This window comes from Myxine glutinosa, chromosome 10 (assembly GCF_964187855.1).
Source record: "Myxine glutinosa chromosome 10, kmMyxGlut1.1, whole genome shotgun sequence".
Classification (NCBI taxonomy): domain Eukaryota; kingdom Metazoa; phylum Chordata; class Myxini; order Myxiniformes; family Myxinidae; genus Myxine; species Myxine glutinosa.
In genome coordinates this window covers 30976973-31202972 of record NC_136270.1, presented here as the reverse complement: position 1 = coordinate 31202972, position 226000 = coordinate 30976973, and the positions used below count along the sequence as shown (strand labels likewise).

General features: G+C 46.2%; 1 protein-coding gene across 1 annotated transcript; it reads right to left on the bottom strand.

The window, feature by feature from the left end:
- Nucleotides 1-1816: 1816 nt before the first annotated feature.
- On the bottom strand, nucleotides 1817-139308 carry LOC137434415 (uncharacterized). Its single transcript, XM_078785177.1, has 15 exons — nucleotides 139007-139308; nucleotides 130901-131009; nucleotides 124074-124269; nucleotides 122335-122504; nucleotides 119877-120051; nucleotides 113269-113396; nucleotides 111226-111525; nucleotides 107815-108486; nucleotides 59802-63101; nucleotides 57116-57229; nucleotides 56732-56890; nucleotides 56440-56522; nucleotides 4206-4350; nucleotides 3468-3650; nucleotides 1817-2616 (listed from the first exon to the last, which is right to left on the bottom strand). The coding sequence occupies exons 2-15, from the start codon at nucleotides 131007-131009 to the stop codon at nucleotides 2549-2551; spliced, it is 5802 nt and encodes a 1933-aa protein (XP_078641303.1). The 5' UTR covers nucleotides 139007-139308; the 3' UTR covers nucleotides 1817-2548.
- Between the last annotated feature and the right edge of the window lie 86692 nt (nucleotides 139309-226000).

Below are 226000 nucleotides of genomic sequence, written 5' to 3'. Positions count from 1 at the left end.
AACACACATTCGTGTTAAAAGATTGGCCTTTAAAACCTTCCCCTATGAAGGGGGACAGATCTGTACAAACACACAAACTGACATTGTGTTTAATATGGTAGATTAAATTTAAATAATAATGAAGTTTTAAAGGTTCTCTGTCTCTCTCTCTCTGTCTCTCTCTCTCTCTCTGTCTTTCTCCCTCTCTCGGATGTAAAATTATTTTCACAGAGTTTCGGTGCCACCGAAGCAGCTTGTCGAACAAGGTTTATAATGGGTATGTGCCCATTTCCTTCTCAGCATTACTTTAGGCATGAATTTGGAATTTGGCCACGGTGGTGGAGATAGCTCACATACTCTTTGCGAATGACACTGTGGGGTCTTTAACGTCCACCAAATAATGCCAACAGATGCGATGTTCAGATTAGCATCCACCCGAGGGATGGCGCACACACACATTGTTAATCAACCTGCCTGTGAAACACCAGAATGACATTTTATAGTATTTTATAGTTGTGTCAGAATTCAAACCCAGGCCAGACAGCTTAGAGATGACATCTGCAGTCGGCCAGGGAGGAACATTTTTGGCCTGTCTTTCACGAACCGCCTTACCAGGCCTTAACACTCGACTGAAAGTGACAAGAATTTGTGATTTGTTCAGTGTGCTGGCGATGACTCGCTGACTGTTTGAGAAAGACATTTGGGGATCTTTAACGTCCATCCATACTGGTCAACCTCATTTGCTGCTTAGAAGTAGGCCTACTGTATAGTATTTTACAACAAGAATGACTGCAATGTGGTTACAATCTGCAACAAGATCTGGTAACGGGCCAATTGTGAAACGCGCATTTAAAGCACTGTTAAAAAAAGATGAACAACCCAATTGAGAAATACACATTTAAAACGCTATTAATAGGTTGTTAACAGGACACCTGTTATCTGTGTTAGCCTCCGCCATGGTTATATCAGAATGAGCTGATTTGTTGCATGTTCCGAATTGTTTAACAATATGGGGCCGTTCAAAAATTAATCGATGCCATTTTCTAGGGAGGCGCGTACTGTGCGTGCTCCGACTGGGCTTGATTAAACCTTACTAATGATTTTTATTCGACATATGATTCGATTTTCCGGAGTCCCTCATCGTGAATAACACTCGACCCAAACAAGGCCGATGGAAATCTGATGCAAGAAACTCGGGCAGTGCATAATCAGCAGAGGTCTTCAGGCCTGATGTCTTAGGCCCACCAGAAAACCAAGATGGCAGCCATATTATTTTGTCGAATCTACCCCCGCTTGCTCGACAAACCAATTATACCCCCGCCAATTCACCCCAGATCCACTTTTTTGAAATACCAACTTCTTTCCTGGAAGTCATTGCAGTGTCCTTGTGTTTTATACTTCTCTCTCCCCCCCCCCTTCTTCTTCCTCTACTTCCCAAGCCTCCTCCCCCAAAGCCCTCTCCCTCCCACAGATCTCCCGATGTCCCAGCTCTCAAATATTGTGTTTGTGTGCTTCCCTCTCTCTCCCCAATCTTGTCTACTGCTCCCCTTATTATATATTTTGTGTCTGATTTTTTGTATGATAAATATGAGCTCTTTCACGAGCCTCGATCTCGTATACAAAAAAAAAAAATGCGGTTGGAACCCGTGGAAGCAGCTGTCCGACCAATGGTGCACATATCAAAAATCGACCCCCAAAACAACCACAACAACAACCACGCGGGGTCGGGATGGAGATGGGTTTCTCCTTCACTATACATCACCGTCGGGGCATAAACGTAAATATCGAGAAAATTAATCAAAATAATCTCGCCAATTACAAGATAGGTTTGAATGAGTTCCATTTCATCACAATTTTATTTGTGCACACAATGAAGTGGTTTAAAGATAACCAAGTTGGATTCAGAAGCGTCTCCTCAAAACTCATTTCTGGATTTTGTTTAAAGCATGTGGACGACGTATGATGAAGACAGTTTGTCTGGGATGGAAAGACGATAGTTCATGCAAATCAGATGTAATGTAAAAAAATTCCTTAGCGATTAACATTTGTGTAAAGAAAATGATTAATTCAATAATAAACATTTCAATCTTCTGCTAAAACAAAATCTTTTTGCAAGATTTTTTTAAATCAAAAACTACATCAAGGTCTTTACAGAAAATGTCATGAAATTAAAAAAAAATTCCCAATTTCTGTAATTAAAAAAGACATAAATAATTGCGACATTTCATCAACATCGCGGTTTTCCAGCCAAGCTTCCTTTTGGAAATTGCTTTAGCCCCGGAAATGCATAGTTTGAAGATGTAGTAGTGTACGTCCCAAAATTCTTCGGCCGAGACGGCGGAATCACATGAAGGATAATGTCATGTGGGAGCCAACTTTGCCTGCAAAATCAACAGCCAGACTTGCAAGGAAATTGCGAAATGCAAGGTGGGAATGGAGGAGATGACCAGCACGTAAAAGAAAAAAAGAAGAAGCAATGGCGCAGCAGCTCGCGGAGCATGAGGCTTTGGATGGGAAATGGTTAAATCTCCAGTGGCTTGTCTCCAGCTGTCTTTGGATGTTTCAGTGTTTAATGTCCAAGGTGCTTGCTGGGATGAAACCGCCACGTTCGTCGTTGCAAGTTGTGGATTTGCCCTGCTGGGTGTGCGGTTGGGAATCAGTGTGAGAGCAGCATCGTTATAATGGCTGTGAAACAAAAAAAATGTTGGTGGACGCACTTCTAACAAGTTACAGAGTGCCAGGAAAACTTGCTCAAGCCTTTTCTAATAATTATTCGTGACTGTGGAATCGAGTGTGTTTCTTGGGAGACTGCCTGTTTGTAAAAACAAATAAATAAAGAAAAATGATATTTCAGCCTGAAATCTCTCTCTCTCTCTCCCTCTCTCCATATACGTATATGTATATATATTGTATATATATAGTTTGTCTTGTTTTTTTTTAAGAAAGAAGGGGCTTCCAACCAGAAAGTAAAAACTAGATCTACTCCGCAAATTTGAGCAAATAAGCAAGAGCAGACCCGGTGTCAGGCGATGTTTCACCCGCTTCACAGCAGGCTTCCTAAGGCCAAAATCGGAATGAGAACTTCCTTAGGTAGAACCTCAATAGAACTTCCTCAGGCCAGGCCAATGGAGGTCTATTGGCCTGAGGAAGCCTGCTGTGAAGCGGGTGAAACATCGCCTGACACCGGGTCTGCTCTTGCTTATTTGCTCAAATTTGCGGAGTAGATCTAGTTTTTACTTTCTGGTTGGAAGCCCCTTCTTCCTTAAAAAATGTGTAATCCCAACTACCCCAATCTCTCATCATATATGTGTATATATATATATATATATATATATATATATATATATATATATATATATATATATATATATTGTTACTCTACTTGTGACAATACCCAAGGATGTGTAACACAGAACTTGCTATCGTATTCCAAAGCTGTTGTGAAACCAAAAATGGCTACAAGCAGGGTGATGCCAGGAGCGGCTTACGTGGATGGCAGGAGATGCGGGGAATTTCCCAAGCACCATCAGGCCCACACCGAATGATAGGTGTGTGACGCTGACGGCATCCTCGCTGGCATATGTACCGCACATACGCGCCCACCGCGTAACGTCCACGAGGTCGTCCGAGGATTCGGGCGTGGCGGACGATCGGAGGGGCACCACACGATACTAAAGTGTAGCACCAAAATGAAAAGGGAGAAGGAAAGAAGTGAAATAAGGTTACACTGAGATTTCTCCTCGATATTAATGCAGGGTTTATGTAGAGGCAATTTGACACTTCTACAATTATTCAAGATAAATCTGATTTGCCTTTAATGATAAAAACTCCTCCAAAGATTGTTGGTGATGAAGTCATGGATGGTCAAAACTAATGACAGATTCAAACAACTAGGCGAGACCATGGCATTTTGTGCTGAAAATAAACTTTGTGCCACATTAACTATAAATAACAAATAAGTAGAGGTGGGATGAGGTACTGGAGGAAAGTTTTGAAGGAAATTACAGATTTTTCTTTATTTAGATAAGTAATGAAAGAGAGAGAGAGAGAGAGGGAGAGAGCGAGAGAGAAGAGAGACAGAGGGTGTGGGAGAGAGGGAGAGAGTGGGGGGTGGGGGGGGAGAGAGAGAGAGAGAGAGAGAGAGAGAGAGAAAGAGAAAGAGAAAGAGAAAGAGAAAGAGAAAGAGAAAGAACCCAGATTACAGTGAAGGATCTGATTACACTCACATGTACTCATTTTGCACGTGTATGAGAGATGGTAGTTACACGGGACATCATTCCACTGGCCGTTTTCGTGCCAGACAAGCACGACACAATCCTCACCCGATGAGAAGAAGCTGTCAGGTTGGCTTGGACGCCAATTCTCGTATTGCTGTAAAACATGGCGGCCAGGAGCAAAGGGTCAGCACAAAGGGGGGCTTGCTCAATAGTCTTGAATGAAAGCCTGGAATAACAACTGGAACCACTTTATATAATAATGATGAGTTCCATTCCAAGAAACTTTGACACTCCTGTTAGGGGGCCATTAGGCCCATCAAAGCCTGCGGTATTATTACAAACTTATGGTTGTTTGTCCATGTTCTATCCTTTTTATACGCTGAGCGTCAAGCAAGGAAGCAGCACGTACCATTAAAAAAAGTCTTTGGTACGACTCGGGTGGGGTTTGAACCGCTTACCTCCCAGACTTGGAGTGGATGCTCCAACATTTACATCACTGAAGCTGGAGACATTGCAGTCTGTTAATACCCTCGGAAAATGAGAATTGCATTTGGGTTTGTCTATCTGTCTGTCTGTCCACACAGAATGTGCAAATGGAGGCCACAAATGCCACCTCGTGGTTCAACCGAGTACCTCGATAAATTATTACAATTACAATGTGAGTACGTCTATAAAGTACGTACTATCAGAATACAAGTAATCCCATAAAGTATGCTGTCTTTGGATCAGATCTCGTGAGATCTTGGAGACGGCGGCAGGGATTTTCGAAGCTCCACACGGTCTCCACGTTTTCAAAGTTAAGTCTGTTCACAATTGTATTTTGTCGAAACTGTATTTATCTTTCGGTGTGTGAAGTTATAGTGTGCACCTTGGAAGTTTCTCGGTGTTTATCTTTCATAAATTAATCGTCTGTTTGTCGCGTCGCGAGCAAGGCCTTTGCCGCGTCGTGAGCGATTTGAAATCGAAGTTAAGTAATTGTTCCCATTTGTATTTTCGTTATAACTGTATTTATTTTATGGTGTGTGTACGTATATTGTGTCCCGAGGAAGATTTTCGGTGCAAATCTTTCATACCTGTATTGAAAATCGTGTTAATTCGTGTCGTGTCTTGAGGTCTTGTACAGTGTACAACCTTGAGGCTTTGTTTTTCTCTCAGCGGTCCGTCGTTTGTGATCCAATAACTTTCGTTCTCTGTTTCGTCGTTTGTGATCCAATAACTTTCGTTCTCTGTTTTCCCAGTCTTTTCACCCCATAGCCTACTTCCTTGTGTAAATCTCAACTCAAAAAAAAACAAAAAAAAACATTTCCTTCTCTGTTCTTATTCCTGTTCTCATTCGTTTATTCATTCTTATTCATTCGTTCGTTCTTCGACCACGTGTTTCTCCCCCATTTCCCCAGATAGTTTTCACTGTTATTAACCTTCAATGTTTACACTTTCCCCTCAAGTTCTGTATTCCGTCACATATTATAACACCTTTTTCTTCTTCTTCTTTAAAAGGCTGCTTTCGACTTGCTCACCAAATCTATTCAAAAATCCATCTCCTATAGTGCCTTTTTTCTACATTCCCTAAACTCTCCTGCACTCCATCCTCCATCCAGCGTCCTTAAACGTATTTTTAACTCGAAGGTCACAAGAAACTCATTTTGCAATAAATGTTCGTTTCCCATTAATCGTACACTTTCTAAAATCCAATCTCACCCCTCCCCTCCAAATCCTCCCCATAACCCCTCCCCTCCAAATCTTCCCCATCACCCCTCCCCTCCAAATCTTCCCCATCACCCATCCCTTTCAAATCTTCCCCCTTTCCCCTCCCCTCCTAATCCTCCCCATCACCCATCCCTTTCAAATCTCCCCCCTTGGCCTCTCCCTCCTAAACTACCCCCTCACCCCTCCCCTCCAAGACTCCCCCTCGCCCCTCCCCTCCTAGACTCCTCCCTCACCCCTCCCCTCCAAATCTCCCCCATATCCCATCCCTTTCAAATCCCTCCCCTTGTCCCTTCCCTCCAAAACTCCCCCCTCGCCCCTCCCCTTCAAATCTCCCCACCCTCATTTCTTCTCAATTTCCCCCCTCTCACTCCCCCTCCTCAAAGTGTCCTCCCCGCTTCTTCCCCCTTCCAACTCTCACCTCCATCTCCCCCAACCTTCTGCCTCGCTCTTCCCCCTCCTCAAATAACACCTCATTGTGCCTCACCCAATCACCATCAAACCTTTTGTCCTCCCCATTCTTCCCTTTCTCTGAGCTATTCTGAAATCTCTGACACACCTTCAACAGCTCTCCCTACCTCTTCCACCTCTTCCACATCTTACCCTACCCCTCCTCCCCCCTGTTCTGTATCCGATGCTCCCCCTTCCTCTTCATTAACGGAATGGACCTCAAACATCCGTGGCCTTCGTTCAAACTTAACTGATCTCTCCATACAGGTTGCTTCTGTCAAACCAGACGTGATCTGCTTAACAGAAACTTTCCTCCTTCATGATGTCTCTGATTCCTTAGTATCTCTCCCGGGTTACTCCCTCCTCCGGTATGATAGACCTGAGCCTCGTCCTGGAGGTGGGGTTGCTATCTTTATCAAAAACTCTCTTCCTCACTCGCCCTGCACTGCACTCTCTCCACCTCACCCCCAGGAATACATCTGGCTACGGCTTCCCCTTCGCTCCCACCTCTTGTTCATATGTGTGTTGTACCGTCCACCAAACAGTGATGACTCCATCTACATCTCGCTGTCTGATAATATGGACCAACTTCTATCTACTCATCCCAACTCTCTCTTCCTCATATGTGGTGATTTCAATTGTCACCGTGCCAGTTGGCTGGGTGTGGGTACCTCTCTCACCAGCCATGGCTCCTCAGCAAAGGACTTCTGCGACTCACTGGGACTGACACAATCTGTCAATTTCCCGACCCGGATCTCAGTCAACGGAGCATCTTCTCTTCTGGACTTGGTTATGACTAACTTCCCTGAAAATGTCTGCTGCTCTTCTTCTGCTCCAATCGGATCATCTGATCATGTCCTTGTTAAAGTGGACATCTCTCTGACCATTGTCAGGGAGCCTGCTCAGCGTCGACAAGTCTGGCATTTCACTCAGGCCAACTGGCACGGTCTTCAAGCAGCCATCAATCATCTGGACTGGTTTCTCATCTCTACCACCTCTGACATCAACTCATCCTGGGAATTCTTCCAAAGTAAATTGCTCTCTCTCATGCACAGATTTATCCCATCTCGTCTTCAGTTGTCATACCCTTCCTCCCATCCATGGTACACGGAATCTTGTGGTGAGGCTGTTGCCCAGAAACAACTTGCCTTCGTCTCCTGGAAAGCAAATCCAACGGAAGGAAATCTCATTTCCTTTCACAAAGCCCGAAACAAGTGTGTGTCCACCCTCAGGAGAGCCAGGAAACAATATCTCTCCGTTCTCAAGACCGAACTCTCTTATCTGTCTCCCTCTTCCAAATCCTGGTGGCATCTGGTCAAATCTGTTTCTGGTGTTTGTTCCCCCTCCATCCCCTCCCTAACCTCAAACGGCTACACAGCTGACTCCGCACGTGAAAAAGCTGAATGCCTCAACTCTGTGTTTGCTTCTAAATCTTGTGTCCCAAACCCATCCCTCTCTGTACCCACCATACCCAGTCATACCCAGCTGCTCCAGGACTCCGTGGCCTTTCCTCCTGACAAAGTGGAAAAGTTTCTGTCAACCCTCGACTCTGATTCTGCAACTGGACCTGACGGCATCAGCCCACGGGTCCTAAAATCATGTTCTTCCGCTCTTTCACTCCCTCTCTCTATTCTCTTCACCCTCTCTTTTGCTCAAGGTCAACTGCCATCTGCTTGGAAATCAGCCAACATCACCGCCTTGCACAAAAAAGGTGCAAAAACAGATCCTAGCAACTACAGACCAATCAGCCTTCTCCCAATTATCAGCAAAGTCATGGAATCCATCATTGCTTCGGATATGAAATCTTTCCTCTTCTCCAATGGCTTGATCTCTGATCATCAATTTGGTTTCAGACTAGGTCACTCTACTCTGGACATGCTGCTTCTGCTGTCTCAACAATGGATGGAGGTCCTCAATGCCAAACAGGATATTAGAGCTGTCTCCCTCGACATATCACGTGCCTTCGATACGGTCTGGCACCCCGCTCTGCTCACCAAACGCTCCTCCTTTGGTATCCATGGAAATCTCCATGCATGGCTGGCGGACTTCCTCTCTAGTCGTCATCAACGTGTGGCCCTGAATGGGTTTCTCTCATCTCCTCTTCCTGTTCAGGCTGGAGTTCCCAAAGGCAGTGTTCTGGGCCCTGTGCCTTTTCTGGTCTTCATCAATGATCTCTCTGACTCTCTTGAAAATCCTCTCTATCTCTTTGCTGATGAATCCACTCTCTGCCGCTCCATTCCTCATCCCTCAGATCGGCAGTCTGCAGCCTCCTCACTCTCTGCAGACCTGGACAAAATCACAGACTGGGCAAACAAGTGGAACATGTCTTTCAATCCTGACAAATCTCACACTCTTACGATGTCTCTCCGAAAAGACCGACTGGACAACCCTCCCATCTACTTTCTGAATAATCCTCTCCAAGAAGTTCTGTCACTCAAGCTTTTGGGTCTCACTATCTGCCATGATCTTTCCTGGGAAAACCACATTTCCAAGCTGGCCTCCAAAGCCAGTCGCCGACTGGGCATCCTCCGTCGTCCGAAGTCCTTCCTTGGCACACCTGAGCTCCTCACCACATACATGGCTTTCATCCGCAGCTCAATGGAGTTCTGCTCTCCCCTCTGGGCTGGTGCTCCTGCCTCACACCTAGCTCGTCTTCACGCTGTTGAAACCAAAGCGTTCAGAATCATTGGAATCTCCCGCGATGATGCTATCTCCGAGGGCCTTTCACTTAATCACTGCAGGCAGGTTGGTGGTCTTTCCGTCTTCTACCGACTCCTCTCCGGCCTTGCTCCCCCAGCTCTCTCTGGGCTCTCTGGGCTCTGTCCCCCAAATATTCCTGCAGGTCGCACAAGATCTGCCTGCAACCCTCTTATGGTTAAACTGCCAAAATCAAGACTCTCTGCTCACCTTCACTCCTTCATTCCTCTTTTCTGCCGCCTCTGGAACAAACTCCCTCACTCTCTTCAATCCCACTCCTCCCTCCAGGTCTTTAAAACGGCTGTTCACCACCATCTCTTATCTTCCCCCATCCAAAACCTTGATCTTTTCTACCCCCGTTAATTTCACCCCAAATCCACTTTTTTGAGGTGACTTTTGACTTCTTTCCTGGAAGTCCTTGGTGTCCTTGCGTTTTTTCCTATCCTGCCTCCCCCCAGGCCCTCTCCCTCCAAAAACATCTCCCGATGTCCCTGCTCTCAAATGTTGTTTGTGTGCTTCCTCCCCTTCTCTCCCCATCTTGTCGACCGCTCCCCTTTTTATATACTTTGTTTGCTTGTTTGTTTGATTTGTTTGTTTGATAAATGTTAGCTCTTTCGCGAGCCTCGACTCTGTATCCAAAAAAAAAAAAAAAAAAAAGTACAGAGAGTCCCCAGTTTACGAACACGATGTTTTTCCTGAAAATGCGGTTCTTAAGCTGGACAAAAAAATGTAAAAATGATCACTATAGAGAACGACTGCCGAAGCACAACATTGAACACAATGTGTAGGAACAAATAGTTTTTGGCCAATCGACTGACAACACTTGTGGGAGGTCAACGTATACAATTACAGCACGATGCAGTGCAGGATGGTGCCACCATAAAGGCCAACTGCATCATGGGAACATTAATGGATCACAGTACCCCACAACCGTAATGGTTGTTTTCCAAAGCGACAGATTTCCTGTGCACTTTGTGCGGTATATTTGAAAAGCCTATTAAAAAAACAATGTTTTTTTACATAAAACGTTTTTAAATGTACTTTTAAAATCAAGAGTAAATACATTTAATAGAGTAGATCAAAGGTGTGTAGTGTAAGGGGTGATGAGGGATAAAGAGCTAGTTAGAGAGGGCAGGACAAAATGGAAGCAGGCAGCTTTCTCTCGTGCCGACAAAAAACCCGTGGAGAGCATGCTGTCTCTCATGCTGGCAAGGAACCTATGGAGAGAATATTGTCTCTCGTGCCGGCAAGGAACCTATGGAGAGAATATTGTCTCTTATGCTGGCAAGGAACCTATGGAGAGAATATTGTCTCTTATGCTGGCAAGGAACCTATGGAGAGAATATTGTCTCTTATGCTGGCAAGGAACCTATGGAGAGAATATCGTCTCTCGTGCTGGCAAGGAACCTATGGAAAGAATATCGTCTCTCGTGCTGGCAAGGAACCTATGGAGAGAATATCGTCTCTCATGCCGGCAAGGAACCTATGGAGAGAATATCGTCTCTCATGCTGGCAAGGAACCTATGGAGAGAATATCGTCTCTCATGCTGGCAAGGAACCTATGGAGAGAATATCGTCTCTCGTGCTGGCAAGGAACCTATGGAAAGAATATCGTCTCTCGTGCTGGCAAGGAACCTATGGAGAGAATATTGTCTCTCATGCTGGCAAGGAACCTATGGAGAGAATATCGTCTCTCATGCTGGCAAGGAACCTATGGAGAGAATATCGTCTCTCGTGCTGGCAAGGAACCTATGGAGAGCATGCTGTCTCTCATGCTGGCAAGGAACCTATGGAGAGAATATCGTCTCTCATGCTGGCAAGGAACCTATGGAGAGAATATCGTCTCTCATGCTGGCAAGGAACCTATGGAGAGAATATTGTCTCTCATGCTGGCAAGGAACCTATGGAGAGAATATCGTCTCTCATGCCAGCAAGGAACCTATGGAGAGAATATCGTCTCTCATGCTGGCAAGGAACCTATGGAGAGAATATCGTCTCTCATGCTGGCAAGGAACCTATGGAGAGAATATTGTCTCTCGTGCTGGCAAGGAACCTATGGAGAGAATATCGTCTCTCATGCTGGCAAGGAACCTATGGAGAGAATATTGTCTCTCATGCTGGCAAGGAACCTATGGAGAGAATATCGTCTCTCATGCCAGCAAGGAACCTATGGAGAGAATATCGTCTCTCATGCTGGCAAGGAACCTATGGAGAGAATATCGTCTCTCATGCTGGCAAGGAACCTATGGAGAGAATATTGTCTCTCGTGCTGGCAAGGAACCTATGGAGAGAATATCGTCTCTCATGCTGGCAAGGAACCTATGGAGAGAATATCGTCTCTCATGCTGGCAAGGAACCTATGGAGAGAATATCGTCTCTCATGCTGGCAAGGAACCTATGGAGAGAATATTGTCTCTCATGCTGGCAAGGAACCTATGGAGAGAATATTGTCTCTCATGCTGGCAAGGAACCTATGGAGAGAATATTGTCTCTCATGCTGGCAAGGAACCTATGGAGAGAATATTGTCTCTCATGCTGGCAAGGAACCTATGGAGAGAATATCGTCTCTCATGCTGGCAAGGAACCTATGGAGAGAATATCGTCTCTCATGCTGGCAAGGAACCTATGGAGAGAATATCGTCTCTCATGCTGGCAAGGAACCTATGGAGAGAATATTGTCTCTCATGCCAGCAAGGAACCTATGGAGGGAATATTGTCTCTCATGCTGGCAAGGAACCTATGGAGAGAATATTGTCTCTCATGCTGGCAAGGAACCTATGGAGAGAATATCGTCTCTCATGCTGGCAAGGAACCTATGGAGAGAATATTGTCTCTCATGCCAGCAAGGAACCTATGGAGAGAATATCGTCTCTCATGCTGGCAAGGAACCTATGGAGAGAATATCGTCTCTCATGCTGGCAAGGAACCTATGGAGAGAATATCGTCTCTCATGCTGGCAAGGAACCTATGGAGAGAATATTGTCTCTCATGCTGGCAAGGAACCTATGGAGAGAATATTGTCTCTCATGCTGGCAAGGAACCTATGGAGAGAATATCGTCTCTCATGCTGGCAAGGAACCTATGGAGAGAATATCGTCTCTCATGCTGGCAAGGAACCTATGGAGAGAATATCGTCTCTCATGCTGGCAAGGAACCTATGGAGAGAATATTGTCTCTCATGCCAGCAAGGAACCTATGGAGAGAATATTGTCTCTCATGCTGGCAAGGAACCTATGGAGAGAATATTGTCTCTCATGCTGGCAAGGAACCTATGGAGAGAATATCGTCTCTCATGCTGGCAAGGAACCTATGGAGAGAATATCGTCTCTCATGCTGGCAAGGAACCTATGGAGAGAATATCGTCTCTCATGCTGGCAAGGAACCTATGGAGAGAATATTGTCTCTCATGCCAGCAAGGAACCTATGGAGGGAATATTGTCTCTCATGCTGGCAACGAACCTATGGAGAGAATATTGTCTCTCATGCTGGCAAGGAACCTATGGAGAGAATATTGTCTCTCATGCTGGCAAGGAACCTATGGAGAGAATATTGTCTCTCATGCTGGCAAGGAACCTATGGAGAGAATATCGTCTCTCATGCTGGCAAGGAACCTATGGAGAGAATATCGTCTCTCATGCTGGCAAGGAACCTATGGAGAGAATATTGTCTCTCATGCTGGCAACGAACCTATGGAGAGAATATTGTCTCTCGTGCCAGCAAGGAACCTATGGAGAGAATATCGTCTCTCATGCTGGCAAGGAACCTATGGAGAGAATATCGTCTCTCATGCTGGCAAGGAACCTATGGAGAGAATATCGTCTCTCATGCTGGCAAGGAACCTATGGAGAGAATATTGTCTCTCATGCCAGCAAGGAACCTATGGAGAGAATATTGTCTCTCATGCTGGCAAGGAACCTATGGAGAGAATATTGTCTCTCATGCTGGCAAGGAACCTATGGAGAGAATATCGTCTCTCATGCTGGCAAGGAACCTATGGAGAGAATATCGTCTCTCATGCTGGCAAGGAACCTATGGAGAGAATATCGTCTCTCATGCTGGCAAGGAACCTATGGAGAGAATATTGTCTCTCATGCCAGCAAGGAACCTATGGAGGGAATATTGTCTCTCATGCTGGCAACGAACCTATGGAGAGAATATTGTCTCTCATGCTGGCAAGGAACCTATGGAGAGAATATTGTCTCTCATGCTGGCAAGGAACCTATGGAGAGAATATTGTCTCTCATGCTGGCAAGGAACCTATGGAGAGAATATCGTCTCTCATGCTGGCAAGGAACCTATGGAGAGAATATCGTCTCTCATGCTGGCAAGGAACCTATGGAGAGAATATTGTCTCTCATGCTGGCAACGAACCTATGGAGAGAATATTGTCTCTCATGCTGGCAAGGAACCTATGGAGAGAATATTGTCTCTCATGCCAGCAAGGAACCTATGGAGAGAATATTGTCTCTCATGCTGGCAAGGAACCTATGGAGAGAATATCGTCTCTCATGCTGGCAAGGAACCTATGGAGAGAATATTGTCTCTCATGCTGGCAAGGAACCTATGGAGGGAATATTGTCTCTCATGCTGGCAAGGAACCTATGGAGAGAATATTGTCTCTCATGCTGGCAAGGAACCTATGGAGAGAATATTGTCTCTCATGCTGGCAAGGAACCTATGGAGAGAATATTGTCTCTCATGCTGGCAAGGAACCTATGGAGAGAATATTGTCTCTCATGCCAGCAAGGAACCTATGGAGAGAATATTGTCTCTCGTGCTGGCAAGGAACCTATGGAGAGAATATTGTCTCTCGTGCTGGCAAGGAACCTATGGAGAGAATATTGTCTCTCGTGCTGGCAAGGAACCTATGGAGAGAATATTGTCTCTCGTGCTGGCAAGGAACCTATGGAGAGAATATTGTCTCTCGTGCTGGCAAGGAAACCTATGGAGAGAATATTGTCTCTCGTGCTGGCAAGGAACCTATGGAGAGAATATTGTCTCTCGTGCTGGGCAAGGAACCTATGGAGAGAATATTGTCTCTCGTGCTGGCAAGGAACCTATGGAGAGAATATTGTCTCTCGTGCTGGCAAGGAACCTATGGAGAGAATATTGTCTCTCGTGCTGGCAAGGAACCTATGGAGAGAATATTGTCTCTCGTGCTGGCAAGGAACCTATGGAGAGAATATTGTCTCTCGTGCTGGCAAGGAACCTATGGAGAGAATATTGTCTCTCGTGCTGGCAAGGAAACCTATGGAGAGAATATTGATCTCTCGTGCTGGCAAGGAACCTATGGAGAGAATATTGTCTCTCGTGCTGGCAAGGAACCTATGGAGAGAATATTGTCTCTCGTGCTGGCAAGGAACCTATGGAGAGAATATTGTCTCTCAGTGCTGGCAAGGAACCTATGGAGAGAATCTTGTCTCTCCTCTGCCAGCAAGGAACCTATGGAGAGAATATTGTCTCTCGTGCTGGCAAGGAACCTATGGAGAGAATATTGTCTCTCATGCTGGCAAGGAACCTATGGAGAGAATATCGTCTCTCATGCTGGCAAGGAACCTATGGAGAGAATATCGTCTCTCATGCTGGCAAGGAACCTATGGAGAGAATATTGTCTCTCATGCTGGCAACGAACCTATGGAGAGAATATTGTCTCTCATGCTGGCAAGGAACCTATGGAGAGAATATTGTCTCTCATGCCAGCAAGGAACCCTATGGAGAGAATATTGTCTCTCATGCTGGCAAGGAACCTATGGAGAGAATATCGTCTCTCATGCTGGCAAGGAACCTATGGAGAGAATATTGTCTCTCATGCTGGCAAGGAACCTATGGAGGGAATATTGTCTCTCATGACTGGCAAGGAACCTATGGAGAGAATATTGTCTCTCATGCTGGCAAGGAACCTATGGAGAGGAATATCGTCTCTCATGCTGGCAAGGAACCTATGGAGAGAATATTGTCTCTCATGCTGGCAAGGAACCTATGGAGAGAATATTGTCTCTCATGCTGGCAAGGAACCTATGGAGAGAATATTGTCTCTCATGCTGGCAAGGAACCTATGGAGAGAATATCGTCTCTCATGCTGGCAAGGAACCTATGGAGAGAATATTGTCTCTCATGCTGGCAAGGAACCTATGGAGAGAATATTGTCTCTCATGCCAGCAAGGAACCTATGGAGAGAATATTGTCTCTCATGCTGGCAAGGAACCTATGGAGAGAATATTGTCTCTCATGCTGGCAAGGAACCTATGGAGGAGAATATTGTCTCTCATGCCAGCAAGGAACCTATGGAGAGAATATTGTCTCTCATGCTGGCAAGGAACCTATGGAGAGAATATTGTCTCTCATGCCAGCAAGGAACCTATGGAGAGAATATTGTCTCTCGTGCTGGCAAGGAACCTATGGAGAGAATATTGTCTCTCATGCCTGCAAGGAACCTATGGAGAGAATATTGTCTCTCATGCTGGCAAGGAACCTATGGAGAGAATATTGTCTCTCATGCTGGCAAGGAACCTATGGAGAGAATATTGTCTCTCATGCTGGCAAGGAACCTATGGAGAGAATATTGTCTCTCATGCTGGCAAGGAACCTATGGAGAGAATATTGTCTCTCATGCCAGCAAGGAACCTATGGGAGAGAATATTGTCTCTCATGCTGGCAAGGAACCTATGGAGAGAATATTGTCTCTCATGCTGGCAAGGAACCTATGGAGAGAATATTGTCTCTCATGCTGGCAAGGAACCTATGGAGAGAATATTGTCTCTCATGCTGGCAAGGAACCTATGGAGAGAATATTGTCTCTCATGCTGGCAAGGAACCTATGGAGAGAATATTGTCTCTCATGCCAGCAAGGAACCTATGGAGAGAATATTGTCTCTCATGCTGGCAAGGAACCTATGGAGAGAATATTGTCTCTCATGCTGGCAAGGAACCTATGGAGAGAATATTGTCTCTCATGCCAGCAAGGAACCTATGGAGAGAATATTGTCTCTCATGCTGGCAAGGAACCTATGGAGAGAATATTGTCTCTCATGCTGGCAAGGAACCTATGGAGAGAATATTGTCTCTCGTGCTGGCAAGGAACCTATGGAGAGAATATTGTCTCTCATGCCAGCAAGGAACCTATGGAGAGAATATTGTCTCTCATGCTGGCAAGGAACCTATGGAGAGAATATTGTCTCTCATGCTGGCAAGGAACCTATGGAGAGAATATCGTCTCTCATGCTGGCAAGGAACCTATGGAGAGAATATTGTCTCTCATGCTGGCAAGGAACCTATGGAGAGAATATTGTCTCTCGTGCTGGCAAGGAACCTATGGAGAGAATATTGTCTCTCATGCTGGCAAGGAACCTATGGAGAGAATATTGTCTCTCATGCTGGCAAGGAACCTATGGAGAGAATATTGTCTCTCGTGCTGGCAAGGAACCTATGGAGAGAATATTGTCTCTCGTGCTGGCAAGGAACCTATGGAGAGAATATTGTCTCTCATGCTGGCAAGGAACCTATGGAGAGAATATTGTCTCTCATGCTGGCAAGGAACCTATGGAGAGAATATTGTCTCTCATGCTGGCAAGGAACCTATGGAGAGAATATTGTCTCTCATGCGTGGCAAGGAACCTATGGAGAGAATATTGTCTCTCATGCTGGCAAGGAAACCTATGGAGAGAATATTGTCTCTCATGCTGGCAAGGAACCTATGGAGAGAATATTGTCTCTCATGCTGGCAAGGAACCTATGGAGAGAATATTGTCTCTCATGCTGGCAAGGAACCTATGGAGAGAATATTGTCTCTCGTGCTGGCAAGGAACCTATGGAGAGAATATTGTCTCTCATGCTGGCAAGGAACCTATGGAGAGAATATTGTCTCTCGTGCTGGCAAGGAACCTATGGAGAGAATATTGTCTCTCGTGCTGGCAAGGAACCTATGGAGAGAATATTGTCTCTCATGCTGGCAAGGAACCTATGGAGAAGAATATTGTCTCTCATGCTGGCAAGGAACCTATGGAGAGAATATTGTCTCTCATGCTGGCAAGGAACCTATGGAGAGAATATTGTCTCTCATGCTGGCAAGGAACCTATGGAGAGAATATTGTCTCTCATGCTGGCAAGGAACCTATGGAGAGAATATTGTCTCTCATGCTGGCAAGGAACCTATGGAGAGAATATTGTCTCTCATGCTGGCAAGGAACCTATGGAGAGAATATTGTCTCTCATGCTGGCAAGGAACCTATGGAGAGAATATTGTCTCTCATGCTGGCAAGGAACCTATGGAGAGAATATTGTCTCTCATGCTGGCAAGGAACCTATGGAGAGAATATTGTCTCTCATGCTGGCAAGGAACCTATGGAGAGAATATTGTCTCTCATGCTGGCAAGGAACCTATGGAGAGAATATTGTCTCTCATGCTGGCAAGGAACCTATGGAGAGAATATTGTCTCTCATGCTGGCAAGGAACCTATGGAGAGAATATCGTCTCTCATGCTGGCAAGGAACCTATGGAGAGAATATTGTCTCTCATGCTGGCAAGGAACCTATGGAGAGAATATTGTCTCTCATGCTGGCAAGGAACCTATGGAGAGAATATTGTCTCTCATGCTGGCAAGGAACCTATGGAGAGAATATTGTCTCTCATGCTGGCAAGGAACCTATGGAGAGAATATTGTCTCTCATGCCTGCAAGGAACCTATGGAGAGAATATTGTCTCTCATGCTGGCAAGGAACCTATGGAGAGAATATTGTCTCTCATGCTGGCAAGGAACCTATGGAGAGAATATTGTCTCTCATGCCAGCAAGGAACCTATGGAGAGAATATTGTCTCTCATGCTGGCAAGGAACCTATGGAGAGAATATTGTCTCTCATGCCAGCAAGGAACCTATGGAGAGAATATTGTCTCTCATGCTGGCAAGGAACCTATGGAGAGAATATTGTCTCTCATGCTGGCAAGGAACCTATGGAGAGAATATTGTCTCTCGTGCTGGCAAGGAACCTATGGAGAGAATATTGTCTCTCATGCTGGCAAGGAACCTATGGAGAGAATATCGTCTCTCATGCTGGCAAGGAACCTATGGAGAGAATATCGTCTCTCATGCTGGCAAGGAACCTATGGAGAGAATATTGTCTCTCATGCCAGCAAGGAACCTATGGAGAGAATATCGTCTCTCATGCTGGCAAGGAACCTATGGAGAGAATATTGTCTCTCATGCTGGCAAGGAACCTATGGAGAGAATATTGTCTCTCGTGCTGGCAAGGAACCTATGGAGAGAATATTGTCTCTCATGCTGGCAAGGAACCTATGGAGAGAATATTGTCTCTCATGCTGGCAAGGAACCTATGGAGAGAATATCGTCTCTCATGCTGGCAAGGAACCTATGGAGAGAATATTGTCTCTCATGCTGGCAAGGAACCTTATGGAGAGAATATTGTCTCTCATGCCAGCAAGGAACCTATGGAGAGAATATTGTCTCTCATGCTGGCAAGGAACCTATGGAGAGAATATTGTCTCTCATGCCAGCAAGGAACCTATGGAGAGAATATTGTCTCTCGTGCTGGCAAGGAACCTATGGAGAGAATATTGTCTCTCATGCTGGCAAGGAACCTATGGAGAGAATATTGTCTCTCATGCTGGCAAGGAACCTATGGAGAGAATATTGTCTCTCATGCCAGCAAGGAACCTATGGAGAGAATATTGTCTCTCATGCTGGCAAGGAACCTATGGAGAGAATATTGTCTCTCATGCCAGCAAGGAACCTATGGAGAGAATATTGTCTCTCGTGCTGGCAAGGAACCTATGGAGAGAATATTGTCTCTCATGCTGGCAAGGAACCTATGGAGAGAATATCGTCTCTCATGCTGGCAAGGAACCTATGGAGAGAATATTGTCTCTCATGCTGGCAAGGAACCTATGGAGAGAATATTGTCTCTCATGCTGGCAAGGAACCTATGGAGAGAATATTGTCTCTCATGCTGGCAAGGAACCTATGGAGAGAATATTGTCTCTCATGCCAGCAAGGAACCTATGGAGAGAATATTGTCTCTCATGCTGGCAAGGAACCTATGGAGAGAATATTGTCTCTCATGCTGGCAAGGAACCTATGGAGAGAATATTGTCTCTCATGCTGGCAAGGAACCTATGGAGAGAATATTGTCTCTCATGCCAGCAAGGAACCTATGGAGAGAATATTGTCTCTCATGCTGGCAAGGAACCTATGGAGAGAATATTGTCTCTCATGCTGGCAAGGAACCTATGGAGAGAATATTGTCTCTCGTGCTGGCAAGGAACCTATGGAGAGAATATCGTCTCTCATGCCGGCAAGGAACCTATGGAGAGAATATTGTCTCTCATGCTGGCAAGGAACCTATGGAGAGAATATTGTCTCTCGTGCTGGCAAGGAACCTATGGAGAGAATATCGTCTCTCATGCCGGCAAGGAACCTATGGAGAGAATATTGTCTCTCATGCTGGCAAGGAACCTATGGAGAGAATATTGTCTCTCGTGCCGGCAAGGAACCTATGGAGAGAATATTGTCTCTCATGCTGGCAAGGAACCTATGGAGAGAATATTGTCTCTCATGCCAGCAAGGAACCTATGGAGAGAATATTGTCTCTCATGCTGGCAAGGAACCTATGGAGAGAATATTGTCTCTCATGCCAGCAAGGAACCTATGGAGAGAATATTGTCTCTCGTGCTGGCAAGGAACCTATGGAGAGAATATCGTCTCTCATGCCGGCAAGGAACCTATGGAGAGAATATTGTCTCTCATGCCGGCAAGGAACCTATGGAGAGAATATTGTCTCTCATGCTGGCAAGGAACCTATGGAGAGAATATTGTCTCTCATGCCGGCAAGGAACCTATGGAGAGAATATCGTCTCTCATGCTGGCAAGGAACCTATGGAGAGAATATTGTCTCTCGTGCTGGCAAGGAACCTATGGAGAGAATATCGTCTCTCATGCTGGCAAGGAACCTATGGAGAGAATATCGTCTCTCATGCTGGCAAGGAACCTATGGAGAGAATATCGTCTCTCATGCTGGCAAGGAACCTATGGAGAGAATATTGTCTCTCATGCCGGCAAGGAACCTATGGAGAGAATATCGTCTCTCATGCTGGCAAGGAACCTATGGAGAGAATATCGTCTCTCATGCTGGCAAGGAACCTATGGAGAGAATATCGTCTCTCATGCTGGCAAGGAACCTATGGAGAGAATATTGTCTCTCATGCCGGCAAGGAACCTATGGAGAGAATATCGTCTCTCATGCTGGCAAGGAACCTATGGAGAGAATATTGTCTCTCGTGCTGGCAAGGAACCTATGGAGAGAATATCGTCTCTCGTGCCGGCAAGGAACCTATGGAGAGAATATTGTCTCTCATGCTGGCAAGGAACCTATGGAGAGAATATTGTCTCTCATGCCGGCAAGGAACCTATGGAGAGAATATCGTCTCTCATGCTGGCAAGGAACCTATGGAGAGAATATTGTCTCTCGTGCTGGCAAGGAACCTATGGAGAGAATATCGTCTCTCATGCTGGCAAGGAACCTATGGAGAGAATATCGTCTCTCGTGCTGGCAAGGAACCTATGGAGAGAATATCGTCTCTCATGCTGGCAAGGAACCTATGGAGAGAATATTGTCTCTCGTGCTGGCAAGGAACCTATGGAGAGAATATCGTCTCTCATGCTGGCAAGGAACCTATGGAGAGAATATCGTCTCTCATGCTGGCAAGGAACCTATGGAGAGAATATTGTCTCTCGTGCTGGCAAGGAACCTATGGAGAGAATATTGTCTCTCATGCCGGCAAGGAACCTATGGAGAGAATATCGTCTCTCATGCCGGCAAGGAACCTATGGAGAGAATATCGTCTCTCATGCCGGCAAGGAACCTATGGAGAGAATATCGTCTCTCATGCTGGCAAGGAACCTATGGAGAGAATATTGTCTCTCGTGCTGGCAAGGAACCTATGGAGAGAATATCGTCTCTCATGCCGGCAAGGAACCTATGGAGAGAATATTGTCTCTCATGCTGGCAAGGAACCTATGGAGAGAATATCGTCTCTCATGCCGGCAAGGAACCTATGGAGAGAATATTGTCTCTCATGCTGGCAAGGAACCTATGGAGAGAATATTGTCTCTCATGCTGGCAAGGAACCTATGGAGAGAATATTGTCTCTCGTGCTGGCAAGGAACCTATGGAGAGAATATCGTCTCTCATGCTGGCAAGGAACCTATGGAGAGAATATCGTCTCTCATGCCGGCAAGGAACCTATGGAGAGAATATTGTCTCTCATGCTGGCAAGGAACCTATGGAGAGAATATCGTCTCTCATGCTGGCAAGGAACCTATGGAGAGAATATCGTCTCTCATGCTGGCAAGGAACCTATGGAGAGAATATTGTCTCTCATGCTGGCAAGGAACCAAGGGAGAGAATATCGTCTCTCATGCTGGCAAGGAACCTATGGAGAGAATATCGTCTCTCATGCTGGCAAGGAACCTATGGAGAGAATATCGTCTCTCATGCTGGCAAGGAACCTATGGAAAGAATATCGTCTCTCATGCTGGCAAGGAACCTATGGAGAGAATATTGTCTCTCGTGCCGGCAAGGAACCTATGGAGAGAATATTGTCTCTCATGCTGGCAAGGAACCTATGGAGAGAATATTGTCTCTCGTGCCGGCAAGGAACCTATGGAGAGAATATTGTCTCTCGTGCTGGCAAGGAACCTATGGAGAGAATATCGTCTCTCATGCTGGCAAGGAACCTATGGAGAGAATATTGTCTCTCATGCTGGCAAGGAACCTATGGAGAGAATATCGTCTCTCATGCTGGCAAGGAACCTATGGAGAGAATATCGTCTCTCATGCTGGCAAGGAACCTATGGAGAGAATATCGTCTCTCATGCTGGCAAGGAACCTATGGAGAGAATATCGTCTCTCATGCTGGCAAGGAACCTATGGAGAGAATATTGTCTCTCGTGCCGGCAAGGAACCTATGGAGAGAATATTGTCTCTCGTGCCAGCAAGGAACCTATGGAGAGAATATTGTCTCTCATGCTGGCAAGGAACCTATGGAGAGAATATTGCCTCTTGTGCCGGCAAGGAACCTATGGAGAGAATATTGTCTCTCATGCTGGCAAGGAACCTATGGAGAGAATATTGTCTCTCGTGCTGGCAAGGAACCTATGGAGAGAATATCGTCTCTCATGCTGGCAAGGAACCTATGGAGAGAATATTGTCTCTCGTGCTGGCAAGGAACCTATGGAGAGAATATTGTCTCTCGTGCTGGCAAGGAACCTATGGAGAGAATATCGTCTCTCATGCTGGCAAGGAACCTATGGAGAGAATATTGTCTCTCGTGCTGGCAAGGAACCTATGGAGAGAATATCGTCTCTCATGCTGGCAAGGAACCTATGGAGAGAATATTGCCTCTTGTGCCGGCAAGGAACCTATGGAGAGAATATTGTCTCTCATGCTGGCAAGGAACCTATGGAGAGAATATTGTCTCTCGTCGGCAAGGAACCTATGGAGAGAATATTGTCTCTCGTGCCGGCAAGGAACCTATGGAGAGAATATTGTCTCTCGTGCCGGCAAGGAACCTATGGAGAGAATATTGTCTCTCATGCTGGCAAGGAACCTATGGAGAGAATATTGTCTCTCATGCTGGCAAGGAACCTATGGAGAGAATATTGTCTCTCATGCTGGCAAGGAACCTATGGAAAGAATATCGTCTCTCATGCTGGCAAGGAACCTATGGAGAGAATATTGTCTCTCGTGCCGGCAAGGAACCTATGGAGAGAATATTGCCTCTCATGCTGGCAAGGAACCTATGGAGAGAATATCGTCTCTCATGCTGGCAAGGAACCTATGGAGAGAATATCGTCTCTCATGCTGGCAAGGAACCTATGGAGAGAATATCGTCTCTCGTGCCGGCAAGGAACCTATGGAGAGAATATTGTCTCTCATGCTGGCAAGGAACCTATGGAGAGAATATTGTCTCTCATGCTGGCAAGGAACCTATGGAGAGAATATCGTCTCTCATGCTGGCAAGGAACCTATGGAGAGAATATTGTCTCTCATGCTGGCAAGGAACCTATGGAGAGAATATTGTCTCTCATGCTGGCAAGGAACCTATGGAGAGAATATCGTCTCTCGTGCTGGCAAGGAACCTATGGAGAGAATATTGTCTCTCGTGCCGGCAAGGAGCCTATGGAAAGAATATTGCCTCTCGTGCCGGCAAGGAACCTATGGAGAGAATATTGTCTCTCGTGCCGGCAAGGAACCCATGGAAAGAATATTGTCTCTCATGCCGGCAAGGAACCCGTGGAGAGAATATTGTTTCTTGTGCCGGAAAGGAACCAGTGGGGAGAACACTGTCTCTCATGCCGGCAAGGAACCCGTGGGGAGAACACTGTCTCTCGTGCCGGCAAGGAACCAGTGGAGAGAACACTGTCTCTCGTTCCGGCAAGGAACCCGTGGGGAGAACACTGTCTCTCATGCTGGCAAGGAACCCGTGGGGAGAACACTGTCTCTCATGCCGGCAAGGAACCCGTGGAGAGAACACTATCTCTCGTGCCTGCAAGGAACCAGTGGAGAGAATACTGTCTCTCATTCCGGCAAGGAACCCGTGGAGAGAACACTGTCCCTCATTCCGGCAAGGAACCCGTGGAGAGAACACTGTCTCTCGTGCCTGCAAGGAACCAGTGGAGGGAATACTGTCTCTCATTCCGGCAAGGAACCCGTGGAGAGAATACTGTCTCTCATCCGGCAAGGAACCCGTGGAGAGAACACTGTCTCTCGTGCCTGCAAGGAACCAGTGGAGAGAATATTGTTTCTTGTGCCAGAAAGAAACCCGTGGAGAGAACACTGTCTTTCATTCCGGCAAGGAACCAGTGGAGAGAATACTGTCTCTCGTGCCTCCAAGGAACCAGTGGAGAGAATACTGTCTCTCGTGCCTCCAAGGAACCAGTGGAGAGAATATTGTTTCTTGTGCCGGAAAGAAACCAGTGGAGAGAATACTGTCTCTCATGCCGGCAAGGAACCAGTGGGGAGAATACTGTCTCTCGTGCCTGCAAGGAACCAGTGGGGAGAATACTGTCTCTCATGCCTGTAAGGAACGGGGGGGAGAATACTGTCTCTTGTGCCTGTAAGGAACCAGTGGAGAGAATACTGTCTCTCATGCCGGCAAGGAACCAGTGGGGAGAATATTGTCTCTCGTGCCGGCAAGGAACCAGCGGAGAGAATATTGTCTCTCATGCAGGCAAGGAACCCGTGGAGCGAATACTGTCTCTCATGCCGGCAATGAACCCGTGGAGAGAATACTGTCTCTCATGCCAGCAAGGAACCAGTGGGGAGAACACCGTCTCTCATGCCGGCAAGGAACCAGTGGGGAGAACACTGTCTCTCATGCCGACAAGGAATCCGTGGAGAGAATATTGTCTCTCATGCCGGCAAGAAACCCGTGGAGAGAATATTGTCTCTCGTGCCAGCAAGGAACCAGTGGAGAGAATATTGTCTCTCGTGCCTCTCTCGAATAGTGTCTCTCGTACCTCTGGAGAGAATATTGTCTCGAAGGAATGTATGGAGGCAAAAGGTCTGAAGGTGAATATCGGAAAGACGAAGGTGATGGCAAGTGGTAAAACATGTGGTGAGGTGGAAAGAACTGGGAAGTGGCCGTGTGCTGTGTGCAGGAAGGGTGTCGGAGTGAACTCCATTCAATGTACAATGTGCGCTGAGTGGGTTCATCAAAAATGTAGTGGTCTGAGAGGGTCATTAACCAGTGTGGCAGCTACAATCAACGGTAAGGTGTGCACAGAGGGAGCTGCAGATGGAGGAAATGTTGAGTTGGATCTTGAAGACGGCGTGAAGCTGGAAGGTGTGAAAACATTTTGCTACCTAGGAGACATGCTGAATGGAGAAGGTGGATCAGACTCGGCAACGGTTGTTAGAGTGAGATGTGCTTGGAAGACGTTTCGGGAACTGAGTGGTGTGCTGATGAGGAGGGGAGTGTCGTTGAAGCTGAAGGGAAAGGTGTCTGCTGCATGTGTGAGAAGTGTTATGATTTATGGGAGCGAGACATCGGTAATGAACGTAGAGCAGCAACAAAAGCTGGAAAGGGTGGAAATGCGAATGGTTCGGTGGATGTGTGGAAGATCGTTCAGAGAGAGGAAGACAAATGATGAATTGCGAAAGATGATGGGAATATTGCCTGTGATTGATGCTGTGAAGAGGAACAGGTTGAGATGGTTTGGTCATGTGTTGAGGAAGGATGAAAGTGACTGGTTGAGAAGAGTGATGGAAATGAATGTAGAAGGAAGTAGAGGACGGGGAAGACCGAGAAAGACTTGGCTAAAGGTGGTGGAAGAAGAAATGCGGGCAAGGGGGTTAACAAGGGGAGATGTAGAAAATAGGGCAAAATGGAGAAGATTGTCATGGGGACGGCAAGGCTAACCCCCGCTCTTGCAGGGAAAATGGCCTTAAAATGCCTGTTGTTGTTGTTGTTGTTGTTTCCGCAGTGTCTATTGCACCACCTTATCTAACACGTTACATGAATTATTCATGCATTGTTGTTTGCGTTCTTTATGAAGTCCTTAAAAACAGTACGTTTCTTGTATGGAATGATTTTAAATTCATTTTATTTATATTATCTCACTCCTCTCTGCCCATGCGGGATTGATACAAATTCAAAGACAAAGTACGATAAAATGGCAAACTCATCTTCCTATTCATGTTCCGATTTGTATTCAAAATATAACATTTAACTTAAATAAGTTGTTCCTCGGTAAATAAAATGACGTTTGTGGACAGACAGATTGTCGGACAGACGGACGGACTTGACCCAATTCCTTAAACCCGCTTTTCGCTTTGTCTGTGTGGGGTAATAAACACACATGACGGTCATCACTGATAATTTGATAAAATTTTGCCCAAAAGTATGAATATCATTAAACTAACTCAAACATTTGCGCAATACTGCTTATTTCTAGTTTAAAACATTCCAATTAAAAAGCTTGTAGGGTTGGTTCACCGTGCCAGATAAAATAAGGCAAATAGGTTGGGATTATTGCATTATGTCAAAATTCGATGCACCATTTGTATAAAAGAACGTCTACCGAAATAATAACATGATGGAAGCATCGCGACATGTTCAGTTATTTTCAAAGTTCCAACTGGGCATTTCAAGCACAACACAGACCTCCACAATACAGACCTCCACAACCCACTACAATGAGTAACACATTCAGTGGTATGGTAATGGTTGTGAATCTTGTCCAAAACTATTCATGACTCGTTCAAATACAAACATTTGTTCAAAATGTAAACAAGATGTAAGGCCGTCCGTCTTTCATGGTTTTGCGATTTTCTTGTTGAATTTTGACATTATGCAATATGCTGATGTTCTTCCTTCACCTTATGGCATTATAAACCATTCCTATATCTTGTTCATTTGAAAAAAGTTTTTTTTTACCTCTGCCAGGATGTTATGTTTTCACCTCTATTTGTGACTTGTTTGTTACTTGTTCCCGTTTGTTACTTGGGGAAAAAAATTTTTTTGGACAAGTATGTTGATCACTTCGGTCTGTGTGTTTGTTTGTCTGTCCGCTCGTGGAGAAATGGTATATGGACAATCACAATTTCGAACCGATCTTCACGAAACTTCCCCAAATAGTGGAGCTCGTGGTCCGACAAAATCCTATATATTTTTGAGGTCACAAGGTCAACATAGGCTAAAAGGTCAACCCAGGCCAAATTTCTAAAATTGTCAATTTTCATCCGATTAACTTAAAATTTGAAGACGATTTGCATATCAGGTCACAGAATTCAACCACCATTTATTTGTGAGGTAAAAAGGATGCTCTACTGAGTGCCATTTTACTTTGTTCTGTTTTGCCAAGTGTCGCTCTATTAGTCTGTCTCTTGTTTGTCTGTCTGTTTCTTTGTTTATTAACAGAATATCTCAAAAAGTTGTGGACGGATTCAGACAAAATTTGGCCGAGGGCTTTGGTATGTGACAAGGAGAAATTGATTAGAATTTGGTGAAGATTCGAATTTGGATCTGGATCTGATAATTCTTCAAGTGATTCTTCACAATTGAGTGATATGGTTAAAAAACGATATATAGCAGAATATCTCAAAAAGTGATGGATATATTCAGACCAAACTTGGTGGATAGATTGGGTGATTTTGATTACACAAGGAAGAATTGATTCAATTTCGGTGAAGATTCAAATCCGAATCTGGATATGAGAATTTAAAAAATACTTAATTGATTCGATCTGAACATTGAGTGATAGGGCCAAAAACGATATATAACATGATATTTCAAAAAGTTGTGGATGCCTTATGACAAAACTTGGTGGATGAGTTGGGTAAGCACGAGGAACAAAGCGATTAGATTTTGGTTTAGGTCTGAGTCCAGATCTAGCCTATTAGTGGATACAAAATGTAAACTGTTCAGCCAGGTGGAGGTATGCACTCTACCGAGTAACATTCTAGTTTTTTTACCCTCGCCAGAGGAGAGGGATTTGCATTTGAGTCCGTTTGTTTGGTTGTTTGTTTGTTTGTTCACACAGAACAAATATGATTTTCTCTGCAACCGTTGGTCAGATTAACAGGAAATTTTCACCATTGGTGCACCTCCTGTATATTTTTAAAAATTATAATTATGGCGTCATAGGTCACGTGGTGCAGGCGAGTGCTTGAAAAAACCGAAAAACTTTGCACCTCTATATCTCCGAAAGTGCTGCATAGAAAAAATTGAGACATGGCTCATTGTAAATAACTCTCCATGGGGAATAACATATGTTAATCATGATGTCATAGGTGCCTCCATTATGACGTGATAATTCGACAAGTACAAAACTTCATCCGATGAAGATGAAATTTCTTGTCATCTATGGATAATTTGGTGGAGAAAACAAAAATGATGACGTCATCGGTCACGTGGTTCGGCCGCCATATTTGATTTAACACAAAAGCCTTAATACCCACTAGAAACACCTCCTGGCGAGGGTCTGCAATCTGATTGCTCTTTCTTGTCATTTGTTTGTATTCTTTTTATGATCATATTTGTTTGCCACTCCTTAGGTGAGATTTAATTCAATCTAGAGAAAGAATGAGCATGTAAATATATATTAAATCCATACACATATTGAAAAGATTTCACTCAGAAGGAGCTTAATTGAAACAGTTGTTCAATCTGGTTAGTCATGAGCTCCATAGTCTAATGGCCGTTCAATGAATGTATTGTTGAAATCTTCCATGTTTTTAATTATATAAACATTTAAAAAGTTTTCTGATCAACAAGGCATGTCTTCAGAGATAGATGCATCAATTAATGATCGTTTTAAGGCCAATTTTAAGGCCTGCTAGCACGGGGGTTAGCCTTGTGGGCCCCATGGTTCCCTTTTTGAAGCAATATTTTTATGGCCAGATGCCCTTCCTGATGCCAACCCTTAGTCACCTCTTACGATGTGCAGGGATACAGTGTACCTATTCTAAATCTGGGTACACACCCATGATCATTCATCCCAGCAAGCTGGAACTCAATTTGCCGACCTCAGAAGGATGACAGGCTGTCAACCCCCCTGGTGTTAATTCAGCGATCGACCAGGATTCGAACTCAGGATCTATAGGATCCCAAGCCGGCACCCTAACCGCTAAGCCAACACCAGGCATGAGAGTTTTAAAAAAACATGTCTTTTGAGTTGGAAATAACTATTTATATTTCCCCCAACCAGAATATAAAGCCGTTTAGAGGCCTGAAAGATAGGTTATTTTTGTGAAATATCCAAGTATTTTTGCAATGCATTCCAACTTAACCATTGTAATACTTCTAATTTTGCCCAAAGCACAAAATATTACACTACTCACAATAAGTTAGGGATATTGGCAGATTCTTCAATGGTTGATTTTGTGTATTAATTATGTTGAAAAAAGTTGTTGGTCCTAATTCTATGGTTATTAATGAGTGCGAAAAACACAGCATTCTTGATTTCAATACCATAACCCTAACCCCTATAAGAAAAAATAAACTCACTCCCACAATATCCCGAACTTATTGTGAGTAGTGTATTTCATTATTAAGGTAAGCACACTCATAGACAACATCTTAAATGAATACATACTGTGATTTGAGTAAGCATATTCTAATCATTAAATTTTCATTTGAAGCACATTGATATTTGAAGATGCAGATCAAGGGGAAATCCATAATTATTATTGAAATAGCCAGGTGCATTGTAACAACATAAATAAATATCATACTTTTGCTCGCAATAAATGTTTTCACAGCAGGTTCGGCTTCATTATAAAAAAAAAACGTTTAAAGTTTCAGCAACAAGAAAAGTCAAGTTGTGCCAAGTTTGAAGCCACAAGGGCCACTCTGTGCAGATATACGCAATGCACAGCGCAGGTGGCAGGGGCCAGGTGGTGGCCCAGCTGGCTCTTTGCACACAGAATGGAAAAGCAAGGGATGTTTAGCAGGAGGTGCAAGACCATGGTGAGGAAATCCATCCATTTTTGGAGGAAGTTGTTGGACACAATTATTGAGTCAATAAAACTCTGAAGATACATGAGACTGCCCTGTTTTTTTTCATGAAAGCACCAACTAAGGAGTCAACAGAAAAATTGTCAGAATGACTTCGAAAATGGCCAACTATATTGTTGCGGATATGGGATTTGGCCTCCATCCATATCCGCTTGTAAATATTCCCCTATTTCCCCAATACCCCCCAACTATCCCCAATCCCCCATTCCCTAGTCCCATTGCCTGTAAATAACACTCTGTAGAACCGACCTTCCCCTTTTTCCCCCATTAAATGTCGTGCCCAGGTCCACCGCATCTCACGTAGACAACTTTCGGACATCTTGCTAGTTATTCTTAGTCTATGTCAGTTAAGGACTCGTTTCCATTAATTCTGACACTTCGTTGCACCAGGATGTGATTGTATGGCACCAGTAGTGAGTTTAGGACCTCCCCATACCTCCTCCCATCTTCCCCATGAAACAACAACAACAACAACAACTACCACAACAGCGCGCGGGGAGTGTGCGTCCTCACTCCGGCTCGGTTAGCCGCCATTGCCCATGTGCGCAGACGGGGTTACCACGAAGGGGCTGCCTGTCGGCCCCTCGTCAAGGGCGGAGCCCGGTAACCCCCCGCACCCAATAAGAAGCAACGGGCCGATTCCATCTGGGGCGGAGCTAACGAGCCGAGGGCGTGTCACTCCCCGCCGGATATACGCAGCCACTTACCGGACGTGACGTCAGATGCGCCTCAGCCACGAAGGAGAAACAGACGCCACCTCCAGCGCGACGAGACCTCCCGCATCTCTGGACCGGACCGGGTCGATTCTGCCCCTGCGCCAAGGTGCACCTTGAGCCTCGACTACCTGCCCTTCCTTGCCATCAATCCCCGTGTGAGTCAGTCTTGTCCCGTTTATCTGTCGTCTGTCGGGGTTACTATAAGACCGTATTTAAGTGCCTACCTTCCTATGCTGTCTCTCTCGTCCTTGTAATCTAACCTCCGAACTATTATAACCTCCTCCGGAGGTCTTGAGAACTGTACCCCTGGTGTCGTGTCATTTAATCCAGCCGTTGTGTCCTTTCCATAATTGATTTAGCATAGCGCGACTCGGCCAACGTTCGAGTATAATCGGGTAAACTGTGCAGACGCGGTCATACCAAACCGCTCGGTAAACCAACATCCGCAACCGCGTCTGTAACATTTGGTGTCAGGAGTGGGATTCGGACCTGGGACTAAATTCAGTTAGGCCCAAATTTTGGAACACCAATTGTACCATTAGGGTAACATTTTGGTGTTGGGAAGTGGAATTCGATCCGGAGCGCGTTTCACGCGCTCGAAATTATAACGGCAAAATTTGATTTTGTTTTACGAAAATAAAAACCCGAATTTTGAAAGTCGCGCTATGGCAGACCAAGACGGCTGGGTTCCGGTAGTAGGGAGTGAGGCAGGGTCGATCCAGGACCAAAATGAGGGACAAGAGGGGAGCGAAGCAGTGAGGGTAGCAGACGCACGAAATGGCGCCTCGCACATGGCCACGGCGACCACGCCCGCGACCGTGGTAGCGCCGCTGGTGGATTCGAACCTTTTCCTCCTGCAAATGAGGGCCCTTATGGAACAAATGGGTGAGCGATTGGAGGGCCAAATGGGGGTAATGGGGAACCGGATGGATGCTCAGAGTGAGCAAATGAGGGCTGATAGTGAGCGATTGGAGGGCAAAATAGGGGTAATGGGAAACGAAATGGGGGTAATGAGGGACGAAGCGAGGGGTACCGGTGAGGGGTTAGACAAGAAATTTGGGAAGTTAGACAATAATTTTGAGGAGTTAGACAAGAAATTTGGGAAGTTAGACAATAATTTTGAGGGGTTAGACAACGGGATAAAAGAGGTGAGAAATGGGTTAATGGGGTTAGAAAACAGTATGGAAGGCAAATTGAGGGACATGAGGGACCAAGCGGAAAGGGAAGTTAAACAAATGGAGCAGCGGATAGAGGGGGTCAGAATGGGGGTAGAAACCAAACTGGATGCTCACAGGGAGGAAATGGAGCAGATGAGGGTGGCATCTGGGCAGGAGATGCAAGTGATGGGAGAGGAGATCAGAAGAGGTGTGAGTGAGGAGGTCGGAGGAGTGCGCGAGGAGGTGAGGCACTGTGAGGAGCACATGGAGAAGGAGGTGAGAAAGGGGACTGTAAAGTTACAAGGGGGCATAGAGGACCTGACGCAGGAGGTGGAACAGCTGACGGAGGGACAAAAAGGACTAACGGAGCAGGTTCAAAGGAACACTGCGGTATTAGGAGGGTTAAAGGCGACACAGAAAGAACTAAAAGATGACTTGATAGCGACGAAGAGGGAATGTCAGATGGTACGTGAGGGACTGACAACGAGGTTGGACGAGGTGATAGAGGTAATGGAGACGACGGACCGGCAGGTGAGGACGCACATGGAAACGGTCAAGGTAGCCTTAGAGGATGAGCTTGAGGAGACGTACCGGGACATAAAAGAGGTGAAGCAGAAATTAGAAGAAGTGGAAGAAGGGATGAGCGAAATTAAGAAGCGACGGAGAGGGGATAAGAAAGAGATAAAAGAGGAAATAAAAGAATTGGTCCAAAGTCTGTGTTTGGATCGTGATGATGTGCTCATTAACCGGATGAGGGATTCGCAGGTGATGGAGGAGAAGCGAAGAGGAAGAGGACCCGGTGTAAGTGGTGACCAATATGGTCGTGCGTATGATGCGCCAGGTGATTTAATGAGCTTGGGGGTCGAGATGGACCCGGGTGTTCGTGAGAGGCCGTTGGTGAAGTGTGCGACAGGTCTGGTGTGCGAAAAAGGAGGTGTGCGAGAAAGTCCGACTCTGGGGTGTGTGAGGAAAAAGTGCGTGCCAAGGAGTGAGGGTGCTGGCGAGAGTGAGTCGGTCGTAGCGCGTGTGCGAGGGAGCACATGGAAGCGCGGTGTGGTAAGTGTTACAGAGGGTGTGACGGGAGAGTGTGCGCAGGAGTGTGCGCGAGAAAGGTGTGTGACGGACAGGTGCATGGGGAAAGAGTGCGCTGTCAAAGGCAAGGAAGAATGCACGCCTGTGGTGAGTGTTACAGAGGGTGTAACGGGAGAGTGTGCGCGAGAAAGGTGTGTAACGGGAGAGTGTGTGCGAGAAAGGTGTGTAACGGACGGGTGCATGAGGAAAGAGTGCGCTGTCAAGAGTAAGGGTGAGTGCGCTGTCAAGAGTGGAGGTGAGAGTAGTAAGAGTGACACGGAGCGTGAGTTGGTTGTGACAGGTGAGAAAGGATGCACACCTGGAATGGTAGAGCGTGAGTGGGAATGCACGCTGGAATTGGTAGTGAGGCACGTGGTTGGGTGTGCGAATGAGGGCACACCTGTGATTGTCACAGAGGAGGTGACCGAGGAGGGGGCGCGAAGAGGTGTGTTGGTGAGGTGTGCGACCAACGAATGTGTGCCAAAGTGTTCGGTGGTCAGGTGTGTGACCAAGGCTGTGAGTGGAGTGAGTGTACCGAGGTGTGTAAGGAAAGGTATGAGGAGCATGGAGACGGCTGGATGTGTGAGCAAGGAACGGGCTGCGGGGTGTAAGCATGCAGGTGAGGCATCGAAGGTAACCGGGTTAGAGGTTAGAGCGACTTTTAGCCGAATCGGGCCCTCGGTGCGTGCTGGGCCTCGCTTTGAACGGCCGCGTCCGTGCTCCACCAGGCGGAGCGGGCGGCTGGATAGGAAGGGTCGTCATGGCGACCACTTTTTGTTGAGGCATTCCGGCAGGTCGAGATCGGGCCATGGGATGGCTCCGTGCCGAGATGGTGCGTGGGATCTCGGCCCGGGTAAGCCCCCGTCCCTGCCCCGAGTGCGGGACGTATCCAGCCGCTGGCACCAAACAACCCGCATTCATGGCTTGGCTTTACGAAGCCGGGCTTTGGACAGGAATTGGCGCACCGAGAGGCATTAGTGAGTAGACTGTGTGATGAGGTTAGTGTTTTGGCCCCAAAATTAGAGAAAAACAAAATTTGATGATTGGCAAAGGAGTGGCAGTAGTGATTGGCAGATGATGAGTAGTGATTGGCAAATTTTTGATTTGTTGAAATTTGACGAGCGAAATTGGTAGTGAGCGATGGGCCCGGTGGGTAAGGGTGGCATCTCTGCCACCCTTCCCATAGGGGGGCAAATGCGCTATAGTTTATGGGGTATATGGCAGTGAAAACTAGCCCGGGTGGGTTAGGATATTGATAGGGATCTAGCGAAGATGACATTAGGTGACGTTAAGTTTAGTTAGTGACTGATACCTGTAGTGGGGACGCAGGTAGATTAGTGTGGATTGTAATGACGAGGGAGCGCAATAGTTTAAAGGGACGACTGGGAAGCGCAAGTTTTAGAAGGGAGTAGTTAGATGAGATGATGCTGTGTGAGAGCTGGACAGGTGTGTGGAGCAGTGTGGAGCAGTGTGGAGCAGTGTGGAGCAGTGTGTGAGTAGTGAGTGTTGTGGATCAGCGCGAATGCGCTTGGGGAGAGAAGGGTGCAGGCGGCACCAAGTGTGAGAGCACAGGTGTGCAAGTACAGGTGTGTGGAGAGAGTTGGAGTAAGTGGTACGGAGTGGTGTGCATGGTGCGAAGGTGTGAATGGGGGAAGAGTGGACCCCTTTCACGAGTACCCGGGGCGGGTAGTGTAAGTGTGAGGTAGAGGGTATAGGTAAATTGTGGTTGGATATTGGCATTTGTGGTGCGGTTGCAGAATGGTATTGCGGATGGGTGCATTAGTGTTGTGGAAATGGCTGGGCGTGTAGCCTGTTAGTGTGTGTAGTTGGTTGGGCACTCCACCACTGTGAGGATGTCGGCCAGGTGAGGCCGCAGGTGGGCTCTGGGAGCCGTTAGTGTCAGTGGGTGCCTGAGGATCCCGGGTGTGGATCAGGCAGCCCAGTGCCAGAGAGGGCACCGAGTGGGGAGAGCGCCAGAGGGCCTTCCCCAGGTAGTTAGGTTAGGGTAAGGAGCAGGTAAGCTCGGAGGCAACTGCAGTGGTGGAGGTGTGCAGGTGGGTAGACCCGCTGGGAGAGGTACACGCCACAGCCCAGAAATTGTGCGAGGGCACCGGGAGATGAATCGGGGGAGTGAGACCCCAAATTGGAAAGCATCACAGTTTGGTCAATGGGAGTTGGTTTTTAGAACCCATAGTGTAAGAGGGCCAATGGATTGGCAGGGAAAGACCCCGGGTAATGTAAAGTTGTTAAAGTCATGTAGGAAATAGTTAGGATTGATGAACCTGTCGCACCATACGCAGCCACTTACCTGTGGTGATGATGATGACTCCACACCTGTGTTTTCTTTGTTTTGTGTTGCAGGAAGTAAGGATTGCTGTTGGATTTGTGAGACGCATCACGACGTGGATGAGACATTGGGGTGATTCCATCTCTCCCTCCTTAGGAGGGACTGATGATGAATTGGTGATGACAAATTATGATGTTGAGTTGGAGATGGCAAATTTTGATGAAAGTTGAAAATGGCAAATTTGATTGGTTAGGAGGGAGAGAAGACGAATTTGGTTTATGGGAGGAACGGGGAAGACAGTAGGGACGTTTGTTGATTGTAAAGTAGATGTTTATGGGTAGTGTTGTGTTTTGTGGATACAGTAAGGGGTAAGGGAGGGGCCATGTAGGTTACCTGGTGGGGGGGGGGCGTACGGTAGGAACGTACCTGTCTCACCTGGTTCCCATGTGCCCCCAGTGTGCATTACCTTACATTGCGTGCACTTTTGCGCCCTTACCACCTTACTCACTTGTCTGCTTCTTTTGTCTCCCACCTCCGAGGATCTGGCTTTGGGGCAGAGAGAGAGAGGAGAGAGAGGTGCTGGCTCCGCAGTTGTGGGCCTGCACTTTCGCTGCTTGCTGCCTGGATCGATACACCATATGGACCGCAATTTTGGTGGCCACCCACAATGGACCGCAGTTCTTTTGCGGCCAAGCACCACCCGTGGATGGACCTATGGGTCAACGTGGCACCTATGCCATACAGGTGAACCACTAATAGTTGGCCCCCTGACACCACAATACAGAAATGGACGCGGTTGGCGCCTTTCTTTATTTTTAAAGAAGCAAGAAGGCCAAGTGCACCACATGAAGGCAAGACCAGCGGCAGAACATCGACCGGCTGCGACACCACACCATGATTATTAAACATTTTATTGGTGCACCGGATGGTGCTGACTGTGTAATGGGGTGGTGCTTTTGGTGCTTGGATGGGGTGCTCTGCACATTATTAAAGGCCGTAAGGCCACAGAGCACTCGTGGGTTGGTGTATCGATGCTGGCATGCGTGCTCTCTCTATGCATAACATCTGCATGTGTTCCTCCAAAAACAGGTCCTGGATCGTAGTGTAAATATCAGCGTAGTCTTGTAAATAATGCTCCCTACCGGCTGTATGTTTAGTTTGCGAATTCTTTCCGCGATTCGGTTATCCTGTGGGTGTGTTTCTGTGAGGAGAAGGGTGCAACGTCGCAGGGGGACATATTTACTCATTTGTGAATATCTGTAAAACTGTCGCACTCAGGGTAGAGTTAATAGTAGAGGGAACTACATCTGAGTGCCACACTAAAGTAGGTAAAAATTTATCGGGTCGAGACGCCCCGAGGGTAGAGAAGGGTGCAATGTTGCGGATATGGGATTTGGCCTCCATCCATATCCGCTTGTAAATATTCCCCTATTTCCCCAATACCCCCCAACTATCCCCAATCCCCCATTCCCTAGTCCCATTGCCTGTAAATAACACTCTGTAGAACCGACCTTCCCCTTTTTCCCCCATTAAATGTCGTGCCCAGGTCCACCGCATCTCACGTAGACAACTTTCGGACATCTTGCTAGTTATTCTTAGTCTATGTCAGTTAAGGACTCGTTTCCATTAATTCTGACACTTCGTTGCACCAGGATGTGATTGTATGGCACCAGTAGTGAGTTTAGGACCTCCCCATACCTCCTCCCATCTTCCCCATGAAACAACAACAACAACAACTACCACAACAGCGCGCGGGGAGTGTGCGTCCTCACTCCGGCTCGGTTAGCCGCCATTGCCCATGTGCGCCGACGGGGTTACCACGAAGGGGCTGCCTGTCGGCCCCTCGTCAAGGGCGGAGCCCGGTAACCCCCCGCACCCAATAAGAAGCAACGGGCCGATTCCATCTGGGGCGGAGCTAACGAGCCGAGGGCGTGTCACTCCCCGCCGGATATACGCAGCCACTTACCGGACGTGACGTCAGATGCGCCTCAGCCACGAAGGAGAAACAGACGCCACCTCCAGCGCGACGAGACCTCCCGCATCTCTGGACCGGACCGGGTCGATTCTGCCCCTGCGCCAAGGTGCACCTTGAGCCTCGACTACCTGCCCTTCCTTGCCATCAATCCCCGTGTGAGTCAGTCTTGTCCCGTTTATCTGTCGTCTGTCAGGGTTACTATAAGACCGTATTTAAGTGCCTACCTTCCTATGCTGTCTCTCTCGTCCTTGTAATCTAACCTCCGAACTATTATAACCTCCTCCGGAGGTCTTGAGAACTGTACCCCTGGTGTCGTGTCATTTAATCCAGCCGTTGTGTCCTTTCCGTAATTGATTTAGCATCGCGCGACTTGGCCAACGTTCGAGTATAATCGGGTAAACTGTGCAGACGCGGTCATACCAAACCGCTCGGTAAACCAACATCCGCAACCGCGTCTGTAACAATATATTTCACTTATTGATTTTGCATGATGTACGTTCCTATCTGAACACATTCATGAGTCTGCAATCCTAGGCTTAAATCCTACATTATATAATTATTTATCTATTGACTCCTCATATCATTGTTCTACCTGTAATAGGAGAGGAGTTCAAAGTTTTATGCAATGTATGTGGTGGTATTTATGTAGGGTGTCTCAAAGAGATGTTTACACTGTACTTGCATCCCTCGTTATATGGAGATTCAATATACAGAATTTCGCTTTTATGTAAAATATAAATTGGGTGCCTGGTGTTGGGCTAGCGGCTAGGGTGCCAGCCCAGGATCCCTAGGATCCTGGGTTCGAATCCCGGTCGATCGCTGAATTAACGCCAGGGGGGTTGACTCAGCCTGTCATACCTTCCGAGGTTGGCAAATTGAGTACCAGTTCACTGGTAATTCCCTGCTTGTCGTAAAAAGGCGACAAAAAGGGTTGGCGGCAGGAAGGGCATCCGGCTGTAAAAAAACATTGCTTCAAAAAGGGGACCAAAAAACAACAACAACCACGGTCCCCGAAAAAGGCCAACCCCCGCTTGCGGGGAAAAAAATGGCCTCTAAAGGTGTTTTTTTTTTGTTTTTTTTTAACATACATTAGGCCACCAATTCGTTATACAGCACATTTCGTTAAATTCACTTTTACAGAATTTTGAACCTACAAATTGTGTTAAAACATTGTGGGGGTGGGGGGGGGGGGGGGGGGGGGTGTGTGCAATTCATACAATTCCCAGTCGTTTTCATTCACTTTTCATACTGTACTGGTTTCCTGTGCTTTTCATGAGACTCAAGCTTTGCTTGTTTTGGTTCAGTCCATTGTGTTTCTTTATAAATGGGCTCAGGCTCGTAATAGAGTTTACGCACACACAAGGACATACTGACGAGACAAACAGTTAACGCAGCTGCCGAGCTTGGGGGAAGTGCCGTCACTACCGTCATTTCCCGGGATACTCTGGGTAGCAGCGACGTCATATCAATGGCACCGCTTTTCTCACCGTACTCAGTGGGGCATTTCCTCACGAGGAATTTCCTCCTCCCCGTGGATGCCAACCAATGGGGATTGTCCGTGCTCTACCTTTTCAAGCAAGGAAGCAGCACGTACCATTATTAAAGTCTATGTATGACTTGAACTGGATGGATGTTTTTTAGGAGACACCATCTCCTTACTGGATGGCCATGGCTCCCTACTGGAGCTCATCTGCTCTTTGCCAGGTGTTGTTTTTGGTCCTAGTGGGGTGTCACAGTCACCCTCCCCACTAGCAAAGCCAGTGAGGGGTATCCGTTTACTCACCGACCACCTGACCATGTGGCAGGTAGCACTGGGTTACATGCTACAAGTGGCAGTCACAAAAGACTGTTGATTGAGTGTTGATCACTCTTGGTGCTGTACTTATTAGTATTGTCGTGCGAATCCCTCCGGTTAATACCAGGGACCGCGGATGACCAGAACGGCTTTAATGGAGGCAACGACCAAACATGGACTTGACTATGAAGCGCGGGAAGAAGAAGGGAAGAGGTAAAAGCGGGAAAAGTGCTTACCTGGAGCGCGCCGACTGCAGCTCCAGTCCTGTAGGGAATTAATGTACTCGAACACCGAATTGGAATGTCCAAAAATAGAGATTTATTCATGGAACCCGATAACAAGGAACGTGACGGTAATCAAATAATGGTCCTACGTTGGGATCCTACACACCAGACTCAACAACAGGACACAGGAATGAATGAAAGGAAAACAAAGCGTTGGCATGTATTTGTGAAATGTGGTGCGTCTTAACTGTCCGTCATCTTGTTGTGTCCGCCGTCCAAATGCGGCTCCGCTCGGCCCCGCTCGTGCGCCACCAGGCCTCGAACGACCCGCTCACCCCGGCCTCGTCTGTTCAGCAGCACGCTTCGCTCCAAGCTCCAAATCGATCGCACATGAGGTCCCGCCCGCTCACAGCACCAAAAGCACCGAGCACCGAGCACCGCTCCAAGCACCACGACGAATGCGATCTCCAATCTCAGCGCAGAGAGCACAAGACGCCGTGCAGCATCAAGAGACCAGCGAAGAAGAACGGGCAAAAAGGGAGAGAGGGCCAAAGGAGAGCAAATGCACGCTATGAAAATCCAAGAGAGCTGCTGAAATGTCGTGCAGTGCAGGACAGCCAGAGAGGGATGTGCAGCGCAAGAGGGAAAATGTCGTCCGGCACGCCCTTTTATAACCTGGGTCCACTCTCCTCCAATGTTCTGTTTTGCTGGTGCCCTCTCATTGGCTGAGTGCTTCCCGCACCAGTATTGCTCACCCTGATTGGCTGGAGGTTCACGCCTTCCGCGCCAACCAATCACACGTTCCCTGTAGCGTGGTTATAGCTCATGTCACTCGATGTTACTAGGCCTGCCGGAGGTGTAGCTGGCGGCGGCCATCCGGCAGTGCCCGGATCTGGCTTCCTGCCCGTTTTCCAAAGTCGTTGTAAGGGAAGGGGATTTATTTAATGTGTGCACTAAAGGGCCTATCTAAGTGTTTATATGTGCATGCATAGCCATAAGGGACAAAGGTTTGGCGACAGGGGACGACGACGAACAAAGGAATCTTATCCATAATCCTTGGACTATTTAGCACGCCCTGCTCCCTCGTAGCGGGGACATCAATACAGCTTATCCCGACAAACCGGACTACACATGGAACTTATTACAGGGTAGATTCCCTTTCACGACAGTCGAATACCTACCTATACAGATCTATCTGACTCTAGATATTCCTCTACCCAAATTAATAACAGTATTTTATCATAACATTATGAAATTTCAATAAAACACGTGCTTAAAAAGGTTTGCTGCATTCTCAAGTGTTTTTATTACGTCTTGGGGTTGAAATATTTTCTGCAGGAACACAACTCCAATTATATAATGTAATTCATTGGGAAAAGAGAGTTAGATACATGGAATTTTGCTTTATGTACAACTTTTCAAGAACGTATATATTCCATAAATCGAGGCATTCGATGTGTGTATGTATGTATATATAAATATATACATACACATATGTATATATTTATATATTGTTGCGGTTTTGGGAAACTGCTACAAAGGAATGCAACCACCATACAGGTCCCTTAGAATAGTTATTTCATAGCAGAACATTACCTTAGTCCCTTCCCCTTATATGGGTTAGTATGTCATGCGTTGGGGAGAGAAAGACAGGTACTCCACTAATAAGGGGATAACTTGCCAGGCAATGCAAACAGGCTCAAAGGCACACCATCCAAGCGTCATAGTAAAGGTCCCTTCGCCAAAGAGTGTCACGGTAAAAGTCCCTTCGAGATTGCTTGTGGGGCAGGGTGACAAATTCCACCAATCGGCAGCCCATAAACACCCCAAAATAGCCCCCACCCTCGCCATGGCCTGACAGAAGAGCATTGATGCCGCAACACCTATTTCAAAGCTGCTTGACCTCCTCTCGGAAATCTTCTCCAAGGTTGCAGTTTGGAAGAGGCTCCAGGAAGAGAGGGTGGCCTGGTGGGGTTGGAATGATTTGGATGAGAAGCATGGGATTGCATATGGTAAGGGGGGAAAGAGGCCCTTGGTCTGTACTTCCAGCATCGTCTCTGTTCGGGAGATCCAGATAGGTACGGATCAGATAGGTCGGCCCAACACAGCCTGATGGCAGTCAGACAGTCCCCAGTGTGTTTCTGATTTCTATCAATTTGCAACAAAAATTCAACAGTTTGCTCCATGAACCGTGATCCTGTATCGAAGCGGAGGTGGATACTTTGGGTCCTGAGAGGACTCCGTTACACCTCCTGAAACCCGCAAATGGAGATAACAACCAATGACACACACACACACACACACACACACACACACACACACACACACACACACACACACACACACACACACACACACACACACACACATCTCGTTTTTTCATTTCTGTTCCTCACAATTCTATCTCTCTCTTTTATTCACAGACACACACACACACACACACACACACACACACTTAATTAATTGTACAGTATCAGTTGTTCCTGAACTTAAATATAAATAATTTAAAGGATTGCTGATGTTAATTTCACAACATCCCATCCCATATTCACATCCCACAACATCCCTTTATTTAAATTGCAAACCTCAAACATAGTTTCTCCACATAAAGCAAGAACGTTAACCCATAAGCAATTGACTAGTTTCCCGACTGCATGGATCATCAGCTGGGCACCGTTCTTCCTCGAGGTTTCAATCCTTTCAGCCCAGGACCTCTCCAAATGGCGGATCCACAACCTCGATCATGGATCCACATCAATAGATGGTACATCAGTAGATCCACAACCTCAGTTGCGTCCAGGCAGTCAGTCAACCCATCAATGCAACATCACTTATTCCAACTTTACTCGCAATAGGATTTAATATCATATATTTATAACTTTCCTTACACACTCAATAATATGACAATATCATTAAATCATTCACATCTTACCCTTAAATAAACCATATCTACCAACCAGCACGACCACACAACCTACCTCTCGATCAAACTGTACTTCGAATGTTCAAACTGTCATTTATAACAGGTTTTTGCATGCTGCCGTATCCTAGCAACCACTGATTCCTTGCAGCATTGATTTGTAGTATATTGAATTACTATATTGTACTGTATTTACATAAAGATCTCATGAATAATATTATTACTATTCGTATTGTATTTTACTAATTCGATTTGGTGCCGTTTTGTGATTTTAAAGAAAACTTGTTTTAATCTACCAACTGTAGCCCCCTGTGCTAGCATACGTCTGACTAGTTGTTGTAATTTATTGACAAGCTCAGAGCTGTGTGTGGTTGCTCTTACAGTCCTAATTATTTCACCTGCAACCATACCATAAAATAGCTTTTTAGGAATGTTGCTGTCTAAGAAAGGCATTCGGACAATGTGGAATGGAAATGCATCTCGTTTATCAAATAATTTGGTGTGAAATTTATTATTCTGGATATCAATTTGTAATTCTAAAAAGGAAACTGAAGTGGAAGTTTGGTTTTCCTTTTTAAATTCAAGTTATTTTGGATGTATATCATCATGAAGCTGCTCGAATATAAATCCATCATTAATTGCCAACAAATCATCAATGAACCTGAAGAAGTTTCCGCATCTTCGTGCAGTTGTTAATTTATTCCTGCACATGTTCTGGACCGAATCAAACTCGTACATGTGCAGAAACAAATTTGCAAAGAAAGGGGCCGGATCCGAACCCATGGGTATGCCCACTGTCTGCTGGAGTATATTGTTGCCAAATGTAAAGAAACTGTTGTTTAGCAGAAATCGAATACTTTCTTTGAGTTTACTTTTTGAAAACCTACATGAATATTGATTATCCTTTACAGACCAGTGTGCTCTGTTTTGATATACATTAATGTATACTCTATTACCTCCTGCAAATGCTTTATCTATTGCTCTGTCCAATGCGGTTACCAGCTTGTCATGTGGAATGTTTGTGTACAATGTGGAAAAATCAAAGGTTGAAAGACATTTTGCCTTACCCTTGTTATTAATGTTGTGGATACTGTCGATTACCGGTTTGGAATTGTCAATGATCCAGAATTTCTTAATACCAGAATAAAACTTCACTTTTTCATGGTAGTTTTTAAAGCATTTATAGATTAGTTTCATCGCCGCTGTTACACTGCCCGACAAAGGTTTCAAACTACATTCTCTACTTGCGATGATGAACCTCATCTTACAAGGGTGTTTGTGCATTTTTGGGATCCAGTAAATGAATGGTAATTTATGGTGTTTATCCGGAACTAACAGTCTCCTCACCGTTGAGTGATTTGTATGGTGTTGTATCAAGTCTGTTTTGTTATCGTTACTTATTTTGTAGGTCTTTGAAATTCCCGTGTCTAAGCCCAATTCTTCCAAAAGTGTTTGAATGTAGAATGTTTTACATACAAATGCAATATTATTATTTGCTTTGTCAATTGGAACAATAACATAGTGTTTGAAGCTGCCTTAAGCAATCACGTGTCTCTGGATTGTTTAAAATTGCCTTTGGATTATTGATTCGAACTTTTCTTTTCAAATCAACAACTCTCCTTTTCACATGTTTCTCTACCTCCTCCAACCATAAAGCCATTTGTGTGTTTGGTACTTTATGTTTATCAATTTGTTCTTTCATCCATTCGCCCAGTCCCATCATTGTAAGTTCCATTGCTTTATTCCAGTTTATTCTTTTGTTTACTCTATAATTTGGTCCTTTTGTAAGTAATGCACGTAATCTTTTATCTTTCACTATTCTGAGATCACCTGTGATGACGTGTTTATGATGTGGATCTTTGAATGCGGAATGTTCACAATTACAATGATGTGTGTTATTTAACCATTCCTCTACATCTATAGATTGTGCAGTGTCCTTGTAGTTGAAGATCTTTCCCCGAATTGAATTTCCCAAAGTGTACACAACTATTGGTCGCTCTCTCTGTTGTATTGTTTCTGGAAGTTTACTCCACACTTCCTTATGTTGAAGTATTTTCTCGATATTTATCATTTCCACCCCTTTGTTATCAAACATAATTTTGATGATATCATTGTCTTTTCTACGATTCACTTTTTTAGGTTTCTCTTTGTACGTTTTATGATCAATCATGTCCAGAATTGCTTCCGTGTGTTGGATTGGGAGTTCCTCTTGATCGTCCTCTTCCATTAATCTGTTCACGATTTGCCAAACTTCTTTCAGTTGTTTTTAAAAAAAAGTATTGATCTTAATTCTGCTGCTGTTAAGTAATGTGCAGATATTGGATTTGTTAAGATCTAACCATTCATTTACAATTTGTTGTGGTGTTTCTATAATTGGACATTTACGTCCATAGTTATGTACTCTGTGTCTCTGAGAGTCTCGTGGTAAGGTGTTAAAAACAGAAGCGATGATGTTTTGTCCATTTTGCTGTGTATATGTGTCATTAATTCTTTCATTTAATCCATAAGGGTAAGCAGTTCTTAATTCTTTAATCCAGAAAAGTTCTCTACGCTTACGCAATTGTGTGATTGTTTTATCTTCCATCCCATTCTTTTTACGGCCATTTCTGCTTATCTTTTCTATAACCTGATCACTGAAGCTCGCATTTTCACAATATCCAGAAGTAAAATGATGGGTAAGTAGTGGACAACCAGTAGTTCTATCTGGGTTTTTCATGCCGCTCCTATGTGCATTCATTCTCACATTACATCTCTGCATTGTTTCACCAACATATTGCATCGCACATTTGCTACAGGTCAATAGGTAAACTATATTTGAGGTTTTACATGTAATTAATTCTTTAGTTTCTTTTAACTTGTAAGATCTAGCCGTTACTGTACAATTAATCATATTGCTTGTGGTAAATATAAGACAAGTTTTGCAATTGCAAATCCCACATTTACGCATTTTGACTTCGGACAAGTGTTCCCCATTGGCTAACCCAGAATGGCCACCTCCTACAGCCTGGATATCTGAGTTAACTACAGCATTACCTTGTCGAGGAACACAAATCCTCTGAGGAGGGTTCGTCCCCAGGGAGGCTAGTTCAGCTGGGGGCTGCCCTGCTTCACCTTTCATTTTGTATAATTTCATCATTTTCATGCTTTGAAATGTAGTTGAACAAACATAAAATATCATATACTGTAAATGTAGTTTAACAAACACATTAAAATCACATCAACATAGAAGAAACATATAAATATATGACAAACAGTATAGTGGATTTTCCACCAAAAGATAATGTCAAATCAGCGGGAGAAGCCTCACCAAAAGAAATGTCAATCATCACACACATCTCGTTTTTTTATTTCTGTTACACACACACACACACACACACACACACACACACACACACACACACACACACACACACACACACACACACACACACACACATGACCAGATCTTGGGAGCTGAAGAGCCCAAAATTGTACTTCAAAGGTGAAATCAAAAGATCCAACCTACCGACACCTCATAAACTACTGTGTTTTGTATGAATAACTGTTACTAAAGACATCTGCACATGTTAAAAAAACACATTTGTACAAAAATCATTATCTCAAAGTTTCCGAGGAGGTCATGGTGTTGCAGTTGACCATAGATAAACGATTCGAGGGAACATAGAATGGATTGTCGAACAACTGTTCGTGGCATCTAAGGAGAGCTGATTAAGGTCAGAAAGGTGACAACTCACTATGCGATTCCCTTAAAAAGAAACACAGGTGTTGTGCCAAATTAGACCTTGCTTCAGCCTGTTAACTGGACCTCGACCTACAACAATTGGCAAGGGATGCTCAAAATTCATTCACACAGTACAAAGGAGAAACTAAGGAGGAACTTCTGAAAGGTATGGGTGATGTATGTTTGAAACTTTCAAGAGTAATTGTAGAATAACAATAAAAATCAGAAAGTGGAAATAAAACATAGATTGAAAAAGCCACAGGTCTGTATGGGGCATTACCCACGACCCAAAAGACCCAGTGTGCAATGGTTACATAGATCTTGCTAAGTTCTACAAACAACAAAGTTAACAAATGTAAGGGACAAAAAAATATATTTTTAGTCTAAGACTCAGAAAGGAGCTTGTGTATATGTATATATAATTTCCGCATTTAATTTCAATAAGGAACATTTCCCGCAACAGCATGCTGCATTAGTGTGTGTGTGTGTGTGTGTGTGTGTGTGTGTGTGTGTATGTGTTTAGTATAACATATGTATGTATGTTATGTGTAACATATGTAACATAACATATGTATGTGTAGCATATGTGTGTTGTGTGTGTATAACATGTCACGGTTTTTTGTGTTAGTTAGATAGGGTGTAAGATTCATAATTCCCAGTATGTATTGCCTCCTGTGATTTTCCCTTCTGTTTTATTTCAACTAAAAAGGGCCGCCATTACGAACAACAAAAGAATGACGAAAGGGCCACCATTCACCCACAACACCGTCATGCTGACAGAGACACGAACATTTGTAGGTCGGCACGTAAACCCTGCCCCCGAACATTCTCGATGAGAGACTAGACTCCACCCCTGATGACTCGTAACGGATCAACCACGCCCTGAGCTTCGTGAGTGGTTAAGAAGCCATGGGATGATGCACTGGGGTGCGGGGATTGGTCGAGTGTGACATCAGCGAGGGACAAAGGAGGATGAGTCCCTCCTCCCTCTCTCTCTCTCTCTCTGGTACTGGCTGTGTGGCAGGTGGTCGCAGCATTGTTGGCTCTCTCTCTCTCTCGTTCTGGGCTTTGTGGCGAGTGGTCACATTATTGTCTCTCTCTCTCTCTCTGGTCTGGTGTTGGTAGAAGCGGTCGCATTCTCTGGCTCTCTTGGTCCTGGCTTTTGGTGTGAGCGGTCACGCTTGGATTCTCTTTCTTGCTTGTTCTGGCTGGGTTGGAGGACGGTGTTCCCGAACGGTAGTGCTCCCGGACATGTTTTGCCGCCGCCGCTTCGTGGCTACGGTGCCGTGTGGCGATTCGCGCCATCTTGTGTGCTTCCCGCACGGATACTCGGGGCCCCTTCACAGTCATCCTCATCGGCCCAAGCTGAGTATCGGCCGACTCACCGAACCTTTTATTTTCTTTTATTTCTCCCTGTGTCGTGTAATTGTGTCTGAGTGGAGGATCCTCAAATTAGGAATTGTAGTTTTTATCTCAACTTTCATTTTTATTGCGTCATGTTAATTTTAATAAATTCATTATTTGTTGCAACTTACTTTTGTATGTCATGTCCGTTTACTCATTTGTGGGTTCGGGGAATAAAACCCCATGCCGGCCGTCGGATCAGATAAGGCTTTGGGCCTTTCGCGCACGTGAGAAAAGATAATCCCGCAAAGTTTGGGTGTACGCCTCGGAGTTAAAGCAACATTCGGCTCTTCGTCTGAAGCTGGTCTTCATCGGCCACGGACCTGACAATATATAACCGAAAAACACAGTCCTTGAAGCCGTGAGTCATGAAGCTGTGAATCCATGAACCTGTGAGTCCGTGAAGGAGTAAGTCCATGAAGCTGTGAGTCCATGAAGCTGTGAGTCCGTGAGTCCATGAAGCCATGAGTCCATGAAGCTGTGAGTCCATGAAGCTGTGAGTCCATGAAGCCATGAGTCCGTGAGTCCATGAAGCCGTGAGTCCATCAAGCCATGAGTCCAAAAGAGCTAAAAGACCCTGAAGACCCAAAACACCCAAAATACCCTGAAGACTCAAAAGACCCAAAATACCTCAAAGACCCAAAAGACCCAAAAGACCCCATAGACCAAAATACCCAAAAGACCCAAAATACACCAACGACCACAAAAGGTCCAAAATACCCTGAAAAGCCAAAAGACCCAAAATACCCTGAATACCCCCAAAAGGCCCATGGGACTCAAAAGACCCAAAATACCTCAAAGACCCAAAAGACCCCAACTACCCAAAGTCCCTGAAGACCCCCAAAAGACCCTGAAAAGCCAAAATACCCAAAATACCCTGAAGACCCCAAAAGACCATGAAGACTCAAAAGACCCCAAATATCTCAAAGACCCAAAAGTCCCCAACTACCCAAAAGACCCCAAAAGGCTGCAGGTAGTGGTCACACCTTCCCCTCAAGCTGATTCCGAGCTTCTCTTCGCTTCCACCCACAGCACCTGCTTTTATTTCCACAGCCACCCATGCGACTCATGACGTGCCATTCCCTCTCACTCACCATTGGCTGAGAGTGCCATTTGATGGGTAGAGGACCACCCTTTGCTACTTGTCACTTTGGTAAGGTCCTCCGCATTCCTCCTTGAGCAGGACCGAAGTGGTTCCGCCAACGTAATGTCAGATGCTTTAAAATAACTTATAAGATGGATTTCCAAAGGGTAGAACATAAAACAAAGGTGCAAAAGGTTGGCGGTTTCTAGACACATACACCAGGATGGGTAGAGGTTGTCCATTTATTACATAGGTGACACATATCTAATATTACAATTAATTACTTTACGCTTACTATAAGTTGCTAAGACATTTACTAAACTATAGTAAACAATAGCAAAAAACTATACCTGGCAACCCGTTCAATTGCAAGCAACTACCTGGGTGCATCCTACATGCATACATAATACATCAAAGCTTTAGATATTTGGTGAAGTGGTTTGTGGATGCATTCTGCAAGCAGCTAAGTAAATCAAGTGAATCGAGAATTAGTGATTAGAATGAGCTGTTTATTTAAGAGTTTACAGCTGTAGTAATTTTCAATGAAAATACATCAAAAGCTATAAAATAAGAGACGAAAGAGGTGCATGTTAGCGTTGCTTAGCAACCCATTCAATTGCAAGTTCCATTGTCTTGGGTCACATGATCCACCATGAGTAAAGCAAGTCTGCACCGGCCAACATTTATTCATGGATATTTTTGTGTATGGACATTCTCCGATGGTTTTGTGAGAAATTTCAGCTTTCTACTCCCACCTAGAAGGTGCTAAACATTTATGAGTGAGTGAGCCAGTCAATGGTTAAAAAGAGTCATATATATATATATATATATAGTCATGGCCAAAAATATTGGCACCCTTGCACTTTTTTCAAATAACTCACAATTTTCTCTAAAATTAAGTTGAAATTGACAAAAGTATTTGGTCTCCACAATTCTTTATTTCACTGTTACTATTACAGAACCTTTGTTTTTGATTCAGAACGTAATATATCCTTTTAAACAAGAAAATAAAAAGAAATGGCATTGGCAAAATTATTGACACCCTCGACTTAATATTTGGTAGCACAGACATTGGACGAAATAACTGCAGTCAAGCGCTTCCTATAGCCATGAATGAGCTTCCTACATCTCTCTACTGGCAGTTTGGCCCACTCTTCTTGCGCAAACTGCTCCAGTTCTCCCAGATTTGAAGGGTGCCTTCTCCCAACTGCTGTTTTCAGATCTCCCCACAGGTGTTCAATGGGATTTAGATCTGGACTCATTGCTGGCCACTTCAGAACAGTCCAGCGTTTTGCCTTGAACCATTCCTGGGTGCTTTTTGAAGAGTTTGGGGTCATTGTCTTGCTTCAAGACCCATGACCTTCAACGGAGACCCAGCTTTCTGACACTGGGTTGAACATTGCTTTCCAAAATGCCTTGGTAATCTCCTGATTTCATGATGCCATGCACACATTCAATGCACCCAGTGCCAGAGGCAGCACAGCAACCCAAAAACATCACTGAACCTCCTCCATGTTTGACTGTAGGGAAGGTGTTCTTTTCTTTGAAGGCTTCATTTTGTTTTCTGTAAACATAGAGATTATGTGCTTTACTAAAAACCTCTAATTTGGACTCATCTGTCCACTGAACATTTTCCCAGAAGGATTTTGGCTTGTTCAGGTGTGTTTTGGCAAAGCGGGCGAAGGATGGTGTGAGTTGAAACTGTCATACCTAGTGGCTGAAATTCAGCTTGAATCTCTTTCGCAGTTGATCGAGGTGCTTTCTCCACCATTCGAACAATCCTTTGCTGCAATCTTCGATCAAGTTTTCTCTTGCGGCCACGTCCAGGGAGGTTGGTTACAGTGCCATGGGCCTTAAACTTCCTGATAACATTGTGTACGGTGGACACAGGAACATCAAGGTCTCTGGAGATGGACTTGTAGCCTTGAGATTGTCCATGCTTAGCTACAATCTTGTGCCTGACCTCCTTAGACAATTCTCTGCTTTTCTTTCTTTTCTCCATGCTCATTGCGTACACACAGTGATTTATATTGCTGGCACCTGCAACTCACCACAGTTAAGTTCAATTCCAAAGTAAAGGAGAATCACCTGCTTGAAATCTATTTATTTCTAACAACTTCTAAAAGGTGCCAATAATATTATCCGGGCCATTTTAGGATTTCTGTGTGGAATAAGCTAAGATTTAGTATTTTTTTCAGCTCTTTTTTGTTTTGATCCACTCAAACCAAAGAAATACAAATGTGGATACCAAAAGATTTTTTAATTTCAACAATTTTCTTGAAGAAATGGTGCATTATTTGAAAAAAAGTGCAAGGGTGCCAATATTTTTGGCCACGACTGTATATATATATATATATATATATATATATATATATATATATATATATATATATATACGTATATATATATATATATATATATATATATATATAAATAAAATTATATATATATATATATATATATATATATATATGTATAACCTTCATGTTTAAGCAATGTAAGCACTTTTTGCCAAGTTACTGCAATAACGAGTGGTGAAAAAGTGGGTTCAAGAAACTAACACTTACAGCATGCCATTGTGGGTGGCAATGTGCTGACGTTTAAAATCAGAAACACCAGATTGGCATTTAATATAGTTGGCCAAGAATATATGCAAGGGTGGATGTCTCATTGCACCCCAGTTTCCACTTATCATAACAGGACGATGGTTCATAAGAAATTTGAAACATTCAGCCATTTCCCTTGTGTTGGTCCCTCAAGATATTTTCAAGACTTCACACACTCAAACCTTCCCACACACTCCACAGACTCAAACCTTTCCCTGCATGACACACACTCAAACATTCACCCACATCCCACACACTCAAACCTTCACCTGCACCCCACAAACTCAAGCCTTCACCCGCACCCCACACACTCAAACCTTCACCCGCACCCCACACAATCAAACCTTCACCCGCACCCCACACCCTCAAACCTTCACCCGCACCCCACACACTCAAACCTTCACTCGCACTCCACACACTCAAACCTTCACCCACACCCCACAAACTCAAACATTCACCCACACCCCACACACTCAAACCTTCCCCTGCAACCCTCACACTCAAACCTTCCCTATCACCAAACCTCCCATATCACAAAGCCTCCCAACGCCTCCTCCCCTATCTCTAACTGTGTGGACCTCCAACATCCAGGGCCTCCGCTCCAACCTGACAGATCTTTCAATCCAGACCGCTACCAATAAACTGGACATCATCTGTTTAACAGAATCCTTCCTCCCACAGGATGTCTCTGACTCCTTAGTGTCTCTTCCCGGTTATTGTCTCCTCCGATTTGATAGGCCTGAACCACACCTGGTTGCACTTTACATCAACAACTCAATTTCTCACTGTCCATGTACTGATGCTACACTTCCAAACCCCCAGGAGCACATCGAGCATACATACAACATACATTGTTCATCTGTATGTTGTACCATCCTCTTCATAACAGTGACTTCTCCATTTACATCTCTCTCAGACAACATGGACAAACTTTTAACCACTCATCCCAACTATCTCTTCCTCATATGTGGTGATTTCAGTTGTCACCATGCAACTTGGCTGGGTGTTGGTACCTCTCTCGCCAACCATGGCACTTCAGCAAAGGACTTCTGTGACTCCACGGGACTGACTCAATCTGTGAACATTCCAACCCAGATTTCTCCCATTGGCAAATCCTGACTTCTGCACTTGATGATGACTAACTTTCCTGCAAATGTCTCCTGTTCTTCCTCTGTTCCAATTGGTTCATCTGATCATGTGCTTGTGAAAGTCAACATCCCTTGGACTATTCTCAGAGAGCTGCTTCAACACTGGCAAGTCTGGTATTTCATTACAGTAGATTAAAAAGGACTGCAAGCAGCCATATTTTTTCAGGACTGGTCTTCCATATCTACTGCTCCTGACGATAATTTAGCTGGGGAATTCTTCCACAGGAACCTGCTCTCTCTCTCTCTCTCGCATGCACAGATTCATCCCATCTTGTCTTCAATTATCCTACCCCTATTCCTGCCAATGGTACACTGAATCCCGTGGTGAGGCAATTGCTTTTCCTGGAAGGCAAATCCGACCGAAGGCAATCAAAGTGCATTCCAAAAAGTCCACAACAAGTGTTTGTCCACTCTTAGGAGAGCCAGAAAACAACATTTGTCCTACCTCAAAAATGAACTTTCAAACTTGTCTCCCACCTCTAAAACTTGGTGGTGCCTTGTTAAGTCTATCTCTGATGTATGCTCCCCTTCCATCCCCTCCTTCTCTTCAAATGTCACCACAACTGACTCCGCTCCCAAGAAGGCCGCATGCCTCATTCCTGGGTTTACGCCCTCACTCTCGGTACCCATCCTTCCCTGTCATACCCAACTGCTCCTGGACTACGTGTCTTTTACACCTGAAACGGTTCTCTCAACCCTCGACTCTGACTCTGCAACTGGACCGGATGGCATCAGCTCATGTGTCCTAACAACCTGCTCAGCTGCTCTTGCACATCCCCTCTCTTCCATGTTCACCCTGTCATCTGCGTGAGGTCATCTTCCATCTGCTTTGAAATCAGCAAACATCACTGCAGTACATAAAAAGGTGTAAAAACCAATCCCTCAACTACAGACCTATCCGCTCACTTCCAATCATCAGCAAGGTCGTGGAACCCATCATTGCAGTTGATATGAAATTGTCCTTTTCTCCAACAACCTCATCTCAGATCACCAATTTGGTTTCAAACAAGGTCACTAAACCTTGGACATGTTGCGTCTACTCACCTAACAATGGATGGAGGCCCTCAATGTCAGACCAAGGCTGTCTCTCTGGACATATCTCGTGCTTTTGATACAGTCTGATGTCCTTCCCTGCTCTCCAAACTATCTGCCTATGGCATCAAAGGGCAACTCCGCACATGGGTTACTGACTTCCTCTACTCTCGTAGCCAACGTGTGACACTCAACGGTATCCTTTCATCTCTTCTCCCTGTCAAGGCTTGAGTACCCCAAGGCAGTGTTCTGGGCCCAGTCCTATTCCTGATCTTCATCAATGATGAAGAGTCCACTCTGGAAAATCCCCCTTTATCTGATGACTCCACTCTCTTCCATGACATCCCTCATCCTTCAGACAGGTAGACTGCAGCCTTTTCCCTCTTCAAACCTCGAAAAAAATCACGAACTGGTCAAACACTTGGAATACGTCTTTCATTTCTGACAAATCTGACTCTCTCACTATCTCTCTCTCTCTGAAAGGACTCAGCATTTAATAAGGATAGAGCACGGAAAAACAATCTAGGTTGGTTGTCATTGTGCAGGCCTAATGGGCCTCATCCAGCATTGAAGCTCCTTATAAAAATGTAAGGGAAGTCATATTATTATTAACTTTACATCCCATGCAAGCTCAATGCCATCAGATAATGTCGTGAAGTCTAGTTGGGCCATGCCCTACCTACCACCTTACCAACTAAACTTGACGCCCTTAGACTTCCATCGTTTGATCCATTAAGGAGGATGCATTTCATGGATAATATTTTGAACATTAAAGAAGATGAGGCTGTTTGCAAATGGTCGTTCAGTCGTGGAAGTTTAGTCGAGTGATTTGTGACAGTTTCACGTCCGATATCCCAACATGGAATGTAATCTATTTCTCTCTCCATTGACTGGTGTGGGTTTTATTCCCACGGATGATTAGTTGATTACTCTTGTCACCCACACTTGGAAAAGTTTGGAAAGTATGCCAAACAGCTCTTGACATCAGGTGAGGGTCACATTTATCCTGCGTTGGACTGAAGCAGGCCGATTTGCAGATGTGGGTAAGTGGGGAAAAGTATGGTGAACATGTGAAAATACAAGATATACATTCTGGGCTGGTGACCTGGGCTGGTGTGACACCTGGGTGTGAGCATTGTGGCACAACCTGTGCGAAGCTCGATTTTGTGGTAGAGATGGCATACTACAGGCGGAAAGGGATGTGGTCGGCAGAGTACAGGGCTGCCTGATTTATTTTAGTGGCGACATTCCTTGTAGTCTCCACAGGTGAAGGTTTCACTTGCAGGATACATGAGGTGCAATGTGATTGGCTCCTGACAAGAATTGAATAATGTATCGTATAGACTTATTAAAAGCTGATATTCGAAATCTGATTCGATATTTCACGATCAGAACTCATGGCCTAAATATTTATGTGGAAATCTCGAGTGAAATCGGAGCAGAATCTTACTATAATTCACCAAATGTCCGTCTGTCCGTTCGAAGGTAACGCAAAAACGGCTCAACCGATCGCAACGATAAATTTGGGTGGGTATTCCTGGGACCCCTGGGAGTAAAATAGGCTATATTGTTTTTCCAATTTTTCGAAGTTTTCCAACTTTCCAGTTTTTCCAAACACGATGGAATAATATTTACCGATATGAACAGTGATGTGGCTTTTATTGAAATTCTACAAATACTGTTTAGATTTTGATGACAATTATGAACCTGCCGCGAATGCGGAAGTGGACAGATGACGGCAATGCACGGGATTGATAATATCCCAATACAACCGTCATTCAATCGTAATGTTAAATCGTTAAACGTTAATCGTGTTAATCGTTTTGTTAAAGTATCAATTGATGATTGGAATTGGGTGAATACAATTACGATTTTGAATTCGTAATTGTATTCACCCAACCCTACGGAACTTCACATTAGGATTTAAATATTTGTTTATGTCACGAATGTTGTTAAAAGTTTATTTTTTATATTAATGTTATTTCATTTGTGATTGGAGTTGTGCTGTTTGGAATGAAAAAAGAGATATCGAGTTCAAGGGAATGACGAAATGCCGTGACAGTTTCTACTTTCTAAACGTGAATTCACGGATCGCCATATGCAGATTCGCCATTGACTGGGTATGGAACAAACGTACCCGTTTGTTTGCCAACGGGTACGTTTTTCATGGAAGTCCTTCACTAACTTGCTGTCCATGTCTGACGTGCGACTGAAGGTGCTACAGGAATGTGGAATTTATTGGTTTCATGCTTTAGCATTCGCCGTTTCTGCATTGTCTGTTTGCTTATGGCCTCCCACCCGTGCGTAGCATAGGTGACGTGCGTAGCACGGGTACCTCGCTAGTTATGAAAAAGCTATTTTTAATTAAATAATTAAATAATAGGCTCCACAAGACGTGAGGTAAAATGGCTCCAAAATTCTTTTTTTTCACTCTTTTAAAGGTAATTATTGTATGTCTGATTTTATTTTACAACGTCCAGGGACATCAGTCGCGATCTTTTTGGATTCAGATTATACTTTTATTATACATTTTAACGTATCCAAGTAAATCCAAGTAAGTATCGTAATTGATGAAACTCTATTTTTGTTAAATATTTTGAACGTTGTTTTGTTAAATACATTTAATTACCAGAACATGAGTACAGCGAGATAACTCCATATAATTTCGTCTCGATCAAATATCAAATATAAGTCACAACTGAATAGCAAAAGCAAAAAAAAAACTGAAAAGGAAATTAAAGCCTCTTATAAACGATAGACATGGACATTTAGGGAAAGACTGGGGAGTGGGGAGAGAGGAGGGACAGGGTAGGTGGGAGAGAGAGAGCGGAAAGGGGTGGAGAGAGGAGGGGGCGGAGTGGAAGGAGGGGAGAGAGGGTGGAAGCGGAAAGGGGTGAAATTGGAGGGAGAGAGGATTGGGGGAAGTGGAGGAGTAGGTGACGGGAGAGGGGAGGGGGAGGAGAGAGGATGGGGGGAAGCGAGTGGGGGATGAGGGGAACCGGAGAGTGAATGGGGTAGGGGGAAGAGAGGAGGGGGATACTTTTGCTAGCTTTTCCTGTCACTCGGGAGGGGTATCTTCCCAGTATTTAATAAAGCAAGATAAGAAAAACAACTCAGCCAGGTGGCTTTGCAACCTCATTTGTATTCTCATCACGACATATTTCCCTCGGGTTTGGAATTTTGTTTGGTTTGTCCTAAGACATTCTATAGTTTTAATGTGAAAACCACCTTACTGAGTACCAAGCTGGTTCGCAACACAGTATCTGTATTTCCCTCGACGTGAAACTGTGTGAAGATCTCAATGTGGTCTAGCTCTGGCCTCTTTGGAATCTCACTCTCATTCTATGTTCTTATTTTTATGGAACATCTGCTCATCATCACATCACGTCCAATCCTGTATGCTCGTTGGTCTCACCTCTTACACCAACAATTTTGATTGTTTCTGAAAAGCATGTTTATTACAATTAGCCACTGTTGACATTTTGTTACTTAAGAGGCCATTCATATATTACGAGTCGGAGAGGGAAGCCCAGAGGCCTGTCTGATAATAGTTACAGGGGGAGGTTTGGGGACCACTGTTCTCCATAGGTTATAAATAGATGACCTTCTACTACAATTGGCCATTATATTTGTGTGTCATGTTTGTTGATGTGATGTTTTCCTCAAAGACAAATTCACAAAGCAATTGCATAAACTATCCATGCAGATAAATCAAACTTACCACTTGATTTCCATCACTCCAGTGGAAATCTCCTTCAAACTCCTTGTCATTCAGCCCGATCCACTGGTAGTCCAGGCCAAGGCCTTCATGCCACAAAGAAGGAGAAAAATTAAATAACTGTTTCCTACATCTGGGAATTCCTTCCGATCTAACCCCTCAGAGTTTCCTTCCACTTTAACTCATTCCTTAAGAGCTCTTCCTGGAATTCATATACTGATTGTATCAATTAAGTGAGGCATACGTCATAAACGGGGCAAATGAACATCAATGGGAGAATCGGCGGCAAACGTACGATTCACAAAATCCTGCTCCTCGGGAGATAACAAGCTGGTAAGGTGGGCACCGAACTGGCGACATCCTCCCTCTGCATCGTTCCAGACACGCCGCTCTGGGAAGTAGCGATAGCAGTGACCCTGGAATTTGTGCCAGCCATCTTGGCAGCTCTCAGTGTCTAATCACCAGGGTGCACACGAGGGGTGGAAGGTCACACAGTGCGAAAGGAGGGAAGAAAAAAACAATTGTTTTGTTCATTGTTTCTGAAAATGAACAAAGGCTTGAGATAAGGCCAGATGGTTTGGTGCTTCCAGTAGCAGATATTATCATTGTGAGCTGCCACCACATGGGATGTGTAATGCCCACACTGTACTATACTGTATTGCACTGTAGCACACTGTACCTTTTTCACATTGCGCGCCTTCGTAACTAGGCAGGCAGAGGCACGAGAAGGAGCCGGGATGGTCAACGCAGGTTCCACCATGCTGACAGGGCCTTGAGACACAGTCATCCACATCTGCGCCCGGAGAAACAGTGCAACCGCATGTTGCTGTAAATGTTTCCGGTGCATGAGATTTCTTTTTAAATTAGTAATTTTATCAATTTGACAATTTACAAACACACTTTATTTGGACATTTGATACAGTGCAATCAATTTGCTTTAACGCCAGTGACTGATTATTTGGGATTTGTTGGATTTTCCTTTGTTCTGTAGATCGGTCATCCATCAATTGGATGCCTAAGCTGACATACTTGTTAAAATTGGACCAAAAAAAAGTTTTAAAAGTTTTTTGAAAAAGCAGATCAATTTGGTTCATTCTCTCCCTCGAGGTTCCCCATGCATCGAGGTTATAGTGTAGACCCGCTTGGACTTGCAATGAGATCCACATCGCTCCATCGAGTCAAGGATCGTTGTCAAGAGCCATCGATTGCTGTCATTCAGGCAAAGAAAGTATAAAAAAGAGAAATTGATCAAATGAATGGAAGATTCAAAGGAAAGCCAACTGTGGACCTTGTAAACATAAACAATTAAATATTTAAACTCTTCTTCCCAGTAGAAGAACAAAAAAACTGTTTGGAAACAGGGTGTGCCACGTCGGGAAACAGTGCGGTTCTGACTGCGCTTGAGCAAAGTCCCACACGTTGCTTTCTATTGCCAGCTGGCGCTAAGGCCCGGCAATCTGGCTGAGCTCTAAATCAAACGGGTGACGCTTCAGTTGCCTGGTTTTCTCCCTGAAAATCTCCTCCCTCTGATGAGGGCATATTGCTTGTGAGACTATAATGCGCTCCAATCAGGATGAACCCCCGATCACACAACCTCAGAGATTGAAATAATCGAGCCAGTCATGGCAGATTTTATATTTAAAATTAGAATTTTTTTGAGTTGAACGGCCTGTAACGCGATGGTCGGTTGGACGTATTCCAGACAAAGCTATATCTGAAGGGTGTTTTTGGGTTGTCTTGGAGGGGGTGGAGGGTGCATGGGCAACTTCATTTTGTGTAGTACAACTTCTGGGTGTTATATTTCATTTTTAGCGATAACATCCAGTTTTCAAGTTATTCTGTCCAGCAGTGCAGGAGTGCATTAGCAGGTACGGTATGATAATTCGCCCACTTCTTATTATGATATGATAATCCATGATATTATGTATGATATATCTATGATATTATGATATGATAATGATAATCCACCCAATCCACCCACTTTGTTCCCCACTTTCACATAAAAGTAGAAATACAAGGTGGAGGTGGCCATCCCAACTTAGGAGAACGTTGCCATGCACACCCAGGGTACAACCAACAAACATCCAGTGGTTTAGGAGTGCATATGACTCAAACAAACACGTGCACACGTGCACACACACACACACACACACACACACACACACACACACACAAGCTGAATTATATATAACAAGCGTTACACCTATGTCCCCCGTCGGTGAAGTGATGTGAGTTGACAAAGTGGAAGATGCAGAAAACATGCTATGATATGATATTCCGCTCACAAGGTTCAGACATACATGGTGGCGGCCATCTTGGATTTTGACGTGGTGACCCAATTTACAATAGCGTTCTTCCTTGTGCCTAGATACACCCAAACACCAGATTACAAGTTGGTACTTTGCTTATTTTTCAAGATATTACGCTCACAAGTTGCAGACATATATATATGGTGGCGGCCATCTTGGATTTTGACGTGGCGACCCAATTTTCAATAGCGTTCTTCCTTATGCCGAGATACACCCACACACCAGATTAGAAGTTGGTACTTCGCTTCTTTTTCAAGATATTCATCTCACAAGGTTCAGACATACATGGCGGCGGCCATCTTGGATTTTGACGTGGCGACCCAATTTTCAATAGCGTTCTTCCTTATGCCGAGATACACCCACACACCAAATTAGAAGTTGGTACTTCGCTTATTTTTCAAGATATTCATCTCACAAGGTTCAGACATACATGGCGGCGGCCATCTTGGATTTTGACGTGGCGACCCAATTTTAAACAGCGTTCTTCCTTGTGCCTAGATACACCCACACACCAGATTAGCAGTTGGTACTTCACTTATTTTTCGAGATATTTCGCTCACAAGTTTCAGACATATATATGGTGGCGGCCATCTTGGATTTTGACCTGGCGACCCGATTTTCAATAGCGTTCTTCCATATGCCGAGATACACCCACACACCAGATTAGAAGTTGGTACTTCGCTTCTTTTTCAAGATATTCATCTCACAAGGTTAAGATATACATGGCATCAGACATACATGGCGGCGGCCATCTTGGATTTTGACGTGGGTTGCACCCACACACCAAATTCGAATGCGGTCCTTCGCTTATGCACGCACACACGCCCGCTCGCATGCCCGCACGCAAACACGCACGCCCGCACGCACACATGCACGCACGGACACACGGACGGAGGGGAAAGCCATAGTCCCCCTTTCGCTACGCTGTGCGACGGGGGACAATTAGATGAATGTTGAGCTTTAACTTTCACATAAATAAATGAAATTTGTCCGTCAGCCTTAAATTCATGCTAAATAGGGAATACGAGACACGCATCAGGTCAATGGCGCGTTTACCTGTGAATAAGGCTTGCCCAACATTTGGCTTCAAAGTGGCAAAGACTCCCCCTTCTTGCAGGTCTCCATCCGTAGAAGGTGCAGAAAGGGCAGGCACCATTTCCATGTCTGTTCTAACTCTGCCATCAATAACTCCCTGACTCCACCGGTCAACTAAAGCTTCCGATGGCGCCCGATCTTTATCTGATTTTTGAGCTACATCCGTGGAACTGCTCTTCCACCTTACAGTTGGCCTCACCTCAACAATGTTGTCAAATTCAACAACATCTCGTCCAACTCCAGCTAAAGGTTCCTGAAGTAATTTTTCGATTCCTGCATTTCCGGCCTTTACAAGTGGGGTTCCTGTCATATCATCTGAACGGGACATGTCTGGCCTCCATGCTATGTTGAAGTTTATCTGAGATTCAGTGTCTTCAAGCGATTCGTCAGATGAATCTTCTGCTATGCTATTTTCATCAGTGTCCAGTTCTCCACTTTTAACTCCAGTGTCATTAATATCTTTGCTTCCTGTAGGTCGGAGCACAATACCTCTATTCAAGTCGAAAGCCGTTACTCTTTCTTCAGATGATTCAGTTTCTTCAATCGATTCGTCGGATGAGTCTTCTGCTATGCTATTTTCATCATTGTCCAGTTCTCCACTTTTAACTCCAGTGTCAATAATGTCTTTGCTTCCTGTAGGTCGGAGCACAATACCTCTATTCAAGTCGAAAGCCGTTACTCTTTCTTCAGATGATTTAGTTTCTTCAATCGATTCGTCGGATGAATCTTCTGCTATGCTATTTTCATCAGTGTCCAGTTCTCCACTTTTAACTCCAGTGTCAATAATGTCTTTGCTTCCTGTAGGTCGGAGCACAATACCTCTATTCAAGTCGAAAGCCGTTACTCTTTCTTCAGATGATTCAGTTTCTTCAACATCACCCTGCTCTTCTTTCTCTAGACTACTTTGGGCCTGCCCAGCTTTCCTCTGATCTCCAGGGCTGCCAACTGCTGTCTCTGTTTCTGCTTCGTTCGTAGTTTCCTTAAAATGTGGAGATGTCTGATGGGTTTTAGGAAATGGTGTTGTCTTATTAATGGCTTCAATATGTCTCTCAAAAACAGCAGACATCGGTGTTGTTACAACTGTTGATACAACCAGCAATGGGGCATTTGGAGTTTCTTCCGGATTATCAGGAAATATTGTAGTATTTTCATTCCCTCGTCCTGACAGATTCTCTTTTAAGGTGACAGTCAGAAACGATGATTTGGCATCCTCCTCTTTCCCTCCATAGCTCTGCGCCTTCTCTATGATACCGAACATCCCAGGTTCTGGCCTGACTGGGGTAATTGGCATTTCCGCTGCTGTTGGATATTCTAAAGGGCTTTCCTCATCAGTCTTGGCCACCGTTTGTTCTTTATGCCACAAAGCTTCAAACGAAGAAATTAGGGACCTCAGGGTGACAAAACCTAGTCCATGGTCATTAACCCGTTCATGTGACATAGATTCTGTAGTCAATGGTGCTAAAGTTTCATGGGAGAAAACATTACTGACTCTGTTTTGAACTTTTTCGTCAACACTCCCTTCTCTTGTGTGCTCCGGTTCTTGAGGCAGACTGGATTGATCGACGATGTATCTTGAATCCGGTATCGTCGGCTTCACCTGTATCTCTCCTCCTGTAAAGGATTCTGTCAAACTTTTTTCTGTCGATTCATTTTCTTTCCAATATGATGTAAATGGTTTAGAAAGTGCATCAGGAGGAGATGTTTTCTCAAATGGTGGAAACTTAGGTGTAAAGTTCATTTCCTTGGGGAGTTCCTCCACATCAACGAAGGTATCAGGAATTCCTGAGAAATCTCCACTTCCATCCAAATAGTCCGTGTCACCGCTCGCGCTCAGCATCACGTTCGAATATGTACTTTGGTGTGCCACAGATGAAACAGGAACTGTCGTTGGTACTTCTTCAACAGATTCGGAAACATGAGAGACAGATATGACAGGCTGCTGTTTTGTCTTCATGGAGTTTTCTTCCGTAATCATGGTTGTCTTTGGCATCGTCTCAGGATTTCCATTAATGGCGGTTGAAGATTCCTGCTTTTCAATGGTGGCACTATCCTCTTCGACTTCCTCAACCCATGGGCCACGGGGTGTATTCCCAGTGTCAAAATACCGATGATGAATCGGTTCTTTTTCAGATGTTGAATCTTTTTTCCTGTTTTGTGATTCTGTTACACGCAGTACCTCTGGTGTTGAGTGGGTTGGATGAAACAAATTGTAGCCCCCACTGCCGTGCTCCTCTCCGTCTTCATCTCCGTCCATTTCTAAATGAAATTCTTTCTCCCCTTTATTCAAAGTCGAATTTAATTTTATTTCATAATCTTTTGGGAGAGGCAGAACTTTATTTATTGTTGACTTGCTGTCAATGTTAAAACTTTCGTGAAAGTTTCCGCTGCTTTCACTTGAGCCCGAGCCATCAGGCTCCATCGTGTCTCCTGTACTTTGTGTGATAGACATTGGATTCATCCCAGAATTTTCTTCAATGTAATAATTGCCATTTGGATCTATTGGACTGCTGCCCTTATAAAAGCTTTCCTGGAAAGATTGGGCCTTCATGTTATACCACCTTAGACTGGATGATGTCGTTTTTGGAATGCTTGGCATGTCTTTATGTCCACTTTCTTCATCTACCGCAGTTTGCACTTCATTTCCTGGTCTGCTCCTGTTGCTGTCTGTGCGACGATATACAGGTGTTTGCTCAACACCTTCTTCATGCAGACCCTGGAGTTTATCCTCGGAAACACCATAATTGTTTCTTTCACTTTGTAGCTCTTCATCTACGATTGCTAGGTTAGATTCCATTGGTTCCCCTCTGTTTGCAATGTCTACTCTATGGAAGCCAAAATTTCCTGGATTATGCTGAGACACAGCCTGGGAATTGTGAACTCCAGATAAGTCTTCTCGTGAACCCTCACTGCCGACACGGAAAGCATCACTAGATGGCAATCCTCCTAATATTTGTGCTGTATGCTCAACAGAATCATCGGAGGCTAGCGTAGAAACGAGATCCAGTTTCTGGGTATCAGTCGCCATTGGCAGAGGAAGATGAGATTGAGTGTAATGTGGCGTGACCAGCAGCGGCCATGAATCGATGTCCCCTTTGTCCTGGAGCAGCTCCTGACCAAACAAGATCTCATGCCATGTTGGGTTTATTCGATGGTATCGCTTCCCCAAAGTGTTCACGAAGGTCACTGTGGGTTCACCATGCATGTGATGTACAACCGCTTCTTTCATCCTCCAAATGTCCTGCTCCGTTGATTTATTATTTCCTGCAGGACACGAGTAACATCTCATATCATTATTCGGAGCATTTAAAGCAGAACCTTTACATTTTTATTCCCAACTTACATCAACAAATCAAATGTTTATCATTCATAAATCATTACCTTTATTATTGTGTGTTTCTGTCACTCTGCGTTATTTTGTCTCTTTTCTTCTCTCTGTTTGATTCAACTTCCTGTTCCTATGTAGAATTTCTCATCAGATGTATTTGAATTTTGACTCACTTCAGAATGCTTCCATGAAAAATCTCTTATTGACGGAGTCCGAATGGACAGCAGAGCCGGTACCATTGAAAACATGACTAACTAGAGAGTTCATAGAATATGCTACCCCATGCAGTGTTCAGGTACAGTTAATTGAATGAATGAATGAATGAATGAATGATCGTTTTAAGGCCATTTTCCCCGCAAGAGCAGGGGTTAGCCTTGCGGGTCCCATGACAATCATGGTTCCCTGTTTGAGGCAATGTTTTATGGCCGGATGCCCTTCCTGACGCCAACCCTTGGTCGCCTCTTACGATGCGCAGGGATACGGTGTACCTATTCTAAACCGGGGTACACACCGGGATCATTCTCGGTGTATCTTACGGGTTCAGGTACAGTATCTTACTATAATTCACCAAATGTCCTCTGTCTGTCTGTCTGTCTGTCCGTCCGTCCGTCCGTCGTTCCCAAGTACCGCAAAAACGGCTGAACTGATCGCAATGATATTTTGGGTGGGTGATCCTGGGACCCCCTGGAGTAAAATAGGCTGTATTGTTTTTTCCAATTTCAGGTTTGGTCTCCAGCAATTTCAGGTTTGGTCTCCGGCCTAACGTTATTTTCCCACACCTCTGGATACGCTTCCTTTTCTTTCGACCTTTCTGGTTGTGACGTGAAACACAATCGGTGGATAACTCATGACACCCAGGAACATGTCGTGCTTGCCGACTCAGTTTACATCACTTCGGGGTACACTTGACATTTTACCTCTGGGTACACCAACACTATATCATAAACATTATTCATATCCACGAAACGCCTCCACATTACCTCAGCGTAATTCAAACCGTGAACACAGCGAATATTGGGGAGCCCATTGATCGTGTTCAAGGGATGACACTATATCGTAAGCCTTATTCATATCATATCATACTAGCGGGGTCACCCGTGGGAATCCCACGGGCATGGATGTGTGTGACATTTCGACATATTGAGTTATATGCTGCACATTCATTTTTACAAAATGGTTACTGGCAAGTCATCAGATCCAGAAATGGTGTGAATTTAGTTATTTCACATAATATGTGACCCCTCACTCCTCTCCACCTGACACTCTCCTGTCTCCACCTGACACTCTCCTGTCTCCACCTGACACTCTCCTCTCTCCACCTAGCACTCCTCTCCTCTCCAAACCCTCACATCCCTCTCCTTTCCAATCCCTCACCTCTCCAATCCCTCACACTCCTCTCCTCTCCAATCCTTCACACGCCTCTCCAATCGCGCCTCACACTCCTCTCCAATCGCGCCTCACACTCCTCTCCAATCGCGCCTCACACTCCTCTCCAATCGTGCCTCACACTCCTCTCCAATCGTGCCTCACACTCCCCTCCAATCACTCCTCTCCAATCGTGCCTCACACTCCTCTCCAATCACGCCTCACACTCCTCTCCAATCGTGCCTCACACTCCTCTCCAATCGCGCCTCACACTCCTCTCCAATCGCGCCTCACTCGCCTCTCCAATCGGCTTTCCCCGTCTCGTTTCTCTCCTTTTTCTCCCGTCTCGTTCTTTTTCTTGCTCCAAATCGGCCCGTCGGAATCGGAAATCGGCCCGTCTCGCCCGTCGGCCCGTCGGAATCGGAAATCGGCCCGTCTTGCTTTTGTGCTTGTGCGTAAATAAATTGTGTTCATGACACCATTTCTGGTGTTGGGCTAGCGGCTAGGGTGCCGGCTTAGGATCCTGGGTTCGAATCTCGGTCGATCGCCGAATTAATGCCAGGGGGGTTGACTCAGCCTGTCATCCTTCCGAGGTCGGCTAATTGAGTACCAGTTCACTGGTAATTCCCTGTTTGTCGTTGAAGGCGGCAAAAAGGGTTGGCGTCAGGAAGGGCATCCGGCCATAAAACATTGCTTCAAAAAGGGGACAAAAAAACAACAACTACCACGGTCCCCGAAAAGGCCAACCCCCGCTTTGCGGGGAAAAATGGCCTCTAAACGGTGGTTTTTACACCATTTCTGGATCTGATGACTTGCCAGTAACCATTTTGTAAAAATGAATGTGCAGCATCTAACTCAATATGTCGAAATGTCACACACATCCATGCCCGTGGGATTCCCACGGGTGACCCCGCAAGTTTGCATTGACGTTCGTCGATGGACTCGTTCGCCCGTCTCATTCGTTTTCTTGCTGCATCCTGTTCAAGTCTGCGTTCTTCATCGATCGTCTCATTCATTTTGGAAATAGAAGTTTCCACGCAGCGCATGAATTGTCACGATCCTCAAGAGGAATTTGTCTCGTAATCATCAAATGATAAATGGCAAGTAAATTATATTGTGGAAAATTAAAGATTTCAAATAAACCTATTTAAAGTGTATTCGCACATAACTAATTTTAAAAAACGAAGAAATATCTCTCGGTAATTTCCTGAAACATATTTTACTTCCGGCTAATAATGTTGAATTAAATAAAAACGAAGAAATATATGTCGGCATCATTGTTGACGTTTTTGTGACGACTGTCATCAAACGAAAAAGTAATATATCTTAACGGAAAAGCAAAAGCGAATTTTTAATATATATCGACACGTTGCCGTCGGTGTCATGTTGGGCGGTGTATGATACACCATGACGCGATTTTTAAAAATATATCTCTGCATTTTCCCGCGTGTGTGGAATGTTCTCAATTATTGCTGACACCGAGTCCAAAACCATCGATAAAAATGAAATCATATGGTGAGTTAGATTGGAGATAAAGGCGTGAGAGAGACTCAATGGCCTTGAAGTTGAAGTTACAGGCGTTTGAGAATTCATTTCGTTCTATAAACGGCAACTTTCATTGGATTTCCTTCCCGTTTTTTTTCAACCGAGTCGAAAACTATGTTAGCGACTGTGAAAAATGAAATGATATATCGAATTTTTAATATGTATCGACACGTTGCCGTCGGTGTCATGTTAGGCGGTGTATGATACACCATGACGCGATTTTAAAAAATATATCTGCATTTTCCCGCGTGTGTGGAATGTTCTCAATTATTGCTGACACCGACTCTAAAACCATCGATAAAAATGAAATCATATGGTGAGTTAGATTGGAGATAAAGGCGTGAGAGAGACTCAATGGCCTTGAAGTTACAGGCATTTGAGAATTCATTTCGTTCTATAAACGGCAACTTTCATCGGATTTTCTTCTCGTTTTTTTTCAACCGAGTCTAAAACTATGTTAGCGACTGTGAAAAATGAAATGATATATCGAATTTAAAATAGATATCGACACATTGCCGTCGGTGTCATGTTGGGCGGTGTATGATACACCATGACGCGATTTAAAAAAATATATCTCTGCATTTTCCCGCGTGTGTGGAATGTTTGTGGAAAATTAAAGATTTCAAATAAACCTATTTAAAGTGTATGCGCACATAACTAATAAAAAAAACGAAGAAATATCTCTCGGTAATTTCCTGAAACATATTTTACTTCCGGCTAATATGTTGAATGAAATAAAAACGAAGAAATATATGTCGGCATCATTGTTGACGTTTTTGTGACGACTATCATCAAACGAAATAGTAATATATCATAACGGAAAAGCAAAAGCGAATTTTTAATATATATCGACACATTGCCGGCGGTGTCATGTTGGGCGGTGTATGATACACCATGACGCGATTTTAAAAAATATATCTCTGCATTTTCCCGCGTGTGTGGATTGTTCTCAATTATTGCTGACACCGAGTCTAAAAGTAAAACCATCGATAAAAATGAAATCATATGGTGAGTTAGATTGGAGATAAAGGCGTGAGAGAGACTCAATGGCCTTGAAGTTACAGGCCTTTGAGAATTCATTTCGTTCTATAAACGGCAACTTTCATCGGATTTTCTTCCCGTTTTTTTTCAACCGAGTCTAAAACTATGTTAGCGACTGTGAAAAATGAAATGATTAATCGAATTTGATTTGAAATAAAACTGGGGGAGAGCAAGACACCACGGGCCTACAAAACAGGACTCAAAGCTATGCGAGTTAATAAAATGGTGGATATTTGTTTATAGCCACTCCCAGAATGGGTGGAGCTATGGGTGGAGCTACTCTGCAAACCGAGTAAGCCACACCCCGGACAGACACCCAACAGATAGACAGACAGACAGACAGAATCATCTACGGCTATTATAATATAGATATTCATTATAATAGAGCAAACGTATATGGTTATGTAGTTATGTCGTTATGTATGTTTGTTTATATGCGACGTAAACGTCTTCTTCTTCTTCACATAAAATTAACACCCTCTTAATTAACCCTATTAACTACGTTTAGACTGCTGAGACCCCACAGACCTTTGATTACCCCAAGACCCCTGAAGACCCCAAATACCCTTAAATACCCTGAAGACCCCAAAGTCCCAAAACACCCCAAAGACCCAAAATACTCTTGAAGGCCCAGACTCTCAAAAAGACCCTCAAAACCCAAAATGGCCCTGAAGCCCTAAAATACCCAAAATACCCTGAAGACCCAAAACACCCTGAAGACCCAAAACACCCCGAAGACCCAAAACACCCCCGAAGACCCAAAACACCCCCGAAGACCCAAAACACCCCCGAAGACCCAAAACACCCCGAAGACCCAAAAGACCCAGAGACCCAAATTACCCCAAAGACCCAAAACACCCTCAACACCCAAAACACCCTCAACACCCAAAACACCCTGAAGACTACAAAGACCCTTAAAGACCCAAAAGACCCCGAAGACACAAAACACCCCGAAGACCCAAAACACCCCGAAGATGCAAAAGACCCGGAAGACCCAAAATACCCCAAAGACCCAAAACACCCCGAAGACCCAAAAGACACAGAAGACCCAAAATACCCCAAAGACCAAAAAGACCCTGAAGACCCGAAACACCCTGAAGACTACAAAGACCCTTAAAGACCCTGAATACCAAAAAGACCCCAAAAACCCAAAACACCCTGAAAACCCAAAACACCCCGAAGACCCAAAAGACCTTGAATACCCAAAAGACCCCAAAGACCCAAAACACCCTGAAGACCCAAAACACTCTGAAGACCCAAAACACTCAGAAGACCACAAAGACCCTTGAAGACCCTGAAGACCCCAAAGACTCCGAAGACACAAAACACTCCAAAGACCCAAAATACCCTTGAAGGCCCTGAGGCTCAAAAAGACCCTGAAGACCCAAATGTCCCCGAAGACACAAAAGACCCCGAAGACCCAAAACACCCCGAAGACCCAAAACACCCCGAAGACCCAAAAGACCCCGAAGACCAAAAACACCCTGAAGACCCAAAAGACACAGAAGACCCAAAATACCCCAAAGACCTGAAACACCCTGAAGACTACAAAGACCCTTAAAGACCCTGAATACCCAAAAGACCCCGATGACCCAAAAGACCCCAAAAACCAAAAACACCCTGAAGACCCAAAACACCCCGAAGACTCAAAAGACCTTGAATACCCAAAAGCCCCCGAAGACCCATAACACCCTGAAGACCCAAAACACTCAGAAGACCACAAAGACCCTTAAAGGCCCTGAAGACCCAAAATACCCTGAAGACCCCAAAGACCCCGAAGACACAAAACACTCCAAAGACCCAAAATACCCTTGAAGGCCCTGAGGCTCAAAAAGACCCTGAAGATCCAAATGTCCCTGAAGACCCAAAAGACCCCGAAGACCAAAAACACCCCGAAGACCCAAAACACCCCGAAGACCCAAAACACCCCGAAGACCCAAAACACCCCGAAGACCCAAAACACCCCGAAGACCCAAAAGACCCGGAAGGCCCCAAAAAATCCGAAGACCCAAAACACCCTGAAGACAAAACACCCTGAGAACTACAAAGACCCTTAAAGACCCTGAATACCAAAAATACCCTGAAGACCCCATAGACCCAAAATACCCCAAAGACCTTAAATACCCTTGAAGGCTCAAAAATACCCTGGAGACCCAAATGTCCCCGGAGACCCAAAAGACCCCGAAGACTCAAAAGACCCAGATGAACCAAAAGACCCTTAAGACCCAAAATCCCCTGAAGACACTGAAGACCCAAAAGATCCTGAAGACCCAAAACACCCTGAAGACCCCAAAGACCCTTAAATATCCTTTAGAGCCAAAATACCCTTAAATACCCTAAATAACCAAAATACCCCAAAGACTCTTAAAGACCCAGAGGAAACAAAAGACTCTTAAGACCCAAAAGCCCCTGAAGGTACCGAAGACCCAAAAGACCCCGAAGACCCAAAACACCCCAAAGACCCGAAATACCCTTAAAGGCCCAGAGGATCCAAAAGACTCTGAAGACCCAAATGGCCCTGAAGACCCAAAACACCACGAAGACCCAAAAGACACCGAAATGGTCAAAGATGCCTCTCCCTCTGAAACGACGTGTGGTGAGGCGCGCCGAGTCACACTAGTATATTTCAATTAAAATAAAATAATGATTTTAAAGAACGTGAATTTTTTTTCGGAAGTTTAGCGCTATTGAGGTAATCTTAGACCCCACCTTTATACACCACCCTTAGACTCCACCCTTAGACCCCACCTTATTTAACATGTCCAAGTACTGCAAAACAGAAGGGTTTTGGAAGTGTTTAGAAGGTGATTTGTGTTCTACAATGTTCAAGTACATAATTCAATTGAAATAAAATAAAGATTATAAAAGTCAGCTTAATTAATTAATTCCGGGTTTTACCGCCATTTTCTGTAGTGTCTATTACATCACCCTAGTCCCTATCTAACACATTACATTAGTTTTTTGTGCCTGTTGTTTGTGTCCTTCATAACATCCTTAAAAATAGTACATTTCCTGTTTGGAATGATTTTAAATTTTGTTTAACTGCCACACAGACGGAGTAAAAAATATTATCTCCCTCCTTTCTGCACATGCGCGATCGGCACAAATTCAGAGACAAATTCAAACCAGCGAATGGTAAAATGGCAGATTTATTTTCCGATTTGTGTTCAAAATATAACGGTTGTTAAATTTAAATAAGTTGTTCCTCGATCAAAAACATGATAAGACAGACGGACATACGGACCGCCATGACCCAATTGTTTAACCCCGCTTTTCGCTTTGCGTGCATGGGGTAATAAATAAATTATTGTATTTTTATATTTTTATATTAATTTTCTATAATTACATTTATATGAAATAGATCCTTCTGTGTAATGAAGATGTTTTAAAGTTCTCTATTTGCACCACGTATGAACCGCTTCACTGCTCAATGATGCACTTGTGCACATAACGTGTAATCCAAAATGGCTGACTTTGAAATGACGTCATAAAGTACTTCAGTTCATTAGTTTGAAAGTAAATTATAAGATCCAATGATACCACATTTATAAATATCGATAAACTATTTCCAGAACAATTCCTGAAAATACAATGGAACCGTCGAATACCATAAATGATGATGATGATATATATATATATATATATATATATATATATATATATATATATATATATATATATACACATTGTTACGGATTCGTCACTTCCGTCTTTGTGGTTTTCATCCACTGGAAGCATTTTTAGTTTCATATACTATTATTGTTACAGTTTGAGTGTGAAATTGAGATAACTGTCTTCAAAGGTAAAAATTAGTGTTTCAAAAGAAAAACGAAATTGATCGGGAGAAACCGGAAGAGGAGGAAGAAGAGGTGGAGGGGGTCAAGTGAGATCGAGAAAGGAAGGCCTATCTGCTTCGAGGTGTCGAGCGGACGCTGGTGGACGTTGGTCATGAGCGAATATTGGTTTCCCCAGGAAGGGGATTCCTGTGACAGTGTCGTTATTGCTGTGGCAGATAAACCTGCGTGACGGGTTTTGCTTTTGGTTCCGAAAGTGAATCATTGCTGGAGAGCAGGTACGCCTCCATTACGGGCCCGTCCGCCATGTCACCTCGCACCAGCCATTTCACCTCGTACCAGCGATTCGCCTGGTTCTAGTGTGTGTCGTGGATTTCACTTGGGAATTCGCAGTTCTCCGCTTGGGAACTGCTGCTCGTTCATGTCAGCGTCATTGTCTGGTGAACCGAAGGTGTGAATTCCCAGTCGCCTTTTGGGTGAACTTTTACCTGACCGACGTCGGCCCGACCTCACCCAGTGGCTCTTCTGCAGCGTCGACTGTCAGCCGTCCTGGGTTCAGGTCTCAGTACAACCTTTTCTCTTGTGATCACCGGAGCGTGAATCGACTTTGGCCTGGTGTCGTGACAGTGACTTTGGGGGTGTTACAGTTTCGCTCATGTGGAGTACCATGAGTTATTGAGTTAAGAAACTTATGGTACCATCATAGGAAGTATATGGTGTTTGCTGTGCAATTGAGGTTTTCTTGTACTTGCGCAAGTTGTTATTATTGTGCGATTTTAATACAATACTTGGGTTTTGTCTCGATTGATTGGTGCGGTTTCACCATTGGTCATTGGCACACATAATAGCACATCTTTCTGCCGTGACTCCTTTCGGGGCTCGGAGGTACACCGTGACCGAGGTTTGTGGAGGAGCACGTAACAATATATATATATATATATATATATATATATATATATATATATATATATATATATATATATATATATATATATATGTAACGCTTAATGTTTACATCAAGAAGTACACAAACTCCTTTATTCATACACACACACATACACATATATATATGTGATTAGTGAGGTATAGGGTGACATTAGGGTGACACATATATTAGTGAGGTACCCGAGCTATTCACGGACCCAAGTTCAAACAGACAATGCGGAAACAGCGAATATCAAGCCATGAATCAATAAATTAAAGATTCCTGTGACACCTTCAGTGGAACGTCAAGCATGGACAGCGGTTCGTTGTTTCTGCACGCAGTCAAAGGCAAAACTGACAATGCCGAATCCACGAATGTCACAGGTAGAAACCCTCACATCATTTAATCATTCTCCTTTAAAATCAATCAATCTATATTTTCATTCCAAACAGCATCATGCCAATCACAAATTAATACTATACCATTAATATAACAAAATACGATGTTACAAAAACTCGTGAGGAAAGCAATGCAGTCCACGTGATAACCAATACAGACAAATCTGCCGGCGAGGAAGGGCGGATACGAAACACTTCATATGGATGGAAACTATGCGAGGTTATATAAGGTTGTATAACTATGCGAGGTTGTATAAGGTTGTATAACTATGCGAGGTTGTATAAGGGTGGTGTATGATTTGAGAGATTTATGAAGCCTCTCACTCACCTTAGGATGGATAAACGTTGCCGTTCAGGTGGGAACTCAAAATCACAATTGCATTGAGATATTATCAAACCAGCGAATGTTTCCACATGCAGTAAACTAGAACGGCACTCAGTAGAGAGCATACCTCCGCCTGGTTGGCCATATCACTCAATGGTGAAAAATCACTTTAAAAATTCTACTATATGGATGCGAATCTTCACCAAAATCGAATCTATTTGTACTTGTCAGACACACAACCTGTCCAATATGTTTCGTCCAAATCCATCCATAACTTCTTGAGATATCCTCCTACTATGTATCGTTTATGGCCCCATCTCCCAATGGTGAAGAATCACTTGAAAAATTTAATAATTCTCATATCCGAATCCGTATTCAGATCTTCACCAGAATCAAATCGTCCTTGTCAGACACGCAACCGGTCCACCAAGTTTCTTTCAAATCTGTCCACAACTTTTTGAGATATCCTGCTATATATCGTTTTTGGCCCTATCTCCCAATGGTGAAGAATCACTTTTAAAATTATTGTAGCCGGATCCAGATCTTCACCAAAATCTAATAATTTCGTTCTCGTCACATACACTACATCTCCGCCAAATTTCGTCTAAATCCGTCCACAACGTTTTGAGATATTTTGTTCACAAATGGACAAACAAACGGACAAACAAACAAACAGACAGGGGTGAAAATATAACCTCCATCCACCTTTGGTGGTGGAGGTAATGACGAAACTGTGAATGCTGAACCCGTTATTGTGTTTACTCCTGATAGGGAGCAGTTTTGTATGGGTGAAAGTCAAAATAATAATTTCATGAGGAATTTATTAAACTTCCCACATCTCACCCACCTTAGGACATGTGCTGGAACCCACAAAGGTTCCACAGAAGGTTTGGTGGGGCTAGCCTCAAAACTGAGGGAGTAGTTCGGGGATGGATGGAGAGACAGACACTCCTGCTTTATAATATGTATATATCTATATGTATAGAGTGGTCCAGAAACCCTGGACACATTTTGAAGAACGATACCTGCAACAAACAATTAAGTTTATTATTGTTCTTTGGTGCAAAACAAAACATGATTATTAGTTAAACAGTCTAATCAGTCTAATATACATGAAACAGATCAGTTCAAATGTTCAACCTGCTTTCCTTCATTGTCGATGCACAGCTGTAGCCAGTTCTGCATGTTTTGGTCCTTAAGGCAGCAGTCTCATTACGGATGAATTGTTTCAAGTCTCTAAGGGTCGTAGGATTCCTCGCATACACTTTGTGTTTCAGGAAACCCCAAAGGAGGAAATCACAGGGTGTTGTAAAATAACAAGACCGCGGTGGCCATTCAACAGGACCACGACGGCCAATCCATTTTTTCTGTAAAGTTCAAATCAAGGGCCTGGCGTACACTGGCAGTATAATGAGCAAGCGCACCATCATGCATGAACCACATTTGGCCATCATTGAGTGGAAATACATGCTGCTCCAACATTATAAGGTAATTTGCAGCATTCACATTTTCTTCGAAAAATATTGGTCTTCGAAACCTTCGAAAAAAAACAACATTTTTTTACTTCTGGTAAGGCGGCTCAATGGTGTGTTACTGTCGATGGTGTGTTACTGTCGAGTTGTTGTTGAATGATCGCTCTGCTTTCCTCATTTCAAACAGTACGAGGCCTACCTGGTGACTGTTTTGGAAGAATGCTGCCGGTTTCATCAAACTGCTTGTTTATTCTGCCAATGGTTCTTCTGTCAATTGCGTCGGTGCCACATTCTTTGACACAAGTTGTCTGTGAACTTCAGCCAAATTTCCAGATACAGAATACAAGCATACAGCAGGGATTTTCTGTCTCACGATATCCTCCGTCATATTAGGGCGTCTAATTCACAATGAACTGAACGAATGCAAAGACAAACGTGTGCAGTACAGTGAGCGAAGCTCACCCCGATCCGTATCACATGATGCACCTCACCCTGTTGCGGATCACGTGATGCCTGTGTGTGTTGAAGCTGTTACATCCATTTACGAGTAATCATGTTTTGTTTTGCACCAAAGAACAATCATAAACTTAGTTGTTTGTTGCAGGTATCATTCTTCAAAATGTGCCCAGGGTTTCTGGACCACCCTCTCTATATATATATATATATATATATATATATATATATATATATATATATATATATATATATATATATATATATATATATATAAAAATATATATATATATATATATAATATGGTTTTGTTTTTAAGAAAAAGGCACATCCATCCAAAAAATAGTGACATATACTCTGCTAATTTAAGTAATAAATATGCAAGGGCAGATCCAGTTTCAGGCGACTTTTATTGTCCTTTTAAAATCCAAAATGAATGAGAAAAAATAGAAGTGTTGTTTGTATTTCCTGAGGAAGCAGCAGAAAGGGTCATGCTATTATCCTTTGTGGATTGTGGAGTATATAGATTACAGTAGATCTCGGCTTGGGTCTGTTAGTCTGTGGAGAACACAATAAGCATATATTGCCTCAATAACTTCGGGTTTCCTCCTTTTCAGTTTAGTGTTAAAAAGCAAAAGCGACTGTTCAAAAAGGTAATCATACATGTTTGTGGTTTATAACATTTTTTTACTTCTGGTAAGGCGGCTCAACGAAATGCCACGATAAGATATTGGGCACACGATATAAGATATAAGATACATATTGACATGCCGTTTGTCCAAGGAGAAAAACACTTTGGGGAGAAGCGATATTATTAGCACTGTATTAATATTGTTTTGAAATAACATTAATGCTGTTATCATTAGTTTTGTAATTACTTTTGTTATCAGAAGCGGCCTCGGAAAAACACCACGATAAGCTATCTATACACCTTAAACCGGACGTACACCTTGAAACGGATTTCGCCCAAGGCAGGAAACCCCATTGGGGAAAATGAAGTTGCTACAACCTCCAGTCATGTGACCCTTAGCCATAGTCCTCAGGTCGAGTTTGGTCGAGATTGGATAAGTAACGGCCGAATGTGTCGTGATCAGACATTCAGACACCAAAATTGCGTATTTTAGTGTCTGATCGTTCACTTTTTATTTTTATATCAAACGTTCTCAAAGGAGTTTTGCGTACGAAGCCAAAATAATGAGCTACGTCCTTACATGAGATAGTTGAACAATCCATCTCAGCGTCGGCTGCCTTTAGCCCTGAGTTAACATTTTCTGAGTTTTAGGGGACACTGAACTGTTGTTTGGTTCAAAGTGATAATTAATCATCATAAGAGAAACCATCTCGTGATGAGAGAGCTCGATTGTGTATACAAACCACGAAACGCTTTCAATGCAAATCGGAAAAAAAGGAATTCTTGGATAGCTGCCTGAAAGGCCCCGATCCTTAGGCCTTGATGTAAAACACAAAGCAGGGAAGGCACTAAACGTGCTGAGTTTTCTCAGCTGTGTCTTACTTTAAAAGGACATGCCTGGAGCAAGGCCTGCGCTAATTACAACCTTTTTCTGCACAGGATTGCTTTCTACAATGACAGGCAACAGATTCCTGAGCCAAGAGGCCAATTAAGCATGTGTTATGCGCCATTGTTCTCCTGCTCTTTCATCAGCCAAGAGATTAGGCTTTTGAGGATGGCATCGCAGCCTGGGGTCGCTCCGTGCCTTATCTCAGTTACCCCAAGCTCTGATCCTCTTTATCAGGACATTCAGGAATCTCTCACAACTACCGGTATTATGGAGCGGCAGAGCGGCGGCGCTGCCAAAGCGGTTTCCTGGCAAGGGAATAGGGCTAGGTGGTTTGCCATTGCCTTCCCAGCAGCAGTCATTGCAGGAATTTGTAATTTGGACATGGTACTGCCAATAGGTCTCAGACTCTTCGCGAAGGACACCTGAGGATATTTAATGTCCACCGACTAATGTCTGCAGACGCGACGCCGCTTTAACGTCTATCCGTCAATCCGAGGGATGTCACCCACATTGATGAATCACCCTGTCTGTGAAACACCAGGATGACAGTTTATACCTGGGTCAGGATTCACATTCAGGATACATCGCCTCAAGATGACCGCGTATACCTCTAGGGCCTAGGCTATCTTGCTTCTGGTGCTAGGAAAGCTCAGTTTGTATGACTCCTGTCTCTGACATGTGCGGTCCTACATTTAAGTCTTGAAATAATCAGATCAACTAAGATCAATGTGTGCGGCAATTCCATCAATATATATTGTATCCAATCGCACATTGTTCTTCTGAAAGCTGTCCTGTCTCAAATGAATGGGTTTCCATTTCCACTTCTTCTTCTTCAATGATAGTTTAAAACATGAGCCCTTTGGGTGGGTAATATGCAAGTATGACACAAATTGACAAATTTCCTTTTAGGGTCATGCCAACCATTGGGTTGACCATCCTGCCTCAAAAGCTTTCAGAATCATTGGAATCTCCCGCTATGAAGCTAACTCCAACGGCCTTTCATTTACTCACCACAGGCAGGTTGGTGGTCTTTCTGTCTTCTACCGACTCCTCTCCGGCCTTCTCCCCCAGCTCTCTTTGTGCTCTGTCCCCCCAAATATTCCTACATGTCGCACAAGATCTGCCAGCAACCCTCTTATGGTTAAACTACGAAAATCAAGATTCTCTTTTCACTTTCACTCTTTCATTCCTCTTTTCTCCCGCCTCTGGAACAAACTCCCTCACTCTCTTCGATCCCACTCCTCCCTCCAGGTCTTTAAAACAGCTGTTCACCACCATCTCTTATCTTCCCCCATCCAAAATCTTGATCTTTTCTACCCCTGCTAATTCACCCCAGATCCACTTTTCTGAAATTCCGACTTCTTTCCTGGAAGTCCTAGCAGTGTCCATGTGTTTTATACTTCTCCCACCCATTCCCCCCTTCCCATACCTCCTCCCCCGAAGCCCCCTCCCTCCCACAGGCCTCGATCTTGTATACAAAAAAAAGGCTCTTCCTGGACAATAATCACTACAGTCCCATTATGCTAAATGTGAGCTTCCAATAGGAGATACTATCAGTTATATAATATCTGATAACAGAACACAGCTGTAATGGATTTGGGAAATTCGGTGGTGTGTACAAATGTGAATTATAAGTACAACTTTGAGGATTAAAGCCTGGTGTTGGCTTTACGGTTAAGGTGGCTGCCTTGAGATGTCAGGGTCTTGAGTTCAAGCTCCTGTACTGCAGTTGAATTAATGCCAGGCGGGTTGACTCAGTCTGTGATCCTTCCGGCAAAATGAGTACCAGCTGACTGGGAAGAATGAGCCGTTCGAGTAACCTGCGTCGGAGTGGAGACCACCCAGGACTGTGCCCAATAGCCGAGGAAACCGCTTCGGCAGTTGAGTTGCGTAAACCTTGCCCTTCAGAGAAGCCCCACAAAGAGAACTTGCACGTGCCCACTTCCGTCTCCGGGTCCGAGAATGGCTCGACGAGACTTTTCCAGACCGGTGGATGTGTCACTGTTCGCCCAATATGCCCTGGTTCCCTTTTTTCGCAAGACCTCACCCTCACCCCGTGCAATTTCTTCTTTGGGGCTTTCTTAAGGGCAAGATTTATGCAACTCAATCAGCGAACATTCAAGACCTGAAATCGTGGATTCAAGCAGCTTTTGAGGTCGGAACGCGACAGAAAATGCTCTTGGAGTATCGGGAAAGGATGCACAAACTGCTCGAAAGCGATTAATAACTAATTTTGTACACATCTGAATTCAATACATTTTTTACCACAAACACTTGACATATGTACCTAAAACGGGTAAACATTTTGTTTGATTTCGTTTCTTAGCAACAGACGTACAGGGGTTCAAACCCAGGACTATATTAATGGCCCACCCTGTATAATCACATGGAACCACCTTTAGAGGCCATTTTCCCCCACAGAGCAGGGGTTGGCCTTTTTGGGGCACTTTGGTCCCCTTTTTGAAGCAATGTTTTATGGCCGGATGCCCTTCCTGCCCCCAACCCTGTTAGTCACCCCTTGCGACACAGTGAACTGGTACTCAATTTGCCGACCTCGGAAGGATGACAGGCCGAGTCAACCCCCCTGGCGTTAATTCAGCGATCGACCAGGATTCAAACCCGGGATCCTAGGATCCCAAGCCGGCACCCTAACCGCTAAGCCAACACCAGGCTGTGTATAATCACATGATGGCTTCATATTGTTACTAAGGAAAGGGAGTGGAGAAATGTCCAGGCCTTGGGTGCTGAGGGTTCTACAGCCTACAGGTAAACAGGTGTTTCACAGCTCACACGTACTAGGGGGTTCCACGGCTTGCAGGTGCAAGCTGGATTTCAGTGAGGGTTAGTTCTGCTGGTAGTAAACTGATTAGGCAAACTTTAATATGTGTATGTAGTAAATCATAGATCAGCTGCTGCCATTTATGGATGATAAGTGATTGGAAATGCCCATATTTATTATTAAAATTTTCCAGTGTAGTTAAATCTGCAAGTAATCCAGGTTTTTCATGAGCCTCGACACCTATTTAGAAAAGACACCAAGGCCTTCGGACATTGCCATAATGTGAAGGGCAATGGATCGGGTTTAAAAATTGTCAAAAAGTCTTAATGGTCTGAATGTATCAAAGCTTTGGTTGTTTAAACGGTGGATGTGATTGTGTTAAAAAATGCTTTCAACGTGAAAAATGTGTTCGACGGCAGTAAGTGGTTTTCCCGATGGATTAGGTTTACAGGTTCACTTAACCCCAATCTCCAATCTCCATTCCTATCTCCTTCCACGAATTCCTTCCTATGCTTCAGGTGTTGTTATCCCTTGGTTCATTCTGAGGTCAGGACCTGCATTTTGCGGAGTTGGAAATGCGGCGCAGGCAAGATGGGCTCGATGACCTTCTGTGTTGCAGTTTCCTTTTCACATTCTTGTTTAATGCTGAAACAGCTGTAAATAGTTGTTGTTTGTTTGTTTTTGCCTTTTTTGTGGAAAGAGGAACCCTTGATATTTATTTACTTGACGGCCCATTATGGCTAACGCCTGCAAACCTACTCCCTTCAATCTATCCACTCAGCAACCCACATCCCATTCCCCTCTACCCCTGCACACACTTCCCCCAATCCCTTCATCCACTCCCACCTATATCCCTTCTCTCACTACCTTTTCTACCCTTTAACCCCTGAGAACAAGTTGCAGTTTTAAGCTAATTCAGTTCAGGAGGGCACATAAGTCAAACGAATAAACACCTGGAATGATCATGGAAAACTTCCAATGTTTATGGTTTTCATCCAGAGAATGGACATATTTTATCATAGGCCCTATTATGACTTGTAATAGCAACTAGAACCAGGAATAGGCCCATATAAGATGCACCTACAGTCTTCAGTGTTGACAGCTTTGACTAATTACTTACAAAAACATTCATTTATTATACAAATTGCTCATCCCAAACTTTTCTAGGGTCCCCAACCCCTCACTATCCATACCCGTCCTTCCCTGTCGTGCCCAACTGCTCCTGGACTCTGTGTCTTTTACACCTGAGAAGGTTCTTTCAACCCTCAAGTCAACAATCATCAGCAAGGTCATGGAACCCATCATTGCAGTTAATATGACATCCTTGCTTTTCTCTAACAATCTCATCTCAGATCATCAATTTGGTTTCAGACCAGGTTACTCCACCTTGGACATGCTGCTTCTACTCCCCCAACAATGGATGGAGGCCCTCAATGTCAGACATGAGATCAGGGCCGTCTCTCTGGACATATCCTGTGCTTTTGATACAGTCTAGGCTCTGGCATCTCACCTTGCTCTCAAATCTCTGCTTATGGTATCCAAAGTCAACTCCACACATGGCTTACTGACTTCCTCCACTCTCATAGCCAACGGGTGGCACTCAACTGAAGCCTTTAATCTCCTCCGCCTTTCAAGGATGGTGTGCCCCAAGGCAGTCTTCTGGGTCCAGTCCTATTTCTGATCTTCATCAATACTCTCTCTGACTCTCCCAGAAAATCCTCTTTATCGATTTGCTGATGACTCCACTCTCTTCCGTGACATCCCTCATCCTTCAGACTGGCGGGTGGCAATCTCTTCCCTCTCTTTAGACCTTTAAAAAACATCACAAGTTGATCAAACATTTGGAATACGTCTTTCAATCCTGACAAATCTCACACTCTCACCATCTCTCTCTGAAAGGACTGTCTGGCAAAGCCCCCACCCCCTATCTACTTTCTTAACAATCCTTTTGAGTGGGTTCACCTGAATTCCTATCCACCTACAAGCCTTTCATCCACAGCTTGATGGAGTACTCTTCTCCCCTCTGGGCTGGATCCCTTGCCTCACATTTTGCTCAGCTTGATGCCATAGAAACTAAGGCCTTTAAGATTATTTGAATCTCCTGCAATGAAACCTATGGGCCTATCTATCACTTCGCTATCGCAAACAGGTCAGTGGTCTCTCTGTCTTCTACCACCTCCTTTCTGGTCTTGCACCCTCTGCTCTTTCTGTGCTTTGTCATCCCACCCCCACCCGCTCCACCCCCACCCCAGGTTTCTGCCGCAGGGCACATACAGTCCACAACCTACCTGAAAAGTAAAACTGGGCTGCCGAGGCAGTAAAACTACCTAAATCCAGGATCACTGCTCGCCTTCACTCACTTGTTCCTCTGTTTTTCCCAACTGTGGGAAACTTCCCACCAGATCTTCAAGAGAGCTGTTCACCGCCATCTCTGATCCTCCCCAATCCAAAACCATGATTTTTTTTTACCCTTGTTAACCTCTCCCAAATCCCTCCTCCTAAATTTTCCAGTTTTTCCTCCTTGGAGTTTCCTTCTTTGTGGATGGGTGTTTTGCATCCTGTTTTTGTTTGTTACGTCTTGGTGCAGATGGAGGAAGAGAGAATCACAAAGAGAGCAGATAGGTTGAGGGAACAAGGTAGGAGGAAAAAGAGGTAGACGACAGTTGAGATGCGACGATTATGTGGGAGGGAAATTAGTGAGGTAGGGGTGATTGGGGCAAATTGGTGATTCGACCGCTGCTTCAATTGCTCCTCCCCCCCACTCCCTCCCAAAAAAAAAATAGCTCGGCTTATATACACGAAGCAAAAACATGCGTACTGCTTATGTGCATATATAATACATCGTTGTTATATTGCTTGGATAATTCAAATTGTGAACATGAGACTGCCAAAGACATCTTAACCAACATCGTCACCAACCAGAAAAGCAGCATCGTCAATTTTATTCATGCCAATTGTGGGTGGAGTCAAGCCAACTTTCCAGCCAATGGGTCTGAAGGCTTCATACACATGCAGCTTAATTACGTTTTAATACACAAGGTCTACAAAACAAAGTTTCACCTTTTGCTATTAATGATATCTGCATTGTTTCTATCTTGTTGTTGTAGCGGCTACCGCTGGGTTTTCACAATCGCCTTGCACCTATCAAGGACGCGGAGCGATCACCATGCCGGGCTCGTCCAGGACGCCCGGGCAGGCCCGCGCTCAACTTGCCAGGCCTCGGTCGGGACGCTGGGCCACGCCCCCTCTCGCCTTTCCGGGGCAAACGCTCCGGGATAATATGTATATATAATTATATATTGCTGCCCGATAAACGGGCTTTTCAGAGTGCCTGAGTGTTTGGTTTGATTAAAGCAACTCGGATGAATTCCAGCTTTTTGTCGCGTCCATTCTTCCGATCGACGTGGGAGCCCCAGCTCCTTCATTGGTGACCTACCGACATGGACACGGCAGTCGCCCTTAAACTGCCTACCTTCTGGGAGGCTCACGCAGCGGTTTTTTTTTTTTTTTTTTTTTTTTTTGTATACAAGATCGAGGCTCGTGAAAGAGCGAACATTAATCACACAGAAAGACAAACCGACACATAAAACATATAACATCGGGAGCGGTAGACAAGATGGGGAGAGAGGGGGAAGGACACAAACACAACATTTGAGAGCAGGGACCGAGAGACATGGAGACATCGAGAGATCTGAGAGAGGGCGAGGGCTTTGGGGGAGGGGGCATGGGAAGGGCGCGGTGGGAGAGGTATAAAACATATGGACACTGCCAGGACTTCCAGGAAAGAAGTTGGAATTTCAAACAAGGTGGATCTGGGGTGAATTAGCGGGGGTAGAAAAGATCAAGGTTTTGGATGGGGGAAGATAAGAGATGGTGGTGAACAGCTGTTTTAAGACCTGGAGGGAGGAGTGGGATTGAAGGGAGTGAGGGAGTTTGTTCCAGAGGCGGGAGAAAAGAGGAAAGAAAGAGTGAAGGTGAGCAGAGAGCCGAGATTTCGGCAGTTTAACCATCAGAGGGTTGCTGGCAGATCTTGTGCGACCTGTAGGAATATTTGGGGGACAGAGCACAGAGAGAGCTGGGGGTGCAAGGCCGGAGAGGAGTCGGTAGAAGACAGAAAGACCACCTACCTGCCTGCGGTGAGTGAGTGAAAGGCCCTCAGAGATAGCTTCATCGCGGGAGATTCCAATAATTCTGAAAGCTTTGGTTTCAACAGCGTGAAGCCGAGCTAGGTGTGAGGCAGGAGCACCGGCCCATAGGGGAGAACAGTATTCCATTGAGCTGCGGATGAAAGCCTTGTATGTGGTGAGGAGCTCAGGTGTGCCGAGGAAGGACTTCGCACGACGGAGGATGCCCAGTCGGCGACTGGCTTTGGAGGCCAGCTTGTAAATGTGGTTTTCCCAAGAAAGATCATGGCAGATAGTGAGACCCAAAATCTTGAGCGACAGAACTTCTTGGAGAGGATTGTTGAGAAAGTAGATGGGAGGGTTGTCCAGTCGATCTTTTTGGAGAGACATAGTAAGAGTGTGAGATTTGTCAGGATTGAAAGACATGTTCCACTTGTTTGACCAGTCTGTGATTTTGTCCAGGTCTTCAGGGAGTGAGGAGGCAGCAGACTGCCGATCTGAGGGAAGAGGAATGGAGCAGCAGAGAGTGGAGTCATCAGCAAAGAGATAGAGAGGATTTTCGAGAGAGTCAGAGAGATCATTGATGAAGACCAGAAAAAGCACGGGGCCCAGAACACTGCCTTGGGGAACTCCAGCCTGAACAGGAAGAGGAGATGAGAGAAACCCATTCAGGGCCACACGTTGACGACGACTAGAGAGGAAGTCCGCCAGCCATGCGTGGAGATTTCCATGGATACCAAAGGAGGAGAGTTTGGTGAGCAGAGCGGGGTGCCAGACCGTGTCGAAGGCACGTGATATGTCGAGGGAGACAGCTCTAATTTCCTGTTTGGCATTGAGGACCTCCATCCATTGTTGAGACAGCAGAAGCAGCATGTCCAGAGTAGAGTGACCTGGTCTGAAACCAAATTGATGATCAGAGATCAAGCCATTGGAGAAGAGGAAAGATTTCATATCCGAAGCAATGATGGATTCCATGACTTTGCTGATAATTGGGAGAAGGCTGATTGGTCTGTAGTTGCTAGGATCTGTTTTTACACCTTTTTTGTGCAAAGCGGTGATGTTGGCTGATTTCCAAGCAGATGGCAGTTGACCTTGAGCAAAAGAGAGGGTGAAGAGAACAGAGAGAGGGTGAGATAGAGCAGCAGAGCAGGATTTTAGAACCTGTGGGCTGATGCCGTCGGGTCCAGTTGCAGAATCAGAGTCGAGGGTTGACAGAAACTTTTCCACCTTGTCAGGAGGAAAGGACACGGAGTCCAGGAGCAGCTGGGTACGACTGGGTATGGTGGGCACAGAGAGGGATGGGTTTGGGACACAAGATTTAGAGGCAAACACAGAGTTGAGGCATTCAGCTTTTTCACGTGCGGAGTCAGCTGTGTAGCCGTTTGAGGTAAGGGAGGGGATGGAGGGGGAACAAACACCAGAAACGGATTTGACCAGACACCACCAGGATTTGGAAGAGGGAGACAGATAAGAGAGTTCGGTCTTGAGAACGGAGAGATATTGTTTCCTGGCTCTCCTGAGGGTGGACACACACTTGTTTCGGGCTTTGTGAAAGGAAATGAGATTTCCTTCCGTTGGATTTGCTTTCCAGGAGATGAAGGCAAGTTGTTTCTGGGCAACAGCCTCACCACAAGATTCCGTGTACCATGGACGGGAGGAAGGGTATGACAACTGAAGACGAGATGGGATAAATCTGTGCATGAGAGAGAGCAATTTACTTTGGAAGAATTCCCAGGATGAGTTGATGTCAGAGGTGGTAGAGATGGGAGACCAGTCCAGATGATTGATGGCTGCTTGAAGACCGTGCCAGTTGGCCTGAGTGAAATGCCAGACTCGTCGACGCTGAGCAGGCTCCCTGAGGATGGTCAGAGAGATGTCCACTTTAACAAGGACATGATCAGATGATCCGATCGGAGCAGAAGAAGAGCAGCAGACATTTTCAGGGAAGTTAGTCATAACCAAGTCCAGAAGAGAAGATGTTCCGTTGACTGAGATCCGGGTCGGGAAATTGACAGATTGTGTCAGTCCCAGTGAGTCGCAGAAGTCCTTTGCTGAGGAGCCATGGCTGGTGAGAGAGGTACCCACACCCAGCCAACTGGCATGATGACAGTTGAAATCACCACATATGAGGAAGAGAGAGTTGGGATGAGTAGATAGAAGTTGGTCCATATCATCAGACAGCGAGATGTAGATGGAGTCATCACTGTTTGGTGGACGGTACAACACACATATGAACAAGAGGTGGGAGCGAAGGGGAAGCCGTAGCCAGAGGTATTCCTGGGGGTGAGGTGGAGAGAGTGCAGTGCAGGGCGAGTGAGGAAGAGAGTTTTTGATAAAGATAGCAACCCCGCCTCCAGGACGAGGCTCAGGTCTATCATACCGGAGGAGGGAGTAGCCCGGGAGAGATACTATGGATTCAGAGACATCATAAAGGAGGAAAGTTTCTGTTAAGCAGATCACGTCTGGTTTGACAGAAGCAACCTGTATGGAGAGATCAGTTAAGTTTGAACGAAGGCCCCGGATGTTTGAGGTCCATACCGTTAATGAAGAGGAAGGGGGAGCATCAGATACAGAACAGGGGGGAGGAGGGGTAGGGTAAGATGTGGAAGAGGTGGAAGAGGTAGGGAGAGCTGTTGAAGTTGTGTCAGAGATTTCAGAATAGCTCGGAGAAAGGGAAGGATGGGGCGGACAAAAGGTTTGATGGTGATTGGGTGAGCCACAATGAGGTGTTATTTGAGGAGGGGGAAAAGCGAGGCAGAAGGTTGGGGGAGATGGAGGTGAGAGTTTGAAGGGGGAAGAAGCGGGGAGGACGCTTTGAGGAGGGGGAGTGAGAGGGGGGAAATTGAGAAGCAATGAGGGTGGGGAGATTTGAAGGGGAGGGGTGAGGGGGGAGTTTGGGAGGGAAGGGACAAGGGGAGGGATTTGAAAGGGATGGGATATGGGGGAGATTTGGAGGGGAGGGGTGAGGCAGGAGTCTAGGAGGGGAGGGGCGAGGGGGCGTCTTGGCGGGGAGGGGTGAGGGGGTAGTTTAGGAGGGAGGGGGCAAGGGGGGAGATTTGAAAGGGATGGGTGATGGGGAAGATTTGGAGGGGAGGGGTGATGGGGAAGATTTGGAGGGGAGGGGTGAGATTGGATTTTTGAAAGTGTACGATTTATGGGAAACGAACATTTATTGCAAAATGAGTTTCTTGTGACCTTCGAGTTAAAAATACGTTTAAGGACGCTGGATGGAGGATGGAGTGCAGGAGAGTTTAGGGAATGTAGAAAAAAGGCACTATAGGAGATGGATATTTTTTTTGGGATGAATCGATTTGGTGAGCAAGTCGAAAGTAGCCTTTTAAAGAAGAAGAAGAAAAAGGTGTTATAAAATATGACGGAATACATAACTTGAGGGGAAAGTGTAAACATTGAAGGTTAATGAGTGAAAACTATCTGGGGAAATGGGGGAGAAACACGTGGTCGAAGAACGAACGAACGAATAAGAATGAATAAACGAATGAGAACATAGAGAAGGAAATTTTTTTTTTTTTTTTTTTTTTTTTTTTTTTGAGTTGAGATTTACACAAGGAAGTAGGCTATGGGTGAAAAGACTGGGAATACAGAGAACGAAAGTTATTGGATCACAAACGACGGACCGCTGAGAGAAAAACAAAGCCTCAAGGTTGTACAGTGCACACTGTACAAGGCCTCAAGACACGACACGAATTAACACGATTTTCAATACAGGCATGAAAGATTTGCACCGAAAAATCTTCGTCGGGACACAATATACGTACAACACCATAAATAAATACAGTTTTAACGAAAATACAAATGGGAACAATCACTTAACTTCGATTTCAAATCGTTCGCGACGCGGCAAAGGCCTTGCTCGCGACACGGCAAACAGACGATCAATTTATGAAAGATAAACACCGAGAAACAACCAAAGTTGCACACAATAACTTCACACACCGAAGGATAAATACAGTTTCGACAAAATACAATTGTGAACAGACTTAACTTCGAAAAACGTGGAGACCGTGTGGAGCTTCGAAAATCCCTCCCACCGTCTCCCAACCGGTTTGGTTCGCACAGGCGGATTCCCTGTTCGCCCTGCGAGGCATCATGGCCGACGACACCCGCTTCCACCATGTGGTAGCAGCGCTCGGTTCGGCCACCGCGACCCGCGCCCTGAGCCTCCTCAAGAGCCCGCCAGCCGCTGACAAATACGGCGCGATTAAGAAGCTTCTCCTCGACGCTTTCGCCCTCCCATCGGCGGAACGCGCATGGCGCCTGCTCGACCTGCCCGAGCTCGGCGACACGCGCCCTTCCGAGTGAATGGACTACATGCTTTCACTGCTCGGCGAGCACTCTCCGGCATTCCTGTTCCGGGAGCTGTTCCTCCGTCAGCTGCCTAACCCGGTACGCCTCGCCCTGGCAAGCACGACGATCACAGATCCCCGGGCCCTTGCCAGAGAAGCCGACAAGATCTCCGCCGCAGGACAGCTTCGGCCCGCGCAATGTCACCCTCTGCTTCGGCGGCCAACGCTTTGCTTGGACGTTTGTAACCGCAAACGTGCCCATGGCTCTGCTAGGCGCCGACTTCCTCTGCGCACACGGACTGCTGGTGGACGTCCAACGGCGTCGTTTAATCAACGCCGAAACCTTCAGCTCCCTGGTATGCACATTGAGCAGCTCCGTGCCGACCGAGCTGGCATGCGCCGTCCCGGCGGCGAACGAGTTTGCTCGCCTGCTCACGGAGTTCCCGGCCCTCACGCGGCCGACGTTTTCGGCCGTCGCAGTACGGCATGGGATCGAGCACCACATACCAACCACGGGCCCGCCGGTCTACACCAGGGCCCGCCGCCTCGACCCAGCCAAGCTCACCGTGGCGAAGGCCGAATTCGACGCGTTGGAGCACCTCGGCATCGTGCGGCGCTCCGATAGCGCGTGGGCCACGCCACTGCACATCGTGCCAAAGCCGGGGGGTGGATGGCGCCCGTGTGGCGACTACCGCCGTCTCAATGACGCTACCACCCCCGACAGGTACCCGATCCCGCATATCCAAGACTTCTCCGCCCGTCTGGCGGGACGGGTCATTTTTTCGAAAATTGATCTCATACGGGGATATCACCAGGTACCTGTCAGGGCGGCCGACGTCCCTAAAACGGCAGTCATCACGCCGTTCGGCTTATTCGAATTCTTGCGGATGCCGTTTGGTCTCAAGAACGCGGCTCAGGCGTTCCAGCGCTTGATGGACGGCGTGCTGCGTGACCTGCCGTTCCTTTTCGTTTACCTGGACGACATCCTCGTCGCCAGCACGTCCCGGGCCGAGCACCTCCTCCACCTCCGAACACTGTTTGGGCGCCTCAGCGAGCACGGCCTCATCGTCAACCTGGCCAAATGCCACTTCGGCACGACGGCCGTTGATTTTTTGGGCCACCACATCACCAAGAACGGGGCCGTGCCGCTGCCAACCAAGGTCGAGGCCATCACCACGTTCCCGCGTCCCCGCACCATAAAGGCCCTGCAGGAATTCCTGGGAATGGTGAATTTTTATCACCGCTTCGTGCCCCGCGCTGCTCAACTCATGCGGCCCCTCTACGAAGCCCTCTGGGGCAAGCCGGCCAAGCACGACATCGCCTGGTCCGCAGCAATGGATGCGGCCTTCCAAAGCTCAAAGCGGGCCCTCGCCGACGCAACACTGCTCGCTCACCCGGTGCTCAACGCTCCCATCGCCCTCACCACGGATGCCTCCGACTACGCGGTGGGCGCCGTACATGAGCAATGGGTGAACGGGGTTTGGCAGCCACTCGCTTTTTTCAGCCGGCAGCTCCGGCCGAACGAGCTCAAATACAGCACGTTTGACCGGGAGCTCCTCGGTCTACACCTGGCCGTCCGCCATTTCCGCCACCTCCTGGAGGGCCGACCTTTCACGGCGTTCGTCGACCACAAGCCGTTGGTTTACGCCATGGCCAAGGTCACGGAGTCGTGGTCGGCCCGCCAACAGCGCCACCTCTCCGCCGTGTCGGAGTTTACCACGGACATCCGGCACGTCGCCGGCAAAAACAACGCCGTGGCCGACTGTCTTTCCCGGGCCAGCGCGAACGCGGTCCACCTGGGCGTGGACTTTGCGCTTATGGCGGCGGACCAAACCACCGACACCACGGTGCAAGCCCTCCGGGCGGCGGACACGGGCCTCCGCCTGGCCGACATCCCCTTCGCGGACACTGTCCTGCTCTGCGACGTCTCCCAAGGCCAGCCTCGCCCCATCGTGCCCGTCACCTGGCAACGCCGCATCTTCGCCTCCCTCCACGGCCTTTCCCACCCGGGCCGGAAAGCTTCCCAGAAGCTGGTGTCGGCGCGATTCGTCTGGCACGGCCTTCGTCGGGACGTCCGCGATTGGACCAGCACCTGCACGGCCTGCCAACGGGCCAAGGTCCACCGACACACCCAGGCCCCGCTGGCACCTTTCACCGTGCCCGAACGACGTTTCGACCACGTCAACGTGGATCTGGTGGGGCCCCTCCCCCTGTCACGGGGGTTCACACACCTGCTCACCATGGTGGACAGGACCACCAGGTGGCCGGAGGCCGTTCCCCACGTCTCCACCACCACCGCCGACGTGGCGCAGGCTTTCATCGCCACCTGGGTCGCCCGCTTCGGCGCACCGGCGGACATCTCGTCAGACCGTGGACCACAGTTCACTTCCGAGCTGTGGGGCGCGGTCGCCCGCAACCTGGGGGTCAAGCTCCACCGTACTACGGCCTACCACGCCCAAGCAAACGGGTTGTGCGAGCGATTCCACCGCTCCATGAAGGCCACGCTCATGGCCGGCCTTCAAGACGGCGGTTGGGCCGACCGGCTGCCGTGGGTCCTTTTGGGCCTCCGCACGGCCCCCAAGGAGGACCTCCAGGCATCCACCACCGAGCTTGTCTATGGCCAGGCGCTACGCGTCCCGGGCGAATTCGTGCCCGACGCTACCAGTCCCTGGTCCGCAGCTCACCAGCGCTCGGACCTCCAGGAGGCCGCCCGACGGTTTGCCCCCGTGCCAACATCCCACCACGGTGACCCCCAGTCCTACGTCCCCCCAGCACTTCGCACAGCGGAGTATGTTTTTGTGCGTCACGACGCACATCGGGGGCCACTCCGGCCGCCGTACGACGGGCCCTTCCGGGTGCTGCGACGGGACGACAAGTCGTTCGTCATCGACATCGGCGGCAGGTCGGACCGGATTGCGGTGGACCGCCTCAAGCCGGCGCACGTGGACGTCGACCACCCACCACGGGTGGCCCTTCCGCCGTGGCGAGGCCGCCCCCCGTCCACGGTGCCCCCCACTCGACCGCCCACCACCACACCGGACCCCCTCCCACGACCCGCCAGGGGTCGCTTCGGTCGGGTCATCAGGACCCCCCTCAAATTGACCCTGCTGGTGCAAGTCGATTCTGGGGGGACGTGTGTAGCGGCTACCGCTGGGTTTTCACAATCGCCTTGCACCTATCAAGGACGCGGAGCGATCACCATGCCGGGCTCGTCCAGGACGCCCGGGCAGGCCCGCGCTCAACTTGCCAGGCCTCGGTCGGGACGCCCGGGCATGCCCGGGCAGGCTCGCCCTCAACTTGCCAGGCCGCAGCCAGGACGCTGGGCCACGCCCCCTCTCGCCTTTCCGGGGCAAACGCTCCGGGATAATATGTATATATATTGCTGCCCGATAAACGGGCTTTTCAGAGTGCCTGAGTGTTTGGTTTGATTAAAGCAACTCGGATGAATTCCAGCTTTTTGTCCTGTCCATTCTTCCGATCGACGTGGGAGCCCCAGCTCCTTCATTGTATAATTTTTACTTGTTTTGATTAAAATATTATTGTAATAGTGAGCTTTGATGAAATTATCTGTGTATTGTTCTTCTGGACTTTCATAAAGATCAAGTCACGTGATAAGTCCCCTTTGGGATTCTGCTTCCTATTTCGGACTCTAAACTGCGCAAGTTCCCCAACCCATTCATTATTTGAAATTCTATTTTTCTTTTTTTTCTTTTTCTCTTCCCCAATTCCATAATTTGATTTCACACATTTTAATGTTTTATTCTTTTTGGTGTTTATTTGTTTGTTTATTTATTTATTTATTCATTATTTAATGAAGTCATTAATTTGCACACATCTCACTCTCCCACCTATGTTTATTTGGTCATAACTGTATTTTAAGAAGTTTTAATGCTCAGAACGCATCGCGAACACATCGTATTGTTCGTCGGAGAGGTTCGAACTAGTCGATTATGGATAAGTAAATGTTTTACTTCATAAAGTCCTCCTTCGGTGTGAAATGAAGATCTTTTTTTTTTTTTGTATACAAGATCGAGGCTCATGTAAGAGCTAACATTAATCACAAAAAGACAAACCGATACATAAAACATAAGATAAAGGGAGCAGGAGACAAGATGGGGAGAGAGAGGGAAGCACACAAGTACAACAATAGAGAGCAGCGACATCGGGAGATCTGTGGGAGGGAGAGGGCTTGGGGGGAGGAGGCATGGGAAGGGGGGTGGGGGGGGGAGGGAGAGGTATAAAACACATGGACACTGCAAGGACTTCCAGGACAGAAGTTGGTATTTCAAAAAAGTGGATCTGGGGTGAATTAACGGGGGTAGAAAAGATCAAGGTTTTGGATGGGGGAAGATAAGAGATGGTGGTGAACAGCTGTAAATAATGGATCTTGCTTTTAACCCTCTGGAGTCTACTATTAAACCAAATTGTGCGGTAAATTTGAATGCGGTTAGAGCCGATAAATTCGGCTTGTGGACATTTTGACGCATGCGTGAAGCCGATAGAATCGGCTTGTCGACTCCAAGGGGTTAAAATAATGGATCTCTACCCCATATTGACTCTGCAGTGGTATTCTTGCCATATGTTTTCTTTTTGCCATTAAAAGCTGGAACAGGCCTTGTTTACTGAAATCATGCAACAAAGAAAAAAGGCCTTTCTGATTATCGTGTCATCAGAGGGTGGAAATGGCAGGGGTCGGGCCTTGGGGGAGCCGCAACTAGAGTGCAGCAACGCGGATTCCATCTGCATTATAATCTTGTTTTGTTTCATTCATGACATCTGCTGTTTCAGTATTTGATTCTGCTATTGTTCCATCATGTTATGGATTCACATGTTTTTTTTTCCTCCCTGATGTGTCGTGGCTCGAGCTAAATACAAAACTTGAAATTTGCTCAAAATTGACTTTTCGAAAATCAGTTTAAGTGTTAAACAGCAACAGTAATCAGAAATCAAAATAACCCTTGCTTACTCGACTGTAAACGTTTCGCCTTTTGTGACAAGGCCTTAAGCCTGAAAGGCTGTCGGAGACTCCATGTTGACTTAAACTTTTGGAAAATCCATGTGAGGGTTCTTTTTTTGGGGTGGTGACTTTGTGAAACCTAACTTGAAAGCGTTTGCATGGGAAGTGGGGTGGGAGGGAGAGGTATAAAACACATGGACACTGCAAGGACTTCCGGGACAGAAGTCGGTATTTCAAAAAAGTTGATCTGGGGTGAATTAACGGGGGTAGAAAAGATCAAGGTTTTGGATGGGGAAACATAAGAGATGGTGGTGAACAGCTGTAAATAATGGATCTTGCTTTTAACCCTCTGGAGTCTACTATTAATCTACTATTTAAAGTCTACTATTGAACCCTCTGGAGTCATTTGTGACTCGTTGTAGTTCAAGTTTCTTTCTTCTGCACAATCTTGCGGCACCATTGCTTCCACTTTGACCGATTCGTCAGGCGAACCGCTGTTTTTATACTCAGGTTCCATATGTCCGGATTTTAAAGCTTGTTCCAATTTTGTGGAGATTTGTAACCATTTACATTTTTGAAAAGTTTGAGAGTCTCTGAATCCGAAAACCAATGTTTCCACTTAATTAAAAAAAAAAAAAAAATCTTTTTTAAATCAAATTGGAAATCAAACAATTTTCAAATCAAATGGAAACATTGATTTGTGGTCAGACTCTCAAACTTTTCAAAAATCTAAATAGTTACAAATCTCCACAAAACCGGAACGAAATAACACATCGAACCTGACTATAAGTTGTTCCATTTTCTTTACCAGATTCCTATTTCTGTGTCTGTGTTGTTAGAAATTTTGTATTGCACTTCAACCGTTTCGGCTTTCTTGTCTTTAAGTAGGCCGCAGCTGTACTCGTGCAAAGTCTGTGATTCCGACATCGGTTTCGCCATCGCCTCTTCCACGTAGAACCTTTTGGCTGAACATCTTGGAATATCCAATGTGCTATTCTCTAGGGTTACAGACATTTCCAAACCGAAATAATGTCAACAAATTGCAATTGATAGTTGAGATAATTCTACCTATTTGCACATGTAACATTTTCATATTGCACTCCGAGAACAAAAAACCCCAAAATCTATAGCTATAGGTGAATCCCTATTAGGATGAATTTTAAAAGGATTTTAACAAACTCATTCCACTGATCAAAAAGAATGGTTGCTTGTGTCACATGGTTTGCATGTTTGCATTTGCATGTTTGCATGTATGGCATCTGTTTCAGACAGATCAGCCGCCAGATTCTCCATTTGGCATACGTAATATCTAGACTATTATCAGGTCATTTTGTATGACCATAAATATATCGTATTAGGTTTTAAACGAGAATAAAGATGGAATATCATATGTTGTCGCATTTGTTTAGTTTCACCGAGTCGTGCCACGCGTGAAGCAACGTCGCCCTGACGGGTTCGAGCAAGTGGGAATGAAATAACATGAAAGATCAATATTTTCTGTTTTACTTAAACCTTCACATGATGGAGATAAATAAACTCCGAAAGTACGAAAAAAAAAAGTTTTACCAACATGAATGTGAACGGTAAGTGAATTTGGGGAGGGCATTGGGCCGTTTTTCCGACATCAAATTCACACCACGTAACAACCAAACTTCTTATAACTACCTCCCATTTTTACCATCAACCGAATCAAAGTTAAGAACCACATTCCCTTACCATCAAAATACATTTCCTAGATCGTCTATCGGCTTCGCCAGGGCAGCACAGAACCCAACATAATAAACCAGCAACGGCACTGGGTAGAGCGCGTTCCTCCGCCAGGCCGACCAGGTTACGTTTTGTATCCCACTGATAGGCCAGATCTGGATTCGGACCTCAACCAAAATCGAATCGATCTGTCCTCGTCACAAACCCAACCTCTCCACCAAATTTAGTCATAACTTGTCCATAACTTTGTGAGAAATCCCGCTCACAGACAGACAGACAGACAGACAGACAGCCAGACAGACAAACAGAGTTTCGGTGGCGGAGGTAACAAAAGAACATGGGTGATGATTCGGTGTCTCAATAAATGGTCGCAACACAAGAGATGATGTAATAAATGATTGTGATGTCACAGAACAAAGGCCTAGTTGAGAACATATTTGGAACAGATGGTATCAAAGTTTTTTGGCTTTTTCAAAATATCTGATAATCTGTTTCACTTGTATTCTATTTATAACTTACATTTGGTTTGAACCAATCCGTAAACTTGCCAACCCAGATTTCTACTACCGGTACATCCTCCCTCCTGGACCTAGTAATGCACTAAGTTTCCATCCAATCTCTCCGGTTCCTCTTCTATCGCAATTGGCTCTTCTCATCAATTTATTATCAAGGTCAATCAATATCCTCTGGCTATTGTAAGGCAGCCACCGGAAATGGACATCAATCTGTCTTCTCACAAAAGGATTGGGCTGCCATCTCCACCGCATATGATATTGATTCCACCAGGAAATACTTCCACAAAATCTATTTTCTTTCATGTACCGGCATATCCCAATCCATCTGTGGCTCCGGCTCCAAAGGTTGGTGAAGGTTGGAATCCAGATCGGGATCAGATAAAAAAAATTAACTTTCACAGTGTTTCTTCACCATTGAGTGATTGGGCCAAAAACGATATATAGCAAGATATTTCAAAACGTTGTGGATGAATTATGACAAAACTTGGTGCATGAGTCGGTTAGGTGAAACGAACAAGATGATTAGATTTTGGTTCAGGTCCGAATCCAGATCCGGCCTATCAGTGGGATACAACACATACAGCGCATTCAGAAAGTATTCAGACCCCTTCACATTTTTCACATTTTGTTATGTTGCAGCCTTATGCTGAAATCGTTTAAATTCATTTTTTCCCTCATCAATCTACAGTTCTACACTCAATACCCCATAATGACAGAGAAAACAGGATTTTAGAAAGTTTTGCAAATTTATTAAAAAGAAAATCTGAAATATCACATTGACATAAGTATTCATACCCTTTGTTATGACACTTGAAATTTAGCTCAGGTGCCTCCCATTTCCCTTGATCATCTTTGAGATGTTTCTACACCTTGATTGGAGTCCACCTGTGGTAAATTCAATTGATTGGACATGATTTGGAAAGGCACACACCTGTCTATATAAGGTCTCACAGCTGACGATGCATATCAGAGCAAAAACCAAGCCATGAGGTCGAAGGAACTGCCTGCAGAGCTCAGAGACAGGATTGTGTCGAGGCACAGATTTGGGGAAGCCTACAAAAAAATCTCTGCTGCATTGAAGGTTCCCAAGAGCACGGTGGCCTCCATGATTCTTAAATGGAAGAAGCTTGGAACAACCAGGACTCTTCCTAGAGCTGGCCGCCCGGCCAAACTGAGCAATCGGGGGAGAAGGGCCTTGGTAAGAGAGGTGACCAAGAACCCGATGGTCACTCTGGCTGAGCTCCAGAGATCCTGTGTGGAGATGGGAGAAACTTCCAGAAGGACAACCGTCACTGCAACACTCCACCGATCTGGGCTTTATGGCAGAGTGGCCAGACGGAAGCCTCTCCTCAGTGAAAGACACATGAAAGCCCACTTGGAGTTTGCAAAAAAGCACCGAAAGGACTCCCAGACTGTGAGAAACAAGATTCTGTGGTCTGATGAAACCAAGATTGAACTGTTTGGCCTCAATTCTAAGCGTCATGTCTGGAGGAAACCAGGCACCGCTCATCACCTGCCCAATACCATCCCAACTGTGAAGCATGGTGGTGGCAGCATCATGCTGTGGGGGTGTTTTTCAGCAGCAGGGACTGGGGGACTGGTCAGGGTTGCGGAAACAATGAATGGAGCAAAGTACAGAGATATCCTTAATGAAAACCTGAAACAGAGCGCTCAGGACCTCAGACTGGGCCGAAGGTTCACCTTCCAACAGGACAATGACCCTAAGCCCACAGCCAAGAAAACGCAGGAGTGGCTAAGGGACAATTCTGTGAAGGTCCTTGAGTGGCCCAGCCAGAGCCCTGACCTGAACCCAATCGAACATCTCTGGAGAGACCTGAAAATGGCTGTCCACCGAGGGTCCCCATCCAACCTGACAGAGCTTGAGAGGATCTGCAGAGAAGAATGGCAGAAAATCCCCAAATCCAGGTGTGCAAAGCTTGTCGAGTCATACCCAAGACGACTCGAGGCTGTAATCGCTGCCAAAGGTGCTTCAACTAAGTACTGAGTTAAGGGTCTGAATACTTTCTGAATGAACTGTAAACTGTTCAGCCTGGCGGAGGTATGCGCTCTACCGAGTGTCGTTCTAGTTTATCACTGTGATTGTTGGATGTTGGTTACAATGTATTTTTGCCTTAAGAATGGGTGGTTGTTGTTTGGATAGCCTGTCTTTTTTGTTGTTAGAGTTGTACATGTTTATGTACATGTTGTTGTACAAGTGGCTGCTGTTCGAGTTGTTGGATTCCATGTCGGTTGTTGGGCATTGTCTGTGTCACTCGATCAAAAGTCATACTTGTTCTTTCTGCTTACTTCCTACAACTTGAACAACAATTGGTCATTTGGGAGAGGATAAGGAAGCACTCAGACTGCTATTAAATTGCCAGGTGTACAGATGTGCCAGGTGTACCTATCAACATTGATATTTTACTATTTTTTGGACAAGGCCCATCTCTCATTTTGATCTGTCTGTCCATCTACCTGTTCTTGTGTGTCCTAGCCATTCAACTTTTCAATGACGGTCATGTGCCAATGAATGGATCAGGTGAAAGTTAAGAATGACTGGATATCTTTAAACTTTAATGAACACACGTGACCATAACTACCCTCCATTGTGGGCACCTCCATCAAATTTGGATTTATCTCGATATTATTCATAATCTTCACCTGTGCAACTCTCTCTAAATTATCTGTGCATCTTGTTTTCTTTAGCACTTCCTTGATTTTCAGTTTATTCCATTTTACTGGGAAATTTTATGTTTGGGTGAAAAGATTTTAAAACAAGGATTCAATTACAATGGTTTAGTAATCACTCACATATGTATTCCGCATCATACACAGAACCTTATGTCTCTTTCACCCCCATCGTACTTGCACACTACTACTACTACTACTACTACTACTACTACTACCCAATTATTCCCACCCTCTTGTGGGGTCAGCTGTGGAACGTTTTTGGTCTAAGTCTTTCACAAACTGGCTGGCCAGGCCTGACGTTCGACTGATTTGGGAAATAATTTACAATTTGTCCACCGAAGACCAGTGCAGACGGAGGGGCTCCGGCTCGACGTCCTTTGATGGCGCAAACAGACGACTCGCCTCGTGCATGTGAAACAGCAATGTGTGGCAGTTTACAGTTGGGTGTAGATTCAAACCCTCAACGGGAAGTGCACATAACTCTAGCCCTCCTCCTCCTTCCCCCCAATCATGTTCACAACGAGCCAAGACAAAGTCTCAGTTTGGCACAAACGGGCCCGGTGGAGATAAAGTTGGTCATTACATGAGAGGGGGGCGGGGGGAGGGGGGGAATGGTGGTGAGATGGAGTGGAGAGGGGGGGGGCAGGGAAGGGGGAAGGTGGAAAAGGGCAGGAGGGGTGGGGAGGGTCGGGAAAATTTATTTTTGCATTGATGGGGGAAAACCCTTGTTCTTATGAGGAAACCTCATATGGATGTAACATTAGTGAGCAATCCTTGGCTGGGAAGAGGTCCGCGGTGTGCGGCATCTTGATGTGATTGTCTCTAAACACAAACACATGTTCTGGGAAAAGGTCTGTGTGTGAGATCATGGACAGTGAAGCGGAGCCACATTTACCCTATGCTCTGTTCCCCTAGGGTATTTGTACAACATCACATTGTAATAATAATAATTACTATTATCACCTCGAGCTAGCTCCTTTGTAACTCATTACTATTTTATAAAAGGGTATTTGATGGGGTCCCTGTAGGTTACTACCTTTCCATGATAATTAATTGATACATGGCCTGGTTATCATTCGCATCTGAGCAGAGGTTCAAAAACCTTATGATTATGATTTAAGTGAAGGTACATTGATATCTCAAAATGTCCTTGTCTTACGGGCGATGATTGTACAAGCTCTGAAATGGCAATTGTTGAAACAGTTGTTTAATTCCAGCAACTCTTCCTGTTTCAGGACTCGAGGGTCAGCACCTCCATTGCTGGCTGAGTCAAAGTGCCAAGAAAAATTCCCACTCAACAGTACTGTATGTCTGGTTTGGCATTTCCTGATTTCTTATACATTATATATTTGAATGCATCTATTTTGGACTAGAATCCAAATACTTCCAGGAACTGATACGTTCTCCTTCGGATAAAGGCAACGTGAATAATTCCTTACATGGAACTGAGAAATCAACGGGTTGCGTGCAAAAATCCACGTCATCTTGCAGAATGAAAGAACATTTAAAATCCCGGTTTTCCACAAATGCCTTTACGTTAATTTAACAATGGCTGGCAGGATAGTTTATGTGTGCACTCTCCAACATGGGTTTGAATCTTGACCAGCCATAAACCGTCTCCCTGGTGTTTCGTATGAAGGCCGATACATCAATGTGCTCCGTCTTTGGGAAGGACATCAAGCTGGACGACTCATCTGCCAGGACTGGTAGTTGGCGGATGTTGAAGATCCCACGGTTGTCTGGCCATATTCCAAGTTTCTGTCGACTTCGGTCGAAGGTCAAGCCTGGCAGGCCGGTCCGACAAGGAATTGCAGCAAAAATATTCCCTGGCCGACCCCACATGAAGATGGAAACAATTGCGCCTGCAGTACTAGTAACAATACTTTATAAAATTTATCAAACCATCCTCCAACAGAATACTGCTGACAACCTGAGAGTTTAAATAATATTAATTATTTAATTGACTTCCGTTTCCGGTCTTGCTGGCGAGGGTTCGTTTATTCGCAGCTCTAGACGCTCTCCATCGAAATCGAAGTTAAGTAATTGTTCCCATTTGTATTTTCGTTATAACTGTATTTCTTTTATGGTGTATGTACGTATATTGTTCCGACGAAGATTTTCGGTGCAAATCTTTCATACCTGTATTGAAAATCGTGTTAATTCGTGTCGTGTCTTGAGGCCTTGTACAGTGAACACTGTACAACCTTGAGGCTTTGTTTTTCTCTCAGCGGTCCGTTGTTTGTGAAACCAATAACTTTCGTTCTCTGTTTTCGCAGTCTTTTCACCCCATAGCCTACTTCCTTATGTAAATCTCAACTCAAAAAAACAAAAAAAAAATAAGACATTACCTTCTCTGTGCTCATTCGTTTATTCATTCTTATTCGTTTGTTCGTTCGTTCGTTCTTCGACCACGTGTTTCTCCCCCATTTCCCCAGATAGATTGTCAAATTTCAACTCGTTATTTTATCGTCCATGCGTTATTGTTTGATTATAGTTAGTTTTGGTTTGAATTTCCTGTAACTCGTAATTAATTAATCGTGTTCTGCTCCTCGTGTGTGGCCTTGTAGTTGTACCCCCGTCGGTGTTTTGTTAACTTAAGCGTGTTTTGCTTGGCTCTTAGTTTTTTCCCTTCTACCCCGAACATAATACTCTGTCTAACGTTCTAAATCCCCACCCCCCCCCAAAAAACAAACAAACAAAAAAAAAAACAAAAAAAAAAAAACAAAAAAAAAACAAAACAAAAAAACAAACAAAAAAAAAAAACATTTATTTTCCTTTCTCCACGTGTACTGTTGTCTCATCCTGTATTTTCTGTCCAGGTGTGCTGTTCGCCCCGTCCCCATTATCTCCTTGCCATCCACCGTTTGCCCTGTTCACGTGACTCGTGGTGGTCCCTCTCGGCTCTCCCCCCGTTGGTATTTTGTGCATAGAAAATTGTTCACAGTTCTGTTTAAATATTATTTAAATATGTTTAACCTTTCCCCTTCTGTGTTTATTTCAGTGGTATATTACAACACGCTGTTTTTCTTCCTATTTAAAAGGCTTTTCTCAATTTCCTCTCCAACTCATTCCACTTCAAAAAAAAGAAATTCAATATCTTATACGTCTCCCTCACTACATGGTCTAAATTCACATTCATTCCATCCCTCCTCCATCGTTCTGAATCGGATTGCTAACTTGAAAATCACAACAAACCCAATTTGTTATCAATGTTCGTCTTTCATTAATCATCCACTTTCTAAACTCCCCTCTTGCCCCTCCCATCCAAATCCCCCCCCTTGCACCTACACTCCTAAACTCCCCCCTTGCCCTCCCCCTCCAAATCCCCCCCCTTGCCCCTCCACTCCTGAACTCCCCCCTTGCCCTTCCCCTCCTAAACTCCCCCCCTTGCCCCTCCCCTCCAAATCCCCCCCCTTGCCCCTACACTCCTAAACTCCCCCCTTGTCCCTCCACTTCTAAACTTCCCCCTTGCCCCTTCCCTCCAAAACTCCCCCCTTGCGCCTCCCCTTCAAAACTCCCCCCCAACCCCTCCCATTCAATTCTCCCCCCATACCATTCCTCTCCAATTCTCCCTCCTCCCCCCTCCTCCTCCAAGCTGCCTCCTCCCCACTTCGTCTCCCTTCTATCTCATACCTCCACCCCACCAAACCTTCTACTTTCCTCTGCCCCCCCCCCTCAAACAACCCCTCACTGTGCCTCATCCCTTCACCATCAAACCTTTCATCCTCCTCATCCTTCCCTTTCTTTGAACTTTTCTGCAATATCTGACACACTATCAACTGCTCTCCCTACCTCCCCCTCTCATCCTTCATCTTACCCTACTCCTCCCCTCCCCTGTCCTGTACCTGATGCTCCCCCTCTCTCTTCATTAACGGTATGGACCTCAAACATCCGGGGCCTTCGCTCAAACCTAACTGATCTCTCCATACAGGTTGCTTCTGACAATCCAGACTTGATCTGCTTAACAGAGACTTTCCTCCCTCAAGATGTCTCTGATTCCTTAATATCTCTTCCTGGTTACTCCCTCCTCCGGTATGATAGACCTGAGCCTCGGCCTGGTGGTGGGGTGGCTATCTTTATCAAAAACTCTCTTCCTCACTCTCCTTGCACTGCCCTCTTTCCTCCTCACCCCCAGGAGTACCTCTGGCTACGGCTTCCTCTCCGCTCCCACCTTTTGTTCATATGTGTTCTGTACCGTCCCCCAAACAGTGATGACTCCATCTACATTTCACTGTCTGACAACATGGACCAACTTCTATCCACTCATCCTAACTCTCTCTTCCTCATATGTGGTGACTTCAACTGTCATCATGCCACCTGGTTGGGTGTGGGTTCCTCTCTCACCAGTCATGGCACCTCAGCAAAGGACTTCTGTGACTCACTGGGATTGACACAATCTGTCAATTTCCCGACCCGGATCTCAGCCAATGGAGTATCTTCTCTTCTAGACTTGGTTATGACAAACTTCCCTGCTAATGTCTGCTGCTCTTCTTCTGCTCCAATCGGTTCTTCTGATCATGCGCTTGTCAAAGTGGACATCTCTCTGGCCATTCTCAGAGAGCCTCCTCAGCGTCGACGAGTCTGGCATTTCACTCAGGCCGACTGGGACGGTCTTCAAGCAGCCATCAATCGTCTGGATTGGTCTCCCATCTCCACTGCCTCTGACATCAATTCTTCCTGGGAATTCTTCCAAAGCAAACTGATCTCTCTCATGCACAGATTTATCCCATCTCGCCTTCAGTTGTCTTACCCTTCCTCCCGTCCCTGGTACACTGAATCTTGTGGTGAGGCAGTTGCCCTGAAACAACTTGCCTTTGCCTCTTGGAAGGCTAATCCAACTGAAGGCAATCTCAGTTCCTTCCACCAAGCTCGGAACAAGTGTGTGTCTACCCTCAGGAGTGCCAGGAAGCACTATCTCTCCTCACTGAAGAATGAACTCTCAAACCTGTCTCCTTCCTCCAAATCCTGGTGGCGTCTGGTCAAATCCGTTTCTGGTGTTTGTTCCCCCTCCATCCCCTCCCTTACCTCAAATGGCCACACAGTTGACATCGCACGTGACAAAGCCGAATGCCTCAACTCTGTGTTTGCCTCAAAATCCTTAGTCCCAAACCCAGCTCTCTCTGTTCCCACCTTTCCCAGTCGAACCCAACTGCTCCTGAACTCTGTGTCCTTCTCTCCTGACAAGGTGGAGGAGTTTTTGTCAAACCTCGACTCTGATTCTGCAACTGGACCAGACGGCATCAGCCCACGGGTCCTAAAATCCTGCTCTGCCGCTCTATCTCACCCTCTCTCTGTTCTTTTCACCCTATCTTTTGCTCAAGGTCATCTGCCAGCATCCTGGAAATCAGCTAACATTACCGCTTTACACAAAAAAGGTGCAAAAACAGATCCTTGCAACTACAGACCAATCAGCCTGCTCCCAATTATCAGCAAAGTCATGGAATCCATCATTGCTTCGGATATGAAATCTTTCCTCTTCTCCAATGGCTTGATCTCTGATCATCAATTTGGTTTCAGACCAGGTCACTCTACTCTGGACATGCTGCTTCTGCTGTCTCAACAATGGATGGAGGTCCTCAATGCCAAACAGGAAATCAGAGCTGTCTCCCTTGACATATCACGTGCCTTCGATACGGTCTGGCACCCAGCTCTGCTCACCAAACTCTCCTCCTATGGTATCCATGGAAATCTCCATGCATGGCTTGCGGACTTCCTCTCTGGTCGTAGTCAATGTGTGGCCCTGAATGGATTTCTCTCATCTCCCCTTCCTGTTCAGGCTGGAGTTCCCCAAGGCAGTGTGCTGGGCCCTGTGCTTTTTCTGGTCTTTATCAATGATCTCTCCGACTCTCTGGAAAATCCTCTCTATCTCTTTGCTGATGACTCCACTCTCTGCCGCTCCATTCCTCTTCCCTCAGATCGGCAGTCTGCAGCCTCCTCACTCTCTGAAGACCTGGACAAAATCACAGACTGGTCAAACAAGTGGAACATGTCTTTCAATCCTGACAAATCTCACTCTCTTACTATGTCTCTCCGAAAAGATCGACTGGACAACCCTCCCATCTACTTTCTCAACAATCCTCTCCAAGAAGTTCTGTCGCTCAAGCTTTTGGGTCTCACTATCTGCCATGATCTTTCTTGGGAAAACCACATTTCCAAGCTGGCCTCCAAAGCCAGTTGCCGACTGGGCATCCTCCGTCGTGCGAAGTCCTTCCTCGGCACACCTGAGCTCCTCACCTCATACAAGGCTTTCATCCGCAGCTCAATGGAATACTGTTCTCCCCTATGGGCTGGTGCTCCTGCCTCACATCTGGCTCGGCTTCACGCTGTTGAATCCAAAGCTTTCAAAATCATTGGAATCTCCCGTGATGAAGCTACCTCTGAGGGCCTTTCACTCACTCACCGCAGGCAGGTAGGTGGTCTTTCTGTCTTCTACCGACTCCTCTCCGGCCTTGCTCCCCCAGCTCTCTCTGTGCTCTGTCCCCCAAATATTCCTACAGGTCGCACAAGATCTGCCAGCAACCCTCTGATGGTTAAACTGCCGAAATCTCGGCTTTCTGCTCACCTTCACTCTTTCATTCCTCTTTTCTCCCGCCTCTGGAACAAACTCCCACACTCCCTTCAATCCCACTCCTCCCTCCAGGTCTTTAAAACAGCTGTTCACCACCATCTCTTATCTTCCCCCATCCAAAACCTTGATCTTTTCTACCCCCACTAATTCACCCCAGATCCACCTTGTTTGAAATTCCAACTTCTTTCCTGGAAGTCCTGGCAGTGTCCATATGTTTATACCTCTCCCACCCCTCCCCCCCCCTTCACATGCCTCCCCCCCAAAGCCCTCTCCCTCCCACAGATCTCTCGATGTCTCCATGTCTCTCGGTCCCTGCTGTCAAATGTTGTGTTTGTGTCCTTCCCCCTCTCTCCCCATCTTGTCTACCGCTCCCGATGTTATTTGTTTTATGTGTCTGTCTTTCTGTGTGATTAATGTTCGCTCTTTCACGAGCCTCGATCTTGTATTCAAAAAAAAAAAAAAAAAAAAATGTTTTGGCCACTGCTCCTGCTAATGCACTTAGTTCACCAAATTGTTATTTTCCTGATGCCTTTCAGAGAAACCTTCCTTCTCAAAAGTTATTGACACGCTACATGCCATGAAGTTATCATTTACCTAGTGTTTTTATGGTGGGCAACAGGTGAAAGTCACACGATATTAAGATTTGGTGGGCGAGGAAAAGAAAAATCTCCCACTCCCAGGACTCCAACAGGACATTGATGTCGCATCTTACATGAGGTTCTGCTTGTCGTAACATTTGTTTACCACCACTAGTATCGCATCTCTTCTGTGATGTAGTTACTAGTAAAGAACCTGTCCTCATAAACGGGTTAATCCCCTCACTTCTATGATGTATTTGTTTATGGCCAGGTGGAGATAAAATTGGTCATTACATGGGGGGGATTGATGGGGGCGAGATGGAGAGTGGAAAGAGGGAGAGCGGCTGTATTTGCGTATTTGTACACATTTACATAGAGGGGATTGCCCCCCCCCCCCACCCCGCCAAACCCCAGGGGCTATGGTTTTCTTTTCCTCAACTGCCTAAAATCAACACCACCAGATTTCCAGGTACAACCTCCAGATTTCAACTTATTCCACCGAGCAGTTCAGGAGCGCTTAAAAGTCAAACAAACATGCAAACAGTATAATAATTCCCTACTACAATGAGTATATGGTTGTCATGGTTTTCATTCAGACAATTGGGGTATTTTATTTTGACTTGCAATACCGTCTCACACCAGGAATGGCGCTGTGCCAGACATATTTTTGGGAATTGGGATCCTTCACCCACTGTGAACCACTGGGACTATTAATTTATTTTAACCACCTAAAACTTTCCAGTGGACCCTACGAGTACAACTACCAGTTTTGAACTCATTCCATCCAGCAATTCATGAGCGCATGGAAGTCAAACAAACAAACCGACAAACACTTCTGACATTAAATACGGTGTATAGTATGATTCAAGGCACGTTTAAGCACATTTAATTTTGCGTAATTTGCTTGAGTGTCGATTATGCTTCATACACGGTGTCTCACTAGGATCACGGTGGAGCACGCACATCTATTGCATGACAAGGATGTCTATTGCACTTTTGCATGAATTGGAAAGACCGGTAGAGAATGGACAAATCGATGCTCTAAATGGAATTTGAACCTTGGATGCAAAAATAATAAGTCATGTGCTCAGAGCACCGAACAGGCAAAGCCTTGTTTTTGGTTTTGATCTCAGCTTCTTGGAGCTTGTACATAAATCACATGCAGGACAAAGATATTAGAAGACTTCGGTGTGCTTTAATGTAAAATACAAGGACATTAGTAAACGAAGGACAAATACATAGAGTATACGTCATTTTGACCTGGATTCCCAGCATCACGAGCTAGTGGTTCAGAAGGGAAGGGTAAAGAAGCCAACTCGTAACTTTCTGAAACCCCTCCTCCCCCTTTTCATATTCCTGTGTCGGCATGCATTAAAACTCACATTTACGCACATCTCCTTCACCCAAAAAAACGCTGTTACATAGTAAGCTACATACCTACAACATTAGATGCAGTACGTCAGGAAGGAAATTTTAATCATTGAAGAGAAATTAAATATAAGTGGAGACAGAATAACTTTCCAGACAGAACACTGTACCTGCGTGATCTGAATAGGCAGCCATGTGACTCGGGGAATCACGTACATATAAACTCAAAATGTATCCATAAATAAACTGCCAAATTTGAAAGCATCAAACAATATAACTTCAAAAAATTCAGATTTGCATACCGGCGTATCTCATGCATTTCGATGGAAGGATAGAGCAAAAAAATTTTTTTTTTTTTAAAGCAATAGCAAATAATAGTGATAATATTTTTCCAACTTGCGTTGAGGACAAAAGTTAGATGGAAGCAAGCAGCAAAAGCTGGTTAGATGTGCCTCTAAATTAAAAGGAAAAGTGCCTTGCACTATGGCGGTTATTAGGTTTGCTCGGGTAAAGGCCACTGTTAAGAGCAGTTAACCTGGGCCGAGGGAAATTACTTAAGCAGTAATTTGTGACAGAATAGAAGCTCAAACACAAGATCGCCCAACGAAGCCTACAACGACATCTAGGTCAAGGCCGAGACGCGGACAGCCGGAGACTGAAGGCTAGTAGCGGAAGCAGCCAAAAGCGTTAAATAGGTGCAAAGTTCGGCAATTCCTCGCCGAAACCTTCCACGGTGAAGAACGGCATGAAGGGCAGGGCGGTAAGAACGGCCAAAAAAATAATAATCTATCCCTCGCAATCCGGTCCGGCCTCCCGGCCTCCCAGTCGAGCTCGTCTTGCAACTCTTTGGGCCTGGCCTTTTCACAGGGTGCGCATGAGAGCCTTGCCTCGTGGCCATGATTTCTCAGCGAGACGGGCCTACAGACACGCCAGAGGACACACAAACTGTATCTAAGTCCCTGCTCCTTGTGCTCATTAAACCGTCCTCACTGATCCTATCAGAAGTTTGTAAATAAAACCGTCTCAGGGGCCTTATTTTGCAGGGGCAGGATTGGGTCAGAAAAGTTCACTAAACCCAAATATTTCACAGAACTGATATGTTCCCCCTAGGATAGTTAACCGTGTTGCTACCTATCACCAGGTGTGACATTATTTTACCCTTTTTTTTTTCTTTTTCTTTTCTTCCAAGATTGAAGAAACCGTTTGAAACTTGCAATCGATAAACCATCCACTTGAACCTTGGTACGTTGTGCTGCTCACATGCTTTTATTGCCAAATTATTAACACCCGTGAAATCGATGACCTCTGATGAATCGGTCAAACTATTAATGATCGCCCTGATTGGTCGAACTATTAATGATCAAGGTATTGATTGGCTTCATTTAGGATGACCTAGACCAGTAAAAGATGTAGGCAGTATCATCCTCCGTGCACTTGATAAATCCAGCCGTAATGCTGGAACATCCCTGACGACGTAATCCAGATTAGCGCAGCCATTCCAGATTAGACAGAAAGGAAAGTTCAGGGGGCATTGTCAGTATTGATCTACGTACTTTTTGTCAGTATTGAACTACTCAATCAGGTAGTTCCTCAGCCCCCTGAACACCACCACCCAGTCATTCACAGTAGAAAACTGCATCTGGAGGTTGTTTATGGCCAGGTGGAGATATCACAATTACAAATTATTGTAAATTATGTAAGGTTCCCGACCTATAGTGGGGACGTAGGTAGTTTAGGTGGATGATAATGACGGAGGGAGTGCATAGTGTAAGGGATGACGGGGAAGCACGAGTTTTAGGGGAAAACCAGTTAGGTAGATGATGCTGTGTGTGTGAAGAATTGTGTTGATAACTTAGATCTGTGGTCTAAGTTACCGATTGCGATAACCCCGTGGAGTAAGCAATTTCGATTTTGAGCTGCATTTATATTTCCACTCAAGCATAACACGTTTATACCCCATTGGTGCAACGAGGAAGGCGTGAATTGGAGGACACCAAAATAATTTGTGCTGCGGCGGAAGTTAGTTGAAATCATCGGGTTGTATTCCGCTTGAGCGACTGGCAAATTGAAGTATTCTATCTGAAAACACTTCAAGTGCTGTCTCACAGCTGTTTGCACGGATGGAGAGAATGAATCCTTCAACAACAACAACAACAACAACAACAACAACAACAACAACAAAAAACATCACACAAGAATGATTGAAAGGGAACAGCTTACCTGCATGAAACTCCTTTGGATGGCTCAATGTTTCAGTTTCACCAACCGGAACATCAGAACTCTGAAGTTTGGGTGCTTTAACCGGGACCACTCGATCATCACCAACATCCAAACTTTCATCTTTCTCATGACCGCTGGAGTCCAACATACTAGCACTGCCTTCCACAATAGTGCCATTCGTTTGCTGGGCTTCTTGTGCCTCTGAAGAGTCATGCTCGACGTTTCCCAGCGATCGCCAGAACCCGTCCTTTGGTGGGCGGCCATTGAGTCCTATTGCATGGACCGGCTCACCGAAACCCGATTCGTCAGCGGCATCCATAGCTTTGGACCAGATCTGATCAGCCATGGCGCTACCATCATAGGGAGGCAACACCACAGGAAGTGATTTGTCTGAGGATCCTTCATCATCTCCAGAATTGGAATCATCCATCCAATTTGGTCCATCTCCAGAAGGTTCGTCCATATCTTTTGGCACTTTATCAACCGGAAGCGGTGCTTGTGTGGTTCCTGCTGAGGAAACTGAGCAATCCGGACATGCTACCTTGGGTGGCTCCGGAAGAGGACTCTGTTGATGGAGCAGGGAGTCCAGAAAGGTGGATGTTGTATTGACCTGAGCCCACAAGGAATCCTTTGATCCCGGTGGAAAGCTAGGAACTGGATGCAATGATATTTCTGAGTGAAGAGAAGATAGTCGGCACCGGTAAGGCACATCTTGCATCACACGGCATAACAATTGCAATTTTAAAATTTTTATGCCGTTACGAGAATGTAAGATGCACTGTCATTATTTGGCAGCACTGCTCAACCAACACCAGTTACCCAAGAGCATTCAAGAGTCAAACACAAAGCATGAATTAGTGACACATGGAAAGCACACCAGACGGGGCAGCCAGATTGCCTCGTCCATGAAGGTCATTAGTGAGCGAACTGGGTTTTGCCACCGATCTGATAGCAACATGGCAATCCTTCGGAGATAACTTCAGTTCCCAAAACTGTAGAATCCAAATACTTCATAATTGCTACCTTCAGCTGGATTATGGAGTATTTGAGAACTGCAGGGCAGGAAATGCTTTTTGTCCATACCATGTAGAGGTATTTGCTTTACTTTCTAGAATTTTCTTCAAGTGTTTCCTGAACGAGATTATAGTGTTTGTTCGTTTCGTCCTTGTTGTATTTCGTATGTATCTTATGTGCAGTTCCTTGAAGGTAATTTAACTTAAAATGCAGGAAATACCATTCATTGTTTTCAGCAGGCTGCGTAAACTGAAAAGACTTCATCAAAAACATTTAGAACCTGATAAGAACAGATGTGCTGGAAAGTTCTCCAAAGCATGGATGTTCCAATAATGTCAGACTAGCAAGACAGGTGGGGGGAAAAGTGGCATAATGGTCTGGAAGGATCTGTGGTCTAAGAACTGTCTCGGATCAGCTGTTTTTGTACGGCATCATGGGGAGTGTGCTGGGATTGAGAAGTACAGCAGTTGGTAAATGTTGAGGCCGAAGCCAGAGGGGTTTGCATTTCGAGAGCTGGGGACATCGATGCTCCACCACCCAAAAAACAATGCAGTGAGCGGATGCTCCTGGAATGGGGGTCTGGGCAAGGCTCCATAAACATCATCCATCTGTGCTCCATGTACATCATTTGCAGCTGTACCTAGGCTGTTGAAAGACAGCAAATCTGCATCCTCTGGTCATGCTGCCAGGAATCATCCTATGTGTGGTGGTCATGCTGCCAGGAATCATCCTATGTGCGGTGGTCAGGCTGTCAGGAATCATCCTATGTGTGGTGGTCATGCTGCCAGGAATCATCCTATGAGCGGTGGTCAGGCTGCCAGGAATCATCCTATGTCCGGTGGTCAGGCTGTCAGGAATCACCCTATGTGTGGTGGTCATACTGCCAGGAATCATCCTATGTGCGGTGGTCAGGCTGTCAGGAATCATCCCATGTGCGGTGGTCAGGCTGCCAGGAATCATCCTATGTGCAGTGGTCAGGCTGCCAGGAATCAACCTATGTGCGGTGGTCAGGCTGCCAGGAATCATCCTATGTGCAGTGGTCAGGCTGCCAGGAATCACCCTATGTGTGGTGGTCATGCTGCCAGGAATCATCCTATGTGCGGTGGTCAGGCTGCCAGGAATCATCCCATGTGCGGTGGTCAGGCGGCCAGGAATCATCCCAGGTGCGGTGGTCAGGCTGCCAGGAATCATCCCATGTGCGGTGGTTAAACTGCCAGGAATCATCCCATGTGCAGTGGTCAGGCTGCCAGGAATCATCCTATGTGCAGTGGTCAGGCTGTCAGGAATCACCCTATGTGTGGTGGTCATGCTGCCAGGAATCATCCTATGTGCGGTGGTCAGGCTGCCAGGAATCATCCTATGTGCGGTGGTCAGGCTGCCAGGAATCATCCTATGTGCAGTGGTCAGGCTGTCAGGAATCACCCTATGTGTGGTGGTCACGCTGCCAGGAATCATCCTATGTGCGGTGGTCAGGCTGCCAGGAATCATCCTATGAGCGGTGGTCAAGCTGCCAGGAATCATCCTATGTGCGGTGGTCAGGCTGCCAGGAATCATCCTATGTGTGGTGGTCAGGCTGCCTGGAATCATCCTATGTATGGTGGTCATGCTGCCAGGAATCATCCTATGTGCGGTGGTCAGGCTGCCAGGAATCATCCTATGTGCGGTGGTCAGGCTGCCAGGAATCATCCTATGTGCAGTGGTCAGGCTGTCAGGAATCACCCTATGTGTGGTGGTCACGCTGCCAGGAATCATCCTATGTGCGGTGGTCAGGCTGCCAGGAATCATCCTATGAGCGGTGGTCAAGCTGCCAGGAATCATCCTATGTGTGGTGGTCAGGCTGCCTGGAATCATCCTATGTGCGGTGGTCAGGCTGCCAGGAATAAAGGAAATTGTGTGTAGTATTTGAGTAAATTCGTTTATTTTTGTCAATGTTCTGGCTCCCTTTCTTCTATACATATCTGTGGCGTCAGTTTAAACTTGTGTAAAGTAATTCAATGAACACAAATGCAAGGGCGGTATCGCTCGGCTAATCCTTGCGATTCGATCACAGCAAGAAGGTCTTTTCGACCATCATTCTCCCATGAAAGTAAATTGGACTGTGGGACATCATTCCCTGGGGAATGTCAATTGGACCTTTTGGGCTGGGCTGAGACCCCTGCTCGCGACAATATGGATTCTCCCGACAACAATTTATTTTCTTTGGTGTATGCAAAATATATATATATATATAGGATCCTGGAAGAGCAATGTGTGTCATCATGCAAGATGTCAGTTATATTATATCTTCATTCAACTTGCTCTTAGTTTGATCATTAATGACTAAAGGCAATGGGTTCTGGGATATTAAAATACTATGGTTAAAGCAACGTCAAGGGGAAAACCCCCAAAATGCCTCACCTTTGAAGCAATAGGCATCATAGCGAAGGTCTGAAGATGGAAACCCAACACGATGAAGGGGATCGCGGTAAAGTGTGCGGACTCCTGGTACGTCTCCACCGCAACGCGCCCTCGGAGTGACGATGGGGTATCGGACGCTGCCATCGTGAAGCCAGCCCAAGTTGCAGTAATCGTACTTATCATGTTGCCAGGCACTGTACAGCTGTGCTGGGCTCGCCAAAACAAAGTTATTGTCGTTACAAATCGCCCGAGCCTCCTCCAGGGTCAACTTGTTCGGGGCAGTCAAATGGACGATACTTCCTGCGGAGAACATGCAGGACCTAAGCATGACGGACATCAGAGGGACACGACTTAAATTTGGCTTTCAGGAAGACCTTGCAGATTGATAAAGTCGCAATCCCTACGGTATGTAAAGAAAATAATTTACAACAAGAAGCAGAAATACCCCGGTGCTGACATAACAATAGATTACATCCTTACTGTTTGAATTACAATCAATCTGAATTAATTGTTGTAAAAATCAGATCAACAACATTGTCCCAATAGTAGGTTTAATTCAGAATCGATCTCTAGCAACACCTGTAAGAAATCAACAAGAATAATATCAGTATACCGTAATCATAGAAGTAATAATGAATTGGCAATTGGGTACAAGCAAGCCTGGAACATCCAGCAATACGCACCTGGGTTCAACTTAGACACAATTTCATCACACTGCTCTTGTTGAAACAGATAATTAACAAATAATACATTATTGTCTCGTCTAATTGTTACTGGCTAGGATAATAATCTTTATTCATGCTCTAGGTTCGGGTTATAGTCCGGCGGCTAAGCTAAATATAACATAACAATTGTGCATTTTGTGAGGAAAGCACCAAATTTGGCACACTAGTAGACTATCATATTATGAAAAGATCTGGATATTGGGCCATCTCAGATTCAGAGATTTGATTTTTGCAAGATTTGCAGATTTTGCAGATTTGCAAGCTGAGATTGCAACGCCAGGGACGGCCGACTCCTTCCTGCGAGCTGCCCACTTCACCCGCACAAGAAGAGCTCATCAAATCACTGCAGCGGCACTGCACATCCTGCAACACCGTGCGTATGAACGCCACTGTGTGACATATGCTGATGATGCAGAAGACCTGCCTGAGTTCGAAGACCGGTGTCACCAGAGAGGAGAAGACATTCCCAACTTTCAGTACTGGGCAACTGTGCTGGAACTAGAGATGTTGGTACTGGTCTACGTGCGTTCTCTGCGGCAGGCTTCGTTCACGATGTACCTTGATGCCCTGACGGAACTGGTCCCATGGTTCCATGCCTTAGACCACACACACTATGCCAGGTGGGTCCCTGTTCACCTGAGGGACACGGTCGCACTCCCAATGAAGCACCCAGATGTAGCCAGAGAATTCAGGGCTGGCAACTTCACTGTACAGAAGACGAAGAAGGTGTTCTCTTCGATCCCAATCGAATCGAAATCTTGCAAAAATCAAATCTCTGAATCTGAGATGGCCCAATATCCAGATCTTTTCATAATATGATAGTCTACTAGTGTGCCAAATTTGGTGCTTTCCTCACAAAATGCACAATTGTTATGCTAAGTTGCCCCACTATTAATAAAGAGTTGTCCTTAAATAATGAGTTTTAAAGAATATCTACGCTTCCAGTGAAAAACCTTAAACTATTCTGGAAAGAAGTTTGACTCGTTCTCAACTTTAAACAAATGGCAGTGGCATGCACACGCAGACTCCGCAAACATATGACCCAGCTAAATTATAATTACACTTACAATGCTCACTGTTATTGTTATTATCACGTATGATCGCATGTTCGTTTTCTTGCATGTACGTTATTATAACTACTTTATTAAGATTAATATAAATAATATGAGTTCCAGAGTTGCTGTGAAAGGCTCTGTGAACAGTGGGTACCCAGAGAAACATCACTAAATTGTTATGATGATAACAAAATAATTATTTTTATATTTATTATAATTTTTCACTCGTTTAGTACAAATAGCATATCGTCTTATTACTGTACCTCTATTTCTCATTGCGAAGCAATACGCATCATATTGCTCTGATTTGTTTCTCACTCCGTATGAACGCACTCCAGGCTGATGTCCCAAATCACCGTAGCAGCCCCTCCTCGGTGTCGTGATGGGATACCTGGGGTCAGAATGGGTCTCTGTCACATTCATTTGTGACATTCCATGATTGATGGGTCAATCCTCCCACATGGTCATTCTTAAAGATTATTCACCAAACGTGTGATTTTGAGGAATGGCCGAAAATTGGCAAGTTACTGTCTTAATATGTTCACTGATAAAAACAGACATGGCACTTGACGGAGGGAAGAGTGTGAAGCAAAATATTTAGAAAGGAGGGAGACAAATGGGTGAAGCTTTGTGTGGGCATATTGTCATGGGAGAGAAGAGCAATATTGTTTGGTCAGGTGATTAACATATGAGATCCTGCAGGAATATTAACATATTGAGAGAGAGGTAAGGTGGAGAAAGACAAACACACATACATATACGCACATACACACATACACACATACACACATACACACACACACACAGTGTGGAGCTAAATCGTACCATCGAGACTGCCACAAGTCGTACATGCCTTATCTTGACCTCTCTACCAATGTGATATACACTCAGAATAGTTAAACATGGCATGATCACGAAATCACAATTCACTAGGCCATCATAAACCATAAAATCCCAGTCTCTCCATCAATCTAATACATTTCATAGAAACAAAGTAAAAACATTCGGGAGCAGCATCATCATTAGTAGTAGCAAGCAGCCATACTTGGGAAATAAGGCATTTAAGTCAAACAACAGGCATTGAAATGAAGGAATTGAAGTGATGGAATGAACTCATTTGAGTGAAGAAATAAGCGTTTCAGTGAATGGACCATTGCTAGACTTAAACATTCTGCCACAAGCAGCTCCAAGAGACACCACAAATTATTCAAACGGGAAAGAACTCTGGACAAACGGTTCATGCAATGAAAAAGGTTTTTGATCGCAAAATCGAAAGAAACAACTAGAGGCTGAAAACACAGGAAAAGCGGGTGACAGAGAAACCACTCCAGAACTATCGATCATCTCCTCCTCACTAAAGCCATACTCAAAAACTATAAGATTAGAGAGTTCATAGAACACGTTACCCCGCGCTGTCTTGAGAAGTAAGGACATGGGCGGGGTCTACAAGTGGAAATTTGATTGGTCACGATGATGTAAAATGGCATAATATTTTGTCTAAGTACTGCGAAACACAAGGGTTTGGAAATTGCTAAAAGGCGACTTATGGCCTACAGTGTTCAAGCATATAATTACATTTAAATAAAATAAAGATTGTTTAAAAGTTTGTCGAATTTTTGTTTTTTTAAAGTTTAGTGCTGTTTATGCAGCGTCTTATGCACCACCTTATTTAACACATTTCATTAATTATTCGTGTCTGTTGTTTGTGTCCTTTATGACGTCATAAGATAATGAATCGCACATATATCAAAAGGCTGTGGACAGATTCGGACGAAATTTTGCAGAGATGTAGCGTATTTGACACAGACAAAACGATTCGATTTTGGTGAAGATCCAGATTCGGCTACTATAATTTTAAAGTGATTCTTCACCATTGGGAGATAGGGCCAAAAACGATACATAGCAGGATATCTCAAAAAGTTGTTGACGGATTTGGACGAAATTTTGTGGACTGGTTGGGTGTCTGACAAGGACGATTCGATTCGATTTTGGTGAAGATCTGAATATGGATTCGGAAATGAGACTTATTTCATTTTCTAAGTGATTCTTCACCATTGGGAGATAGGGCCAAAAACGATACATAGCAGGATATCTCAAAAGGTTGTGGATGGATTTGGACGAAACTTATTGGACAAGTTGTGTGTGTGACATGGAAGAATCGATTCAATTTTGGTGAAGATCCAGATCCAGATCCAGATCCAGATCCAGCTTGTAGAATTTTAAAGTTATTCTTCATCATTTGGTGATATGGCCAACCAGGGGAAGGTATTCTCTCTACTGAGTGCCGTTCTAGTTATCACTGAATCGACGTTGGTATTCCATCATTGCTAATGGTGCATCGTGTGCCGAGTACCACGTGGTTTTACTTTTTTGCTACATGGCATTACCCTTCAAAATGGCACGCATTAATTCAGATAAAGCGGCAAACCTTCTCATGGACACTTATAATGATGATCATGATCATTACATCGATTTATGTTAACCAAACTGTGAGCAGATGATTTGTTGCGTTATCTGGTATGGCAGCATATTCTGTTTACAATTCAACAGCGTAATATTTCCGACGAGTATACTCATAGGGGTAGAATATGGTACACCCAGCACTACGCATATGCTTCTATTGGTAGAATGTGGTCCACCCAGCACTGTGAGTATCGTCGTAGTGGTAGAATCTGGTGCACCCAGCAGTATGCATATGCTCATAGTGGTAGAATCCGGTGCACCCAGCACTACACGTATGCTCATAGTGGTAGAATCTGGTACACCCAGCACTACACGTATGCTCATAGTGGTAGAATCTGGTACACCCAGCACTACACGTATGCTCATAGTGGTAGAATCTGGTACACTCAGCACTACGAGTATACTCATAGGGGTAGAATATGGTACACCCAGCACTACGCATATGCTTCTATTGGTAGAATGTGGTCCACCCAGCACTGTGAGTATCGTCGTAGTGGTAGAATCTGGTGCACCCAGCAGTATGCATATGCTCATAGTGGTAGAATCCGGTGCACCCAGCACTACACGTATGCTCATAGTGGTAGAATCTGGTACACCCAGCACTACACGTATGCTCATAGTGGTAGAATCTGGTACACCCAGCACTACACGTATGCTCATAGTGGTAGAATCTGGTACACTCAGCACTACGAGTATACTCATAGGGGTAGAATATGGTACACCCAGCACTACGCATATGCTTCTATTGGTAGAATGTGGTCCACCCAGCACTGTGAGTATCGTCGTAGTGGTAGAATCTGGTGCACCCAGCAGTATGCATATGCTCATAGTGGTAGAATCCGGTGCACCCAGCACTACACGTATGCTCATAGTGGTAGAATCTGGTACACCCAGCACTACACGTATGCTCATAGTGGTAGAATCTGGTACACCCAGCACGACACGTATGCTCATAGTGGTAGAATCTGGTACACTCAGCACTACGAGTATACTCATAGGGGTAGAATATGGTACACCCAGCACTACGCATATGCTTCTATTGGTAGAATGTGGTCCACCCAGCACTGTGAGTATCGTCGTAGTGGTAGAATCTGGTGCACCCAGCAGTATGCATATGCTCATAGTGGTAGAATCCGGTGCACCCAGCACTACACGTATGCTCATAGTGGTAGAATCTGGTACACCCAGCACTACACGTATGCTCATAGTGGTAGAATCTGGTACACTCAGCACTACGAGTATACTCATAGGGGTAGAATATGGTACACCCAGCACTACGCATATGCTTCTATTGGTAGAATGTGGTCCACCCAGCACTGTGAGTATCGTCGTAGTGGTAGAATCTGGTGCACCCAGCAGTATGCATATGCTCATAGTGGTAGAATCCGGTGCACCCAGCACTACACGTATGCTCATAGTGGTACAATCTGGTCCACCCAGCACTACGTGTATGCTCATAGTGGTAGACTCTGGTACACCCAGCACTACATGTGTGCTCGTATCGGCAGTCAACGTGATAAATACTCATACAATGAGTTGTTTTCCACATTGGTAGTCTTTCCATTTTTCTGTTTAGCTTTGGAATACCTTGGTAAAATTATCAACGATCACTAGTACATGGACATAATGTAACCCACAAGAGGATAAAATGTAAACAATGTCACACAACTGCTCTTTGTGGGTGATCTAAATTTTTTGTGCCGAAAGATGACCAACCAATATAACAAGAAAAAAAATGACAAAATGAAACTCCATTAATATTGAAATTGAATGTTGACTTGACAAATGTACCAAAATCACTCTGACATGATAGCAGGGAAAGCAAACAAAACGAAAATCTGTATCTTTGTCACTGGAACCCAGGTCTAAGTCGCACACCGAAGCTCTTCACCAAGTTTCGTCCGAATCCGTCCACAACCTTTTGAGATATCCAGTTCACAGACAAACAAAACAGACAAATGAAAAATCCCTCAGAGCGACACTTGGCAAAAGAAAACAAAGTAGAATGGCACTCAGGAGAGCATCCTTTTGATCTCACAAATAATTGGTGGTTGAATTCTGTGATCTGATAAACAAATCGTCTTCAAATTTTAAGTTAATCGGATAAAAATGACAATTTTAGAAATTTGGCCTATGTTGATCTTTTGGCCTATGTTGACCTCAAATATAATTGGTGGTTGAATTCAGTTAGCTGATATGAAAATCCTATTCAAATTTCAAGTCAATCGGATGAAAATTGAGGATTTTAGAAATTTAAAAAAGTGGTTGACCTTTGGCCTATGTTGATCTTTTGATCTCAAAAAGAAATAAGATTTTGTTGGACCACCAAATCCACCATTTGGTGAAGTTTCGTGAAGATCGGTTTAAAATTGTGACCTGTAGGCAAGTATAAGTGAGCGGACAGACAAACACACAAACCAAAGTGATCAACATACTTTTCCCAAAAAATGTTTTTGCCAAGGAACAAACAGACAAACAAACAGACAGACATAATCATAATACAACATAATCTCTGTCCACCTTAGGTGGCGGAGGTAGTGAGTGAGAAAATTGTCACACTTTAAAGAGAAATGACATGGAACAAAGGCCAAACTTTCAAAGTTGCTGTCGTATATTTATCTAATCTTCTGCCACTTCTAGGTTTTCCATATTATTTTTACTTTTCCGACAGTCCCAGTCCTCTCGACTCTTATCCCGTAAACCCTTTTCCCGCCCTGTCAAAACAATCATTCTCACTCCCACATGTCCGCTGACCCCACTGTCCACGCAGCAATCACGCTCTCAGATAGTACGCAGTGTAACATTGCGTCAAGGAATGCTCAAAAGGACCAGGCAACTTGCTCCGCACAGTTCAGGGAGTCATTTGTAATTTGTTCAGGACTCCGGTGATAACTCGCGCACTCTTCATCAAAAGTGCCCGTGGGGATCTTCAACGCCCACCAACTATTGCTAGCAGACAGGACATCTTAACGTCCACCTGAGAGATGGAACACTGATGCAATTCCTGAATTTATTTGTTAATTTCCTCAATTGCTCCTATTTTCTCATTCTTTAGATGTTGTATTTTGTTTTTTTAATGAAAAATGCCCTCGATTACTCACAATTAGCACCCAGACCTGAAGGGCAGAAAGGCCATTTTCAATGTCTCGATGAGGGTGAACCCCTTTAATTACAACAACGACAACCTTAATTCCAACATCATATTGCATTCCTGAATGCCTGGCAACAATGGGCGATTTCTGTTGGAATTCAAACTCTAAGCTTTTAAAAATTCGTTTACTGAAGTTTGTGCCTTGTACTCACGAGAGTCCAAATGTTATGGCAGAAATGTTTGAGCGGATGCCGGTCTCAAGTGGCAAAGTAGTGAGTGTGTGCAAAGCTGCGAGAAAGCTGCACCGTGCCAGGTGCACATGGGCAGAGACTGACACTGTTACAGCCAGGAAATAATGCCTCAGTGTGTAATACTGGGTGGAAGGAGAGAAGGGGGGAACAGGAAAATCCTGGCAATCCTGTATTTGTACAGGATTGCCCATAGGGCAATGCCGTCTGGAACAGCGTTTGTCTGTCCGTCCAGTGTATGCATGTATGTATGTATGTATGTATGTATGTCCCTTCTGCCGACATTTTACGGGTTTATTCCCTTTAAAATTCGTTTGGTCCGATTGACACAAAATTTTTACCATAGGAGTGCCTCCTCTCGTATAATTTTTAATGATAATTATGATGTGATAGGTCACGTGGTACAGGTGCCATCTTGGAAAAAAAAAATCTGCACCTCTATATCTCCGAAACCGCTCCACGCTCCAAAAAAAATTGAAAGGTGGTTCATTGTAAAGTACTCCCCATGGGGAATAACATATGTTAACGATCATGCCATATTGCCATAGGTGCCTTCAATATGACGTCATAAATCGACAAAACGCTTGATCCGATGAATATGAAATTTCTTGAGCGTGCTCAAGGGATAAATTGGTGGAGAAAAAAACAACATGACGTCATCAGTCACGTGGTTCAGCACCCATGTTTTTACGGCCTAGGGCAATGCCGTCTGGAACAGCGTTTGTCTGTCCATCCGGTGTATGTATGTATGTCCCTCACAAACGTCCACCAATCAGAGCTGAGGATCTGGTCATATGACAGGGGGACAGCAGATCCTCCACTCAGCAGTTTCAAGCCTGGCTACGCCATTGTTAGACTACCGCTCTTGTTTTTGCAAAGCCAGTACCGCAGAGCACCAGCAAAGAGCACAGATTGTAATGATCACATGGCTAAGCAAAGACTTCCATAAAAAATGGTTAAATGTCCAGGTAAAACAATCAATGTTTCGTAAATGCAATTGGTGAATTTGTTTTTTTAATTGCTGGTATTCCTAAGCCCCTTCTTCACCCCCAAACTATGTTCATCTCACCCAACAGAGCAGTCGGACATCCAACCAGCATCGCAGTTGTCAAGGCCGTCATGAAAGGCAGCTTGCATCTGGGCTGGCGATGCCAAAATTGCTCCGATCTCAGAGCAAGCTTGCTTCGCCTCTGTGTAGTTGAGTATGTAGCGACCATCCCTGACACGGTAGTGAAACACCACACCTGGCGGCGAATTGTCATTGCAATTGGTCAATAGCACCACCACGTCATTTCTTCCGACAATGAAACATACAATACAGCACTGTTTGACCTCATTTCCTGGTGCTATCGTGTATTTATTGTTGTAACAACCCAATGAGCAGATTTCAACTTAAAAACAACATGTCGTTTGCTCATTGGTGTAAAAATTTTAAACCCATTGTGGCACCATATTACTCCTACTAGAAAGTCATTGTTGGAATTATAAACTTCGGTAGATACACTAGAGTGGAAATCTAACCACCGAACTCACTTTCTCAGCACAACCATAAATAAATAAGCCACGATTGGCAAGTTTATTCATGCGGTACCATGAACTTCACTTGTTTTTTTTTTCATTTAATGCTCAAGAAGATTGAAAAACAGAAAAGTTGTGCTCTGGTGATGTAATGAAGATACAAAAATCTTCTTTCATCCCCTGGACTTAAAAACCCTGCTTTTAGTGGGAAATTGGTCATTAATGGTTAATTTTGTGTTCATGCTTGTTGTTGTTGTTGTTGTTGTTGTTTAGCCCTAAACAGTTCTCTCGAACAAACCCGCTGCATGGAGACACCCGAATGGATCTCCCAGGAGCGACCCAGAGATCCCTCACACTCAGGATGGTGTAATCCCACCTTCACGAAGTCAAGGCCACGACAGAGTTAGAGTTAGAGTAGAACAGGCCGGTCCATGGGGACCGATCGGCACTGCGAACGTGACCGCGCTGCCCTGGCAAATCCGGGCAGCAGGGAAGAATGGGGAAGATTTGGCCCTCAACTTGCATTGGTGGGGGGTTGGATACAACCACCACGAAGAGGCATCCCCAATAGTTGTGCTCATGCTCGTAATATAGATTGCTGACTTGCTTCAACAATTAGCCAGTTCATTAATTGCGCTACATATGTATACAGATCATCTATCTATAATGCCAGTAATCTCTGTGTGTCTGTCTGTGACCGCTGTTTCTCGACAACCACGGGTCCGATATACTTGAAACTTGCCAGGTATATTGCTGGGGACCCGAGGATGTGCCTTTTCAAGGTTTCATATTAATCGGACAAGTAGTTACCGAGCTATGTCCAAAAAACGATTCAACCAATCAGAGAGCAGCGAGTTATCACGTGTGCCGAACGTGGCGAACAGACTCTGCCTCGGACGTCGGACGGCACATTTGAGAGCGTATTCATTTATTTCACGTTGGCAAACTATGTTGCCGCTATGTTGGCGTTAAACTATGTTTTAAAACTAATTAAAACTAATTTGCGATTCTTTCGCTTTCCTGCGCGTTTGTGCACGCTATGGCGATTTCTTTACCAAACTCCGCAAGCCGTTCGCTTTGGACCAAACCATTTCATGTAAATAGAGGGGGGGGGGGGGGGGTTGTCACGGTACTCGCAAGCCGTTCGCTTTGGACCAAACCATTTCATGTAAATAGAGGGGGGGGGGGGGGATTGTCACCGTACTCGCAAGCCGTTCGCTTTGGACCAAACCATTTCATGTAAATAGAGGGGGGGGATTGTCACCGTACTCGCAAGCCGTTCGCTTTGGCTTTGCGAATGGACCAAACCATTTCATGTAAATAGAGGGGGGGGATATAATTTTAGATATACAGTATATATAGTACGGGCATGCCCTAGTTGGTTAAAAACACGGAGGGCTTATTAATTACGTATGCAAACACGGAACTCCCTACATACTCCCCTGCCCCCACATGTACTCCCTCCACCCCCATTCTCCATCTCATATCCCTTTCCAAACATTTTTCACCTTACACGCACCATTCATCTCACTCCACTCTCCTCCTTCCTCTTTTATATAATCTTCCCTTATTCTTATTCTTGTCTTCTTCTTCTTCTTCTTCTTCTTCTCAATTTAATATTATTGTTTGAGTGTGCCCCACCAATTACCGGTATATAATAAATAGATGTCCCTGGTCTTTTGTGCTCTTGGAGGCCTTTTCCCTTGATTACACCAGGGTCCAAGGTGCAATGACCCCCAACACATTACCACAGCTGGAAGCCCCAATATCTAATGTAACCTTTTATCTGTAACCACTCAAAATAATCTAACAGAGTTCACATTCTCCATCTTACAGAATCGTTGACCATCTGTGGACCACATTCGGCTCGGAGAAGGTGTCCAGCTGTTGTACATGTGAACTTTCGAAAAGCCACGTGACCATGCCCCTTATCGAATGTGCGACGTGGTATAACTCGGTAGAGGTATCTCCCTCCCCACACGACCCCAAGTAAAATCCCAGGTTCACACCTTCAACCTTTAATTCCACGATAGTCGTGAAATGCCACAAAGGCCGACGGACATGACACTGGTAAAAGCCACTGTCACTCGCTTGCAGACGAGAAATCCTGAGCGTGGGTGCTTCGCCGTTCTCATCAAGGGTGACACGCTCCTCATACTCCTTTCCCACTTTCGTCCATCTGGAGCCAAAAGGACAATCATAAGTGTTACCAAACAAACGAGGACATCAATGGAATATCAACAACATTAACCAGTGCAATTATTTATTTATTTTCAAATCTGCTACTCATTTTCCAACTTCTGGTCCATTCATGGCCAAGAACACACTCTTTCCACAGCACCAGCTCTACCGAAGCAATCACGAGACAGGACACTGGGTGGTTTGCCATTGCTCTACCAAGCAGAATTCAGGACAACCCTAATAAACGAGGCACAAGTAACTGTCTCGCATGCTTATATCCAAGACCACCTGCTTGATTTGCCAGGACCCCCAACTCTGTAGCCACGTATGCCAACTTCGTGGATATGTAGATCGGTTATAGACGTTTCATCCTAATCCGGCAAAATCTCATAATATTAAAATGATATAATAGCTCAAGTTTACATTTTCCCACCCATAGTTTATCGTTTCCGCATGTAGGTGATGCTCTGATGGATTATAAACCAGAACGTGAAGCAAACAAGACGCAAAACTACGCTCCGACTGTGGATGGGCCTGCATCGTGTGAAAAAGCCCTCATCATGGCCAAGATCATTCAAAACATAGGAGCACGTGACAGAAGCTGGATAATGGTCACAGCTTGATGAAGTTGGGTAAGTTGGTGCCTAAAGTTGGCTTTTTCCAAAAAAAAAATTGTTTTGCCTAAAACCCACCCCGACACTCACTGATGAATCTTTGAAAGTTTGACGAAGATCCGTTCAGCCATCTGAGAAAAATGGCGACACACAGACAGACAGACAGACAGACAGACGTCTCTCATCTATCTATAATTCCAGTAATCTCTGTGTGTGTGTCTGTGTGTTTGTTTGTCTGTGACCGCTGTTTCTCGACAACCACGGGTCCGATATACTTGAAACTTGCCAGGTATATTGCTGGGGACCTGAGGATGTGCCTTTTCAAGGTTTCATATTAATCGGAGAAGTAGTTACCGAGCTATGGCGATTTATTTTGCGAATGGACCAAACCATTTCATGTAAATAGAGGGGGGGGGTTCTACCGTACTCGCAAGCCGTTCGCTTTGGCTTTGCGAATGGACCAAACCATTTCATGTAAATAGAGGGGGGGGGGGGTTCTGTGGTCGTTACTGCCACGTGGTTTCAAAGTTTTTTTTTGTTGTTGTTGTTTGCACGCATGTTTTTTTGCACCCACGTACGGGCACGCCCTAGTAGTATAGATTAGCACTACTGCCAGTTAGGTGGGAATTCTGGAGTACAGTCCCGGCTCCGGAACGTGAGACCAAGTGGTTTCTTTATATTTCGTTATATGTGAGCTGTGGCCTAACCACGTTGGTGTTCAAGCCAAAACAAAATTGTTCTCCAGAAGCCTCTTTTTGCTGCGAGTGTGCTCGGGCAAACTTGCCAAGTGCCCAACCCAAACCAACCCATTAACTCTTTACGTTAGGTACTTGTTGATGCAAATCAAGCAAGTTTCCTCGAATAAAGAATTCAAAACCTTAACGCTTTGCCTTTTGCAATCATATGCAACAATCAAAGGATCAAAACCTCAGGCGTTCCGAAAATGTACCTACCCAAAAACAGAAGCCAAGATGAACTTGTCCTTCTTTTCTCTCTCGACTTTGATCCACCTGATGTATAAGAACTTGTGATAAGCTTTGCCTTGCTGATGGTCTTGCTCGACTTTTGGTAACTGGCACGGTAGAATGACCGTGCTGCCCAGGGACTCAACCACAGGCAGCAATGGCAGAACCACTTTACTGCGCGATTCTGCACAGACAGTCATTTGTTTAGCGACATCATCGTCCATCAAATGCAAGAGGGATAATTATTCTTTTGGTGCAATCAAACAACAAGTAGTAGGCAAAAAGTCTTCCCTGGCTAGAGTTCTAAGGGTAGTGGGACGTCTAGAGTGCCAAGGGTAGTGAGACGTCTAGAGTGCTAAGGGTAGTGAGACGTCTAGAGTGCCAAGGGTAGTGGGACGTCTAGAGTGCCAAGGGTAGTGAGACGTCTAGAGTGCCAAGGGTAGTGGGACGTCTAGAGTGCCAAAGGTAGTGAGACGTCTAGAGTGCCAAGGGCAGTGAGACGCCTAGCATGCCAAGGATAGTGGGATGTCTCGAGTGCCAAGGGTAGTGGGACGTCTAGAGTGCCAAGGGTAGTGGGACGTCTAGAGTGCCAAGGGTAGTGAGACGTCTAGAGTGCCAAGGGTAGTGAGACGTCTAGAGTGCCAAGGGTAGTGAGACGTCTAGAGTGCCAAGGGTAGTGAGACGTCTAGAGTGCCAAGGGTAGTGAGACGTCTAGAGTGCCAAGGGTAGTGGGATGTCTAGAGTGCCAAGGGTAGTGAGACGTCTAGAGTGCCAAGGGTAGTGAGATGTCTAGAATGCCAAGGGTAGTGAGACGTCTAGAGTGCCAAGGGTAGTGGGACGTCTAGAGTGCCAAGGGTAGTGAGACGTCTAGAGTGCCAAGGGCAGTGAGACGCCTAGCATGCCAAGGATAGTGGGACGTCTAGAGTGCCAAGGGTAGTGGGACGTCTAGAGTGCCAAGGATAGTGAGACGCCTAGCATGCCAAGGATAGTGGGATGTCTCGAGTGCCAAGGGTAGTGGGACGTCTAGAGTGCCAAGGGTAGTGGGACGTCTAGAGTGCCAAGGGTAGTGGGACGTCTAGAGTGCCAAGGGTAGTGGGACGTCTAGAGTGCCAAGGGTAGTGAGACGTCTAGAGTGCCAAGGGTAGTGAGACGTCTAGAGTGCCAAGGGTAGTGAGACGTCTAGAGTGCCAAGGGTAGTGAGACGTCTAGAGTGCCAAGGGTAGTGGGACGTCTAGAGTGCCAAGGGTAGTGGGACGTCTAGAGTGCCAAGGGTAGTGGGACGTCTCAGTGAAAACCGCAGTCGTTCCCTTGCATCAGGCTAGTTACAGAGACCATTTTTACAATAACTGTTACAAAGCTGGCAACAATGAAATAGGCATAGGATGGATGGAAAACGAATTTTCTTGTTTTAATTAATTAAGTCCCAGCTACAACAGTGTACTTACTGTACAAGGCAAAAAGTTTTTATATTTGCTGTTATTTATAAAGTGTGCACCAGGAAAAAGATTGGAAGAGAAAAAAAAAGGGTTGGCAGAAGATGGGAGTCCAAAGAAGAAATAAAAGGGGGGTGTTTTATCCATATGATGGGTGGGGGAGGGGGTTGTGGGAGAGTAGGAGTGAGGAGAGGGGGGTGTGGGAGAGTAGGGGTGAAGCAAGGGGGCGGGGGGGAAATGTGGAAGAGTATGGGTGGGGTGATGGGGATTTGGGAAGTAGGGGATGGGGAGGGGGATGCAGGAGAGTATGGAGTTGGGAGAGGAGGATGTGTGGGAGTAGAGGAGTGGGATGCGGGAGAGTAGGGGTGGGGAGAGGAGGATGTGTGGGAGTAGGGCATGTGGGAGAGTAGGGGGATACGGGAAGTAGGGGATGGGGAGGGGGATGCTGAAGAGTATGGAGTGGGGAGAGGAGGATGTGTAGGAGTAGAGGAGTGGGATGCAGGAGAGTAGGGGTGGGGAGAGGAGGATGTGGAGGATGATGTGTAGGAGTAGACGATGTGGAGGGGGATGCAGGAGAGTGCAGTGTGGGAGTAGGGGGAGGGATGCGGGAGAGTAGGGGTGGGGAGGGGAGGATGTGTGGGAGTAGGCGATGTGTGGGAGTATGGGATGTGGGAGAGTAGGGGTGGGGAGAGGAGGATGTGGAGGATGATGTGTAGGAGTAGACGATGTGGAGGGGGATGCAGGAGAGTGCAGTGTGGGAGTAGGGGGAGGGATGCGGGAGAGTAGGGGTGGGGAGGGGAGGATGTGTGGGAGTAGGCGATGTGTGGGAGTATGGGATGTGGGAGAGTAGGTTGTGGGGGAGGGGGATGCGGGAGAGTAGGGCGTGGGGGAGGGGGATGTGGAAGAGTAGAGGGTGGGGAGAGTTGTATGTGGGGAGTAGGGGATGGGAAGAGGGATGCAGGAGAGTAGAGGGAGTGGATGGGGGTTAAAAATTTGCCATTTTGTGTACATAATAAATAGATGGCTCCATTGCCATGTCATTAGCATGACACATGTAACATGATCATAGTATATGAAACATCTACATTTTAACAAATTACAACATAAATCAATGATAAGCAAAGTTAATATAAAACAAGTTTTTGATATATTTTTCCCCAGACGATTTATAAAATTTCAGACGTCCAAGTATGTTTGACATGTTGAACAAAAATGGAATTGTTACTTTGACTCGTAAAGTCGAGGCATTCCTGCAGAATATAAAACTACAAGAGTAGAAATGAAGTTTATAATTCAAACAATGACTTTCTAGGAGGAGTAATGAGGTGCCTCAATGGCTTTAAAAACTTTACACCAATGAAAAAACGACTTTTTTACATTTAAAAAAACTGCTCATTCGGCTGTTACAGCTATGGCCTGAAAAAATTAATATATTACCACCACACCATTACCACCACCACCGCCATCATCACCATCATCACCATCATCATCATCACCATCATCATCATCATCATCATCAACACCACCACCACCACCACCACCACCATGGCCTAGAGGTACACACTTGGGTTCACAATCCTGGGTGTGAATGCCGACCCAGCTACAAACTGCCATCCTGGTGTTTCCCAGGCAGGGTGATTCATCAGTGTGTGTGTGTGTGTGTGTGTGTGTGTGTGTGTGCGTGTGTGTGCCGTCCCTCGGATTGACGTTGTACGGGCGTCCCGTCTGTCGGCATTCGTTGATGGACGTTAAAGATCACATGGTGTCCTTTGTGAGGAGTAGGCGAGCTATCGCCAGCACCATGGCCAAATTCCAAGTTCCTGACATAACCAACAAAGGGCACTGCATCAGCGGCACAGCCACGCCATCAGCCAATGATGCTACCCCGCAGCCTTGTGTTGCATACAAACGACGAACTACTACTACTGCTACTTCTTCTTCTTCTTTATAGTGTCCACAATGATTCTCACCTTCTTGCATTTGCCCAAGGCTTTCACAAACTGGCTGGCAAGGCCTGACATCCGAATGAAGGCAGTTTGGGAATTTGTAATTTGTTCAGGGTCGACGATAATTCGCCTACTCTTTGTGAAAGACACCGTGGGGTCTTTATGTCCACCAAATAATGCTGGAAGTCTACCCAGATTAATGTTCAACCGAGGGACAGCAAATTGTGACGAACCCCGTTTGCGAAGCCGCAACCCGGCAGTCTATAATAGGGTCGGGAATATAATAGGGACGGGTCGGGAATAATAGGGTCTATAATAGGGTCGGGAATATAATAGGGACGGGTCGGGAATAATAGGGTCTATAATAGGGTCGGGAATATAATAGGGACGGGTCGGGAATAATAGGGTCTATAATAGGGTCGTGTCGGGAATAATAGGATCTATAATAGGGTCGGGAATATAATAGGGGCGGGTCGGGAATATAATAGGGTCGGGTCGGGAATAATAGGGTCTATAATAGGGTCGGGTCGGGAATAATAGGGTCTATAATAGGGTCGGGAATATAATAGGGTCGGGTCGGGAATAATAGGGTCTATAATAGGGTCGGGTCGGGAATCAAACCCAGTTTAGACAGCTCAAAGGAACTATACTAACTCCTGGACCATCCTGTCGGAAACAAATGTAGATCTTACGAAGAATTTTTTAAATTTGATTAAATTAAATTCTCATTCTAAATAGAGTGCCACCTGTGTAAGGTGCATTGGTTTAATGTTTGCACTGTGCTTCTTGCTCGAAGTGTTTTGAACAATATCGTTTTCGTTTTATTATGCGTAAGGAGTCAGAAAGGTCATGTACACACGTGTGCAAAGTACATATTATTTTAAACATAATGGCGGTCGTTCAGCCATCGCTCAGTCCACAGGAAAGGCATTTCCACCGGGGCTATCCGTGACCGACTGTCATGGCGCCCGGCACAGCAGGCCTCCTGATCAATGGAGACCGTGACCGTGACACGGATTTCAATCTTTTTTCCTACCGGTCATTCTTCAGCAGTTACACTTTAACCGGCTGGAATTTTTACTGCAGTGTCTCCTTATTGCTGAAGCTGGACCTCGAGCGATTCCCATGCTTGTGATAGCCATTGAAGCGCAGGCGAAGACAATGGTCAAAAGTCTGACTAAATCCCAGTAATTCCAGTTAGAAGGCCTGGCAGCCTCCCAAAATTTGTTTTCACTTTATTCTCAATAATCCCTGGCCTGTTTTGATCCCAAAAAACGTTTAACTTTTTCTTCGAGTGAAGGAATAATGCGAGCTGAGTCTTTTAAGGGCTACGATGTTTTAGATCATCCGCTCGATAACCGGCTTCCTGCGCAACAGCTTCAGTGTCACCAGTGGCCTCCAGACCACCAGCAAGTCCAACAATAATTTACCAACTGGGTTCACAATCTCAATGTCTAAGACTTGATTTTTCACACCAACACACGAAATCTGCCTGAAATTCCTTCTGCCTGTATTTCATTCTTATCCGTGTTCTTCTTCTTCTTCACTATAGTCCTCTTCTTCTTCTCCACAAAGATTTTTTCCGAACTTGTCTCCCACCTAAATGCTTGGTCCATCAACCCTCCTCCCGTACCTACAGCACCACTTTCCTCCATGCTTTAACCAATAATTATTCCCATCCATCCCATGATCTCTGTATGTTTAGATTCTGAATCCTGAATTCAGTTTGCAGAGGTTGTCTGCTCATGACAATCAATTCCCCTTCATGTTTTTCAACAGTTTCAAACCCCTCTGTGGCAGTACCCTCTCCCACATGCCCGCATCCATCCAACCCCACCCCTTCTATGTATCTCCCTCATCAGCGTCGCTCCACTTCATGTCCCCTCTTTGTGCATCACCACTCACCCCATCACCCCTCATCCCACAAAAACCGATCCCCATAACTGCAGACTGATCACTTTACTTCCAATCATCAGCAAGGTCATGGAATCCATCATCACAGTTGACATGAAATCCTTCCTTTTCTCCAACAGCCTCATCCCAGATCATCAATTTTGTTTCAGACAAAGGTCACTCTACCTTGGGCATGCTGCTGCTAATCACCTAACAATGGATGAGGCCCTCGATGTCAAGCATGAGATTAGGGCCGTCTCTCTTGACATATCTCATGCTTTTGATCAGTCTGGCCTATGGCATCCAAGGGCAACTCCACGCATGGCTTACTGACTTGCTCCACTCTTGTAGCCAACGTGTGGTTCTCAACAGAGTCCTTTAATCTCCTCTCTCTATCAGGTCTGGAATGCCCCAAGGCAGTGTTCTGGGCCCAGTCCTATTCCTGATGTTTGACTCATAGAAAATCCTCTTTACCTATTTGCTGATGACTTCACCCTCTGCTGTGACATCCCTCATTCTTCAGACAGGCAGGCTGCAGCCTCTTCCCTCTCTTCAGACCTTGATATAATCACAAGCTGGTTCAAACACTTTGAATACGTCTTTTAATCCTGACAAATCTCACACTCACTATCTCTCTCTGAAAAGACAGTCTGGCAACCACCCACCCCACCGTATAATTTCTTAACAATCCTCTTGAGGAAGGTCAGTCATTCAAACCCCTGGGTCTAACTATCAGCCATGATCTTTCTTGGGAAAGCCACATTTCTAAATTGACCTCCAAGACCAGTTGCCGACTGGGCATCCTCTGTCGTACAATGTCCTTCCTTGGCACACCTGAACTCTTATCCACCTACAAGGCCTTCATCCGCAGCTTGACCTAGTACTGCTCTCCCCCCTGTGCTGTCACAAATGTATCACATCTTACTCCGCTTGACACCATGGAAATCAAGGCTTTCAAGATCAATGGAATCTCCTGCGCTGTAACTGAGTATGGGTTTATCACTTCGCCATCATAAACAAGTCGGTGGTCTCTCTGTCTGTCTTCTCTCACCTCCTTTCTGTTCTTGCACCCACTGCTCTTTCCGTGCTTTGTTCCCCACCCCCAGGTGTCTGTAAAGTGCACGTGGTCCACCACGTGGTACCTCCTTCTGATGACATTCTCTTAAATCTCATTCTTCCCTCCAGGTCTTCAAGACAGCTGTTCATCACCATCTCAGATCGTCCCCAATCCAAAATCATGATCTTTCTTACCCCCGTTACACAACTTCCACCACACCCCCAACTTTCCTTCTTTTTTTCTTTTTTTTTCCTTCTTGAGAGCTTCTGTATCCAACTTGTCCACCCCATGCATCCTCCCTTAGCCCTCATCCTTACCCACATGCCTTGTTGTCTGTCTCCGTCTATTTGTCCCTCGGCCCTGCTGTTGGTGTTTCCCCCTTTTTCTGCTGTTCCTTTCGTTAACTTGTATCCTGATCCGTTTTGTGTTCTAGCTCTTTCACGAGCCTTGGTTTTGTATACAAAAAACAGAAGCCGAAAGCCATACCTTCTTTGACGTGCACTTCATTTCCGTTTGTTGACATAAGTGAGCTGAGAAGCAAGATGGACACAGTTGCTAGAGCTGCCAGAGCTTGTTCGTGGCTTTTCATTGTCATCTGCAAATGACGCAAGCAAATCAACACATGGAAATGCTTTATGATGTTTTCCATCTAATGAATGTCATTTATTTAATAATATCATTTAATAATACACGGTCAGCAATTAATACAACAAATGAGACAAAGCAAAAGTGCAAAGAAACCAGAAGCTTGACGAAGAAAGGTGTTCAGGGGGCAGATCCAGAATTTTTTTTTTAGGGGGCAGGGGGGGGGGGGTCACTTGAGGTTAAGATGTTCACAGATCACAAAATCTACCCAAAGCCTTATTCAAATGAATGTATTTACAACAACGATGTCAATACACAAAATGTTTCTGATACGAATCAACAGAAACATTGAGCAGACATGCACAAAATGCGGCGAAAATAACCCGAACACTGAAACTAAACTCGCCATTACGGATCATCAGATCGTCATAATAAACGATTGTCGATTGTCCAATGATAGCTCACAGGACAATCACATGGCACTCTGTAGAGCGCTGTTTTGTATCTCACTGATAGGCCGGATCTGCATTCGGACCTGCACCAAAATCTAATCGGCTTTTTCTCGTCACCAAACCAACTCATTCACCAAGTTTTGTCACAAGTCGTCCACAACTTTTTGAAATATCATGTTATATAATCGCTTTTGGCCCCATCTCTCAATTTTGAAGAATCACTTGGAAATTTAAAAAAATCCTCTTATCTGGATCTGGATTCGGATCTTCACCAAAACTGAATCACTTTGTCCTCGTCACACACACAACCTCTCCACCAAATTTAATCCAAATCCATCAATAACTTTTTGAGATATCCTGCACAGAAACAAACCGACAGGGTTTAAAACATTACCTCCGTTAATTGCAGATGGTGGAAGTAAATATGGTAGTGGCGGAGGGAGGGTGAGGTGGGGATTGGAGAGGGGGGGGGGGGGTTCACGTGCACCTAGTGAACCCCCTCCCCCTGGATTTAATGCAACAAAGCACCTGAGATTTAAAACCAAGTTTTAAAAACATCTAGGAGTAAATCAAGCAATGCTATTATTTAATAAACAAGTACAAAAAGTTTTAATTAAAACAAAAGCCGCGTCGATGTTACACAATGCCTAGATGCAGCTGTGCCTATAACATCGATGTTATAAGCACAGGACATTCCTATTGATTCGATTACCTGATGCAGGATATTCGATTACTTTTTGTGCAAAGTAAAAATATATCTCAGCAATTTCCCGTGTGTGGCGACGAATTTTTAATATATCTCGGCAATTTTCCGTGTGTGGCGACGAATTTTTAATATATCTCGGAATTTTCCCGTCTGTTATTTCAGGCGGTGTATGACTGACCATGCCGCGATTGAAAAAAATATATATCTCGGCAATTTCCCGTGTGTGGCGACACGTGAACGAAGCTACGCTCCTCTCTCCACATTATTGTGACGACGTATAAATTAAATATTTCATCGTGACGATTGTCATCAAATGGACGAATTTTTAATATATCTCGGCATTTTCCCGTCTGTTATTTCGGGCGGTGTATGACTGAGCATGCCGCGATTTAAACAAAATATATATATATATCGGCATTTTACCGTCTCTTATTTCGGGCGGTGTATGACTGAGCATGCCGCGATTAAAAAAAAAAAAATGTCAATGGACTTGAAGTTACAGGCCTTTGAGAATTCATTTCGTTCTATAAAGGGCAACTTTCATCGCATTTTCTTCCCGTTTTTTTTCAACCGAGTCTAAAACTATGTTGGCGACTGTGAAAAATGAAATGACATATCGAATTTGATTTGAAAGAAAACTGTGTGAGAGGAAGACACCACGGGCCTACAAAACAGGCCTCAAAGCTATGCGAGTTAATAAAATGGAAATGGTGGATATTTGTTTATATGAAGGCTCTCCCAGAATGGGTGGAGCTATGGTTCCCAGAATGGGTGGAGCTCCGAGGTTTTGTCTTCTCTGCAAGAACAAGAAGAAGAAGAAGAAGAAGAAGAGGTGGTAACAACAACAACAGCAGAGTGCACTCTATGAGCAGCGTCTGCGACGCGGCTAAAAACATTCAGAATAAAATACACAGGGAACCCATTCCATTGGTGCATGGAAAAGGTAAAACTTTTTTAAAAGTTGGAATTGCTCAATTTTTTTGCATGTGTATATATATATATATATATATATATATATATATATATATATATATATATATATATACATATACTGTATATATATATACTGTATATATATATATATATATATATATATATATATATATATATATATATATACATACTGTATATATATATATATATATATATATATATATATATATATATATATATATATATATATATATATATATATATATATACACTAGGGTGGCCCTTAAACGGGGTGAAAATTTTAAAATGTTAATTTGAATGTTCTCATGGCCTACATGTGATCCATTTGGGATCGAAACACTGCAGTTGAAATGTCATACAGGTCTGTTTATATTTAGAGGTAGTCCAGACACCTTCAAGAATCAAGATTTTATATATATATATATATTTTTTTTTTTTAAATATTTCTAGCCCATAGATGTGATAATTATTCATAAGCATGTTTTATCAAACGGTGTTTATTTATTTCTGTGACACGTACTGCATTATCTGCGATATGTGTTTTTAGTGTTACGTGACCTCAATCACATGGCCTATAGGGGGAAATGTTCAAGGGTGCTGGACTACCTCTACATATTTATGAATGTAGCTGACATGTGGCCTGGTTTGTTTTTACGGCAAATGAACCAGTTGTAGAGGGTGAGAGCTTAACATTTCAAACTTTCAAAAATAAGGGCCACCCTAATACACACATATATAGATATATGTATGTTCTTGAATGTGTTTGAAGAATGCACTGTTCCTGCAAAAGAGAGTAAATTATTATGGGTCTGAAGCCTCCAAATCAATTAATCGTTACATTTACTGATTTAAAAATTACTTAGAACAACTTTATCTCAGGTCTTTAGATATTAACAAATAAACTTCACACTGGCTAATTGAGGTTTCTCAAAAGGAAGGCAAGACACCCAAATAAGGCATCATGCGAGTTTGTGCAGATGGTCCTCCCAACTCCTCTCGACGCCCCCCACTTCCCCAACTCCTCCCTAATCCCCCCTCACTCTCAAAACAAAATAAAAACACATACAGAGAGATGTCAGAAAACTGGCCCTTTCAAGAAGTAACGACTCAACGAGCCCAGGATAACAAGATGGTAACTATCGTAATTCCTGAAGTACAGCCGAGCAAACTCTGCAACAAATGCGAGAGGACGTCCAAAGTTTTTCAGAGCCAAAAACACGACTTTCGTTCACGTGGTATCAAGAAACCCACCCAACACTGGGAAACACAAAATTGGCATCGAGAGGAAAGTTCATATACAAGGACTAACTGCGGTGTTGAGTTTTGGTATCGCAGGACGACCAATCCCTTAAAAGTTAGGGGGAAAACATTTTGACCCCTCCTTCGGATGTGCAGCATTACGGGTGATGAAGATTTGAAAATTAGCTCAGGGTGGCTCAAAGTAGGACACTTACATCCTTACCTGGAGTACACCAGGTTAGCACAACACAAGATGCTTTCGAATTTTGTTTCATATTCAGAATGATAAAGACAAAAAGGTGTACTGAGTAATAATCCAAACCAAAGAGGTGACCAGACACGTTTAGTTTGAAGTCTGAGAAATAATATGATTGACATTTGCGTGCGGCCTAAATGCAGACGTCACGGAATCTCGGAGCACGATAGCTCAATGTCACGCATTTCTAGTCTCCATCGATATGGAACTATTGTCTCCATCCATATTGGCATTTCTTGGCTCTATACACGTTTGTCACTCTCCGTAAGTTTTTCCACACAGATTGTCATTTCTCAAATATATCCATATGAACTTCGAATTTCCATCCCCACACATTGCAGTCTCTATCCACATTGACGTTTCCACTCTCTATCCCCAATGGGATTCCTCATCTATCAATATGGGCTTCTAGTCGTTATTCCCATGGAGTTCTAGTCTCTATTCCCATGCAATCATTAGGCAACCAGCTGGCCAAGTCTCTAGAACGACCAATCGAGTTCTAGTCTCCATTCCCATGGAGTTCTAGTCTCCATTCCCATGAGTTCTAGTCTTTATTCCCATGGAGTTCTCGTCTATATTCCCATGGAGTTCTAGTCTCCATTCCCATGCAATCATTAGGCAACCAGCGGCCAAGTCTCTAGAACGTCCCATGGAGTTCTAGTCTCCATTCCCATGGAGTTCTAGTCTCCATTCCCATGGAGTTCTAGTCTCCATTCCCATGGAGTTCTAGTCTCCATTCCCATGGAGTTCTTGCCTCCATTCCCATGGAGTTCTTGCCTCCATTCCCATGGAGTTCTTGCCTCCATTCCATGGAGTTCTTGCCTCCATTCCCATGGAGTTCTTGCCTCCATTCCATGGAGTTCTTGCCTCTATTCCCATGGAGTTCTTGCCTCTATTCCCATGGAGTTCTTGCCTCTATTCCCATGGAGTTCTTGTATCTATCCCCATGGAATTCTTCTCATCACTATTCCCATGCAGTTCTAGTCTCTATTCACATCGAGTTCTAATCTCTATTCCCATGGAGCTCTTGTCTCCATGCACATTGGCATTTCCAATCTCTATCCACATTGGCATTTCCAATCTGCATCCACATTGGAATTTCCAATCTCCATCCACATTGGCATTTCCAATCTCCATCCACATTGGCATTTCCAATCTCCATCCACATTGGCATTTCCAATCTCCATCCACATTGGCATTTCCAATCTCCATCCACATTGGCATTTCCAATCTCCATCCACATTGGCATTTCCAATCTCCATCCACATTGGCATTTCCTACCCCATCCACATTGGCATTTACCATCTCCATCCACATTGGCATTTTCAATCTCCATCCACATTGGCATTTTCAATCTCCATCCACATTGGCATTTCCAATCTCCATCCACATTGGCATTTCCAATCTCCATCCACATTGGCATTTCCTATCCCCATCCACATTGGCATTTCTAATCTCCATCCACATTGGCATTTCCTGTCCCCATCCACATTGGCATTTCTAATCTCCATGCACATTGGCATTTCCAATCTCCATCCACATTGGCATTTCTAATCTCCATCCACATTGGTATTTCTAATCCCCATCCACATTGGCATTTCCAATCTCCATCCACATTGGCATTTCCAATCTCCATCCACATTGGCATTTCCAATCTCCATCCATATTGGCATTTCCAATCTCCATCCACATTGGCATTTCCAATCTCCATCCACATTGGCATTTCCAATCTCCATCCACATTGGCATTTCCAATCTCCATCCACATTGGCATTTCCAATCTCCATCCACATTGGCATTTCCAATCTCCATCCACATTGGCATTTCCAATCTCCATCCACATTGGCATTTCCAATCTCCATCCACATTGTGGCATTTCCAATCTCCATCCACATTGGCATTTCCAATCTCCATCCACATCGGCATTTCCAATCTCCATCCACATTGGCATTTCCAATCTCCATCCACATTGGCATTTCTAACCTCCATCCACATCGGCATTTCTAATCTCCATCCACATTGGCATTTCCAATCTCCATCCACATTTGCATTTCCAATCTCCATCCACATTGGCATTTTCAATCTCCATCCACATTGGCATTTCCAATCTCCATGCACATTGGCATTTCTAATCTCCATCCACATCGGCATTTCCAATCTCCATCCACATTTGCATTTCCAATCTCCATCCACATTGGCATTTTCAATCTCCATCCACATTGGCATTTCCAATCTCCATGCACATTGGCATTTCTAATCTCCATCCACATTGGCATTTCCAATCTCCATCCACATTGGCATTTCTAATCTCCATCCACATTGGCATTTCCAATCTCCATCCACATTGGCATTTCCAATCTCCATCCACATTGGCATTTCCAATCTCCATCCACATTGGCATTTCCAATCTCCATCCACATTGGCATTTCCAATCTCCATCCACATTGGCATTTCTAATCTCCATCCACATTGGCATTTCTAATCTCCATCCACATTGGCATTTCCAATCTCCATCCACATTGGCATTTCCAATCTCCATCCACATTGGCATGTCTAATCTCCATCCACATTGGCATTTCCAATCTCCATCCACATTGGCATTTCCAATCTCCATCCACATTGGCATTTCCAATCTCCATCCACATTGGCATTTCTAATCTCCATCCACATTGGCATTTCCAATCGCCATCCACATTGGCATTTCTAATCTCCATCCACATTGGCATTTCTAATCTCCATCCACATTGGCATTTCCAATCGCCATCCACATTGGCATTTCCAATCTCCATCCACATTGTCATTTCTAATCTCCATCCACATTGGCATTTCTAATCTCCATCCACATTGGCATTTCCAATCTCCATCCACATTGGCATTTCCAATCTCCATCCACATTGGCATTTCCAATCTCCATCCACATTGGCATGTCTAATCTCCATCCACATTGGCATTTCCAATCTCCATCCACATTGGCATTTCCAATCTCCATCCACATTGGCATTTCTAATCTCCATCCACATTGGCATTTCTAATCTCCATCCACATTGGCATTTCTAATCTCCATCCACATTGGCATTTCTAATCTCCATCCACATTGGCATTTCCAATCTCCATCCACATTGGCATTTCCAATCTCCATCCACATTGGCATTTCTAATCTCCATCCACATTGGCATTTCTAATCTCCATCCACATTGGCATTTCTAATCTCCATCCACATTGGCATTTCTAATCTCCATCCACATTGGCATTTCTAATCTCCATCCACATTGGCATTTCCAATCTCCATCCACATTGGCATGTCTAATCTCCATCCACATTGGCATTTCTAATCTCCATCCACATTGGCATTTCCAATCTCCATCCACATTGGCATTTCTAATCTCCATCCACATTGGCATTTCTAATCTCCATCCACATTGGCATTTCTAATCTCCATCCACATTGGCATTTCTAATCTCCATCCACATTGGCATTTCCAATCTCCATCCACATTGGCATTTCCGATCTCCATCCACATTGGCATTTCCTATCCCCATCCACATTGGTAACACAATTAAAGCAATTGTTTAGATATGACTACTAATTCATGTACTCAACAAGTTTCTACTTAGTGACAGAAATCACAGATGCTCTTCCAATGACGTATTTAAAGCCATAGGGATTTGTTTTGATAAATCGCACCGAGTTTGTCCTCGTTGGGATAAGATAAATCCATCAGTGGGATCCTGGGAGGTTGGCAAGCACAGCCTTGATCGAATGTTAAAGTATATTTATGATCGTGAGGAGTGACGTGAGGAACCCTCAGTCATTGTAACATTGTCTGTAGGACAGATGGAGTTCGTTTATTACTATGACAATAACTATGACGTCTTCGGAGACCCAGATAACAAATAATTGGTTTAACTAGGAAAAATAAAAAAAATCTGAAAAACTATATAATATACTATAATTGTAATTAGGGATGTCTTATGTCGTAAAATTGTTTCACTGTATCGATCGACACAAACAATGGAAACGTAATGACTTGCAAAAGGTAACTTCAGGAAGTTAAAGTGAAGTCATCATTTCGTGTTTGTAATAAGTATTTAAGTTCCCTCCCCCCCCCCCCAACCCTCCCCCTTTTGGGGGTCCCTCGGGCCATTGTCCGAACACGTGCGGATTCTGCGCTTCTTCGGAAGTTCCATCAGCAGTTTTAACCTACCGTGGACAAGCAAGTTTTAACCCACCGTCGGATACACATTTAGATAGACGAGAGTTGCCCAGCAAACTTGGAAACTCCTCACGGACAGAGAGACATTGGAGATAAACAAAATAATTGTTTTTCAACAAGACAAACATTTAGATGTCGAGGCGATATATTTATATTAATAAATCAGTTATAATATTAACATTCCATACCTGTATATCGTTACCGACAATGTCGCTCCGCCACAGCAGCAACGCAGGTGTGCGAGACAGAAATACAGACAGCTAGACTATAAGTATAAGAGTTCAGAGACGCGCAGACAGCAGCGCAGACAAACGGATTGTGAGCGCAGGGAACGCGCGAAGCAGCAGTTTTAACTGGGACGGGGCGGGGCTAGAATTAGAGAGACGAAGAGGGGCGAAGAGCTGAAGTCTTGATAGACAATGTCCGAGACAGACACGTGCAGGTAGCGCGCCGCAGCCTCAGCAACGGCAAACAGAGGGAAGCTGAGACTGAGAGCGAGCTCGGATCTCGTGCATTTCATGGTCTCCTGGGAGGGCGTGGCAAGGGGCGTGGCAAGTCACGTGAGCACGCTTTGTCGCCAGATCCGAGTACAGATCCCACTTAATATGGGATTAACAGCGCGTTCCCATCAGTCGGGGTTCTCGTTCTTATCTGCCGTCATTCCATTACCATCTCAGGTGGAAAAACAATTCCCTGAATGAAGTGGCATTAAAAATAAAGTCATTTATAATTGTTCTACAAGTAGCTTAACGAATGATAAATTCCGATAGATCCAATAATAGTACACTACAACTACTACAACTACAGCCACAATTATTTCCACCTTCTTGTCGGGTCGGACAGGGAACATTTTTGGGCAAAGTCTTTCAAGAACCAGCTGGCCAAGTATTACGTAAGACTGAAGGTGGTTTGGGCGGGAATTTGTAATTCGTTGAAGGTGCCGACGATACCTTGCCGACACCGTGGGATCTTTAACATCCACCAAACTTGTGCTCGTACACGGGACACCGAGCTTGTAACGTCCATTCGAGGCACCGCGGACACATTGATGGAAAACGCAGCATGGGAAACAATTTGATGAAAAAGGTAAAATGGCCATTAGGTCGTGACCTTAAAAATTAGGTCAAGGTCAGACAAAAATATGTCGACCTCACATATGTAATATTCGCATTATTGATGCAAAATTTCATTTTGAAAGTTCCAACCGACTCCGAGGTACAGCTCGGACATGTGCAGCAGAAAAGGAATATAAAGAAACGAAAACCTAAATGGTGGTTTAGAACTTGGAGGGGGTCTAAATAACTCTGGGGGCACTAATTGCAGAAACAAATCTTACAAATGGTACAAGACTTTCCATATCCTATAGGAGCAGGCTTATTATAACACCACTAAACACACAAACATATTGTTACGGTTCTCCGCCGCCCTTCTTCCCCTTACCACGGGGGGATTAATCCCCTTGTTCTTTCTGGGCTTGGCGGAACCGAGAGACTTGAAATGCCTCTTCCGGACAAACGCAAGGTAGGGTTTCGGGACCAAGTCTCGCTCGTACCTAAATCCCTGCGCCGCCACAGAAGCGGGGAAGCAAGCCTCGCAGGAACCACGTGTGATTTGGGTACACCGAGCGGATTGGGTACCACGTGGTCCGTGCAGTTACCGTTAATTATTGGACCTCGATTCGAGCGGTTCTACTCGTACCATGCTTAGCCAATGAGGAAATCACGAGAACGATCGAATGGAAAGGAAGAACACAGGTTTAATTATTATTCCCACACGTATATACAATGATCGGTACGCAGAGACACAGAGCAGCACTTAGTCAGTCTTATTCTTAACGCTCAGACTCGGGTCCGTCACACTCACACAGGGAATTGCAGGCAGGTTGATGTCCCGGCCAAACGCGTCGACGTGGTCGTCCAGGAACGGCCCCATCTGGCTCTCCACGGTCCCAGCACATCCCGCGAAGATGGCAAGCAGGTGGTGGAAGGATCCTCGTAGCGCGTCTCCCGAACAAAAGGCAGCCGATGAGGTAGAAAAGAAAACGTACGCGTCTCTCAGCGCGGCTGGCGGTGACACAGCGTGTTATCACTCGCGTAACTCAATGCACTGTATGCGGCTCGGCTTCAAGCTCAACCGAGCGTCGCTTTATACGAGCGCGTATCCTGGTTCATGCGCGTCTTTCTCCACTCAATGCCAACTCAGTCCTCGTACTGCTCTCTTCAATCCAGCTGCTCGCGAGTCCTCTGCTCATGCGCTCTTCACTTACTCGCGAGTCCTTACTGCTTGACGTTCTTACTGCTTGACGCTCTTACTGCTCGCGAGTCCTCTCGTCAGTCCTTCTCGCGCGAGTCCTCGAGTCCTACTGCTCACGCGAGTTCTCCTGGGGGCTTTTCACAACCGCTTATATAGATACGCCCCGAACCTTCTCGAACACTCTCGAACCTTCCAACCATGCCCTGTGACGCAGTGCTGCCGCCACACCCTCTGAGCCCTGATTGGCGGCTCGCGCTTACCGTCAGCTCCTCTGCCGCCCTCATTCGGCCCCGCCCCGACCCTCCTAGGCCTGTCTCGTGTTAATTCGTCCAAAATGGACCAAAGTCAGCACAAAGAGGCATGAGGCTAGGGAGGCGGGATAGTCAGTAGAAGTAGGACCTATTCTCCCTTACTCTACTCAACGCAGATCTAAAATAGGAAAAGGACTAAGCTCCCAAATACTAAGAGATAACTACACTATCGCGAGGCTACATGTTCCTTGTGTGACTAACTATGAGGGGGAATTTTAACCTTTATTATACTGACTGTACAAAACTCAAAACCGCAACAATATACACATACACAAACATACATACACACACAAACACACATACATATATACACACACACACCTATACACATACACACACACACATATATACACATGCACACACACACACACACACACACACACACACACACACACACACACACACACACACACACATATACACATGCGCGCACACACACACACACACACATATATACACATGCACACACACACACACACACACACACATATACACATGCACACACACATATATATATATATATGTATATATATATATATATATATATATATATATATATATATATATATATATATATATATATATATATATTGTTGCAGAATCGGGGGTCGGCGCACCTCTTACCAAGGGGTGGTAATCCCCTTGTCTTTTACACTGGCCGATCCTCTGTTCCTGGAAATTACACGCTCCTTTGCGGGGTGAGATTGGCCAGGGTGATTAGTCAAGGGGTTCCCAGATACCTTCGCCAATCTCTCCGCAAAGCAGGGATATAATTCCCTGCTCGGACCCGGACAAGATGGAGTTTGCCGAGCGGTTAGCAGTCCGAAATCCGAGCCATTAACAAAAGACTAAACCCGATTACCACGGCCGGCCAAATCGTGCCACGTATATCAATGGAGAAATCACTAAAGCGACCGGATGAGAGGAAACCCAAAGAATAAGAAGGAAGAACACAGGTTTAGTAATTATGTACAAAACCAAAACCAAGGAAGAAACGAAAGGGAATGTACAGTAAAGAAGAAGAAGCAGATACACAGGGCAAACCTTATACACTCTTATATTATCATGCCCAGGACGGAGCAAACACACTTACACGAAAAGGGTGGTGGTGGTGGTGGTGGTGGTGGGAAGGGAGAGAAGGGTCCAGGCAGGTGATAGGTAGGCATCGATGTCCGGCCCCAGGTTCACGCTCTGCTCCGGTCCACGCTCCGGGTGTTCACTCGTACCGCAGCAAGCGGCCGGCAGCTTCGCGTGGCGTTTAACGTGAACGGACAAATATATCACGGGGGGGGGGGGGGGAGACTGGGATGCGGTGTACGCAACAAATTGTCCCTTAGCCTTCGCCAGTTGTGCGCCTCCAATAGTTCATAAACGGCAAGCAAGGACTCCTTTCAAATCGTTCTCCCGTCTCCCGAGCACCTCTCTTCTCTCACTCATCTGGCTCATCCCCCGCATCTCTTGAAGTAGTCCCACGCACCCGCTTATATTGCCCACTCACGTATCAAGCCGCTTGCCTTTTGGATCCGCCTACCGGTGAGCTGGCCTCGGCTCTGAGTGGTCGCGAGCGCTCACCGGTCCGCCCCTTGATGGGGCGTTGAGGGGCCACGCCTTCGTTCTGGGCGCTCCACCCTTCCTCTCCAGCTTGACCGCGTGCGTAATGGCGGCTGAACCAGGCAGCGAAAGCTACTGGCAAGCAAGGGAGCCCAATTTGGAGGGAGGCTACGCCGCAATATGAATACGATTGGAAAAAGGGGCCTAGGTTATTTGATTAATGCAACGCAGAGTCAAACTATTGGGAACAGATCCTTACCTGATACACATACTAATGACATAACTAAAGAAGATCCTATGGTGTGCTACGTGTTGCTCGTGGCGTAACTAGGGTGCGACCTTTGACCTTTTACACCAAAATGGGAATATTTACAGGGGATTATTTATGAGGGATATTACAATATTTACAAAGTGGAGGGTTCTAAAAACCGCAACAATATATATATATATATATATATATATATATATATATATATATATATATATATATATATATATATATATATATATATATATATATATATATATATATCTGTAAGAAATAGTAGAAACTCCAAAGTACGAGCAGGGCGTCTCATTTGTATTGAATAAATAATCGTTAGATTAAATAAGACGCGGACGTAGCTTCAGGACGTCGATCTTTAATTGTCGACTACGACAATTAAAGTCGAGACTACGACAAAAAATTAAGTCGACAATTAAAGATCGACGTCCTGAAGCTACGTCCGCGTCTTATTTAATCTAACGATTATATATATATATATATATATATATATATATATATATATATATATATATATATATATATATATATATATATATATATATACATACAGTCGGACCCCGCTGTTTGCGGGGGATACGTTTACCAGGAAAATCCGCGAAATAGCAAAACCCGCAAATAGCGGGGCATTGTTTCAATGGAAAAAGGGGGGATAGGTTCCCAAGTCGTGAAAATCCACGAATAGAGAGGACAAAATCCAAGAATGGTGAAAGCAAATCCGAGAATGTTGACGATAATCTGCGAAGGTCGATGAACGCCCCAGAAATGGCGAGATAAAATCTGCGAATGTCCATGAAAATCCACTAATGTCGATGAAAATCCATGAATGAATGCCGTGCCATTGTTTCAATGGGGAAAAAGGAGACAGCTAATTGCACTAATAGATACTGTGGAGTGTTTTCATTCTGTACAGTAACTCGCAGGGATGACATGTTATGCAGCTGGTGGGATATCCCACGAAGCATTGTTTATTGTTTACCTGTGAACAATGGACACATGAAGCTCTTCACAGGGAACAGCGGGATATCCCGCGAAAGCTGTGAAAACGCGAAACACACGGCAGCAAACGCTGGAGCAGGTCATGCTTGCGGCTCGTAGATGTTTTTTTGCGTATGTCCAGCTGCTTTATGCATGGCTGGTGAAAGATGGGTTTATAAATACCGTATGTCAAGCTAACGGCTCGTGAAATTTTTTTTCGCCCCTGAAAAACCAGGAATTCACAGAACATGGCCGTGAATAGAAAAAACCCGCGAATCTGCGATACACATTTGCAGAAAAACCCGCAAATCTGCGAATAGAGAAACAGATCACATTTTAGCACCCACGAATAGCGGAACAGCGAATAGTGGAACCACAAATAGCGGAACCGCAAATAGCGGAACTGCGAATAGCAGAACCTTGAAGTAGAAGAAGGTCACCAAATATGTCACAAACAAATGTGCAAAAAATCGCCAAATAATACCTGCGTAGAACGAGGCTGATCCTGAAAACATACCTCACCCCAAAGAGCAAAATCACAGCCATAAACCTGCTCACAGTACCAGAGCTGCAGAACATCTAATACAGCTGCAGAACAATAAACTGGTCACAATCAGAAATCAACAACCTAGACATCAAAACAAGGAAACAAAAACAAAAAAAACTGCATCCACAAAATGTTCTACAAAAATCAAGCAGACTGATGCAGCTCAACCAAATGTATAAAGTGAAACTGTAGGATGGGCCGAATATGTCAAAAGTTCAACAGATTACCGAATCCAAATTGTACGCAAACACAAAGACAACAAAGCAGGCAACGTATTCCAAAACCACCTTTCAAAAAATTCCAAAACAGGTGCAAATGGAAGACGTCACACATGAAACCGAAACAGCAACAAACAAGTACAGATATATTCAAAGTACACCGCCCCCATGCCAAATAATTAAATATCCTACAGTGCGGCATTGCCAGGGCGCCTCCGGCGCCCGGCAATACCGCAGTGCAGCTCATAGAGACTGCATTGGGAGGGAGAGGTGGACAATAATTGATTGATTAATTGTATAATTAAAATCAATAAAAGATTATCACAAAATATTTTCTTAATCAATTGGCTAAAGCATAACTAAACCACTGGTGCTTCATCCGAAGATGTATCTTTTAGAAATGTAATTAAATAAGTCATGAATAAAAAATTTAACAATTAATTGATTTATCAATAAATAATTAATCGATTAAATGATTAATCAATAAATCAAAAATATCCTTGATAGCCACATCACTTGGTCACTGTCATGTCCAAATATTAGCTTCCTAGCTCAAAAGGTGCCTGAGATATTGGCCAAATGAGAAAGAAAACAAATAAATGATTAATAATGAAAATAAATAAATAATAATCATTTAAAAATTAAATTATTAATCAATTCGGTCATAGAACACATAAAAAATTTTTTTGTCATTAATCGAACAATTAAATAATTTATTGATTAATTGATTAATTGATTAATTAATAAATCAAAAATAGCCTTTGCAGCCAAATCACCTGGTCATTGGCATGTCCAAATATCAGCTTCCTAACTCAAAAGGTGCCTGAGTTAATGGTCAGAAGAGAAAGGAAATTTAATTAATTAAATAAGTACTTAATTAATCGCTAATAATTAAATAACTCCTCAATTAATTGATTAATCAAAAAACAAAAAATATCGTTTTTGACAAAGGACTTGCTCACAATTGTGCCGAAATTTCAGCTTCCTAGCTCAAAGGATGGCTGAGATATCGCCCAGACAAACAAACAAACAAGAAAGAAAACAAACAAACAAACAAACAAACAAACAACCAGAGTGAAAACTGAGTACGTACTCCCTTTCAGCGTGCGTCACTGCCGAGCCCCCTTCGGTGCCCGGCAATGACGTTTTGCAATGCCTGGAGATGGCATAGGAAAGGAGCGGTGTACAATACAGCCTCAACTAAAACGTCACTCATTGGAGTAGTCTGATTTCTTTTTCAATAAATAACAAGAAAGAGCAATCAGAGATTGCAGACCCTCGTCAGGACATGTTTTTTTATGGTTTTAAAGGCTTTTGTGTTAAAACAAATATGGCGGCCCAACCACGTGACCAATGACATCATCATGATTGTAACTGTTGTTCAAGCAAGTATTATTATTATGGCTTCCTGTGGTGGCTGGGAGCTGTATTAGCATTCTGGCACTTCCGCCTTCTTCCTGCCATACCGTTTTGTCTGCGACGAACGAAAGAATTGATCGGCTCCATTTTCGATGTTTTCTCTTTAATACCCGACCCTTGGAGAGAGGTTATCTGAATCTCAATTTATTGTTGAACCTCTTGAAGTAACTTTAGGCAAATTATTGTATTGTGTGGATGCAAATGTATCGTTGTAGGTTTTGTGTAACTCGTATGGCAAGTTCGTTATGCCGCCATGATTAACGGCATGTACTGAATGGCTGTATTTTTCTTTTTCAGTTTTTACGTGAATTAAAGACACGCTTTTTGAAACCAAGACAAGTCTCGTGACCTCTGAGGATTATAGACATAAAGTGTGATAACCGCCACAGTAAAAACTCTCCTTGGGATTTGCCATGACTGAGAGGAACTCCTTTGGATCGAAGAGTCGAACTGGAAGAGAAATCAAGCTTACAGAGAAAGGTGTGGATTTACTACGAGAAAAAAGGCATTGTGTCTATGAACGACTCTATAAAGAACTTTGTCAAAAGATGCCACGGATCATGTGCGTAATAGAATCTGGTGGAACTGTTACGGGGTCCTCCCTATCCTCTGGTCGCGGTAAACCTCCGAACCCCGAGGAAGTCCCTGGCAGAAAGATGTGTTGTCCTTGGTTGAAAACAAGCCAATCGATAACGAGTCCACACCAAGGGTTACGAACAAACCACAATATATTATAAATCCCACACAGGAATCACGACCCCAATTAGTACAGCCCTTCACCATGTAATTCCTATTTACAGGTGGTACCACCTTATCGAGTCCCTTAACCCCCAAACTCACGGCCCTTTCCCCAAGGTCTCTGTACTCCTCCCAGGCGACGTCGATTCGCTCCAGCGATCGTGGAATCAATTTCCGATTCCAATCAGTGGGGGGCGTAGACGATCGAACCAACCCGCAGGTCAAGAGGTCCAATCCCCAGCATGATAGCGGTAGAATGGGAAACCTCCCAAAGCCGATTTCTGGTACGTACACAGTTGCGGTTCAATCCGCGAGTCTCCTCAATAACCCTCCAAAAGCCACTGTCTTGTACAGCCGTCCCCGGCAATCCACCGGAGAATAACGCCCGGCCGACGCGACACAAAAACCTGGTCACTGCCGGTTGTGCGTGTGGCGAAGATGGCGGATGGCTTTCTCTCGCACCCGGGTTTGGAGGTAAGGATACTCGGCAACCTCAGTGAGGATACCCGACTACGCAGGCTCCGCAGCAAGCCGGCGATCTCCTATCGCGCGGACTTCTTTTCAAGGAGGCAAAGTTCCCTTGTACTGTACGTTTGACTGCTCGGTCCGGAGCTGCAATCAGAAACGTCTGCTTCCGATCCTCCGCCGCTTCTTCTCCCCCCCCCCCCCCCCCCCCCTCCTCATCTCTTCCGGGTCACGATCCGATTTCCGGCCACATTTTGCCAGGAGCGCTTTTAACCCTTTTAACCACAATAAGCATTATCTAGAATCAACCATGATAACATGAACCACCATAATTAAGGCCGGTATCCATAACAGAACTCCCCACCTGGTACACGAAGAGTATAAAGACTAGGTTTTGCTGTATGCTGAGTTTCGGAATGCTGAAGAAGAACTTTTTGGCCTCCTCGATGAAGAAGAGCAATCTCGGCAAACCCAGACTTTTAGCAAGAAGGCCATGAATCTTAAAGCTTTCAAGGCCACTGTGGAGGAATTCTTCACTAAACCGTTGCAGCCCAAGGCCACAGATGATCTTCAGCTTGGTGACACTGCCTCAGTGCCTCAGTAGTAAGCAAGATATCTCATAAGTCCAATACTTCAAGAGCCAGTTCACGCTCTCTAAGCTTCAATGCTGAACTTTTACACCTTGAAGAAGAACAGAAAAGAGCTGAACTCGGTGCTCGCTCTGCTGCTGTCAACCGCAGCATGAACTGGAACTTGACAAAAGAAGACTGATTGAACACATGGAGCTGTCACATCTCGAGGTTAAAAGACAGACGGAACTGCTTAATCTTCAAACTGAGATGGAAGTGAGTAGAGCTAGGATCAATGTGTTGGATCAGTTTGACGACGGCAGCATTCAACTGAAGCAGATAGGATTTGATGTTGTTATTGACCAACCCCATGCTACTGATGGGTCATTATTAGAGTCAAACAATGACACTTCGACAAATCCTGCCATGAAGACTGACTCACTGTTAACCATTGTGACTTCCCAAAGGGCAGCTGATAAATGTGAAGCACTGAATACCTCTACTCTGCTCCAATTGGTGAGAACTCTAATTCATTTTGGTACCAGCCCAATGCTGCATGTTCAGCCCCCTTACTCGGTGTACCCACTCAACCCTTGCCTAGTTCACCGGTTCCCGGTGACACGGCTCAACCTGCTGATCACAGTACTCGACCAAATGACTTGTTCAGTGCCATAACATCTCTAGCTGATGTACGAGTGCACAGACAAGAGGAACTACCTAAGAAGGAACCAGAAGTTTTCAAGGACAGTGTGTTTGATTATCCAGTGTGGATAAATTCCTTCATCGTGCTTGTTGAAAAACGCTATCCTTTAGCCTCTGACAGACTCGACTACTTGGGCCTATATACCACTGGTGAGGCTCATCAGTGCATTAAAGGCCTACTCGCTCTCAATACTGCAGATGCCTACACCAAAGCAAAGAGACTGTTAGCTGAGTGATATGGCAACAAGTTTATGGTCGCCAACACCTTTCGCGAGAAGATAGATAAATGGCCGACAGTCAAGCAAGGAGATGGCAAAGCACTTCGCAACTTGTCTGACTTCCTCTTCCATTGTGAGACAGCCATGGCCACTCTCAGCCAGTTAAATGTACTTGACGACCTGGCTGAGCACAAGAAGATTCTCCTGAAACTCCCAAAGCACATCCAAGAAAAGTGTCTTTGTGTCATCGATCGATGGACGCATGGTCCCGACAGTACTGATGCTGATCTTAATACTGACACTCAGTATGTTCACTACCCTCCCTTTTCTGAGCTGTGCAAGTTTATAGGTCGAGAGGCATGCATTCCCTGCAGCCCTTTCAACCGAAATCATGGCAGCAAAAAAGAGAACATTAAACCCACCATTCATCACAAGTTTTGTCGTGCTCGGAGTTTCGCTTCAAAGACAAATAAGGTTTTATTAAACCCTGTAGCGGCTACCGCTGGGTTTTCACAATCGCCTTGCACCTATCAAGGACGCGGAGCGATCACCATGCCGGGCTCGTCCAGGACGCCCGGGCAGGCCCGCGCTCAACTTGCCAAGCCTCGGTCGGGATGCCCGGGCATGCCCGGGCTGCCCGGGCAGGCTCGCCCTCAACTTGCCAGGCCGCAGCCAGGACGCTGGGCCACGCCCCCTCTCGCCTTTCCTGGGCAAACGCTCCGGGATAATATGTATATATATTGCTGCCCGATAAACGGGCTTTTCAGAGTGCCTGAGTGTTTGGTTTGATTAAAGCAACTCGGATGAATTCCAGCTTTTTGTCGCGTCCATTCTTCCGATCGACGTGGGAGCCCCAGCTCCTTCATTGGTGACCTACCGACATGGACACGGCAGTCGCCCTTAAACTGCCTACCTTCTGGGAGGCTCACGCGGCGGTTTGGTTCACACAGGCGGATTCCCTGTTCGCCCTGCGAGGCATCACGGCCGACGACACCCGCTTCCACCATGTGGTAGCAGCGCTCGGTTCGGCCACCGCGGCCCGCGCCCTGAGCCTCCTCGAGAGCCCGCCAGCCGCTGACAAATACGGCGCGATTAAGAAGCTTCTCCTCGACGCTTTCGCCCTCCCATCGGCGGAACGCGCACGGCGCCTGCTCGACCTGCCCGAGCTCGGCGACACGCACCCTTCCGAGCGAATGGACTACATGCTTTCACTGCTCGGCGAGCACTCTCCGGCATGCCTGTTCCGGGAGCTGTTCCTCCGTCAGCTGCCTAACCCGGTATGCCTCGCCCTGGCAAGCACGACGATCACAGATCCCCGGGCCCTTGCCAGAGAAGCCGACAAGATCTCCGCCGCAGGTCAGCGCATCGCAGCGGCGACATGGGACCCACCGCCGTCCGACGCAACACCCATGGCGCCCGAGCACCCGGCACGGTCGACGACCGAACTGCCGACGCAATTGGCGGCCGCTACACCGAGCCGACCACCTCCAGCACGACGACCGGGGCCTCCACCTGACCAAGCGTGGTGTTACTATCATGCCAGGTTCGGACAGAAGGCCCGGACATGCCGACCCCCGTGCACCTTCGGCAGGCCGGGAAACGGCCGGGCCGGCGTTCATTACCAGCCATGAGCGCCGGCCACACGGGCAACTTACTGTTCATCACGGATAAAGCGTCCGGACGGCGCTTCCTGTGCGACACCGGCGCCCAACTGAGCGTCATACCCGCCTCTGACCAGGACAGGCAGTCCGCGGTTTGCGGCCCCTCCTTGGTTGCGGCCAACGGATCGACCATCCGCACCTTCGGCCCGCGCAACGTCACCCTCTGCTTCGGCGGCCAACGCTTTGCTTGGACGTTTGTAACCGCAAACGTGCCCATGGCGCTGCTAGGCGCCGACTTCCTCTGCGCACACGGACTGCTGGTGGACGTCCAACGGCGTCGTTTAATCAACGCCGAAACCTTCAGCTCCCTGGTATGCACATTGAGCAGCTCCGCGCCGACCGAGCTGGCATGCGCCGTCCCGGCGGCGAACGAGTTTGCTCGCCTGCTCACGGAGTTCCCGGCCCTCACGCGGCCGACGTTTTCGGCCGTCGCAGTACGGCATGGGATCGAGCACCACATACCAACCACGGGCCCGCCGGTCTACGCCAGGGCCCGCCGCCTCGACCCAGCCAAGCTCGCCGTGGCGAAGGACGAATTCGACGCGTTGGAGCACCTCGGCATCGTGCGGCGCTCCGATAGCGCGTGGGCCACGCCACTGCACATCGTGCCAAAGCCGGGGGGTGGATGGCGCCCGTGTGGCGACTACCGCCATCTCAATGACGCTACCACCCCCGACAGGTACCCGATCCCGCATATCCAAGACTTTTCCGCCCGTCTGGCGGGACGGGTCATTTTTTCGAAAATTGATCTCATACGGGGATATCACCAGGTACCTGTCAGGGCGGCCGACGTCCCTAAAACGGCAGTCATCACGCCGTTCGGCTTATTCGAATTCTTGCGGATGCCGTTTGGTCTCAAGAACGCGGCTCAGGCGTTCCAGCGCTTGATGGACGGCGTGCTGCGTGACCTGCCGTTCCTTTTCGTTTACCTGGACGACATCCTCGTCGCCAGCACGTCCCGGGCCGAGCACCTCCTCCACCTCCGAACACTGTTCAGGCGCCTCAGCGAGCACGGCCTCATCGTCAACCCGGCCAAATGCCACTTCGGCACGACGGCCGTTGATTTTTTGGGCCACCACATCACCAAGAACGGGGCCGTGCCGCTGCCAACCAAGGTCGAGGCCATCACCACGTTCCCGCGTCCCCGCACCATAAAGGCCCTGCAGGAATTCCTGGGAATGGTGAATTTTTATCACCGCTTCGTGCCCCGCGCTGCTCAACTCATGCGGCCCCTCTACGAAGCCCTCCGGGGCAAGCCGGCCAAGCACGACATCGCCTGGTCCGCAGCAATGGATGCGGCCTTCCAAAGCTCAAAGAGGGCCCTCGCCGACGCAACACTGCTCGCTCACCCGGTGCTCAACGCTCCCATCGCCCTCACCACGGATGCCTCTGACTACGCGGTGGGCGCCGTACATGAGCAATGGGTGAACGGGGTTTGGCAGCCACTCGCTTTTTTCAGCCGGCAGCTCCGGCCGAACGAGCTCAAATACAGCACTTTTGACCGGGAGCTCCTCGGTCTACACCTGGCCGTCCGCCATTTCCGCCACCTCCTGGAGGGCCGACCTTTCACGGCGTTCGTCGACCACAAGCCGTTGGTTTACGCCATGGCCAAGGTCACGGAGCCGTGGTCGGCCCGCCAACAGCGCCACCTCTCCGCCGTGTCGGAGTTTACCACGGACATCCGGCACGTCGCCGGCAAAAACAACGCCGTGGCCGACTGTCTTTCCCGGGCCAGCGCGAACGCGGACCACCTGGGCGTGGACTTTGCGCTTATGGCGGCGGACCAAACCACCGACACCACGGTGCAAGCCCTCCGGGCGGCGGACACGGGCCTCCGCCTGGCCGACATCCCCTTCGCGGACACTGTCCTGCTCTGCGACGTCTCACAAGGCCAGCCTCGCCCCATCGTGCCCGTCACCTGGCAACGCCGCATCTTCGCCTCCCTCCACGGCCTTTCCCACCTGGGCCGGAAAGCTTCCCAGAAGCTGGTGTCGGCGCGATTCGTCTGGCACGGCCTTCGTCGGGATGTCCGCGATTGGACCAGCACCTGCACGGCCTGCCAACGGGCCAAGGTCCACCGACACACCCAGGCCCCGCTGGCACCTTTCAACATGCCGAACGACGTTTCGACCACGTCAACGTGGATCTGGTGGGCCCCCTCCCCCCGTCACGGGGGTTCACACACCTGCTCACCATGGTGGAAAGGACCACCAGGTGGCCGGAGGCCGTTCCCCTCGTCTCCACCACCACCGCCGACGTGGTGCAGGCTTTCATCGCCACCTGGGTCGCCCGCTTCGGCGCACCGGCAGACATCTAGTCAGACCGCGGACCACAGTTCACCTCCGAGCTGTGGGGCGCGGTCGCCCGCAACCTGGGGGTCAAGCTCCACCGTACTACGGCCTACCACCCCCAAGCAAACGGGTTGTGCGAGCGATTCCACCGCTCCATGAAGGCCGCGCTCATGGCCGGCCTTCAAGACGGCGGTTGGGCCGACCGGCTGCCGTGGGTCCTTTTGGGCCTCCGCACGGCCCCCAAGGAGGACCTCCAGGCATCCACCGCCGAACTGGTCTATGGCCAGGCGCTACGCGTCCCGGGCGAATTTGTGCCCGACGCTACCAGTCCCTGGTCCGCAGCTCACCAGCGCTCGGACCTCCAGGAGGCCGCCCGACGGTTTGCCCCCGTGCCAACATCACACCACGGTGACCCCCAGTCCTACGTCCCCCCAGCACTTCGCACAGCGGAGTATGTTTTTGTGCGTCACGACGCACATCGGGGGCCACTCCGGCCGCCGTACGACGGGCCCTTCCGGGTGCTGCGACGGGACGACAAGTCGTTCGTCATCGACATCGGCGGCAGGTCGGACCGGATTGCGGTGGACCGCCTCAAGCCAGCGCACGTGGACGTCGACCACCCACCACGGGTGGCCCTTCCGCCGCGGCGAGGCCGCCCCCCGTCCACGGTGCCCCCCACTCGACCGCCCACCACCACACCGGACCCCCTCCCATGACCCGCCAGGGGTCGCTTCGGCCGTGTCATCAGGACCCCCCTCAAATTGACCCTGCCGGTGCAAGTCGATTCTGGGGGGACGTGTGTAGCGGCTACCGCTGGGTTTTCACAATCGCCTTGCACCTTTCAAGGACGCGGAGCGATCACCATGCCGGGCTCGTCCAGGACGCCCGGGCAGGCCCGCGCTCAACTTGCCAGGCCTCGGTCGGGACGCCCGGGCATGCCCGGGCATGCCCGGGCAGGCTCGCCCTCAACTTGCCAGGCCGCAGCCAGGACGCTGGGCCACGCCCCCTCTTGCCTTTCCTGGGCAAACGCTCCGGGATAATATGTATATATATTGCTGCCCGATAAACGGGCTTTTCAGAGTGCCTGAGTGTTTGGTTTGATTAAAGCAACTCGGATGAATTCCAGCTTTTTGTCGCGTCCATTCTTCCGATCGACGTGGGAGCCCCAGCTCCTTCAACCCCATGTCTCGCAAAGGGAGCGATCAGCCCAGCTTTACAGATTCCGTGCCTAAATGCGTTTTGTGCCAGAGTCACCACAGCCTTGAATCATGTCTCAGTGTCAAGGCCATGAATCTCAGCAATAGACTGGACTATCTCAAGAAAAGAGTCCTGTGTTTTGGATGTATGAGATGGGGTCACAGACGACGTGAATGCAAACATAAGAAGCAATGCTCCACCTGTGGACACTCTCACCCGACTCTGCTCCATGACGATTCACAGTCAACACCTGAGAAAGGAACAAAGGACATCCGTGATGACAAGGAGACCAAAGTCCAGATCACCACTGCACATCGTGTCCAGACTTGCGATGTTGCTCAGAACTGTTTTCATATTTCTCATCGTCCCTGTTTTGCTTCACCATCAAGACAATCAACAGAACAATGTGATTGTGTACGCCCTACTCTACGAACATGCTGATTCTTGCTTTGTTTCAGACTCTGTTCTGGACAATTTCGAAGTGAATGGAGAAGCAGTTAAACGAAATTTGTCTGCAATACTAAGCAAAGGTACAGTGTCATCCAAGAAAATACATCGTCTTGTCGTCAAGGGATTGAATGAGAACAAGGAGATACTATTGCCAGGTACCTACTTGAGACAGTCGATTAATGCTAATCATAGCCAGATTCCGAGGCTTTGCAAGCCAGACTTTGCACCTGTGCAGGATGGCCACCCTCTGATACAGTTAGACGGTGGTCGCACTTGAAAGGAGTTGCAAACTTGCTCCCGCCCTATCTAAATGACACAGAAATTGGACTTCTAATTGGTTGTAACTGTTCACGTGCTATCAGACCCAGAGACGTGGTGCACGGTAATGAAGAAGACCCCTATGCAGTAAGCACTGCACTAGGATGGGGTGTCGTTGGGATGATGCATCGTGACGATACAAGTGACAACAACCATGCCAGTGGATTTGCAACCTTATCACATGAGAGACAGTGTCATTTTGCCTTTCGTACCCAAGTGAAGGAGATAACTCCCATCCAGGTCAGCAAGATGTTTGAGTTGGACTTTAGTGAAAGGGCCACGGATGAGAAGGTGTCTGTCGAAGATAGAAGATTTCTCCAAAAAATGCAGGAAGGAATCCACTCAAGGGACGATGGCCATTTTGAAATGCCACTACCTCTAAAGACAGATAAGATCCAACTTCCAAACAAAACTCATGGCAGTGAGACGACTTAAGAAGTTGAAGGCAAAAATGATCAGGTGCCCTGGATGACTACACTGTCGCCATGAAGGACATGATTGACAAGGGCTATGCTGAGAGGGTCCCGGAGAGTGAGTTTGCTCTCGACAATGGATATATGTGGTTCATACCCCACCATGGTGTATATCACCCAAAGAAGCCTGGGAGGATAAGGATCGTCTTTGATTGCAGTGCAGAGTATGAAGGGGAAGTGCTCAACAGACACCTACTGCAAGGCCATGATATGACCAATAATCTAGTTGGTGTTTTGTGCCGCTTCTGCAAGGAACATGTGGCCTTCACTTGTGATATTGAGGCCATGTTTCACCAAGTCGGTGTTGATGAGAAGGACCGCAATCTACTGAGATTCTTATGGTGGGAGATCTGCCAACTGGACAATCCATCAGTGGTGTATCGTATGACTGTCCACCTCTTTGGTGCAACCTCCTCACCAGGATGTGCAAACTTTGCACTCAAGTCTGCTGCCGATTCGTTTGAGGAGAGTTGTGGAAAGAAAGCTGCAGATTTCATCAAGAAGGACTTCTATGTTGATGACTGGTTGAAGTCGGTAGCATCAAGTGCTGAAGCCCGACAACTGATAGAAGACAGCAGGCGGCTATGTGAGAAGGGAGGTTTCCATCTCCACAAGTACATCTCAAATGACAAAGATGTTCTGAAGGCAATCCCCACTTCTGAGCGTGCCAAGGACATTCAGAACATTGACATGTTTCCAGCAGATTTTCCTATGGAGCGCACTCTAGGAGTACAGTGGTTTGTTCAATCTGACACTTTCCAATTTTGAGTTGACTCCAAGATAAACCTCTCAATCGCCGTGGAATTCTGTCTACAGTCAGCTCCAAATTTGACCCCCTTGGTCTTGTTGCCCCTTTCCTGCTCGTGGGAAAACTCATTCTCCAAGAGTTGTGCCGTGAAAGACGTGACTGGGACGATCCAGTCTCTGAAAGCACCAAAGCCCAGTGGGAGAAATGGAGATGTTATATTCGTCACTTGTCTTTACTTGAGATTCCCCGATGCTACAAGCCAAAGGACTTTGATGATGTAAAATTAGCAGAACTACACCACTTCGCTGATGCCAGCTTGGATGGCTATGGTCAGTGCAGTTATCTTCGACTGACAGATGCTAAAGGTAGAGTGAGCTCATCACTGGTTATGGGGAAATCGCGAGTGACTCCATCGAAACCGGTCACAGCATCTAGACAAGAGCTTACAGCGGCTGTCACCTCTGTGAAAGTGAGCAGCTTTCTCTTGAAGGAATTGGAATACAATAACATCACTCAGTTCTTCTATACTGACAGCAAAGTTTTACTTGGGTATATCTCCAATGAAAGTAGATGATTCCATATCTTCGTTGCCAATCGTGTGCAGAAGATACGAGACTACACTTCGCCACAGGATTGGAGATATATTGACACCAACAGCAACCCAGCTGATCTTGCTTCCCATGGTCTGTCAGCCCAAGAAGTGATTGACAGTAAGTTATGGTGGACTGGTCCAGAATTCCTTTCAACGACTGATATCCCACCACATGCCGATGAATGTGTCCAGCTGACAAAAGATGATCCTGAGGTGAAGAGCGTATCAGCGTTCAGTGTCCAGGCCACACCCGCTGGCTCTATGAGTCTGATAGATAGATTTCAGCGTTTCTCCAGCTGGTTTTGCCTCAAGAGAGCCATAGCAGTGTGTCTTCGCTTTATTGAAAAACTTAGAAATCACAGCGTGAAGATGCCGTCCAGAATTCTTGTTAACCGCCAGGTGCTGCTCGATGACAGGATGAAGACGTATGCTCCTGTCTCTGTGGCTCAAATGCAACAGGCAGAAGAAATGATTGTGAGACTGGTGCAGACTCAGGCTTTCCCCAGAGAAATCTATATTCTGAGCAGATCTGGGTTTAGCCATGATTCAAGTGATGGAAATCAATGCAGATATCAATCAGTCAGCAAGAGGAGCCCGCTATGCACGCTTGACCCATTTCTGGATAAAACCAGAATATTGAGAGTTGGTGGATGCATTAAGAGAGCAGCGGTGCCAAGGGATGTCAAACATCCTATTCTGCTTCCACGTCACAGCCATATCAGTAGCATCATCATCGACCATTATCATGTTGAGAGTGGTCACTCTGGTCGTGGCATGACATTGAATGGAATTCGTCAAGCTGGATTTTGGATAGTTGGAGCCAGAGCCGCTGTGACAATGCATGTGTTAAGATGTGTGACATGCCGGAAACATCGAGGTGCTCCATGTGGGCAGAAGATGTCTGACCTACCACAAGACAGACTGGATCCAGCTCCACCTTTCACGTACAGTGCCGTCGACTACTTTGGCCCATTTATCATCAAAGAAGGATGAATGGAGCTCAGATGATGGGGAGTAATCTTCACTTGCATGGCATCACGTGCCATTCATATTGAGACCTCCAACTCCATGAGCACAGACTCCTTTATTAACGCTTATCGGAGATTCATCTGCAGGAGGGCCCCATCAGACAGCTTCGATCAGACAGGGGCACCAATTTCATTGGAGGCAAGATCGAATTGAATGCCGCCCTGGCTGAAATGGACAATACGAAAATTTCGCAAGAGTTACTCAAGAACAGTTGTGACGGTTGTTTTCAATATGAATGATCCCCATGCCAGTCACATGGGAGAGGATGATTCGCTCTACCAGAAACGCTCTATCGGTTCTCCTATAGCAGCATGGACAGCAGTTGGATGATGAGCTGTTGAGAACTCTCATGATGGAGGCAGAGGCCATCGTGAATAGCCAGCCTCTCACTTACGTCGACATGAGGTCCCCAGATTCTCCTAAACCAATTACACCGAGTCAGCTGCTGACGCTGAAATCCAAGGTGGTTCTTCCTCCACCAGGCGTGTTTGTTCGCCAAGACCTATATTGTCGTCGCAGATGGCGTCGTGTGCAGTATCTGGCCAATGACTTTTGGTCACGGTGGAAGTCTGAGTTTCTACCTACCCTGGAAGAACGAAAAAAGTGGACAAAGCCCCAGAGGAGCCTCATTAAAGATGATATTGTCATGATGGTGGATGACTGACTACCAAGATGCCAATGGCCGTTGGCTCGTGTAATCGAGGCTTACCCTGGACAAGATGGACATACCCGGGATCTGATTCATTCATTCATTTTGTATGCAGCCTGTGACTGCGGGTTGCATCAGTACGTATCACGGGGGTTTTTTTTTTTCGGGAGAGATTGAAGCAGCGGTCTGTTGCCTATACACCGCCCAAATAGGGATGTGTCAGAAGAGCGTGTTGCACGCCCGGAACAAGATGGCCTGTAGGGCGGGTACTTTGCTAGTGTTAACAAATACAGCATTACAATAATTAATCAAGGAAATCCCTGATGTAACCTGAAGAAAAAAAATCTTCATGATTTCCTCCCGGGATCTGATTCATTCATTCATTTTGTATGCAGCCTGTGACTGCGGGTTGCATCAGTGCTTCGAGCGCAGCTGTACTGCTGATGCTGTGCCCCCTTTAGGTTAGAGCAGGAATTTGGAGTTTGTTCAGGGTGCTTTCAATAGGTCGCCCACTCTTCACGAAGGACACCATGGGATCATTAACGTCCACCAAATACTGCTGGCAGACGGGACGCCAGTTTAACAATAACGTCCATCGTCGGATGGATGGCACACACATTGATGCCCAACCGTGCGTGCAAGACACCTGAGTGCCAGGTAAAACAACCTGGGTCGAGATTCAAACCAGGACTAGACAGCCTAGAGGTGAGGGGGTATACTTCTATGATGCTTGGGAATCCTGCTAGGCCATGGGACCTGATAGAAGTCTTTCATCTGATGCTTTAATCTTTCATCTGATTCAATTATATTTCATTCAATTCTTGTCCAATAATATGTCATTCAATTCTTGTCCAATAATATGTCATTCAATTCTTGTATGGGAAATAATATTTTGTTTGTCGTAAGCTATTCTCCATTGTGAATTTTATTATTCTCACTTTAGCTGAAAAATATTTTTCCATAAGCATTCATAATGTAAACATAAATTCAAAATCCCATTACAAAATCATTCCCCCACATGCAAAGAGGAATAAAACGCACACAAACCTTGATTTAGTTGGGAAAGACGCCTCTTTCTTCCATCCAGGTCAAATAGTTTTTGAGTTATGACTGTGGAAATTTTCATCTGGTTGCTGTGGGCGGCCATCTTGGATTTCAGTAACTAGGCATCGTCAAAAATCATTTTCAACAACGCCAATGTATTCAGCATACCTAAAAACCAGTTACAGGCATCAAAACCATTATTTTACAGTTTCCATCAAAACTTATGTGCATTTCTTGGTTGTGGAAGGCCATGTGGCAGCCATTTTGAAACATGGCCGTTCCACAGTTATTCCCGGTTTTTCAAAATTCCACCTAGTGAAGTTTTAAAGGTATATGTGTCTATTAGTCAAATCAACATGACAATTCTCTTAAGTACCAGATGTATACAGGTCTGTAGGGCAGGCTCTGGACTATGGTAAATAGCACACACAAAACCTTTCCATCCACCTAAGGGTACCTCCGCTACCGAAGGTGGGCGGAGGTTATGTTTTCACCCCTGTCTGTTTGTTATGATGAAAGTTTAAATTTTTTGTCTTATGTCGGTCTGTCTTCTTTGTATGTTTGTGTGTTTGTCTGTGAGTGCGATAACTCGCGAATGCTTCCAGCTATCTTCGTCAAACTTTGTCAGAGGATTCTGAAGGACAAAAGTGAGGCTGTCAATGTTTTTTGACTATCTAGGTCAAAGGTCAAGGTTATCTTTGTCCGGGCGATATTATCTCAGCCACCCTTTGATCTAGCAAGCTGAAATTTGGGCACAATAGTGAGCATGTGTTTTGGCCAAAACCCTAATTTTTATTTTTTGATTAGTCGATTAATTGATTAATTACTTCATTATTATCGATTTATTACTTATTTTTTTGTTTTCTTTCTCATCTGGGCACCTTTTGAGCTCGGAAGCTGATATTTGGACATGCCACACACAAAACTGGCTGCTGATATTTGGACACGACAATGACCAAGTGAATTGGCTATAAAAGGGTATTTTTAATTTATTTCTTAATCAATTAATCGATAAATTATTTGAAAATTGAAGATAAAATCTATTGAGTATAAATCTATTTAATTGATTAGAAATCGTTCCTGAGCCATGTTTTTTGTCTGTGAGTGCGATAACTCGTGAACGCTTCCAGCTATCTTCGTCAAAATTTGTCAGAGGATTCTGAAGGACAAAAGTGAGGCTGTCAATGTTTTTTGACTATCTAGGTCAACGGTCAAAGGTCAAGGTTATCTCTTTTGTCCGGGCGATATTATCTCAACCATCCTTTGATCTAGCAAGCTGAAATTTTGGCACAATAGTGAGCATGTGTTTTGGCCAAAACCATAATTTTAATTTTTTTGATTAATCGATTAATTTATTAATTACTTAATTATTTTAGATTTATTAATTATTTATTTGGTTTATTTCTCATCTGGGCAATATCTCAAGCACCTTTTGAGCTGATATTTGGACACGACAATGACCAAGTGATTTGGCTATAAAAGGGTATTTTTCAATTTATTGCTTAATTAATTAATAGATTAATTATTTGAAAATTGAAGATAAAATCTATTGAGGATAAATCTATTTAATTGATGAGAAATCGTTCCTGAGCCATGTTTTTTGTCTGTGAGTGCGATAACTCACGAACGCTTCCAGCTATCTTCGTCAAAATTTGTCAGAGGATTCTGAAGGCCAAAGGTGAGGCTGTCAATGTTTTTTGACTATCTAGGTCAACGGTCAAAGGTCAAGGTTATCTCTTTTGTCCAGGCGATATTATCTCAACCATCCTTTGATCTAGGAAGCTGAAATTTGGGCACAATAGTGAGCATGTGTTTTGGCCAAAAACCATAATTTTTATTTTTTTGATTAATCGATTAATTTATTAATTACTTAATTATTTTCGATTTATTAATTATTTATTTGGTTTATTTCCCATCTGGGCAATATCTCAAGCACCTTTTGAGCTCGGAAGCTGATATTTGGACACGACAATGACCAAGTGATTTGGCTATAAAAGGGTATTTTTCAATTTATTGCTTAATCAATTAATCGATTAATTATTTGAAAATTGAAGATAAAATCTATTGAGAATAAATCTATTTAATTGATAGAAATCGTTCCTGAGCCATGTTTGTTTGTCTGTGAGTGCAATACTGAATGCTTTCAGCTATCTTCGTCAAACTTTACGAGAGGATTCCAAAAGAAAAAGGTGAGGTTGTCAATGTTATTTGGCTGTATAGGTCAAAGGTCAAGGTGACGGTGACAATTTTCGTCATACCTGTCAGCCTGACGCCTTCTTGTTTGTCTGTCTGTGAGCAGAATATGTCAAAACGTTATGGACAGATTCACACGAAATTTGGTTGGACAGTTTGGTTGTGTGATAAAGAACAATTTATTCGATTTTGGTGAAGATCCGGATCCGGATACAAGAAAGTTTTTTAAAATATCGAGTCATTTTTCACCATTGAGAGATGCGGCTAAAAACGACATATAGCATAATACCTCAAAAAGTTGTGGACGAGTTATGACAAAACTTGGTGGACGATTTTGGATCAGGTCCGAATCCAGATCCGGCCTGTCGATGGAAACAAAACATAAAGTGTTCACCCTGGCGGAAGTTTCCTGTCTACCGAGTACCTTTATAGTTACTGATACAGTGATACATTGTAATTTAGCTGTTCATAAAAGTTTGCCAAGTTTTTTTTTTCTCAGAGTTGTCTGATGTAAAATTATTATTCTGAAAATTTACAATGGTACTTACAGTATCACTCCACACCCCTTGATTAGTTCCCTACTGGTTTCACCAGAGGGGTGAAAATTTCCCTGTTTCCTATGTATATGATTTATGTTTGGGGGTTGAGGTTTGGGGTTTATAAACCTCATCCGTAACTTTCATTCATCGACCCAAAGGATGGGTCTCAAATGTAATAATCGATTGATGTGATACCTGTGTAACAGGGCAGGTGGAGGGCCACACTTGGTGTAATCATTCTTTAGGAACAACTTGGAACTCTGTAGCATTCCCAGTTTTAGGGAAAACATAAATTGAAAAGGCCTAACTATTCTATTGAACAATCCGTTAAACCACGTTCGTCTATTTATTCTGCACTCACTGGTGGAGCACAAATCTGTTTGTTTTTGTCTCCATGGGACAGCAATCCTATCCGATTTAAACAATATACAAGACAGACATTCCTCTCGGTTTTATGAACAGCTGGAATTTCGCTTCAGTGATTGGCATTCCAGCTCCTGGGGGTTCCGACACCAAGGGTGTTCCGCTTCGTATTCCAGCACATTTTGAATACCCTGTAGATCGCTTCAGCCATCGCGTTGCGGTCTCAACGGTGACTGTTGTTTGACGTTCAAGCAACTTGTCTGCACGGGATTCTAAACAGGGTAGAGATAAAGGCGGCAAAAACACAAATGGCGTCTTATGTCATCGAGTCGGCAAGCTGGGAGCAACAATTCACATTTATTGCCACAACTGATACAATTTAAATGTTCTAATGGCGGCGAGGTGCTCCATTTGAAACTGTTCGATAAATGTAGCGTTTTGATGCCTTATACTATAAGCCTATAAGGCTTATAGGGTCCGTAATAAAAAATGTGCATTGGTGTCAAATCTGGTGACCAATCGCAAATTGATAGTCGGGTCATACCTGGTGTTGGCCTAATGGTTAGGGTGGTGGGCTTGGGATCCTAAGGTCCTGAGTAAATATCATACCTGGTGTTGGCCTAATGGTTAGGGTGGTGGGCTTGGGATCCGAAGGTCCTGAGTAAATATCATACCTGGTGTTGGCCTAATGGTTAGGGTGGTGGGCTTGAGATCCTAAGGTCCTGAGTAAATATTGTTGTGGATATGAGGACTGTATATTTTTTTTGATTGTGTGCTGTATTGTTGTGATTATTGTTTATTCTGTGCCTCCTGCCTCCGGAGCTGTGTAAAGACCAAAAGGGCGTCCCATAGTCCACAAGCATACACGTCAGCCAAGTAATAGAATATACCTGTTGATAGTTATCTCTTATTCTGTGTATTAGCGTAAGGCTGTGTCTTCCATTAATTAAAAGTACTCCATTGCACCAGTGAAAGAGAATAGACCCCCTTTCCTTCCCATCCCCAAAAATCTCCCTTTCCATCCCCTCCAAAACCTCCAATAACCGCCATTGACCACGAGGCTCGAGTCAGGGAAGAAAGGCGTGTCTCCACAGTCCACCTCGTCAGAGGAGGGGAGGGGCGCGCCCGCCCGTCGTCGTCCGGGGCGGAGCCCGAGGGTCGTGCGACCAGCCAGGGCCGAGGTGAGCGCCCCGATGGGCGTGTCCAAAGCGCCGGGGGCGTGATCGCTGGGGGCGCTATAAAAGGGCGCAACCGGAAGTGGACAAGAAGAAGAAGAAAGAGAGATGCACTCTGGGTTCGAAAAAGAAGGGTTGTTAAGAGAGGAGGAGTTGGTTGCAAGGAGTTGGTCACAGTCGGTTGCCAGAGAAAGGAGTCGGTGGTCAGTTGGTTGCGGTGAGGAGTCGGTGGTGAGGAGTGAGAGAAGCAAGAAAGAGTTGAGGGTTGAGGGACCAGACCAGTGAGACAAGTCCTGGGAACGCAGCGGACGGAGGCCGCCGCAGCAGCGACACCCGGCAACCGCCAAAGGGGGCCTGAACGGCGGTTTGGAGCAGGGCCAACAAAAAGGAACGGCGGCTGCCAAACGCACGATTGAGCTGCAAGACCCCCCCTTGGACCTTTCCTCTCCCTCCAGCCATCCACCTTCTGCCATCCCTGGCATTCCCCGCGTGAGTCAGCGTTCTGTTTGTTCTGTCCTGGGATATAAGTTAAGTCTGTAGGTAAGCTAAATTTGCACTGTGTCACCTGCGTCTTGTGCTTGTAAATAAACGTGACATCTGTCTTTTTGCTTGTGTGTAAATAGTAGGAATAAATGTAGTAGTATTTCAAACCTTTTTTTGTCTCCGTTTTCCTCTTGTATTGCGTCGCTTTTGTCTTTTCCCTCATTGAGCAGCTAGGGTGCGATACAACCAACGTTCGGGTGGAATCGGGTGAGTTTTGTTAGGTCGCGGTTTTAAACCACCGCTCGGTCTATAACATCCTAACCGCGATCAGCAACAATTGGTAGTCAGGAGGTGGGATTCGAACCTGGGACTAAATTTATTTAGCCCAAATTTTGGACACCAATTGTGTTAGTACAGTAACAATTGGTGTCGGGGAGTGAGATCGACCCGGAGCGCGCTTCACGCGCTCAAAATTATAAAATACCGAAATTTGTTTTGTTTTAAAGGAAAAGCCCGAATTTTGAAATCACGCCATGGCTGTCCAAGGCGACGGGATGCCGGTGGGAGAGATAGAGGGGTTAGAAGTAACCCAGGACTTCGGGGAAGAAAGGGAGGAGGAAAATGGCAATGTGGTTGCGGGAATTTCAGGTGCACAAAATGGCGCTCTAGCGCACGTGATTACAGCGGCGCCACATTTAGCCACGCCCATGGTCGCGGTAGTCGAACCGGAGATGCCAATGGATTTGAACCTTTTTTTTATACAAATGAAGGCCCTTATGGCCCAGAATAGTGAGCGATTGGAGGGCCAAATGGGGGTAATGGGGAACCGGATGGATGCTCAGAGTGAGCAATTGGGGGTAATGGGGAACCGGATGGATGCTCAGAGTGAGCAATTGGGGGTAATGGGAAACCAAATGGGGGTAATGAGGGACGAAGCGAGGGGTACCGGTGAGGGGTTAGACAACGGGATAAAAGAGGTAAAGAATGGGTTAACGGGGGTGGAAAATAGAATGGCTGCCCAGGAGAATCAGATAGAGGGGGTGAAAAATGGGTTAATGGGGTTAGAAAATAGGATGGAGGACAAATTGCGGGAAATAGGGGAACAATCCGCCCGGGAAATCGAACAGATGGGGAACCAGATGGAGGAAATACGACGAGGGGTGAGTGAGGAGGTCTCGGGGCTACGCGAGGAGGTAAAGCGAGGCGAAAAGCGTATAGAGAAAGAAGTGAGGAATAATACGGCAAAGTTACAAGGGGGAATAGAAGATCTGACGGAGGAGGTGGAGCAGCTGACAGAGGGACAAACTAAGTTAGTGGAGCAGGTTCAAAAGAACACTGCGGTACTAGGAGGGTTAAAGGCGACACAAAAAGAAATTAAAAACGAATTAATAGCGACGCAGAGGCAATGTCAGATGGTACGGGAGGAACTGACAATGAGGGTGGAGGAGGTGACAGAGATAATGGAGACAAAGGACCGGCAGGTGAGGATGCACATAGAGACGGTCACGGTAGCCTTAGAGGACGAACTTGAGGGGACGCACCGAGAAATAAAAGAGGTTAAACAAAAACTAGAGGAAGTGGGAGAAGAGGTGAGTGAAATTAAGAAGGGACGGACAGAAACTAAGAGGGAGATAAAGGAGGAAGTCATGGAATATGTGCAAGGTCTGTGTTCAAATCATGATGTGATGCTCACTAACCAAATAAAAAGTTTGCAGGTGGCAGAGGAGGTGAGACGAAGTACGGAGGTGAGTGGCAATGTATATGATGTGAGGAAAGCTTCAGTCGGCTTGGGGATTGGTTTGGATCCGGGTGTTCGTGAGAGGCCGTTGGTGAAGTGTGCGACAGGTCTGGTGTGCGAAAAAAGAGGTGTGCGAGAATGTCCGACCATGGGGTGTGTGAGAAAAAAGTGCACGCCGAGGAGTGAGTGTGCCGTCAAGAGTGAGTTGGTCGAAGCGCGTGTGCGAGGGAGCACAGGGAAGCGCGGTGTGGTGAGTGTTACGGAGGAAGTAACGAAAAAGTGTGCGCGGGAGGATGCGCGAGAAAGGTGTGTAACGGACGGGTGCATGGGGAAAGCGCATGCTGTCAAGAGTAAGGGAGAATGCATGCCTGTGGTGAGTGTTACGGAGGAAGTAACGAAGAAGTGTGCGCGGGAGGATGCGCGAGAAAGGTGTGTAACGGACGGGTGCATGGGGAAAGCGCATGCTGTCAAGAGTAAGGGTGAGTGCGCGACCGAGAGTGGAAGTGAGAGTAGTGAGAGTGAAACGGAGCGTGAGTTGGTTGTGGCAGGTGAGCGAGGATGTACACCTGGAATAGAAGGATGCACACCTGGAATGGTAGAGCGTGAGTGGGAATGCACGCTGGAATTGGTAGTGAGACACGTGGTTGGGTGTGCGGGTGAGAGCACACCTGTGATTGTCACAAAGGAGGTGACCGAGAAAGGGGCGCGAAGAGGTGTATTGGTGAGGTGTGCGAGCGACGAATGTGTGCCAAGGTGTTCGGTGGTCAGGTGTGTGACCAAGTCGGTGAGCGGAATGAGTGTACCGAGGTGTGTTAGAGAAGGTACGACCAAGAGCATGGAAACGGCTGCATGTATGAGCACGAAAGGGGTAGCGTATGCTTGTAGGCATCCAGGTGAGGCGTCGACGATAACCGGGTTAAAGGTTAGAACGACTTATAGCCGACTCGGGCCCTCGGTGCGTGCCGGGCTTCGCGTGCCGCGAGAACCAGCGGGGATCCGAACCACGGCGGTTTCGAAAGAACCGCCGTGCGCGATCCACGCTGGGCCTCGCGTGGAACGGCCGCGTCCGGGCTCCACTAGGCGGAGCGGGCGGCTGGATAGGAAGGGTCGTTATGGCGACCACGTTTTGTTGAGACGTGCCGGCAGGTCGAGATCGGGACATTGGATGGCTCCACGCCGAGGTGGTGCGTGGGATCTCGGCCCGGGTAAGCCCCCGTCCCTGCCCCGAATGCGGGACGTATCCAGCCGCTGGCACAAAAGAACCCGCGTTCATTGCTCGGCTGTACGAAGCCGGGCTGTAGATGTGAATTGGCGCACCGAGAGGATGTAATAAGTAGACGGATGATGATGGTAGTGATTTGAAACGAAATTTAGAAAAGTGAATAGAATTGGCAGTAAATGGAAAATTTTTGAATTGGTTGGAATTTGGACGAGCGAAATTGGTAGTGAGAGACCCCCGAGGTGGTGGGATGGCAAATCCACCATCCCTCACAGTGGGGCAAATGCGCTATAGTTTATGGGGTGTATGGCAGTGAAAACTAGCCCGGGTGGGTTAGGTTATATTGTAGGGATCTAGAAGAGATTGACATTAGGTGACGTTAAGGTTAGTTAGTGACTGATACCTGTAGTGGGGACGCAGGTAGATTAGTGTGGATTATAATGACGAGGGAGCGCAATAGTTTAAAGGGACGACTGGGAAGCGCAAGTTTCAGAAGGGAGTAGTTAGCTGAGATGATGCCGTGTGTGTGAGAATTGAACAGGTGTGATTGCACAGGTGTGCAACTGGACAGGTGTGTGGAGCAGTGTATGAGGGAGTAGTGGTGATTGTGTGTTGTGTTGACCAACTGGTCCAGGAAGAGGAGGAGGGTGCAGGTGGCACCAGGTAGGATTGCACAGGTGTGCAACGACAGGTGAATGAAAGACAGGTGTATGGAATAAATGGTATGGAGTATTGGAATGGATGGTCGTGGAGTGAGTATGGTGGATATTGTGGAGTGGAGTGGATGGTGCGGAGGTGTGAATGGGGGAAGAGTGGACCCCCATCACGAATACCCGGGGAGGGTAGTTTAAGTGTCAGGTAGAGGGTATAGGTAAATTGTGGTTGGATATTGGCATCTGTGGTGCGAGGTGAAAGAATGGTATTTGGATGGGTGCATTAGTGTTGTGGAAATGGCTGGGCGTGTAGCCTGTTAGTGTGTGTAGTTGGTTTGGGCACTCCACCACTGTAAGGATGTCGGCCAGGTGAGGCCGCAGGTGGGCTCTGGGAGCCGGTAGTAGTTGTTGTGGATGGGGCCCGAGGATCCGGAGGACGGACCCGGGTAGCCCAGTGCCAGAGGGCACCATGGGGTGACAGAGCCAGGAGAGGGGCTGCCCCCAGTTAGATAGGTTAGGGTGAGGAGCTAGGTAAGCTCGGGTGGCAACTACAGTGGTGGAGGTGTGCCGGTGGGTAGACCTGTTGGGAGAGCTACACGTCGCGGCCCAGAAATTGTGCGAGGGCACCGGGAGATGAATCGGGGGAGTGAGACCCCAAATTGAAAAGCACCACAGTTTGGCCAATGGGAATTGGTTTTTAGAACCCATAGTGTAAGAGGGCCAATGGTTTGGCCGGAGAAAGACCCCGGGTAGTGTAAAGTGTGTTAAAGTCATTTAGAGGATAGTTAGGATGAAGGATCTCCTCGCACCATCTGCACCCACTCACCGGAGGTGACAGGTAACTCCACACCATGCCATGTTTTATTATTTTTTATTGTGCAAATGTTTGGATTGTGAGACGCATCATGACGTGGGTGTGACATTGTGCTTGATGTTCCATCTCTTCCTCCTTATGAGGATTGATGATGAATTGATGATGGCAAATTTTTGAAGTAGAGGGATTGTGGTGACGAATTTGATATAGGGGAAATATGGGGAAGACGTGACAGTAGTGACGAATTGGTAATGTGTAGGTTTTGTACATATGGGGTAAGGGCAAGGGTGGGCTAGGTAACAGGGGGGTGACGTACGGTAGGGACGAGCTTTCTCACTTCGCCCTCCGTACGCATTTCGCCTTGCATTGCCTTTTTGATGTGTACCCTTGAGACCTTACCCCTCGCTCATCTGTCTTGTCCCCCCTTTTTGTCTCCCACATGAGGACCTGAGCGCCGTTGGGCACCGAGGGGAGCGTGCGTGGGTCGGCCATTGTGCGCCCGAAATTCCCAGAACCAGCTGTCTGCATCGATGCACCACATTATGGACCACATGTCAGTGGCCGAGCACCACTTATGGACCCCATGGGTTGGGGCAAGGCCCCTCTGCTGGAACCGGCCATGAGGGCCCGAAATCTTGCTGGCGGACCTTGGCCACAGGGCACCGATGCCCCACAGGTGAACCACACGTAGTCGGCCCTGTGGGCCATAAATAAAGATAAATAAAATGGACACGTTTGGGCAAGCTTTATTGCAAATAGGCCGCCAGTAAGCAAAGCAAATGAAAATGACAACAACTGGAAGAAATAATGATAACCAGCAGAGGGAGCCGAAGAGCAAGAGACACCTGCAGGGTTGGGTTTGTTGGTTTTATTTTATTCATTGAACAATGGGGACTGCACCGATTGGTGCTTGGGTGTGTATTGGTGCGTTTTTGGGTGCTTTAATGGTGCATTGATGCAGAGCAGACTGTCTCCCCCCCCAGAAAGAACAATTACAGGTCCTGGGTTAGTTTTGTAAATAAAAATAGCGTCAGTGTAAATAATGCTCCCCACCGTCAGTGTTTAGTTTGAAGACCATTCCGCAATTCGGTTAACTGTGGGCGTAAGTCTGTTAGGCAGGGTGCAATGGAGCAGCGGGACACATTTATTTATGTTTTAAAACTGTCGCACTCAGGGTCAGGTTAAAAGTAGAGGGAACTACACCTACGTGTCACACTAAATAAAAGTTGTAGGCCCGGGACGTGCCTAAGAGGAGGAGGGTGCAGTGTTGTGGATATGAGGACTGTATATTTTTTTTGATTGTGTGCTGTATTGTTGTGATTATTGTTTATTCTGTGCCTCCTGCCTCCGGAGCTGTGTAAAGACCAAAAGGGCGTCCCATAGTCCACAAGCATACACGTCAGCCAAGTAATAGAATATACCTGTTGATAGTTATCTCTTATTCTGTGTATTAGCGTAAGGCTGTGTCTTCCATTAATTAAAAGTACTCCATTGCACCAGTGAAAGAGAATAGACCCCCTTTCCTTCCCATCCCCAAAAATCTCCCTTTCCATCCCCTCCAAAACCTCCAATAACCGCCATTGACCACGAGGCTCGAGTCAGGGAAGAAAGGCGTGTCTCCACCTCGTCAGAGGAGGGGAGGGGCGCGCCCGCCCGTCGTCCGGGGCGGAGCCCGAGGGTCGTGCGACCAGCCAGGGCCGAGGTGAGCGCCCCGATGGGCGTGTCCAAAGCGCCGGGGGCGTGATCGCTGGGGGCGCTATAAAAGGGCGCAACCGGAAGTGGACAAGAAGAAGAAGAAAGAGAGATGCACTCTGGGTTGGAAAAAGAAGGGTTGTTAAGAGAGGAGGAGTTGGTTGCAAGGAGTTGGTCACAGTCGGTTGCCAGAGAAAGGAGTCGGTGGTCAGTTGGTTGCGGTGAGGAGTCGGTGGTGAGGAGTGAGAGAAGCAAGAAAGAGTTGAGGGTTGAGGGACCAGACCAGTGAGACAAGTCCTGGGAACGCAGCGGACGGAGGCCGCCGCAGCAGCGACACCCGGCAACCGCCAAAGGGGGCCTGAACGGCGGTTTGGAGCAGGGCCAACAAAAAGGAACGGCGGCTGCCAAACGCACGATTGAGCTGCAAGACCCCCCCTTGGACCTTTCCTCTCCCTCCAGCCATCCACCTTCTGCCATCCCTGGCATTCCCCGCGTGAGTCAGCGTTCTGTTTGTTCTGTCCTGGGATATAAGTTAAGTCTGTAGGTAAGCTAAATTTGCACTGTGTCACCTGCGTCTTGTGCTTGTAAATAAACGTGACATCTGTCTTTTTGCTTGTGTGTAAATAGTAGGAATAAATGTAGTAGTATTTCAAACCTTTTTTTGTCTCCGTTTTCCTCTTGTATTGCGTCGCTTTTGTCTTTTCCCTCATTGAGCAGCTAGGGTGCGATACAACCAACGTTCGGGTGGAATCGGGTGAGTTTTGTTAGGTCGCGGTTTTAAACCACCGCTCGGTCTATAACATCCTAACCGCGATCAGCAACAATATCATACCTGGTGTTGGCCTAATGGTTAGGGTGGTGGGCTTGGGATCCGAAGGTCCTGAGTAAATATCATACCTGGTGTTGGCCTAATGGTTAGGGTGGTGGGCTTGGGATCCGAAGGCCCTGAGTAAATATCATACCTGGTGTTGGCCTAATGGTTAGGGTGGTGGGCTTGGGATCCTAAGGTCCTGAGTAAATATCATACCTGGTGTTGTCCTAATGGTTAGGGTGGTGGGCTTGGGATCCGAAGGCCCTGAGTAAATATCATACCTGGTGTTGGCCTAATGGTTAGGGTGGTGGGCTTGGGATCCTAAGGTCCTGAGTAAATATCATACCTGGTGTTGTCCTAATGGTTAGGGTGGTGGGCTTGGGATCCGAAGGCCCTGAGTAAATATCATACCTGGTGTTGGCCTAATGGTTAGGGTGGTGGGCTTGGGATCCTAAGGTCCTGATTAAATATCATACCTGGTGTTGGCCTAATGGTTAGGGTGGTGGGCTTGGGATCCTAAGGTCCTGAGTAAATATCATACCTGGTGTTGGCCTAATGGTTAGGGTGGTGGGCTTGGGATCCGAAGGCCCTGAGTAAATATCATACCTGGTGTTGGCCTAATGGTTAGGGTGGTGGGCTTGGGATCCGAAGGCCCTGAGTAAATATCATACCTGGTGTTGGCCTAATGGTTAGGGTGGTGGGCTTGGGATCCTAAGGTCCTGAGTAAATATCATACCTGGTGTTGGCCCAATGGTTAGGGTGGTGGGCTTGGGATCCGAAGGTCCTGAGTAAATATCATACCTGGTGTTGTCCTAATGGTTAGGGTGGTGGGCTTGGGATCCTAAGGTCCTGAGTTAGAATCCCACTCAGCTGTTGAATTAACACCAGGTGGGGTTGACTCGGCGTACGCTCCCATATATCCGTACATTTGCCTCTCGGCTGTCTATCCTGGGTTAGATTCCAACCCAGATCTAAATGGTCAGCCTGCTGTTTCACAGGCAGGATGATTCAATGTGTGTGCCCCCTCAAGGGACATTAAATGGCGTCCTGTCTGCCAGAATTTGTTGGTGGACGTTAAAGATCCCATGGTGTCCTTCGTGAAGAGTAGGCGCGTTATCACCAGCACCATGGCCAAATTTCTAATTCCTGCCCTAACTAGTCCAACCTAGCCAGCCATTTCGTGAAGCAGTCGACTTGGTGCGAGCCAACTCTTCTGTTTCTTTAAGGTTTTTGTTTTTCTTTGATCCAATATGACTGCCAGACCACGTGACTGATGACGTCATAAATGTACATTCTCCAATAAAATTGTTGCATAGATCACGCTCAAACTGATCAGACTAAGCGTTGTACTTGTCAAACTGTGACCTCATAATGAAGACACCAATGACGTCATCGTTAATGACACTTATTAACCATGAGGAATTCTTTACAATGAGCCATGTTTCATTTTTTCCCATTGAGCCGTTTGGGAGATATGGAGGTCCAAAGTTTTTTGTGTTTTCCAAGATTTCATACCATGTGACTTATGACGTCATAAAAAAATCTCGGTCAAATCTCAGTAAAAGTTATTTCGGTCAAATCATGAATCGAGCTTGAATTCCGAAATACTTATAATCCAATGGATTCCTGTTGCCGACAGACAAATCAGTAGATGTTGTGCAGGACTTGCCCCGTTCAAGCTACCAGTCGAAAATTTCAATGATGAAACATGACGTGAAACAGGAGAAATGGATATTATTTGACTAAGACCCCTCCTCAAGGGAATTATGAAAGCAAAGGTAAGTGGATTCCCCAAAACTCCCAGGTTATTGCCTGGAATGGTCATGGGCCTTTTCATCCCTTTCCAAGCCCAAGGAATGTTGTTATTCACTGGAATCCTGTCCAGTCCAGGTTCCTCCTGATGACCCCAGCTTTGGTCTTTCCGCATTCGGGTTCCTTATGATGGACCCATCTTTGGTCTTTCCTCATTCGGCTTCCTTCTGCTGATCCCATCTTTGCTCTTTCCTCATTTGGGTTCCTTCTGATGACCCCATTTTTGGTCTTTCCTCATTCGGGTTCCTTTTGGTGACCCATCGTTGGTCTTTCCTAATTCGGGCTCCTTATGATGGACCCATCTTTGGTCTTTCCTCATTCGGCTTCCTTCTGCTGACCCCATCTTTGCTCTTTCCTCATTCTGGTTCCTTTTGATGACCCCATCTTTGGTCTTTCCTCATTCGGGTTCCTTTTGGTGACCCCATATTTGGTCTTTCCTAATTCGGGTTCCTTATGATGGACCCATATTTGGTCTTTCCTCATTCGGCTTCCTTCTGCTGACCCCATCTTTGGTCTTTCCTCATTCGGGTTCCTTTTGGTGACCCCATATTTGGTCTTTCCTCATTCGGCTTCCTTCTGCTGACCCCATCTTTGCTCTTTCCTCATTCTGGTTCCTTTTGATGACCCCATCTTTGGTCTTTCCTCATTCGGGTTCCTTTTGGTGACCCCATATTTGGTCTTTCCTAATTCGGGTTCCTTATGATGGACCCATATTTGGTCTTTCCTCATTCGGCTTCCTTCTGCTGACCCCATCTTTGGTCTTTCCTCATTCGGGTTCCTTTTGGTGACCCCATATTTGGTCTTTCCTTATTCGGCTTCCTTCTGCTGACCCCATCTTTGCTCTTTCCTCATTCTGGTTCCTTTGGATGACCCCATCTTTGGTCTTTCCTCATTCGGGTTCCTTTTGGTGACCCCATATTTGGTCTTTCCTAATTCGGGTTCCTTATGATGGACCCATCTTTGGTCTTTCCTCATTTCGGTTCCTTATGATGGACCCATCTTTGGTCTTTCCTCATTTGGGTTCCTTCTGATGACCCATCTTTGCTCTTTCCTAATTCGGGTTCCTTATGATGGACCCATCTTTGGTCTTTCCTCATTTGGGTTCCTTCTGATGACCCATCTTTGCTCTTTCCTCATTCGGGTTCCTTATGATGACTCCGATGCAGCATTTGGTCTTTCATTTGATTACCTTGATTTCCCAAAGGCATCGTTCTTACCTCCACGACACTATCAGTGTGGTGTGTTGAAGTGACAACACCTGCGTTGCTTGGTTGTTCCTGGCTCAGCGTTGATTTCAGGTGTTTAAAGAGGTATGAGAGAACCACAGGTAACAAACATTGATTTTAATTTTGCAAAGATGGTTACAGAAAACGTGTGGCATAATTAAATTAATGGGCACGTTTAACTCAACTGTCCTCAATCGATTCAGCAATTTTCAGGTGCCCACGTGATAAATGATATCGATTCGTCTTTGCACCAACTTAACTAGCCACTACTTAATCTAAGACAGAATTGCTGCCTTCCCTGTCTGCGAAACACTGTGCAGGATGGCCACCCAGATGAGACAACCCAGGGGTGAGTCCTCTGGCGTAACGCCCTTCTGATGGACGACACGTGTTGATGAATCGCCCTGCAAAAGAAACACCAGGGTGACAGTTTATAACTGGGGTCGAGATTCTAACCGAGGCTAGACAGCTCAAATGCAAGTGCATCCACAGAAAGTCAAGTGGGCTATCCTTCCCCTACACTATCCTGCCATCCCTTTTCGACACCAAGGGAGTTGGATGTTATTGGTTCGATGGACACATAAACAAGAAGACGTCATGCGGAGCACGATACTTGCAAAGTCCGCCCCCCACCCCCAAGAAAAAAAATTCCAGTGATACAGCAAAATGGCCATTTCAGCAAAATTAAAATTGACCATCTTGATCAAAGCTCGGGTCAACAGGAAGAAAAGTGACGATTTTTCAGATGAAAAATGATGATTTTGTAAGGTTGACCTTGAGTTGACCTTTGCTCTTTTGACCTCAAAAATAGTTGGTGGTTGAATTCAGTGACCATATATGTAAATCCTCTTAGAATTTCAAGTCAATCAAATGAAAATTGGTGATTTTAGAAATTTGGCCTATGTTGACCTTTTGGCCTATGTTCACCTAAAATATAATTTGTGGTTGAATTCAGTGACCAGGTATGCAAGTCAACTTCAAATTTCAAGTCAATTGGATGAAAATTGAGGATTTTAGAAATTTGGCCTATGTTGACCTTTTGGCCTACGTTGACCTCAAGTATACTTGGTGGTTGAATTCAGTGACCAGGTATGCAAGTCATCTTCAAATTTAAAGTCAATCGGATGAAAATCGAGGATTTTAGAAATTTGGCAAAGTTGGTGACCTTTGGCCTATGTTGACCTTTTGACCTTTTGACCCCAAAAACAACAGGCTTCTCAATTGGGACGACCTATACAACTTGGTGAAGTTTTGTGACGATCGGTTTAGAATTGTGACCTGTAGGCCAGTGACAAACAAACAGACAAACAGACAGACAGAACCAAAAACGCAACCGACCAATATACTTGAAAAATCTTCGATTTTGCAACTAATAAATAAGACACCCAAACATAGTTGCCCAACACCAAAAGTGGACAGTGGTTTATGTTTTCACCCATCTCTGTCCATCTGTGAGCAGGATATCTGAAAAAGTTGATCATCTTTGGTGGGCAACTTGGGTGTGCGACAAGGACGAATGGTCCAGATGCAGATCCGGCCTAAATCAGTAGAGCGCTCTACCAAGTTCTAGTTCTATAAGTGTTTTGAAACATCTACGGGACTTAATCCACCAGAAAGCTGAGACAAATAATCATCAAAACAATTAGTTCCGGGATGTGACAATACCCTGGCACACACTGTGATGTCTCTTGTCCGTGCATAAGTTTCATTCCATTCACCATATACAACTTTATTTGTCAGTATTTGAAGTTGCACTAAATGTTCTACTCCAGTTGTTGGCATAACCCATTCTTTTTCAAAGATGTGTTGATTATTTAAAGATATCTGTGAAAGTTGGCAATGGAAGCCTCAGATTAGAAGGAAATTCCTCTCCGTAAATCAGCCGATAGGTAACCAAATATGATCAACCATTTTGAGGGTGCCACCGTCACCCTATTGTTTGGCATGCAGGGCGGTTCATCGGAGTGTGCCATCCATCCGCAGGGTATTAAGCCAGAAGTGTCTGCCAGCAATGGTTGGTGTACGTTAAAGACCCCACATTATGTTAGGAAATACAAATATGGAAAACTGCAACACAAAACTTTTACTTCTCTACTTGTTTGAAACTTTTGGTCACAAGGACATTATATGGAGCCGTTTATATCCATAAGGGCGCTGATGCATAAGTTTTCGTTCAACATGCCAGCTCTTCTTCACATGTAGTGTTATCTCTCCAAGTCCCTGAGGTTGAAGGCTTTCATGTGCAGACAATGTTGTACGCGTTTGCAGGGTCAGTAGCAAAAATCTTCTTCTTCTTCATTATGCAGCATAGGACTGTGGGGTATCATCATTCTCTGAGGGCCAATGATGCAGTGCCCCTGTTACCAGTAAGTTGATACTCATTTTGCAGACATCGGAAGGATGACAGGCTGAGTCAACCCACCTGGTGTTATTTATCAGCACGACAGGAGCTCAAACTCAAGATCCTAAAACCTTAGGCCAGCCAGCACCTTTTAACCGTGAAGCTAACACCAGACTTTGTTAGTTGGTGATTAAATTAGGGAAAAAGGTAAAATGTAATATAAACCAAATAATCATCATGTTGACTTTTGTGTTTGTCATTCCTCAGATTTGTCATAAAATCTGATCTGTGGTTTGGTTGTGAATTGTGATGGAATCCGTTGTCATCATTGAATGGACACTCAGGATTATATAATCAAATATCCCATATAGATTTCCATCAAAGAATGAAAGAGAATGAATGACAAGGAATGAATGACTGTCCCATTAATCCGATACAAATTAAAGGCCTGGTTAATCTATTTACAGTATTGTTATGTCAGGGGGGTAGAGTGATACATAGAGTCAGATAGATCTGAATAGGTATCATGCTTCGTCTGTCGCGATAGGGAATCTACCTTGTAATAAGTTCTATGTTTAGCCCGGGATGTTGGTATAAGCTGTATTGGTGTCCCCGCCATAAGGGAGCGGGGCGTGCTAAGGAGTACAGGGATTATGGATAAAGTTCCTTTGTTCGTCAGCCCCTCTGTCACCAAACCTGTGTCCCTTATGGCAAAGCATTCTCATATAGACACGTTAGATAGGTCCTTAGTGCACAACAATAATTAAATTCCCTCCCCTTAAATGACTGACCGGAAAAACCAGCGGGAAACGGCTGCATACAACGCCACCATGGGACCAAGCATCGAGCAAGGCTGGGAACCATGCCCAGGAGGACTGTTGATTGGCCAGGGGGAGGGGTGAGCAACACCACAGGGCGGGAAGCACTTGGCCAATGGGAGGGCATTGGAGCTCGTCAGTGGATGGTCTGGTTGGGCGCCGTGGGGTAAGGGAGACTTCCGGCGACCCGTGTCGCTGTGCTGAAGCAGGAGGCCACGGGGCCTGGTGTGTGGAGACCCTCACCGGCGGGGTAACGGTGGAAAGGGCTGTTCGGCTGTCACGGGGTCAAGAGGTAAGGGGGGGGGGGGGCAATGAACTTGTGAGTCAAGTGACTTGTTTTGGGGACTGTGGGCACCACAGCCTGAGCGCCCGCACCATCTTACTTGTGCGGTACCTCCCCGCTGCCTCGTAGAAATGATGCACACACATGAATATGACATCTATGCCATGGTCCTGCAGGGGGGGTGAAATATGTGCTCTATTGATTTAAGTGTTGTGATGAGTTTTGGAATGAGTATGAGTGGTTAAGGGTTTGTGTTGTATGAATGAGGGTGAAATCCACCAAGCCATGTCATTCACCTGTAACACCTGGACAGGGCCCGCGGAAAATTAGGGGTGCATTGGGATGGCCCCACAGGTAAGGTTGCGTCTTGTGGCATCCACCGGGGGATGCGGTCTTTAGGAAGGGGTCTGTACAAATGTTTATTAGAGTTTTGAATTTTTGGTTAAGGTTAAGGTTTGTGGTTAAGATAGGGTTGAATGTTGTTTGTTTCCTCCCACCACAGGAACGACGAATCAAAGTGATTGTACATATTTGCATGATTGGTAAGGGGATTAGCATGTTAAGGAGAACAGGTAGGAAGCTACGGCTCACTTCCCACAGCCCTCCTGATTTATTTCATAGGTTAATTAAGTGTGAGACAGTAAGTATTAAGACTGGAATGGTAGCGCCTGCAGCGAACCGAGCAGGAGCTATGGTTCCAGGGGAGGGGGGGGGGGGGGAGGGGCTGTGTTATGTCAGGGGGGTAGAGTGATATATAGAGTCAGATAGATCTGAATAGGTATCATGCTTCGTCTGTCGCGATAGGGAATCTACCTTGTAATAAGTTCTATGTTTAGCCCGAGATGTCAGTATAAGATGTATTGGTGTCCCCGCCATGAGGGAGCGTGGTGTGCTAAGTAGTACAGAGATTATGGATAAGATTCCTTTGTTCGTCGTCCCCACTGTCGCCAAACCTGTGTCTCTTATGGCAACGCATTCTCATATAGACACTTTAGATAGGTCCTTAGTGCACAACAATAATTAAATTCCCTCCCCTTAAATGATTGACCGGAAAAACCAGCGGGAAATGGCTGCATACAACGCCACCATGGGACCAAGCATCGAGCAAGGCTGGGAACCATGCCCAGGAGGACTGTTGATTGGCCAGGGGGAGGGGCGAGCAACACCACAAGGCGGGAATCACTTGGCCAATGGGAGGGCATCAGCACAGTCAGAACATTCGAGAGGTTGAATATAGACCTGGGACAGTCTTTCCGTGTTAAGGTGTATATCTGTGTTTAGGTGTATATCCGTGTTAATATGTATATCCGTGTTAATGTGTATATCCGTGTTTAGGTGTATATCCATGTTTATGTATATATCCATGTTTAGGTGTTTTTCCATGTTTAGGTGTATATCAGTGTTAAGGTGTATATCCATGTTTAGGTGTATATCCGTGTTAAGGTGTTTTTCCATGTTAAGGTGTTTTTCCGTATTGAGGTGTATATCCGTGTTTAGGTGTATATCCGTGTTAATATGTATATCCATGTTAAGGTGTTTTTCCGTGTTAAGGTGTATATTCGTGTTTAGGTGTATATATGTGTTAAGGTGTATATCCGTGTTGAGGTGTATATCCGTGTTTAGGTGTATATACGTGTTAAGGTGTATATCCGTATTAAGGTGTATATCCGTGTTAATGTGTATATCCGTGTTAAGGTGTATATCCGTGTTAAGGTGTATATCTGTGTTAAGGTGTATATCCGTGTTTATGTGTGTGATTAATTTTATTCACAACCTCTTCTGAGATATAGAGCTTTATTGAAATCGAAATCTCCACATCATCTACAACAAAAGGATAATCACACATTAGAAGTCTTTCATATGTTACGGATTCGTAACTTCCGTTATTGTGGTTTTCACCCACTTGACGTAGTTCTGATGTTAGGTACTATTATTATCTTCAAAAGGTTTATTATTCAGGAACGATTATCTAAAGTTAAAAAGGCTAACTTTAAATGATACAGGAAACCGACCCGGAGAGATGAAGAGGAAGAAGCGGCACAAGCAAAGTCGGAGAAGAAGGCGTGACGTCAGCGCTCCGTAACGAGCAAGGTCTACCGACAGTGGCGAGGGAGTTTTGAGTTCCTTGAAGGGACATCCGGTGACAGGAATTATCGCTGGAGGGGAAAATCTGCGTAGTCAGATTCGGGCGCTGAGATTTCGACGAATCCGTGCCTGGTCGCATCGGCTCAAGTAAGGGCCGTCGACCATTGTGAACCCCGCGCTTCGGACACCTACAGAGGTTTTGCTTCGTGTCATCTTCACCCCAACATCCTACCGTTTGTCGGGGATGTGTGTGTGCAACCGCTTTGTCTCCAATTATGTTGCGGTTCGCTGAGTGAGCGGTGAAGGTGCTCCTCTGAAGGGCGCTGTTGTACAGTTCCGGTGGGGCGATCCCCATTGTCAACTGTACGCGCTTCGGATATCGACTGGAGAGCGAGATTCGGGCTTCGACCGGATTTCGTTCTATCGACCGCTGGAGTGAATCACATTCGCCTTGGGAAAAGTTATAGAGACATTGAGGAGTGTCCTTTCACTTGCGGGCCGCGCAGTGAGTTACCTGACTTTATATAAGATATATATATATATATATATATATATAGAGTGCACTCTTAATGGCCATCTGTTATACCGTTATTCCTGTGTGTGATTTCTAATACAATTTTGTTCATTTTTAATCATTGGTGTGGTTTCACTATTGATTTTCAACACAGGGTAATATTTCTTTCTGCCGGGGCTCCTCTCGTAGATCGGAGGTGACCGAGACCAGGAGATTGTAGAGGACTCCATAACACATAGTATACAACCCTATCTCAAGCGAGCCATAAAATATGCATCATTTAACTCACCAACTCAAGTCCAGCCACATGTGAGAAGAGCAATCCCCTCGCTCTCAGACCATCCCTCTTATAGGCAAATCTCACCACTAGAGAGGGAATTACATCGGATCTTCACCTTTATTTCATTACATTCTCCCTCCAATTAAATTTCCAGCAAGCTAACATTGATATGATAAGAACCTACAGAATATAAATCACAGCAAAGAATCAAAGGTTCACGAGCTGAGGAAAAAAGCAACCTACCATCCCAATCAAACCGGCCTTCGACTCGCACAGCCGGCTCGAGTGCGATAACTGTCAGAACCGGTTTCAGAATCAGCAATGTTGGGCAATACCGGAATATGAGTGTCCACTCTAAGCCCAGGCCCAGGCGGTTCTACTCGAATCGGAACCCCATCGGGCAATGTCGGGCCCGAAGAAGAAGAAGAATAAGAGGACACTGCACCCGGCCCCAACGCTGGCGGCTCGGGCTTGATAAGCTTATCGGGTCCCGCCACATTGCCATCGATCATACCTGGACATGGACCCTCTCCACAGGGAGCTAGATGTCGCACCGAAACGGTCGCCATCCGTCCGTCCGCCATCCAAATATGGGCATAGTCCGGGTTAGCTTCCAGCACCTGTACCCGATCTACCAGCGGTTAGTACTTGCTGTGTCGTACCATGCGTTTCAAGAAAGCGGGCCCTGGTTTGGAGAGCCGGCTTGGCAAAGATTGACCACTTGCGTTGCGTCTTTGATAATGAAACATTCGATCGTACAGAGTTTCATTGGTGGCGGTGAAAAGGAGGGTCCGGAAAGTGTTTAATGCTTCGGGTAATACTAGACTCCACTGATGAGGTGCCAACCTCCGAGTCTTCAATCCCATTTCCATAGCCTTCCAGACAATTCCATTAAATTGTTCGACCTACCCGTTCCCTTGGGGGTTATACGGAGTAGTCTGGCTGGCAGCGATGCCACATTCTAAAAGAAAGGTCTTAACCTCCTGAGACATAAAGGCAGCACCCCTGTCAGAATGTACAAAAGCCGGATATCCGAACAGTAGAAACAGCTGATGCAAACATTGGATGACCATCGCGGATGACATGTCGGTGCATGGAAACGCAAAGGGAAATCGTGAATACTTGTCTACAATCGTGAGGATATAGCGATGCGGCCCCGATGCGGGAAGAGGCCCCTTAAAATCAATACCCAACCTCTCCCATGGATGCACAGCTTGAATCAAAGTCCCCATAGGCAGTTTATAAAAATGTGGCTTTACTTCTGCACACACCGAACATGAATGGCACAAGCATCGGACATCCTCCACCGAGAAAGGAAAGTTATGACAACGAACAAAATGGACAAGACGCATCACTCTAGGATGACATAGACATTCGTGAATGACTTGCAGATCGTCGGACGTCATGCCTGCACAGACACAGACTTGACAGTGCATCAGCTGCCAGGTTATCCTGTCCTGGGCGATAGATTATCTTAAAACAATACTCTGCCAGTTCTATCCGCCATCTCGATATCTTTTCATTCTTAATGTGTTGAGCATGCCGATAGTCGTACATAAAGGCCACCGACTGTTGATCGGTAATGAGCTGAAATCTTTTGCCCAACATAAAATGTCACCATTGCCTGACTGATTCAACGATAGCGTACACCTCTTTTTCGATAGCGGAGTGCCTTCGTTCACTCTCCGTCAAAGTGCGGGAGAAGAAGGCCACCGGTTTCTCCGCCTGAGTGAGCGTCGCTGCGATAGCGCAATCTGAGGCGTCTGTCTCGACCAGGAATGGTATTGTCTCGTCAATGGAGGTCACGCAGGCGCCTGCTATGTTTTCCTTCAGCTGTAGATAGGCGGCCTTGGCACTCATTGTTAGAGGAAAAGCCTTACAATCCCCAAGAGGGCGGATCTTCTCGGAGTAGCTTTGTACCCACCGAGAGTAGTGGGCAAATAAGCCCAAGGCGCAGCGTAAAGACGCACGATCACATGTAGCTGCCATGTCGAGCAAGGGTCGAAGTCGCTCAGCATTCGGCTTTATCTCGCCCCCGGTTACCGTGTACCCGAGAAGGTCTATCGTCTTGGCCGCATATTTACACTTGTCCTCGTTGAAGGTCAAATTGTAATGTTGCGCGACCCACAAGAATTAGCATCAAAATCGCAAATTAGCATCATGGTCCTCCTGATCATGGCCGCAAACCATCACATTATCGACGTACACAAAAATGTCTTTCAAGTACTCTTTAGCAATAATGTCATCCATGGTGCGCTGAAGGCAAGCTTAGCCATTTGTTATGCCGAAAGGAATGCGATGAAATTGATATAGCCTTTGGCCAGATTCGAACCCCATATAGGGCCTATCAGACTCACATATCGGAATCTGATGATATGCGCTCCTAAGATCCAAAGTGCTAAATACGCGATACTTAGCCACCTCATGCACCATATCATCAATTCGGGGAAGTGTATAAGCGTACAGCTGTGTGAATCTATTAATAGTTTGAGAATAATCCACTACCATATGCTACCAATGATCAGCTGTATCAACCACGAGCACCTGGGCTCTCCGTGGACTACTACTCGGCTCTATAATCCCCTCCCGCAGCAATCACTTAGTTTCATCAGCAATGAACTGTGTGTCAGCGCACGAGTATCTTCTAGACTTCCACGGTTTGCAATCGGCAGTCAAACTGGGAAACAAAGCAGGTGGATCGATAGCCATTTGAGCGAGCCCGCAGACAGAGAGAATGTTCTTCCCTCCTCCGAATTGCATCTCCAATCGGCCATGTCTATGCAAAAAAAATCATGTCCTCGGATCACATCAGAGCATAGATTAGGCATGACCATAAGTTTTACATCAGGATACACTACATCATTGCCAACCAAATTAACGATGCACACGTCCTTGGCCGATCATCCAACCTTACCGCTATTCCAGCTCTGAGGTAAGCTCTGAGGGGTCTTGTCGTCGTGTAGCGAGCATACAGTCACGTGAAAAATAAGTACACCCTGTGTAAAGTTTTGATTTTTTCAACATATTTCAACATACAGCTATTTGATCTTCATTTCAACAATATTGATAGATAAAGGTGATATAATATAACAAATATCATGAAACATTTACATTTTGTAGTCCATTGTATAATTTAAATAAACATAAATGCAAATTTTGCATGTGGAAAAAGTAAGTACACCCCTACATTTATCACTACTTCAAATACCTAAAATTAGAATCAGGTTCACCAGCTCAGGTGCAAATGATTAGAACATCGTTAGAGAGGATCTTGGAGGAACCTGTCTTATTTAAATCTCAGACATTTAGTTTGGTTTGCCCTTTGTTGTTGAAGTGTGTGGCGTCACCATGCCTAGATCAAAAGAGCCTTCAGAAAGAAGGTTATAGATGCCTACGAGTCTGGGAAGGGATTTAAAAAGATCTCCAAACAATTTGAAATCAATCATTTGACTGTCCTGAAGATAATCCACAAGTGGAGATGATTCCAAACAACTGCCAACTTGTTCAGGCCAGGCCGCCCCAGCAAGTTCAGCCCGAGAGCAGACCGGAAGATGCTGAAAGAAGTCTCTAAGAACCCCAGAATGTCATCATGGGACATACAGGTAGCTCTTGCCACTGCTGATGTCAAAGTGCACGAGTCTACCATGAGAAAGAGGCTGCACAAATTTGATCGACATGGGAGGTGTGCCAGGAGGAAACCTTTGCTGTCCAGAAAGAACATCAGGGCAAGACTAAAGTTTGCCAATGAACACCTCAGCAAAGACCAGCACTTCTGGAACAATGTGCTCTGGACAGATGAGTCAAAGGTAGAGCTATTTGGCCACAGTACCAGAAGACATGTTTGGTGAAAACCAAAGACAGCATTTGACCACAAGAACCTGATACCAACTGTAAAGTATGGTGGTGGAAATATTATGGTTTGGGGGCAGCTTTGCTGCATCAGGGCCTGGGCAGCTCACCATCATAGAATCCACTATGAATTCTTCATTGTACCAGAGGGTGCTTGAGGATAATGTGAGGCCATCTGTCGGTAAGTTGAAGCTCAACCGAAGGTGGACCTTGCAACATGACAATGACCCTAAACATACCAGTAAATCCACCAAGGAATGGCTGAAAAGAAATGGAGGGTTCTGGAATGGCCAAGTCAAAGCCCGGATCTAAATCTCATCGAGATGTTGTGGGGGGATTTGAAACGAGCTGTGTATGCAAGAAACCCCTCAGGCATCGCACAGCTGAAAGAATTCTGCATGGAGGAGTGGGCAAAAATTTCTCCCAGTCGATGTCAGAGACTGGTAGACAGTTATAAGAAACGCCTACTTGAGGTTGTTTCTGCCAAACGGGGGAATACCACCTGTTAGAGTTGCCAAGGGTGTACTTACTTTTTCCACATGCGAAATTTGCATTTATGTTTATTTAAATTATACAATGAACTACAAAATGTAAATGTTTCATGATATTTGTTATATTATATCACCTTTATCTATCAATATTGTTGAAATGAAGATCAAATAGCTGTATGTTGAAATATGTTGAAAAAGTCAAAACTTTACATGGGGTGTACTTACTTTTTCACGTGACTGTATGTCTCGCATAAATGGCACTCCGAGGTTTTACGTATATTTCTCGCAGCACATCCACAGAGGTCGCATAAGTCTCACAGTGTGAGATACAGTCGAACATGGTTTTTATGGTATTGGACATGGACAGGTGAGTACCGAGAGTTTCTGCACCTCAGTAATACCTGGCACAGCAGCAATACAATTCTCCAAAGCGCAATGCCAGTGATTCCTTTGGCTTGCGGCGTCTGTCGCCTGAGGGTCCCCGCAGAACTCCTCGAGTCTCAGTATCTTGTCCATGGAACTCGAGTGAAGGAGTCGATTTCAATAAAATGTGATGAATTTTATTCACAACCTTTCTAGTGCAGCAGATAAACACAAAAATTGTGCATTTTATGAGAAAAGCATGAAATTTCTAACATAGTTAGTGCATACCATAAGGTTTATTTTCAGATGTGGAGGGAAGTCAGATTTGACCTCTGAGGACCGTGAGAGGTCAAATCCAATATGGCCACCAGTCCACCGGGTCTAATGTTCAAACGCGCTTAATTTTGGAACCAAACAGTGTAGAAAAACATTATAGGTGTCATTTCCAACTAAATTGGGGATGCCCATTCATTTGGTGATACTTTTGAGATCGCCAGAACTCAAGGACATGCATTAAGGTCAAGGTCAAATTACGTTAAATATCTATTTTTATGATACTGCAGTTGGAACTGCTATTGGAAAAAGTTCATTTGAACTTTTAAAACTTTATTTTTTCAGGTACAGGGAGGGATAGGTACAGAACACCCAAAGACCAGAAATGATGAAAAAAACACTGCAAGGAATGATGCAATAACCTCTGAAAAAATAACTGTAGTTAACCAAGTAACTTTATTGAAATCGAAATCTCCACATCATCTACAACAAAAGGATAATCACACATTAGAAGTCTTTCATAGTATACAACCCTATCTCAAGCGAGCCATAAAAGATGCATCATTTAACTCACCAACTCAAGTCCAGCCACATGTAAGAAGAGCAATCCACTCGCTCTCAGACCATCCCTCTTATAGGCAAATCTCACCACTAGAGAGGGAATTACATCGGATCTTCGCCTTTATTTCATTACAAGGTGTATATCCGTATTTAGGTGTATATATATGTTCAGGTTTATATCCGTTAAGGTGTATAACTGTATATCATAATTATCATTAAAAAATTATACAGGTGGAGGTGCACCTATGGTGAAAATTTCCTGTCAATCGGACCAACGTTTGCAGAGAAAATCATATTTATTCTGTGCGGACAAACAAACAGACAAACAATCAAACAAACAAACGGACTCAAATGCAATACCCTTTCCTCTGGCGAGGGTAATAACAACACCGGATATCGCCCGGACAAACAAACAAACAACCGGAGTGAAAACTGAGGACTCCCTTTTAGCACACGTCATTGCCGAGCCCCCTTCACTGCCCGGCGATGACGTCATGCAGCACCTGGAGATGGCTTAGGAAAGTAGTGGTGTACAACAAACGCACAAACCGGAGTGATGAACATACTTGTGAAAAAAAAAAATTCTTGCCATGTAATAACGCACAAGACCAACCAATATACTTGAAAAATCTTAGATTTGCTTTATGTTTGGCAATTCCCATCTGTTACGTAACTGAGGTTTCCCCCATCGCTTCTTAAAACGTGGAACATGTATGGCTTGGTACCTGATGATGGTACTTGGTACCTGATGATGGTACTTGGTACCTGATGATGGTACTTTGGACCTCATGATGATACTTCATACCTGATGATGGTACTTTGTACCTCATAATGATACTTGGTACCTGATGATGGTACTTGGTACCTGATGATGGTACTTTGGACCTCATGATGATACTTCATACCTGATGATGGTACTTGGTACCTCATAATGATACTTTGTTCCTCATGATGATACTTCATACCTGATGATGGTACTTTGTACCTCATGATGATATTTCATACCTGATGATGGTACTTGGTACCTGATGATGGTACTTTGTACCTCATGATGATACTTCATACCTGATGATGGTACTTTGTACCTCATAATGATACTTGGTACCTGATGATGGTACTTGGTACCTCATGATGATACTTGGTACCTGAAGATGACATGAAAGGAGAAAATCCGATGTTTTTATTAATACATTACAGAAGTCTGGGATCATGGAGGAGATAAAAACACGACATTTAGCTTGTATATGTACTAGGATTGTGATATGGCAGAACCACGTGATGATGTCATGTGACGTCATGGTCTTTTAAAACATTATTCATTATTTGAAGCCTGGTGTTGCTTTAACGGTTAAGATGGCTGCCTTAAGATCTTAGGGTTACTTAGGTTTAGGTTTCTTAGGATCTTAGGTTTCTTCGGGATCTTAGGGTTAGTTCGAGCCACTGTCGTGCCGTTACCTGACACCAGGTGGGTTCATTCAGCTCGTCATCCATCCCAGGTAGGCAAAATGAGTACCGGCTTACTGCTAATGGGGGACACTGCATCGGCGGCACTGGTACGCTTACAGCGATGATGCAACCAACCGATTCCTCGATTCCGACCTGGCGCCTTCTTTTCGAGATATTAGCTCAACGAGAATGAAAAACAAGGATCACTTTCCCAACGTAGCTGTGAAAACATGTCTTTGGACTAAATTCCCTTTTCCCTTGTGCAGACCGCACAGATTCTTGTTCAAACAAACAAAAAACGTTTAAAATTTCTTTTTTTTATTGAAGGGTCCCTGGGATGAAGTTCCATGTAAGTCAGATTCAGACCAACCACATTGTAATACACATCAGTGTACACGTACATGAACACCAAGGACATCGGTATTTAATGGACAAACATGGGGTATATGGGATTTAAAGGTTTGATACGTCATAAGGCAGGTGTTCACATGTGAACACTATCAGGGCAACGCAAATACTGAGTGGAGTCAGGTGACTTATAAACAAAGGTGAAAATTTATGAAATGTTGAAATAATGAGTCCAGGTAACCTGCAGCACTTGAAACATTTGCAGGGAATGAATTGATGTGATTAATCGCATATTTATAATCGATAATATAGCATAACTTTCAGACAGATTATACAGGTACATAGCAGGTACAACTACGACGATGGTTTACTGGACAGTTTACGTATTGTACACACTTATTGGGCGTATCTGGATTTTGTGGATTTGGACCTGAATCAAAATCGAATCGGCTTGTTCTTGTCACCTAAATAACTCATCCGTCCATAACGTCCGAATCCGTCCATAACTTTGAGATATCCTGCTCACAGACAGAGAGACAGACAGAGAGACAGACATACAAACAGATAGACAGACAGCCATTATTGTAAACATAACCTCCATCTGTCTACCTTTGCTGGTGAAGGTAATGATTAGATTTTTAATGAAGTTAAATGATTTAAATTAATTAAATGAATTAAATTCAAGTTAAATGAAGTTAAATAAATTAAATTAATATTAAATTAATATTAAATTAATAAAAGTGACGTTTGAAGCTCCAGTTGGTGAGTCTGGTGCCTTATTGGTCTTGGCTTGATGGTTGTTTTGGACCCAATGACATGAGACTATGTTATGTTGAGAGAACGCTCCAAGTTTTGTAACCAGGTCACGCCATTGGATAAGTAACCCTTGTGGAGGGCGTGCCATGTGCTCCCAACATCTGGATTTCATAATGTCGTCATGTTTATGGTGTTCATTCTCTGTTGGAAGCATGGAGACAATGTCACCATGGAGATGAACACAAACAGACTGAATAATCTTTATATGCTCTTAAAAAAAAGAAAAAGAAAAAAAAGAATATATATATATATATATATATACATTTATATATCCGCAGCTGGTCTTTATGACGTCATAATGTGTATTAATTATACAAAAATTTCATGTGTCTGTGTATGTGTGTTTATGTGTCTGTGAGTGTGTTTAACTTATTTCCACTTTTGAACCACCGGATGAAATTAGTTTTGAAAACTGGTCGTTACGGTCGGAGTGTGCACTAGAAGGTTTTAGGCGGAAGTAAAATTCATAGTCCAAGGGAAGGGGTGGGGTGGGGGATTTCTGGGGGGGGGGGGGGGCGAGAAGATCCCAGTTCTTTCAATGTAAATCACATGTGTAAGGAAGTCTTTTAAAAATGATAACGACGAGGTACTTGTACTATAATGGGCTAATTGTAATACAGTATAAGTTTGTATTCCTACTACAGCTTCTTTAATGGCCACAATTGTTTGCACCTTCATTTGTAGTCAGGGCCCTTAGGGAAATTTTGGTTCAAATTCTTCCAAAAGCATCAAATTTGGCGCAGATGTTGCCCATGCCATACTCTTTCGATTTTTGACGGACGCCAAGGGCGGTATGATCGGGGGACCATACCGGTCCATCCCGCCATGTCACCTGACCTATGACGTCATAATTAGGATATGCATCCAATCACATGGTGTACTATAATCGTTCTACCCCCGCTAATTTCACCCCAATTCCACTTTTTTGAAATACCAACTTCTGTCCTGGAAGTCCTTAGTGTCCTTGTGTTTTATACTTCTCCCTCCACCCCCCCCCCTTTCCCACGCCTCCTCCCCCCAAGCCCTCTCCCTTCCACACATCTCCCTGCTCTCAAATGTTGTGTTTGTGTGCTTCCCCTTCTCTCCCCATCTTGTTTTCCGCTCCGCTCCCTCTTTTTGTGTGTTTTGTTGTTTGTTTGTCTGGTTGATTTGTGTTTTGTTTTGTTTGTCTGGTTGATTTGTTTGTGAAGTAAATGTTAGGTCTTTCACGAGCCTCGATTCAGTATACAAAAAAAAGAAAAAAGAAAAAAAAAAGTGGTCAAAGTTCAAAATGAATCGATCGAAAAATGAAGGCAGGGATCCATTTTTAAGGTTTTCATAAAATCCAATATGGCCGCCAGGTCACATGACCTATGACGTCATATTTATGACACGTATACAATCATGTATACATGAACCCAGATCATGATCGCACAAAAATTAAACACAAGGATATGGCATACAGTTCATAAAACATCAAAATCCGTACCTTTGTAATTAGACTGATGAACTGCATATGCCTGAAAATTATGAAATAGACATGTAAATATTTCCTCTAATTGTCAAAAATAAGGTCAGAGTTCGATTACCCAACCCAGGAACATAAAATGGTGAACCTCGCGTAAATCTTGACAAAAAACTCAAAAACCGACATGTTTGACTCAAAAATGACCTTTAAGATGACCTTGAGGGTTGACCTTGACCTCGAATCATCAAAATAACAGCATAATTGGATTCCTCGACCTCGAAAACCCCTGAAAAGTGGTATCATACATGATTCCAACCCTTTTGGTTATTTAACTGATTTTCCTCTAATCCGGGTGGCGGCCATTTAGTATTTCGCCAATATGGGGCCCCGGGGGGGGGGGGGGGACGCCCGTCTTGGCGCCCGTCAAAAATCGAAAGAGTATGGCATGGGCAACATCTGGGCCAAATTTGGTGCTTTTGGAAGAATTTGAACCAAACGGCCCCAAAATATCCCTAAGGGCCCTGACTATTGGGATCGACCTGGGAAGTTTTTGGCCAAGGTATTTCACAAAGCAGCGAACAAGGCCTGACTTTCGATTGGAGGTGGCAGGAATTTGTAATCTGTTCAGAATGCCGGTGATAACTCGCATATTCCGTTGAAAGACAGTGGGCATTTTTAACGTCTACAAGTGACTGCTGGCAGAGGGGATGTCAGGCTTAATGTCCACGAATTGCTAAATTTAAGTTGAACGTTATACTTTGAACGTGAATAGGAAAACAAACCTGTAGTTTAGCAGTACTTTGCCCTGAATTCATCCCGATCGCACAAGTGCAGAGAAGAGTGGGATAGTTGTTTTACTCTCTGTCTGCCTGTCTGCAAGTCAAACAAAATTGAAAATCATTCCAAACCGGAACTTATTGTTTTTAAGAACATTATAAAGGACACAAACAACAGGCATGAAGAAATAATGTAACGTGTTAACCCCAAGTGCACTAGAGGCCCACCTTGACATTTTTCGCAATGTTTTAGCAACCGCTGGGAATTTCGAATTCTCCTCTCAAGACTTTTACCCCGAGGTCTTGCACACATTTTGATACCACATAGTCCAAATCGGACTTACCGTTCAGGTGTCACATGACAATTAGTAGTCACATGTCCTAAAAAAAAACTGCAATTTTTGCACATGTTTATCTGCAACAAGCACATGTGAATAAGGGTTACATTAGGACACTGATTGTGTAAATTAATTGGCTTGAAATTTCTTCTGAGTGTTTTAACATGTTGTCTAAAACGTACTGAATAATTACAGAACATTCCAATTGGACAAATTACCATATTATTAAAACAAAACATTTTTTACCATCGCGTTCATTCCTTGGTGACCTATGCGTGTCCAAAGTTTCAAGATCATCGGACCATTGACAATTGAGATCAGTCAGGGAAAGCTCAAAGCACCTAGTTCAGTTATGGTTAAATCAAGGTGGTGGAAACGACGGTGCATCAACGGCGGTAAACTTCCGAAAAAAATATTGTTTCGTACAAACTTTACAAATCCTTACTTTATTTCAATTTAATTATATATTTACACACTGTAGAACACAAATCCCCTTCTTGGCACTTTCAAAAATCTTCGGTTTAGCAGTACCTGGACAAAATATATTATGTCATCTCGACCAATCAAATTTGCCGCCCGCTCTCAGCGTTGGAGAAAATACCAAGATTCAGACAAAATGGCGGCTCATTAGCAAATATCATTATGAAATTCGAACCCAGGAATATAAGATGGTACGGACAACTGTGAACCCACGGACAACTGTGATACAATATGTCGTATCACGTGGTGGCCTCCAATTAGTTGTAAATTCCTGGGAAAATTCACTGAAGTGTAATTTACAGCTTAATAGTTTATTTCATTTTCAAATAACGATGTAAAGTAACAGGCACATACACACACACACACACACACACACACACACACACACACACACATATATATATATATATATATATATATATATATATATATATATATATATATATATATATATATATATATACACTACCTGTCAAAAGTTTTAGAGCACCTCAATTTTTCCAGTTTTTATTGAAATTTAAGCAATTCAACTCCAGTGAATAACCTGAAATGTTACAAAGGTAAGCAGTAAACTGCTCGAGGTAAAAAAAAAAAAAAGTTTAGGTTAGCAAAAACGGGAAAATTGCACAGTTATGTTGTAAAAAAAAAAGGCCTTCTTCAGGGAACAAGTAATGGGTTAACAACTTACAGCTGTTCTGCAGCAATGTAAGTAAATTAAGCCTTGAAAGTTGATGCAAACAATTCTTACAGGTGTCCCAACCTCTGCTGATTACTTGATTACAAACCCCCTGTCTGTATAAAAGCAGTGTTTTTTTTTTTTGTTTGTTTTTTTTGTATACTGAATCGAGGCTCGTGAAAGAGCTAACATTTATTTCACAAACAAATCAACCAGACAAACAAAATATATAAAAAGACGGAGCGGAAGACGAGATGGGGAGAGAAGGGGAAGCACACAACCACAACATTTGAGAGCAGGGAGAAGTGTGGGAGGGAGAGGGCTTGGGTGGAGGAGGCGTGGGAAGGGGGGGGGGGGGAGAGGTATAAAACACAAGGGGACCGAAATTAGCAGGGGTAGAAAAGATCAAGGTTTTGGATTGGGGAAGATAAGAGATGGTGGTGAACAGCCGTTTTAAAGACCTGGAGGGAGGAGCGGGATTAAAGAGAGTGAGGGAGTTTGTTCCAGAGGTGGGAGAAAAGAGGAATGAAGGAGTGAAGGTGAGCAGAGTGTCTTGATTTCGGCAGTTTAACCATAACAGGGTTGCAGGCAGATCTTGTGCGACCTGTAGGAATATTTGGGGGACAGAGCCCAGAGAGAGCTGGGGGAGCAAGGCCGGAGAGGAGTCGGTAGAAGACGGAAAGACCACCAACCTGCCTGCGGTGAGTAAGTGAAAGGCCCTCGGAGATAGCGTCATTGCGGGAGATTCCAATGATTCTGAATGCTTTGGTTTCAACAGCGTGAAGACGAGCTAGGTGTGAGGCAGAAGCACCAGCCCAGAGGGGAGAGCAGTACTCCATTGAGCTGCGGATGAAAGCCTTGTATGTGGTGAGGAGCTCAGGTGTGCCAAGGAAGGACTTCGCACGACGGAGGATACCCAGTCGGCGACTGGCTTTGGAGGCCAGCTTGGAAATGTGGTTTTCCCAGGAAAGATCATGGCAGAAAGTGAGACCCAAAAGCTTGAGTGACAGAACTTGAGAGGATTATTCAGAAAGTAGATGGGAGGGTTGTCCAGTCGGTCTTTTCGGAGAGACATGTAAGAGTGTGAGATTTGTCAGGATTGAAAGACATGTTCCACTTGTTTGCCCAGTCTGTGATTTTGTCCAGGTCTGCAGAGAGTGAGGAGGCTGCAGACTGCCGATCTGAGGGATGAGGAATGGAGCGGCAGAGAGTGGAGTCATCAGCAAAGAGATAGAGAGGATTTTCAAGAGAGTCAGAGATATCATTGATGAAGACCAGAAAAAGCACAGGGCCCAGAACACTGCCTTGGGGAACTCCAGCCTGAACAGGAAGAGGAGAAGAGAGAAACCCATTCAGGGCCACACGTTGACTACGACTAGAGAGGAAGTCCGCCAGCCATGCGTGGAGATTTCCATGGATACCAAAGGAGGCGAGTTTGGTGAGCAGAGCGGGGAGCCAGACCGTATCGAAGGCACGTGATATGTCGAGGGAGACAGCTCTAATTTCCTGTTTGGCATTGAGGACCTCCATCCATTGTTGAGACAGCAGAAGCAGCTTGGCCAGAGTAGAGTGACCTGGTCTGAAACCAAATTGATGATCAGAGATCAAGCCATTGGAGAAGAGGAAATATTTCATATCCAAAGCAATGATGGATTCCATGACTTTGCTGATAATTGGGAGAAGGCTGATTGGTCTGTAGTTGCTAGGATCTGTTTTTGCACCTTTTTTGTGCAAAGCGGTGATGTTGGCTGATTTCCAAGCAGATGGCAGTTGACCTTGAGCAAAAGAGAGGGTGAAGAGAACAGAGAGAGGGAGTGAAAGAGTGGAAGAACAGGATTTTAGGACCCGTGGGCTGATGCCGTCAGGTCCAGTTGCAGAATCAGAGTCGAAGGTTGACAGAAACTTTTCCACCTTGTCGGGAGGAAAGGACACGGAGTCCAGGAGCAGCTGGGTATGACTGGGTACGGTGGGTACAGAGAGGGATGGGTTTGGGACACAAGATTTAGAGGCAAACACAGAGTTGAGGCATTCAGCTTTTTCACGTGCGGAGTCAGCTGTGCAACCGTTTGAGGTAAGGGAGGGGATGGAGGGGGAACAAACACCAGAAACAGATTTGACCAGACGCCACCAGGATTTGGAAGAGGGAGACAGATAAGAGAGTTCGGTCTTGAGAACGGAGAGATATTGTTTCCTGCCTCTCCTGAGGGTGGACACACACTTGTTTCGGGCTTTGTGAAAGGAAATGAGATTTCCTTCCGTTGGATTTGCTTTCCAGGAGACGAAGGCAAGTTGTTTCTGGGCAACAGCCTCACCACAAGAATCCGTGTACCATGGATGGGAGGAAGGGTATGACAACTGAAGACGAGATGGGATAAATCTGTGCATGAGAGAGAGCAATTTACTTTGGAAGAATTCCCAGGATGAGTTGATGTCAGAGGTGGTAGAGATGGGAGACCAGTCCAGATGATTGATGGCTGCTTGAAGACCGTGCCAGTTGGCCTGAGTGAAATGCCAGACTCTTTGACGCTGAGCAGGCTCCCTGAAAATGGTCAGAGAGATGTCCACTTTAACAAGCACATGATCAGATGAGCCGATTGGAGCAGAAGAAGAGCAGCAGACATTTTCAGGGAAGTTAGTCATAACCAAGTCCAGAAGACAAGATGCTCCGTTGACTGAGATCCTGGTCGGGAAATTGACAGATTGTGTCAGTCCCAGTGAGTCGCAGAAGTCCTTTGCTGAGGAGCCATGGCTAGTGAGAGAGGTACCCACACCCAGCCAACTGGCATGGTGACAATTGAAATCACCACATATGAGGAAGAGAGAGTTGGGAAGAGTAGATAGAAGTTGGTCCATATTATCAGACAGCGAGATGTAGATGGAGTCATCACTGTTTGGTGGACGGTACAACACACATATGAACAAGAGGTGGGAGCGAAGGGGAAGCCGTAGCCAGAGGTATTCCTGGGGGTGAGGTGGAGAGAGTGCAGTGCAGGGCGAGTGAGGAAGAGAGTTTTTGATAAAGATAGCAACCCCACCTCCAGGACGAGGCTCAGGTCTATCACACCGGAGGAGGGAGTAACCCGGGAGAGATACTAAGGAATCAGAGACATCATGAAGGAGGAAAGTTTCTGTTAAGCAGATCACGTCTGGTTTGTCAGAAGCAACCTGTATGGAGAGATCAGTTAAGTTTGAACGAAGGCCCCGGATGTTTGAGGTCCATACCGTTAATGAAGAGGCAGGGTTAGCATCGGATACAGAACAGGGGGGAGGAGGGGTAGGGTAAGATGTGGAAGAGGTGGAAGAGGTAGGGAGAGCTGTTGAAGGTGTGTCAGAGATTTCAGAATATCTCGGAGAAAGGGAAGGATGGGGCAGACAAAAGGTTTGATGGTGATTGGGTGAGGCACAATGAGGTGTTATTTGAGGAGGGGGAAGAGTGAGGCAGAGGGTTGGGGGAGATGGAGGTGAGAGTTGGAAGGGGGAAGAAGCCGGGAGGCCGCTTTGAGGAGGGGGAGTGGGAGGGGGGAAATTGAGAAGAAATGAGGGTGGGGAGATTTGAAGGGGAGGGGCGAGGGGGGAGTTTGTGAGGGAAGGGACAAGGGGAGGGATTTGAAAGGGATGGGAAATGGGGGAGATTTGGAGGGGAGGGGTGAGGGGGAGTCTTGGAGGGGATGGGTGTGGGGGGAGTTTCGGGGGGAAGGGGAAAGGGGGGAGATTTGAAAGGGATGGGTGATGGGGAGGATTTGGAGGGTAGGGGTTATGGGGAAGATTTGGAGGGGAGGGGTGAGATTGGATTTTAGAAAATGTACAATTAATGGGAAACGAACATTTATTGCAAAATGAGTTTCTTGTGACCTTCGAGTCAAAAATATGTTTAAGGACGCTGGAGGGAGGATGGAGTGCAGGAGAGTTTAGGGAATGTCGAAAATAGGCACTGTAAGAGATGGAATTTTTTTTGGGGATGAATAGATTTGGTGAGCAAGTCAAAAGCAACCTTTTAAAGAAGAAGAAGAAAAAGGTGTTATAATATAAGATGGAATACAGAACTTGAGGGGAAAGTGTAAACCTTTTAAAGTTTAACAGTGAAAACTATCTGGGGAAATGGGGGAGAAACACGTGGTCGAAGAACGAACGAACGAATAAGAACGAATAAACGAATGAGAACAACGAATAAGAACAGAGAAGGAAATGTTTTTTTTTGTTTTTTTGTTTTTTTTTTAGTTGAGATTTTAAACAAGGAAGTAGGCTATGGGGTGAAAAGACTGGGAAAAACAGAGAACGAAAGTTATTGGAGCACAAACGACAGACCGCTGAGAGAAAAACAAAGCCTCAAGGTTGGACACTGTACAAGGCCTCAAAAGACACGACACTAATTAACACGATTTTCTATACAGGTATGAAAGATTTGCACCGAAAATCTTCCTCGGGACACACCATACGTACACACACCATAAAATGAATACAGTTATAACGAAAATACAAATGGGAACAATTACTTAACTTCGATTTCGATGGAGAGCGTGGACAGCTGCGAATAAACGAAACCTCGCCGGCAAGACCGGAAGCGGGATCAATTCCAGGGAATATTTACAGGGGGACGTTTATAAGGGATACATTTACTAAAATTTACTAGTGAAGGTTCTAAAAACCGTAACAATATATATATATATATATATATTGTTGCGGACATGAGGCCTGTATTTTTTTGATTGTGTTGTATTGTGGTAAATTGGTGATGATTATTGTTTATTCTGCGCCCCCCTACCTCCGGAGCTGTGTAAAGGTGAAAGGGCATCCCATAATTAGTCCACAAGCATACACGTCAGCCAAGTAATAGAATACCCCTGTTGATAGTTATCTCTTATTCTGTGTTTTAGGGTAAGGCTGTGTCTCCCATTAATTGAAGTACTCCATTGCACCAGTGAAAGAGAATAGATCCCCTTTCATTCCCATCCCCAAAATCTCCATTCCCTTTTACATCCCCTCTCGTGATTGCCAAGCCTCGATTGCCCATATTACATCCCCTCTCGTCATTGCTGAGCCCTCGATTCCCAATCACCTCCCCTCCAATAACCGCCATTGACCACGAGGCAGGGTCGGAGAAGAAAGGCGTGTCTCCACCTCGTCATAGAGGGGAGGAGGGGCGTACCCGCCCGTCGTCATCGAGGGCGGAGCCCGAGGGTCGCGCGACCAACCAGGGCCGAGGTGAGCACCCCGATGGGCGTGTCCAAAACGCCGGCGGCTTAATCGCTGGAGGCGCTATAAAAGGCGCACGCAGGAAGTGAAGAGTGAGTCGGTTGCCAGTAGAGGGTCCGTGAAGAGTTGGTCACAAAGAGTTGGTCACAAAGAGTTGGTCTGAGTTGGTTGAGAGTCGGTCGTCAAGTGGAGAGTGGTGAAGAGTCAGTCAGTAGAGGTGGTGGTAAAGAGTGAGGGACCAAGAAAGAAGTGAGGGTTTGGACCAACGAGTCAGACAAGTCCTGGGAACGCAGCGGAGGCCGCAGCAGCAAGAACACCCACAGCCACTTGGGGCCTGGACGGCGGTTTGGAGCAGGACCGTAAAGGAACGGCGGCTGCTAAACGCGCCGGTTGAGCTGCAGGACCCCCTTTGGACCTTTCCTCTCCCTCCAGCCATCCACCTCCTGCCTTTCCACCCTTCTTGTGTACGTGAGTTTGTTTTGTTTGTTCTGTCCCTGGGTATTTAATTAAGTCTGTAGGTAAACTAAAATTTGCACTGTGTCACCTGCGTCTTATGTGTTGTAAATAAACCTTGATTGCTCCTTTTTGCTTGTGTAAATAATAAATCCAATTACTCTCTGTCCGTCTATTCGTTTTATTCCTTTTCCTCTTTGCATTCGTCGCCTTTGTCTTTTCCCCTCATTGAGCAGCTACGGTGCGATACGGCCAAAGTTCTGGGTGAATCGGGTGAGTCAGGGATCCTGTAACGGTCGCGGCAATACCACCGCTCGGTAAATAACATCTTAATCCGCGATCAGTAACAATATATATATATATATATATATATATATATATATATATATATATATATATATATATATATATATAAAGGAGGAGTGTCTGTCTGGATGTCCGCTTATAACTCAAGAACTACACATCGGAGAAAAGTTTTAGACACAGATTCGGAATCAGCATAACATTCCGGTGGTTATAGGCTACTTTTTATTTTAATATCAATGGTTTAAAAAACCGGGCCAGCTGCAATTCCATGGTGTAGTTTGTGTCGGCGCTATTGCCCCTTTCCGATCCCATGACGCATTGCGGTTCCGATTCGCGATAAGGTCGATGCGCTATCACCGACACTTTTCCACCTTTTCCATACCTTTTAATCAGATTTACCTTATCGTCCATCGTAACCACATTACGCTTGGAAACACCAGCATTATCCTTCTTCGGACCCATGGCTAACACAGACACAGTAAAGGAATACTGCACGTCGCCTCTGTTTTGAATGAGAATCGGCAGTTGCGCGTACGTACAGTATACTGTACGTACATATTTATATATTTTTAATGTGCTTTTTATTGTATCTTAAATTGTTTTTTAGCTTCTTTTATTGTTAATTTATGTACTATTTTATTTATTTTAAATATATATTTTAAGGAAAACAAATGTTTTCACGTCCGTAGGAGTGACGTAATGTCGCACATAATGACGTTCGTTGCCCGGTCATGAAAGAAATTATGATTCTCTTGACAAAGTGACATGAAGATCAGGCAGTAAACCTCCCAACTGAGTTTCTCAACAGTCGGCAGCCTCAATTCTAAAATCCTTAATTTTCATCCTATTAACTTGAACTTTGAATAGGATTTACATATCGGCTTACTGAATTAAACCACCAACTATTTTTGAGATCGGCGTAGGCCAAAAGGTCAACGTAGGCCAAAGGTCAACCACGTTTTTTTCTTAGTTTCTAAAATCCTCAATTTTCATCCGATTCACTTGAAATTTGAATGGGATTTACGTATCAGCAAACTGAATTCAACCAACAACTATTTTTGAGATCACCATAGGCCAAAAGAGCAACATAGGCCAAAAGTCAACAACAATTTCAAATTTCTAAAATCCTCAACTTTCATCTGATTGACTTGAAATGTGAAGAGGATTTGCATATCAGGTCACTGAAATTGAACCACCAATTCTTTTTGAGGTCATCATAGGCCAAAAAGTAAACATAGGCCAAAGGTCAACAACTTAAGGTGAAGTTTTTAAAATCCTACATTTTCATCCAATTGACTTGAAATTTGGATAGGATTTGCATATCGGGTCACCTAATTCAACCACCAATTATTTTTGAGGTCTAAAGGTGAAATTATTGTTACGGCCAATTGTACAATTGGTGTTCCAAAATTTGGGCTAAATAAATTTAGTCCCAGGTCCGAATCCGACACTCCTGACACCAATTGTTACGGACCGCGGATAAGATGTTGTGTTTGCCGAGCGGATGGCCCGGCGGCCGTACAGTTACCCCGACTAACCCGATTCCCGAACGTTGGCCGGATCGCGCCACAGATATTCAATAGGGAAAAGACTAAGGCGACACGGATGTGAAGAAGAAGCAGACAAAAAGGTTGGAAATACGAATATAATTTATTTGCTATTTACAGGCTCAAAATAACCAAGGAAGAAGGAAAGAGAAGAAAATAATTTACAGAAGATATTAGACAGTGCAACGCTAGCTTATACAAACTTAATTAACCCAAGGACAGAACAAACAAAACAAACACGTACACAAGAAGGATGGAGAGGCAGGAGGTGGATGGCTGGAGGGAGAGGAAGGTCCAATGGTACTGCAGCACGATCGGCGCGTTTGACCGCCGCCGTTCCTTCGCGGCCCTGCTCCGGAACTGCCGTCAAGGCCCCACGCTGCTGTCGTTGCTGCTGTGGCTGCGGCTGCTCTGGGGACGTCGCGTGCTTTGCCAGGACTCGTCTGGTCCAACCACACAACTGAACAACGTGCTTGCTTCTTTCCCAACTCTCTTGCTTGGTCCAACTTTGGCGAGCAAGGTGACGAATAGCAGGCTTTGTGCTTCCCTGGACGATCTCTTTTGGACAAGACTCGCTGCTGGATGATCTTCTCTTGAACAAGAATCGCTGCTGGATGATCTTCTCTTGGACAAGAATCGTTGCTGGATGATCTTCTTGGATGATCTCTCTGGATGATCTTTCTGGATGATCTTTTTACGCAGTACCTTGCGCGCACGCTTTTATAGCGCCTCCGGCGATCAAGCCGCCGGCCTTCAGGACACGCCCACCGGTGTGCTCACCTCGGCCCTGGTTGGTCGCGCGACCCTCTGGCTCCGCCCTTGATGACGACGGGCGGGCACGCCTTTCTTCCCCGACCCGAGCACATGTTCAATGGTGGTTTTGGAGGGGATGTAATTGGCAATCGAGGCTTGGCAATGATGAAAGGGGAAAGTGAAAGGAATCTACTCTATTTCACTTGGTGCAATGGAGTGTCATCTTAATGGAAGACAAGGCCTTACCCTAATACACATAATAAAGATATAACTATCAACCAGGGGGAAATCTATGATTGGCTATAGTGTATGCTTTATGGAAGTAACTACGGGAACGCCCTTTGACCTTTATACAACACTGGAGTAAGGAGGGTCCAGACTTAAGCAATAATTCACAACAATTTACTACAATACAACACAATAAAAAAACACAATCCTCATATCCGCAACACTGCACCCTCCTCCTCTTAGGCACGTCCCGGGACTATAACTTTAACTTAGTGTGACACATAGGTGTAGTTCCCTCTACTTTTAACCTGACCCTGAGTGCGACAGTTTTAAAACATAAATAAATATGTCCCGCTGCTCCATTGCACCCTACCTAACAGACTCACGCCCACAGCTAACCGAATTGCGGAATGGTCTTCAAACTATACACTGACGGTGGGGAGCATTATTTACAATGGCTCTGCTTTTATTTACAAAACTAACCCAGGACCTGTGATTGTTCTTTCTGGGTGGGAGACAGTCTGCTCTGCATCAATGCACCATGAAAGCACCCAAAACGCACCAACACACCCTCAAGCACCAATCGGTGCACAGTCATCATTGTTCATGAATAAAATAAATCGACAACCCCTAACCCTGCAGGTGGTCTCTTGCTCTTCGGCTCCCTCTGCTGGCTATTATTATTTTCCTGATGTTGTCATCTTCCTTTGCTGGCGGCCTATTTGCACTATTAAAATGCACCCAACGTGTCCATTTTTATTTATTTTATTTATGGCCCACAGGGCCGACTAGTGTGGTTCACCTGTGGGGCATCGGTGCCCTGTGATCAAGGTCCGCCAGCAAGATTTCGGGCCTTCATGGCCGGTTCCAGCAGAGGGGCCATGCCCCAACCCATGGGGTCCATCAGTGGTGCTCAGCCACAGACATGTGGTCCATGATGTGGTGCATCGATGCAGACAGCTGGTTCTGGGAGTTCCGGGCGCACAATGGCGGACTCATGCACGCTCCCCTCGGCGCCCAGTGGCGCACAGGTCCTCATGTGGGAGACAAAAGGGGGGGACAGACAGATGAGCGAGGGGTAAGGTCACAAGGGTACACATCAATAAGGCAATGCAAGGCGAAGTGCGTACGGAGAGCGAAGTGAGAAAGCTCGTCCCTACCGTACGTCACCCGCCCTGTCACCTACACTACCCTTGCCCTTACCCCATATGTACAAAATCTACACATTACAAATTCGTCGCTACTGTCACGTCTTCCCCATATTTCTTCTATTCCAAATTCGTCACCACAATCCCCCTATCCAAAATTTGCCATCACCCAATTCATCATCGATCCTCATAAGGAGGAAGAGATGGAACTACAGCACAATGTCACACCCATGTCATGATGCGTCTCACATTCCAAACATTTGCAACAATTAAAATAATAAAAACAACCTGGCATGGTGTGGAGATACCTCATCTCAGGTGAGTGGATGCAGATCGTGCGAGGAGACTTCCATCCTAACTATCCTCTAAATGACTTTAACACATTTTACACTACCCAGGGTCTTTTCCTGCCAATCCATTGGCCAACTTACACTATGGGTTCTAAAAACCAATTCCCATTGACCAAACTGTGGTGCTTCTCAATTTGGGGTCTCACTCCCCCGATGCAACTCCCTGTGCCCTTGCACAATTTCAGGACTGGGGCGTTTAGCTCTCCCAGCAGGCCTACCCACCTGCACACCTCCACCACTGCAGTTGCCACCCGAGCTTACCTAGCTCCTCACCCTAACCTATCTAATTGGGGAAGGCCCCTCCTGGCTCTGTCACCCCTCGGTGCCCTCTGGCACTGGGCTACCCGGGTCCGTCCTCCGGATCCTCGGGCCCCATCCACAACAACTCTACCGGCTCCCAGAGCCCACCTGCGGCCTCACCTGGCCGACATCCTCACAGTGGTGGAGTGCCCATTTAACTACACACACACTAACAGGCTACACGCCCAGCCATTTCCACAACACTAATGCACCCATCCAAATACCATTCTTTCACCCGCACCACAGATGCCAATATCCAACCACAATTTACCTATACCCTCTACCTAACACTTACACTACCCTCCCCGGGTATTCGTGATGGGGGTCCATCCTTCCCCCATTCACACCTTCGCACCATCCACTCCACTCCATAGTTTCCACCATACTCACTCCACGACCATCCATCCCAATACTCCATATATTCTACACTCCATGTATTCCACACTCCATGTATTTCACACGACCATTCTCCATACACCTGTTGTTGCACACCTGTGCAATCACACCTGGTGCCACCTGCACCCTCCTTCCTTCCTGGACCATTTGGTCAACACAATACACATCACCATCACTCACTCATACACTGCTCCATACACCTGTCCAGTTGCACACCTGTGCAATCACACCTTTTACCCACACACACGGCATCATCTGAACTACCTGTTGCCCTGCTAACTTAGTGCTCCCCGTCTTCCCTTTAAACTAAGCACATACCACGTCATTATCATCCACACTAACCTACCTGCGTCCCCACTACAGGTATCATTGTCACTACCTAATCTTAACGTTACCTATTGTCATCTTCTCTAGATCCCTATCATTATATCCTAACCCTCCCGGGCTAGTTTTCACTGCCAAACCCCATAACACTAGTGCTCCTTTGCCCCGCTGTGAGGGATGACAGAGTTGCCATCCCACCACATCGGGCATCTCCCACTATAAATTTTACTCGTCCAAATTCAACCAATCAAAAATTTGCCAATCACTACCAATCGTCTGCCAATCCTCACTCTGCCAATCATCAAATTTTGTTTTTCTAATTTCGGGGCCAAAACACTATCCTCATCATCATCATCACAGTCCGCTTTATCTGAGCCTCGGTGCGTCGTCACATCATTAAAACCCGGCTTCGCAAAGCCGAACAATGAATTCGAGTCTTTTGGTCGCCTTGGTTGGATCCGTCCGGCATTCACGACTCTGGGGAGGAGGCATGTTCGGGCCGAGGTTCCACGCATCATCGCGGCTCGGTACCTTGCGGTCCCGGGCCCGATGGCTGAAGCTCGCCCAGGCGGAACCCCGTCCCCACGAGGGGGCACCGTTCCGCTTCCTCCCACTCGCCCTTGAACCGGACCGGTCGCCTCGCCCGACAAGGCCCGGACTCGACCGTGCAGGGCGGGGCCAAGCCCGAATCGGCAACGACGCTTCAAAGAGAAGCGACGCAGCATCGATCCGCGCCGGGCCTTGCATCCAACAAAGCGCACCGCGCCCCGAGTGCTCGCATCGGCTATCCGTCGCCCTAAACGCTAACCCGTCCAATGTCGATGCTTTACTCGCATGCCCACACGCACACGCGACCCTTTTGACACTCACAAAACCCGGCGTTCCAACGCCGTCCGTACATTCCACCAACGCACTCCCTGTTACACACCACACCTCTCGCGCACACTCGCCGTTCGCACACTCCCTTAACACACCTCGTGCACCGTCTTGCGCACTCTCCCCACTCGGTACATACTCCGTACCACTCACCATGGTCGTGCTCTCTTGCATCCACCCACTAGCGCGCTCAGATGGGCTCTCCCACACCTGCGCCACGACCAACTCAGGTGTGCTTCCTCGCACACGTTCCACCACCACCTTACTCTCCGTGTCACACTCACCCTCGCACGTACACTCCGTATTGCTCTCACTCCCTGTGTCACACTCCGTACACCCCGACGTGCATTCTCGCTCGCACTCGGTATCACACTCGCGCTTCGTAACACGCTCACCCCTTGACGCACACTTAGTATTGCTCTCACTCCCTGTGTCACACTCCGTACACCCCGACGTGCATTCTCGCTCGCACTCGGTTTGACACTCGTGCTTCGTAACACGCTCACCCCTTGACGCACACTTTTTTTCCACACGTGACCCTTCACCAACGCCCGGGTGCCATATTGACCCCAATCGCGCGACTATTCTCTTCGCGCCAAACCCCCTTTTACAAAATCTCCCGGCACCACATGCAGCCCGTCTCACCTTCGGGGTTCTTCTTCCTCCCTGCACCAACACCTGCAAATCTTTATAAGGATTAAGCATAGCATCGTGATGTGAGCACGGACTTTGTACAGTTTCCATTCCTTCCTCCCGCCGCGAGTGGTTTTCTAAGTCCCCGGTCTCTTCAATTTCAATGCCCACTACCACTTTTTCTTTACTCACCTCGACGACCGTTGGCTTTAATAAAATTCCCTCTACCTCATCGGTCGCCGGCTTTTCCAAACCCCGGGTCGCGATTTCTACCCCCGTCATTGTACCCGCGCTTTCCTCCGCCTCGCTCAACCAGCGCTTCTCAACCCGCGTTACCTCCTCGTGCACCCCTGGGACCTGCTCGCCCAACCTGCGGTCTCTGTCCCTCTCCGCTTCCCTTACCTTATATGCGACTCTGTCCCTCGCCATTTCCTCCCTATCGGCCCTCATTCCGTTCATTATTCTGTTTTCCTTTTTTTTTTCTATCAGCCCTCATTCGCTCACCCATTTTTAACATGAGGACCTCCATTTGTAGCAAAAGGTTCGAATCCACCAATACTATGGTCACGGGCGCCGCTAAATTTGGTGCCGCTGCAACCGCGTGCGCAAAGGCGCCATTTTGCGCGCCTGAAACCTCCTCAACCACCTCCTCATTGCCCTCCTCCACATACATTTCCCCCAGGTCCTGGGTCGATTCTACCCCGTCTATCTCTCCCACCGACATCCCGTCGCCTTGACCAGCCATGGCGCGATTTCAAAATTCGGGTTTTTCTTTAAAACAACACAAATTTTGGCAGCTCGTAATTTTGAGCACGTTAAGCGCGCTTCGGGTCCGACCCCGCTCCCGACACCAATTGTTACTGCCAATTGTACAATTGGTGTTCCAAAATTTGGGCTAAATAAATTTAGTCCCAGGTCCGAATCCCACTCCTGACACCAATTGTTACGGCCAATTGTACAATTGGTGTTCCAAAATTTGGGCTAAATAAATTTAGTCCCAGGTCCGAATCCGACACTCCTGACACCAATTGTTACGGACCGCGGATAAGATGTTGTGTTTGCCGAGCGGATGGCCCCGCGGCCGTACAGTTACCCCGACTAACCCGATTCCCGAACGTTGGCCGGATCGCGCCACAGATATTCAATAGGGAAAAGACTAAGGCGACACGGATGTGAAGAAGAAGCAGACAAAAAGGTTGGAAATACTAATATAATTTATTTGCTATTTACAGGCTCAAAATAACCAAGGAAGAAGGAAAGAGAAGAAAATAATTTACAGAAGATATTAGACACAGTGCAATGCTAGCTTATACAAACTTAATTAACCCAAGGACAGAACAAACAAAACAAACTCACGTACACAAGAAGGATGGAGAGGCAGGAGGTGCATGGCTGGAGGGAGAGGAAGGTCCAATGGTACTGCAGCACGATCGGCGCGTTTGACCGCCGCCGTTCCTTCACTGCCCTGCTCCGGAACTGCCGTCAAGGCCCCACGCTGCTGTCGTTGCTGCTGTGGCTGCGGCTGCTCTGGGGACGTCGCATGCTTTGCCAGGACTCGTCTGGTCCAACCACACAACTGAACAACGTGCTTGCTTCTTGCCCAACTCTCTTGCTTGGTCCAACTTTGGCGAGCAAGGCGACGAATAGCAGGCTTTGTGCTTCCCTGGACGATCTCTTTTGGACAAGACTCGCTGCTGGATGATCTTCTCTTGGACAAGAATCGCTGCTGGATGATCTTCTCTTGGACAAGAATCGCTGCTGGATGATCTTTTTGGATGATCTCTCTGGATGATCTTTCTGGATGATCTTTTTACGCAGTACCTTGCGCGCACGCTTTTATAGCGCCTCCGGCGATCAAGCCGCCGGCCTTCAGGACACGCCCATCGGTGTGCTCACCTCGGCCCTGGTTGGTCGCGCGACCCTCTGGCTCCGCCCTTGATGACGACGGGCGGGCACGCCTTTCTTCCCCGACCCGAGCACATGTTCAATGGTGGTTTTGGAGGGGATGTAAATGGCAATCGAGGCTTGGCAATGATGAAAGGGGAAAGTGAAAGGAATCTACTCTATTTCACTTGGTGCAATGGAGTGTCATCTTAATGGAAGACGAGGCCTTACCCTAATACACATAATAAAGATATAACTATCAACCAGGGGGAAATCTATGATTGGCTAACGTGTATGCTTTATGGAATTAACTACGGGAACGCCCTTTGACCTTTATACAACACTGGAGTAAGGAGGGTCCAGACTTAAGCAATAATTCACAACAATTTACTACAATACAACACAATAAAAAAACACAATCCTCATATCCGCAACAATATCAATATGGGCTAAATTTCTAAAATCGTCAATTTTCATCGAATTGACTTGAAATTTGAAGAGGATTTGCATATCAGATCACTGAATTAAACCACCAATTATTTTTGAGGTTAACATAGGCCAAAAGGTCAACAACTTATTTCAGGAATATTTCAAGACATATTTCTGGCGCAAGGGCAATCAATGAAGGTTGTAGGCCTGAACTTCACAGAACAAGTGTTTGCCCATGGCCAGCTGTACTTGGGCTGCTCGAGGGTTGGAAAACCAAGCAATCTTTATGTCTTGGCACCAAGTAAGAAAACCAGAAATGTTGTATACCCAGAGGTTGTAAGCAATTGAAAATTGAAAAAACGTCATGTAGGAAATGTACTGTGATATTGCTCTAAAATATACATGTTCTTTTCATCATATATTTGTATTATTCTTATTCAACCCGGGCGAGGCCGGGTACCTCAGCTAGTATATATATATATACACACACACACATACAAACATATATATATATATATATACACACATACCCACAAACAAACACACACACACACACATACACACACACACACACATATATATATATATATATATATATATATATATATATATATATCTATATATATATATCTATATATATATATATATATATATATATATATATATATATATATATATATATATATATATATATATATAGTATATATATTGTTGCGGATATGAGGACTGTATTTATTTGATTGTGTGTATTATTATTATTGCTTGAGTCTGGCCCCTCCTGCCTCTAGTGTTGTGTAAAGGTCAAAGGGCGTTCCGGTAGTTAATTCCATAAAGCATCCATTGAAGGACACTATAAAACCCTTGTTCAGTAGCTTATATATTTATTATGTGTTTTAGGGTAAGGCCTTGTCTTCCATTAAAATGACACTCCATTGCACCAAGTGAAATAGATAGATTCCCTTCATTCCCATTCCCAAAAACCTCCATTTCCCCTTTCGTCATGGCCAAGCCTCAATTTGCCAATTACATCCCCTCCAAAGCCGCCATTGAACATGTGCTTGGGTCGGGGAAGAAAGGCGTGCCCGCCCGTTGTCATCAAGGTCGGAGCCAGAGGGTCGCGCGACCAACCATGGCCGAGGTGAGCACACCGATGGGCGTGTCCTGAAGGCCGGCGGCTTAATCGCCGGAGGCGTTATAAAAGCGCGGGTGCAAGAGTGATAAGGAAGGGAGTCGTCAGAGCAAAGCTGCGTAGAGAGGTCCATGACAAGAGAGGTCCATGAGTAGGGAGGTCCATGACAAGAGCAGAGTTGAGTTGTGTGGTTTTGGAAAGAGCTGGGTTGGTCGTCAGTGGTGGTCAGTGGTTGCGTTGAGTGGTTGCGTTGGTTGCGTTGAGTTGTCGGTGGTGAAGAGTGGTTGGACCAGGAAAGAGAGAGAGGAGAGAACCCGTCACGCCAGACCCCCCACCAGCGCGTCGGCTCCACCAAGCAGCTCCGACCCGTGATCCCGCGCACACGACAGGATCGGTGGCATCAGTGGCCGTCGAGGTCCAGCCCGACGTCCCGTGCGGGATCAAGCTCCAGCCACACACCTTCCAGCCAATTTCCCCATTCGTGTACGTGAGTTTGTTCTGTTTGTTCTGTCCTGGGTATTTAATTGAGTTTGTATAAGCTAGTATTAGTAATTTTCACTGTGTCTCTAAAAAGCTTCTGTATATTATTTTCTTATCTTTCCTTCTCCTTGGTTATTTTGAGCCTGTAAATAGCAAATAAATTATATTCGTATTTCCAACCTTTTTGTCTGCTTCTTCTTCACATCCGTGTCGTCTTTGTCTTTTCCCTCATTGAGTAGCTGTGGCGCGATCTGGCCAACGTTTGGGGAATCGGGTTTAGTCGGGGAAAAACTGTTCGGCCGCGGTGCCTCCGCTCGGCAAACAACATCTTATCCGCGGATGGTAACAATTGGTGTCGGGAGCGGGGTCGGACCCGAAGTGTGCTTAATGCGCTCAAAATTACAAGCTGCTGGAAATTGTTTTGTTTTTAAAGAAAAACCCGAATTTTGAAATCGCGCCATGGCTGGTCAAGGCGACGGGATGTCGGTGGGAGAGATAGATGGGGTAGAATCGACCCAGGACCTCGGGGAAATGTATGTGGATGAAAGAGAGGAGGAGAACATTGGCAATGTGGTTGAGGAGGTTTCAGGCGCGCAAAATGGCGTCCTCGCGCACGAGGCTTCAGGTGCGCAAAATGGCACCTCGCACATGGCTACGGCGGCCGCACCCGCTGCACAAGTGGGAGGGATGGCCCAAATGCAGGCCTTCATGGAGCAATTTATGGCACAAATGCAGGCATCCCTCAACCTGCAGAGGGACGAGACGAGGGCTCAGGGTGAGCGATTGGAGGGCCAAATGGGAGACCAAATTGGAGGTTTGAAAAACAGTATGGGGGCAATGAGGGATGAAGCGAGGGGTACCGGTGAGAGATTAGACAAGAAATTTGAGGAGTTAGACAATAATTTTAAGGGGTTAAACAAGAAATTTGAGGGGTTAGACAATGGGATAGAAGGGGTGAAAAATGGGTTAAGGGGGCTAGAAGATAGAATGGAAGGCAAATTGCGGGAAATAGGGGAGCAATCCGCCCGAGAAATTAAACAAATGGGAGAGCAGATAGAGGAGGTGAAAATCGGGGTAGAAACCAAATTGGATGCTCAGAGGGATGAATTGGGACAGATGAGGGTGGCATCTACAAAAGAGATGGAGGAGATACGACGAGGCGTAAGTGAGGAGGTTTCGGGGCTACGCGAGGAGGTAAAGCGAGGTGAAAAGCGGATGGAGAAAGAAGTGAGGAATAATACGGCTAAGTTACAAGGGGGCATAGAGGACCTGACGGAGGATGTGGAACAGCTGACGGTGGGACAGACGGAGTTAGTGGAGCAGGTTCAAAGGAACACTGCGGTACTAGGAGGGTTAAAAGCGACACAAAACGACATTAAAAATGACTTGATAGCGACACAGAGGCAATGTCAGATGGTACGTGAGGGACTGACAACGAGGTTGGATGAGGTGACAAGTAATGGAGACGAAGGACCGGGAGGTGAGGACGCACATAGAAACGGTCAAGGTAGCCTTAGAGGACGAGATAGAGGAGACGCACCGGGAAATAAAAGAGGTGAAGCAAAAGTTAGAGGAAGTGGAAGAGGGGGTGAGTGAAATTAAGAAGAGACGGACCGAAACTAAGAGAGAGAAATACAGGAGGAGGTGATGGAATATGTACAAGGTCGGTGCTCAACTCATAATGGTGTGCTCACTAACCAAATAAAGAGTTTGCAGGTGGCGAAGGAGGTGCGGAGACGAGGTGCCGAGGTGAGTGGCGATATACGTGAAAATGTATATGATGTGAGGGGAGCTTCAGTCGGCTTGGGGGTTGATTTGGATCCGGGTGTTCGTGAGAAGCCGGTGGTGAAGTGTGCGACAAGTATGGTGTGCGAAGGAGGAGGTGTGCGAGAATGTCCGACTCTGGGGTGTGTGAGGAAAAGGTGCGCGCCGAGGAGTGAGTGTGCTGTCGAGAGTGAGTCGGTCGTAGCGCGTGTGCGAGGGGGCACATGGAAGCGCGGTGTGGTGAGTGTTATGGAGGAAGTAATGAGAGAGTGTGCGCAAGAGGATGCGTGAGAAAGGTGTGTGACGGACAGGTGCATGAGGAAAGAGTGCGCTGTCAAAAGTAAGGGAGAATGCACACCTGTGGTGAGTGTTACGAAGGGTGTAACGGGAGAGTGTGCGCAAGAGGATGCGCGAGAAAGGTGTGTAATGGACAGGTGCATGGGGAAAGAGTGCGCTGTCAAAAGTAAGGGAGAATGCACACCTGTGGTGAGTGTTACGGAGGAAGTAACGGGAGAGTGTGCGCGAGAAAGGTGTGTAACGGACAGGTGCATGAGGAAAGAGTGCGCTGTCAAAAGTAAGGGAGAATGTACACCTGTGGTGAGTGTTACGGAGGAAGTAACGGGAGAGTGTGCGCAAGAGTGTGCGCAAGAAAGGTGTGTAACAGACAGGTGCATGAGGAAAGAGTGCGCTGTCGAGAGTAAGGGTGAGTGCGCTGTCAAGAGTGGTGGTGAAAGTAGTGAGAGTGACACGGAGCGTGAGTTGGTTGTGACAGGTGAGAGAGGATGTACACCTGGAATGGAAGGATGCACACCTGGAATGGTAGAGCGTGTGTGGGAATGCACACTTGAGTTGGTAGTGAGGCATGTGGTTGGGTGTGCGAGTGAGAGCACACCTGTGATTGTCACAGAGGAGGTGACCGAGAAGGGGGCGCGAAGAGGTGTGTTGGTGAGGTGTGCGAACAACGAGTGTGTGCAAAGGTGTGAGGTGGTCAGGTGTGTGACCAAGTCGGTGAGCGAAAGAACGAGTGCAATAGCGAAGTATGCGGGGTGTATGGGCGGCGTTGGAGCACCGAGCTCGGTGAGGGTGAAAGGGGTAGCGTATGCGTGTGAGCATGCAGGTGAAGCATCGACGGTAACCGGGTTAGCGGTTAGAACGACATTTAGCCGAATCGGGCCCTCGGTGCGCGCCGAGCAGCTTCGCGTGCCGCGAGGACCAGCGGGGATCCGAACCACGGCGGGTTCAAAGGACCGCCGTACGCGATCCACGCTGGGCCTCGCTTTGAACGGCCACGTCCGTGCTCCACTAGGCGGAGCGGGCAGCCCGATAGGAAGGGTCATCATGGCGACCCCTTTTTGTTGAGGCGTTCCGGCAGGTCGAGATCGGGCCATTGCATGGCTCCGGGCCGAGGTGGTACGTGGGATCTCGGCCCGGGTAAGCGTCCTTCCCTGCACCGAGTGTCGGACGCATCCAGCCGCCGGCACCAAACAACCCGCATTCATTGCTCGGCTGTGCGAAGCCGAGCTTTAGAAGTGAATTGGCGCACCGAGAGGATCTAGTAAGTAGATGGGTGATGACGTTAGTGTTTTGGACCCAAAATTAGAAAAAGGCAAAATTTGATGATTGGCAGTAATGATTGGCAGATGATTGGTAGTGATTGGCAAAAAATTTGATTGGCTGAAATTTGATGTGCAAAATTGGTAGTGGGAGATGCCCGATGTGGTGGGATGGCAACTCTGTCATCCCTCACAGCAGGGGCAAAGGAGCACTAGTTTTATGGGGTTTATGGCAGCGTAAGCTCGCCGAGGGAGGGTTTGGATAATGTGTAGGGACCTAGAAGATGACTTTAGGTAACGGTAAGGTTAGGTAGCTACATTGGACAGGTAGCTGGGGACATAGAGAGGGTAGTTGGGATGATAACGACGTGGTATGTGCTTAGTTTAAAGGGAAGACGGGGAGCACTAAGTTAGCAGGGCAACAGGTAGATTAGATGATGCCGTGTGAGTGTTGGAGGTGTATAGAAGTGTATTGTGAAAAGTGTGTGAGGAACAGGTGTGATTGCACAGGTGTGCAACTGGACAGGTGTATGGAGCAGTGTTTGAGTGAGTGAAGGTGATGGTGCGTTGTGTTGACCAAATGGTTCAGGAAGGAAGGAGGGTGCAGGTGGCACCAGGTGTGATTGCACAGGTGTGCAACAACAGGTGAATGGAAAATGGTTGTGTGAAATACATGGAGTGTGGAATATATGGAGTATTGGAATGGATGGTCGTGGAGTGAGTATGGTGGAAACTATGGAGTGGAGTGGATGGTGCGAAGGTGTGAATGGGGGAAGGATGGACCCCCATCATGAATACCTGGGAAGGGTAGTGTAAGTGTTAGGTAGAGGGTATAGGTAAATTGTGGTTGGATATTGGCATCTGTGGTGCGGGTGAAAGAATGGTATTTGGATGGGTGCATTAGTGTTGTGGAAATGGCTGGGCGTGTAGCCTGTTAGTGTGTGTAGTTGGTTTGGGCACTCCACCACTGTGAGGATGTCGGCCAGGTGAGGCCGCAGGTGGGCTCTGGGAGCCGGTAGAGTTGTTGTGAATGGGGCCCGAGGATCTGGAGGACGGACCCGGGTAGCCCAGTGCCAGAGCGCACCGAGTGGGGTGACAGAGCCAGGAGGGGCCTTCCCCAGTTAGATAGGTTAGGTGAGGAGCTAGGTAAGCTCGGGTGGCAACTGCAGTGGTGGAGGTGTGCAGGTGGGTAAACCTGCTGGGAGAGCTACACGCCCCAGCCCAGAAATTGTGCAAGGGCACCGGGAGATGAATCGGGGGAGTGAGACCCCAAATTGAGAAGCACCACAGTTTGGTCAATGGGAATTGGTTTTTAGAACGCATAGTGTAAGTTGGCCAATGGATTGGCAGGGAAAGACCCCGGGTAGTGTAAAGTGTGTTCAAGTCATTTAGAGGATAGTTAGGATTGAAGTCTCCTCGCACCATCTACATCCACTCACCTGAGGTGACGTAACTCCACACCATGCCATGTTTTATTATTTTTGATGCAAATGTTTGGAATGTGAGACGCATCATGACGTGGGTGTGACATTGTGCTTGATGTTCCATCTCTGCCTCCTTATGAGGATTGATGATGAATTGGGTGATGGCAAATTTTGAAGTAGAGGGAGTGAAGACGAATTTGGTGTAGGGGAAATATGGGGAAGACGCGACAGTAGTGACGAATTTGTAAATGTGTAGATTTTTGTAAATATGGGGTAAGGGCAAGGGTAGTGTAGGTGACAGGGGGGGTGACGTACGGTAGGGACGAGCTTTCTCACTTCGCTCTCCGTACGCACTTCGCCTTGCATTGCCTTGTTTGATGTGTACCCTTGTGACCTTACCCCTCGCTCATCTGTCTTGTCCTCCTTTTGTCTCCCACATGACCTGAGCGCCACTGGGCACCGAGGGGAGCGTGCGTGAGTCCGCCATTGTGCGCCCGGAACTCCCAGAACCAGCTGTCTGCATCGATGCACCACATTATGGACCACCCATCTGTGGCCGAGCACCACTTATGGACCCCATGGGTTGGGGCATGGCCCCTCTGTTGGAACCGGCCATGAGGGCCCGAAATCTTGCTGGCGGACCTTGATCACAGGGCACCAATGCCCCACAGGTGAACCACACTAGTCGGCCCCTGTGGGCCATAAATAAAAAGAAATGGACACGTTGGGTGCATTTTATTTTGATACAAATAGGCCGCCAGCAAAAGAAAATGACAACATCTAGAAGAAAGCAAATAGCCAGCAGAGGGAGCCGAAGAGCAAGAGACCACCTGCAGGGTTAGGGGTTGTTGGTTTTATTTTGATGGACAGTGATGACTGTGCACCGATTGGTGCTTGAGGGTGTGTTGGTGCGTTTTGGGTGCTTTCATGGTGCGTCGATGCAGAGCAGACTGTCTCCCCCCCAGAAAGAACAATCACAGGTCCTGGGTTGCGTTTTGTAAATAAAATAGCGTCACTGTAAATAATGCTCCCCACCGTCAGTGTGTAGTTTGAAGACCATTCTGCAATTCGGTTAGCTGTGGGCGTGAGTCTGTTAGGCAGGGTGCAATGGAGCAGCGGGACATATTTATCTATGTTTTAAAACTGTCGCACTCAGGGTCAGGTTAAAAGTAGAGGGAACTACACCTACGTGTCACACTAAATTAAAGTTGTAGGCCCGGGCCATGCCTAAGAGGAGGAGGGTGCAGTGTTGCGGATATGAGGACTGTATTTTTTTTATTGTGTGTATTATTATTATTGCTTGAGTCTGGCCCCTCCTGCCTCCAGTGTTGTGTAAAGGTCAAAGGGCGTTCCGGTAGTTAATTCCATAAAGCATCCATTGAAGGACACTATAAAACCCTTGTTCAGTAGCTTATATCTTTATTATGTGTTTTAGGGTAAGGCCTTGTCTTCCATTAAAATGACACTCCATTGCACCAAGTGAAATAGATAGATTCCCTTCATTCCCATTCCCAAAAACCTCCATTTCCCCTTTCGTCATGGCCAAGCCTCAATTTGCCAATTACATCCCCTCCAAAGCCGCCATTGAACATGTGCTTGGGTCGGGGAAGAAAGGCGTGCCCGCCCGTCGTCATCAAGGGCGGAGCCAGAGGGTCGCGCGACCAACCATGGCCGAGGTGAGCACACCGATGGGCGTGTCCTGAAGGCCGGCGGCTTAATCGCCGGAGGCGTTATAAAAGCGCGGGCGCAAGAGTGATAAGGAAGGGAGTCGTCAGAGCAAAGCTGCGTAGAGAGGTCCATGACAATAGAGGTCCATGAGTAGGGAGGTCCATGACAAGAGAGGTCCATGACAAGAGAGGTCCATGACAAGAGCAGAGCTGAGTTGTGTGGTTTTGGAAAGAGCTGGGTTGGTCATCAGTGGTGGTCAGTGGTTGCGTTGAGTGGTTGCATTGGTTGCGTTGAGTTGTCGGTGGTGAAGAGTGGTTGGACCAGGAAAGAGAGAGAGGAGAGAACCCGTCACGCCAGACCCCCCACCAGCGCGTCGGCTCCACCAAGCAGCTCCGACCCGTGATCCCGCGCACACGACAGGATCGGTGGCATCAGCGGCCGTCGAGGTCCAGCCCGACGTCCCGTGCAGGATCAAGCTGCAGCCACACACCTCCTTCCAGCCAATCCTGCCTGCAATTTCCCCATTCGTGTACGTGAGTTTGTTCTGTTTGTTCTGTCCTGGGTATTTAATTAAGTTTGTATAAGCTAGTATTAGTAATTTTCACTGTGTCTCTAAAAAGCTTCTGTATATTATTTTCTTATCTTTCCTTCTCCTTGGTTATTTTGAGCCTGTAAATAGCAAATAAATTAGATTCGTATTTCCAACCTTTTTGTCTGCTTCTTCCTCACATCCATGTCGTCTTTGTCTTTTCCCTCATTGAGTAGCTGTGGCGCGATCTGGCCAACGTTTGGGGAATCGGGTTTAGTCGGGGAAAAACTGTTCGGCCGCGGCGCCTCCGCTCGGCAAACAACATCTTATCCGCGGACGGTAACAATATATATATATATATATACACACACATACACATACACACATATATATACACACACATACACATACACACATATATATATACACTACACACACATACACACAAACAAACACACACACACACACACACACACACACACACACACACACACACATACACATACACACACATATATATATTGTTACGGACACGACTTAGATGTTGCTTGACCGAGCGGAATGGCCGCCGTGTTCGCACAAGTTACCCAATTACACTCGAACGTTGGCCGAATCGCGCTACGCTAAATCAATGAAGGAAAGGACACAACGGCTGGGATTAAGGCAACGACACAAGGGGTACAGTTCTCAAGACCTCCGGAGGAGGATATAATATTGGTTATGCAGAACAGTTAGATTACACGGCAAGAGGTACAGCACAGCAAGATGGGCACTTATACACAGTCTTATCTTATTCCCGACAGACCACAGACAAACGGTACAAGACTGACTCACACAGGGATTGATGGCAAGGAAGGGCAGGCAGTCGATAGCTCAAGGTGCACCTTGGCTCAGGGGCAGAATCGACCTGGTCCGGTCCAGAGATGCGGGTAGGTATCGTCGCGCTGGAGGTGGCGTCCGTTTCTCTTCAAGCTGAGGCGCATCTGACGTCACCTCCGTCTTCCAGCGCATGTCCAGCGGGGAGTGACACGCCCTCGGCTCGTTAGCTCCGCCCCAGATGGAATCGGTCCGCCGCTTCTTATTGGGTGTGGGGGGTTACCGGGCTCCGCCCTTGACGAGGAGCTGACAGTGAGCCCCTGCGTGGTAACCCCGTCGGAGCACATGTTCAATGGCGGCTAACCAAGCCGGAGTGAGGACGCACACTCCCCGCGCCGCCGCTGCGCCGCCGCCGCTGTTGTTGTTGTTGGTGTTGTTGTTCCATGAGGAAGAGATGCGGGGAGGTATTGGGAGGTCCTAAACTTGCTAACGGTGCCATACAATCACATTCTGGTGCAACGAAGAGTCAGAATTAATGGAAACGAGTCCTTAACTGACATAGACTAAGAATAACTAGCAAGATGTCCTATAGTTGTCTACGTGAGATGCGGTGAACCTGGGTGCGACATTTAATGGGGGAAAAAGGGGAAGGTCGGGGCTACAGAGTGTTGTTTACAGACAATGGGACTAGGGAATGGGGGATTGGGGATAGTTGGGGAGTATTGGGGAAATAGGGGAATATTTACAAGCGGATATGGATGGAGGCCAAATCCCATATCCGCAACATTGCACCCTTCTCTACCTCGGGGCGTCCCGACCCGATAAATTTTTACCTACGTTAGTGTGGCACTCAGATGTAGTTCCCTCTACTATTAACTCAACCCTGAGTGCGACAGTTTTACAGATGTTCACAAATGAGTAAATATGTCCCCCTGCGACGTTGCACCCTTCTCCTCACAGAAACACACCCACAGGATAACCGAATCGCGGAAAGAATCCTCAAACTAAACATACAGCCGGTAGGGAGCATTATTTACACAAGACTACACTGATATTTACACTACGATCCAACACTGTTTTTGGAGGAACACATGCAGATGTTATGCATAGAGAGAGCACGCATGCCAGCATCGATACACCAACCCACGAGTGCCCTGTGGCCTTAGGGCCTTTAATAATGTGCAGAGCACCCCATCCAAGCACCAAAAGCACCACCCCATTCATGTACAGTCAGCACCATCCGGTGCACCAATAAAGTGTTCAACGTCACCGGTGGTGTCGCAGCCGGCCGATGTTCTGCCGCTGGTCTTGCCTTCCTGAAGTGCACTTGGCCTTCTGGCTTCTTTCAAAAATAAAGAAAGGCGCCAACCGCGTCCATTTCTGTATTGTGGCCGTCAGGGGGCCAACTAAAAGTGGTTCACCTGTATGGCATAGGTGCCACGTTGACCCATAGGTCCATCAACGGGTGGTGCTTGGCCGCAAAAGACTGCGGTCCATGGTGGGCGGCCACAAAAATTGCGGTCCATATGGTGTATCGATCCAGGCAGCAAGCAGCGAAAGTACAGGCCCACAACTGCGGAGCCAGCACCTCTCTCTCCTCTCTCTCTGCCCCAAAGCCAGATCCTCGGAGGTGGGAGACAAAAGAAGCAGACAAGTGAGTAAGGTGGTAAGGGCGCAAAAGTGCACGCAATACAAGGTAATGCACACTGGGGGCACATGGGAACCAGGTGAGACAGGTACGTTCCTACCGTACGCCCCCCCCCCCCCCACCAGGTAACCTACATTGCCCCTCACTTACCCCTTACTGTATCCACAAAACACAACACTACCCATAAACATCTACTTTACAAATCCACAACGTCCCTACTGTCTTCCCCGTTCCTCCCATAAACCAAATTCGTCGTCTCTCCCTCCTAACCAATCAAATTTGCCATTTCCAACTCTCATCAAAATTTGCCATCTCCAATTCAACATCCAAATTTGCCATCACCAATTCATCATCAGTCCCTCCTAAGGAGGGAGAGATGGAATCACCCCAATGTCTCATCCACGTCGTGATGCGTCTCACCAATCCTCACAGCAATTCTCATTTCCTGCAACACAGAACAAAGAAAACACAGGTGTGGAGTCATCATCACCACAGGTAAGTGGCTGCGTATGGTGCGACGGGTTCATCAATCCTAACTATTTCCTAAATGACTTTAACAACTTTACATTACCCGGGGTCTTTCCCTGCCAATCCATTGGCCAACTTACACTATGGGTTCTAAAAACCAATTCCCATTGACCAAACTGTGGTGCCTCTCAATTTGGGGTCTCACTCCCCCGATTCATTTCCCGGTGCCCTCGCACAATTTCTGGGCTGCGACGTGTAGCTCTCCCAGCAGGTCTACCCACCTGCACACCTCCACCACTGCAGTTGCCACCCGAGCTTACCTGCTCCTCACCCTAACCTAACTAACTGGGGAAGGCCCTCTCGCACTCTCACCCCCTCAGTGCCCTCTCTGGCACGGGCTGCCCGATCCACACCCGGGATCCTCAGGCCCCCACTGACACTAACGGCTCCCAGAGCCCACCTGCGGCCTCACCTGGCCGACATCCTCACAGTGGTGGAGTGCCCAAACCAACTACACACACTAACAGGCTACACGCCCAGCCATTTCCACAACACTAATGCACCCATCCACAATACCATTCTGCAATCGCACCACAAATGCCAATATCCAACCACAATTTACCTATACCCTCTACCTAACACTTACACTACCCGCCCCGGGTACTCGTGAAAGGGGTCCACTCTTCCCCCATCCACACCTTCGCACCATGCACACCACTCCGTACCACTTACTCCAACTCTCTCCACACCATTCATTCCAATACTCCATGTATTCCACACACCTGCACTTGCACACCTGTGCTCTCACACCTGGTGCCACCTGCACCCTTCTCTCCCCGAGCGCATTCGCGCTGATCCACAACACTCACTACTCATACACTGCTCCACACACCTGTCCAGTTCTCACACAGCATCATCTCATCTAACTACTCCCCACTGAAACTTGCGCTTCCCAGTCGTCCCTTTAAACTATTGCGCTCCCTCGTCATTATCATCCACTCTAAACTACCTGCGTCCCCACTGCAGGTATCAGTCACTATCTAACCTTAACGTCACCTAATGTCATCTCTAGATCCCTAACAATATAACCTAACCCACCCGGGCTAGTTTTCACTGCCATACACCCCATAAACTATAGCTCCTTTGCCCCACATGGGAAGGGTGGCAGGGATGCCACCCTTACCCACCGGGCCCATCGCTCATCAATCCCCCAGTCCTCTGGCACTAATAAGCCCCCCTTATTCAGAGGTACTGGGTCCCGCCTCGGCATCTAAAGCCGAGGCAATCCACGGGGGCGCCTGCTCGCCGGTGTAAGGCCTTATCCAGTCGGCGTGGATGATCCGAGGGAGGGCTCGTGGCCCCATTTTGATTTTTACTACCACGTCACAGACTTGCGACAGGACGACCCCCGGGCCTTGCCAGGGAGAGGTGAGTTTCGGGCACCTACCCTTCCTCCTCCGGGGATTGAAGAACCAAATCTTCATCCCCGGAGTGTACTGACTCCCCTGGCTCCGGTGGTCGTACCTGCGCTTCATCTTTTCCCCCGCCAGATGGAGTTGGCGGCGGGCGAAGGCATGGACTAGCTCCATGCCTTCCTCTAGGTGACGTGCGTACCCCTCCCTCGGCGGGTTAACCACTGTGTCTGGCACGGGACCGCATAGCAAGTCGGCGGGAGCCCGTAACTCCCGCCCATACATAAGCAACGCTGGACTGCATGCGGTGGCCCCGTGCTGGCTGGTTCGGTAGGCCATGAGCAAATAAGGGAGATGTTCGTCCCAGTCATCCTGACGGGTGGCGGTGAACAGTGCCAGTTGTTGGATTAGAGTTCGGTTGAATCTCTCCACCATCCCGTCAGATTGAGGTCTTAAAGGCGTTGTTCTGGTTTTCCGAATTGACAGGAGACTGCACACATCTTTTAGCAATTTGCTCTCAAAATTTCGTCCCTGGTCGGTGTGCAACTCCTGTGGAATCCCATGCCGGCACACAAATCCTTCCACGAAGGCCTGCGCTACCACCCCTGCTTCTTGGTTGGGGAGGGCGTAGGCCTCCGGCCACTTGGTGAAGTAGTCCATCACAACGAGGATGTACTTATTACCTAGGCGGGTGCGGGGTAGTGGGCCTAGGATATCCATGGCCACCCGCTCTAGGGGGGCCCCCACCTGGTGTAATTGAAGGGGGGCCCTCATCCTCCGTGCTGGTCCCTTTTTGGCAGTACAGGCGTCGCATCTCCGACACCAGTCCTGTATGTCGCGCCCCATATTCACCCAATAAAACCTCCGGCGTACCTGCGATGTCGTCTTTGTCCTGCCCAAATGGCCGCCGGGGCGGGTACCATGCACCTGTTGCAATATATCGGTCTTAAATTTATTTGGGACTACCACCAGCCAGGAAGTTTTATCAGAGGGAACCTCCACCCACTTGCGATACAAGATGTTATCCTTCAATTCCAGGGTTTTCCACTGAGCCCAATACGCCTTGGTCTGTGCCCCGAGGGGGGTGACCTCTTCCCCATTAGGTCTTTGCCCCAATTTGACCCAATTGAACACTGGCCCCAGGACAGGATCCTCCTGCTGGGCCGTGCTCCATGCCAAAGTTCCGAATTCCTCATCTGCGGTTAGTGGCAAAATTGGCCCTCTCACCCGGGTTGCCCGGACAACGAGGGTCGGGTCCGAATCGCCCAATTGTTCCCTCTCCTCGTGTCTCGCACAAAATTTGCAGTTTTCCCCCAGACAAGGACGCCGAGAGAGTGCGTCCGCATTACCATGCGCCTTCCCGGCCCTATGGGCCACATCAAAATCGTACTGCTGCAACTTTTCCAACCACCTTGCAATTTGGCCCTCTGGTTCCTTGAACCGAAGGAGCCATTGCAAGGAGGAATGGTCAGTTCTAACCAAAAATTTCCGCCCGTACAAGTACGGGTGGAAATGGTTCATGGCAGCCAGCATAGCCAATAACTCTTTGCGAGTGACACAATAATTTCGCTCGGGCCTACTTAAGGCCCGACTATAGTAACCAATCACTCTCTCCACGCCCTCCTGTGTCTGAGACAAAACTGCGCCCAATCCTTCCTGGCTCGCATCCGTGTCCAGGGTAAATGCCCCGTTGCTAGTGGGGTACGCTAGAAGGGGTGCGGATGTTAGACACCCCTTCAATTTTTGGAAGGCCTCGTGGCACTCCCGTGTCCAATTAAATCGCGTCCCCTTCTCCGTAAGCCGGTGGAGGGGACGGGCCAACTCCGCAAATTTCGCCACAAAGCGCCGGTAGTAGGAGCAGAGTCCCAAAAATCCCCGCACCTCTTTGATGGTACGTGGTGCGGGCCACTCCTCTACCGCTTTAATTTTGTCTGGGTCCGTTTTTACCCCCTCGCAACCGATGACGTGGCCGAAATAGGCCACCTCCTTGGCAAACAAGGTGCACTTACTCGGGTTCAGCTTCAACCCTGCCTGTCTGAGGCACCCGAACACCTGGTCCAAATTAGCTACTGCCTGGGGGAACGTTTTGGCATGTACTAGGACGTCATCCAGGTACACCAGGCATGATTGCCATGGCATGCCGCCTAGTACATGCTCCATCAATCTTTCAAAGGTGGCGGGGGCGTTACACAAACCAAACGGCATCACAGTAAACTGATACAGTCCCTTACCTGTGGAAAATGCCGTTTTCTCCTTCCCTGCCCTATCCATCTCCACCTGCCAATACCCACTCTTGAGGTCCAAAGTTGAGAACCAATTTGAGCCCGCAACGGCATCGAGGGTGTCATCAATCCTTGGCAGGGGATATGAGTCCTTGAGTGTCACGTTGTTTAGCTGGCGATAGTCCACGCAGAACCGCGTGGTCCCATCCTTCTTTTTGACCAGCACAACAGGTGACATCCAAGGACTTCCCGAGGGCTCGATCACGCCTGCGTCGAGCATTTTTTCAACCTGCTCGTCAGCTTCCGCCCTCTTGCTCCAAGGGAGCCGTCGGGCGGCCTGACGAATAGGCCGGGCCTCACCGGTGTGGATCTGATGTTTCACCAGGCCCGTACGTCCAATATCCTCGGTGGACAGGGAGAAGAGGTCCAAATGGGACCCAACCAGTTTGTGTTAGGCCTCCCTCTGGGTACCTCCCAACTCTACGCTACTACGATTTACCATCTCGCAAATGGGATCGGGCCAATTCCTACTTCTTATTGAAGGCTCCCCCCGGGGCCGGCTCGGCTGGACGTTCTCGCCCCTCACTGTCGCGACTTCCTCAACTGGGGTGCAGCCAGCTACCCTCGTGCCCCTTACTATAGTGCGTGGTTCTGTACTTATATTTATTACTCAGACGGCCACTACCGGTCCGTCCGTTTTTACAAGGGTGCGGCCCACGATTAAACCCGGTATGGACTGCGCTGCCACCGGTTCGACCAGGCCGCAGGACTCCTGCCATGTTGGGCGAGCTGCCCACCGGGCCGGCACTATCGCCTCGGCCCTTGGGGGGATGGTCACGGCCTCGGAAGCCTCCAGCTCCGCTCTCTCGGCCGTGCTCACTCCCCCTAATGGCAGCTCTTCTACTCCCACCTGCAGGATCCCCCGGCACAAGTCGATTTTACAACCGCTGGCAGTCAACAAATCCAACCCTATTAAACATGGGTCGCACACCTCCGCCACCCAAACATCTATCTCCCTCCTTACCGACCCTAACTTGAGGGTCACAGAACCACGCCCTATGATCGGGGCCGTTACCCCGGTAGCAAGTTGCAAACTATAATTTTGCAGGCGCTGGATCTTATCCCAGCCACCTGCGCTCGAATCAAGGACCACAGGGCTGATGATCGTGGCGCTAGCTCCTGTGTCCACTACGGCGTCTACCCCCACACCGGCAATTTTGCATCTGATTGTCAGGCTACCGGTTCCAATTTGGCCACAATAAATGACCTGTCGCGTCAATGAGGGCTCTCCTCCATCCTCTTCTGCCGAACACCGCCCTACGTGCCCGACACCTTCTAGTTTCCCGGGGTCTGGCGGGGGGGTGTCTGGGGTCGGCTAACCCGCTCCCCCCTGGGCGGAGTTGAGGACCTCAACCGCCGGGGATCATCCCGGCGCGTGGCTCGACAGTGCCGCGCCAGGTGACCCAGACGGTTGCAAGTATAGCACCTCACCTGATAAGGTGCTTGTCTCCGGAATTCCAAGTTTCCCCCCCTGAAGGTCCGAATTGGATTACCCGCTCGTGGTCCACCGCGGGCCACCTCCGGGGCCGCCTGCCATGGTCCAGGTCCCGCCAGGCACTGGTCCACCAGCCTCCGGACCATGCCCGCCAGGTCAGGACTCACGTCGGGGGCGGGCCCCCTAAGGGGTCCGCCCTCCATCGGAGGTCCCACCTGGCGGACCGCCATTGCGTGACGCTCGCTCCCCCGGGCCAGGGGCCTCGCTGCTTCCCAACGGGCCGCAGCGTCAGCCGCCTGGCTCAGAGTCTGCGGGCGCCACATGGCGAGCTGTTGCCAGAGCTCAATATCCGGGAGGGCCTGGATAAAATGGTCCAGCGCCAGGCTTTCCCGGGAATCCGCTGCCATTCTAGCATGTGCGATCCCCACTGCGCGGCGAATGTCGTGGGCAAGTTCCCCGATGGCTTCCTGGGGCTTGCGTTTTCGCAGCGCGAGCTGAGCTTTAACAAGCTCGCTCTGCTGTTCAATGCCGAATCGATTAATTAGGGCGTCGCGGAGGGCTGGCAGGGTGAGAGCACCCGCTGGTAATGCCGTCAGCACCTCCGCCGCCGCGCCGCGCAATGCGGCCACCAGGTGTACTCCACCTTCGTCCTCACCCCAACCGTTGCCCTTACACACACAGTCAAACTGCGCCAGGTACGCGCGTAGATCACTCTTGCCGTCATACGGCGCGAGTGGGACCTTGTGGGACCACCTTGTATGCGAGTCGTTGCCCGCCTGCCGGACCCCGTGCGTCGCCCCTTGCGGGGTCAGCGTGGGGCCGAACCGGCCGGGCCCCCACAGTACATTACCCCCAAGGGGCTCTTGTGCCTCCCCTGTCCCTCTAACAACTACCCCTGTTGGTGTCGATGCATGGGTCACACTTCCGCAACCCGCTACCCATTCCATACCACCACAACCTTGCTCACCCACACCTCGCACCTCTCGTTCCATACCCTCCGGACCAGCCATACACCTCACTCTTGGCCTCTCACGAACATCCGGGTCTATCTCGACCCCCAAGCTTATTAAATCACCTGGCGCATCATACGCACGACCATATTGGTCACCACTTACACCGGGTCCTCTTTCTCTTCGCTTCTCCTCCATCACCTGCGAATCCCTCATCCGGTTAATGAGCACATCATCACGATCCGAACACAGACTTTGGACCAATTCTTTTACTTCCTCCTTTATCTCTTTCTTATCCTCTCTCCGTCGCTTCTTAATTTCGCTCACCCCTTCTTCCACTTCTTCTAATTTCTGCTTCACCTCCTTCATCTCCTCGTGCGCCCCTTTAAGTTCTTCCTCTAACTCCACTTAATTTTTTTCTATGTGCTCCCGCACCTCCCGCTCTTTAACCTCCATCACCTCTACCACCTTGTCCATTTTCCTCATCAGGTCCTCATGTACCGTCTGACACTCTTTTTTAATTACCCCTACGTCCTTTTTCATCTCCTTCTGTGTCGATTTTAAACCCTCTATTACCGCTGTGTTCTTCTTTACCTGGTCCCCCAACTCCTTTTGTCCCACTGTCAGTTGTTCTACTCCCAGCGTCAACTCCTCTATACCACCTTGCAATTTTACAGTCCCTTTTCTCACCTCCTTCTCCATGCGCTCCTTACAGTGCCTCACCTCCTCGCGCACTCCTCCGACCTCCTCACTCACCCCTCTTCTGATCTCTTCTCCCATCACTTGCATCTCCTGCCCAGATGCCACCCTCATCTGCTCCATTTCCTCCCTGTGAGCATCCAGTTTAGTTTCTACTCCCATTCTGACCCCCTCTATCTGCTGCCCCATTTGTTTAACTTCCCTTTCCGCTTGGTCCCTCATGTCCCTCAATTTGCCTTCCATACTGTTTTCTAACCCCTCTAACCCATTTTTCACTCCCTCTATCTGATTCTCCTGGGCAGCCATTCTATTTTCTACCCCCGTTAACCCCTCCTGTATTTCCCCTAATCTATTGTCTAATTTCCCAAATTTCTTGTCTAATCCCTTAAAATTATTGTCTAACCCCTCACCGGTACCCCTCGCTTCGTCCCTCATTACCCCCATTTGGCCCTCCAATCGCTCACCCTGAGCATCCATCCGGTTCCCCATTACCCCCAT

Excerpts from the sequence above, each read along its gene's own strand:
- LOC137434415 (XM_078785177.1), bottom strand. The coding sequence starts at position 131,009 with ATGACAATGAAAAGCCACGAACAAGCTCTGGCAGCTCTAGCAACTGTG. Across the intron at positions 113,397-119,876 it reads ATGTCCGACTGCTCTGTTGG|GTATCCCATCACGACACCGA; the intron begins GTGAGATGAACA and ends TTCTGACCCCAG. Across the intron at positions 2,617-3,467 it reads CCGCATCTCCTGCCATCCAC|CAGGGCAAATCCACAACTTG; the intron begins GTAAGCCGCTCC and ends CCGCACACCCAG.